Source organism: Mustelus asterias, chromosome 13 (assembly GCF_964213995.1).
Source record: "Mustelus asterias chromosome 13, sMusAst1.hap1.1, whole genome shotgun sequence".
In the NCBI taxonomy this organism is placed as follows: domain Eukaryota; kingdom Metazoa; phylum Chordata; class Chondrichthyes; order Carcharhiniformes; family Triakidae; genus Mustelus; species Mustelus asterias.
In genome coordinates, this window is record NC_135813.1 from 59,110,802 (window position 1) to 59,358,519 (window position 247,718).

General features: G+C 43.5%; 1 protein-coding gene across 1 annotated transcript; it reads left to right on the plus strand.

The window, feature by feature from the left end:
• The first annotated feature begins 51,489 nt into the window (after positions 1-51,489).
• Positions 51,490-162,490, plus strand: mapk1 (mitogen-activated protein kinase 1). Its single transcript, XM_078226843.1, has 9 exons — positions 51,490-51,683; positions 111,225-111,407; positions 112,604-112,793; positions 139,539-139,655; positions 145,579-145,693; positions 147,434-147,565; positions 153,661-153,770; positions 155,939-156,081; positions 160,416-162,490. The coding sequence occupies exons 1-8, from the start codon at positions 51,556-51,558 to the stop codon at positions 156,056-156,058; spliced, it is 1,095 nt and encodes a 364-aa protein (XP_078082969.1). The 5' UTR covers positions 51,490-51,555; the 3' UTR covers positions 156,059-156,081; positions 160,416-162,490.
• Positions 162,491-247,718: the final 85,228 nt, after the last annotated feature.

The following is a 247,718-nucleotide window of genomic DNA, read 5'->3' on the forward strand; positions in this document are numbered from 1 at the left end:
GATTGCTTAACCTGTTCTTCAAGTTTTTGAGATACTTTAACTTTCTAGCATAATTCAAGATAGACTGGACACTTTTCAGGTCTGAATGTGGCAGCCTTTGGCCCATTTGCAAATTTGCATCACACACACTGAACAATGATCTGATCAGGATGATCACGGCTCCACAGAATCGCTTTGCTCTGCCCTATTTTTGTGCCTTTTTAAAATTACTTAACGCCTACTCCATAGCAACACCTCAACAAATCAAACTGGCCAACCAATTAGCACAACTTGACTCCTGTAGTGTAAATTGTTGATTGTTTTGAAATTTGGCATTCTTGTGTTTGTCCTGATGAGTCTAAGACTGGTGTTGCCTTGCCAACATCTCTTTTTTCAGCAGTAATTTGCTTTCACCCAAACATAACGTAAATGCTGATAAAATATTGCTTTAGACTCATTAACCTGTAGCACATGATTTGATAAAGTTTCTGTGTATCTACGACCAGACAAAGAACCCACAAAACTTCAGTCTTCAGCTTAACTTCACATTTTTCTGATTCACAGCTTTTGTTCACCACAAGATGGAGCAGTTTTCCAATGTAGGAAAGGAGCAAGCTCCAACGTTACAATCTAATTCCAACTTTCAGCACCATATTTGAGGGCATACACATGAAAAATACAGATCATAGAATCCTTAATATGCAGAAGGAGGTCATTTGGCCCATCCCACCCAGGCCCTATCCCTATAAATCCATGTATTTATGCTGCTAATCCCCCAACACTAAACAGCAATTTACCATGGCCAATCAACCTAACCTGCATATCTTTGGACTGTGGGAGGAAACCGGAGCACCCAGAGGAAACCCACGCAGACACGAGTCACCCAAGGTGGGAACTGAACCCGGGTCCCTGGCGCTGTGAGGTAGCAGCGCTAACCACTCTGCCACCATGCATCCTATATGAAGAGAGCCACTTGGTCTAGCTTATCTCATCCATCCAGAAAGTCTCTAATCCCACCTCCCCATCAAAGCATTTGACATTCATTCACTTCCTGCATCACCATTCTGTAAGTTAAATATTCTATGTCATTGTTTCGAAAATGGCTTTTAGGTTCCCACCCAGCCTGTTCTTATGCTATGTCTCGGAGATGCATTCTTGGTTTACTGGACTATAACAACTCATCTTATTTTGAATGATTGCATTGATACCTTGGCTTTGACTGAAACCTGACTCATGGGTGGAGAGCTGTTTGCCACTTACTGAAACCTTTGTACTTAGCTATTATCTGTCCTGCCCAAAACCATTGCTGTAATTTGGTCCTCAGTAACAAACCAAATCTTAAATCAAAATCAAATCATATCCATTCCTTCCTTAAGCACCTCGTCTGCTCACCTCATTCAAGATCCTCCTCATCTTCACACCAAAAAACTGAAAAGACATCAAGGAAGTACAAAAGAACAGAATTTCCTTTCATTCTTTCATGGGATGTGTGCATCATTGGTGAATCCAGCATTTGTTGCCCATTATAAATGCCCTTGAGAAGATGGCGGTGAGTAGTCCATCTGGTGCAGGTACACCCATAGTCCTGACAGGATTGGAGTTCCAGGATTTTGACCCAGCAACAGTGAAGGAATGGCAGTATACTGTAGATCATGATGTGAAATTCGCCTATGAAGCTTTGAAAAATCAACCCAAAATGTGGGTCAACTTATACAGCGAGTATAAAATGTGAGCTGCCAAGGTTGGTGCAGGTGGAACCAGTTCTGTTTGTCATGTGGGGTCTGCTGCGTGTGGGCGTGTCTGGTCCTGTTCAGTTTCTGGTCACTGATAACCCCCAGGTTACCAACCAATTGAACCCAATCCTCCGAATTAAGGTCGAATGACTCAAGCTTTCTGAATAGAGGCATTATGATAACTCACTGATTGCTGGATAGATGTGCTTCCAACGACTTGTACACGAGGTCTGCTCTGCTGTTCTCCGTGGTAGATGGAAAGCACTCTGTTGATTCTCTGTTGTAGTATCTTGGAAAGAGTGGCAACCATTTAGTGGAGTAACTGAAGAACTGTTCATTAACGGGAATAATTATACACAGTGAGAAAGATGGTACCCATTACTTGGACTCCTGTCTCCAGATTGCCAGCGAGTGCCCCCGCTGAGCCCCAGGATTCACGTGCTTTTACCTAAATGGCCGAGTGGGTCACATGACCCTCTGAAACTGTGCCCCTTAAAGGGGCTCGCTACTACTCAGCTAGAAACAGATGATTAAATACATAGTGAGCCTCAATGCATAATTGAAGAATAAATAACTAATCAAGTAGTTATTAAGACTGGATAATACACTAATGTTTGAAATTTAAGATAGTAATTTGTTGCTGTTAACATTGCTTTTTAAATTCATTTATGGGCTGTGGGTGTTGCTAGCTAGGCCAACATTTCTTGTCTATCACTAATTGCCCCTTGAGAAAGTGATGGTGAGATGCCTTCTGGAACTGCTACGGTTCATGTGGTGTAGGTACACCCACATTGCTGTTAGTGAGAGAGTTCCAGGATTTTGACCCAGTGACAGTGAAGGAATGGCGATATATTTCCAAGTTAGGATGGTGAGTCACTTGGAGAGGAACTTCCAGATGGTGATGTACCCATGTGCCTGCTGTCCTTGTCTTTCCAGATGGTTTGGAAGGTGTTATCTGAGGAGGCTTGGTTCCTGCAGCAACAAATTACTATCGTGTACAAGTCGTTGGAAGCACATCTATCCAGCAGTCAGTGAGTTATAATGCCTCTATCCTGCTTATAGATGGCACACACTGCTGCCACTGGGCATCGGTGGTGGAAGGAATGAATGTTTGCGGATGTGGTGCCAATCAAGCGGGTTGTTTTTTTCCTGGATGGAGTTGAGCTTCTTTAGTGTTGTTGCAGCTGCACTCATCCAAGCAAGTGGAGAGCATTCCATCACATCCCTGACTTGTAAATGATAGACAGGCTTTGGGGAGTCAGGAGGTGAGTTCTCACCACACAATGTTTAGATTCTGACCTGCTCCGGTGACCACAGTAATTATATTGCTAGTCCCAAACAGTTTCTGGTAAACGGTAACCCCCAGGATGGCAATGCCACTGAATGTCATAGGGCAATGGTTAGATTCATTCTTGTTGGAGGTGGTCATTGTCTGGCATTTTTGTGGTGTGAATGTTACTTGCCACTTGTCAGCCCAAGCCTGGATAATATCTAGATCTTAATGCATTTGGACATGAACTGCATCAGTATCTGAGAGGTCACAAATGTCGCTGAATATTGTGCAGTCATCATCCCACTTCTAACCTTATGATGGAAGGAAGGTCATTGATGAAGCAGCTGAAGATGATTGGGCTGAGGACACTACCTGAGGGACTCCTGCAATGATGTCCTGGAGCTGAGATGCTTGGTCTGCAACTACCACAACCATCTTTCTTTGTGCCAGGTATGACTCCAACCAGAGAAGAGTTTTCCCCCCGATTTCCATCAACTCCAGTTCTGCTAGGGCTCTTTGATGTCACACTTGGTCAAATGCTGCCTTTGATATCAAGGGCTGTCACTCTCGCCTCACCTCTGGAGTTCAGCTCTTTTGTCCATCTTTGAGGTCAGGAGCTGAGTGACCCAGGCGAAATCCAAACTGAGCATCAACGAGCAGGTTATTACGAAGCAAGTGCCACTTGATAGCGCTGTTGATGAGCCCTTCCATCATTTTACTGATGATCAAGAGCAGACTGATGGGGCGGTAATTGGTTGGATTTGTCCTGCTCTTTTTGCACAGGAAAAACTTGGGCAATTTTTTACATTGCCAGGTAGATGCCAGTGTTGTAAATATACTGAAACAACTTAGTGGAGTGGCAAGCTCAGGAGCCCGAGTCTTCAGTACTATTGCTAGAATTTCGTCAGGGCCCATAGTCTTTGCAGTATATTGTGTCTCCAGCCATTTCTTGATATTACGTGGAGTGAATCAAATTGGCTGAAGACTGACATCTCTGATGCTAGGGACTTTACGAGAATTCCGAGATAGATCACCCACTTGGTATTTCTGGCTGAAGATTGTAGCAATTGTTTCATCTTTATCTTTTGCACTGATGTGCTGGGCTCCACCATCATTGAGGGTGAGATTTGTGGAGCCTCTTCCTCCAGCGAATTGTTTAATTGTCCACCACCATTCACAACAGGACGGCAGAGCCTAGATTTCATCAATTGATTGTGGGATTGCTTAGCTCTGACTATTACTTGCTGCTTACACTCGTTGACATGCAAATAGTCCTGTGCTGTAGCTTCACTAGGTCTCATTTTTAGGTATGCCTGGTGCTGCTCCTGGCATGCCTTTCTGCACTCTCCATTGACCGAGAGTTGATTCCCTGGCTTGGTGGTAATAGTAGAGTCGGGGATATGCTGGGCCATGAGGTTCCAGATTGTGGTTGAGTCCAATTCTGCTGCTGCTGATGGCCCACAGAGCCTCATGGATGCCCAGTCTTGTGCTACTGGATCTGTTTGAAGTCTATCCCATTCAGCATGGTGGTAGTGCCACACAACACAATGAGGCTATCCTCAAAGTAAAGACAGGACTTTGTTTCCACAAGGACTCCTACTAATACTGTCATGACAGATGCATCTGCAGCAGGCAGGCTGGTGAGGGTGAGGTCAAGAACATTTTTCCCTCTTATTGGTTCCCTCACCACTTGCCATAGACCCAGTCTAGCAGCTCTGTCCTTTAGAATTCAGCCAACTCAGTCTGTGGCACTACTGAGCCACTCTTGGTGATACAAATTGAATTCCTCCACCCAGAGTACACTCTGCACCTGACTACCCTCACCACTTGGAGGAGTACTAATAGAGGAGCTGAGGGTGGGCGGTATATGGTAATCAGCAGGAGGTCTCCTTGCCCATGTCTGACCTGATACCGTTGTCTGTGGGAACCGAGAACATTTTGTTACAAAAGGGAACGTGGGCTTTGTTCATTCCGTACTGGAGACTGCATTGGAGTGCAGTTATGTGTAACAGATTGGATTTCGGTGACTGAAGGAATTTAAGGGTTAAATTAAGAGTTAATTTCCATCTGAGTTCTTTCTTTAATTTAGCAATTAACTAAAAGTTGCTCTTTGGGTTAGAAGAGGGTGAGTTTTAGGCCACTGTAGTAAAAAATTGAAGGCACTCATTGTGGCTTCAACAAGGAATGGTTCATTAACTAATATAATTTCGCGGCCTAGTCTGCAGCGACCGGTCGAAGGGCGGAGCTGAGCGTAACTGTGAGTATAAAACTAACTTTTTTTTCAGAGCAGAAGGATATCGGAAGTCGGCCATGGGGAATTCTGGGATGGTTTGTAGTTTGCTTTTATAGTGCGGGTCGCAGTGGTTGCTGGTTAAGTGTTTTATTTTTACCTGTATATAAGTTGGGCGGTTCCTAAACCTGAGACACTACACTTAGTGTCCCCCACTCTTCCACCTCCTCTAACCTAACGGGGGTGAGTAAATATCAAGTAAGCTCTTTCTTTCTTGTTGTATTAGCAAGTTATCTCGAGGGGATGGAAGTGAAGGCAGTGCAATGTTCCTCTTGCAGAATGTTTGAGGTGAGGGACACCGTCAGTGTCACTGCTCATTTCACCTGTGGGAAATGCACCCATCTGCAGCTCCTCAAAAACCGCGTTAGGGAACTGGAGCTGGATGAACTTCGGGTCATTCGGGAGGCAGAGGTGGCCATAGATAGAAGCGTCAGGGATATAGGTACTCCGAGGAATGAAGATAGATGGATGACGGTTAGAGGGGCTGGGAGGAAGCAGTCAGTGCAGGGATCCCCTGTGGTCGTTCCCCTCGGCAACAAGTATAACGCTTTGGATACAGTTGAGGGGGACGACCTACCAGTGGTAAGCCACGGTGACCGGATCTCCAGCACTGAGTCCGTCTCTGTGGCTCAGAAGGGAAAGGGGGGGAACAGGAGAGCAATAGTTACTGGGGACTCGTTAGTTAGAGGGATAGATAGGGGGTTCTGTGGCAGCGAAAGAAACTCACGGATGGTATGTTGCCTCCTGGGTGCCAGGGTCCGTGATGTCTCGGACCGTGTTTTCAGGATTCTTAAGGGGGAGGGGGAACAGTCACAGGTCGTGGGACACATCGGTACCAACGACATAGGTAAGGGAAGGGACGGGGATTTAAAACAGAAATTTCAGGAGCTAGGGTGGAAGCTGAGAGCCAAGACAAACCATGTTGTCATCTCTGGTTTGTTGCCGGTGCCACGTGATAGCGAGTTGAGGAACAGGGAGAGAGTGCAGATAAACACGTGGCTGCAGGGATGGTGTAGGAGAGAGGGTTTCAGCTACATGGATAATTGGAGCACATTCTTGGGAAGGTGGGACCTGTACAAACAGGACGGGTTGCACCTGAACCAGAGGGGCACCAATATCCTGGGAGGGAAATTTGCTCTGGCTCTTCAGGGGGGTTTAAATTAATTTGTCAGGGGGATGGGAAAAGGAGCTGTAGTTCAGAATTCAGTGTTGAGTGTAGTGAGGTACTGAGGAAGATATCAAGGTCGCAGGAGTGTACCGGCAGACAGGAAGGTGGGTTGAAGTGTGTCTACTTCAATGCAAGGAGCATCCGAAATAAAGTAGGTGAACTTGGAGCATGGATTGGTACTTGGGACTACGATGTTGTGACCATCACAGAGACATGGTTAGAACAGGGACAGGAATGGTTGTTGGAAGTTCCGGGGTATAGATGTTTCAGTAAGAGTAGAGAAGGTGGTAAAAGAGGTGGAGGAGTAGCATTGTTAATCAAGGATAGTTTAACAGCTGCAGAAAGGCAGTTCGAGGGGAATCTGCCTACTGAGGTAATATGGGCTGAAGTTAGAAATAGGAAAGGAGAGGTCATGTTGTTAGGAGTTTTCTATAGGACCCCAAATAGTAATAGAGATGTGGAGGAAGAAATTGCAAAGCAGATTATGGATAGGGTGGAGGTCACAGGGTAGTTGTCATGGGTGACTTTAACTTTCCAAATATTGATTGGAACCTTTGTAGGTCGAATAGTTTGGATGGGACAGTTTTTGTACAGTGTGTGCAGGAGGGTTTCCTGACACAATATGTGGATGGGCCGACAAGAGGTGGGGCCACATTGGATTTGGTACTGGGAAATGAACCGGGCCAAGTGTTAGATTTGGTTGTGGGAGAGCACTTTGGAGATAGCGACCACAATTCGGTTATTGCAATGGAGAGGGATAGGGCCATACGGCAGGGCAAGATTTATCAAGGGGGAGGGGTAATTATGATGCGATTAGGCAAGAATTAGGGAGCATAAGATGGGAACAGAAACTGTCAGGGAAAGGCACAAATGAAAAGTGGAGCTTGTTCAAGGAACAAATACTGCGTGTCCTTGATAGGTATGTCCCTGTCAGGCAGGGAGGAAATGCCCGAGTGAGGGAACCATGGTTCACAAAAGAGGTTGAATGTCTTGTCAAGAGGAAGAAGGAAGCGTATGTAAGGATGAGAAAACAAGGTTCAGTTGGGTCCATTGAGGGTTACAAGTTAGCAAGGAATGAGCTGAAAAAAGGGATTAGGAGAGCTAGGAGGGGGCATGAGAAGTCCTTGGCGGGTCAGATCAAGGAAAACCCCAAGGCTTTTTACTCTTATGTGAGGAATAAAAGAATGACCAGGGTGAGGTTAGAGCTGGTCAAGGACAGTAGTGGGAACTTGTGCATGGAGTCAGTAGAGATAGGAGTGGCGATGAATGAATACTTTTCTTCAGTGTTCATCAAGGAGAGGGGCCATGTTTTTGAGGATGAGTGTGTGATACAGGCTGATAGGCTGGGGGAGGCAGATGTTCTGAGGGAAGATGTATTCGGCAATTTTGAAAAACCTGAGGGTCGATAAGTCTCCTGGGCCAGATGAGATATATCCTAGGATTCTTTGGGAGGCAAGGGATGAGATTGCAGAGCCGTTGGCTTTGGTCTTTGGGTCCTCACTGTCCACAGGGATAGTGCCAGAGGACTGGAGAGTGGCGAATGTTGTTCCTCTGTTCAAGAAAGTAAATAGGAATGACCCTGGTAACTATAGGCCAGTTAGTCTTACTTTGGTGGTCGGTAAGTTAATGGAAAAGGTCCTGAGGGATAGGATTTACGACCATTTAGAAAGATGCAACTTAATCCGGGATAGTCAACACGGATTCGTGAAGGGTAAGTCTTGCCTCACAAATTTGATTGAATTCTTTGAGGAGGTAACTAAGTGTGTTGATGAAGGTAGAGCAGTTGATGTCACATACATGGATTTTAGTAAGGCGTTTGATAAGGTCCCCCATGGTCGGCTCATGAAGAAAGTAAGGAGGTGTGGGATAGAGGGAAATTTGGCCGATTGGATAAGTAACTGGCTATCTGATCGAAGACAGAGGGTGGTGGTGGATGGAAAATTTTCAGGCTGGAGACCAGTTACCAGCGGTGTACCACAAGGATCAGTGCTGGATCCTCTGCTATTTGTGATTTTTATCAATGACTTAGAGGAGGGATGAAGGGTGGATCAGTAAATTTGCGGATGACACCAAGATTGGTGGAGTAGTGGATGAAGTGGAGGGCTGTTGTAGGCTGCAAAGAGACATTGATAGGATGCAGAGCTGGGCTGAAAAATGGCAAATGGAGTTTAACCCTGATAAGTGCGAGGTGATTCATTTTGGTAGGACAAATTTGAATGCGGATTACAGGGTCAAAGGTAGGGTTTTGACGAATGTGGAGGAACAGAGAGATCTTGGGGTTCATATCCACAGATCTCTGAAGGTTGCCACTCAAGTGGATAGAGCCGTGAAGAAGGCCTATAGTGTGTTAGCTTTTATTAACAGGGGGTTTGAGTTTAAGAGCCGTGGGGCTATGCTGCAACTGTACAGGACCTTGGTGAGACCACATTTGGAATATTGTGTGCAGTTCTGGTCACCTCACTATAAGAAGGACGTAGAAGCATTGGAAAGAGTACAGAGGAGATTTATTAGGATGCTGCCTGGTTTGGAGGGTAGGTCTTATGAGGAAAGGTTGAGGGAGCTAGGGCTGTTCTCTCTGGAGCGGAGGAGGCTGAGAGGCGACTTAATTGAGGTTTATAAGATGATGAGAGGGATAGATAGAGTGGACGTTCAGAGACTATTTCCTCGGGTGGATGTAGCTGTTTCTAGGGGGCATAACTATAAGGTTCATGGTGGAAGATATAGGAGGGATGTACGAGGTAGGTTCTTTACTCAGAGAGTGGTTGAGTGTGGAATGGACTGCCTGCTGTGATAGTGGAGTCGGACACTTTAGGGACTTTCAAGCGGTTATTGGATCGGCACATGCAGCACACTAGAATGATAGGGAGTGGGATAGCTTGATCTTGGTTTCAGAAAAGGTTCGGCACAACATAGTGGGCCGAAGGGCCTGTACTCTGCTGTACTGTTCTATGTTCTATAATACATAAGGTAAGGGTCTGACAGGAATAATACACAAGTCTATTTCTCCTTGGCTCCAAGAGTGGTTCCTCCCGATCCCAGGATGCACGCCCTCATTCCCAATTGGCTCGGCTTCCTGCACTGCCTCTCCATAGGATCCAGCTCAATCATGTGAAATCGAATCTGGCCATGATTGAATGCATCCCAAGATAGTAAAAGAGATGGCGGGGGAAATAGCAAATGCTCGAGTGTAATTTACCAAATTCACTGGACCCTGGGGTGGTTCCCACAGGTTGGAAAACAGCAAATGTGACACCATTGTTTAAAAAAGGAGGTAGACAAAAGGCGGGTAACTATTAGCCGGTTAGCTTAACTTCTGTAGTAGGGAAAATGCTTGAATCTATCATCAAGGAAGAAATAGCGAGACATCTGGATATAAATTGTCCCATTGGTAAGACGCAGCATGGGTTCATGAAGGGCAGGTTATGTTTGACTAATTTGGTGGAATTCTTTGAGAACATTACATGCACAGTGGATAACGAGGAACCTGTGGATGTGGTGTATCTGGATTTTCAGAAGGCATTTGACAAGGTAACGCACTAAAGGCTGCTGCATAAGATAAAGGTGCACGGTGTCACAGATAATGTATTAACATGAATAGAGGATTGGTTAACTAACAGAAAGCAAAGAGTGGGGATAAATGGGTGTTTTACTGGTTGGTGATCAATGACTAGTGGTGTGCCTCAGGGATCAGTGTTGGGACCGCAATTGTTTACGATTTACATAGATGATTTGGAGTTGGGGACCAAGTGTAGTGTGTCAACATTTGCAGATGACACTAAGATGAGTGGCAGAGCAAAGTGTGCAGAGGACGCTAAAAGTCTGCAAAGGGATATAGGTCTAAGTGAGTGGGCATGGGTCTGGCAGGTGGAGTACAATGTTGGTAAATGGGAGGTCATCCATTTTGGTAGGAATAACAGCAAAATGGACTATTATTTAAATGGTAAAAAATTGCAGCATGCTACTGTGCAAAGGGACCTGGGTGTCCTTGTGCAAGAATCACAAGCAGTTGGTTTGCAGGTGCAGCAGGTAATTAAGAAGGCAAATGGAATTTTGTCCTTCATTCCTAGAGGAATGGAGTTTAAAAACAGCGAGGTTATGTTGCAACTGTATAGGGTGCTGGTGAGGCCACACCTGGAGTACTGTGTACAGTTTTGATCTCCTTACTTGAGAAAGGATATACTGGCACTGGAGGAGGTGCAGAGGAGATTCACTAGGTTGGTTGTGGAGTTGAGAGGGTTGGCTAATGAGGGGAGACTGAGTAGACTGGGGCTATACTCATTGGAATTCAGAAGAATGAGGGGAGATTTGATAGAAACATATCAGATTATGAAGGGAATAGATAAGATAGAAGCAGGGAAGTTGTTTCCACTGGTGGGTGAAACTAGAACTAGGGGGCATGGTCTCAAAATAAGGGGAAGCAGATTTAGGACTAAGTTGAGGAGGAACTTCTTCACAGAAAGGATTGTGAATCTGTGGAATTCCCTGCCCACTGAAGCAGTTGAGGCTACCTCATTGCATGTTTTTAAGGCAAGGATAGATAAATTTTTGAACAGTAAAGGAATTAAGGGTTATGGTGAGCGTGCGGATAAGTGGAGCTGAGTCCACGAAAAGATCAGCCATGATCTTATTGAATGGTGGAGCAGGCTCGAGGGGCCAGATGGCCTACTCCTGCTCCTAGTTCTTATGTTCTTATGTGGCCTGCAAAGCTTCGCCCCTTTAAAGGGGCCACATTATCACACTCTTTTCCCCCTCTAACTCTTCAGTCCACCTATGAATGAAAACAAGAGAAACATCATTATACATGCACATGCACAATAACGCATCAGGGATACCCAAGGGAAAAGTCCATTCACAAAGTCTGGAAACTTCCGGACTCTGGAAGAACATCTCAACACGGTATTGGGCCCTACAGTGAGTATAGAATCCAGGCAAACGGCAAATTCATCAATCCGGGGTCAACACCCTACTCCACAGCTTCTACCTCCTTGGCTTCAGAAACCACGAGTTGTCTCACTCCACATTAACCACAGGAACCCCTGTATCAGTATCTGGCATGCCCAAGTCCACACGGGGCACACTTATTGGTCTCCTGGATCAGGCCCAACTTTCTTCCTCAAATGACCCACATTATTTTTTTTACACAGCGACCTTGTACTTCTCCAATGTATGAGGCTTGTCTCGTTCTTTCCAGTGTTTTGCCTGCCACGCATGTCAGTCCTCCACCAGAACTGCTGGCCATAACTAAATCATCAACCTGGAAGCCTCTGCCCCTTTTTCTTGTGGTTTTCTTTCCTAGAAATTTGCCTAGCCTCCACCCCCCCCTGCCAAATCTGGAAATACCAAATCCAAACTAGTTCTTGGTGTCGTCCCATTAATAATTCAGCTGACATAACCCCTGTGGTAGCATTCGGCATGGTATTGTATCCAACAAGGAACTTGCCAAGAATGAAGGCAGTGGCTTGTGATCTTGCTGTTTCATCGATGAGTTGAGTGTTTGTATGGCTTGTTCTGCTAAACCACTGGAACCTGGACAGGAAGGGGCTGGCTGAATGTGGCGAATACTATTTGACTTAACAAATGTTTGAAACTCCTCTGCTGTAAATGTTGTGCCATTGTCTGACACTAAGACTTCTGGCATGCCTTGGATGGCAAAAATCTGCTGCAACTTGTCAATGGGGGCTACTGCCGTTGTAGACTTCTTCAGTTAGACATCCAGCCATTTTGAATGTGCATCAACCAAGATGAGGAACTTGTGTCTCATGAGCTGTCCACGGTCTTGACCACAGCCGACCCAGCCACTCCCATGGATGCATATTCGCCGGTGGCGGCAATGAGTATTAAGCTTCACAGCTCGGCCACGAGCTGACCATTCTTTCGATTTCTTTATCGATGCCCAGCCACCAATCGTAACTTGGGCATCGCTAAAGAAGTTGAAAGAATGGTCAGCCAGTGCCTCGGATGTGAAGCATCGTGCAGCTCCTGTAATAAAAGCTCTCGTCCTTGGGGTGACAATATAACACGAGACCCCACAATAACACGCCATCTTCACGTTATCTCCATCTTACATTGCGGGTAAGGTCCGATTTGCTCTGACTAATCTTTTGCATCACCTTCCTCTTAATGTTTGATAGCACTGGGGTCCCTTTCGGTCCATGTTTTTATGTGAGCAGCTGAGACCGCAAAGTCCCGAGCAGCTGCAACACTATTTCTTATGGTACAGGCCGTGAGGCTTCTGTCTGGGGCAGAGGGAGGAGGCGGTGAGGGTACTGTCTGGGGCAGAGGGAGGAGGCGGTGAGGGTACTGTCTGGGGCAGAGGGAGGCGGTGAGGGTACTGTCTGGGGCAGAGGGAGGAGGCGGTGAGGGTACTGTCTGGGGCAGAGGGAGGAGGCGGTGAGGCTACTGTCTGGGGCAGAGGGAGGAGGCGGTGAGGGTACTGTCTCGGGCAGAGGGAGGAGGCGGTGAGGCTACTGTCTGGGGCAGAGGGAGGAGGCGGTGAGGGTACTGTCTAGGGCAGAGGGAGGAGGCAGTGAGGGTACTGTCTGGGGCAGAGGGAGGAGGCGGTGAGGCTACTGTCTGGGGCAGAGGGAGGAGGCGGTGAGGGTACAGTCTAGGGCAGAGGGAGGAGGTGGTGAGGGTACTGTCTGGGACAGAGAGAGGAGGCAGTGAGGGTACTGTCTGGGACAGAGGGAGGAAGTGAGGGTACTGTCTGGGACAGAGGGAGGTGGTGAGGGTACTGTCTGAGGCAGAGGTAGACAGTGAGGGTACTGTCTGGGACAGGGAAGGGGTGAGGGTACTGTCTGGGGCAGAGGGAGGCGGTGAGGGTACTGTCTGGGGCAGAGGGAGGCGGTGAGGGTACTGTCTGGGACAGAGGGAGACGGTGAGTGTACTGTCTGGGGCAGAGGGAGGAAGCGGTGAGGGTACTGTCTGGGACAGAGGGAGGAGGTGAGGATGCTGTCTGGGACAGAGGGAGGCGGTGAGGGTACTGTCTGGGACAGAGGGAGGCGGTGAGGGTACTGTCTGGGACAGAGGGAGGCGGTGAGGGTACTGTCTGGGGCAGAGGGAGGACGCAGTGAGGGTACTGTCTGGGACGGAGGGAGGTGGTGGTGAGGGTACTGTCTGGGACAGAGGGAGGAGGCGGTGAGGGTACTGTCTGGGGCAGAGGGAGGAGGCGGTGAGGGTACTGTCTGGGGCAGAGGGAGGAGGCGGTGAGGGTACTGTCTGGGACAGAGGGAGGTGGTGGTGAGCGTACTGTCTGGGACAGAGGGAGGCGGTGAGGGTACTGTCTGGGACAGAGGGAGGAGGTGAGGGTACTGTCTGGGACAGATGGAAGCGGTAGAGTGTGTATGCATTTGATATTTGCGTCCCTTGCTGGAACAAGTAGCTGTACACAGCTAACAATAAAGCCCATCTCTGTACCTTCGCATAGGCAATTAGTGGCACTGACTTTTCCTCTTGGGATAAACCCAACAACAGCTTGTGATCTGATATCAAGGTGAAATGTCTACCATACATAATATATATGTAAATATATATAAAACTTCTTCACCGCATAGATTACTGTCAGACTGTCCTTGTTAATTTAATAATTTTTATTTTCAGCCTTGGATAAGGTTCCCGATGCAAATGCAATTGGCCTTTATTCTGTCTGACATAGAATCAGCCATGCAGAAGAATGCCATTCGGCCCATTGAGTCTGCACCAACCATAATCCCACCCAGACCCTATTCCCGTAACCCCTCATATTTACCCTGCTAATCCCCCTGACACTAGGGTTAATTTAACATGGCCAATCAACCTAACACACACATCTTTGGACTGTGGGAGGAAACCGGAGTACCCACGCAGACACGGGGATATTGTGCAAACTCCACACAGACAGTGACCCGAGGCCAGAATTGAACACGGGTCTCTGGTGCTGTGAGGCAGCAGTGCTAACCACTGTGCCGCCCATCTGGTGGGACTGGACTGCCCCCACTCCGTATGGTGATGCATTACAGGTAACTACCAACGGTTTGGATGGATCAAAATGTACAAGTATTGCTGAAGACTGCTCTATCTTAGCAAACACCTCTTCTCCCCATTTCCATCATTTATGCTGTTTCAAATCTTGTGAAGTGGGCTAAAGTTGTAGGCACATTTTATCTGAATGTCGTAATAACTCACAATCCCTAGAAGTGATATTAACTCCGATACATTTTTAGGCTGTGGTACTTCCTTTATGGAATTAACCTTGTCTTCCAAAGGATGTAGGTGTTTTGTGTCTACCCTGAAACCCAGGTATGCAACTTCATCCACCTGGAAAGTGCATTTCTCCCATTTCAAATGGACTTCCGCTTCTTTGAATCTTTTTAGGACCTCATCTAATTTTGCTCTGTGCTCCTCAGTGGATGCTCCAGTAATTAGGACATCATCCAGGTACATCGCTACTTTAGGAATGTTCTGCAATAAACTTTCTGTCGTACGCTGGAAAATGGCACAGGCCGATGAGACTCTGAAGGGTCAACATGTGTGCTGGTATAGCCCTTTGTGGCTAACCATTGAGAATCTTCATCTAACTCCAGCTGCTGTCGGATGTGACTGAGATCTAATTTGGTGTGTTTAAGGCGCCCTGCTAATTTTGCACAGAGGTCCTCGATTCTCAGAATGAATCTATTTATCTGGTTTCCCTAGTTCACAGTTAGTTTATAATCTCCACAGAGTCTTACAGTGCATTCTGGCTTCAAAATAGGGTAGGAGGGTGGTAGCGATAAGGGATTCTATCGTAAGGAGAACGGATAGACGTTTTTGCGGCTAGATGTGACACTAGGATGTTGCTTCCCTAGTGCCAAGGTCAAGGATGTCACTGAGTGGATGCAGGGCAAGGGTGGACAGCCAGAGGTTGTTGTCCATATTGGTACCAATGACATATGTAAGAGGGATGAGGTCCTGAAAGATGAATATAGAAAATAGGAAATAAATTGAAAACCAGGGCCTCAAAGGTAGTAATCCCAGGATTATTCCCAGTGCCACATGTTAATGAGAGCAGGAAAAGTAGAATAGACCAGATGAATGCGTGGCTGGAGAGATGGTGTAGGAGGTAGAGATTCAGATTCCTGAGGCATTGGGACCAATTCTGGGGAAGAGGGGACCTGTACAAGCTGGACGTGTTGCACCCCAGTAGAACCAGGACCACTATCCTCACAGGGGTATTTGCTAGCACTAGTGGGGAGAGTTTAAACTCGAGTGGCAGGAGGATATGAACCTGAGCGAGGAGACACAAGAGAGGGAAACAAAGATAAAAATGAAAGACGGAAAATTAGAAAGCACAAGGGGCAGGCAGAGGAAGCAAGGGAGAGAAGCAAATAGGGCCATAATACAAAAAACCATGTGTAAAAAATATTAAAAGACAACTCTAAAGGCACTGTATCTGAATGCATGGAGCATTCATGATAAGATAGATGAATTCAGAGCAAATTGGTACACATGGGAATGGTACGATTGCAATTAAAGAGACATGCTTGTTGAAAGGGTTAATAATCAATCAAACAAGTTTAAAAATCATAAGCTGCTATGAGAAAAAAAACAGAGGTCTTTATAAAAGTCTTCACAGATAAACATCAAGGCCTTTAGTCTAAGAGAATTCATTAAATCAGACATCTGGAACTGGGAGGAGGAAGTTATATTCACAGACACAAACTGGGACATTAATGATAACTTGTAACAATGGTGAATTAGTTCAGCAAACATGATTAAGTCTTCATGCTGATTGGATATTATAATTAAGCAAGCGTGAGGTGATTGGTTTTAATATCTGTACCTTATGAATGATGTAACCTTAATCAATAACTGTAAGTGGATAGAGATAATCCCTATACTTGTAATCAAATTTGAAACGATAACTGCTTGTGTATTCCTGAATTCTGGACTCTGGCTAGTTACCAGCACTGACCTGTGACTTTCCATCATCCTTGCTATATAGCTTGCATTAAAACAGCTGTTTAAGAGAACTCCGTGACTTGGTTTGGTTTCTTGAAGGGTAAAGTTGTGATCAATTAAAAGGCTAACATCAAAGCCCACAACAGTTGTGGGATGACCAAAACTGGGAGTGGAATATCCACTCGATATTTAGGAAGGAAAGGCAAAAAGAGAAAGGAGGTGGGGTGGCATTGTTAGCTAAGGATAAAATCAGTGCACTCATGAGACAGAACATTGGCCAGAATATCCAGATGTAGAATAAGTCTGGGAGGAGCAAATAAGAAGGGGTGGAAAACATTAATGGGAGTTGCCTATAGACCTCCAAACAATTGGGGTAGGGTAGGGGATGGCATTAAACAAGAAATTAGAGATGCATGTAACAAGGGTGCTATAGTAATCATGGGTGACTTTAATCTACATATAGATTAGGCAAACCAAATTAACAACAATACTGCAGCAGATGATTTCCTGGAGTGTGTATGAGATGGATTTTAGACTAGTTGAAGAAGCAACCAGAGAACATGCTATCCTAGATTTGTTATTGTGCAATGAGAAGGGATTAATTAATAATTTTGTTGTATGGGGTCCTTTAGGGAACAGTGATTATAACAGGATAGAATTCTTCAATAGGATGGAAAGTGAAGAAGTCTGATTTGAAACTAGGGTCCTAAATCTAAACAAGGGAAACTATGAAGGTAAGAGGCATGAGTTTGGCTAAGATAGATTGAAGAACATCATTAAAAGGCATGATGATGGATAGACAATATTTAAGGAACAAATGTTTGCATTGCAACAGTTATACATTCCTTTCTGGCACAAAAACACAAGAAAAGAGGTCCAACTCAAAATAAATTAAGGATATTGTTAGATCCAAAGAGGAATCATATAAGGTTGCTAGAAAAAGTAGCAAGCCTGAGGATTGAGAGCAGTCAGAATTCAGCAAAGGAGGACAACGAATTTGAGTTAGAGGGGAGAAATAAGAATATGAGAGTAAATTTGTAAGTTACATAAAAGTGGACTGTAAAAGCTTCTATGAGAATTTAAAAAGAAAAAGATTAGTGAAGACAAATGTAGGTCCCTTAAAGTCTGAAACAGGGGCATTTATAATAGAGAACAAAGAAATGGCAGAGCAATTAAACAACTACTTTAGTTCGGTTTTTACAGAGGAAGACACAAATAACTTCCCAGAAATGTTAAAGAACCTAGGGTCTAGTGAGAAAGAGAATTGAAGGAAATTACTATTACTAGAAAAATAGTGCTGGAGAAAATAATGGAACCAAAAGCCAATAAATTCCCAGGGTACTAAAGGAGGTGGCCATGGAAATAGTGGATGCATTGGTTGTCATTTTCCAAAATTCTGTTGATTTTGGAACAGTTCCAGCAGATTGGAGGATGGCAAATGTAACCCCACTATTTAAAAAAAGGGGGAACAGAGAAAACAGGGAATTATACACCTGTTAGCCTAACTTCGGCATCTATTATAAAGTATACAATAACAGGCACTTAGAGAATACTAATGGAATTTGACAGAGTCAACATAGATTTATGAAAGTACATTATGTTTGAACCTACTCGAGCTTTTTGAGAACTTAACTAGTAGAATAGAAAAGGGTGAACCAGTCAATGTGATGTATTTGAATTTTCAGAAAACCTTTGATAAAATGTAAGAGGTTAGTGTGCGAAATTGAAGCACATGGAATTGGGGGAATATATTGGCATGGATTGAGAATTGGTTAGCCGACAGTCCAAGTCACTAAATATGTTTAAGAGGGAAATAGACAGATTTCTAGACTCTCAAGGTGTCAGTGGTGCAGTGAGAGTGCAGGAGTATGGTGTTGAGGTAGAATGGTGGAGCAGGCTCAATGGGCCGATGGCTCCTATTTTCTATGTTTCTATGTCCTTGGCTATCAGGGGCAGGTGTCCAGTGAACTAATGAAGACTTAATTGACGGAATTCAGATAAGAGAGGGATCACAGACTGTCTCCATGGACCAATGCACGTCAATGATCAAATCCAATAAAACTAACCCAGTAACAACAACAAATGACCAATTGGCTAATTACAGCAGGACTGATTTGAACTGAGGTACTGAGTTCTCAGGATTTTGAGACATTGCTGTTGATTTGGGAACCTGAGGAAGGTCCACACTTCTACCTGACTTGATCACTCAACTGAAGCTATGAAGGTTGGTCCTGTTTTTTGAGCAGTATTACCTATTTCATTTTTAAAAAATAAACTGATTTTAAAATACACTATACGGTATTTTCTTTTGCCTTATTTGATTAAAGTTTTGCCAGAACCAAAGGGGAATCTATTGAGCTACAGAGGGCAAGATCATACAACATAAATCGCTGTAAATGTTACCATTAGAGGCGATTGATTAGCAGGACAAGATGAAAGGGCTGGGTGTCCGATTAATAAAAATATCCAAAGCGGAAGTTAAGTCCCATAAGCTTGGGTTAGCAATGTTAATACAGGGAATCCAGGGCAGGTGATAGTCAGGAAGACTTTATCCTAATAGTACCTAGAGAGGTTTGATTGCATCGCTAGTGAAGAGGGCCAAACATTACAGGCTGAGTGTTTAGTGAAAGAAAGCAATGTTTGCTTTCAGGATGTTGTTACCTTTATCAAGGACAAAGAGAACAACAAGGTGTGCAGTGCATACTTTCGTGCACTACAGAACAGTGGGAGGTTCCGGGGGGGAGAGGGGGGTGAATGTAAACAGGAGAATGTTGTGTGGGAATCTGTGTATGCATGCAGGACCTAAGGTATTTAACTCTCTGCTGTCTGCTTCATAATGTTGAAAACATAGGCTTGTTATTAATTCTCTGTACATTGTGTCTTTGAGGAAACAGGATGAATTTGATTGTTGAGTCAGTTTAAGCACAGGAACTAAGGTGCACCAACATTTTTAGTTCAATGTGAATATTGCCATTTTATGGAATTTCAAAATTATTGTCTCGTGAGAGAGGTTTTATTCTGAAAACTTGAAATGTCTGGCAGATGTCCAAGTAGAACAGTTCAAAAAACATTATATTTAACTTGGAATATGTGCAGTTTTAAAATTAAATTGGGAAATTAAAGCTTAGTCTTTATTCCTTAACTTAAATTGTCAGTTCATTTTTGTTAGGTCTGTTTTCATGCCTTCATAATTGCCCTTATTTAAGTTTGAAGTGTTAGTCTTAGATTCACTCTTCCCTCCCTCAAACTGAATGTAAAATTCAATATTATGGTCACTGCTACCTAGTGGCGCCTTCATTATGAGTTCATAAGCTAATCCTATCTTGTTGCACAATATCAGGTCTATTATAATTTGCTGCTGTGAGCACTGTCTGTGGGAACATTGGCCTCACTCATCCTTGGCCATCTGGAGCAGATATCCAGAGAATGAATTAAAACTTGTCCAAATTCAGCTCAGAGAAAAATCATGAATTGTCTCATTGTTGTGCTCCATGGACCAATGTACACAAATAGTCAAATCCAATAAAATTAACCCATTAACAACAATTGACCTATTAGCTAATTACAACACTGATGTGTGATAAGATATTGTTAATTCAAGGGAGCCATTTTGTTCCTTGCAACTTCAACTATAGTTATGGAGGTACTCAGTGCTCCCTGGGTAGGATTTCAGGAAAATGCTGTTGGTTTGGGAACCTGAGGAATATTCACACTTCTACCTGTCTTGATCATCAATTGAAGTTTGGAAAGTCGGTCATTTTTCGAAGGGTCTCTTCTGTACTGTGTGATTCTATGTCAAGAAATGGCTGAAGGTATTGGACACAAAGTCTGTGTGCACTGACAATATTCCAGCTATAGTGCTGAAGAGTCGTGCACCAGAACTTTCCGCGCCCCGAGCCAATCTGTTCCAGTATAGCTGCAACACCGACATCTACCTGGCAATGTGAAAATTGCCCAGGTTTGTCCTGTACATAAGAATCAGAACAAATCCAACCCAGCCAATTACTGTCCCATCAGTCTACTCTCAATCATCAGCAAAAGGCGATGGAAGGTGTCATCCAGAGTGCTATCAAGCGGCACTTACTGAGCAATAACCTGCTCAGTGATGTCCAGTTAGGGTTCCACCAGGGCCACTCAGCTCCTGACCTCATTACAGTTTTGGTTCAAACATGGACAAAAGAGGTGAGACCGACTGCCCTTGACCTCAAGCAGCATTTGACCGAGTGTGGCATCAAGGAGCCCCAGCAAAATAGAGTCAATGGGAATCATGGGGAAAACTCTCTGCTCATTGAAGTCATACCTGGCACAAAGGAAGTTAGTTGTGGTAGTTGAAGGTCAATCATCTCAGTTCCAGGACATCACTGCAGAAGTTCCTCATCGTTAGTGTCCTAAGTCCAGCCATCTTTAGCTGCTTCGTCAATGACCTACCTTCCATCGTAAGGTCAGAAGTGGGACGTTTGCTGAAGACTACACAACGTTCAGCACCATTCACAACTCCTCAGATACTGAAGCAGTTCATGTCCGGATGCAGCAAGACCTGGACAATATCCAAGCTTGTCTGACAAGTAGCAAGTAACATTCCTACCACACAAGTGCCAAGCAATGACCATCTCCATCAGGGAAAGCCCCTTAACATTCAATAGCATTACCATCAATGGATCCCCCACTGTCGCCATCATTACCACTGACCAGAAACTGAACTGGGCAAGCAAATAAATACAGTGGCTACCAGAGCAAGTCAAAGACTAGGAATCCTGTAATGAATAACTCACCTCCTGACTCCCCAAAGCCTGTTAACCATCTACAAGCAACAAATCAGGAATGCAATGGAATACTTTCCACTTGCCTGGATGAGTGCAGCTCCATACTCAAGCGTGACACCATCCAGGACAAAGCAGCCCACATGATTGCTATCCCTATCACAAACATTCAGTCCCTCCACCACTGCCAACAGTGGTAGCTATGTCTACCATCTACAAAATGCACTTCAGGAACTCACCAAAGTTCCAACCACTGTGCCACCAAAGTTCCTTAGGCAGCACCTTCCAAACCACAACCGTTCCCATCTGGAAGGACAAGGGTATCAGATACCTGAGAATACCATCAGCTGGCTGTTCCCCTCCAAGTCATTCACCATCCTGACTTGGAAATATATCACCGTTCCTTCACTGTCGCTGGGTCAAAATCGTGGAACTCCCTCCTTAACAGCACTGTGGGTGTACCTACATCTCAAGGACTGCAGCGATTCAAGAAGGAGCTCACTAGAATCTTCTCAAGGGCAATTAGGGATGGGCAATAAATGCTGGCATAGCCAGCAATGCCCACATCGCATGAATGAATTTAAAAAAGCTGCCAGAACCCCCTACAGACCAAATTAGCGCGTTTTCTAATTATATATAGAAAGTTATATGGTCACTGGAGTCATTGATGTGTAGGCATATTCGAACCAGGTTGGACCTGGCATTTCCAAACATAGCGGGGAGGGTGAAGGAAAAGCAGAAACTTTGTGATTCTACAAAGTCTGAGAAGTGGGAGATCTAGTATATGCAAAATATTTTGGGACATGTCAGAATTGGGTCCCAGGATGGGCCTGTCGAATTTCAAGGTAAAAGATTGAAGAAGCATCGAGATCATTTGGGAAGAAGAGAATCACATGAAGAACCAGTGGGGAAGTCTGCTCTGAGAATGCCCACCTGTGATTAAAGTTTATTTATTAGTGTCACAAGTAGGCTTACATTAACACTGCAGTGAAGTTACTGCGAAAATCCCCTAGTCGCCACACTCTGGTGCCTGTTTGGGTACTCTAAGGGAGAATTCAGCATGGCCAGTGCACCTAACCAGCACGTCTTTCGGACTGTAGGAGGAAACCCATGCAGTCACGGGGAGAGTGTGCAGACTCTGCACAGACAGTGACCCAAGCCAGGAATCAAACCTGGTTCTCTGGTGCTGTGAGGAAGCAGTGCTAACCACTGTGCCACCGTGATGTTGTTGTATGGAAACAAGTCAGCCTGAGGAAGGGTGGAGTGGTGTTCCTGTGGAAACTGGAGAAATTAGCTGCACTGAAGCACCTTTACCAGTGGAAAATCCAGGTTCTAAAACTGAAACCAATTCTGGCCCTGCTGCTGAGGCTCCTCCTGTTAAGCTGCGTCACTCCCAGAGGGAGAGGAAATCCCCTCACAGACTGACTTTATAATGGACTGTGATAAAATATGTATTTATAGTGTCATATTGTCAATAGTTTAACTTCTGTTGGTATTTGTTCAGAAGAGACTTAAAGGGGGAGGGATGGAGTAGCGAGCCCCTCTAAGGACCAATCTGAGTGCTGCCTTACAGGGCATGGGTTCTCATCATAAATCAGCTGGTTGCTTCCATGTCGTGGTACCAGCTGGTCACTTTGACCCCTCCCCCTGACTTTGTTGCAAACATCCAGGGGGCTCCACCAATCATTATAAACATAGCTGATCTTGCCTTTCCCCCCTTGATCCCTTTAGCCCCAAGAGCTATATCTAGGACAACAGACTGCACTGGGTCGCTGTTGAGCTTCTGAATCTCCTGCTTAGGGAGAGCGGTCAGGCACTGGTGTGCCTTCGCACCCAGGTGGTGACCTTCCGCCTTCAGGCTCCGCAGCGATGCCTTTACATTGAGCTCTCCCCTCAATGGTGTTCCCTGGTGACATCTGCCAGGTGCATGGCCTGAATTGTGACGTGTAGCTCCTGTTCATAGACCTGAGGCTTCTTCGAAACTTCTTGCAGGCATTGCCCATCTTTTACCAGGACCTTCTTAAAGTCTGGGACTCTGTCACTTGGCGCCACAGCTCTCCCCCGTCTGAAGAAGTGGCTGTTGCCCGGGAGCCGCTGCTCAGGAATCCACTCCTCCACCAACTCTGTTTCCAGTGGCTGGTGGAGAGATGGGCTGTGGATGCCAGGGTGGCAGAGGAGTGGGCTGGATGACACAAAGAACAAAGAACAGTACAGCACAGGAAACAGGCCCTTCGGCCCTCCAAGCCTGTGCCGCTCCTTGGTCCAACTAGACCAATCGTTTGTATCCCTCCATTCCCAGGCTGCTCATGTGACTATCCAGGTAAGTCTTAAACGATGTCAGCGTGCCTGCCTCCACCACCCTACTTGGCAGCGCATTCCAGGCCCCCACCACCCTCTGTGTAAAAAACGTCCCTCTGATGTCTGAGTTATACTTCGCCCCTCTCAGCTTGAGCCCGTGACCCCTCGTGATCGTCACCTCCGACCTGGGAAAAAGCTTCCCACTGTTCACCCTATCTATACCCTTCATAATCTTGTATACCTCTATTAGATCTCCCCTCATTCTCCGTCTTTCCAAGGAGAACAACCCCAGTCTACCCAATCTCTCCTCATAGCTAAGACCCTCCATACCAGGCAACATCCTGGTAAACCTTCTCTGCACTCTCTCCAATGCCTCCACGTCCTTCTGGTAGTGCGGCGACCAGAACTGGACGCAGTACTCCAAATGCGGCCTAACCAGCGTTCTATACAGCTGCATCATCAGACTCCAGCTTTTATACTCTATACCCCGTCCTATAAAGGCAAGCATACCATATGCCTTCTTTACCACCTTCTCCACCTGTGTTGCCACCTTCAAGGATTTGTGGACTTGCACACCTAGGTCCCTCTGTGTTTCTCTGTGTGTGACACACCACGATTTGGCTCAGTGCGCGTAAGTGGGCATTCAGCTCACGACCAATTCCATCCACCATCTCAAAACGGTCATGTTCGGACATCACACGTGGTCTTGAGGAGGCGCAACCTTGCTCGGATGCCCCAGACCCACCCTCCCCTCAGGGGTTGGGACCCCACAGCCTGATGGAAATGCCCTCTGTGCCCTTTGCCACTGCACAGGATTTCATTTATGGGCTGCAGCTGCACACATTCCACTTCCTTGCCCTTGCCCGGACATGCCTTGCTGTTTGCTGTGCCTTGTTGCTGTCTGGCAGTGAGGTCCCTTTGAGGAGTGATCCTCCCCCTTAATATCAGGGACCTGGGGTGGAGGGTGTTGCACACAGCAGTCCCATACAATCATAGGATCCATGGTGCACAGACTCCCAAGAAACCTGCCCTTTTTGTGGCCTTGAGGTGCCCACGGACCACGTTTATATTGGGTCTTTAAGACTGCACTCCCTTTTGTTATTTTAAAAAACCTTTTATTAATGTTTTATTTGCAGTTCAGCCCCACACTCCTGATCTACAGGCAACCAGAGTGGAGGTGGGCAGGGAAGGAGGAGGACCCCCTCGTGAACCTGCTCCTGGGCCTGGCCAAATTTGTCATAAACAGGTCCAGACAGTGGGCGACCAAGGGAGCCGTCTGACCGGACTTTCTGCCCCTCTACTGCGGCTATATTGGCAGCTGGGTCTCGTAGGGAGGGAGTTTGCAGTGTCCACAGGCACCATCTAGGCCTTCCGTGCTCATTGGGACTTTTGGTTTGATGTTTTAAGTTTCATGTTTGCTTTATTTTTCTTTTGGGCGGTTCCCCTTTAAGGGGCTGCCCTTCTTGCTTTGTCCCTCAGTTTATTTAATTTAGTTTAATTTGTTCTACCCAAAAGCATGGCAGGGCTGCTCACACTGGGTGCTGTGGGTTCAGATGCAGGGCTGCAACCTACCAGGCAGAGAGACATGAAGGTGGAGGCAACAAGGGAGGGCGGGAGGTTGGCAAGCAGAGGCATGACAGGAGGATGGTGGGGTGGGGGGGGGGGGGGGGGGGGGGGAGGGGGAGGTATTAGGACCAAGGCTGAGAAAGGAAGGGCGAATGACAGGCAGAGAGAAGGAGTGGGAGGGGTGCATGTAGAGTCAGGAGGGATGTGGGTGGGTTTAGCATGGCATGGGGGGGCTGCACCCAAGTCTGACTGGGTGGGTGGGGGTTAGTGTTGCACAAGAGCAAAGGTATGTAGAGGGTGGTAGGAATCCTAAAGGAAGTGAGTGAGCAGGGCGGGATGAGGATCAGACAGCCATAGTCCTGGGACTGAGGCCAAATGGTCAGGGTGAGAGATTAGAGGGGGTCCTGGGGCTTTGCAGGCCACGTTGCAAGTCTATGTGCCATGCCAAGAAGAAATTAAGAAAAATATATATGTATATCTATATCATCCTGGCTACTTTACATACATATATATATATATATATATATTTTAAATAATTGTATAATGTCCTAGGTGAACTTTGGGTAGTCGCATGAGGAGTGTTTCTGTAAGATGCCAAAAAGCTGTTCACATGACGTGATAAAGAATGTTTTAAGGATTGTATGAATCTTTCAGCTAATCCACTGGTTGATGGATGATAGTTTTTCAATGCATTGTTCAGCTGTAATAGATCTCATGATAACTACAGGCCACAGTGCATCAATTATGACTAAGAATATTTAACCCTCAAATAGATCAGCAAAATCTACATGCAATCGTTGCCATGGCATTTTAGGCCACTCCCAAGGGTGTAAAGGAGACAATGGTGGTGTATCTCTTATTTGTACACAGGATTGACAGTGACCACTTTTCCTTCAATCTGAGCATCCAGACCTGGCCACCAAAAATAAGTACATGCTAATTCCTTCATCTGACTACCCAAGGATGTCGTTCATATAGTTATTCAAGAACTCGTCCACACAGACTAGGGGGAATGATCACTCAGATTCCCCACAATAAACACTTACCTTAGACCTTCAATGCAATCTTTCTCCAGCGAAAAATAAAGAACATTAACAAAACTAGTTGGTGGCATCTGCTCGATAGGTAAAGGTAAGCATGACAATGTATTAGCATTAACATGGCACTCTGAATGACAATACTTTATATTGTAGGAGTGTGGAGATACGATCAGTCACCATCTTTGTAATCGGTTAGCAGCTAACAAGTTTAATGTGGGGTTATTAATAGAGGATTGGATGAGGCCAAACTCAGGGATTGGGCAAAATACATTTATAAAGGGACAAATTTAAAGGCCTGTCTGGTCCATAGGTATTGCGCACAGCATGGGGCACTGCCTATGTATAGGAAGGACATGGGCAGTGCCTCACACACACTGGTTCTGGAGTGGCTGGCTTGGTAATGAAATAGTCCTGATCAGGCCAGGCATCTGCAGCTTGTAATGTGAGGAGGTAGATTTGAGAAGATGATGACTCAAGAGGAGTAAACAACAAAGTGAAGAAAACAATATTGATCAGGGTGGAGGCAGGATACAATTAACGTTCGATAATGAAGTGGTTTCAGCAGAAATGCTTTTACGAAAATGCAAATGACTGTTACCAGTGTTCTTTCCAACTGCATATACTTGCATTAGTGGTATCCAAAGGGCACGATGAGGACTGATAATGGACAGAAGATGGACTAAGAAGGTCTAGAATGGCTCATAAAGTTAACTGGAGGAGAGGCGCGGTTGATGAGCTCAATAAATATGGAATGTGTGGATATAACAGCAGACAGAGAGTGGGCAGAAGCAATTTAGATAGAATTTATGAGTGTTAAAGACCGTAAAGTGATGACAAACAAACTTCCAGCTCACTGTGAAATGGAGGTTAAGGAGGTGTTTGGGGAAAACAAAAAGGACTGTAGCAAACTGTAATGAAATAATCATTGGGAGAATTTCAGTGTTCCACAGGTCAACATGAAGGAGTGGAGGGGGTGGTAACAATTTCACAGTGATAAAATAATGATTGATTCTTAAAACCATATCTGACGGATTCACTAGAGCAGTTGCTATACTAAGTTGAGTAAGAAATTGTTGGTGAACTTGGAATGGAAGAATAATTGGGAAAGCAATCATTACACTGGGAATACAACAGCAGAATAGGCTATAATCTCTCATCGAGACTAGATTGTTAGAATTTATTTTTTCACTGTGATTGCTACGTGAGATTAACACCATCAGATTTATGTGAAGCTATGAAAACTTATAGCGAGGGGAAGACCTACAGACACACGCAGCTTGGGCCATAGTTGTGGTAGCTGATATATTATAAAATATGCAATCCCCACCCCAGTGGGATGTACTGGGGTGGGTGACAACACATACTAAAACCCAGAGAAAAGCAAAACATTGCAGATGCCGGAAATTTGAAATAAGGCAAAGAAAGGTTGGAAAAAGATTGCAGGTCAGGTAGCATCTGGTATAACGAGAATGCTGACACTCTGTCAGATTGCAAATCCATGACGGCAACGTCATGCCATCCCCCAGTGGCACCTTGCAATTGTGTCTTTGCCTATATATGCTGTGTTTGTGAAACCTACCTCTCCACTCACCTGATGAAGGAGCAGCACTCCAAAAGCTCGTAATTCCAAATAAGCCTGTTGGACTTCAACCTGGTGTTGTGAGACTTCTTACTGTGCCCACCCCAGTCCAATCTTGGCATCTCCACATCACAGCTACCTCGAACATTGTCACAAATTGAAATCACCAGGCACTCTACCCTCATTTCCCAGTGGACGTACACATCCACCTTGCTTTCAGCAACCTGATTCTTTCGTGAGCTCTACTTTGTATAGTGAAACACATTCCATTTCTGTTCTGTAAAAATCCTGTAGGAGTTCCAATTATAACTTGTGTTCCTGCGATGTTGTGATTATCTCTGCATTTTGCATAAACAGTCTCTATATATTTCAGGTATTGAGACATGTAAACTTTAGAAAAAAATTGAACAAAAGGCAAAAGAAAAACCCACAAACAATCCCCAATAGGCACTGCGAAAATTAAAATAATAATAAAAAAAGATTCTTACTTTAATCCTGCTCAGGAGCTCCCTGACATTTTGTGCCATTACACTGATGAGTGTGTTTTTACTACTTTCTTTCACTTTGATTTTGAGAACTGCATTCCAGTTTTCCCACATCCCTCAGCTTTACATGATCCATTTCTGACATCTCCCTCCCTCCCTCCATCACATCTAATTGACTTTCCATAGACATCTACTACAAGTTCATAGATTCCCAAGATGTTTCTTCTCAGCCAACTTCTTTTCCTTTGTTTCTAGTGTGCCTGCTCCTCCAGGGAGGGCAAAGAAAACACTTCAAAGAGACTCTGAAGCTCTCCTTCAAACATGGTGACACTGACATTAATGACTGGGAGGGGCTTTTTACCAATAGTTCAAAATGGTGACAACTTGTCCATCAAGTTGCAACACATTTTGAGTTCCAACATCTTGATGAGGCACAGAGGAGAAAAAAGGAAGCTAATCCTGCACTCCAGAACCCACCACCATGTGGGATATCCTGCCCCATGTGCCCAAAGATCTGTGGTTCGAGAATTAGCCTGGTCAATCATGTGAAGATTCTTGGCAGAAAACCGCAACCCTGAGTAGATGTAATGCTTGAATCCAAGGACAGCCGACAATGAAAAGCTCTAATTTCTGCATCAGAACTTCAGAAATTCCATCTTAATTTCTCTTAGCCAGGATTTCCCACCGGCAGTGGTCAACAGGTCTCTGGTCTATGCCTGCCTCATTTCTCGAATCTCTATTCTCCTTTTTCTATGACATCACGTTCCACCTTACAGGCATCGAGACTTCCAGATGATATCCCACCATTTACCTGATCTTGACACCCAGCAGATCTCCCCGTCTCCTCCTCCTCTGCTTTTTCAAGGACTGTTTAATCCAAGATACCCTTGGTTATTCTCCCACTGCTCTGATTTCAAGCTGGGCTTCCCCTGTCACTTTAACTGTAACTGAAGGTACATGCAAACATTTTAAGCATTGGGATATCAGCTTGTTCCATCTCTTTTGGTGTTTTTGGATCTGTTTATGTTTCAAAGTTTCTGCATTTGTTCCATCTTTTACTGCACTTTGCCTGTGTGTTTGTCTTCGATGGCCTTTTGATGTCTTTCATGGCCTCTTAAGGTAAACTCTGCAGATGATTCACCAGTTTCAACTGCTTCTCAAAAATCTATTTTCTGGAATCAGCCTTCCTAGTTCTTACTTCTACATGTTGTAGTCTTGTGTACTCCCCTTTGCTTTGTTCAGTCCTAATAAAGCATGCACTCCCTTTCTAGTGTTTATTGCTTCTAATCTATCTTTATTTCTAGATGTTATCCATCTCCAGCATTTCCTGATTCTATGTAACATTATTACAGAAGTCTACCTGGGGATGGGGCCTCTGTTGTCCCTCCATTTAACTGGGGCTATTTTTCATCATGAGTTTTCTTTCTTTGGAGAATGTATTTGAATTAAACAGCATGGATTCAGGCTCTTATTGGTCTTTAACTTTTATTTGAAGGGTATGCCAACATTATGGCCAGGAGTTTGTGCTCCTGTTTGTAGCAGGTGTTAATAGTGATGGGAGAACAAACTTTCACAAGAGACCCAAAACGTAATTTATGCCAGCAGGAATTTTCATTGCAATTGTCCCCAGATCCCTCCAAAGACATAACAGGAATATCTCACTATTGGGTCTCTCCTCCCTCCCCCGTCGCACAATCCATTCACATCAGCGTGCTGTCTCCCACAGTGTGCACCTAGCGAACAGAACCCACCAGAGGAGTTCAGGTGAGTGCATGGCTCAGGGGGAGCGGGTTATGCCCAGGCACTGCACCCTCTGCCTATGCACTGCTGGGAGGGTTTGCGTGAGGGGGAGAGTGGATTCTCTTAGAATCCCTTCAGTGAAGGAGGCCATTCGGCCCATTGAGACAACAATACCACCAAGGCCCTATCCCCGCAACCCCATGCATTTATCCTGCCTATCCTACCGACACTAAGGGGCAATTTAGCAATGGCCAATCAACCTAACCTGCACATCTTTGGACTCTGGGAGGAAACCGGAGCAGCCGGAGGGAGTGGTGTGGTAGGGTGTTGCATGGTGGGGTGTTCCATGGAGGGTGATGTTTAAGACAGGTGTTCAAGGGGGTAGGTGGTGTTTGGCAGGATGTTCTATTTTTAATTTTCTGTACATTAAAGGGCACCTGATCTTTTGAAAACTATTTACTGGCAGGATGGGCTCAGTCAGTGTTACTTCGTGGGACCCGCCCCTTCACTTTTTTTCAGCTATCAGCCGAACAACACGGCGGAGAAAGCCGTCGGCCCTTCCACACCGTTTCTCCTGCCCACTGCACCACTCTGCTGACAAATGGGAAAATTCAGCCCTCTATCTTGTCACTTCATCGCAGACTTTCACAGGATGTACTTGGTTTCAAAACTCAGTACAATTTATAAAAAAAGGAAGTTTGCCCCATGCAGGCTACGACTGCGGTTTTCAAGGGCACCACACAAGGCACAATTTATTGCCCAACATCCTGTGCTTAACAAAAGCTTGCTGCTTGTGCGGTGTTGCAATGTACGTGGCTCTCCATTGCAGCGTCCATGGATGGGGAAGCATGCTGTCCTCAGATTGCTGTACATGCAATAATATTGGGGCAGATTTTCCTGTTTCTGCACTGGAAGCTACTGGATTTTCCTGGGTACAGTATATACAGGAAAATCAGGCAGGAAGCAGTAGGCACACCTAAAGGAGCCATCAATATATATCGGGGAGATATCAGTGTGCTGCTGCCGCTCTGTGATTCCTCGGATATTTAATTTAAAAGTTATCGAAATGTGATTCGAAGGACATTGCACTCCTTGTTCTGTAGCAGCACATGAAATGCTGCATTGTTTTTTATTTTGTTTCTGCATCTATGATTAAATGCTTCTAAATAAATTTGACTTTTTTTTTTAGCCTGAATCTGACAATGCGGTACATTCTGTCTTTTAAAGTGAATCTTTGTGGGAAGCCAATCTCTGTTGTATCATCCAGTTATTATTTGTAAGTTTCAATGTCAGATTTTTCTTTTTAACGGGAAGAAACTTTTAAACGCCGGTTTCCAGAAAGATTTGCGTGTCCTCAGGTACGAAACACAGGAAATTAACATTCAGATACAGCAAACAATTAGGAAGGCAAATTGCATGTTGGCCTCTGTTGCAAGGGGGTTTTGGGGGACAAGAGTAAGGAAGTCTTGCTGCAATTGCACTGGGCTTTGGTTTGAGCACATCTGAGGTGCTGTGCACAGGTTCGGCTCCTTACCTAAAGAAAGATATATCTACCTTGGAGATGGAGCAGCAAAGGTTCACTATATCGATCCCTGAGATGAGAGGGTTGATCTATGATTGAGTAGGCTTATAATCTCTGGTATTTCGGAGAATGACAGGTGATCCTTATGTAGCAGCCTGCAACTGAGCGAGTAAAATAGAATCATTGGAAGGGAACCAATTATAGACAGGAAGGCAGAAATACAAGCACAGCAGCTGAAATAAAAACAGGGCTTAGGAACTGGCCAAAACGCAAGGTATGCTGGGATTACCTCAGTCCAAACACACAGAAACAATTCTGCCTGGAGACAGGCTTTTGCAAATTTCAAGCCCAGACAATTGAAAAGCAGAGAAGCACTAGTAAACATTAGCAAATGTAAAAGGGCAGTTAGACATTTCCTGACAAAACAAATTACCATGAGATACATGGGGCAGACATGCCTCTGTAAAACAAAAGACCAGGTGCATTTTCTGGGCCAAAGCCGAGACACCGAGGCCCAAAGCAGAAACATACAAAGGATTCACTGTTCGCAAGCCATCGAAAACCCATGTTTCAAGATGATAAAACCAATTAAATTGATGCCCCTGATTGGTCAAGTCCTTGGAAAATTAGAGAAGGTAGCCAGAAAGCTGTAAGAACCCAGCGCTGGCAGGGCTCAACCTGACCCATAGTCTCCAGCCTCTTGAAAGGCACATCAGGACATGGCAAAGACCAGAGCAGCTTGCCCTCTGAGAAGAGAGAGAGAGAATCAATTCATGAGGAGACAGAATGAGAAAAAGAAAAGAACAGAGCAAAGAGTTTAATGAACTGGCAAAGGGGCCGAGTATCTGGGTACGAGTATTTAAGTTTCTAGAATAATTGAGTAATTAAAAGTAGTGTTGTTAAAGTTTAATTCCGACGGTTGTTGTCTTCAACTAAAGGTGCAGGCTTGATGGGCCAAATGGCCTCCTTCTGTACTGTAGGGATTCTATGATTCTATTCTATTCTATGAAAGTTGTGACTGTTTCCATGACTCCTAGCTCGTGTGCTTTTTGCCTGAAACATGCAGAAGTACTTGTGTAAAATCATTTCATGTATGTTGGTCGAGTGAGGCGGAAGGATCCTAGAGATACCGTGAACTGGACAACACTTACTCCACATTCCTTACCCTTGCTCTCTAAACCCCCTTGCAATACAGGCCAACTTGCAATTTGCCTTTCTAATTGTTTGCTGTACCTGAATGTTAATTTTCTGTATTTCTTAGACAAGGAGGCCCAAATCTCTCTGATCTCCGGTGATTATTGTAGAATCCCTACAGTGCAGAATGAGGCCATTCGGCCCATTGGGTCTGCACCTACCACAATCCCACCAAGGCCCTATTCCCATAACCCAACATATGTACCCTGCTAATCCCCTGACACTAGGGTCAATTTAGCATGGCCAGCCAACGCAACCTGCACATCTTTGGACTGTGGGAGGAAACCGGAATACCTGGAGAAATCCCATGCAGACATGGGGAGAATGTGCAAACTCCACACAGACAGTGACCCAAGGCCGGAATTGAACCTGGGTCTCTGGCGCTGTGAGGCAGCAGTGCTAACCACTATGCCACCGTGCCGCCCCAACCACTGTGCCACTGTGCTGATCTCACCTCAATGATTGGGATTCTAAAGGGGCTTGACAGGGCAGATGCTGAGAGGTTGTTTCCCCTGGCGGGAGAGTCTAAAATTTATGGGGTACAATCTCAGGATAAAAGGCAAATAATTTAAACTGAGGTTAGGAAGAATTTCTTCATTCAGGGTATTGTGAATCTTTGGAATTCTCTACACCAGAGACCTGTGGATGCTCAGTCATTAAGTATATTCGAGACTGAGATCGATGGCTATTTGGACTCCTCAAACAATATGGGGATTGGGAAAGTAAGTGGATTGAAATCAAAGCTCAGTCTCACAAATTTGATTGAGTTTTTTGAAGGGGTAACCAAGAAGGTAGATGAGGGCAGTGCAGTTGATGTTATCTACATGGACTTTAGCAAGGCCTTTGACAAGGCACTGCACGGTAGGTTGTTGCATAAGGTTAAATCTCACGGGATCCAGGGTAAGGTATCTAAATGGATACAAAATTGGCTTCTTGACAGAAGCCAGAGGGTGGTTGTGGAGAATTGTTTTTCAAACTGGAGGCCTATGACCAGCGATGTGCCTCAGGGATCAGTGCTGGGTCCACTGTTATTTGTCATTTATATTAATGATTTGGATGAGAATATAGGAGGCATGGTTAGTAAGTTTGCAGATGATACCAAGATTGGTGGCATAGTGGACAGTGAAGAAAGTTATCTCCAATTGCAACGGGATCTTGATCAATTGGGCCAGTGGGCTGACGAATGGCAGATGGAGTTTAATTTAGATAAATGCGAGGTGATGCATTTTGGTAGATTGAACCAGGGTAGGACTTACTCAGTTAATGGTAGGGCGTTGGGGAGAGTTACAGAACAAAGAGATCTAGGGGTACATGTTCATAGCTCCTTCAAAGTGGAGTCACAGGTGAACAGAGTGGTGACGAAGGCATTCGGCATGCTTGGTTTCATCGGCCAGAACATTGAATACAGGAGTTGGAATGTCTTGTTGAAGTCGTACAAGACACTGGTAAGGCCACACTTGGAATACTGTGTGCAATTCTGGTCACCCTATTATAGAAAGGATATTGTTAAACTAGAAAGAGTTCAGAAAAGATTTACTAGGATGCTACCGGGACTTTAATGGATTGAGTTATAAGGAGAGGCTGGATAGACTGGACTTTTTTCTCTGGAGCATTGGAGGCTGAGGGGTGATCTTAAAGAGGTCTATAAAATAATGAGGGGCACAGATCAGCTAGATAGTCAATAGCTTTTCCCAAAGGTAGGGGAGTCTAAAACTAGAGGGCATAGATTTAAGGTAAGAGGGGAGAGATACAAAAGTGTCCAGAGGGGCAATTTTTTCACACAGAGAGTGGTGAATGTCTAGAACAAGCTGCCAGAGGTAGTAGTAGAGGCGGATACAATTTTGTCTTTTAAAAAGCATTTAGATAGTTACATGGGTACGATGGGTATAGAGGGATATGGGCCAAATGCGGGCAATTGGGATTAGCTTAGGGGTTTTTAAAAAAAAGGGCGGCATGGATAAGTTGGGCCAAAGGGCCTGTTTCCATGCTGTAAACCTCTATGACTCAATCTTATTGAATGATGGAGTAGCTCAAGGGACTGTATGGCCTACTCCAGCTCCTTTCCTTATGTTCTTAGATTTCAATTCATAGATGATCTGGCTCTACCTCTAGAAACAGCCTTTTCATAGTGATCCCAAGTAAATAATGTTGGGAGGAAGTCCAGGTAGTAGCAGTCACTGTCTGTGTGAGGTCTGCACATTCTACTCGTGTCTGCGTGGGTTTCCTCCGGTGGCTCCGGTTTCCTCCCACAGTCCAAAGATGTGCAGGTTAGGTTGACTGGCTAAGCTAAATTGCCCCTTAGTGTCAGGTGGATTAGCAGGGTAAATATGTGGGATTACGGGGTCAGGTCTTGGGTGGGATTGTTGTCGGTACAGACTCGATGGGCCGAATGGCCTCCTTCTGCACTGCAGGTATTCTATGATTCTATGAAATTTCCTGGACCCCAGGTGCTTCTTACTGAGAGAAGATGAAAATAAGAGGGAGCTCCACAGTGCCTTTGTCCATCCCTGCCAGTTGCCTCCTGACCTCCCTTTTGCTTACGCTATGTTGATCGAAGATTTCACAATCAGTGGGAAACTGGGAAAATCAGACGAGACTATTAATGTGTTTCCTAATAGCATTAGTAATGCATATTAAATATTAAACAAATATCTGTGTCTATTAAGCAGCATTTTCCCACTGAGACTATGATTACGATCAGGAGGAATGATTGCTCAAAGTGCACTCCTTACGTACTGCAGCAAATTGCTATGATTGCTTAACTCTCAGCCAAATTGTTTCTCCCCTCTCCTCCACCCTATTAATTTCCCTCTTCCCCAAAGGAAAACACGTAGCCTCTGCTCTGAACCTGCTCTTTCCGATAGGAGGATTGAGAGAATTCAGTGCGAGGGAGGTGAACAGGAGGGTTTGCCGAATGGTACGGCAGGGAAATCTTGCAAATTCCAGCAATTCATTTTAAGCAGACCTGCAACAATATTAACTTAAATAATGATTCACACTCAAAAAAGAACAGCTCAGAAATGAAGCATTTTTTCAGTGTTCTGGGATGAAATGCATAATGTTGGATTAAAGAATAACTCAGAGCCATGGGGCTGTGTTGGGGATACTTACAGGGAATTACACATAGTGGTGGAGACAGTGGGCAAATGGGGCAACTGAAATAGAGGATCACAAGATATGTGGATGAGGAAAACCTCATTAATTCCATTAGAAAGAATCCTGAATAACTCCATCAAAGCACCCATTACTGGTTACCTTTTCTATACCTTTACTGGAGGCCCCTGTGTCAAATCCAGTTGTCCTGTTTTAGTTTGTAAGCATTTCTTTATTATCTGCCAGGATTTATTAGCAATTTGTAGATTGTCAATGTGATGAGTTTCTTTTAATAATGATCTTCTGCCCCTGTTCAAGGGAACACATGTTTTGTGTTCTAAGAAAGTGTGGAAAATGTGAAGTGCTCCATAGTTCGTTAATAGGAAATATGTGTCCCAATTTTGTCGATTGTCTGTAGTTAATCCCCTATTAAAGCAAAGTAATTTGATTGTCATTTGGCGCCATAAACTTGTTGAAGAATGGGTAATAAATGCCAAGTCTATTTAGTTATTAGAAATAATTAATGTTAAGTATTACCAGGATGTCACCTGCCGATACTTACGGTTTACAGAGTTTCAATTGTCCCAGTAGGTACTCTATAGAGACTTTGTAGTTTTGCAGGAGGGCGCATCTTAATAAAAAAAGGTTTATCTTTTGCACAGAAGCTTACTGTCCCAGACACATATTGAAAAAAGGCTGAAGTGTAACAGCTCCCTTCTAGTCACTTGCTTTTGAGATTAATAGCCCATGTTTTCCAAGTCCTTCCTCAATACATGGCCTAGAAATGAGTTTTGTTCAGATACCTTTGTGAATATCTCCCAGTGTTTCAATACTGGTGCGCTCAGATCTTTTCCAACTTCACCTGTAGCATTTTTGATGCTATAATTGGATTAATGCATATTGCCATTTTTATTCCAATATTGTGCAGTGATGAATTATGAAGCCTCAGCATTACCTCAGAAGATTGATACTCTTATTAGTCTGGTTGCATATTCTAACATTCTAGGTTTTTTTAAAAACCTAAAATGGGGTGGCATGGTGGCACAGTGGTTAGCACTGCTGCCTCACAGCGCCAGGGACCCGAGTTCAATTCCCGGCTTGGATCACTGTGTGGAGTTTGCACATTCTCTCCATGTCTGCGTCGGTTTCCTCCCACAGTCCAAAGATGTGCGAGTTAGGTGGATTGGCCATGCTAAATTGCCCTTAGTGTCAGAGAGACTAGCTAGGGTAAATGCACGGGGTCATGGGGATAGGACCTGGGTGGGATTGTGGTCAATGCAGAATTGATGGGCTGAATGACCTCATTCTGCACTGTAGGATTCTAAATTGTCTCAAGTTGGAATATACATATACTATCTACACCCTTCTGCGAGAATGTAACTGTATCCTCCATCTGCACTGCATTATTTCAATGCCATGTGTAAACATAGTAAATGTATCATTGGTGATTACATCCAGGTTATTTGTAGATAGGAAACAACAAGGCCCAAGCACTACTCCCTGCAGTGGTTCTAAGGACCACATTCAGGACTTCCCATCCACTCCCTCAGTCTGACATTATCGTCGGAATTTTATCAGCCCACCCGCCATGGGAATTGGAGCGGGCAAGGGGTGGAGCATGGGAAGGTCTGTTGACCTCGGGCAGGATTTTACAGTTTCGGGATGAGTGAGGCCGGAAAATCCCACTGTGTCTCTCAGAAGCACTTTGTTTCTTGTTTTAGCTTCAATTCTGTGTGCGCTTGAACATTATACCCTGGAGTCCCATTGGTTTTAGCTTAACTTCTGTTCTTTCAAATTGGATCATGTCAAAGCCCTTCTGAACAGCCCAGTAAACTATCTCAAGGGACTTCCCTTTGTGATAAAAGCAGCCTTTTCATCGTGCATTAACTTGGAGAATTTCTGTATTCTAGGCGAGACATCTTCTCTAGAAATTAGGGTTATATTAATCTTCAAGGGAGAAACTTGAACCTGGATAAGCAAACCACAATGATTAACCTGGATGGCCTCTTCTGCACCGTATGATATGGTATGGCATAATGGAGATTTTCAGAAGAAATTCAACGTTCTTCAGGCTTTTGCAAGTTGAGTCATAGATGGTATGTGTCAAAAGTTCATTAGCATCCAATAAGGTAGTACTTGTTCAATGTTTTTGAGCTGATGATGGAGGTTGTCATTGGGAGGCAGGAATTGTTTAAGAGCTCTGTTTCCAGCTCATTGCCCACATGTCGATTTCAGAAAATGCAATTGTAAGTGAATGGAGTTTAGGGACTCCATGACCAACATAGGAATCATGTCACCGACAAGCATCTTTAAAAGTCCATGAGTTTTTTTATTCATTCGAGGGACATGGGCATCGCTGGCTGGCCAGGATTTATTGCCTATCCCTGGTTGCCCTTGTTCAGAGTGCAGTTAAGAGTCAACCACATTACTGTGGCTCTGGAGTCACATGTAGGCCAGACCAGGTAAAGACGGCAGATTTCCTTCCCCAAAGGACATTAGTGAACCAGATGGGTTTTTCCGACAATCGACAATGGTTTCATGGTCATCAGTAGATTCTTAATTCCAGATTTCTTTTTACTGAATTCAAATTCCACCATCTGCCGTGGTGGGATTTGAACTCGGGTCCCCACAACATTAGTTGAGTTTCTGGATTAATAGTCTAGCGATAATACCACTAGGCCGTCACCACCCCAGGAGGTGAGAGACCGTCATTGGGCAAAAGGTAAAAGAGAAATAGCCCAGAAAAGGATATTTGACATTTTGTGGACCAATTCTAACTTTGTTTTACAATAACTTGTATTTATATAGAGCATTTAGCTTAATAAAATATCCTAAGTTATTTCATCCGAGCGTTGTAAAGCAAAACCTTGGCACATTTAAAAAATCATTTCTTGGGACGTGGGCATCGGCGACAAAGCCAGCAATTTGTTGCCCATCCCTAATTGCCCTGGTATTGAGTGGCTTGCTCGGCCCTTTGTAGAAGGTGGTTAAGAGTCAACCACATTGCTGTGGTTCTGGAGTCACATGTAGGCCAGACCAGGTAAGGAAGGCAGATTTCCTTCCCTAACGGACATTAGTGAGTGAGATAGGTTTTACAATCGATGATAGTTTCACAGCCCAAATTCCTGAGACTAGCTTTCAATTCCAAATTATTTTTATTAATTGAATTTAAATTCCACCAGCCGCCACAGTGGGATTTGAACCCATGTTCTTGATTATTAAGTCCAATGACTGTGCCAGTGTCATCCCACATGTAAAAAGAAATTAAGGAAGATGACCAAAGGTTTGGTCAAAGAGGTAGGTTTAAAGAAACATTTTAAAAAGGAAAAAGGGAAGCTAGGGAGGGAATTTCAGAGTTTAGGCCAGTGGTGGGCAACCTATGGACCAGGGGCCACATGCAGCCCATCTGGATTCTGAGTATGGCCCACAAGATATTTTGTTAGTCACTGCCCATGCATAGGGTTGCCACATATTGCTGATTTCCATCTGTGAAGTTTTTCTTCCTACTGGTATGACTGAAGTGATACGCATGTAAAGCAAGGGCAAGTGAAGTGAGATGCATACTGAATGCACACAGCATTGACTATGGGAGTCGTGTGTTCCCTGTGCCCAAAGCTTGAATATTTTGTGTGTTCCCTGCGTCCAAAGCTTGAATATTTCGTGTGTTCCCTGTGTCCAAAGCTTGAATATTTATTTTGATTTTACTGTTTGATGTTGATGACAGTTCTATTAATATATAAATGATTAAGCATTTTCTATAACTTGTTATGAAATATTCAGCATGTGTTAAATGTATTTAATCTTATTCATAGGGTCATGGTTAGTGAAGAAGCCTAAGTTCAACCTCGCAGCTTAGTGAGATGTCGAAAGGACACTCATGCAGCCCATTCACCAGCCTAGGTTGCCTACCACTGGTCTAGTGTTAGAATTTGGGAGTTAATGAGGTTAACAGTGAACTTGAGATGAAAACAAAAATAACACATGGTTAGCAGGCATCTAGAGAAATACTGTGATGTGGTTTTCCCAGTAACAAGATTAGCAGGCATCTAGAGAAATTGAGAGGTGAATTGCCATATCAGAAACATGATTAGCAGGCATCTAGGGGAATCCTGAGATGTGATTTGCCCAGGAACACAATTAGCAAGCATCTAGAGAAATTGAGGCGTGAATTGCCATATCAGAAACAGTATTTATCAGAGATCAGTTGGGCTATATAAATTTGATAACTTCTAAAGGCAAGGAATTTGGGAGATAGACAGCTGCATCCACAGGGTGGATATCAAAGCAGCTGAGCAGTATAACTGTTAGCGCCCTCATTGGGGAACAGGCTAGTTTTCCATCTAACAGCCAGACAGGCCAAAATCTTCAGAGAGGCCTGTTCCATGTAACATTTAGAGCCACAGCAGATATTCTCCTCTAAAAGACACAGTTTTGTACCTACGCTGAAAATATGTTTTCCCAGACTTGGTCATCTAAGCTGCATTGTGTGATAACTATGAGCTGGATTTGACTTATGCGCCGGAATTCTACCGATCTGCTTGCCATGGAATCGGAACAGGCGAGTGGCGGACAACGGAAATTCTGTTGACCTTGGGCGGGAATTTCCGTTCTCGCTTGAGTGAAGCCTTAAAATCCCACCCACAGAGTTACTAAAGTGGATGTTATTTGGGGAAGAGGATGTCTTAGTGAGGTCACGGAAGAAGAGGTAAGATAAAATGGTGTGTTTAGTTATTCGTCTACATAAGTGTCATATGTAATGAAATCTTTCTTGTTGCGTGATTTTTCCTTTTACTTTAATAGATATTATTTATTATTTGTTCATACAATGACTGGTCTGGTTCCTCACTGGGTTGTACATAGTTCCTCACATTATTCCAAACAAATATACACCATTAAGAACCAGTGTTTCAAGTTATCCTTCGAGATTTTGAGACACCCTTTCAGGTAACATCAGCGGGGTTCTTAATTCTTAAGCATTAGGCAGATGAAGACATGGACACCAGTGGCAAAGCAATCAAAAGTGGGAATGCTCCAGATTTAAAGGAGTGCAGATATTGCAGAAGCTAAGGTGTTATGTTTTTGTATGTGTGTGCTAAGAAAGGGTTAAACGTTCAGTTTGGCTTCATGTTAAACAAAGGTACCTACAAGTCTGCAGTTTATTTCCACTTTAAACTTTCCCTGCATTGTAACTGATGTTTTACAATGTAAAAACAATTACAGGTTTAAAAAAAACATACTGCTGCTGAGCAACCACAGGCCCACACTGAAAAACAGAAACATTTCAGTTCAGTTGGAATTAGGTAACCCAGAAGCAAAAAAGCTTTCCACAAAAACTGCCAGTACAGGCAGGATAATACAGGGGGACAGAAAGCAAATCCCAGAAGCTAAATAACAATCAGAAACCAGCGAATGAGAGTTCCGGGTAGTTAAAAGAAGAAAGAACCGAAACCTGGAAAATGGTTCTGTTCAATGAAGTCAGGAGCAGAGGGAGGCTCCCAGTTAAAGATAGGGCCAAAACGTACAGACCTGGAGATGTCGGCAAGTGAGAGCCAGAAAACTGAGGTGACCTAAGGTTGGTGACACCTTAATATAGCCTGTGGAGCAGTGGTGTTCTGTTGGCTGGATACCTAAGAAATTGTGTGGAAGCTTGAATGCACATTGTGATCAAGGGCAGACCAATAAGGAGGGATTGAAATCCTGGATGTGGATCCTTGGTGATGGCATTGACCGAAAGCATTGTTTGGGAGAAGATTCCATGTGTCTTCTTTGAGAACAGAGATTGGAAACCTTCGTGTGACAGCCAAAGTTCCAATGAGACCAGTCGGCTCACAGTGTGACAAGCATCTGGGGGATTTGGTGAGAAATCTACAGAAGTTGTTTTGGATGGCATCTATCACTCGGTTTCAGAGTGTGGTGTGTCTGACCACGTTTCACCTATTGGTTTACATGGACTGAATACTTACTGAGAACATAAACGTAAAAGATATATCTTGTAACCTGTGTTCTCCTTACAAATCTGTGTATCTCTGTAAAGGTATAGCTGGAGTGAAGGAGTACTGTATTATAGTTTTTTTTTGTGGATAGTAGCACCCCTTTAAGGGGTGAGATTTCAGAAGGTCATATGACTGTTCGGCCAATCGGGCTGAAGTGTGCAAATTCTGGGGCTGAGCGTGGCCTCTCCCAGACAGTCTAAGAACTTGAGTCGAAGTAATCGGTAGCATCTTTCTTGCTGTCTGTATATAGATTTTTATTGTTAATAAGTATTATTTTGTTACTCACTTGGCGGTTGCTACTCTATCCAAGATAGTATATTGTTTAACAAATGTATTATTCCTCTGTTGAAATTTAATCAGCAGTCCTGTGACCCCGTTCATCCACATCTCTAAACAAAATATAAAAGTTAGGACCTGTCGAGACAGGTTCCATTTTGGGACCTGACTATCCAGTAGTAATATCAGCTGGGATCGTAACATGCATTGCCTTCCTATGCCAACTGAAAAGCAAAAAGACTCCTTAACATTTGATTGATATTTGACTGTCAGTCAAATCTTCAGCCTTTTAAAAGAAACAGCCTTTTATTCCCTTTATTCAATATTTTTATATCTGGTAAAGACATTAAACCATTTAAAAAATGTCCTGATGACCTTTCTCCAGGATTGCACACGCAGTGTCCTGCAGATTGATCTTCAGTTCCTGGCTACTCCAGACCAATCCAAAAGGACAGGCTTAGCCAAACTTTTCCAGCTGCGGAAGCCCTAGTGACTTCTCAGGTGCATTAGGGAACTTCAAGCATTCTGATAATGTTGACGCCACCTTTTTGCTGCTAAATAGGTATGAACACAGAAATCAAACATAAACAAGTGTTTTCTAGCACACAGTCACGAATATATTCACCAGCTACATGGTCCCCTCACATTAACCCCTGGTCAAGCCACCCTCCCATAGCCCCTTAACATTAACCCCTGGAAGTAGCACCCACTTTAGCATTGGTAATCTACTAATAATGAACAGGTTCTCTTACTTAAAAATATTTAAGTCTTACCTTCTGTCATTTTTACTGGGAGGAGTGATGCTCCTTTCCAACACATACTCTCTCTCATACACATACTCACCTCACCTCTCTCACACACACCTCTCCTTCTGCCTCTCACACAAACAGGTCTCCCTCTCTCACAGAAGCACACACACACACACGTACGTCTCCTTTTCTCTCACACCCCCTCTCCCACACAAACTGCCCCCCTGAGACTCACCCCCTCTCTTACACACAAACCCACCTCACACATCCCCCTCTCTCACACACACCCTCTCTCGCAGATACTAACTCCCCCTCTCTCACAGCCACTCACTCCCTCTCACACACTCTACCACGCTCTCTCACACACACTCACTCCCTCTCTCACAGATACTCAGGCTCTCTTTCTCACACCTTGCCCGACACTCACTCCCTCTCCCACACACACTCCCCCTCTTTCTCTCACTCCAGGGCCCATGCTGGGCGGCCTCCTGCTCTGGGGCCCATGTTGGACGGTCCCAGCTCCAAGGCCTGTGCTATAGGGGCCTTGCTCCAAGGCTCATTCCAAGTTCCATTATGAGGCCCTCCCTTCCCATCACTCCACTGTCCATGCTCGTTCAATCAGAGGCTGGCTTCTCCAGACAGAAGCGGTCAGTGTCCATATGCAAACCCACAAACTCTACCATTAAGAAGGACAACAGCTATAGATACATGGGTACACCACCACCTTCAAGGTTCCTTCCAAGCTACACACCATCCTGGCTTGGAACTATATTGTCCCTTTTCACTGTCACTGGGTCAAAATCCTGGAACTCCCTTCCTAACAGCACTGTGGGTGTACTCACACCACACAGACATTGACTATGACTCACTACCATCATCTCAAGGGTAACTAGTGAAGGACAATAAATCTTGGCCTAGCCAGCAATGTCCACATCCTGTGAAACAATAAATAAATGAAAACAAGGATGGGAATTTTAAAACTGGGATGTTGTTTAACTGCGAGTCACCGTAGGTCAGTGAACACAAGTGATGGCTGAATGGGGCTTGGTGTGGGTTGTCTAGAGTTGTAGTCTGTCGTGTCTGTGCTAGTTGTTTCGTGGGGCTGATGAACATTAAATTATCCTGTTTTCAGTGGTACTGACCTCCACATAATGACAATCGCTGCCGCACAAATCTAGTTCCTTTCAATGCTCTGGGGAAAACAGCATCTATTCCTCAGGAGCTTATTTGTCTTGAGCCCATTTAGAACATCCATCTCTTATATGGAGGTAATTAGTTCAATGATAAAGAAAATCAGTATAAAGTTTCCACTTTGTCTCTTCGCTGTCTTAAGTTATGCGTTTTGCATATTTCACACTCCAGTTTTACTGTTACCACTCAGCAGTACTTAGACTTACTTATTGGGGGGTTCCCTCCTCAATCCACTAATAGCTAATTCCTGGAAATCAGATACTTCTTTCCTGGTCCTTGCTGGCGCAATTACCAGATGGCTTCAAATCAGATTGCATTAATGTCACTTGTCCCGAGAGATTGGTTCCATTACCCCTTAGTTATAGATACCATCCTAACTGAATGGACAGAGGCTGGGCGCCAGTCTAATGTTTGCAATCGGTCTGTGTACCCACAATTATTCATTCCTGCTGATTCTAAACTCTCTGTGCGGCCAGAGGATCTATCAAAGTAGCCATAGGGTGCGGTGCATGCAACACTGACGGCTGACTTCATACAATCACGCAGCACAGAAGGAGACCATTCAGCCCATCCTGCCTATGCCAGTTCTCAGAAAGTGCTCCAAATTAGTCCCACTCATGTGCTCTTTCCCCATGGATGTGAAAATATTGTCTTTTTTAAGTAGAGATCCAATTCTCTTTTGCAAGTTACATTTAAACCTGCTTCCATCATGCTTTCAGGCAATGCATTGTGCATCATTACTCACAAAGTGAAAATAATCTGGAATGGTGGACAATGGATGAAACTTAATGCAGAGAAGTGTGAAATGATTCACTTTGGTGCAAAGAACTAGCTGGGGCAATATAAAGGATATAATTCTAAAGGGGGTGCAGCAGCAGAGCGATCTGGGTGTGTCGGTGCACCAGTTTTTGAAGGTGACAGTCCAGAAAAACAAGGAAGTTCACCACCTCTACAAAAACCTGATTTGACCTCATTTGGAGCATTGTGACCAATTCTGGGCTCCTCATGAGAATGGTTTCAGGATGTGGAATTTCAGCTTCCTTGATAGATTGGAGCAGCTGGGCATGTTCTTCTTGGAGAAGAGGAGATTTGATGGAAGCTTTCAAAATCATGAGGGGTCTGGACAGAGTAGATAGAAAAAATAGTTCCCAGTGGTGGAAAGGCTGAGAACCAGAGAAGACAGGCAATGGTGACGCGATGGAAAGCGTTTTTACACAAAAGAGTTAAGAGAGTGTGGTCGAGGCAGGTTCAATCAAGATTTGACAGGATAGATGTAGAGATGATGATTCAACTTGTGGGGAGGCTAAAACTCGAGTTATAGAGAGATATAAGATAGTCATTAATAAATTCAGTAAGAGATAGAGGAGAAACTTCTTTACCCAGTGTGTGTTTAGAATGTGGAACTCACGACTGCAAAGATGAGTTGAGGTAATTGATAAACATGAGTGAGAAAAGAATGGAATTGGATGAAGACGTGTGGGAGGAAGTTCATGTGGAGCATAAACAACCATATAGATCTGTTGGGCCACATGGGTAGTTTCTGTGCTGTAAATATTATGCATACCATGTAAAAGCTTGCAAATGGTGGAAAAATAGCTTATAAAAGGTTTTCTATGGAGGAAAGTTAAATTTTTAATAGCATGCTGGTTGTATCACACAGGCTGGTCTCCATGTACAAAAAAGTATATTGAAATACTGGAGAAAGTTATAAGGGTGTCACCTGAATTAAGATAAGAACATAATAAGAACATAAGAACTTGGAGCAGGAGAAAGCCATCTGGCCCCTCAAACCTGCTCCGCCATTCAATAAGATCATGGCTGATCTTTTTGTGGACTCAGCTCCACTTACCCGCCCACTCACCATAATCCTTAATTCCTTTACTGTTCAAAAATCTATCCATCTTTCCCTTAAAAACATTCAATGAGGTAGCCCCAACTGCTTCACTGGGCAGGGAATTCCACAGATTCACAACCCTTTGTGTGAGGAAGTTCCTCCTCCACTCGATCCTAAATCTGCTTCCCCTTATTTTGAGGCTATGCCCCCTTGTTCTAGTTTCACCTGCCAGTGGAAACAACCTCCCTGCTTCTACCTTATTTATTCCCTTCATACTTTTATATATTTCTATAAGATCCCCCTTCATTTTTCTAAATTCCAATGAGTATAGCCCCAGTCTGCTCAGTCTTTCCTCATAAGCCAACCCTCTTAAGTCCAGAATCAACCTAGTGAATCTCCTCTGCATTCCCTCCAGTGCCAATATATCCTTTCTCAAGTAAGGAGACTAAAACTGTACACAGTACTCCAGGTGTAGCCTCACCAGCACCTTATACAGCTGCAACATAACCTCCCTGTTTTTAAACTTCATCCCTCTAGCAATGAAGGACAAAATTCCATTAGCCTTCTTAATTACCTGCTGCACCTGCAAACCAACTTTTTGCGATTCATGCACAAGGACACCCAGGTCCCTCTGCACAGCAGCATGCTGCAATTTTTTACCACTGAAATAATAGTCCATTTTGCTGTTATTTCTACCAGAATGGATGACCTCACATTTACCAACATTGTACTCCACCTGCCAGACCCATGCCCACTCACTTAGACTATCTATATCCTTCTGCACACTTTCAGTGTCCTCTGCATAATTTGCTCTATCATTCACCTTAGTGTCATCTACGAACTCTGACACATTACACTTGATCCCCAACTCCAAATCATCTATGTAAATTGTAAACAATTGCAGTCCTAACATTGATCCCTGAGGCACACCACTAGTCACTGATCGCCAACCAGAAAAACACCCATTTATCCCCACTCAGATGGTGAAACTACCAAGAAAGTGAGAAGACAGCAGCAGTTTGTTCAAAGATGATGATACCTGATAGCAGTTTTTGGAATGATGGAAGGGAGCAGCAGGAGGTCTTGTGGTGAAGTGAGTTGTGTCCCTCCCTCTGGACCAGAGGCTCCCACTACAGGACTTGATGGCCAAAAAGGTTGTGTTCATGACATGGCCAATCAATTGATTCTCAGCCTTTGGATCCTTTCAATATGCCTGATGACAGGCAGTAAGAGGGGGGAGAGCTTCCTGGTCAGCCATGCTGCAGAAAGCAAAGGCAAACCACTCCAGTACTTTGCCAAGGATAATAATCATGGATCAATCCAGTGGAAGTCCATGATTGCTAATGTCCTCCCAGGGCATGGAACAAGAGGAACAGGAATAACAAATGTAGAAATTGCTTCTGCTTGTGGGTCAGTCTAGAACATCAAGGCCACAAACGGAATAAACAGATAATTTAAGAGGGGCCACTTTCCACAGAGCGTTAAGAATGTTGAACACGCTGCCACTTGAAGTTTTTGCATCAGATAACATTGATGCATTTGATGACGGCCTTGATTGCTTGCATGAGAGAGAATAAGAGTAATATGGGCACAGGGTGACCATGGTTATTAGAATATGAAGAGGCTCACATGGAATATAAACATCTGCATAGACCCGTTGAGCTGAACGACCTCTTTCTGAGCTGTGAATTCTTTGTAATTTGAGCTACTTTGATTAGAGGCCAAATCCTCTCTCAATGGCAGCACTCTCGCCTCTTACAAAGTTAAGGTTCAAGTTCCACTTGAGGCTTGAACATATAATCTTGGCTGACATTTAAAGTTTTATAAAAAAGTTTATTTATTAGTGTCACAAATAGGCTTCCATTAACACTGCAATGAAGTTACGGTGAAAATCCCCAAGTCATCCACACTCCAGTGCCTGTTCAGGTACACTGAGGGAGAATTCAGCATAGCCAAAGCACCTAACCTGCACATATTTGTACAGTGTGAGGAAACCGGAGCACCCGGAGGAAGCCCATGCAGACACAGGGAGAACATACAAACTCCACACAGACAGTGATCCAAGCTGGGAATCGAACCTGGGTCCCTGGCACTGTGAGGTAGCAGTGCTAACCACTGTGCCACCATGCCACCCTCGTAAAGAGTGCTGCACCGTTAGAGGTGGCGTCTTCCGTGCCTGTATCCATTGGAGTTTAAAAGAATAAGAGAAGATCTTCTTGAAACATGTAAGATTCTGAGAGCACTTGATAGGATGGATGCCGAGAAGATGTTTTCTCTGGTGAGAGAGACTAGAATGAGGGGCACAGTTTGAAAATATGAGGTCTCTCATTTATGACTGAGATTAGGTGAATTTGTTTTCTCTCAGGGGGTGGTTAGTCTGCAGCATGCTCTTCTCCAGACAGCAGTGTAAGTAGTGTCATTGAATATTTTTAAGACTGAATTAGCCAGATTCTTGATTAACAAGGGAATCAAAGGACATAGGAGAGGATAATGTGCAACGAGACCTGGATGACCTTGTACACTGAAGGTAAGCATACAGGTGTAGTGGCAGTAAAAAAGGCAAATGGTATGTTGGCCTTCATAGCGAGAGGACTTGAGTACAGGAGCAACGATGCCTTGATGCAATTATACAGGGTCTTGGTGAGGCCACACCTGGAATATTGTGTGCAGTTTTGGTCTCCTTCTCTGAGGAAGGATGTTCTAGAGGGTGTGCAGAGGTTTACCAGACTGATTCCTGGGATGGCGGGACTGATGTATCAGGAAAGATTGAGTTGGTTAAGATTGTATTCGCTGAAGTTCAGAAGAATAAGGGGAGGATCTCATAGAAACCTATGAAATTCTAACAGGAATAGATAAGGTAGATTCAAGAAGGATGTTCCCTACATTTGGGGTGTCTGGACCAGGGTCACTGTCTGAGGATACAGGATAGATGGATTAGGACAGAGATGAGGAGAAATTTCTTCACCACAGAAAGTAGTTGAGGCCAAAACATTGAATGTTTTCAAGAGGCAGTTAGATATAGTACTGGAGGTGAGGGAGATCGAAGGATATGCGGGGGGGAGGCGGGATCAGGTTATCGAGTTGGATGATCAGCCGTGGGTCATAATGAATGGTGGAGTAGGCTCAAAGGACTGAATGGCCTCCTCCTTTTCTTATTTTTCTATGTTTGTACTCAAGAAAACTGCTTTTTGTGAAATATATTAATAGTTTGGAATTGGATGCACTGGGTACAATTTCAAAACAGGCAGATGGCAAAAAAATTGAAAATATCATGAACAGAGAGAAGGACAGTGATAGACATCAAGCGGATAAAGACAAAATGATATATTTTAATAGGAAAAATGAGGAGAGGCAATACAGTATAAACAAAAGAATACAATTCTAAATTGTAAGAAAAGCGGGACCTCGGGATATTAGTTCACCAATTGTTGAAGGTGGCAGGGCATCTTGAGAAAATGGTTAAAACGCACATACTATTCTGGACTTTATTGATAGAGGCTGTATTAAAACAAAATATTACAAAATCTGAAATCAAATAAAAACAAAAAAATGCTGAAATACTCAGGTTTGGCAGCATCTGTGGAGAGACAAACATTTGGCTAGAATGTCCGCAAATTCCGTCAGCAACCTAGGATGCATTTCATCTAGACCTGGGGACTTATCTACATTAAGTACAGCCAGCCTGATAGAAACTGATCTGCTGCCAGACCTGCTGAGTATTTCCAGATTTTCTGTTTTTATTTCAGATATCCAACATCCACAGTATGTTACTTTTGGATTAGGTTCTATAAATACAGTCCAGAATCTTTTACATTATAAGTAGGAGATACATAGCATAACAGCAAAGAAGTTATGATGAATCTTTATGAAACACTGGTTCTGCCATAACTGGAGTATATTGTCCAATTCTTGGCACCGCATTTTAGGAAGTTTGGGAAGGCCATGGCGAGGGCACAGAAAGTATTTATTAGAATTGTTTCAGGACGAAGTCCTGCAATTCCATGGACAGACTAACCTATTCACCATAAGAGCAGAGAAGGTCAAGAGATTTGATAGAGATGTTCAAAATCATGAGAAGTTGAGACAGAGTAGGTGGAAATAAACGGTTCTCTTTGGTGTAAGGTTTTAGAACTAGAGAACACATGCTTGAGGAGATTGGCCAAAGAACCAAAGGCAGCATATGGAAAATCTTTTTTAGGCAACAAGTGACAAGGATCTGGACTACTGTACCTGAGATTGTGGCAGAGGCAATCAGGGCTTTCAAAAGGGAATTGGATAAGCACCTAAGCTGAAAAAATAAATTGCAGGGTCACTGTGAAAGGGTGAGGTAGTGCAGTGGGACTATTTGCATTGGTAGCATGGTTTTTTTAAAAAACGGGCACGGTAGCACAGTGGTTAGCACTGCTGCTTCACAGCTCCAGGGACCTGGGTTCGATTCCCGGCTTGGGTCACTGTCTGTGCGGAGTCTGCACATTCTCCTCGTGTCTGCGTGGGTTTCCTCCGGGTGCTCCGGTTTCCTCCCACAGTCTAAAGATGTGCGGGTTAGGTTGATTGGCTATGCTAAAATTGCCCCTTAGTGTCCTGAGATGTGTAGATTAGAGGAATTAGCGGGTAAAATATGTAGGGATATGGGGGTAGGGCCTGGGTGGGATTGTGGTCGGTGCAGACTCGATGGGCCGAATGGCCTCTTTCTGTACTGTCGGGTTTCAATGATTTCAAAAGCAAAATACTGCAATGCTGGAATCTGAAACAAAAACAGAAAATGCTGCCATATCTCAGCAGGTCCGATAGCATCTGTGGAGCGAGAATAGAGCCAACATTGATTCTGGATGACCCTTCGTCAGAGCTGGTCTTTGGTCTTTTTAAAAATTCATTTGTGGCACATGGGCTTCGCTGGTTAGCCAGCATTTATTGCCCATCCCTAGTTGCCCGAGGGTAGTTGAGAGTCAACCACATTGCTGTGGCTCTGGAGTCACATGTAGGCCAGACTAGGTAAGAGTGACAGATTTTCTAAAGGACATTAGTGAACCAGATGGGTTTTTCCGACTATGGTTTCATGGTCACCATTCGACTTTTAATTCCAGATTTTTTTTTATTGCATTCAAATTCCACCAGCCGCCATGGCGGGCTTTGAACCTGGGTCCCCAGAACATTAGCTGAGTTTCTGGTGACTGGGAGGCCATCGCCTCCCCTAATTGATGGGTCAAATGGCCTCCTTCTAATTTATAACCAATGATTTAGTCATTATACATAATTTTTATTTTATTTATTAGTGTCACAAGTAGGCTTACATTAACACTGCAATGAAGTTACTGTGAAAATCCCCTAGTCGCCACACTCCAGTGACTGTTTGGGTACACTGAGGGAGAGTTTAGCATGGCCAATGCACCTAACCAGCACGTCTTTCGGAATATATATATAATGTAGATAGCTGTTTGTGGGATCCTGCTGTGCATAAAATAACTGTTATTTTCCACCTCAGAACGTTGACATTGGCTCGGAAAGCTGCTCTGGGGCCATGGAAGGCGCTATATAAACGCTTCCTCTCTCTTTACTCACCCCCTTCCATCACTTCACCGCCTCCACCCAGCCCTTCAATCGCCAGCCAATCACATTGCTCAGTGAGGGCTGAGGGTCAGGTGGTCTGTCTTGTCCAATCAAATCGCTCGCTGCGGGCTGAGGGTCAGGTGGTCTGTTATTAGCCAATCGAGTTGCTCGCTGGTTGAGGGTCAGGTGGTCTGTCATTAGCCAAACGGATCGCTCTCTCTGGGCTCCGGGTCAGGTGGTTTCCAACTGTCCAATCGCGCTCTTCCCTGTCACGTGTGGCCGCCTGTCCAATAGGCGCGAGGCTTGGTCACTCCGGATGATCTGAGTAAGATGGCGGCCGCGCCGACTTTGCCTCAGTGCGCAACCGGGCCCGAGGTGATCCGCGGGCAGGTGTTCGATACCGGGCCGCGCTACACCAACCTCAGCTACATCGGGGAGGGAGCTTATGGCATGGTTTGGTGAGTGCGACACTCCCGGGGGCAGGGGAGAGGGTCGCGGGCCCGCGGAGGGAATGGGAGGGGGAGGCAGGGATTTTGGGAGGGGGGAGGGATCCAGGCGGGGGATCCGGGCGGGGGATCCGCGGAAGGGAAGACGCAGTAAGGGAAGGTGCGGAGTTTGGGGCGGCTAAGACTCTTGAGAACATCGGACAGGATTGAGAGATGGAGGAGGAGGGTGGGGATTTGGAGGGAAAGAGAAAGGAGTTTGGAGAGGGTGGGAGAGTGGTTCAGGAATCGGAGGATGAAGAAAAAGTCGGATTCGAGCGAGGAGTTGGTTAAGCTGGCGATTTAGTAGAGAGAAGTTCTAGTAGGGTGAGCTCTAAGGGATGAGAGATTAGGGGAGGATAAAGGTGAAGGAGTCTGGGCATTGGGTGTAGCAGGACATTTGAGGCTGTAGTTTTTGGGGAGAGGGTGTGACTTTATGGGGAAAGTGGAGATTGCATAGATGGTGATATAGGGTATAAGGTTGTACCTACAGTATTTAAATTTAGAGTAGGTCTAAAGTCTGTTCATTTTATAGTTGTGCTTTGGATTTCTTATTGCTTACTGGTATGCATACATACAAATCTGTAGAATGTACTGAGGGCAAAATTCAGATTGAAGAGTGGAGATGCCAAATAATCTTTGTCTTTGGTCAAATATGAGGATGCTGTATATGATTTCATTAGGCTGTTTGAGGCCCTACTAACTTATTACAGCCTCCATGGCCACCAGGAGTGCCGTGGAGTGGATTAAGCCGATGCTGTCTCCAAAGTGTAGGGAACCACCTGAAGGTGTGTTTTTTAATAGCCCTGGACCTTATGGAACTCTCTGCCTGTTGCAACAGGCCAGTAGAATGACTTCTTGCCTGTGCTTGCATAACAGGTGCTGTGTAATGTGTCCTACAATGTAAATAAAGCAGAATCAACAGCGCTAGCAATTGCAGCACATAGGTGGACACATCTGGGTACTCCTAATGCAAGTTTAATAGTTTACATATCTTTTGAGAAACTCCTGTGACCAGGGCATTTGTTGAAAGAATTTATGAATTAGCAACTGTTTTCTGTCAGGTTAGTGTTTGTAGCTGAATTGTCATTCCACTGACATTGACAACCTCCATTACTTTGCTTGAGTGGCCATTTTTCATTAGAGTCTAGACGCTGAGCATTTTCAGACTGTTTGACTGTCGTGGACAATTCAGCCCTGCCCAACCCTGTTGCCCAATACCCACGCATACAGTTTGCAACAGGGCTTGCTGGGTGAAGATCAGAAGGGAAAATCTAGGCTGCTTTTGTTTTCCTTCTCTGTCCAGTCTGCAGATATTGAAATAACTGGAGGCATCTCAGCTGAGATCAGCTAATGTCTGAGTTGAACTCACTGCTTTGTGGTTTGGTATCATAAAAGACAGTATGTTTACTTGCGGTTTCATTGAGGAAGCCCCCTTAAAAGAAACATAAATTGTGTGTAGTGTAAGATTCTTGTCTGTTATCTCCACAAAACTTTCCCACAAAGTTGTTTAAGTGCTAGTTGTGGCTGGCTTTTACATCCCAGAACTGGAGTCTCATTTCCTGGAGTTGTCATGTTGCTGATAATGGCTAGATGTTAACTTCTGTGAAACATTACATCATCAGTTATTAAAAATTCACAAAGTTAATATGAATTAACGCCTCTTTTGTTTAAACCTACTTTTCTGTTGCACTTTGAAATTTATTTTTCAGTTGCTGTACCAATAATTTTAATTTTTTAATTAGATTTTTATGAAACATTAATGGGAAAGCCTCAAATGCATCCATGCAAAATAAACATGATTTATAGCACTAGTTATTTGGTAGTACAGAACTTGAAAATTGCTTGAAAAAAAGAGACACGCTATTGAAGCTTTTTGAAACAATTGCAAGAATAGCAGTTGTAAAGGGAACAACAGTTTATACTGCATGTTTATACTCATGTTTTCTTGCAAATCTGTCCTGATGAGTGCAAGATGAAAAGCTTCCACAGCGTGTCTCTGTCTCTCTCAGCAATACTCAAGTTTGTAGAAGTATTATTTCTAGTCATAGATTCATGGACACAGGACACAAGGAGGCCATTTTTGGCCCAGCTTGTCCATACTGGTCAACAAAGATCTGACTGCACAAATCCTATTTTCCAGCTCTTGACCCATAAACCTGAAAATTATGGCAACACAAGTGAATATCTAAATATTTCTTAAATGTCATGAGAGTTTCTGACTCAACCACCCTTTCAGACAGAGTTCCAGGCTCCCACTGCACTGGGTGAAAAAGTTTCTCCTCCACTCCCCGCTTAGCTTTCTGCCTCTTACTATAAATCTGTTGACCCCTCTACTAATGGGAATACGTGCCTTCCTATCTACTTTTTACGTGCCCCTCAGTCTTGTATAGCTCTTTCTTAATCTTCACTGCTCCAAGGAAAACAGCCCAGCCTATCCAATCTTTCCTCATAGCTCTCCAGTGCAATCACATCCTTTGTCATGTGGTGACCTGAACTGCACGCAGTACTCCAATTATGATCTAACCAGTGTTTCATATAGTTCCAGCATTACCTCCCTGCTCTTATATTCTAAACCTCAGCTAATGAAGGCAAGTATCCCATATGCCTTCTTAACCACCCTATCGATCTGTGTATATACACTCTAAGGTCCTTCTGATCTTTAGTACTTTCCAGGAACCTATCATTCATAGTGTAATTCTTTGCCTTGTTAACCCTCCCCAAGTGCATTACCTCACACTTTTCTGGGTGAATTACCACTCTGCCCGCTTGACCAGTCCATTGATATCCTCCTCTAGTCTATGGCTATCCTCCAAAATATTTACCATTCTACCAATTTTTGTGTCATCTGTGAATTTCTTGATCATGTCCCCTACATTTAGTCATTAATCTAAATCATTAATGGACAACACAAATTGCTAGGGCCCAGCACCAAACCTATTCAATTAAAGATTATTCAAGGAAAACAGATAAGGTGGGGCTGGCTGGAAAATTTAATATTGTGTTTTTGTGTGAACATTGCTTCCTTGTCATGGCGTGCTGTACTCTGAGGACCTGACTAATTAGGGTTATTCGATCAATGTGGTCTGATTGTGCAAGAAACAGTGGATCAATGTGTGGTTAAATAAAATGTGAGAAAAGTACAAACAATACTATATTCCACCACTGCCCGTGGCAAATTAATTGTGCTTTTTGGGGAAATGTTGGAGTGTCTTGTACAATATTCAAACACATCATGTCAATTGAAACATCCTGACCTGGTTGTAAAATAAGGTGGAATTTTACAAGCATGAATATTTTCTATGCAAATAGAAAAACCATGTAAAAGTACTGTAATCCAGCCACTGATGAGCTTAATTAGGTAGGATGCTCGCACTAATAGTAAATATGGTTGTGTGGTGGTTCAAAAAAATGGTTGTGCCCGGCCCTCCTTTATTAAAATGTTGTATTCTGAATTAGTACCTCGCATTCATAAACTTTGGTAGTTTCTGTGAAGTCACTTCCTGCACTCGCAAGGCGTTTACCTGACCCTGTCGAGTTTTTATAAAAATATTACCAGCTGCAGTTTTTCTGGGCCATTGCCTCATTGACCCTCTCCCACAAGGTACATTTTCATTTAATGTGTGCTATGGTTTTTTGTGTGGTTTGGGCAGGTTGCGTTTTGACTTATGGTAAGTATAGAAACATACACCCTTTAATTCTGTGACATTTGAATATGCTTGTTGTCTGTGATGTTTGCCTCTGGAACCTGGAGTAGAAGTTTCCTCTCCATAGTATACAGCTGTATTTAATTTTTCTTGTGGCTTTGCGTGACTCTGTAGCAGGTCTTGTTTAGAGTTCAGTGATCTAAATGCAGTTGTTCCTAAGTTAGCTGCACTTTTCTCCTGTTCTATAACCCTTCCTACATTAGAATCATAGCAACGTACAGCACAGGGAGAGACCATTTGGCATGTCCTACCTGTGCTGGCTCTTGGAAAGAGGAAATATGCTTAGTCTAATTTCTCTGCTTTTTGTCTGTACCTTCAGAAGTACCTGTGCATCTCCTTTAAAGTTTCTAAGCTGTTGGATTCCGTCATATTTTCAGGTAGTGTTCCAGGTCCTGACAACTGAGTGGAAAATTACTCATCTCCCCTACAGCTCTTTTGCCAATGATTTTAACTCTGGTTATTGACCCACTCACCAGAGGAAACTGTTTTTCTCTCTCTCCTCTGTCAAAACCTCCCATCAACTTGAAAACCTTTATTAGGGCATCTCCTCAGCTGAAGTCTCTCAATGTTGTTGACATCCTAGTAAACCTGTTCTGTACCCTTTCTAAGGCCTTTATAGCTGTTCTGAAAAGCAGTGCCCAGAATTGTCCACCAAACTACACCTGTGGCCTAAGGGATGATTTATAATGTTTTAGCACAATCTCCTTTTATATCATTCCTCTACTTATAAATGCAAGGTACCAATACATTTTTTAACTACCGTAGTGAATTGCCCAGCTATTTTTATGCATGCATGTATATGGACACCATGGCTTCTAAGATCTGCTGAATTTTCCAGCATTTTCCTGTTCTATTTCAGATTCCCAACATCCTCAGTATTTTGCTTTCATTTTGGCTTCTATCTTGATTCATCCCTGAAATTTGAAATTTATGATATCAAATGATCTCTGGATTATTGTGATGGGGGAAGGAGTTATTTTATGTTTGTTTCAAGTCAGAATTGCCATATGTTGATGAGGCTGTATTCCATGTTTTAATACGCAAATGTTCATTCAGGTAGTATCACTGAATTAAAAATGTTGCAGGATTTCACTTAGGCTTATCATACAGGTACGGTGTCTCAAAGATAGCTATCTGAAAACTGGACGGTTTTATATGCTACCATGCATCAACTCGCCAGGACAATTCAGTAAGCTGTTGTGGTGGCACACCAAACTAGTTATTGGCTTCGCATGTTGGTCTTTTCCCATGCCCCTTTGTCTGAGTGATCCTTGAGCCGATTCAGCTTGGCCTGGATTCACGTGTCTCCTATTAATTGAGGTTCTGCCTTTTTTCTTTGGAATTCAACAGACTCAGTCCCAAGGTTGCGAGTTTTGCGACACTACCTATATTATTTCTCCCACTGATCATAAATTTCACTGGTCCCTACTCTTATTTCTGACTAGTTGATCTGAAGCCTACTGAGTTTTTTTTCCTTTCACTGTTCCTGTTAATCTATGCTATTGGATGTATTTTGGTTTGCTGACAATCTATATTTTCACTCGTGCTCCATATCATTTTCCCACACAAGCCCTAATGAGGTGTTCTTCGAAAATGTCTACTTTGCCTTTGTCACAATTTAGTTGGGATTCATCCATTGGAAAATTGAGATTAATCCCATTGTATAGTGCAGTGTCATTCTGTTACATTTCTGCATTTTGCCGATTCCATGTTTGATTTATGCTGGAATATAATTCTGATCTGTTGCTAATTATCTTGCTCTAAACTACAGATTATCACGCATTCAAACTTTTTCACATGGATTACTTGATAAAGCAAAATTACATACTTTTCATGAATTGTATGTGCAAAACAGTAGGCCACTCAGTTACTCCCACTCCCCTGTTCTTCTCCCATAGTTCTACAATTTTTTTTCCTTCTTCTCTAGTATATGTCTAATTTCCTTGTGAAAATTACAGAATCTGCTTCTACTGCCCTTTTCAGATACAACGTTCCTAATCATCATAAATACAAATATTTAGAAAGCAAGTTATCTCCCTCTGGTTCTTTTGCCAATTACCTTGAATCTATGTATGCTGGCTACCAATCCTCCTGCCAGTGGAAACTGAGTAAATAAGGAGAAATTATCAATATCCTTCATTATTTGAGCTTAATTCAATAAAACTAACACTGAAATGAAACAAATCAAATTTATTAAGTTTGAAGTCTACTGCCATGATTTACCGGCTCACCTGGTGGTTTTATACTAAGTAGTTGATTGCTGCTTCACATTGTGGGTGAGGGAAGCACAAGGACATAAAATTAGACTCGAATGCTGCCTTCAGCCTTAGTTGCAATAGTGTGAAATGTCTTATGCTGTGGTATGAAAGGTGCAATCTCTTTGCATATTATTAAGGAGAATCCAATGGTTGGTTGTTGGAGCAAATGCAATAGTTTAAAAAAAAATTCCTGTAATGTTTTTTCTAATCCCATGAAAAATAAAGCATCTTGTACTAATCAGATTTGAGATTGCAATGCTGGTTTTATTTTGGGGTGGGTGATAAGACTAAACACATCTATAAACTTGCTTTTTAAATAATCTTGGAGGCTTATGTGAAGTGTGTATTTGCTCCTGTTGTTTATATATCAGGTTTTTCTAGGTGCTCTTGTTAAAATGCTGTAGAAATCTTTCTTGAAGTGATTTGAAGAGTGAACCACAATTAAGTTAAACTTTGTCAGACATGCAACAGATTTCAGGCACGGTGCAGCTGGTTGTGTATATACAGTTGTGATATAAGAAGAAAAGTACAGCACAGGAACAGGCTCTTCGGCCCTCCAAGCTGGTGCCAATCATGATGCCTTAACTAAACTTAAAAAAAACCCACCTGCTCTTACTCAGTCCATATCCCTCTATTCCCTCCCTATTCATGTACTCATCCAGATGCCTCTTTAATGTTGCTAATGTGCCTGCTTCCACCACTTCCTCTGGCAGTGCGTTCCAGGCACCATCATCACTCTGCATGAAAAACGTCCCCCGCACATCTCCCTTAAACCTTCCCACTCTCATCTTGAACCTGTGCCCTTTTGTGATTGACACTACCATCCTAGGAAAAAGCCTCTGATTATCCACCCTGTCTGTGTCTCATAATTTTGTAGACCTCTATCAGGTCTTCCATCAGCCTCTGTCTTTCCGGTGAAAACAATCCTAGTTTTTTCAACCTCTCCTCATAGCCAATACCCTCGAGACCAGGCAATGTCCTCATGAACTTTCTTTGCGCACTCTCCAAAGCTTGGGCATCCTAGGAGTGTGGTGACCAGAACTGTATGCAATACTGTACTCCAAATGTGGCCTAACCAAGGTTTTATATTGCTGCAACATGATTTTCCAACTCTTGTACTCAATGCCCTGTCTGATGAAGGCAAGCATGCCATATGTTTTCTTAATCACTTTGGCCACCTGTGTTGCCACTTTTCGGGAACTGTGGACTGCACGTCCAGATCCCTCTATGTTCCTAAGCGTTCTGTCATTTGCAGTATGATTCACACCTGAATTTGATCCTCCAAAATGCACCACTTTGCATTTGTCCAGATTAAACTCCATCTGCCATTTCTGTGCCCAATTCTTCAATCTATTTGTATTCTATTGTATCCTCTGACAATCCCTGGCAATATGAGCAGCTCTACCAATCTTCGTGTCATCCACACGCAAACTTACTAATCAGTCCTCCAACATTTTCTTCCAGATCATTTATATATACTACAAACAAGAGGTCCCAGCACCGATCCCTGTGGAACACTTCTAGCTACAGATCTCCATTCTGAAAAATACCCTTCCACCATTACTGTCTTCTACAACCAAGCCAGTTCTGTATCCATCTAACCAGCCCACCCTAAATCCCATGTGATTTTAGTCTTTGTCCCAGTCTGACATGTGGGACCTTGTCAAAGCCATACTAAAATCCATATAAACTACATCTGCAGCCCTTCCCTCACCAATTATCTTTGTCACCTCTTCAAAAAACATATTCAAGTTGGTGAGACGTGACATTCCCCATACAAAATCATGCTGCCTGTCACTAATTAGTCCATTTTCTTCCAAATGTACATATACCCTGTCCCTCAATATTCTCTCCAAAAGCTTCCCCACCATTGACATCAGGCTCACCAGCCTATAATTTCCTGGATTATCCCTGTTTGCTTCCTTAAACAGGAGAACAACATTGGCTATTCTCCAGTCCTCTGGACCCTCACCTGTGCTCAGAGAGGATGTGAAGATATCTACTAAGGCTCCAGCTATTTCTTCCCTTATCCCCCACAGTAACCTGGGAAAGATTGCACCTGGCCCCGGAGATTTGTCTATCTTGATGCAATTTAGGATATTCAACACTTCCTCCTTAGATATAATATTCTCAAGGGTGTTCACACTCCTATCCCTGACCTCAACATCCATCATGTCCTTCTCCTTGATGAATACTGGTACAATCAAGGATCTCACCACTTCCTGTGGCTCCACGCACAACTTCCCTTCATTGTCCTTGGGTGGACCTACTCTTGTTCCCCATATATGCATAAAAAGTCTTGAGGTTTTCCCTGACCCTGTTTTCTAAAGTTGTGGCCCCTTTTTGCCCTCCTAATTCCACGCTGAAGTTCCTCCTGCTTTCACTATGTTCCTCACGGGCTGTGTCAGTTTTTAGATGCCTATTGTATGCTTCCTTTTGACTCAACTTACAATTTCCCTGTCATTCATGGTTCCTGAATCCCGCCATTTCTATCCTTCATTTTTGCGGGGACATATCTGTCCTTTTTTTTTCATTTGTGGGGCATGGACATCACTGGCTGGCCAGTATTTATTGCCCACCCCTAGTTGCCCTTGTTCAGAGGGCAGTTGAGTCAACCACATTGCTGTGGCTCTGCAGTCACATGTAGGCCTGACCAGGTAAGGACAGCAGATTTCCTTCCCTAAAGGTCATTAGCGAACCAGATGGGTTTTTCCAACAGTCGACAATGGTTTCATGATCATCAGTAGACTCTTAATTCCAGATTTTTTTTATTGAATTCAAATTCCACCAACTGCTGTGGTGGGATTTGAACCCAGGTCCCCAGAGAATTAGCTGAGTTTCTGAATTAATAGTCTAGCAAAAATACCACTAGACCATTGCCTCGCCGCCCCTGCACTTCAATCAATTGGCCTTTAAAAGCCTCCCACATGCCAGATGTGGATTTTTCCTCAAATGGTCGGTCCCGATCCACATTCCCCAGTTTTGGCCAAATTTGGATGTAATTGGCCCATGCCTATTTAAGCACCCTCATCTGAGGGCCACTCTTGTCATTATCCATGACTACCCGGAATCTTTTAGAAATAATGTCGCTCAGCCCAAAATGTTCCCCCAGTGAAACATTAATCACCTGGCCCGGCCCAGTACCAAGTCGAACATGGCCCTTTCCTGGTTGGATTGTCAACATACTGTATCAAAAAGCCCTCCTGGGCACATTTAACAAATTGCTCTCCATCCGAGTCCCTGGTTGTAAGGGAGTCCCAGTCATTATGGGGGAAGTTAAAGTTACCCACCACAACTACCCTGCTTTATTTCACACCTTTTCACCATCTGACTGGAACTTGTGTATGGAGTCAGTAGAGATAGGCGAGGTGATGAATGAATACTTTTCTTCAGTGTTCACCAAGGAGAGGGGCCATGTTTTTGAGGAAGAGAAGGTGTTACAGGCTAATAGGCTGGAGGAAATAGATGTTCGGAAGGAGGATGTCCTGGAAGCTTTGAATAAACTGAAGGTCGATAAGTCCCCTGGGCCTGATGAAATATATCCTAGGATTCTTTGGGAGGCAAGGGATGAGATTGCAGAGCCTTTGGCTTTGATCTTTGGGTCCTCGCTGTCCACGGGGATGGTGCCAGAAGACTGGAGAATGGCGAATGTTGTTCCTCTGTTTAAGAAAGGGAATAGAAATGACCCTGGTAATTATAGGCCGGTTAGTCTTACTTCGGTGGTTGGTAAATTGATGGAAAAGGTCCTTAGGGATGGGATTTACGACCGTTTAGAAAGATGCGGATTAATCCGGGATAGTCAGCACGGATTCGTGAAGGGCAAGTCGTGCCTCACAAATTTGATTGAATTTTTTGAGGAGGTAACTAAGTGTGTTGATGAAGGTAGGGCAGTTAATGTCATATACATGGATTTTAGTAAGGCCTTTGATAAGGTTCCCCATGGTCGGCTTATGATGAAAGTGAGGAGGTGTGGGATAGAGGGAAAGTTGGCCGATTGGATAGGTAACTGGCTATCTGATTGAAGACAGAGGGTGGTGGTGGATGGAAAATTTTTGGATTGGAGGCAGGTTGCTAGCGGAGTGCCGCAGGGATCAGTGCTTGGTCCTCTGCTATTTGTGATTTTTATTAATGATTTAGAGGAGGGGGCTGAAGGGTGGATCAGTAAATTTGCTGATGACACCAAAATTGGTGGAGTGGTGGATGAGGTGGAGGGCTGTTGTAGGCTGCAAAGAGACAGATAGGATGCAAAGCTGGGCTGAAAAATGGCAAATGGAGTTTAACCCTGATAAATGTGAGGTGATTCATTTTGGTAGGACTAATTTAAATGTGGATTACAGGGTCAAAGGTAGGGTTCTGAAGACTGTGGAGGAACAGAGAGATCTTGGGGTCCATATCCACAGATCTCTGAAGGTTGCCACTCAAGTGGATAGAGCTGTGAAGAAGGCCTATAATGTGTTAGCTTTTATTAACAGGGGGTTGGAGTTTAAGAGCCGTGGGGTTATGCTGCAACTGTACAGGACCTTGGTGAGACCACATTTGGAATATTGTGTGCAGTTCTGGTCACCTCACTATAAGAAGGATGTGGAAGCGCTGGAAAGAGTGCAGAGGAGATTTACCAGGATGCTGCCTGGTTTGGAGGGTAGGTCTTATGAGGAAAGGTTGAGGGAGCTAGGGCTGTTCTCTCTGGAGCGGAGGAGGCTGAGGGGAGACTTAATAGAGGTTTATAAAATGATGAAGGGGATAGATAGAGTGAACGTTCAAAGACTATTTCCTCGGGTGGATGGAGCTATTACAAGGGGGCATAACTATAGGGTTCGTGGTGGGAGATACAGGAAGGATATCAGAGGTAGGTTCTTTACGCAGAGAGTGGTTGGGGTGTGGAATGGACTGCCTGCAGTGATAGTGGAGTCAGACACTTTAGGAACATTTAAGCGGTTATTGGATAGGCACATGGAGCACACCAGGATGATAAGGAGTGGGATAGCTTGATCTTGGTTTCAGATAAAGCTCGGCACAACATCGTGGGCCGAAGGGCCTGTTCTGTGCTGTACTGTTCTATGTTCTATGACTGCCCAACTGCTCCTCTGTTTCTTGCGGGTTGTTGGGAGGTCTGTTGTACACGCCCAACATTGTGATTTCACCCTTCTTATTCCTGAGCTCCACCCATAATGCCTCACGACAAGTTCCCTCCAATGCCTCCTCCCTCAACACAGCAGTGCTGTGCTTCCTAATCAGCAATGCAACTCCCCCATCTCTTTTGTTTCCCCTTCTGTCCCATCTAAAACAACAATATCCCGGAATGTTAAGCTGCCAGTCCTGTCCCTCCTTTAACCGTGTCTCTCTAATTGCAATAATATAATTCTATGCAGTGATCCAGGCTCTTAGTTCATCTGCTTACCTGTTATACTTCTTGCATTGAAGCAAACTCACTCCAGACCTTGAGTGCTGGTGAGCCCCGCGGCCTCCCTCTGCTTGCTCTTAATCTGCATTATGTTTATCTCAGTCTCTTTCTTCCCCAGTCCCTACACTTGCCTGCTGTTCTGGTCCCCACCTCCCTGCTGCACTTGTTTAAACCCTCCTGAACATCCCAGTGATCCATATATTTAAAGCCTACACCAGCTCTTTAGCCAAGTGTTCAATTGTACTATCTCCCTGTTCCCAAGCCATGGGGGTAATCCTGAGATTATCACCATTGAGGTCCTGCCTTTTAGCTCCCTACCTAACTCCCTGAATTGTCTTCGCAGGATCTCTTCCTCCTCCCTGCCTATGTCATTAGTGCCAATGTGGACAATGACGTCTGTCTATAAATTTGTATGATGATCCTTAGTCAGTAAATGGTTTGCCTTATTGTTTCCCTCCAGTCTAGCAAATGGGAGATTATATTCATCTATGGTGTAGAGTATCATTTGTAATTTGCTATAGAATAGATGGTAGAGTAAATATTAATAAAAATAAGCACTTGTACTGTTCTTGCAGTTTTCCCGCCCTGTGCGACTCATGGGTTTTCCTCAAAGCTGCATTTGTTTTAGGGCTGCTGCTTTTTTAACGGTGTTAACCGTGGCTCAGTTGGCAGCTCTCCCCATTAAGTTAGGAGGTTGTATTCCAGTCCTACTTCATGACTTCAACATTGTTGCGAAGTTGAGTAGTGTAATTGTAGATTGGTGTTTGTAAAATGCGAGGGAAAAAGCTGCATGGTCCCTTTTCTGTGCTTAGAAAGTTAAAATGCAGGTATATGTAGAGTGCAAAAATGAAACATCCAAATGAAACAAAAAGGCCAAGCAGCAGTGTTACCAAGGCAAAGGCTTTCTGGCTTTTGAATTTAGCCAATCGATTTGAATTTGGCACTTGGATGCCAAGAACCTATTAAATTTAAATCTGATGGTTTTGGCAACGTGGGATCGATCCCATTGTGAGGGATATTGATATATCAAAGGTATAAAAAAAAAGACGGCAGTGGGACCAAAGCAGAGAGTGACAGCTGTTAGCTCAGCTCACAGCTCTAGAGAGAGAGAACTGCTGCTGGCTTTCATAGCTTCATTTATGTCTTAAGAGAAAGCACCATCTTGATAGCGAAGGTACCAAAGAAGACACAAGTTCCAGACTCAAGAATCAACAGAAGGCCCAGAATATTCCAGAAGACGCCAACCTGGTTACAGTTGAGTGACTAAATTTTATTTTGTTAATGAGTGGGAATTGTATTTATCTGAACAGCATTCCATTAGAATTGTGTTTTATTCGGTTTGTTAATTGTTTCGTTAACTTAGTTAGATACATTGTTACTTGTTGATTTTAGAGTGTGTCAGGGAGTTATTTTGATTTAACCACAAAGTTGCTGAAGAGCAGGTCGTACCACTTCACACTCACTTTTTTTACAGATGATAGGACAAGGTACTCTGAGTGGTTAGGTGTTAGTTTTGAGAGGGGGGATCCACCTCCGCTTTATAACATAAAAGCCAAGACTGACACTCCAGTGCAGTACTAAGGGAATGTTCAAGGTACCATCTTTCAAATGGTATATTAACCCAAGGTCCTCCCTGTCTGATCTTTCAGGTGAACGTTAAATATCCAAACATGATTTTTTTTGAAGAAGAGCATTGGAGTACTGCAATCTGGAGGTGTCAGAATTATGGATGGGCTGAGGCAAAGATTGAGGTGGAAGTGAGGGGTCTTTGTAGGGGAGATGGTATGGGGTTGGAAGTTCAGCTTGGGGCCAAACAGCCTAGTTTAATCTAAAACATTGGCCACAATAGAGGATGGAATTGATAATGAGAGAACATAGTGTTTAGCAGGGTCCAAAGGCAATAGTTTTGGTCTTTCAAAACTGCTAGAGTTTGGGACTCGAAATTGATATTTACGTGCAAGCTAGTAGAGGGATGGTAGAGACAGTTGGGTGCCATCAGCACAATACAGCACAATACAGAATCCAATTTAATCCTTTACCAAATGTTGTCATTGGTGTTCTATCTGGTTTGGAATGGACATGGGCTCTCTTGTTTTGAATGCAAGCTGCTTTTCATCTTGCAGCAAATCGTTTTTAATAATGCAGGAATCAGATCATCATTCAGTCAACATGTTCTGAATTGAAGGACGGAATATTCAGCAATGTGTTGTGCTGTGACCTGCTATTGGCAAGTATTAATCTGCAGACCCAAAACATTAAGCAATGTTTTAGAAAGAAAAGCTTGCCCTTCTGGAGTGTCTTGTCAAAGCTTCCAAATACGCTTAACAATTAGTGAGTTCTTTGAATTGCAGTGATCTGAATCGTGTCTGCTAACAACGATTTTGTGCAAAAATCCAACAAACAGCAGAGAGAGGAATGACCAATTAAGGTTTAAACAGGGGAATGAGAACTGCGAGGTAACATTAGAGAAGAAACACAAGATGCACAAAGAATTGGGAGAGACACATAGCATGAGAATAAGAAATCAGGTATTAAGTAGAGTCAGAGTGAGGATCCTCCTTGACCCTTTCCCTTAATTGGCTCAACTTCCCACCTTGGCACTCCATAGGGCCTGACCCTATCATGTGACCCTCAGGTAACATTCCCTTAAAGGGGCCACGCTACCACACTTCTTCCCTCCCTAACTCCTGAGTTCACCGATGGGGGAAGCAGAAAGAAAACATTGTTAATAGCGACAAATGCAGAAAAATATCAGGAATACCCCAGGGCAACTTGTCATAAGTTTAATCGATCCAGCAACTTCTGAACACTGGTAGAACGTCTCCATTATAAGCTAGGTTCTTCTGGGAATGAAGGGCCAGGCCGATGTGGAAAAAAGCAAACTCATCAATCCAGGGTCAGGGTCAGGATGCTCCTCAGTAGCTGCTGTATTCTCAGTTGCAGAAACCACTGGTTGCTCTAACATTTACAACCAGGATCCTTGTAACTAATCCCGACTAATCCAAATTTCTGCTGAAATCTTTTGCATCAGGCACTGTTCTCCTCAGATGGTCTGCATGTTTACAATGGCAAGGGCCCCAGCACTGACTCCTGTGGAATCCCACTCGAAGCAGACTTCTCGCCACAGAAACATCCGTCTACCTTTGATTTATTATTTTCGCATGTGTTCTTCAGTGAAGCGTATTGTTTCTTGCATTATATAGACAAAGCATACCATAGAGAAAGAAAAGAGGGTGCAGAATATAGAGTTTTAAAAGCATAGAATGAGAATAAAAGAGCTTGCAAGAAGTCGCCACGCTCCGGCGCCATCATAAAGGCCATCCTTTGCTTCCTGCCTCAATGAATTTTGGATCCAATGTGCCACTTTACCATGGATCCCATGAGCCCTTACTTTCTTGACCGATTGCCATGAGAGACCTTATCAGACAGTCCATAGAAACTGCATCAAATGCAGTTACCTGGTTACCACCTCAAAAAATTCAGTTAAATTTATCAAACACAATCTTCCTTAAAGAAATCCATGCTGACTATCCCTGAATAACCCATGTCGTGAGGTTCTTGAACTAGGCTTGCATGTGATGTTGGCATTTCGTGCTTTGCTTGCTGACCTGTGATCGGAAAAATCACATGTAAACGAAAGATCAGTATTGCTTGGTCTTTTTGTGCGATTCTCACACCTCAAATTGTTCTTGCGTGATTATCATCAGTGACAACTCTAACCACCTCTATCTACATTGCCCCCAATTTTATACAGTGCAATGCTATTTCTGGATGCCATCCAAGTTTTGAAAGGACAAAATCTAGAATCTGAGTTGATGTGAACACAGTGAATGACTTTGCATGGCAACTACTGCACTTTACTGAAATCCTAACGACAGAGCTACAGTTGCCCTTTCTTGCACAGTGAGGGGCATTGCAATGTCTGCAGACACTCGAACAGTCACAGTTACAGCATTTGTTTGGAACTGACAGCCAGTGATGGCCAAGATCTGATTTAAATAAAGATAGATGGGGTGTAGTGTAGAAAACATATTTATTGATTGTAATTGTTAATCCACTATTTTCATATTAGACTGCACACCATCAATGTTAACACGCTAACCTTTTCCTCAAATTTTCTTAAGGTTTGCACAAAGCAAGTTTTCTGTTAGGGAAATGAGAACTTTCCACATGTTTAGAGTTAGTCAGAAAAAAATACAACGAAATGGCACTGGTTAGCACTGCTGCCTCATGGTGCCAGGGCCCAGATTTGACCTGGCTTTGAGTTGTCTGAATGGAGTTTGCACCTTCTCCCCATGTCTGCGTGGGCTTCCTCTGGGTGCTCTGGTTTCCTCCCACAGTCCAAAGATGTTCGGGTTAGGTTAATTGGCCATGCTATGCTCAGCTGCCCCATAGTGTCCGGGAGATTAGCAGGGTAAATAGGTAGTCTTATGGGGAGAGGGCCTAGGTGGGATTATTGTCAGTGCAGTCTCTTTGGGCTGAATGACCTCTTTATACACTGTAGAGATTCTATGATTCTTTCTGCTACCATTTGTAATTCTGAAACTGTTGTAAAACAGGAGTCCGAAGAGCTGCCACTATACAGAGTTAATCTGTATCTGAGGTGAAGGCTGACGGGTGTACCCCTCTAAATGTTAAGCATTCTAGTTGTCTAGATCATCAAAGTTCTGTCTGTGGTGTATCCCATACCAACACAAGTCACAAATGATGCAACCTCCAGGGATTCCCTGTTCCAACTTGTGCAAAGCAGCAGCTGCCCAAGGAATAACAGGGCTTTAATTGTAGAATGTGTCTTTTTTAGTTTACAATAACTAAACATTTCAGGAATCTGACAGCCAAACAGATATCTTCTGCCAGCTTGAAGACCTACAGTCCACTATATTGAGAAAAGCCCATGAGGTATCTGGGTGCAGAACTGCGAATTCCGCCCCCTAATATTTACATGTTTTTGCAGCTGGTATTATTCAGGTAATGATAAGTCTTGTCTATATTGGTACAAAACGGTTCATGAGATTAAAATTCAAAGTGTAGTTCCTCTTTAATATTTCCAAAAGTAGATAGTATCTATTTTATCAAAACTGCTCTCCTTGGAGCTTACTATGTTTTCAGTGCCACTGTATGTTCTCCTCACTCAAGGTTGAAAAGTATATGACACTTACTCATGGGCTAGAAGCAAATGTAATGTGGGACAGCAGTCCATTCTCTTCAATATATTTGTGGTTGTTGCATTTTATTTATGATTGCCTTTAGATTAATTGCCTAGTAACTTGAAAATAGCCATGTTGTACCTTCACATCATCCATTTTTCCTACTTCAATATTGGTATCTTCAATATTTATTAAATAACTATAGAAAGGAGTACTGCTGGTGCAATAACTGGCACATTAATGATCTCTCAAGTGAGATGTCTAAGGTGCTTTCTTTTTACTCAAATGCTATCGGCTAATACAAATGGACTGGAAGTAGAGACTCACTTTTTCAGTGCCTCAGTCTGCTTGTAATGACAGGAGTATTCTAACACTCAGGACTGGCAAAGTGTGATAATTTACAATGTAATCCATTGTTTTAGAAAGTGTAGACTTTACTATTAAAGCACAGTGACTGAAATAACAAAAGGATCCATCATTCTTTGACTAGTTCTCAGTACTCCTTACATAGATGAATACGCCTCAGGCACTCCTCGAATTCCAATGAAACTATGGAAGATTGGTAGACTTTAGCAGCATTGGGCATTCATTCTGCCGTCTGCTTCCCAGGGCAGAACTGCACAGAGTTGTAACCTGAACAGTAGCTTTATTTCCCCAAATGCTGGGGTGGGTTCAAGCACATTTCTCAAAATCCATGTGTAAATTGCTTCAGCTTTAGATTTTAGAAGCTTGAATGCTTTCAGAGCTGCTCAGCGGGGAATCTCTGTAGGAGTTGGGAGCACAAGTACTGTCACTTTCTATGCAAACAGTAACTAGACAGTGATGTTTCATGATCTGCTTTGATGAGCTAAATATATCTTAGAATTCAGGGTTGCAAAAGCTGTAACCAGCACTCAGCTTCCTTAGTCACACCATTAGGACACTTTTTTAGAAGTAATAATTCTGCTTAACATCCTCTTTTGTTTTCTGCATGTTTAAAATGCAATAGTCTATTGGGGAATTAGGTGGGAGGGGTTAAGAATCTGACAGCTGAAATGACAAGTCCACGGAAGCACCCTGGGTTAATCACTATGTTTACTCATAACTCTGCTCTATCACACTGTTTCACTCTGTAATGCCTCCCAAGGCAGTTCTCCTGATGTCATTGGCACTTGCTGTTTAAACAAAAATATTTAAATAATTGCATAACATCCTTTTTGCTTTTTAAATGGGGGACATATGGTGACTAATTTCAAGCTCCATTACTTGTTGCTATTGTAACAAAACTGAAGAAAATTGAAGGGTTGGCTGGTAGTGCTGATTCCTGTTCCATTCTGTTTGCCATAATAGGGTTTCACTCCAGAATGAAGCTGATCTTCTGGTTCTTTTACATGGCAGCCACAACATTACAAGTGACTATGCTTCAACAAATACTTCATTGGCTATATTTTGTGATGCTCTGTTATAAAATGCACTACTTTAATTATTGTAAAAATAAATGGGGCACCTAGTGGTGTTTGAATAGCTGGTATGACAGCAATTTTCAAAGGGAGACCTGACTACACCTGGACAATTATGATGGGACAAAGGCCTAATGCTGATAGGTAAATACCATCATTGGCACCACTTAAAGGATAGTTGGAGATGTGAAAATGCTCTAGTTTGACTTGTGACCTTTTCTGTGGGGAAAGTGGCCATTATGCTGTTAAGCATTCAAGAAAACTGTTCCATGAATGTAAGAACAAAATTCTGAAATCAAAATGGAAAATGCTGGAATTACCCAAGTCAGGCAGCATCTGTGGGGAGAAACAGTTAACGTTTCAGGTTTATGACCCTTCATCAGAACTGAGGAAATATACGGAGGTTTCAAGCAGGAGGGAGGAAGAACACATAGTAAGATCTGTGATATGGTGGAGGGAAGGAGAGATTAAGTGACACAAGGTTTTTTTCATGGTGAAACCAAAAGGAGTGGCAATTGATGTAGTAAAGAAACAAGATGTGTCCAGGTGACATGTGAATGACTGTATACCAGCCACCCAAATACAAAGTCAAGGATCTAAGAAAGTAATGAGAAAAAACTGAATCAGCAAAAAAAACCAAAATGGGGAGAGGTTATGATTTAAAATTGTTGAACTCAATATTTAAAAGAGGTAGACGTATTTTTTTTACTTAGTATGGGTTTGAAGGGCTATGGTGAACAGGCAGGAAAGTGGAGTTGAGGCCGAGATGAGATCAACCAAGATCGTATTGAATGGCGGAGCAGGTTCAAGGAGTTAAATTGCCTACTCCTGCTCCTAGTTATGTTAATCCACAAGTCTGTAGAGGTTGAGATGAGAGATATTCTATAAACTTGCATTGAGCTTCATTGAAACTGTGGCAGGTCAAAAACAGAGGTCAGTGGGAACAAGGTGGAGAATTGAAATGATAGTGACAGGAAGCACAGGGTCATGCTTGCAGACAGAATGAATGTGTTCCCCAAAGTAGTTACATCTACTCAGATGATGCTACCTTCCAGACTTGTGCTTCCAACATGTCTTTTTGCTCAGCCAAGGATTCCCCACCAGCATGGCTCTGTGTCCAATCTATTCCATGCAATTCTGTTCTCACCCTTTATCCTCCCTCCCTCAACTATTATAGGGGGCTCATCATCCACCTCAGTCTGTATCCAACAGATAATCCTGCAGCGTGATGCCACCAAACATCTTCCCCTGCCCTCCCCTTTCAGCATTCTGAAGGGACCATGTTGCCATCTGCAACACCCTGGTTCTTTTTCAGTCACCCTCTAGAATCATAGAATCTTTATAGTGCAGAAGGAGGCCATTCGGCCATCGACCCTGCATCAATAACAATCCCACCCAGGCCCTATCTCTGTAACCCCACGTATTTACCCTAAACCCCGTGACACTAAGGGGCAATTTGGCATGGCTAATCCACCTAACCCGCACATCTTTGGAGTGTGGGAGACAACCGGAGCACCCAGAGGAAACCCACGCAGACATGGGGAGAATGTGCAAACTCCACACAGACATTCTCCCCATGTCTGCGTGGGTTTCCTCTGGATGCTCCGGTTGTCACCCACACTCCAAAGATTGTTATTGATATATTTTGACATTTTACTCTCTTCCAAAATGTGGGGGAAAAAAGCAATGGTCCTACCACTGACGATTCAGGAAGACGACAATCCTCCAGTCTGAAAAATATCTATTTGCTCTTTAATAAAAGCAAATTACTGCGGATGCAGGAATCTGAAACCAAAAGAGAAAATGCTGGAAAATCTCAGCAGGTCTGGCAGCATCTGTAAGGAGAGAAAAGAGCTGATGTTTCGCGTTCCTGGAAGAGAAGTGGCAGTGAGTTAAACGCAATTTATGGCGGATGCTGGTATCTGAAACCAAAAGAGAAAATGCTTCGACAAAGTCATCTGGACTCGAAACATCAGCTCTTTTCTCTCCTTACAGATGCTGCCAGACCTGCTGAGATTTTCCAGCATTTTCTCTTTTGGTTTCTATTTGCTCTTTTCTGCCTTTAAGCCAATTTTATTTTATCCAAGCTGACACTGACACTGCCTCTCCTATTCCATGAGCCACAATTTTGTTAACCAGCCTGTACATTGTACTTTGTCAAACACTTTCCATTGCATTCCCTTTGTCAACTTTCTTTGTTACTACTTCAAAAAATTCAGTTAGTCTGGCACAGTCTGCCTTTTACAAATTCATACTGACACTTAAGTAACTCTGACCCCTCAAATCTATTTACTTTTTCCCTCTTGATAGTTTAATGATGGGGAAAGTTTTTAAAACAAACTAACCTGTAGTTACTATGAATGTTCTCACCCTTTCTCCAATAAGAGAGTTTTCAAATTGCACAGCTCAGATAACTTGAGTGGTGGCGGCACCAACCAAGATCTTCAAAGTCATCAGAATTTCTTGTTTTGCTATATTCAACCTATGAGCATATTATTTATGTTTTGCACTGAAACTTTCTCATTTATACGATTGCTTCCCATCAGCGGTTATATGCAGGTTTTTGGCAGGGCTCTCCAGGAGTTTCAGTATTTGTACAGCCTACCCAGGCATCCAAATATATTTGCAGAAGTTTCCAACAATTCGTATTTGCACTGCTTCCCTCCTATGGAAAATATGAAAACCACTGGTATCAGTTATCTTTGCCTAATATGGTGGAGAATATACAGTGCATTTAGTGATTTGCTATTCTGCCTCAAGGTTTTTATGTTTTCATGTGTCACTGAGTTAAGGGTGAGAAGGGATCGTTTGTTTATGCAATGATTTTAAACATTAATCGAAGGTGATAATCTAAGTCTGTATTGAAGGCAATTTTACTTTGTTCTGTTTGCAAGAGACTTGTTCGAAATGAGATGATGTGCCATGCCATCTGAGGTAATGTTTTAATAAAGGTAATTTTCATTTTGGCAGAGCCACATCTCATTGCAGGAGTTGGGATTTATTTTTAGTCACTTGAGTATTTTAAGGTTGATTCTCTCCCTGTCCCTGATAATCAAAGTATTAAAAAGGTCATCAGCCAGAAAATTGTGGTTATGTTGGAGGCTTACAGGTTCGAAAAAAGAAAACTTGCCAATCTAAGTTCTCTCTGAACCCAGTTCACTGAGGTGAACTGGCAGTTTGCTATAGGCAGCTCAGTATATGGACTGAAAATCACTGAAAATGGGGAAATGCAATTCAGAAAGACAAAAGAATGAACCTTTTTTAAAAACGTGACCTTGCTCATCATGAGAATATCTTGCATTAAAGAGTTGATGTTTATTTGCAACAATTTTCAGTGACAATGCCACTTTAGAGCAGGTTCATAAATTGATATAGGTGAATGTCCATCATCCTCTTTTCCTACAACCATACACCAAGAATTCCATTACATATCATGCAGGCTTGTATTTCATAAAATCCTTTGTTATTATTTGACACATGACGCAAAGTATATGTACTGAAAATAAATAGAAACTGGAGAAATGCAATTCAGAAAGACAAATGAATGAACCTTTTTTAAAAACGTGGCCTCGCTCATCATGAGAATATCTTGCATTAAAGAGTTATTTGCAACACTTTTCAGTGACAATGCCACTTTAGAGTAGGTTCATAAATTGCTGTAGGTGAATGTGCTGTGGTACTAAATCCTGAGGTAAATGAGCTTCCTGGTTTTTTGCTTTTTAAAAATACTTTGGGAGGCTTTAAAGTGTAATGAGAAACTTGAGTCCATGCCATTTGTGCTCCTGACGCGCAATTACATTAATTCCTTAATTTGAAGAGGCTTCCTTTGCGGAAGATTTAGGGTATTTGTAGAAAGAACAATTTGTGGAACCTTGAGAATTGATTCTACTGTCTTGCTCTATCCTTCATTTTAACATTTGCACTAAATAGTAATGTTGTGTAATGCTACAACTTACATTTAAACAGCACCTATAGCAGTAAAATGCCCCAAGGTGCTTCAATACATACAGCAAATTGGGTTGTTACCTTGATAGGTGGTTTAATGTCACAAAAGCACATTGGTCCCATTTAAGAGGTTAGGTTATCTTGACAGTGTTCCCACAGTGACCCAGTTGGTAAAGGACCAAGTTACCAAAGTCCCAAATTTGATCCTTAGTCTTGATGATTTCAACCAGGATAGCAGTTGGAATGGCACAGTTGGTCTTGATGGCTTGGGGTTAAGGAGCTACAGAATCAAATGGTTCTTTCTGAAAAGTGGGAGTTAGCTTGAAACGACAGTGCTGTCTGGTTGAATAATTACTAATAACTTAATTCTTCATCTGAAATTATAGGGGGTTCTGAGGGGAAAGTTGATGAATTTAAGGGGAAGCTCTAAGTGTAGGGGGAAGAAGAAATAACTAGATATGTTTATGATCCCCAAAGAAACTGATAGCTTTTATAAGTCACTGACTGGAAAGGATCACATAACATTTCTAAGTTAAGACATTTACTGCGTCAAACAAAACTTAAAGAGACATTAACAAAAGAGACATTTTTAGACAAATTGTACTCTGTTATCCCTGAACCAGTCCGGTCCATGTGGAGTTTGCACACTGTCCCCGTGTATGCATGGGTTTCCTCCAGGTGTTTGGCTTTCCTTCCACAGTCCAAAGATGTGCAAGTTAGGTGGATTGGCCATACTAAATTACCCCTTGGTATCCAAAATTGGGTAGGTTAGGTGGATTAGCCATGGTAAATTCAAGAGGTTACAGGGATGGGGTAGGGGTGTGGGCCTGGATAAGATGGTCTTTTGAAGAGTCAGTGTAGGCTTGATGGGCTGAATGGCATCCTTCTGCACTGTAGGGATTCTGTTTCATAGCTATTCTCTGCTCCTGATGGCTTGTTTGCTTTTTCTATTCTCAGCCAGGTAACTAGGGTCAAATGGCCTATCCCTGCTCCTAGTTTCTACATTTCTAATCCCAGGACAGACTTTCATTTGAGGAGGATTCCTTTGCTCTAGCCCAAGATCGCCTCCTTTTAAAAATACTCAAACTCTGCCTTTTCAGTCTGATTGTGAGATCTCACCCATGTTCCACAGTGAACAGTAGATTCAGCATTTTCTCTGCTTTAACTGAAGATTATTTTCCTGCTCTCTCTGATTCTGACAAACTGAGGTCCAGTGATATCTTAGGAAACCCTATGACCCATTAGTACAGTGGTTTGCTATGGACTTTTCCCTTCCCAAAGCAAGTCTCTGTGGCTGCGTACATCACATGCACATTGTATCCAGGTAGAAATACTAATTAGTTATTTTCTAGACCCGCAACTCCATTCTATCTTGGGATTAAATGGTTTGAAGTATAATCATTTCTAAAACTTGACATTCCTAACTCCTCCCTGTGAGACTAATGGTCTACCCACAGTCAGCACAGATGCTCTTGTCATTGTCCACAGGTGTTAATATCTTGCACCTTCTTGACAAGTCTCTTGACTTTGGCCCCTCTTGTTCTGAGCAACCAAACCATCCAGGCTTGTTGCCAGGCAGAATTCAGAGGTGATTGTGTGAACTCGTCATTCCTCTATTTTACCTTAAAGCGAGCGTGCCAAACACGTAACATATTGATGAAGTAAACGGTGGGGGAGGCGATCAGTTTCTTTGTATTAGACCAAATGGTCTCTGCACTCTAAATTTTTTGTAAATGGGGGAAAACTAGGAACATTTAGAAAATCATAACTAGATGAAGATGGGGTACATGTCAAGTATAACACTTGTAGGTCAGAGAGACATCTCTATATTTAGAAATTACAACAGCTTTTGTTTGAATTGTATCAAGTATGAAACGGTCAAATCAATGATCTGCAGCCAACCAATTGCTATCAGAGGAGCTCCTTGTCAGTTCGTTGCTGATTGCTTGCTGTTGCATTCTGAAATATCTGATCAGTGACGCTACCATCAAGGAGCAGTGCAGATGGTTAGACAATTGTTTATCTTCATTTCTGTTTATGCCTTGTAGTTTTTTAGTCTCCAACAATAGTTATGAGTGGTGTTTACTGCTGCTGATGTGCTATGTTGCTGCGTGATAATGTTTGCAAAAAACCTGCGCTGTTACCTGACTGCAGTCAAACCATTGTACCAATCAATTCTGGTGACCACATCTTCAAAGTTTTTCACATTTGGTGTTGTAGTGAGAGTTCATTTTCAAGAGGCACTGGTGAAAGATGCAAATGATGTAGTAATTTATTTCTGACAATCTGACCATGAGTGACCACCAACATTTTGCTTCTGGTATGATCAATATGTCCATTGCAATCCTGCACAGAAAACTGCTCATTGCTAATGGGTTATGACTACCATTTCCCATATCTCAATTAGAGCTTATACATTGGTCACACACTAAAAAAGTTGTTTAAATAAGCATTGTGCTCATGAATCTGAGGACGTTGGTGCCGAGAAATGAAACCATTGTCTCAAGTACAAATGAGAAGAATCATCAGTTTCTGGTCATATGTGTTATTTCCCAACAGATGGTACCCATACCCAAGTGTGAACAGCCAGTTATATGAGCAACTAGGCTTTCAAAATGAGCATGTAGTTGTCACATGGGTCTGAATAAACTAATCACTGAGATTCCTGGTAATTTATAATTTTTTTAAGCTGCTTTTCTGATTGGCATATTTTCAGATTCTGCCTGTTTTTTTCCATGTTGCCCTACATCTCCCCACTGACCCCCTCCAATCCCCCAAACAATAAGGGAGAAAGTGCCAACTGAGGAGAAACTAAAGTTGTTAAATATAGTTGGTGAGTATCTCTGATTTTTCTGAAAGGGTCCTCCTTTGGTACTATGCCCTAAGAGGGCATTGGCGACCATTGACTTCTGTTGGTTTGATCCATGATTGTGCTTGGTAAAGTACTGTAGTGGTTTGCCATTGTCTTCTGCAGTATGGCTGACCAGGAAACTTGCGCACTTAACATTGCCATCAGGCTGATAATTAACTTGTTTGCCACGTTATCAACGCATCTTTTGTGGCAATCAAGTCTTGAAGTGGGGCGACTTTATAAAATATTAGAGATGAAGAGGTAAGGAGCAAAGGTTGCTTATTGATCTCATCTCTCTGGTGTTCCATTTCACTTAACATAGCATCCAACTGCTTACCATGCCCTAAGAGAGGGCATTGGTGACCATCGACTTCTGTTGGTCTGGTTCATGATTGTGTTTGGTAAAGTACTCTAGTGGTTTGCCATTGTCCAATGTAAGCTCCATTAATGTTTTTGATTTTACTATCATACATGGTCGAAAATTCAAAATGTTTATTGCCCTTTGTGTACACTTTTTATAACATTTTTAAAAACTTGGTTGTAGTATGATGGGTTAGCTCGTAGATAGAATATGCAACATGGGAGCAGCCTTTTTGACCCAATTAAGGTAGTCTGTGCTGACCTTTACACACAAGTCTCCTCTCATTCCATCTACTTCATCTGTCTTTCAGCATGTCTTTATCTTCTCTCATGATTTGTCTAACTTCCTTTTGAACGCAGCTAAGCTGTTTCCTTCAACCACTTCCTGTGGTAGTGAGTTCCATCTCCTGGTCACTTCTGAGTAAATTATTCTTTCCTTATTGGATTTGTTAGCGTCACCTTTTGTGAGGGAGGCAAGGGGGGGGGGGAGGGATGGGGAGGGGAGGGAAGGGAGGAGGGTGAGAGGGGGGTGGTGGCCTTTGAGGCAAATGTATTGTGATACACTCTTTTTATTGCAATCCAGTTGTCATGTAGCTATCACGGATTCCTGTGTGCACTTGCAAGGACCTGAAATCTGAACTGGATCTAGGGATGCACATTTCCCCACCAAACAGTATAGTCAGTATAGTGTAACTTTTCATGTTTCTTCCTGTTCAGTCTTACCATATGGAATTCTTGATGTTAGTCGTAACATGTTCTTAGCTCGGTTGTCAGGTAAATCATTGAGTTTGCAAGGTGTTGTTTTCTATTCTGAATTACTCCTCATTTCGGTCAGCTGGACATTCCTGACATTTCTGATTGCCACAGTGCAGGTTAGTATGTTTCTAGCCCCTCCGCTGCATTGTTGAGTACAGAACAAATGTCAGACACAGCCTTAACTCTTGGGAAGAAGCATGGGTTACCTAGGTTGCCCATTTACCCTCATAGTGGTTAATTGCAAAGTAGCATTGATGAGATCGCAAAGCATGTAGCTCACTAAACTCTGAAACAACACCAAGCTCCTTAGGTCAGGGGAATGGAAAGGCACAATGGTTAGCCTTGCTGCCTCACAGCAATGGTGATAGATTGGGAAATATTGACATATAAAGGGACCTGGGTTTCATGGAAAGCAAGCATGCAGATAGAAATACAAATGATATGTTGGCTTTCACTGCAAGAGGATTGAGTACAGGAATAAGGATATCTTACTGCAGCTGTACAGGGCCTTGGTGAGACCTCATCTGGAGTCCTGTACACAGTTTTGGTCTCCTTATCCGTGTACTCAATCCTCTTGCAGTGAAAGCCAACATATCATTTGTATTTCTATCTGCATGCTTGCTTTCCATGAAACCCAGGTCCCTTTATATGTCAATATTTCCCAATCTATCACCACTTAAATAATCTGCCATTCTGCTTCCCGATTTGAAGTGGATAACTTTATATTTGTCTATGTTATATTGCATCTGCAATGTATTTGCCCATTCACTCAACTTGTCTAAATCATCTTGAAGTCTCTTAACATTCTCCTCACCATGCTCATTCCCACCAAGTTTTGTGCCAGCAGCAAACTTGGAAATATTACTTTTGGTTTGCCCCATCCAAATGATTGATGTATATTGTTAATAACTGAAGCCCGAGTACTAATCCCTGCCTACCACCCATCAGCTTTTATTGGTGGGGTGGGGGAGAGAGGGAGGTTGTTCATATTATGAAATGGACAACACTTAATCGCGTACTTTTTAAAAATAAGATTTTGGCTTCAGATTTTCTGCTTAGGAGAACATTTTAAATGTTTTATTTTTTTAAGCTGTTAAGTGTTTTGTGTATTGTAGTGTCATAGAGGTGCTATCAAGGCTTTAGAAATGTATCTAGTCTTCAGTCAGCTGCATGTGACTGTGTTCTGATCGTTTGATACATTTGCATCATGCTGTCAGAAATGATCTTTCCTGAACAGTAATGAGTTACTTGCAGAATGACTGACTTTAGAAGCAACGCAGTGACATTTAGCATGGTGTAGGGGCTGTGTCACTGGTCTAGTAATCCAGAGGCCCAGACTAATTGTCTGGGGACATGGCAGTTGGTGGAGTTTGAATTCCATTAATCAATCTGGAATATCAAACTGGTCTCCATTTACTAATGGCATTTAGGGAAGGAAATCTCCCTTCCTTAAGCTGGTCTGGCCTACATGTGACTCCAGATCCACAGCAATATGGTTGACTCTTAACTGCTCTCTGAAATGGCGTAATAAACATACCTGTTCAGAGGCAATGGGCTACAAATGCTGGCCTTGCCAGTGATGCCCACACCTTGTGAACGAATAAAGTAAAAAAGACAAACCTTTTACAGTTTTATAAGTCCAAAGGAGAATTGTTTTGATTAAATCAATTCTCTGTTGGAATGGAATGGTGCGAGCAACAGTTTACTAGAATTATTTTTCACTGTCTATTGTCGTATAAGAAGCAAGTTTCATATTTGGATGTCTTGAATATTGTGTGCTGATCAAGCCTGTTAGCATTGAGTAGCCAGACACAAAGTGGATTGTAGGCAGATTTGAGTTGTGCCCAGCCTTATAACCAGTGACCAGGGGATTTGCCATGGCTTTATCCAGGCACTTGTGCTGAAATCAATGTTTTAACTTTGATGTTTTTGGGTACCTCTGCTTTTCTGCTTTTTACGTTCCACCACCACCTCATGCATTTCCTGCAGAATCTCTCCTGAAATATTCATTTTCCAATGCAGCTTGAGCTGTGCATTTTCTTTTGTATCTTTATTTTAAATTTTCAGCATTTAGGGTTTCTTCCATCCTGACATTTTCCACATTCTCCGCTCTATCAAAATAATGGTGGCACGAGGTTAATGCTTGAGTGGGAGGAAATTTTCAAAGCCACTGTGTGTAACTATAAGATACCCTCAATGTGTCTCTGCTTCTAACATTGACGTATGTTTTCTTTTGGTGGGATTTATCAATGGTTTGTGCTGCTATTTGATCTGTAATTGGAAAAAGGACAGATCAATAGCAGTCATGAGTGTTTCTCCCATTTGATATTCCTAGCCAGGGAGACAAAAGTTTGCTGGTTGGTTGTCATGGTGACACAACTGTCACAGATGAGACTTTAAGGTAGGGACTTTATTGGACCCTTTTTTCTAAATGCAGATTCAACTGAAATATATTCTTGTCAGTGTGGCAATGATATTGTTGCTTTAATGCCTTTTTTGTAATTAAATTTTGTAACTAAATTTCTGAAGTTTTAATGTTGTGGCTGTTGCTGGAAGGTTTAAATTTATTGCTCATCCCTCGATACGCTGCGTAGTTCCCACTGAACTATCACCTTTAAACTGCTGCGGTAGTAATTTGATAGAACTGGTTTTTTTGGACCACTTCAGAGGATAGTTGAGAGTTAACTATGTTAGTGCAGGACTGAAGTCACAAACCAGATTGGTTAAGGATGCAGATCCATCCCGGAACGTATTTGTCAACTGTTTGATTTTTATGAAAATGATTGCTTCTCAATCATATTTTTTAAATTTCCAGTTTTATTTTAACTAAATTCAAATTCTCAGATCGCAGTGATGGGATCTGTATTTAAGAGCATTCATGGACAAAACCTGTCTGAGTTTCTTCTTACAAGTATTTGCACAGTCCTGTAAAGAATCATTGAATCCCCGCAGTGCAGAAGGAGGCTGTTTGACCCATTGAGCCCACACTGACAACAATCCCACTCAGGCTCTATCCTGCAACCCCATGTATTTACCCTAGCTAATCCTCCCCTGATACTAAGGATCAATTTTGCATGGCCAATCCACCTAACCCACACATTTGTGTACTGTGGGAGGAAATTGGAGCACCCGGAGGGAACCCACGCAGACACGGGGAGAACGTGGAGACTCCATGCACAGTCACCTGAGGCTGGAATTGAATCCGGGTCCCTGGTGCTGAGGCAGCAGTGCTAACCACTGTGCCGCCCCAAACCACTGTGCCACCATGTATGTTAATCAGCTGGAGTTTGCACATTCTCCTCGTGTCTGCGTGGGTTTCCTCCGGGTGCTCTGGTTTCCTCCCACAGTCCAAAGATGTGTGGGGTAGGTTGATTGGCCATGCTAAAAATTGCCCCTTAGTGTCCTGAGATGCGTCGGTTAAAGGGATTAGTGGGTAAATATGTAGGGATATGGGGGTAGGGCCTGGGTGGGTGGAGACTCGATGGGCCGAATGGCCTCTTTCTGCACTGTAGGGTTTCTATGAATCTAGTATCTTTTTGGATGTTCTGGGTGATTGTTGATCTTTCCATTTGTTTAATCTGTTCTTGGGTTCTGGGGTCCAACCTGCTGCAGTAATGATTGCCACAACTTGCAGTTTAATGTGATTGTCACATGTTGTGGGAAGGGGTTGGGAGGGGGGGGGGAGAAATGAAATATTCTGTTAGGTATCAGCCTTTAGCTCTAATCAGATTGTGGTACTGAAATTGTTAGAGCACCACGCCTTTTTGACAGGATTGAACATTAACATTTATCACCAGTGGAACACTGTTTGTAGAGCAGTTTAATCCATGCAGTTATCACTAGTACTTGGGCGAACCCACACAGGATATTAAGAGTTCAGAGCAACCTAATATCTGACATATGAGTCATGTATTTGTCTTTGGGATCAACTCATTTAGATTTTTGGGAAAGATTTGAACAGGAAGTCCAGAGGACATGTTTCCAAAAACTTTGAAGTGGACAGTGTGGCAAATGCACAGCGAGAGAGTTGTCCAGCTGGGTTCAGATGCTTTCTCAAGACCTTGTATAAGGCATCATAGATTTGACCACAGCAAATTTCAGATAATCACCTGATTTTGGGGTGTTCATTTTAGTAGCTGTTGTGGTTGCTGGTTCCAGACCACTTTCTACCTCCCACCCATGTTAGAGGAATTAGGACAGGTAAACATTATTATATAAAGTAAGGATGTATTTAAAATGTTCTCTTATGTCCTTGCTTGACTTGAAAGCACAAGTGACTTATTCTCCTACACATAATAGTAGCTGCATTTTAAATTCATTGTATGCAGAGTGCTTTGGGACATTTCAAGAGCTGTGATTATACAAATGCTAGTTTCTGTCTGTAAAATAAGCTTTAGCTGTCATGTGAGATGATGGGGCTATTTGTAGCAAATTATGGTGTACTGTTGATTAAATGAAACTGTAGTTGATTTTGGTTAATGCTGTAGATTCATGCAGGCTGCAGTAGTGGAGATTTGAATTTTTTCAAAAGGCACTCTTTTATCAGCTAGGTGGTTAGTGAGTGAGCACTTAACCTTCTGAATGGTGATGCTTACTCTTTGCTTGAGCAAGTGTGTTGCCACTGCAGGAGCAGAGTGTCAGACAATAAATGTCTTTGGTACCTGGGATCAATTGCAGTGGGGGTGCAGTAAAGAGAGCGAGAGAAAGAATACAATAGTATGATTTTGTGATGAATGTTCATTAGTTCAGGTAAATACCATAATCTTGTGCTGGCTTCTAAATGGCATAGGAATGTGTCGAGTAAATGGACAGTTTTTGCTCACAACAGCTCGTATTTCAAAGGGGTTTAGTGTAATTGGCTAGTACAGAAGATTGATCATCCTTAAGGATATGCATTAGTTGCATGTAGACTGCTTTGAAGTGCTGCACAACTTGAGCTGAACTACATTTTCAATAATCTTCATGAGAAGGTGGTGCATAAATTATGCTTAAAAATGACTCTTTAAACGAGAGGCTGTTAACAGTAGAGGTCTACTCTACGAACAGGCATCTGTTAACTTTCTTTTCCTCCTCAGATGAGACCGTTTTCACTTGATATTCTTCCTTTGATTTTTAAAATCCATTTCTCTTTCTACAACTTGCACTTACATAGAGCTTTCCAGGAGCAATTTTCAGCAAATTTGTGCTGAGCTGCATGAGATTAGGACAGATGACCAAAAACTTTACAAAGAGGTAGGTTTTAAGTGCCTTCAGAGGCAGAGTTGGAGAATTTGGGGAGGGAATTCCAGAGCTTGGGGCCTAGGCAGTTGAAGACATGGCCGTCAGTGATGGAGCGATTAGTAGTGGGGATGTTCAAAGTCAGAATTGGAAGAGCACAGTGATCTGACAAGTTTGCAAGGCTGGAGGAGGGTGCAGAGATGGGGTGAGGTGAGAACCTTAAAATCAAAGTGTTGCTAGACCAGTGTGGTTCCATCAGTTTATTCCATTGGGCTTGACTCATTTCAAAGACTTTAATACTTTCTAACCAAGAGAATTTCTGTTTTTGGAAAATTTGTATGCATTTAGTAAATGAGTAAGAAGTTTAACAACACCAGGTTAAAGTCCAACAGGTTTATTTGGTAGCAAAAGCCACACAGTGTGGCTTTTGCTACCAAATAAACCTGTTGGACTTTTACCTGGTGTTGTTAAACTTCTTACTGTGTTTACCCCAGTCCAACGTCGGCATCTCCACATCTTTAGTAAATGAACCAGCTAACACAAACAATTAAGATACTGAGCAGAAACAAAGGGATTGTGTCTGATGGTGAATCTTCCCAACCTGCGCGTGCGCAAAAAGGAGAATAATGTGTGAAAATCTGCACAGATGTTGCAGTTGTTACAGTCCCTCCTTTGCCTAGCCATGTGCTATCCAACATGATGTACTGCTTGTGATGAATAATACATCCCCCTTTTGTTTGAGTGGTGGTACAGTCTCCAGAAGTGTTAAAATAACCGAACAAAGGAACATATGAAAAATTACTAGAGCCATAGCTAATAAATACAATGTGGAGGAACTGGAAAAGGTTTTCCCACTTATTGTTGTGTGCTTTGCCACTAGAATATCAATATTGCTTTGGTGAGGGGAATTTTTGTAATGCACCAGTTTGAAGAACAGAAATGCCCGTAGATGCATAATTCATCAATCTGATTATTTGAACCGTAGTTCATATCTGGGGAGATAGTTGAAATGTATTAGAGTTGTTTTTGTCTTGCGTATCTCTCCAAATGACATGATAATGATGGCCCAGGTCTTCCAGTTCCCAGACAGCCAGAGACTGGATGTATCCCGAAAGATGCACCACAAGGCACCTCAAGTCCAGTCCAAGGATTCCTAAAGAATTGCCCAGGAAGTTTGAACTTGTGATGTGAAATTCCCCTGGGTCCCTTTGAAATAGTCTCTAACTGAGTTGTAGATTTAAGTTTATTTATTAGTGTCAAGTAGGTTTGCATTAACACTGCAATGAAGTTACTGTGAAAATCCCCTAGTCACCACACTCCAGCGCCTGTTCGGGTACACTGAGGGAGAATTTAGCATGGCCAATGGACCGAACCAGCTCATCTTTCGGACTGTTGGATAGTTCACTTATTCCTGGGTAACAGTGCACCTGTCCTGACTAGCTCGCGACTGAAAAACCGCTCCCAACCCAACATGACTGTCCCACCCTGCCCACCTGCACATTCACTCAGACACTTGTACACAATCACGCTGAAAAGCTTTTCAGTGTGTTCATAAACACTTATCAAAATATTACAGGTAGTACCCTAAGAGGGGTATAGTTTGTTTTCACTCGGCCAGCACTACATGAAAACTGTTGGTTTTTGAGAGTGCTCCACATTTCTAACGAAGCTGGGACAAGAAGTCCAAGCCAGAAATGGGTAATTTTGGCATGGCGACATGAGATAGGAGTAGTGGCAATCCGATGGTGGCAGCTGACCCATGGAAGACTCAGCCCTCTATTTCCCATTTAAATTCCCATCCCCAATATCTGACAGAAGCAGGGTTGTTTAATTTTCTGGCAGTCCCACAAATCCTTAAAGTGGGTTTCTGTTACTACAGCCATTGATTGCATTATACCACGAGTTTAAAATCCATTCTCAGTGATGGTAGCACTGTTGTAGGTAGTACCATTTTTAAAATTCATTTTTATACGTTGTAGGTGTCACTGCTTAGGCCAGCATGTATTGTCCATCCCTATCATCCAGGCCAATGGATAGTATTCCATTACACTCCTGACTTGATTTCTAGATGGTGGACAGACTTTGGGGAGTCATGAGGTGAGTTACTCGCTACAGAATTCCCAGTGCCTGATTTGCTTTTGTAGCCACTGTATTTATATAGCTAAACCAGTTCAGTTTCTGGTCAATGGAATCCCTAGGATGATGGTGAGGATTTGGTGATGGTAATGTCATTAAATGTCAGTGAGATGGTTGTGATTCTCTCTTGGAGATGGCCATTGCTTGGCACTTGTGTGGTGCGAATGTAACTTACTAAATGTTGTCCAGGTCCTGCTGCATATGGACATGAACTGCTTCAGTATCTGAGGAGTTGCAAATGGTGCAGAACATTGGTGTTGGATGCTGATTCTCTCTTGTTGGAGATGGCCATTGACTGGCGCTTGTGTGGTGCAAATGTTACTTGCCGCTTGTCAGCCCAAGGCTGGACGTTGTCTGTTAGAACCTGGTTAGAAGTGACTTTAACAACATTCCAAAAGTATGTTATTGATACGAGCGAGTGTCGTACTCTGTATATTCTGTAAATGGTACACTGAGTCTGACTTGTTTGGTTATGGTGAAAATCTCCTTTATTGGCTTTGCAGTTAATGAAATGAGTTCAGGGGCTATTGCCATCGTATTATTGGCACTTGCAGGCATAAATGACCTGATTTTGATACAGCTGATTTTTTTTGTCACCTAACCTGCAGTCACAATATCTGCCTCTTTCTGTGGTTTGCTGCAAGGATCAAGTCATGTTGACGTATTCAAACGATGCAAGAGCACTAAAGTTACTTTGCGCAAGTGCATAATGTTCCACTATTTCCAGATTTGCTTCAGATCTAGTGGCACTAAAGAATGAGCTGGTACAGGGTGGCTATGTACATTTGAGACTAATCAGACTTTTATTTGTGCAAAGAGCGTATAAAGAGTAAAGAGTGTATTTATAGCTGCACAATGACTCTTGTAAACCCAATGTTGATGCTAATCAGATTTTGGAAGGAACTTTGCTGCACCCTTGCATTTGCGGCTGCTAAACTGGTTGGAAGATGCTTGTGTCAGGCAGAACTGTTAAAATCTCCAGTATCATTGATTGGGGACAGCCCTTGCTGCAGATTTGTAGTTCCATTTAGTATTTTTCAGAAAGTAAGATGTTCTTGTGGTGTTTTGTGTGGGGGAGGCAGTGACAGGAATAAATGTGCAAATAGGGATTTAATTTATCTGTGGAAAACGAGCTGCTTGCATGGGTGGATAGCTGATTTCAGCAAGTGACATTCTGACATAGTGGTTAGCACAGTTACCTCACAGCGCCAGGGACCCGGGTTCAATTCCGGCCTCTGGTCACTGTCTGTGTGGGGTTTGCACATTCTCCCCGTGTCTGCGTGGGTTTCCTCTGGGTGCTCCAGTTTCCTCCCACAGTCTAAAAATGTATGGGTTAGGTTGATTGGCCATGCTAGATCGACCCTAATGTCGGGGGTATTACTGGGGTAAATGTGTGGGGTTGTGGGAATGGGATTGTGGTCAGTGCAGACTCGATGGGCTGAATGGCCTTTTCCTGTACTGTAGAGGTTCTATGATATTGATGTTGGGAACCAAGTTTTCCCTTGCGTCCCATCCTGATTTGCTTTGCCAGACTCCTGTTCTCCAGTGCAATACTGAAGTGGTCATTCTTCATGCATGGACCTTTGACTAAATTACTATCATGGCAAAAAATCTCCTACATTCAGTAGTGGTGTTTCAGTAAGAAGACACTAGATACTAATCAGTAATTGTGTCTTCCTGACTTTCCTTAATCTAAGGAGTGCAGAAGTCACTTCTGAGAGCTGTGCACAGTGAATAGTTGCACTAAACTTGTGCCCTGTAAGTCTCAGTTCCACATTTGCCATCAGAGAAGCAAGGAAGATTTTCCCTGCCTTTTCCCTCCAGGTCTCTTCTCTTGCCCTTCTAAAGGTGCTGAGTCCCGGGTAAGATTTGGTTTGCGGGCACCTCTTTTCCTCCATTATCTTGACTTCAGAAAGCGTAGTGGAGAACATGCCCCTGTCTACATCAATGGGGACGAAGTAGAAATGGTCGAGAGCTTCAAGTTTTTAGGTGTCCTGATCACCAACCACCTGTCCTGGTCCTTCACTGATGCTATAGCTAAGAAAGTCCACCAACGCCTAAGGAAATTTGGCATGTCTGTTACAACACACTCCAACTTTTACAGATGCACCATAGAAAGCATTCTTTCTGGTTGTATCACAGTTTGATACGGCTCCTGTTCTGTCCAAGACCACAAGAAACTACAAATGGTTGTCAATGTAGCCCCATCACTCAAACCAGCCTCCCATCCATTGACTCCGTCTACACTTTCCACTGCCTTGGAAAAGCAGCCAGCATAATCAAGGACCCCACACACCTTGGGCATGTTCTTTTTCATCGGCTTCTGTTGGGAAAGAGATACAAAAGTATGAGGCCGCATACCAACTGACAACTCGAGAACAGCTTCTTCTCTGCTGCCATCAGACTTTTGAATGGACCTACCTTGAATTAAGTTGATCCTTACACCCTGGCTATGACTGTAACTCTACATTCTGCACTCTCTCCTTTCCTTCTCTATGTATGGTATGCTTTGTATAGTTCAAGAAACAATACTTTTCACAGTATACCAATACATGTAACAAGAATAAATCAAATCAAAACCGCTATATTCGTGGATGAACTTATTGCTGGCATCAACTGCCAAGCCAGATCCTATAATTACATGTACTTCCAGTTAATCTCTGATTTGTGATCAGTGTGATAATCTCCCTTGTTGATTTTTCTTTGAATTTTTTTCCTGCTTCCAAACTTCTTCAACTTTACATCCACCTAATTATCATGATGAGCAAAAAGTCCCGATGGACTACTGTTGCTAAATTCAAATTAGTCTAACTGATTTTTAGAAGCTAATCTTTATCCACATAGATGGCAACACTTGTGTTAGGTTTTTGTTGGATGAGGAAAGTAGTTTCACTCGATCAGGAGTTTAGGATCCTCTGCCAGCGACACCCAGGAGAATCTTGGCACAACACTGCTTTAGTTATGATCCGCTAACTCAGCTGAGGCTGGGATTTCCTGGTCTGCGTGTTTTGCTTCGATGCTGAACAGCACATTTACCAACTAGCCACAGGAAAGGTGACTCCTTGTGGCCGCCTTAACAGAGAAGGGGTTATTAGAGACACTCTACATGGCTCTGGAAAAGGTCAGGTCTTATTGACTTGATTAAATTCTTCGAGGAGATTACTAGGTTGACAAATCACTTAACCACAAAGTCTGCTATTTTTTTTATTTGATTGAGATATCTAAAACAGTACAAGGCTGTCTAGTTTTGGATTTGATGGGCGAGAGTGAAGAAACATGCATATAGGGGCTATGTAAGCATAGAGCTAAATTACATGTCTGGAGGCTTCTCTCTTCACAGAGCCATAGATCTTTGGACTTGCTGGTTAGTGCAGCAGAGCTGGAAACATTGAAAAGGTCAACCTCTTGAATGAGGCCGATAAACCCATGTAGGTAAAGGAAAATGTATGAGATGTTGCTTACTGTACCTTTTGAGGAGCTGTTACCTCCTGGGACTCGAATCAGTTGTCTTCAAAGCAACAGAGGGAATTGTGCAATTATTTTTCCCTGTATTAGCCTAGTGTGTGTAAAAGAAGTTTGTCCCCCACAGGTAATTTCATGGTTGCTCGTGGGTGGGAAGCATTGAGGATCATGATGTTTAATTGCACCATGACTAAATGGAACAACCTCAGCAGATCAGCTAGACTTTATCTGTCTGCTATTTGTGTATGTTTGTATTAGAACTTTTGAAAAGCTGACATTCATGACTGAACCAAGTTTTGATCTGTTCCGTTTTGACATATGCCTACAGCTTTGCTTTAATTTAACTCTAGCTAACTCATGCAAGAATATTTTGTATGCAAAATCAAATTTCCCTTTGTTAACATATTGTGTTAGTTTATTTATTGTCACAAGTAGGCTTACATTAATACTGCAATGAAGTCACTGTGAAAATCCCCTAGGCTCCACATTCCAGCACCTGTTCGGGTACACTGAGGGAGGGTTTAACATGGCCAATACACCTAAACAGCACGTCTTTTGGACTGTGGGAGGACACTTGAGTACTCGGAGGAAACCCATGCAGACACGGGGAGAACGTGCAGACTCCGCACAGACAGTGACCCAAGCTGGGAATCGGACCTGTGAGGCAGCAGTGCTAGCCACCGTGCCACCGTTAACTGTAGAAAGTGCAGTGCACTGTAAAGAGATTTGTTCAGTTTAAGTTTTCATGTTCTTTCAAAGCTATGGATTTATTTTGGTTTTACAGTACAAAGTTTTTTGTAATGAATAGTCAGTACTTTCAATGCAGCTATGTACAGAAATGTTGGGTTGACTGGGGACTGTGCTATGATATGAATTTGGTTTGGGACTGCTATCTGCAGAAGTGTCGAGCGAGTTTTGGGACCGGTGCCCAGATTAATGCTGGGCATTGGGAGTGTTTCCAGAAATCTGTCTGAACTTATAACTCTCTGGTTCTGGTTGTTTTGTTTTGAGTGTCTACAATATAACGTAAGATTGAAGCGCAACTAATGTTAAGAGCCCCAAATAATTTACCACAGTTTTGGGGTCAATTCAGAGAGACTGGAGTGATAATTTTACATTTGAGCAGTAACTTTCAGATCTAACCAGTTAATATTGTAGGGCAGCCCATGACTCGCCAAGGGCAAATATTGAATGCCACTTCTCAGTGATGAAGAGGTTTAAACTTGGAAGTCTGGTTGAGTATCAATTCCATACGCAAACTTAATGTCTAGTCTGAGCTGTGCACAGAGATGGTTTTGTATAGTGTGGTGCATAAAAGATGCAACTGTAATGTTTTTCCCTCTGACCTTCCTTTAAATATCAAATATAATCTCTCTGGTCCGGAATGCTTGGTACTTTGAAATTTTCAGGACGTTGGAATTTGGGGTCTAGAAAATGTTAGAATTTCTAACCACAAGTGTATAAACTGGAAAACGCATATATTTACATGATGCATGAAAGTAATCAAACATTATAAAGCAATAATAAAAATTTGTTTTATCAAAATATTGTATCCTCATGTTTCTGCTCCCAAGATACTGTACTAAAATGACATTGTTTGAGGCAGGGAACAGCTGATTACATTCACTGCTTTTTTTTACACAACGAGTTGGAAGAGGCATAGAAGGAAGTGGCCCATTAACAGCAAGAGCAGCCAATCCCAAGTCCTGTATTTCATCTGGTATGCTGATTGACAGGATTGAGCTTGGTGAGAAGGGAGAAAGAGAGACCAGCAGCTGGCAGAGAGGCTGACAAAGACTGCGAAAGAGTGAGCACTGAGAGGTAGGGATAGAGAGAAATTAAGAAATAGATCAGCAGAGATGGTGTAGAGAGAAATCAAGTGGCTTTATAGTCTTGTGCTGTGTTTTCCCGCACTACACAGTCACAACGTTCAGTTTCCTCTTTGCCTGCCATTTTCTATCCTGATTCTGAAGATCAGGCAAGCCCATGCCTTTTTGATTTGTTGTAGCACCCGAACAGTTGAATGGTGACTCCGTGAATTCTTCGGTACTTCCGGGCAACTGGTGCTTTTGGACTTCAGGTTTCTGGACTAGAGGTGTGATAGTGGAAACGTTGCTGGCACGTTTATATTTTGAATGCTGGTGGCCTTCAATGGTGACAGTGTCTGGGCCACGAGGGATGAATCTACCCAGCTGAAATGGTTGAGATTTTGGCTGGAATTCTCCTGCTGTTCACCCCCGGTGGGTTCTCTGGTCATGCTGGTGGTGCATCCCCTGCTACAGGTTTTCCGATGGCATGGGGTGGCTTCAATGGGAATTCCCATTGACAATGGCAGGACCAGAAAATTCCACTGCCATTGAGTGGCACGCTGCCCCTTGCCACCAAGAAAAACAGAGGGGAGGCCAGAGAATCTCTCCCTTTGGTTTTGACTTCTTGCTTGGACTGTTACTGATCAGAGGGTTAGTAGATAATGATTCAGTATGAGTAATTGAAAGCTCTAATCTGTGATGACACCCTTTTAATCCTGTTTTGAGCATTCGGTCCTATTTTGTCCGCATGGTAAGGGAGCTTTAAAAGTTGCTGATATCTTGAGTATTAAAGATCTGAATGGACCTTACAACTGTAATTCAGTTTAATTGTGTTGTGGATGAATGTGGTAAATCCATTGCTGAGGTAGCTTTACTGTTGAGACTAGTTGTGACCCCAGTGGAAACACACTGGATTTCTACCAAAACTGCTTTATTTAACCTAGCCTCACATGTAAAATTAAATAGATTTACATGAGGCTTGTCGAATATTAGGTGCACCTGTACCAAGGTTTGGAACGTATCCTAGGTCTAATGGGGATTCAGTTATGTATGAAGTAGGAGAGAGAGAGCAGTAAGTAAGGCCTTGAGTGCTCAGGGCAAGCTTTTTTCCAGTTACTTTATGCCTGTATCATCTCGGGATTGAATCGAGTTCCTTCAATGCCGATGTTACCTTCATCTCCTGGGCGGCAGGGTAGCACAGTGGTTAACACTGCTGCCTCACAGCTCCAGGGACCTGGGTTCGAATCCCGGCTCGGGTCACTGTCTGTGTGGGTTTCCTCCGGGTGCTCTGGTTTCCTCCCACAGTCCAAAGAGGTTGATTGGCCATTCTAAATTGCCCCTTAGTGTCCCGGGATGCATAGGTTAGAGGGATTAGTGGGTAAATATGTAGGGATATAGGGATAGGGCCTGGGTGGGATTGTGGTTGGTGCAGACTTGATGGGCCGAATGGCCTCTTTCTGCACTGTAGGATTCTGATCCTAGTGGGGATGGTAGCTCAAACACTGCAAGCTTGTGTGGTATAGTATTTCATTTGGTTTCTTTGTACCTTGATGTAATCTGTTTGTTGCAGTTCATTTTCCAATAAAAATGACATTGGAGATCCTCAAAGGGCTCCCTCTGTGTGACACTTCAAAAGGTCTGTTTGTAGCTTCTCTTGGTGACCACCTTGAGTTTGACTGATGTTCAAAGTTCAAAGAAAGTTCAGTTGCTAAGGCCACTGCACCACAGATATTTTCCAGAACTGTCCTCTTCAAAGTGCATTTTAAAATGGTGGAAAAATGTGCTTGTACAATCTCTAATTTAGTGTCTGGTGAAAAATCAGAATTTTCTTGTTTCCGATGTATTATCTTTAATCCTTTAATGTTCATTCCTTCGTGACTCTCACTTGGTGCAGGCTGCAATCCAAGCTGCAGTGTAGGCCTTGTGTCCATGGCAACCTCCACATAACTAGCAATATAATAGCACACAAAGGTAAACTGTTAAGTCTAAAAATAGTTTGTTTAAAAATTCAGTTAATTCAGTGGATAAATCTTAAGGTTAAGATGGACCTCCTTTTTAAACCACTGTTTGCTGCTTACACTAGTTTAGTGTTTCATTCCCCTCAGCTTTCTGTTGCCAATGTGCACAGCATCTTAATCATGTGAAAAATGTGTTGAATAAACAAGGCGCCATGACCGACATCTATTTGCACAGTAACTAATACTGGTATGTGGAGAATCTGGCACATTCCCAATAATATTGGGAAGAGAATACTGGTGCACTGGGTGATACAGCTTTGACCTTGGACCCTGGTGGATGCAATTCTCAAAACTGTTCTACTGTACTGCTTTGCCTGAATTGTAATGCGGTCCGAAGGACCTCCATTGGATTGGCTCACGATTATGCTTGGCAAAGTGCAGTGCTTTGTCAATGCCTTCTGCAATATCGCTGTTCCTTCGCAGTCGCTGGGTCAGAGTACTGGAATTCCCTTCCTAATGGCATTGTGAGTCAACCCACAGCACATGGACTGCAGCGATTCAAGAAGGCAGCTCACCACCACCTTCTCAAGGGCAACTAGGGATGGGCAATAAATGCTGGCCAGCCAGCAACGCCTATATTCCACAAATGAAAAAAAAATGCCTGATCAGAAAACGGTCCAGCTCTTCAGGTGTTTTGGAAGTATTTAAAGGCTGACAATCAACCTGTGTCCACATTACGAATATGCCTTCCATGGCCATCAAGTCCCAGAATTGGACTTGAACCCAGAGCTGCTGGTCTAGAGGTAGGGATGCTACCACTGCACCACAAGACCTGGGGGGCAGCAGCTTAACTGCACATGTTGACTTCAAAAGTTGCTGCCTGAGCTGCTCCATAATAACGGCAAGTTCTGTTAACCTCACCATTGTTCTTGATGCAAAGTCTGAATTAAATTTGGTATATTTCTGGTCACACCGTATCCACCTTTCATTCCTATATTTCCTTTTTTTGCAGTAGTTAATGCTCTTGCTTTTCTGTATTGTAAAAACTACCTGATCATTCCCTGCATTAGCTGGCATTCAGGAAGAAATTGATGAACTTTTTAAAAGCAACTGAGGCCAGGCTGTTTAACTTCCACATCTGATTTACTTTCAGACCAGGCATTTCAATCTTTGCCTCAACAGTATTGTACGATGAACTGAACAAGTGTTCAGATTTGTGGTGTATATCTGAACAACTTCAATATGGAGGGAGCATTGGAATAGTCGAACTTGGAAGTGGCAAAGGAGTGGATAAGGGACTTCTCGTGAAGTTCGAAATTGCTAAAAAAATAATTGATGAATATGTGGAACACTTTAAAACAGCAACCATTTAGCTCCTACCAGTGAAGTTTTTGTGGGTGCACCAGTGTTAACGTTTAGGCTGATATTGCTTGCTAATGTGCTGAAGGTTTAGATATTTGACACTTGTAGGAGGAATTTTACTATGACATATCTATATGGATTTGCAGCAACAGGAACTCAGATTGACCTGTAAAGGTGCTGCATGTTATAGAATAAGGATTCAAACCAAAAGGGCTCAGGTTTGCTCCCTGGTGTGTGCTTTGTGAGCAGATCTCAGCAGGACAACAGCCAAAGAAATTGGCTTCAGTGCTCATGGTCCAGAGGAATTCCAGTCGGCGTTCCTGCTCCTGATTGCTCCTGGAAAATGTGCATCTTTGGGAATGTAATGATTGAGTTCAACTTTGTTTCCTCACTGGTTAAGCAGCCTTCTGACAAGAACCATCTATTAAATCAACAACCTCCATTTATGTATTGTCTGTAATTTTAAAATACTGAGCAAGGAAAAAGATTAAAAGCTTGGTCAAAAAGTTGAGCCTTAAGGCAGTTTTGCAAAGATGATCAAGGAGGCATTCCAGAGGGTGGGACCCACATGATTAAAAGCCCTTTCACTGATGGTGAGGGTAAAGGGAGCAGGAGCTGTTAAAGAACGAAAAGGTCTGGAGTAGGTTAGTGATGTCGAGCAAGTCATTTGAGGAACTTAATCTGGGGTGGAGATTATTGTTTTATTACATTGATAGAGGGTTACTTGAGTCAGCAAGGGCTGGATGCAGCTAACAGTTTTGGACAAGTTGGAATTTTAGGGTGGAATATGAAAAAACAACAGAGAACATTGAATCCAGAGATGACCATCAAGGTGTCAGTAGCAGAAGGTGAGAACATGGGTTGCTAAGGGCAGTGTTGCGGCATTTGTGGCATAGGTTGGCTGTGCTTTTACTTATCTGGAGGAATTACAGGCTTACAGATGAAGATTCAGCACAGAGAGTGCAGCAGAAGGCTGCTAGTGGCCATGGATTGTTACCCAGAATGAGTCAGCAATGAAGTTGTATAGATTTTTTTCAGAATTCTTTACCAATACTTTTAAATGTTGAATTTGATGTCAGCAGTGTTGACTGATTCAGCCTTGGTATCTGAATTATTAGATGCTTCTCTTACCAGACATGACAATTGATGTAAATGGTTAGTCTGCCACATCTGAGCTGAGACCTCCTCTCAATCTGAGTTAATTGAATTACTGTTTGCGGTGAATCTGTATTCAATTATGAAGAGCTTTACAAAAAGTCTGATAGCTGATCTGTACACTAATGTGGCTGAGATCAGCATTGCACAATCTGCAGCAAAATTGCTTTTGTTTTTAGTGGACTTCCCACCCTCCCTTTTGCAATAACCTCCTATTTCAGTGCTTGCATGTTGAGCACCATTTTTTAGCCTGTGCTCTTTGTAACCAGTAACATACCATGAATGAATGATTTCCTCTGCCAAACACCCCTAAGTAGCCTTTGGATCATAGCATACACTGGTCCCTAGTCGTTGTCAATATTGCTATTTTTTTGTTCATTCGTGGGACAGGGGCATTGCTGGCTGGTCAGCATTTATTACTCGAGGGCAGTTGAGAGCCAACCACATTGTTGTGATGAGGTTCTGCTTATCGCTCACCACACTGCAAAACCAGTGTGCCAGGAACTCAATGTGGAAGAATAATTTAGGCACAGCATTGTTCCACTGGGCCAATTTAAATGTTAGTGTATGGTTGGAGAGCCCATATGACTTAACAATTGACATAGAACTGCACATACTGTGAAGAGATGTAAATCCCTGACCTGATGTATAGTTTAATATATTCTACATTCTCATTTATTTTGTTCTAATAAATCAAGTGAGATATGCTACGCAAGCTGTGGCAAACCCTTGCAGCAGCAGACCTTGACAGTCGTGTTGGTGCATTTGCAGTTACTGCAGCAACAAAGTCCAAGAGTGCAATCAAAATTGAGGCAGTACATTAGGCTGATTAAAATATCAGAGTAGGAGCTGCAGAGTATGCGCAGGTTCATCTACTGTCTAAGGAGAAAATCTGAGTGCCACTCACGCTGTGTGCTAATGTGGAAAGCAGAGGCTAATGTGGCGAGCAATGCAAGCAAGGAGCCTGCTGATGACAAGTTAACAATGTCGTTACCAGTGTTATAGAGTCAGTGATATTGTTTGAACTTGTTCCGCTTCTACTGTGGCTGAGCAGAGAAATCAGTGGTAGTTGACAATTATTTCACAATAAATGCTAACCCATTTTCCTCTATGCATACTCCTTTGCAACTAGTAACCATATGGCAATCTACCCCTCAGTGTGGGAAAACTCCCCTTTGCTAACTTACCCCCTGACAAATGAGTAAACTCTTCTGGATTAATCTGTGCTTTTTTTTCTCTCCATCCCATCGTGAACATGAGACTCATGTTCTCCTAATGTAGCTTGTTAATTTCAAGAATTTCAACTGTGGAACTTCTCCATCAATTTTTCTTAACAGACATTTAAAACTCAAACATGATGTAGCCTAATGGCTATTTGTTGATTAACCATGTCTCCTTTCCTGTTTTATTCAGCCTTGATGACCTGCACTGAGTCTTCAGGATATAAATGCTCATACAACTTGATTTGGAGGTTTCTAAATGTGCATTTCTGGACGTCAAACACTTTGCTGACTAAATAAAGCCTGAAACTGGATACACTGTTACACAATGCTATTTTGTGATTTAATTTTGACCGTATTTTCCAAATTATGGTAACTTGATGCCTTTATCAACTACTAATGGCACGCACAGCAATTCTAGATTCCTTTTTTCCCAATAAGGGGGATAATTGCTGGGATTCGTTTACAATATGTGCTATTCTCCTGTCAATTCTTGAGTAAATTGTGTAAATTAGAAATTCTTTCCTTGCTGCAATGCGATCCTTCTGTATCAGATGATTGAATAGTGGATAAAGCTAAAACAATCCTGCAGCAATAAGCTGGTGCATTGCAGAGAGAGTGCATTTAAAGTAACGAGATCTCAGCTGCCTCGATAGCTCATCTTGTCAGCAGTTGAGTGATGATCCCAGATTTGATCTCTAGTCTATCCTGAATGAGCTGATTTTTCGCAGAGGTTAAATGAAATTTGAATGGGGGAGGGTAGGATGTCATAGTTGACTTTGGTGTCCCTGGGTTGAGGGGAAAATTGGCCAAGGTTCCCATTTTTCATTGTTACTGCTACTGAAAGTGCAGATGCATGGACATGCAGTGAGGACAGGATTGTAGTGTTTGTGTCATCTTGCTGACATGTTCATTTAACTATACCCCAAGAAGTCAATGCCTTTGTGATCAGTTTTCACTATGAATCATGTGTAAATATGAAGTTTGTAAAGCAAGATTCCGGATCCTGTAGCTTGTTAATGCTGGTATACGAGCAGCTAGACCAGGAGTCTTGAGAGAGCCCATTGTTTGTGTATTTAGTTAACTGGATATGTCTTAAACCCTCTTGACCACTTGGACTGTGAAGGTAGTAAAATTAACATTACTACACAATGGCTTAGAATGGGTTTATTGAGAGGCAGATCATATTGTGAATTACAGTTTATAGAACCTGTTACACCTTTACGAAAATAATGAACATTACAGCGTTTTACTAATTTAATAATACAAAATTTGCATTAGTGTCTGAGACATAACTCGTATTATAGAGCTTTATTACCCCCATCTCAGTGATGTCTGGAATAACTGCCTTAAGACTGCCAGAGGTACACTTTCCAGCAGCTGTGAAGTTTAATCCAAAACAGTGGAAATCAAATGTACAACTTTCACAATCAAGTAAATCATGCCTAAAAATAAAGTCACAGTAGATACCTGCAGTGTCAAAAGCCACAGATTCCACCTGCAGTGGTATCTTTAACATAGAAGAGAAGAATGCATAGTTGGTTTTTAAAAAAATGATGCTGACCCAAAGGAATTATTTGACGGGGTGGGTAAAAACCTGGTCACAGATTTTATGGAGGATCTTGGAGGAGAAAAAGTTGTGTAGGCACAGAGGTTTGGTGAAGGGATTTGAGGTTAGGGGCTAGAATGTGAACAAAAGGGAGTGGGGGCACAGGAAATAGAGCTGGAAGAATGCAGAGTTTTTAAGTTATGGGGGTAGAAGAGGATACAGAAATGGTGAGGTGTGAGGCCATTTGAGGATTTCCATAACTGCCCCTAACTTGGGTCCTGTTGCTTAACCGAGAGCCAAAGTAGATCAGCAAGCGAAAGGGAAATGGGTGACCAGGATCTGTGCGAGTTCGGACACGGGCAACAGAGTCTTGAATAATCTCCGGTTTACAGGTGGTCAAATTAAGGATCCTGGCAAGGTTGTAGTAGTACTGTTATTAGAAAGAAACTTCCATTCATTAACATTTTTCATATACGCAGGATATCCCAGAGCACTCCACGTCCACTGAATTATCTTGAAGTGTAGTCATGCTGTTGTTATGCAAGAAATGTCAGTCTTTTGTGAACGCCAAGGTCCCACAAACAGCATTGGTGTTGTTGCTTAAAGGATGTGTTGGCTGTGACGTTGGCAGATCTCTTCAGTTTCTTTTTCATACAGTGCCATAGGATTTTTACATTCCCCCTACCAAGTGAATACATACCGTTGAAAAGAAAATATCTCCAACAATGCAGCAATCATTTAATGTTGCACTGAAGTGCCATCCTTGACTGTGTACCAAGTTCTGGATACAGGCTTGTGATTTGGAGTTGAGTAACATGAGTCAAATTGACACAAGATTAATTCCATCAAATGAGCACGTGCTTGATGCAAGTTTAATTGTGTACACCTATTGTATGTCTGTTTTTCAGCTGTTTCATGAATGGAGCATAAGTTTTGTTGAGGTTTCTTAACATCCCTAGTTTTCCTATTTTCTGTCTTCTGAGTTGTATTTTTAGTTGGACTTTGCCTTCCTGTATACTTGTTGAGCTTGCTGCACTTTTTAATACATACATAATCTAGAAGAGAACTTGCAGGTTGGTTCCTGCTGAAACATTATTTCCCAGGAAAATTGGGTATGAGGAAGGCCAGTTGGTTCCTCATCGATCTATCGAAAAAAGAACTCCCTCTGCAACATTACATTGTCTAAATTATTCCATGTGTTTTTTGTCTCCACTATATACAAAAATCAATTTCATGTATTGATTACTTGGTAACGGAGTTGCCTCTGCTATTCAGCATGGCCACCACTCGAATGATTTATTGAGGCTGAAAAGTCAAAGTTCTCCAGTCGTGCCGTGTAACTCGGGATCTCGGGATTAAAATGTTGGCACTGTTTCTAGTATGTTGATAACCAGACAGTACTCCACTGGAGGTACAGCCTGACTAGACCATTATTCAGTTTGAGTATTTCTGACTGGTTGACGATTATGATTCTGTTGGCTTTTCTAGCTGATGCTCTGCATTGGTTAAACATATTGAACATCTCTCAATTTCAGCATAATTCATGTTGACCATTTTTCTTCCATATGGAGAAGATTTCATATTTGTCCTCAAGTTCCTCACAATCTTACCCAGCTTATTCTGTAATTTAAATTGCCTACTCTGATTCTGCATCTCTGCTAGCTTGGTTTGATTAATTGACATTGAGATTCTGAAACCAAGCCATTGACTAATCTGACCCATTGTCTGCCCTAGTTATTATAGTTTCAGGAGGTAAGGAGCTATCAAATGTTATTATCAAAACATGTCAGCTGGGTCTGTCTTAAGGTATCTATGTTCATTTTAAGGTGATCTTTAAAAGCTGTGTTCCTTGTGTGCTAATATCACTGTATAGTTAGCTTATTCAACCACTGAAGGCAATCAATAAACCTGACGAATGATCACTGTTGAAGTACTCAGATGTTTGGATATGATTTCAAAGCTGTGGTATCCTCATGAGCCCATTTTGAGAGTCGTAATTCCCAAATATAAAGGACTAAATTTGTAGACTAGATATTTTCTGTATTGTAGTTTTGTTATTGGAGTTTTGCTTGACTCCAGCGATTTCTGTAATTGTCATTGTGAGCCTCCTGTTTAGAATGTCACCTGACAGGAAATTAAGATATTTCACATCTGTTGCAATAGAATTATGGAGTCAGCTGAGAGGAAATGAAGTTTTGGTGAGAGTGCCCTTGCTATGCAGAAGTATAATGGAAAATTATAAATTACAAACAACCGCAGAAAGCTGTGTAAAAGGCTTGGTCTCAACTATTGCTGTGCATGTTATCTTGAAAGTGGAATGCAGAGGAGTTGCCAGATGTTGCTTCAGAAGAAGATGTTCTTAAAGGAACAGGAGCAGGGCTAACACCTCAAACCTGTCCTGCAATTCAATTGATCATGTTTAACTTGCATCTTAACTCGATCAAACTATCTTGTTTTCATAATGTTTAGTACACTTGCAGTACAAAATTCTGTCGACCTCCATTTTGAAATTTTTAGTTGACCTAGGCTGATCAACTTTTTGGAGGAACAATTTCAAGGTTACTGCACTTTTTGTCTAAAGAACTGCTTCCTCACCTCAATCCTGAATGTCCTAGCTCTAACTTTAAGGTTATCCCTCAATGTTCTCAACACCCCTTCACTACCAATTTACTCATTCACAGTTATAGGAGTTTGGTAACAGCTTGCCTGCCTGACATGAGGGGGATAAATGTGCCAATCTCCCAATTCAATAATATGTACCTTTTATTTTTTTTAAAAAGGCTCGTGTTTGGTGACTGGTTGTCTTTGCAAGACCAGATTTGACTTGATCAAATATGGTTGATCTGAGCACAATTGCTTTGCATTGCAGGTCAATTGGAGTGCTGTTTGGGATCCTGCACTTTGCATACACATGCTGCAGTTCGGCTTTCAGTAAAAAAGCTTTGCTTTCGAACACGGAAGTTAGTTCAAATGAATTCCTGTCCCTTGTTGCTCTCCCTCTGATTGATGAGGTGCAGTAATTTTATCTTGCCAAGATGCTCGTTGAAGAACTTTTTCATCTTGATGGAGCCACATAGATGTGAATAGTCGAAGCTATTCCAACAGATTTGGGCTAATCCTAGCATCAATGACCTTGCATTTGCTGATTTATGTTTTGGCTCACTATTTGAATGATAGGTGAAAGTTAGGTGGATTGGTCATAATAAATTGCTCCTTAATGTCCAAAGATGTGTAGGTTAGGTATATTAGCCATGGTAAATGCGCAGGGTTACAGGGGTAGAGCGGAGGGGAGGGCCTGGGTGGGATGTTCTTTTGGAGAGACGGTGCAGATTTGATGAGCTGGATGGTCTCTCTTTGCACTAAGGATTCTATAGTTCTATGGAAAAGGATGGAGATTGACACATTGAAATATTTTTGAGGATGGTGATTTTTAAAAAAGGGGGGACGGTTATTCAACCCATCTTCCTTATCCTGCTGTGCAGATTTGGGTGCAAAACTCACCCAAACCATTTATTTATCTTTCCCTACTGGAGACCTTTAACTCAAGGTTGTACAAAAGTGAATTGGGAGTGTCTTTGCTTCTGCTCTTCCCTTTGCTGGGGTAATGTATCTAACAGTACAAATTCAAGAACACTAGTAATTCCTTTTACCCAAGAAGTTGCTTGTAAATTGAAACAGATTGACAGGTAAAATTGACCTTGATTTTTTTCCTCTCTGTCTGATGCCAACACACTTGCACTTGGGAAGAGTTGTTTTTAAACCTTTCCCCCAATTACAGCTGCAACTGAGATGAACCAATTCAACATAAACTGTAATCCAGGTTATGGCGGACGATACCACATTGTGTGTGGTACCTTTTCCCATTAACACATTTGGGAAGTCTGTCAATTTTCTTGGGTGCTTTAACCAAATTTCTGCTGATTGTTCCAGACATTGGTCTGTCTTGCTAATCATAAGAAGTTTAACAACACCAGGTTAAAGTCCAACAGGTTTATTTGGTAGCAAAAGCCACAAGCTTTCGGAGCCTTAAGCTCCTTCAGGTGAGTGGGAATTCTGTTCACAAACAGGGCATATAAAGACACAAACTCAGTTTATAGAATAATGGTTGGAATGCGCATACTTACAGCTAATCAAGTCTTAAAGGTACAAACGATGAGTGGAGAGAGCATTAAGACAGGTTTAAAGAGATGTGTATTGTCTCCAGACAGGACAGCCAGTGAGACTGCAAGTCCAGGCAAGCTGTGGGGATTACAGATAGTGTGACATGAACCCAATATCCCGGTTGAGGCCGTCCTCATGTGTGCGGAACTTGGCGATCAGTTTCTGCTCAGCGACTCTGTGCCATCGTGTGTCTGCCTTGGAGATGCTTACCCGAATATCAGAGGCCGAATGCCCGTGACCGCTGAAGTGCTCCCCAACAGGAAGAGAACAGTCTTGCCTGCTGATTGTCGAGCGGTGTTCATTCATCCGTTGTTGCAGCGTCTGCATGGTTTCCCCAATGTACCGTGTCTCGGGACATCCTTTCCTGCAGCGTATCAGGTAGACAGCGTTGGCCGAGTTGCAAGAGTATGTACCGTGTACCTGGTGGATGGTGTTCTCACATGGACTTGCAGAGTCTCACTGGCTGTCCTGTCTGGAGACAATACACATCTCTTTAACCTGTCTTAATGCTCTCTGCACTCATTGTTTATACCTTTAAGACTTGATTAGCTGTAAGTATTCGCATTCCAACCATTATTCTGTAAATTGAGTTTGTGTCTTTATATGCCCTGTTTGTGAACAGAATTCCCACTCACCTGAAGAAGGAGCTTAAGGCTCCAAAAGCTTGTGGCTTTTGCTACCAAATAAACCTGTTGGACTTTAACCTGGTGTTGTTAAACTTCTTACTGTGTTTACCCCAGTCCAACGCCGGCATCTCCACATCATTGCTAATCATAAAGCAAGCAGTGCCTCTTTCTATGGTAATTATTAATCCAAGAAGTTTGGCATATGTCCAGAGTGGTTGTTAATTAACCAATGCCTGTTTAAAACGTGTGCATGGCTTGAGAATAAAGTGGTTTATTGGTTAATCTTTACCTTTTCAAATATTCTAATGGATGTAGCTAATACCAATTGGACACTCATCCATTTTAAACAGGGCTTCAAACGTAAGCACAACTAAGATTGGACTTGGCAGTGAAGATGTTAGAACAGGTTTGTTGTTTAGAGTGCCTATTTATGGGAGAGATTGATCATTAGCCAATAGTTGTCAACCTGATCTTTATCCAGTTTGCTGTTTTATTGTACGTTATGTAACCTGTGCAGTTCAGTTTCACTAGTCTGCTGTGTAAAATCACAGTATGTACTGTTGAGGCGTAGCCATCACCAGGACAGTTTGAGGCGCACATATACAATCTACCACATGGCAAAATAGTCTGCATTGACAACCTTGTGTCTGGGACAAAATGAGAAATAATGCTAATGGGCGGGTCAAATTTAATTTGGGACAGTTAACTAATTGAATTGCTCAACCATGATTGATTCTCAATTACATTGAGGAAAACATTGAACCCTCCTCCTGCAGATAATTTTAAGGGATCGTTATCTCTCTGGTTGTTTAAATAAAATGACTATTTCTTGGAAATTGTCATCTATCCGGCCATAATTTACTGGTTCAGCTTTACTTTGATCAGGAGAGTTTGCATTGGAGTTCAGTCAGTGAAGCAGCAATGCTACCAGGGCAGGAGAAATCCATTGACCTTGGTAAGCCTTTTGTCTGTAAATCAGCTTGTGGCAATCTGCACACGTGAGTCTGGATTTTGTACAAGTAAGCACCATCTTGTACATTGTCTAAGGCTCTAAAGACCTTTTGCTGGGCAGAAGACGACTAGGTTGAGACTGTCATTGGCGCTTGCGATCTGTTGTTTGAATATGTAATCGTGCTTTGGAGTGTTTCTATCTTTCGTTGTTTCACGTAGACTGAAAATTTAAAAATGTAAATCTAAAGATGGAAGTATGTTCAGCTGCTGCAAGTCAAAGCCAACAATTTTATGGAAGTGAAGGAGCAGGTTGAGTACTTGTGTGCAAATGGCCTGTTTTAAATAGTAATTGTGTACAGTGCAGTGTGATCTACATATGGTAGGCTTTGTACTAACCATATAGCTGAGGACCACCTCCTGCTACAACTGACTCACGGGGCACTTTACACGTGAGCCGTTTCATCTGAAACACCATGTTTATTTCAAGTACATTATCATTCCATCTGTTAGTAAAATAACTGGATTTCCTGCAAAAGTTAACCCCAAAATTAAAAGGAATCAAGCTGTGTAAATGCAGAGAGATTGCCGTAACTGCACAAGAAAGATATATTTAATATTTCAAGTGTGATTCTTTAGAATTAGTGAAATCAGGGATGGTCTTTTATTTCCAGATGCTGATTAACCTATTAAATATAAAGTATTTTGTGTCCAGCATTCACAATGGCTGGTATTTTGTGATAAACAGCTGAGACTTATCAGCACTCTCCTTTATTAGGAAGCAAATGGGCAGCAATTGCTAAGCCCGAGCACGCGCTGTTAAGGTTGTTCGATTTGCTTTCCTCGACAGTGTTACATCAATGCCTTGTTAGTAGCCTCAGCATGTGAGGGTATGAAGATGGTATCATTGCCCACGAAAGATTAGGGCTGGTCCATTCGGGTGTAATGACATATGTCTTCATCATTGCCTGAAAATCTCTCTGACATAGAACATGTAATTTAAGTAACCAAAAGAGAAAATGCTGGAAAATCTCAGCAAGTCTGGCAGCATCTGTAAGGAGAGAAAAGAGCTGTTTCGAGTCCAGATGACCCTTTGTCAAAGTGTAATTTAAGTGTATAGAGTCTCATTCAATCCAAATTTAATTATTGGAGATTTTTTCAGTTTTTTTCTTTCTGAATCTTTTTAATTCAATCTTTCTTTTGTTCTTTTACTGTACATGATTTTACAGATAATCAGATATTCTAGTTTCTACTTCCTGGTTACACTGCATATCCATGAGGATTTTTCAGTCTGAGGAGCCACATTGTCCTGTTTTGGTGCCACAGATATCTGTAGAGAACGCCCTGCTGGAAATGGTCTCTAGAAACCATAAATTGCTTCTTTGAAACCCACACTGTCGGCAGTTGTAAGTGTAACGAACGGTGCCCGCTGTTTCTTCCCCACTGACTGCAAAATCAGAGCCAGTATTTCTTTTAGTTCCTTGAACCATAAATTCTTGCTGGGCTGGTGAAAGCTCTGCACTCTTCAGTAATCTCATTGCTGTTATCATTGGCCACTCAGACTATTGAGCACATGAGCTGAAACAGGATTAAAAAGGATATTAGGTAATTGCAGTGTGCCATGTTCTGGATTGTAGCCAAAATCTTGGGAGCGTGATTGTCCTGCTCTCTCATTTACCTTTCTCATTTGAGGCCATGCAAGTGCAGATTTAACGTGCCATTTTGGCTGTTGCACGTGTGCAATGTGAAAAGGTCTATCATGACCTAGCCGCCAAAACGTATGCAGCACAATTAATTCCTGGCTTTAAAAAGGCAGGTAGAGGTCAAGAAAAGGCCATGCAAAATGTGTCTCGGCAGCTAATCTATTTTTAAAGTTCTGGAGTTTATTTTAATGGATTTGCCTGAGCAAAAACAAGATACAACCAACTTGCTTATGCAGCTATAAACCCCATACATTATGTAACCATTCCGTGTCCAGTGGTACTTACACAGCATTTGACTGGTCAGCTGCATGTTATTTGTTTGCCAACAGTTAGTATGTGAGTGTATTATGTGCATGAATGATAGAAAGGCAGTAAAATCTGTAGGCATATTTAGTCTATTGATAGCTGTGCAATTTCATTTTGGTGTTTAGAGCAGTGTAGTTAAGACATTGGTATCCTTTTTGCTTCTAATTCTGTGTTTCAAATTGGTCCCAAGTTACAGGTAGGTAATCACTAGTACTTCACCCTAATATTATACAATGCAAAAAGCTCTCTCCAGATTGAAGATACCATCATCAATCTCCCAGCTACAGACATTGCATCCTTAGTCTTTCTTCCTTGAAGGAATAACATTGCTGTTGAGAGTTATCAACTATCTCATTAAATGTTGTTGCTAATTGTCTACCAACTTGTCTTTTAGCCTATTTCCATATCCATATTAGTCAATTCTGTTTTCCTACCTTTGCAGTTGCCTTTAACGATGGCACATTTGGTTAGCGCTGCTGCCTCACAGCACCAGGGACCCCGCTTCGATTCCTGGCTTGGGGTCACTGTGGAGTCTGCACGTTCTCTTCGTGTCTGCGTGGGTTTCATCCGGTTGCTCCGGTTTCCTCAAACAAGTCCCAAAGATGTGCTGGTTAGGTGCACTGGCCATGCTAAATTCTCCCTCAGTGTACCCAAACAGGCGCCGGAGTGTGGCGACTAGGTGATTTTCACAGTAACTTAATTGCAGTGTTAATGTAAGCTAGCTTGTGAATCTAATAAATTTTAAAAGTTTTAAGTAAGTTGCCATTCGCAAAAAACCTGTACCCCAGATTTATGCGAGACATAACTTCAACTGCATGTTCCAAGTTGATTTAACATGGCGATCAGTTACATAAACTATACCCAATAAATGAAAATGTTTTCTGAAGTTATTTCACAATCTTCACTCTAAAAATAACACTATGGTATTTGTGTTCCCACCTGTACACATGTCACGCTCAATTGAAATATCTTGAATGATCTGACATTTATCATCTAGGTCAGGAATGCCCACACCTTTGGATTTTGAGGGTTAAGTGGGTGCATGGAACTTTGAGGATGTACATATGGTCCTAGACCATGTTCTCATTAATTTACACATTGCATACGGAGAAACCTAGATGTTCTACATAGGCTACTTGTGTGACAAATGATGCAATTGGACCACAACCCTAAGCTCATGAAAAATAGCCAGTTGGGCAAGATGCCATATGGCTGCTCCCATGCCAGAGGAATTGTGGCCCAATCAACAGGAGGGGAGGAAGAAACAGGGCAAAAAGAGATGTACTAAAATTAGGAAGGAGGGGGAAGGAAATATCCCAAAACCGATTTTAAAGTTAACTGGGGTCACTGCTGTTTATATATTATATATTATTTATATACGGACACTTCTTAAACAGCAGGAAGAAAGAGCGTTTAAAAAAAAAAATGTATTGTGCGCATGTGCCTGGAGTCAGTCGGTAGTTCGAGTGAGGGTTAAAGAGGAGAACGCACTATTCAGCGGGCAGCGGAGTGAGCAGGTAGCAGAGTGAGAGCTAAAGGGCTTTGGCTCAACGGGTTTAGGAGGAAATGGGCGAGGGAGGGTAGGTTTCTCAACTTTTAAATCTTAGTTCTTTCCGTGTGGAATCTGAGGAAAAGGTGCATTATGAATGTGAGGCCGGTTTGCTGTTCTCAGTGCCGGATGTGGGAGGTCATGGAGTCTCCTAGTCTCCAGAAGTGCATATCTGCGCTGGGTGCGTCGAGCTGCAGCTCCTAAGGGACCGAGTTAGGGAACTGGAGCTGCAGCTTGAGGACATTCGTCTGGTCAGGGAAAACGAGGTGATAGATAGGAGTTATAGGCAGGTGGTCACACCGGGGCCATAAGAAGCAGGCAAGTGGGTCACAGTCAGGAAAGGGAAAAGTCAGGTGGTAGAGAGTACCCCAGTGGTTGTGCCCCTTAAAAATAAGTACTCTTGTTTGAGTACCGTTGGGGTGGACAGCCCACCTGGTGGAAGCAGCAGTGGTCGTGCCTCCGGTGCTGAGTCCGGCCTTGTAGCACAGAAGGGTAAGGAAAGGAGGAGGAAGGCAGTGGTGATAGGGGACTCTACAGTGAGGGGGTCAGACAGACATTTTTGTGGAGGAAATCGAGAAACGCGGATGGTGGTTTGCCTCCCTGGTGTGAGGATCAGGGATGTTTCTGACCGTATCCAAGAAATCCTGAAGTGGGAGGGAGAGGAGCCAGAGGTCGTGGTGCATACTGGTACCACTGACGTAGGCAGGGAAGGGGTTATGAAAAGAGAATATAGGAAGTTAGGTAGGGAGTTAAGAAGAATGAACGCAAAGGTAGTAATCTTGGGATTGCTGCCTGTGCCACAGGACAGTGAGGGAAGGAACGGAATAAGGTGGAGGATAAATGCGTGGCTGAGGGATTGGAGCAGGGGTCAGGGATTCCTGGGACCTCTAAGGGCAGGTGCGACCTGTACAAAAAGGACGGGTTTCACTTAAATCCCAGGGGGACCAATATCCTGGTGGGAAGGTTTGCTAAGGCTACTGGGGAGTGTTTAAACTAGAATGGTTTGGGGGGTGGGAATCAAAATGAGGTGACTGGGAGAGAGGTGGTTAGCTTAAAAGGAGTTTGTAGACGGTGTCAGAGGGAGGATAGGCAGGTGACGGAGAAGGGGAGCGCTCAGACCGAAGGGTTGAGATGTGTGTATATTAATGGAAGGAGTGTAGTGAACAAAATGGATGAGCTGAGTGTGGATCACTACTTGGAAGTGTGATGTGGTGGCCATTACAGAGACTTGGTTATCTCAGGGACAGGACTGGATACTTCAAGTGCCGGGTTTCAGATGTTTCAGGAGGGACAGGGAAGGAGGCAAAAGGGGTGGGGGAGTGGCACTGTTGACCAGGGATAGTGTCATGGCTGTAGAAAAGATGGATGCCACAGAAGGATTGTCTACGGAATCTCTGTGGGTGGAGGTTCGCAACAGGAAGGGGTCAATAACTTTACTGGGTGTTTTCTATAGGCTGCCCAATAGTAGCAGGAATGTGGAGGAGCAGTTTGGGAAGCAGATCCTGGAGAGATGTGATGATAACAGAGTGGTCGTGATGGGAGATTTTAATTTCCCAAATATCGATTGGAATATCCCTAGGGTAAGGGGTTTAGATGGGGAGGAGTTTGTTAGGTGTGTTCAGGAGGGCTTCCTGACACAGCATGTGAATAAGCCGACAAGAGTAGAGGCTATACTTGATTTGGTATTAGGGAATGAACCTGGGCAGGTGTCAGATCTCTCAGTGGGAGAGCATTTTGGGGATAGTGATCATAACTCTATCTCCTTTACATTAGCATTGGAGAGAGATAGGATCAGTCAAGCTAGGAATGTGTTTATTTGGAGTAAGGGCAATTATGAGGCTATTAGGCAGGAAATTAGAGGCATAAGTTGGAAGGAGTTTTCTCAGGGAAATGTACAGAAGAAATGTGGCAAATTTTCAAGGAAAATTTGTCTGGAGCTCTACACAGCAACGTTCCAATGAGACAGGGGAGTTATGGTAGGTTACAGGAACCATGGTGCACGAAAGCTGTAACTAATTTAGTCGAAGAAAAGAAAAGCCTACAAAAGGTTCAGGGAGCTAGGTAATGTTAGAAATCTAGAAGAGTATACGACTAGTAGGAAGGAACTTAAGAGGGAAATTAGAAGAGCAAGAATGGGTCATGAGAAGGCCTTGGCAGACAAGATAAAGGAAAACCCCAAGGCATTCTACAAGATGTGAAGGAGTAGGACCTACCAAATGTGACGGTGGGAAAGACTATAGAACCGGTAGAAATAGCAGAGGTACTCAATGAATACTTGGCTTCAGTATTTACAGTGGAAAAGGATCTTGGTAGTTGCAGTACAGACTTGCAGTGGACTGAGAAGATTGAGCATGTGGACATTAGGGGAGAGGATGTGTTGGAGCTTTTGAAAAGCATCAAGTTAGATAAATCGCCGGGACCGGATGGGATGTACCCCAGGTTACTGTGGGAGGCGAGGGAAGAGATTGCTGAGCCTCTGGCGATGATCTTTGCGTCATCAATGGAGACGGGAGGGGTTCCGGAGGATTGCGGATATGGTTCCGTTATTCAAGAAAGGGAGAAGAGATAGCCCAGGAAATTATAGACCAGTGAGTCTAACCTCAGTGGTTGGTAAGTTGATGGAGAAGATCCTGAGAGGCAGGATTTATGAACATCTGGAGAGGAATAGTATAACCAGCACTGCTATGTCCAAGGCAGATCATGCCGTACGAGCCTAATTGGATTTTTTGAAGATGTAACTAGACACACAGATGAGGGAAGAGCGGTAGATGTAGTTTATATGGATTTCAGCAAGGCGTTTGATAAGGTGCCCATGCAAGGCTTATTGAGAAAGTGAAGGGGCATGGGATACAAGGGGACATTCCTTTGTGGATTCAGAACTGGCTTGCCCACAGAAGGCAAAGAGTGGTTATAGATGGGTCTTTTTCAGCATGGAGGTCGGTCACCAGTGGAGTGCCCCAGGGATCTGTTCTGGGACCGTTGCTCTTTGTGATTTTTATAAATGACCTAGATGAGGAAGTGGAAGGATGGGTTGGCAGGTTTTTTGATGACACAAAGGTTGGTGGTGTTGTAGATAGTGTAGAGGGATGTCAGCAGTTGCAACGAGACATAGATAAGGTGCAAGACTGGGCAGAGAAGTGGCAGATGGACTTCAACCCAGATAAATGTGTGGTGGTTCATTTTGGCAGGTCGAATAGGATGAAAGAACATAAGGGTAAGATGCTTGGCAGTGTGGAAGATCAGAAGGATCTTGGGGTCCGGGTTCATAGGTCGCTCAAAGCAGCGTCGCAGGTAGAGGCTGTAATTAAGAGGGCGTATGGAATACTGGCCTTCATCAATAGAGGAATTGAGTTTAGAAATCGGGAGATAATGCTGTAGCTGTATAGGACCCTGGTCAGACGCCTCCTGCAGTACAGGGCGGCACGGTAGCACAGTGGTTAGCACTGCTGCTTCACAGCTCCAGGGACCTGGGTTCGATTCCTGCTTGGGTCACTGTCTGCGTGGGTTTCCTCCGGGTGCTCCGGTTTCCTCCCACAGTCCAAAGATGTGCGGGTTAGGTTGATTGGCCATGCTAAAATTGCCCCTTAGTGTCCTGGGATGCGTAGATTAGAGGGATTAGCAGATAAGATATGTAGGGATATGGGGGTAGGGCCTGGGTGGGATTGTGGTCGGTGCAGACTCGATGGGCCGAATGGCCTCTTTCTGTACTGTAGGGTTTCTATGATTTCTATGATACTGTGCCCAGTTCTGGCTGCCTCATTACAGAAAGGATGTGGAAGCCATAGAAAGGGTGCAGAGGAGATTTTCAAGGACGTTGCCTGGACTAGATGGCATGCCTTATGAGGATAGGTTGAGAGAGCTAGGTCTTTTCTCCTTGGAGAGGCGAAGGATGAGAGGTGACCTGATAGAGGTGTATAAGATGTTGAGAGGTATTGATAGGGTGGATTCTCGGAGGCTTTTACCCAGGGCTGGAATGGTTGCCACGAGGTCACAGGTTTAGGGTGCTGGGGAGTAGGTACAGAGATGTTTGGGGTAAGTTTTTCACTCACAGGGTGGTGGCTGTGTGGAATCGGCTGCCGGTAGTGATGGTGGAGGCGGATTTGATATGGTCTTTTAAGAGACTTTTGGATAAGTTCATGCAAGTTAGTAAGATAGAGCGTTATAGGTAAGCCTAGTAGGCAGGGACATGTTCGGCGCAACTTGTGGGCCGAAGGGCCTGTTTGTGCTGTCGCTTTTCTATGTTCTATATATATTAGGGAAGCTGCTGATAAGCATTTAATTTGTTACTCAACTGATAATCCTTTGTCCTGGTCTTTTTAAAAGATTTAACCATTGTTTTCTCTTTCCTCCTTTAAGGTTATGACCTGTATAGATGTGTGTTTTTTCCATGTGCTGTAGATTTGTGCAGATTTCTTACTGAGTGTTCCACTCGGTCCAATTTTTTTGGGTGAATTGTGTTCAAACCCGGTGAAATGCTGTGTCTGTTTTTACAGTTCAGCCCATGACAATGTGAATAAGGTTCGTGTGGCCATCAAAAAGATCAGCCCTTTTGAACACCAGACATACTGCCAGCGGACTCTGCGTGAGATTAAAATCCTGCTGCGCTTCAAACATGAGAACATCATCGGCATCAATGACATCATCCGAGCACCCACCATTGACCAGATGAAAGATGTGTATCCTGCTTCTACAGTAACATTTTAAAAAATATATTTGGCTGCTTGATATACAGGGTTAGCATGCTGTCCTTTCATCTCAAACATTCATCACATTAGCCCAGGTTGGATGTGAAAGTTCCTCCTGTGTGCTGGTTGCAAGGGTTTTATGTAAAAGGTAATGAGCAGTATTGATTCAATTCCTGGTGAGAGTTGGCCCAAAAGCAAGTAGGTTTATATAATTATAGCAGTGACTTTCAAACTTGCTCAAACTCTACAAAGATGGCAGCTGTGGTCGAAAGTGGTAGGTGGCACAGTGTTTATGCCTCACAATGCAAGGGACCTGGGTTTGATTCTGGTCTTGGGTGACTGTAGTTTGCACGTTCTCCCCATGTCTGCGTGGGTTTCCTTTGGGTGCTCCGGTTTCCTCCTGCAGTCTAAAGATGTGCAGGTTAGGTCGTTTGATCATGGTCGATGCATGGGGTTATGGGGATCAGGCGGGGGAGTGAGCCTAGTTAGAGTGCTCCTTTGGAGGGTGGGCACAGACTCTGTGGGCCAGGTGGCCTCCTGCACTGTAGAGATTCTATGGATTATATGAATTTAAATTAGTAGAGTGAGTGCTTTTCTGACTCTGATGTCAAGGCATCGTTAGGACAGAATAGATGGAGCTTTACTCAGCATATGCTTATGCAACACCGAATCCCAGAATAAAATCACTGACTTCCCTCCCCTTGAATGCAGTCCCAAAAAAATAATGAAAACCATGATCCTCATGTAATCTGACTAAATGACTCCAATACCTGGATGTACATGCTGGTACCATAATGTCCATCTGTTTGGAGACTGGTGCAGTCACTGGATATGATTCGATAGTTGTTCATATATTGGGGAGGACACCTATCGCTTACACCCTCCTGACCAAACAGGAGTGCTGAGTTGATTTGTGACTCACTCAGTGGAAGCACTTCTGAGGAGTTGTGGTTTCAATACCATAGCTCTGGAATGTGATTAAGGAACAAGGTTGCTTGAAATCATGCATTTTTTGTGGAGTCATGTTGCAAAGATCAGTATAATGTTATTGGAACTACAAACATTTTTGAGTTAAATTGTGAACTTTGTTGAAGAGAAATGAAACGGGGATTCAACAACAGAGTGCATACCTTTACAGGATATTCCATATTGGCAATGTTTGTGGCTTCCTTGACTTTTATTTCCAGGTACATTGTACAAGACCTGATGGAAACAGACCTGTATAAACTGCTGAAGACTCAGCATCTTAGCAATGATCACATCTGTTACTTCCTGTATCAGATCCTGCGAGGGTTAAAGTACATCCACTCTGCCAATGTCCTTCATCGGGATCTCAAACCATCCAACCTACTGCTCAATACCACCTGTGACCTGAAGGTTAGTTTCATAATATTCCCCTTTTTTGCACTGGGGATGACACAGAAGTGAGTGTGAATGATGTACCAGTGGCCACTCTGAAAGCACTGCAGTCCCATCTGATTGTCTCCTTAGTGTTTTAGGTCTGTTATTGGAGTTTGACTGGAGAAGGGCTTCAGATTTCTACAGCAGGAGTGTCCTTTCATGCATTCACAAGATGTGGGTATCAGTGTCAAGGCCAGCATTTATTGTCCATTTCTAATAGCTCTTGAGAGGATGATGAACTGCTGTCTTGAATCACAGTAATCCTTGTAATAAAGGCACTCCCAAAAAATGTATAAATCGGAAGTTCCAGGATTTGACCCTCTGACAACAAAGGAGCAATATGTTTCCAAGTCGAGCTAGTGTGCATGATGTGGCTGACGTATGAGTGCCTTCATGACTCATTTGAGAGGAGGTAGAAGGTGCAGAAATAACTGGGAGAGATCAAGATCTAGAAGAAAGAGTAGTCCCGAAATGGGATAGATCATATGGGGAAATGAGAGATGGATGATGGGTTTGGCGTGCTTGTGCATTAATGCATGGAGTGTTGAAAATAAAGTTGGCAGGCATGAGTAGCCACATGGGATTAAAATATAGTGGCAGTAATGGAGACCTGGCTCATACAAGGGGAGGAATGGGTACAACATTCTTGACTTCAACATATTGGGAAAGTTAGGGAAGGAAGGAGGTGGCCATATTGACCAAAGATACAGTTACAACCCTCGAAAGGAATGAAGCATGTGAGAGTTCAAGGACTTCAATCTTGGACTACAATTAAAGAACAACAGAGAAGCTATTTTGCTGCTGAGTGCATTTGGTAGGTTCTAAATTGCAAAAAGGAATTGGAGAAAATTTGCAGGCAAATTACAGGAAGATGAAAGTACTACAGGATAAGTGATAATGCAGGCTTCAGTATATCATCATATAGACTGGAGTAGTGAGGGAAAGAATCTTCAATGGCAGTGTTAGAACATAGAACATAGAAAGCCACTCCAGATATTAGCAATTCGTGCGGCTAGTTTGTGTTCCAGTTCTCATCAATTGTCTCTTGGCCATGTCCTTCAGAACAGCTACATCATGCTTCCTTCATGACTTGACTCTGTGCTCAAATGCCTTAGATTTTTTCTTCAAAGATACAATACACATTCTGCACCTCTAAGGGAGTGGGTAAAGCACATGTTTTTGAGACCTCTGTCATAAAGTAGTAGTGTTTGGATCCAGGCTGCTTGCCTGTTTTCAGTTTCTGCTTGCTGGAGGACTATGCTTGTGATGGGTAAGTCTTAATCATGCTGCACTATGGAGAAGGGGCTGAACAGTTGAGTTTGCTCTGCCTATACCGTGGTGTCAGAGTACTTGCATCTATTATAGTCCACTGGGGCATTAAAATCACTGAGAATAATGAGTCTGGTCCTGGTGGGTACTCTTCTGATTACCCTGCTGAGGTTACCATGGAATGCTCCTTTGACTTCATCTGTGTGTCATTGTTGGAGTATAGGTGTTAATGTGTTGTGTGCTAGTTACTGCAAAACCTAAGCAAAGAAGCATGACTCAGTAGCTGTTCCCCATAGTAAGTGAGTCAAACTTGAATGCCAGTTCAGATTGAATGGCAAAGCCCCCACACTTGACTCTCAAGGCTGGTCCTTGGATTTGCTATTCTCTTGAATCTGTACCAACCCTCTCGAATTGAGACTGCTCGGTGAGCCTTAATTTTTTGGGGTGAGTATGTCATTGTTGTATCTGCCCAGCATTCGGGCTATGAGAATAAAAACAAACTAATGTGGACCTGAAATAAAAACAAAGTGCTGGAAAACCCAGCAGGTCTGGCAGCATCAGTGCAGAGAGAAACTAAGTTAACATTTTGAGTCCATTATGACTCTTCGGAACCGTTTGGTGGTGGCTGTACCTTTGGGACAGTCTATACCTGAACCATGCTGGGACCAGTGTTCTTGCGATCCCCATAACTAGGGAAGTAGCAAGGGTTTTAAACTAAATATTGGAGGCAAGTGATCAAATATGGGCAGATGTGGTATGTCAAAGTAGAAACAAGGGAAGAGAAGGAGGTATTAATATAAAAAGTGATAAACAGACCATGCCAGGAAGGGACAGGGAGTACAACTGAGTAAATTTACAGATGAGACAGGTACAAAAATAATAAACGGACAAAACTTAAGGCTTTGTATCTGAATACACGTGGCAATTGAAACAAAGCAGATGAGCTAAGAATGCGATTAATGTCCTAGTGAAGGTGCACCTAGGTCGCAGTGACCATAATATGATTGAGTTTTACATTCAGTTGGAGGGAGAAAAGACAGTCTAAGACGAGTATTTGAAACTTGAATAAGGGCAATTATGAGGGCGTGAAGGCCGAACTACCGAAAGTGAACTGTCAATATAGGTTATGGCCAGATCATAGAAATCATAGAAACCCTACAGTGCAGAAGGAGGCCATTCGGCCCATCGAGTCTGCACCGACCACAATCCCACCCAGGCCCTACCCCCACATATTTACCCACTAATCCCTCTAACCTACGCATTTTAGGATTCTAAGGGGCAATTTTTAACCTGGCCAATCAACCTAACCCGCACATCTTTGGACTGTGGGAGGAAACCGGAGCACCCGGAGGAAACCCACGCTGACACGAGGAGAACGTGCAAACTCCACACAGACAATGACCCGAGCCGGGAATCAAACCCGGGACCCTGGAGCTGTGAAGCAGCAGTGCTAACCACTGCGCTACCATGTCGCCCAAGATCTACAGAGATACAGTGGCAGATATTTAAAGGAATATTTCAGAATACACGGATTAGACACAGGCCAATGGGAGAGAAAAATTCCAAGGGGAGGACCCACCATTCATGCTTAACTAAAAAAAGTTCACCATAGTATCAAACTTAAAGAAAAAATATAATTGCACAAAGATGAGTGGCAGGTCAGAAAATTGGACAGAATATATAAAACAGCAAAGAATGAACTAAAAGATTAATAAGGAGAGATAAAATAGAGTACAAGAGAAAGCTAGCTAGAAATATAAAAGCAGATTGTAAAAGTTTCTAGATTTTTAAAAAAGAAAATAGTTAACAAAGCGAACATTGGTCCTATAGGAAGTGAGCCATGGGAGTTAATAATGGAAAATAAGGCAATGGCAGAGTAATTGAATAGATATTTTGCATCGGTCTTCACTATAGAGGATACAAGTAACATCCCAGAAGTAGCTGTATATCAGGAATTAGGAGGGAGGAAGTCAAGAAAATTATAATCATCATGCAAGTGGTTCATGTCAACACAGTTCCAACAGTTTAAGTCCCCAGACCCTGGTGAATTTTGTCCAAGAGTCGGAAAAGAAGTGGCTAATAAGATAGTTGATGCATTGGTTTTAATTTTCCAAAATTCACTCTATTTGGGGAAGGTTCCACAAAATTGGAAAATAGCTAATGTGACTCCATTATTCAAAAAGGAGACAAAGCCAAAAACAATAGGCGAGTTAGCTTATCAATGGGGGAAATGCTCGAAGCTGTTCGAGACGTTATAACAGGACAGTCGGATAAATTAATCGGACAGTCAGCATGGTTTTGTGAAAGGGAAATCCTAACCAATTTATTAAGTTCTTTGAAGAAGTAACAGGTGCAGTGAGGGGGACCAGTCAATATAGTGTACTTGGACTTTCAGAAGGCATTTGATAAGGTGCTTCATCAGAGGTTATTGTGGAAAAATAAAAGCTCATGGTGCAGGGATGACATTGGCATGGATAAAAATTGGCTAGCGAACAGGAAACAGTAGGCTGACAAGTGGTATGCACAGGAGCTTTAACTTTTCACAATTTATATAAATGATTGAACGAAAGGACCAAGAGTATGGTTGCTAAATTTGTTGATGACAGAGGTAGGAATGCAAGTTGTAAAGAGAACTTGAGGCTACAAAAGGAAATGTATAGACTAGGTGAGTGGGCAAAGATCTGGCAAATGGAGTATACTTTTAAGGTGGTCCATTTTGGCAGATGGAATAAAAAGCATATTATCCTAATGGTGAGAGATTGGTTTTAATGAGATGCAGAGGGATCTGAGAGTCCTAGTGCATGAATTCCAGAAGGTTAGTATGCATGTGCAGCAAGTAATTTAGCAAAGCTAATAGAATGTTATCGTATATTGCAAGGGAAAATTGAATACAAGAATCAGGAGCTTATGCTTCCGTTATATAGGGCTTTGTCCAAAGATGTGCGGGTTAGGTTGATTGGCCATGTTAAATTATCCCTTAGTGTCGGGGGGTTAGCAGGATAAATACATGGGATTATGAGGAAAAGGCATGGGTGGGAGGTGTTGTCAGTGTAGGCTCAATGGGCTGAATGGCCTCCTTCTGTACTATAGGGACTTTATCATTCTATGGCGAGACCACATCTGGAGTACTGTTTAAAGATGTAAATGCATTGGAAGCAGTTCAGAGAAGGCTTACTAGACTAATAACTAGGATGGGTGGGTTGTCTAGTGAGGAAAGGCTAGACTGGCTTGGCTTGTATCTGCTGCAGTTTAAGAGTGAGAGGTGACTTGATTGAAACATATAAAATCCTGGTATGGGGTGGGGAGAAGTTGACAGGGTGGATGTGGAGAGGATGTTTCCTCTTGTGGGAGAATCTAGAACTAGGGGCCACTGTTTAAAAATAAGAGTTGTCCATTTAAGACCGGTGAGGATTTTTTTTCTGAGGGTCATAACATAAGAACTAGGAGCAGGAGTAGGCCATCTGGCCCCTCGAACCTGCTCCGCCATTCAGTAAGATCTTGGCTGATCTTTTTGTGGACTCAGCTCCACTTACCTGCCTGCTCACCATAACCCTTAATTCCTTTACTATTCAAAAATTTATCTATCATGCATCTTTAGAATTCTCCTCTTCAAAATGTGGTTGAGGCAAAGTCTTTGATTATCTTTAAAGCAGAAATAGATTCTTGAAAGGGGTGAAAGATTAACTGGGGTAAGCAGAAATGTGAAATTAAGGATAAAATTGGATGGGCTGAGTGGCCCGATTAACTCATATTCCAAAGGAACTGGAGAAATTAATGGGACCGAAAGCCACCACATCCCCTGGACTTGATTACCTATTTCCTTGCATTTTCAAAGATGCGTTTTTCCAAGATGGCGCAGGAGCGAGGCGACTTCTTGCAAGCTGTGCCCAGCATGCCTTCTAATGGGGCGGCACGGTAGCACAGTGGTTAGCACTGCTGCTTCACAGCTCCAAGGTCCCGGGTTCGATTCCCGGCTCGGGTCACTGTCTGTGTGGAGTTTGCACATTCTCCTCGTGTCTGCGTGGGTTTCCTCCGGGTGCTCCGGTTTCCTCCCACAGTCCAAAGATGTGCGGGTTAGGTTGATTGGCCAGGTTAAAAATTGCCCCTTAGAGTCCTGGGATGTGTAGGTTAGAGGGATTAGCGGGTAAATATGTGGGGGTAGGGCCTGGGTGGTATTGTGGTCGGTGCAGACTCGATGGGCCGAATGGCCTCCTTCTGCACTGTAGGGTTTCTATGATTTCTAATTCTATCTTTTACTCTTGTTCTCTATGACTGTAACACATTCTGCACTCTCTCTGCAAGAAATAATACTTTTCACTATGCTAATACATATGACGATAATAAATCAAATCTAGATAGTGAATGCATGAGTGGTGATTCTTCTAAAATTCATTCGATTCTCGAATGGTCCCAATGGAATGTAACACCACCCCGCCATTCTTGAATATATTCAAGACTGAGATGGACTTTTGTGATCTAAGTGAAAGGAGGGATATGGGAGTTGGGTGGGAAAGTGTGCTGAGCAGAGGGAGCATATGGTCTACTATTTCTTGTGTCCCTTGGGAACTTAATGGAATATAAAATGTACAGGGGTGAACTTAAACAAGAGGGATAAGTTGATAAGGGATCACAGAAATCATGTGGGATGGAGAACAGACGTGTTTTGCATCTGTTAAGATGTTGCCAGTATCACAGTAAAGGAGGAGGTAGTAGAGAAATTGCCTATAAAAAGGTGGTTGAGGTTGGCAGACCTCAAAATGGAAATGGTACTTGATCTACATGGGATATTCTGTAGATTGCATGAGGGTTTAAGGCTGAAAATTGGAGAGGCTCTGATCATCTTTAAGTATGGGAGTGGTGCCAAAGAGCTAAAATATTGTAAATGGTTCCACCCCTGCTCAAATGAAAAGGTATAAACTTGGCGATTGCAAGCAAGTCAGCCTAAAGTCAGATGAATGTTTAGATCTAGTAATTGGAACAAAAGGGAGTGATACTTAGAAAAATGTGGGTTAATAAATTAAAGCCAGCATGGACTTGAAAAAGACACATTGACCAATTTGAGATTACAATATACATGAATGTTGAAAATGTATTTGACTTGTTCGACAAATTAAGAGGGATTTAGAAGATTTTGACTGCATGGATACATAAGGAGCAGAGAGTCCATACAGGTTGTGCATTCTTTACCCAAGACCTTCGGGGCTGATTGTGTCTTGGATTTCAGATAATTTTGGTTTTTGGATACTGCATCTGGGCCTACTAGCATTACAGTGGCTGAAGCAGCTATATTCCTAAAATAAAACCGCTATATTAAATACAATTGCTCAAACTAAGGTGTATCACTGAATGATAAATACCTGTTGGATAGCGCCACAGATGGAACTTCTTAAGATTCTGTTTGTAGGGGAGTGTTCACAAGGTGAACTGTTCAGACAAACAATTGGACATCCCACGCTAAAGCCCGGGTGCAGTCTGCGAGGTTCATGTTGGGCCAAAGATTTTCTGCACTGAAGGCTGGGTATGGTTGACAAGGTTAATGTCTGCTCAGGTCATAGGCTTGCTTTAAGGTTAATGAGATTCAAAGAGTGTGCGGTATTTGGATGTATTCTGTTTTCAGATTTGTGGATAAAGGATGATCAACCTCGTGCAGTTATTTTTCAGCGGGTGGGAAGTATGCTGTGGTGTCCATCGGGTTGGTGGTGATAATATTCTCTCTAATATTTATAACTGACCTGGGATTGGCTATAAAGAGCATAAGTGCAAAGTTTGTAGATGAACTAAAACTTGGAGATATGCTATTGAGGACAAGGTTATGTAACAGACTGGGTCACGTGGCAGATGACTGACTTGTGTTAAATTTAATGTTGGGAGGAAGGATGAAGAGCGATGTGATATAAACTAAATGGTACAGTTTTAAAGGGGGCTCAAAAATAGACGTTTTGGTTTACGTGTACAATTCTTTACACGTGGCAGGACAAGTTGAGAAGGCTATTTAAAAAGAGGTAGTCGGCTTTATAATAAAAGCACAAAATCAAGGAAGGAAAATGATGTGGTGGGGCCCCAGCTGCTGTGGCTAATTCTGGCCACCACTCTTTCAGGAGGATCTTAAGGCCTTGGAGAGGTAACGGGAGGTTTACTGGAATGGTGCCAGGGATGACAGACTTGAGTTGTATAGACTAGAGGAACTGGCGTTGATCTTAAAGCAAAGATTAAGTAACATAAAAGTGGACTGTAAAAGCTTCTACAGGTATATGAAAAGAAAAAGATCGTGATGACAAATGCAGGTCCATTTTGGTGGCACAGTGGTTAGCACTGCTGCCTCTCGGCGCCAGGGACCCAGGTTCAATTCTGGCCTTGGGTGACTGTCAGTATGGAGTTTGCATGTTTTTGGAGTGCGTAACTAGTAGAATAGAGGAGGGTGAACCAGTGGATGTGATGTATTTTGATTTTCAGAAAGCGTTTGATAAATTCCCATACAAGAGGATAGTGTGTAAAATCAAAGTGCATGGGTTGCGTTAATATATTGGCATGGATTGAAAATTGGTAGCAGACTGGAAACAGAAATCAATGATTTGGATGAGGGAATCAAATGTAATATTTCCAAGTTTGCTGACTATACAGAACTTGGTGGAATGTGAGTATTGAGGAGGATGTTAAGAGGCTTCAAGGTGATTTAGACAAGTTGAGCAAGTAGGCAAATACATGGCAGATGCCTTTATAATGTGGATAAATATGAAGTTATCCAATTTGGATGGAGAACCGAATGGCAGTGTGTTATTTAAGTGGTGATTGGGAAATGTTGATGTACAAAGGAATCTGGGTGTCCAGATCCAGTCGCTGAAAGCAAGCATGCAAGTAACTACAGTAAGCAGTTGGGAAGGCAAATGATATGTTGGCCTTCATTGCAAGAGAATTTGAGTACAGGAGCCAGGATGTTTTGCTGCAGCTGTACAGGGCCTTGATGAGACCACATCTGGGGTACTATGTACAGTTTTGGTAGTCTTTAGAGAAGTCATAGAGTGAGTGCAGCCAAGGTTCACCAGACTGATTTGCTGAGATGGCAGGATTGTCGTAAGAGGAGAGATTGGTCAACTGGGCCTGTATTCTCTGGGTTTTGGAAGAATGAGAGGGAATCTAATTGAAATGTATAAAATTCCAACTGGACAAACTGGGTGCAGGGATGTGGTTTCCTCTGGCTAGGGTGTCAAGAACAAGGGTTCTCTCCAGATATGGATCAGACCATTTAGGACTGAGATGTGGATAAATTTCTTAATTGAGTGGTGAAACCTATGGCATTCTCTACCACAGAAGACTGTGGAAGCCAAGTCACTGAATATATTTAAGGTTTAGATATTTATATTTCTAGAATCTAGAGGGGTATGAGGAGAGCCTGGGTATGTGGTGTTGAAATAGAGGGTCAGGCATGACCATTTGAAATGCAGAGCAGGCTCGATGGGCTGAATGGCCTTTACTCCCATTTTCTGTTAGCAGTTTTCAATTTTATGAATGATTTTGATTTAGTAAATAAGGAGAAATTGCTTCCAAAGGAAGAAGGATCAATAACCTGATGCAGGTCATAAGGTGATTGGCGAAAGAACAAGATGCAACTTGAGAGAAATATTTATGCCATGAAGTTTTATAATCTGGAATGCACTGAAAGAATGGTGGTAGCAAATGAACAACTTTTTTAATGGAATTTGATAAATAATTGAAGTGGAATTTCTTTCAGGGTTATGAGGGCAGCGGTGGGTTGGGAGGGAAAGAAGGCAGTGCAGTGGGACTGAATTGCCCTTTCAAAGAGTTGGCACAGACACGACTGGTGTCTCTGTACTGTATCATTCTATTATTGTGATTGCACAGCACTGAAATGGGTCTGATGAGGAATATAAATGCCATGTTGAAGCTGTAACAAAATCTGATTTTTAAAGTATTAACGGCTTAATGTGTAGGAACGGAAAGGGTTTAATTAAAGCCTCTGGATTCTTGCCATTTTTAGTTCCCTTTGGCCAATTTTGACCCATTTTAACCAGATCACTTTCAATTATCTTACCAGCTCAACCATGGGCAGTAATTATGTTCAAAATTATATAACTGAAAAGCTCACCTGTTTGCCATCAGGTTGGGTCAGATTGAGACTAATTCACACCTTAACTTGGGCAAATGACTATTAGGATTTGAACCTAACCTGTCAATGAAATAAAATCATCTTGCGACTCCAATCTGTGGGAGTTATTATTCTGCTTAGCCATATGTGGTATTTTTAAATAAACAAGTTAATACACAAATTAATTTCTTAAAACATTGAAAGGACATTTAATTAGATACTATGTTTAGGGAATTATCCAATTTACATCCTGATTAAGAGGGATTTATCTTATTAAACTGGTTTCATATCCAATTAAACTTTCCAATTAAAAGTGTGCAATCGTTTTTTCAGATTGTCAAATGGTAAGTTTTGCAGGTGTGCAATTTCCGAGGATTTACGGTTAACATTATACAAGTAGATAATCCTATGCCTGGGCTAATGGAGCATTTGTAAATGGAAATACAATGTTCCAAATGTACTTTTAGCTCTGGCATTCTCATTGAATGCTCAGAGTTCGAAGTACATAGTTAATGAAATGTGAATGTTATCTCACCCTGTGAATCTCAGAGGCAAACCCAGTAACTAATAGCTTCAAATACATTGCCAACAAATCAGAATAACCAAATGCTTAATGAAAAAAATAATTAAGGGTGGCACCAGCAGTTAAGATGGTAGAGATTGGAATGTTTTGGATGTTTCTGATGTGTCTTTTATTGGCTTTTGTCAGTGGTCTCTGCATCCACTTTATCAACGCAATGAAAGCTGTCTGGCAGTAATGGGCTATATCTATAGTTTAAAAACCACCTCAACATCAGCCACGAGAGCCAAAACTATTCTTTTGCTTTTACTTTAGTTTCTCTTTTTTAAGTCATTGAGTTTTATTTTTCATAAAATGCAGTACAAATCTAAAACAGCCGAAAGATCAGAACATTATCCTAGGGTTCAGAGACTGTTTTCTGAACTCTGAATTGGATTGCCACCTCTCTTTAGCTTCAAGTACTTTCTGACTAAATTAGCAGGATGCTATACCTAAATGATTATCCACATCACTCGACCACATCAGCAAGAGGATTGTATTTTTTAGCTTGGAGCGTTTTGGTATGATAGAAACATAGAAACTCGAAGCAGGAGTAGGCCATTCCATCCTTCGGGCCTGCTCCCCCATTCATTTTGATCATGGCTGATATTCAATTTCAATATCCTGATTTCACCCCCGCCCCCAAATATCCCTTGATCTCTTCAGCCCCAAGAGCTGTATCTAATTTCTTCTTGAAATCAGGCAACATTTTGGCCTCAACTACTTTCTGTGGTAGTGAATTCCACACATTCACCACCCTTTATAAGAAATTTCTTCTCTCAGTTCTAAAAGGTTTACCCCTTATCCTCAAACTATGACCCCTAGTTCTGGACTCCTCCACCCTTTCTGAATCTTTCCTGTCTCACCCTGTTAGAATTTTATACGTTTCTGAGATTCCCCCCTCACGCTTCTAAACTCCAATGAATATAATCCTAATCGACTTATGTGACAGACTTGCCATCCTAGGAATCAGCCTGGTAAATCTTACGGTACACCCTTCCTCAGATAATGACACCAGAACTGCACGCAATACTCCAGATGTGGCCTCACCAACAATTGAAGCAAAACATCCCTATCCTGATACTCAAATCCTCTTGCTATGAAGCCAAAATGCCATTTGCCGCCTCCACTGCCTGCTGTACCTGCGCATTTACTTTCAGCGACTGATGCACGAGGGCTCCAGGGTCTCATTGAGTATCCAGCTCTCAATTTACACCCATTCAAGTAATCTGTCTTCCTATTATTGCTACCAAAGTGGATAACCTCACATTTATCCACATTATACTGAATCTGCCATGCAGATGCCCACACTCTCAGCCAGTCCAAACCACACTGAAGCATCTTGCATCCTTCTCACGGCTCACTCCCACTCAGGGTAACTTAATTATCGATATTGTTAATTGATTTTGAATGCATGCAGTAAGCTAACAGTTCAGAAATTGAGGCAAAAGTATGACCTGTGTTCCTGCTTACCTGTCTTAAGTTGTACATATGCTTTCACATGATTAACCGCAGATCTCTGATACTTAGTGTTATCCAGTGGCAGACTGCAGCAGTATCAAGCAGTTATGAATGCTGCATAATACTGTTACTCACTTGGGTAGTGAGGCTGCCCAACTTCAAGCCTGCAATTTGAGTCCCATCTGTCATGTTGGAGGTAAAGTTGTTTCTGCTCTTGATTGGATTCACCTTAATTAACATTTGTTGATTGGAAAAACCCCAGATCTTCACAACTCTCCCATTCGTCAGTCAATTTAAAACATACAAGCACGCCTGCAGGTTTACAGTTGTACCGCTGCTGTGCAGCTGTCCCATATTGGACTTAACAGGATTGCTACTGAGAGGCTATTTCCTTAGACTTGGGGTCTAGAACTATAGTCTCAGGTAAGGGGTCAGCTATTTAGGATGAAGATGAGAGATTTCTTCAGTGAGAGAGTTGTGAATCTTAGAAATCCTCTATTGGATGTTCGGTGGATGAGAATAGTCAAGGTGAAGATGGATTGATTTTTGGACACTAAACGAAACAAGATATGTGGATAGGATGATACAGTGGTTAGCATGGGGCAGCATGGTGGCGCAGTGGCACACTGCTACCTCACAGCGCCAGGGACTGGGGTTCGATTCCTGTCTTGGGTCACTGTCTGTGTGGAGTTTACACATTCTCCCCGTGTCTGTGTGAGTTTCCTCCGGGTGCTCCGGTTTCCCCTCAGTCCAAAGATGTGAGGGTTAGGTTGATTGACCATGCTAAATTGACCCTAAGATACAAAAGTCTGAGGTCACGTACCAACCAACTCAAGAACAGCTTCTTCCCTGCTGCCGTCAGACTTTTGAATGGACCTACCTTGCATTAAGTTGATCTTTCTCTACACCCTAGCTATGACTGTAACACTACATTCTGCACTCCCTCATTTCCTTCTCTATGAGCATTATGCTGTATAGTGTGCAAGAAACAATACTTTTCACTGTCTACTAATACATGTGACAATAATAAATCAAATCAAACCTTAGTGTCAGGGGGTCTAGCTAGTGTAAATGCATCAGGTTATGGGGATCGGACCTGGGTGGGATTGTGGTCGGTGCAGGCTCAATCGGGCCGAATGGCCTCCTGCACTGTAGGATTCTATGATAGGAATGTGGAGTTGAAGTAGAGGATCAGCCATTATTTTATTTTGGATAGAGCAGACTCAAGTAGTCTTCTAGCCTACACCCCAATTATATTTAATCCAGTTAGAACATGTGTCCAAGAATTTTTAGAGCAGGATCCACACTTGACCTTTTTGTTGTGCAACTTGCTTCATAAAAGATTCTGATCTTTTGACAAGACAGCAGCATTTTCTATTGGTTATTTTATTCAATGAAAAACTTGTATTAAAACTGATTCCTACTAACTTTTCTAACTGTAGGAAGTAAACATTACAATCCAGTATGCCCAAGGCATTAGTATGCATCTGCAATTGAACAAGTTCCCAGTGCTAATGTCGGAGTGTAAAGACATTAATTCATTCCCTCCATGTAATGTTACTGATAACTGGTTTTGCAAATTATTAATTTTTCTTCATTTGAATTGGGTCAAGCATCCTATGTTATTGACATCCTGTTAACTTTCTAAAGTAATTTATTCAATAGCTTGATGAATTGGGGAATACAGTTTTAATGTTCTTATTCTGTGTTATCTTCAAAGATGTTTAACACTGGGTGAATTGCAGCTTTGAGGTGTTTAGGGAAGTGAAGCTAATTTTATTTTATTCTTTCATGGGATGTGGGTGTCACTGGCTGGTCCAGCATTTATTGCCCATCCCAATTGCCTTGTTCAGAGGGCATTGCTGTGGATCTGGAGTCGCATGTAGGTCAGACCAGGTAAGGATAGCAGATTTCCTTCTCTAAAAGACATGAGTGAACCAGATGGGTTTTTATGACAATCGACAACGGTTTCATGATTATCATTAGACTTTTAATTCCAGATTTTTATTGAATTCAAATGTCACCATCTGCTATGGTGGGATTTGAACCCAGATCCCCAGAGCATCACCTGGGTCTCTGGATAACTAGTCCAGTGACATTACCACTGTGCCACTACCTCCCCTAATTGGTGGCTGGTAACATTTTGCCATTTAATTATGTTTCAAGGATCACTTCCAGTTTGAAGGAGAAGTATCTGTTACTCTGACATTGGTAAAGATTTTCCTTGCTGCAAATTTACTGTTCATGTAGAGTACTATTCACTTAGCTGTCTGAATTGATCAGTCCATAACATGAACCCTGGTCAGATGGTCTTTATGCTTTTGTCTCTTGAAGTAGGGAAATTTTGCTGCAACTGTCCATGTGATTCATGTAGTCGGGCACCCAGATCCCTCTACCGCAGCATGCTGCAGTTTCTTTTCATTAAGTAACATTCTGTTTCTCTATTCTCCCCGTCAAAGTGGACAAGTGCATGTTTCTACATTATACGCTATCTACCTCATTTTTACCCACTCACTTAACTTATCTATATCCCTTTGTCGACTTTTTGTATCCTCCTCACAATCTGTTTTCCTACCTACGTTTGTATCATCAAATTTGGCTACAACACAGTCAGTCCCTTCAACCAAGTCATTAATCGTAAATCGAGGCCCTAGCACTAATCCCTGCGGCACTCCACTAGTTATAAACCTGAAAATTATGAATGAATCCCCACCATGTCTTTCCCATAAGCTAGTCAATTCTCTGTCCATACTAATATCATCCCAAAACCATGAGCTCTGAATCTGCACAGGAATCTTTTTTGTGGCACCTTATCAAACACCTTTTGGGAATTGATCTACACGTTTTGTTGGTTCCCCTTTATTCACCCGCTTGTTGCATTCCCAAAGAACTTTATTCCCTTTCACATTCCCTTTAACAAAACTATGTTGACTCTGCTTGTTTGTTTTGCGATTTCCTAAATGTTTTACTATTATTTAATAATGGATTGCAGCATTTTCCCAATAACACATGTTAGACCAATTGGCCTATAGTTTCTTGCTTTCGGTCTCCTTCATTTCTCGATTGGTGGTATTACTTTTACAATTTTCTGAAATGCTGGGATCTTTCCAGAATCGAGGGAATTTTGGAAGATTACACCAATGCTATATCTACAGCCATTGCCTTTACCCTGGGATACAGGCCATCTGGTTCAAGGATTTGTCAGCCTGGAGTCCAATTAATGTTCCTAGTGCTTTAGTAATTATTTTATGTTCTCCGTCCCTTTCCCCTGTTTTTGTCCCATACTTAGAGTGCTTTTTGTGTCTTTTGCTGTGAAACCAGATCCAAAAACTTGTTGAAAGTCTTCGCTATTTTCTTGTCTGCCATTATTAATTCCCTAGTCTCACCCTCTTAAGGGACCCTTGCTCACTTTACATGCTCCTTTCCTTTTTTACATACTTGTTGAAGCTTTTACTGTTTGTTTTTTATACTTGATGCCATCTTTCTCCCATACTCCAATTTCTCCCTCTTTTTGTCATCTGTTGCTGGTTTCTAAAATTTACCCAATCTTTGTGGTCTTTATTAGTCTTTGCAACATTTTACATTTCTTTCAATTTGATATCATCCTTAACTTAAGACTATTTTCATACTTGAATTTCGTATATTTTTGAAACTGAATGCGAATTTCAATCATGCTATGATCACTCTTACCTAGAGGCTATTTGTCATTAATCCTGTCTCAATACACATTAAGATGTGGAGATGCCGGCGCTGGACTCACCTGACGAAGGGGCAGTGCTCCGAAAGCTAGTGGCTTTTGCTACCAAATAAACCTGTTGGACTTTAACTTGGTGTTGTGAGACTTCTTGCTGTCAATAGACATTACCAGGTTTAAAGTAGCCTGCTCCCTGGCTGGTTCCAGAATATATTGTTCTAAGAAACTGTCCCAAATATAATCTGTCTGTGAACTCATCCAATCTACTTCAGGCAATTTGATTCAGCCATTCTATAAGCAGATTAATATCTTGCACTCTGACTGCAGTGCAGTACCTTTTCTTACAGGCCGCCATTATTCCTTGGTTTATGATCTGTGCTGCAGCTTAGTATAGGTCCCCTGATAGTAGTGACTGACTTTGCTATTTCTAATCTCCACCCACACTGATTATAGATTTTGATCCTTCAAGCCAAGTTCATTTCTCATTACTGTACTGATCTCATGCTTTATTTACAGACCCACCCCATCTCCTTCGCTCCTTGTCCTTCAAAAATGCCAAATACCCTCGAGTCCCAGCTGTAGTTACTATCTGTCATGATTATAACACATTTATTTTTTCTATCAATTCATCCATCTTATTGCATATACTATCACACTCTAGTTATTACACGTATCACCACCCTGTACACTCAACTTTCCAAATCTCCTTTCACCCACCCCTCCCCAACTATTTATTTTAAAGCCCTCTCTACAGCCCGAGTTATACAACTCTCCAGAACACTGATCCAAGTGCAGTTCAGGTGAAGGCTGACCCAACAGCGCAGCTTTTTCTTTCCGAGTACTGGTGCCACTGCCCCACAAATTGAAATCCGTTTCAGTCGCACCAATCTTTTGCCACAAATTCAACTCTTGAGCCTATTACCTGGTACCAATTTGCTCATGGTTTCAGTAGTGATCCAGAGATTATCTCGTGCTTCTGTTTTTCACATTTAATCCCAGCTGCTCATACTCCCACAGCAGAATCTGTTTTCTAGTCCTACCTATTTCAATGGTTCTCATGTGCTCCATGATAACTGGATCTTTTCCTCGCACTCCAATTTGTTGTTCAGTCCTGAAGAGATGTCCTTAACCCTGATGCCAGGCACACGACACGACCTTTAGGGTTCATATTCTCAGCTGCAGACAACAGTATCTATCAGCTAACTATACTGTCTATTACATCAACATTCCTTTTTATTCCCCAACTTGAATGGCTCCCTGCACCATGATGCTGTGGTCAGTTTGCTCATCCTCCCTGCCAGCCCTGTTCTTGTCCACACAAGCTGCAAGAACATCAAACCTGTTTGGCAGTTACAGGGGCTGAGGCTTCTCCATTGCTTGTATGTATTGTTATAAAGCAGAAGTTGATCCCTGCCCCCCCCCCCCCCCCCCCCCCAGAACTGACACCCAACCACTGAGGAGTACCTCATTCCATAATCTGTAAACGGTGAGTGTGAAGTGGTACGACCTGCTCTTCAGCAACTTCTAGTGTTTAAATCAAAATAATTTTGTGACACGCTCTCTAAAATCATCAAGTAACAATTTATTTATTTATCTAACTAATAGTGAATAAGTTTAACTAAACTATTAACTGAATAAAACACTATTCTATTGGAATGCTGTTCCAACAAATACAATTCCCATTAATTAACAAAAAAATAAAATTTTAGTCACTGTAAATTACAACCAAGTTTTGTCTCTTCCGGAATATTCTAGGCCTTCTCTGTTGATTCTTTTCTATCTAGATGAGGCTTTGAGCTAAGAGCTGTGGCAGTTGCTCTCTCCCCTTGTCCCACTTTTATACCTGTGATGATATATCAATATCCCTCATAATAGGATTGGTCCTAGGTTGCCAAAACCATCAGATTTAAATTTAATAGGTTGCTGGTATCTAAGTGTCTGATTCAAACTGGCTAAATTCAAAAGCGTGTTCTGATTCAAATTGATTGGCTAAATTCAAAAACCTGTAAGCCTGTTACCTTGGTAAGACTGCTGCTTGGCCTTTCAATATAAATGTTTCATTTTGGACACTGCTTGCACTTCTAACCTCTAAACACAAACAAAAGGCCACCTTTTAATGCAACCATGCAATGCATGCTGCTCTTAGCATTTTACAATTTTGCAAACACCAAATTCTACCATCCTACTTTTCAATCTATAATTACTCTACTCAACTTTGTAACAGTATGTATGCTCATTCTGCTGTTTTCTGGGTCCCCATACCTGCCTCAGTTGCATTTCCCCCCTCTTGTCCCTGACCACAGACAAAATCAGAAGTGCCTGGTCTAAGGGGCGTGACAGCCTTCTGGTCATGGTAACTTCCCCCTCCCTGATGTATCGCAGTGTCCAGATCTTTTACTCCAGCTCATCAACTCTGAACCGAAGTTCATTGAGCTGCAGAAACCTAACTGTAGATGTGGTTGTGAATCACGCTGTGTGCCAGCTGCCACATGCTACAACTGGAACACATATACTGTCCTGCCATCTTTATTTTTTTTTCACCAAATAAAGTTTAGAAATACCACTCAACTGTTATCTGTAATTGTTAGGTAGTTCAAAACAATAAATTTAATACACATGTCCCCAACACTGGTCTAAACTGCTGCCCCTGTTTAGAGGAATAACTTTCTAAAACCCATCAATCATCTATCTGTGTGCCTTTGAACATTGGAGGCTCAAACAAGTGCATAAAAACCTGCACCAAATGCCCAAGCTGGTACTCGTTCCTTACCCCACTCAAATCTCTGCTCACTCTTACCTCCTGCACTCTGTGCAATAGCAAAACCTACTTTTATGGAGTTATTTGCTTAAATTGCTAGCATCACCCCATAATTGTAAGATTTAATTTGATTCCGTTCCCTTTAGGACCTGTAAGTAACAGGATGGGGAAACCTTTGCCCTGTATGAGTGATCTTTTTTAAAAAAAAGCCGTAAATGATTAAATAACAGATTGAGATTTTTAAAAAAATCAATGTATTTCTTCCTCGTGCGTAAAATACAAAATTATTTTCTGGAACAGGCCAAGACATTAAGCTCCCTAGTCCTTAATCATTGTTCCTCATTGTTGCGAAGTTGAGTAGAATGTTAGAATTTGGTGTTTGTAAAATTATTTAAAAATTGTAAAATGTTGAGGTGAAAGTATTGCATGGTCCCTTTAAAAAAGGTGGGTCTTTTCTGTGCTTAGTAAGTTTAAAAAATAATGCAGGTGCATATGCAGTACACAGACTGAAACATTTGTATCAAAGGACAAACAGCAGGGTTGCCTTGGTAACAGGCTTCAGGCATTTGGATGCCAGCAACCTATTCGATTTCAATTTGATGTTTTGGTAACCTGAGAACCAAACATATTGTAGGGGATGTGGATATGTCATCACAGGTATAAAAGAATAGGCAGTGGGACGATAAGCAGAGACAGCAACTGCCATCTGCTACAGCCCATAGCTTTTAGCTCAAAGCCTCATCTAGAGAGCAAAGAAGACAGAATATTCCAGAAGACGACAAATCTGGTTGTAATTTAGAGAGTGACTAAAATTCTATTTTTTTGTTAAGTGGGAACTGTATTTATCTAAACAGCATTCCATTAGAATTGTGTTCTATTTGGTTTGTTAGTAGTTTGGTTAACTTGTTCACTGTTAGATAAATTGTTACTTGTCGATTTTAAAGAGAGAGTCTCAGGTAGTTATTTTGATTTAATCAAAAGTTGCTGAAGCGCAGATAATACCACTTCTCTCTCTCTCAACATTGCGGTGAGGTGTTCCTCTGGTTAAGTGTTATTTTGGCGGGGGGGTGGGGGGCATCAATTCTATTCACCATCAGGAAATTTTCAAAATTTAGGAAATGGAGACTTTCAGCATCTGAAAAGCAAAAAGACTGATTACTGCCACAGAGACTTTTTAATTCGTTACAGATACTGCTGGGCTTGCCTTGCAATTGCAACATTTTCTGTTTGCTTTTACTTTATAATCTGGCAGCTACCAGTGGAATTTGACTCTGCTAATAGTTCCGTTGATAAATGCCACACACACCATAAAGTCTCAGGTTCAAGTCTTAGTCATGCTCTTGTTTGCCAAAACATGAACGTGTGATAGATAAGACCAAGGTTGTCGTGACATCCTTCTTAACTGGCCCCAGTAGCCGGGTACTTGACTCCTCTAGGTTTGTAGAATGGGACTAGTTACCTGGTTGAAGTACCAGATGATCACTGGTACCACTGATACTGTACCCAGTGGATCTCGGTACGTCCTGTGGAGAAGTGGGTAGGGTGGTAGCAGGGCTATGGAATCCGGTCTTGAAATTAGCTGCTACTTTGAGATGTCAGATTGAATGTAGTGCACAACATAAGGAGTTATAGTTTTCAAGCTTAAATATGGCTTAACTTAGTTGGTAAGTGGGTATTGGCAGCCTTCCCACAGCTGGAAAATCAGGAAATGATTCAATGTGGACCATTTGATGCTAATGAAGGTCTGAGATGACTGTCCCCTCAAAATAAAGGAACTAATAGTTACTGAAATGCCAAATATAGAGTAACTTGGAACTTAGAATTTGCTGAAAAGAGACGCATGTTACCAAAGCTTTTCACCTTGCAGTCATCAGAACAAATACAAGAATGCTAAATTTCAAATGACGACAATTTGTTTTGCAACAGAAAGCGGGCTGATTGGTGGCAAAACGGATTCTGGCGAAAGTGGTACCATGAAGGAAGCAATGGGAAACTAAGCTCCCTCTCACACTCGTGCAATTCAAAGAACATGCAAGACTTGAACGTATTCTTTTTGCTTGCAGAGAATGAGTCCGTGTATGAATGTATGTCACTTCTAGCAAGCATAAATGACCCACGTTATGAGCTTAATTGATTATCTTAAATTGATTGTTAGCGTAGCTATTAGTGAACTCCGGATTGTTCACCTTAATGTGCTCCATACCACGTTCAAATCCACTTTTGAAATGGAGCAGTCTAGCATGCTCTTTGTCCTTGATATGCTAGTTGAAAAATCCCGAAATGTCTTTCCTCTGTCTAATATAAGCTTCAGTGATCAATATGCATCTTGGGATTTGTGTAGCTCCATGCGCTATTAAGATTGGCCTTATCAGCAATCTTGTAAATAGCATTTGCTAACCTTGCAAGCTTGATACAGAAATAGAGTGCATCAAAGCTATCATGTGGGACAGTGGTTATCCTGATCAGATCATTGTCTGTTGTGTATTGTGTAAACCTACAAATGGATCAAAGACTGCCACTTTCAGATCTGAAAAATGCCTTTCCAAGATAATTTATTTCAGAAATTGAATAACGTGTTAAGTGAGCTGTTTCACTGCTGCGATGGGAATGGTATATTTCACTAACAAGATGCTGCCATCAGTCCAAAAAGATGCTATGCCTATGAATTTCAGTGCTGATGCAATGACATGTACGTGAGCCATATGTCCCAGTGATTGGCTGATAAAATCAAACACCTCCCTTTGTTTGTTCATAATAGGTAGAGTACGGACCATATTGAATCACTGGAGACGGAGGGTCCCAGAGGACTGGAAAATTGCTAATGTAACACCCCTGTTTAAGAAAGCCGGGAGGCAAAAGAAAGGAAATTACGGAGCTTCCAGCACTGCTGCACACGGGGTTCCCTAGCTTGCTGTCTGGGTGACTCGCTGCCCTGGGCTCGCCAATGTCTGTGTGTGGTTCTCTAGCACCTGGTGGTATATAACCAGTTGAGCTTATGTGGCTCATTTAATAAGGGAGTCTAAGACTAGAGGACATAGGTTCAAGGTACAGGGGAAAGATTGAAAAGGGACCCAAGGGCCAACTTTTTTAGAGTGGTACATAGATGGAGTGAGCTGCCAGAGGAAATGGTAGAAGCAGGTACACTAACAACATTGAAATGATCAGGAGGATAATGGGTCAAATGGGGCCCAATTTAGGAAACTTGGTTGGCATGGACGAGTTGGATCGAAGGATCTGTTTCCATGCTATATATCTCTATGACTCTACTAGAAGTAACATAAATTTATATGCAGAGACCCTTTGCAAACAAAATGAATATGTACAAGCCTCGTACGTTTCTGAATTGTTGAGCTATTTGTCGAGCCTTTAGTTTCCCCATTGTTTTCTCCTCGACAACAGCTCTGTCAATCTGATTTGACTAATTGCCCTTTTGTGATTGGTAAAATTGCCGATTGTTTAAAAATTGTTCTGATAAATGCAAGACAAAATGCTTTGGCAACATATCTATCTTTTCAACAATAGAAAGCAACTGTTTGTCTATCACCTTTTGTGGTAAAACCGGCTAAGGATTTCACAAATCTAATCGAACAAAATTGACACCAAACTGCCCGAAAAACTTGGACAAAGAGTTGGATTTTAAGTTTGAAAGAAAGTGAGAAGAGGCAGGGGTGTTTCTGGCGTGAATTCGGGGGCTTACAACTTAGGGAACTGAAGGCCCGGCTGCCAGTGGTGGGGAAAAGAAGTTCAGTAATGCACACAAGGCACGATATCTCATTGGGTCGCAGGCTGGAGGAGGTTGCTCAGATGGGAAGAGGTGAGGCCTTGGAGGGATCTGAACGGGAAGAAATTTTTTTGAAAGGTGGAAGATGGGCAGCTGGCCAATAGAATTGGTGTGGAGATGCCGGCGTTGGACTGAGGTAAACACAGTAAGAAGTCTCACAACACCAGGTTAATACAATACAATACAATAACACCAGGTTAATACAATATCACCAGGTGATACAATAGAATTGGAACAGAGTATCTGAAGATGACGAAGGCCGTAGAGGGCAGAGATGGGTGATGTTACAAATATGGAAATAACAGTCTGTAATGGAGAACACAGTAAATTGAAAATTAAGTTCAAGGTTGGAAGCTCAGTTTACGTTCAGTAGAATTGAGATTGCAAACAGCCTGGTCCAGCTTTAGATAGTTGCCAGGAAGACTTTGGAATTTCACAAATTTCACATTTGGAAAGTTGCGGATTAATCCGGGATAGTTAGCACGGATTCGTGAAGGGCAAGTCGTGCCTCACAAATTTGATAGAATTTTTTGAGGAAGTAACTAAGTGTGTTGATGAAGGTAGGGCAGTTGATGTCACATACATGGATTTTAGTAAGGCGTTTGATAAGGTCCCCCATGGTTGGCTTATGATGAAAGTAAGGAGGTGTGGGATAGAGGGAAAGTTGGCCGATTGGATAGGTAACTGGCTATCTGATCGAAGACAGAGGGTGGTGGTGGATGGAAAATTTTCGGACTGGAGGCAGGTTGCTAGCAGAGTGCCACAGGGATCAGTGCTTGGTCCTCTGCTATTTGTGATTTTTATTAATGACTTAGAGGAGGGGGCTGAAGGGTGGATCAGTAAATTTGCTGATGACACCAAGATTGGTGGAGTAGTGGATGAGGTGGAGGGCTGTTGTAGACTGCAAAGAGACATAGATAGGATGCAAAGCTGGGCTGAAAAATGGCAGATGGAGTTTAACCCTGATAAATGTGAGGTGATTCATTTTGGTAGGACAAATTTAAATGTGGATTACAGGGTCAAAGGTAGGGTTCTGAAGACTGTGGAGGAACATAGAGATCTTGGGGTCCATATCCACAGATCTCTGAAGGTTGCCACTCAAGTGGATAGAGCTGTGAAGAAGGCCTATGGTGTGTTAGCTTTTATTAACGGGGTTGGAGTTTAAGAGCCGTGGGGTTATGCTGCAACTGTACAGGACCTTGGTGAGACCACATTTGGAATATTGTGTGCAGTTCTGGTCACCTCACTATAAGAAGGATGTGGAAGCGCTGGAAAGAGTGCAAAGGAGATTTACCAGGATGCTGCCTGGTTTGGAGGGTAGGTCTTATGAGGAAAGGTTGAGGGAGCTAGGGCTGTTCTCTCTGGAGCGGAGGAGGTTGAGGGGAGACTTAATAGAGGTTTATAAAACGATGAAGGGGATAGATAGAGTGAACGTTCAAAGACTATTTCCTCGGGTGGATGGAGCTATTACAAGGGGGCATAACTATAGGGTTCATGGTGGGAGATATAGGAAGGCTGTCCGAGGTAGGTTCTTTACGCAGAGAGTGGTTGGGGTGTGGAATGGACTGCCTGCAGTGATAGTGGAGTCAGACACTTTAGGAACATTTAAGCGGTTATTGGATAGCCACATGGAGCACACCAGGATGATAAGGAGTGGGATAGCTTGATCTTGGTTTCAGATGAAGCTCGGCACAACATGGTGGGCCGAAGGGCCTGTTCTGTGCTGTACTGTTCTATAAAGGTGTTAGTTATCCTTCTATATTGCCTTTGTCCTTAGTGTTAAGTACTTAGCAACACCTTTTTGCAGGCTGATAATCCCCCCTCTGTTTGCCATTTAAGTTTAAAAATGGTGGATCTACCATCATACCTGACTGGATGTTTGTGGACCTTTGCAACAATAATGCATGCTAGGGTCTGCCACAAAAGTTATAATTTCAAGAACAAAATTGTGTCAGAGCCCCTCATAACTCTTCAGTTTTTTTGTTTTTCCTAAAAATGGTTAATGTAAAAGCTTGTGTTTTTGTTGTGTGCTGGTATTCAGATCCACCATTTTTCCTTGTGTCTTTGTTCTAAACATGCCTGAAATTTGTTCTGTGACTGTTGGAGTACATTTTGTATTTATCACAGGGAAAAAAAGATTAGCGAACAGACTTCAGTTATTGCAGCGTACGTTTTCTGCCAAATTCACATTGGTATTGATGCAAATCCAGTATTAAATTTGTAATACAGCAACACTGATATGCAAATCCCCACCTCAACGTGACTGCCTCCCAGAATTGTGGAATATCTGATGCCAGTTTCACATGGTGTTGGCCCCAATGGTAATTCGATTGTCAACATTGTGCATATAAACTGCATCACAATATCACTATTGACGTCGGAACCAGTCAGTTAATCAGCTTGGTCAGCTCAACTCTTGTGCTCAGTAGGCTGAGAGGGAACCTGGTGTTTGGTGACCAGATCTGAATTTGGCGTCTGAACCAAAGTAAAACAGTCTAAGCACACATAGCTGCTTCTTCTGGCTGCAAAAACAGCAAAACTGAAAATGCATTTTGATGCTGTGAAAATATAAATGATAATGTGTGATGTTTCTCTGATACATGGTGACGTGACAAATTTTCAGTGAGACAAATCTAATTTTATTCTTTAATTGATATCTAACCTAAATTAATAAATTGGATTTATTTTTAAAATATCTTGATTAAAGATTTTCCTCATTTTTACAAATAATGCAACACACCCTCAAGATTGGTACAGTATAGCATAATTTCCACATATACATAGAAAAGGCCAGGAAATATCGTTACAATTGGTTTTGATCGTCAATTACAATCTGTTCTGATCATACTCTCTGCCTCTCTTTGTACGGATAATGAAACGATATTACACAGTGGGGGATAACAGGATAAAGCCATAAGCACATGGCATAATGGTGCACAATCTCACCCACAGGATAACAAGGATCGAGTCATATAGCATAAGGAGCCCCTATGGGGGTCAAATACAAAAACTAATTAGAGCTTAAACGGTACCTGAAACCTCCGAACAATGAAAGGATACCTCAGAAAGGGGGGAACATCAGGATACAACCCAAAATCCAAGATACAGCATTATAATATACACACTCATAAATAATAGAAGCAGAGGTTATACAGCCTCACAGGAAGAGTGCAGATAAAATAGAGCCCAGGTATCCAAATTAACAAGCTACCTTCCATTACTCTTTCCAAACTGTGTGGAGTTTGCACATTCACCTAGTGTCTGCGTGGGTTGCCTCCGGGTGCTCCGATTTCCTCCCACAGTCCAAAGATGTGCGGGTTGGGTTGATTGGCCATGCTAAAATTGCCCTTAGTGTCCTGAGATGCGTAGGTTAGAGGGATTAGTGGGTAAATATGTAGGGATATGGGGGTAGGGCCTGGGTGGGATTGTGGTCGGTGCAGACTCGATGGGCCGAACGGCCTCTTTCTGTGCTGTCGGGTTTCTGATTTTCTATGATTAGGGAGACCTAAACCTGTAATAAAATGTCCACACCTAAGTACTAATTTTCAAAGTAGCTGCTACCTTGCCTACACAACCAAAGAAAATAAGGGATTTTGACATCGATACAAGAAGAGTCAATAAGCCAAGGAGTGTTTCACCACGCTTGGGCTCACCACAAAATAAGCCTTGTTCATCTCCGGCCACACCGGAGGTGCCACACAAGCTCCACCTTCAGCTGGAAAATTAAACCCATTTTCCCACCAAGGAGACCCCACCAATTGGAAGAAGATGAATCGGCAAGACACCTACAGATGGGATTATATAGGCAAAAGATACAATCTGCCCCCTCCAACCTGATGAGGGAAGCCCTGTCGTATCAAATAGAATAAATCGGAGCTGATATCAGCACCGAACTGACCCAGATAATGAAAAGAAAGCTCGGAGAGTGAGAAGAACATTAGAATTGCCAGAGAGTTAGCCGCTCGCCAGCTAAACAGTCATTGCGAGCAGGTCCCCACCCCGGCTGTCTCCAAATGATGCTTTTCCTTGACTTTACTCTTCCCCGTCACCCCAATTTAACCAGGATCTTCTAGGAACATAGCACAGAGTATACATTCCAGGATTAGATAATTATGGGTTGTGCATCAGGATAAATGAGATTAAAAGTTAGTTGCGCCAGGGTTTGCAAAAATGCAGCCATTCCTGCACTTGCATCATGTGACCCCCAGGTTTATTTTTGGCGTTATTAATGCACAATGCCAGAATTCTGGCCGGTTCCTAATAAACTGACCTGGATTAAATGATTGGTATTTCTGCTGCAGTCAGTAACCGGTTGATATAAATGAGGTTTTTCTAGTAGATTGCTGTGGCCAGGTTTAGGACATTAAATTTTGCTGTTTTGTCTGTTGTTCAATGCTGCCAGATGCAACAGCCAATTCAGTGCTGCTCCCAGGGTGACCATTTACTTCAATTTTCACTGTATTTGGACATCCTCACCTCCACTTACTGTCAGTTTGGGAGTAATTTCCCAACTGGTGATCAAACTGTCATATAAGCTAACAGACTGCAAACCTCTCTGCCTCCTGGGTTTCCTGGCTCCTCCTTCACACATCTATCAAACACAATTGCAGTGTTGAAAAATCAGTGTTATTTATTTTGTTGAAGGGTCAGATAGCACTGCCCTGCATCACACCAGTCTGCTCATCACCACCCCGTCAAATCTCTTGGGATGCAACTTGTGTGTTTTCTGCAATTCCCTCAAACCTCCCTTTCATTGTTTAAATCTGCAAAGTGAGAAGCTTTGAGTCCAATTTCCTCCCGAAAATTAGACCTGTTAGTTTAACATCAAAGGGAATGTGAATCGGATGCATTACCGGAAGAGTGGTTGGGAGTTTTGGGATGTTGTGTGGGTTGATCATAACGCTTTTATTTGCAGTTTTGGCAGTAACCACCAGCTTTTGCGTAGAAGGTCTGTGAGTAAGGTGTGGCTACGGATTCTGCCCTCAATTACAGCATAGAACATATTTTCAGATATTGGCACCACTTCAATACATGGAGTAGGAAATATTGTAGTTTCCTAATATAGAAATAAAGCTTTGATTTTCCTCCCTTGCAGATCTGTGACTTTGGACTGGCACGTGTGGCCGACCCTGACCATGATCATACTGGATTCCTGACGGAATATGTTGCCACCCGTTGGTACCGAGCACCTGAGATTATGCTCAACTCCAAGGTGAGCTTTTGGGCTGTTTGATTTTTAATGCCGAACCAAAGTTGACCCAACTGCTTCAGGCAGTTTTGATTTCAGTTTTACTAACCCTGTGATACACTATTTCTTATGCTATGCTGGAGATGGTGTAATGCGAAACACTAACTCTGTGCAAAGCAGAAGCTAAACCAAGATGGTGCCTGAGTGTGGCAACTTCTTGCAAGCTGTGCTCAGTACACCCTCTAATTCTATCTTTTACATTCGTTCTATGCTTTTAAAACTTTATTCTAACTCATTAAGTTGATCTTTCTCTACACCCTAGCTATCACTGTAACACTACATTCTGCACCCTCTCCTTTCCTTCTCTATGTACAGTATGCTTTATCTGGAAAGTATAAAAGAAACTGTATATCAATACATGTGGCAATTTAAATCATTTTGTGATATCCTGAAAGCAAGTCCCTTTGTCCATTATCAATCCCTAAAGGTGGCTGTACCATCTTTTTGCAACACATGAGAACTTCAACCTATTCCTTAATAAATTAGGCTTCCAAAAAAATTAAGTGACATTGTGAATTGACACCTTTTGCTCTAATTATTCCGGTTAAAATGTTGAGTCCACCCCCGATCCCCAAACCTGAGAAGCAGCAATGAAAATTCTAGTACATTGAACTATATATGTGATGGTCAACCAAATACTTTGATTTGGAACATTGGCTAGTCTCTGACCAGGTTTGCTTTCCTTCCTGCCATTTACTCCTGTTAGTTTATTGGCAGTTGCACCATTTGTCATTTGATGACATGTCATATGCTTTAAGACTGTCACTGGTGGGAGCAATTTGAGCTGACACATTAAACATTTCAAATGACACTCCAGCGCGCGCGCACACTGCATTGGCTTAACTAAGTGCTTTTTCTCATGGTGGTGTTAAAATGCATTAAATTTCATCCCAAGGGATGAATTGAGGAATTTAATTGTTCATCATGTCGCTGTATTTTTTGATAGGATTTTGCACACACAACATTGTGACCAGTTTAAAGTTGGACACCACTCTGGAACTTAGCTTGGATCACAAATTGGGGAAAGGGGAGAAAATATACCAGTGAGACACGTTCTTTTGACAAAGGCCACAAAGTCCCATAGAAAATGCCTTTTAGCAGCCGCTACTAACAATAGCTGTGAATCTTGGAATGTTGGTGGCGGCATTTACCCAAGACTAGGAATTGATACTTGAAGAGAGGACCTTTTTTCCCTAGAGGTGTTCTGTATTGAACTGTATTATAAAGCGGAGGTTCTCTCCCCCCCCCCCCCCCCAAAGAGGAGTGCCTCACCTCATAATCTGTAAAAAGTGAGTGTGAAGTGGTACGATCTGCTCCTCAGCAACTTTTAGTGGTTAAATTAAAATAACTCCCTCACACTCAAATCAACAAGAAACCATTTATTTATCCAACAGTGAATCCATTAAACTATTAACAAGCCAAATAGAACAAGATTGTAATTGAATACTGTTCAGATAACTACAATTCCCACTCGTTAACAAAGAATTTAGTGTCTCAATTACAACCAGGTTTGGCATCTTCTGGAATATTCTGGGCCTTCTGTGTTGATTCTTCTGTCTTCGAATGTTTGTGAACTTCGATATCGAGATGATGTTTTCTCTTAAGACATAAGTGAGACCATGAGAACCAGCAGTTCTCTCTCCAGAGCTGAGAGCTGAACTAAGAGCTGTAACTCTGCAGATGGCAGTTGCTCTCTGCCTTTTGTCCCACTGCCTCCCTTTTTTTATACCTGTGATGACATATCAATGTCCCCTACAATAAGATTGGTCCTAGGTTGCCAAAACCATCAGATTTAAATTTAATAGGTTCTTGGTAATGAAGTGCTTCATTCAAAAAAAATCAAGTCTGTTGGCTTGGTAACACTGCTACTTGGCCTTTCGATACAAATGTTTCATTTTGGATGTTTCGTTTTTGTACTCTACATATACTTGCATTTTAACTTTCTAAGCACAGAAAAAACACCATCTTTTTAAAGGGGCCATGCAGTTTTCCCCTAGCATTTTATAAACACCAATCTACAATTACTCTGCTCAACTTCCCAACAATTGTTCAGCTGTGTCTAACTTGAAATGGCCTGCCATGTTTGTGTGCGATCATGATCCTAGTAATCAAATTTGACTAACAAGACAGGAGCAACTGCAGGGTTCAACTGTTACCCATCGATTATATGGGTTTTGACGTGAACATTGGAGTTATGCTGCTAACTCCACTCTGTTTGTCTTCCTTTAAATGTCTTTGGGGAGAACTGTTAAGTGGTAATGTTGGTAAATCCAGATTGTAAATTATTTGATCTTTAGTATAGGGAAAGGGCTATTTTGGTTACTGAATTTTATAAGGGATATAAATTCTATGAATATTGTACCAGGCATGCATGCTGTCCAGAGTTAAGTAGGGCAAATACCTCCGTTATGTACAAGTTAAAACTAATTAGGAGCCATATTTGTCCTTAAAATCTAGTAAAACGTTTTTAAAATTGGGCCTTGTTTTCAGTTCAGTTACCAGCTATCACATCACAATAGATAACTGATAAGCACCCTTCTCTAGTGACTCTTCGTTGTCCAGACTGGTGGCTGAGGAGTCAGTGTAGGCAGTGAAACTATGACCTTGGAGGATAGTGGCTGCTGGTGCCAGGCGGAGGGGAGGATCCCCTGAGGAAGGGGCTTGCATTTTCTGCAAACACGTGAGGAAGGCAGCACACCTCATGCTTCTCTTTGTCCTCGTCAAATACGGTCAGTACGAACAATTCCTATGAAGACGAATGTGAATGGAGTTGGCACCACTTGTGTCAACACCTCGTTCAGTACCGATGTCTCTGAACCAGAACTCTTATTGCGAGGTCACTCACTGTTGCTCTAATTGTAAAACCATGGTTTCCTACCCCACTCGACATGACACTTAGGCGATAATAAGTGCAAGTTGCTGCCAGAAATCCAACTTTACAAGGCAATTAACTATGATATCAGAATATGAAGATTATTATGGTTTACAGAAGCCATAGCACTATATTAAATATTTGGTAAGTGTAGATTCTTGATGTCTGTCCCAAGCTGATGCTCAGATTTCTTTTAAACTTGATTTGAAGAAATTATGCTGATTTCTCAGAATACCTATCTCCAGCTGGAGGTCTGGGTCTTAAACACTTGCCAAAGTAATGTCATGATCATTGAGCAAGTTGTATGTCCATTGATGCTAAACTCGCTACAAAGGAGTCCAGAATTCTGTTTAATGTTACATAGCTTTAAAGGGGGAGGAGATGTTAGGTGCTGGAGTGAACCTGTCTGTGGGCCCTGTAATAGATGGGACTGAAACTGAAAGCAGTTTGACTGGTGATTGCAGATGAGTTACGGATAATAGGCTGAATTGTTTCTCAGTAGCAGCCGTCCAACTGTGTGACTTCCCCATGGGTGTAATAATTCTGTTGTAATTTATAAACTTCTGCAGTCCCATTGTTCATCTTGCAGCCTTGAGTAATGTCTGGTTGCAGAGAAGACAAAGTCTCCACAGTTTCAAAATGCTGTTTTGTACCTTCAGAGAATCAACTGTCAGTGAAAACCCAACCTAATCATTTATGTGCCTCGTTGGTTGCTGAGAATTACTGTAATTAATTCTGAATACTGAGGACATTTTTGTTTTGTTATAAATGAACTCTCTGTCTGTTTCTTCAGTGCTTGTGAAAATCTGCACGGCCAAGAGGGGGCCTGAGCTGTTCCTGCTGCAGGACACAGCATTCTGCTATGGGTCATGCCTGACCTCCTCAAATCACAAAGCGTATGAGATAATGATTGTTGTTGGAGAGTATGGTTGATGAAAAACAGGCTAAATTTAATGATTTATAACAATGACAAATGCTGGAAATACAGGGCCTTTCATGTTACTGACAGACAAGTAAAGGAAGGATAGAGGGTGCTTTGGCTATCACCTTAACAACTGACCTCCGCTTAAATTAGTTTAACTTTTCTTTCTTTCATTTTGTATTTAAATGTCTTCAAGTATAAAAAGTGTACATCAGGTAAGATTTTTGCTTGGTTGATCTTCTTGAGGGGTTGGAGTTTGAGGAGGACAGGTCAATAAATGTCAATAATGCACTTGTTCTAAATCAGCAAAGTTCATTCCAAAATTAGTTCGGTGAGCTTGAATTCACTCTGGTGCACTCGTGTATAATAATTACAGCATTGCACTCTGAATGAGAGTTGATCAGAAAATCAATGTGTTGAATTTCCTGGTCAGTAAGCTGCACTCTGAACGTAGTCACGGTTTCTGCATATGGACCCTTTGTTGACCTACCAGCTTTTAGAGTCTTGAATCAGGAGTCAAATATATCACATGTTAATGTCACATTTTGGTGTTTGCGTTTACTATCAAGTTTTCTAGGAAGTTTATTTACAAATTGAGTCTGGCTGAAATTTTAGGGAAAGGTCAGTATATTTTGTTGGTCCATTTTCAAATCTGCTCTTTCCAGTTTTACTAACCCTGAAATACACAAATGATTTCTTATGCTGTGCTGGAGCTGGTGTAATGCGAAACACTAACTCCGTGCATAGCAGAAGCTAAACCAAGATGGTGCCAGTGTCTGGCAACCTCTTGCAAGCTGTGCCCAGCACACCCTCTCATTTTATCTTTTACACTTGTTCTGTGCTTTTAGAACTTTAACTCTTTTACCTTATTAAGTTGATCTTTCTCTACACTCTGGTTATGACACTAACACTACATTCTGCACCCTCCTCTCTGTACAGTATGCAAGAAACAATACTTTTCACTGTATACTAATACATGTGACAATAAATCAAATCATTAATACAAAGTCAATAATGCCCAGTGTCAAAATATATCAACTTGAAAATGGAGATTTTCAAGATCTGGAATGCACCGCTTGTGTGTGGTGGAGGCAGGTTCAGTTGAGATATTCAAGAATTGAGTTGTCTGAAAAGGAAGAATGTGCAGAGTCGTGGGGAGAAGATGGAGGAGTGGTACTAGACGAATTGCTTATTCATAACTGGCCGAATGGCCCCAACCTGTGCTGTAACAGTTGTGATTCTGAAATAAATTACAGATTGACAAATCTATCCTTTAAAACAGTCAAAAACTGATCAATTTTGGTAAGTGGATTTCAGAACAGTACTGGTCAGGTTGTGATTCTTTTCTGTGCACGCAATTCTGACTTGTGGTAAAGTGTGTGCCAATAACTAGCTGATTACTTTCTATCCCCTCCTGTCTCCCTCCAAAGATGGTGATTAGTCTGGGATGTGATTTCGTGGCACTGACTGCTTTAATTTGAGTCTAGACTTTGGCAGGCTCTTTAGTACAACTGAATTCAACTATATCCTCAGTCTTTATGCATTCACACCTACTGGCAGGGCAGAGAACACTGGCTAATTATTTTTGGGGGTGGGGGCAGTGGAATTCAGTCCCTTATTTGCCAGTTTCAGCAGGCTGCCATTGCCCCAGGAAGAAAGACCAAACTTTACACTGAGAATCGAAAGCACAGCCGCCTTGATCTAACAGCTTTTTAAAGAGCAACATTGATGGTGTCCAAGGAACAAATTGTTCTCTCTTGTATTTATTCATGCTTAAAACTGAACAGTTTGTAAATTTATCAGAATTCTGAAGTTTCATACAATCAGTTAACTGTGTCTGATTTTTGTCTTCTGTACACATGATGTTTTAACACCACATTTCATTGTCTTATGGCTGCCATTGTCAGGTTGGTTTATACATCGTTGGACTTGAAGCAGCAAGGATAAAATTATAGCAATCACAAGGTTTAAAGGTACAGGGGTTCAAGCGTTATTGCAAAACTGCTTGAAGTCTATGTTCTGGCTCATCTGCCTATAATTCAGTTTCAACGTATAACCTGAGAGCGTACACTGCTGTTCTGTTTTTCTTGCAGGGGTATACCAAATCCATTGATATTTGGTCAGTAGGCTGTATCCTGGCTGAAATGCTCTCCTGTAGACCCACCTTCCCAGGGAAACACTATTTGGATCAGCTCAACCATATCCTTGGTAAGAAATACGCTACCTTCTCCACTTGCTGTTTAGAGGACATGGCTTATATTTGTGAGAGGAGTCTTCTTTGAAGCAGAATAGTTCCCACCATATTTCACTTGTAAGATCTGCAAATCTTCCCAATGGTCTTTACTTGGAGTAAAGAGTACAATTTTCTGGTAATTTATTCCTTTCCCATGGAGCCAGTTAAATTCTTGATGGAATTTGGTTCAAAGTGCCTCCACAAATGGCCATCCTTCATGTGTCAGTGTTAGCAAGCTATTGGACCTGAGGCATATAGAGAGAGAGTGACAAAAATGCACATGCAGCACAGTCCAACTTCATGCTTGTCCCATCCTGATTTCCAGCAGGGGTTGCTTGACAGTGATTAGGACTGGGAACCCTGGCTGAATAATTTTACAGCCTTTTATCCCTTTTTTTCAGAAATTGTTTTCGTGTTGGTAATTTTTGTTGTCTTTGTGCTGATTGTGATTACAATATTTTTCATGATGGCTGATGCAGTGTAGAAATGGGTCTTATCCATATATAAGCAGACAGTGTATTAAATGAACAATACATCCCTTTGCTTTCTCATGGCTCTGCAAACATCATGGTTTTAATAATCTGGTGTATAGACTATTTGATATGCTAAGATTTTATAAATGACTAGTTAGCATTCAACTGGAGTATTTTGTCCAATTCTGAACATTATATTTTAGGACAGATGTTTTTAAAGCTTATTTATTAAGTGTCACAAGTAGGCTTACATTAACACTGCAATGAAGTTACTGTAAAAATCCCCCAGTCGCCAAACTCTGGCGCCTGTTCAGGTACACTGAAGGAGAATTTAGCATGGGCAATGCACCTATCCAGCACATCTTTCGGACTGTTGGAGGAAACCGGAGCACCCGGAGGAAACCCACGCAGACATGGGGAGAACGTGCAGACTTCATACAGACAGTGACCCCAGCCGGAAATCAAACCTGGGTCCCTGGCGCTGAGAGGCAGCAGCGCTAACCCACTGTGCTAAGGCCTTGGATAGAGTGCTGTGATTTACAAGAATGATACCAAGGATGAGTAACTTCAGTTATATGGAGAAACTAGAGAAGCTGGGATTGACCTTGAAGCAGAGAAGGTTATGGGGAGATTCCATAGAGGTGTTCAGTATTATAGTGGGATTGCTAGAGTAAGGAGAAACTATTTCCACTAGCAGGAGGGTCAGTAAGCAGAGCATAACACGGGCAAAAGAATAGAAGGTGAGGAGGATAATTTTTTTTCCCACAGTTACGCATCTCCTGAAAAGGTGGCAGAAGTCAGTTCAATAGTAGCTTTCAAAATGGAATTAAATAATCTTTGAAAAGGAACCAGTTTTCAACACCAAGGAAAGAGCAGGAAAGTGGGGCTAATTGGCTAGCTCTTTCAAAGAGCCAAATAGGCACCATAAGCCAAGTTAACCAGCACCTGTGCTGTAAGATTCTATGATTGTGAAGGGTATCACAGCTATTGTTAATCCTGTTCTAGCATTGCACTTGTTCAGGGGTTTCCCATAGTCCAGACTCCCTGATAATGTCACTCCAGCTGAAATCAGTCAACTTAATGCAGATTAGTGATTGAGTATGGAATCTTGTCTGCATGGTTCATTGTCACAACATCCCTCGTATAGTTACAGGCTAAACTGTCCTTTCGAATTGTTGATTGGAGCTCTCAAATTTTACCCCAGCAAAGAACTTCCAGAGTAACCCACTGTTGTTTTTTTAGGTATTCTTGGCTCGCCCTCTCCAGAGGATCTGAACTGTATCATCAATGTCAAAGCCAGAAACTATCTGCAATCTCTGCCCCACAAGAACAAAGTTCCTTGGAACAGACTGTTCCCCAAGGCTGATGGGAAAGGTAAGAATTAGCACAGGTGCCTTTGAGAAATGTCTGCGGATTTGCATTGCTGAGCTTGAGTGACACTTGAGAGGGATCTAAAGGTTGAAGTGCTGAGAACAAGTTAGACTCCTGTTTTCCATCTAAACCTGTAACCACCTTGGAGAAATACTGTAAACGATTGTGTATTACTAATTTTGCCTTTGGATCAAGGGGAAGCACTTAATGTAACATGGGAAGCTCACGTTGCGAATGTTTCAAGAAGAAAAATACTGAGATTTGTCCTATTGATGACTAGGATTGGACTCGCTTGCAGTTTCTGCAATAACCATGCAATCCAAAAAGTGAAGAGGGAATATAACACATATTTATCAGGCAGTAGACTTTTGGAATGGTGGACAGGCGTGAATATCCAGTTCCACTAGGGCTGTTATCCATAAAAAGGGAATTCACTATTCCTGTATTGTACAATTCACTATTGCAGGACTGTCATTCTCTCTCTCTCCCTGGCCATGCAACTTGAAACTCTCTGATCCAGCTGAAATTAAATTGAATGACTGGAGATTAAAACCTATGACCTTCCTTGTTCCATCCTGATCAGTTGACCCTGACATCTGACAGTGCAGAATCCCTTCTCTCTCTGAAATAGTTAGAGGCTTTGTTATAAATGTTTTGGCATGTACATTTGGGATAATTTGTGTGTGATTAATGCCATATATAAAGAATGCATTAAGCTCACTGCACATAGACATAGCATAACAGAACAAACCATTAATCCACCTATGTGACCTCTTGGAAGAAGCAAATCTCCTAGCAAATTCAGCAACATCTCCAGAAAGTCCTCTGACTCCCCAAGATGAAACTTCAAGGAAGTTGCTGCAGCACCTTTCCCTGGGGGGACAAAACAAATCTCTACTAATTAGTGACTTATCCTCTGAAATTAGAAATCTTCTTGAATAGGAATAAATTATGTTCCCACATGAAGAGCTGTAATAATGGAGAGTTGTCTACCACTGTCAAATTAGAAAGGATCCAGGTGCTCTAGAAGTTGTCCTATATAATCTGTGTTTTTACTTGTAACTGGCTGATCTCCTGTGGCTTTGCACCCAGAGACTGTTCCTGTCTTTGTGCTGCAATTTCTCTTCGTACTTCTGCTTCTCCCGCCTTATCTCTTGCTTCGCTTTTTCCTTTACTTTTCTACAGTTTTCAGGTAGCAGATGGTAGGTGACTTGCTGTGGTGAGGAAAGGAACTGCATTGCGAGTGGGATATATAGGAAAAGCTTAGCCCTAAGTGGCTTTCCAGTTTGCGACAGGTAGGGACATAGCGTGCAATCGAAAGAGTGCACTAACAAATTGGGTCCATATAAAGGCTAGCATAAAGACACTTTACCTGAATGCACGTAGCATTCGAAACAAAGTGAATGAGTTGATGGCACAAATCAGTACAAATGGGTATGATCTAGTGGCCATTACAGAAACGTGGTTGCAGGGTGACCAGGACTGGGAACTGAATATCCAGGGATATCAGACATTTCGGAAGGATAGACAGGAAGGAAAAGGAGGTGGGGTAGCTCTGTTAATTAAAGATAACATCACGGCGGTGGTGAGAGACGATATAGGCTCTAAGGAGCAGAATGTGGATTCGTTGTGGGTGGAGATGAGGAATAGTAAGGGGAGAAAGTCACTGGTGGGCGTGGTCTATAGGCCCCCAAATAATAATTTTGAGGTGGGTCGGGCTATAAACAAGCAAATAATGGATGCGTGCAAAAACGGAACAGCAATAATCATGGGGGATTTTAACCTGCATATTGATTGGTTGACTCAAGTCTGACGCGGTGGACTTGAAGAGTTCTTAGAATGCTGTCGGGATAGTTTCCTCGAACAGTATGTTACAGAACCTACGAGGGAGCAAGCTATTTTGGATCTGGTCCTGTGTAATGAGACAGGTAAAATTAATGATCTTGTGAAAGATCCTCTTGGAATGAGTGATCACAATATGGTTGAATTTCTAATACAAATGGAGGATGAGAAAGTAGGGTCCCAAACCAGTGTCCTCTGCTTGAACAGAGGGGAGTACAATAGGATGAGGGCAGAATTGGCTAATGTAGACTGGGAACGCAGACTAGTTGGTAGGACAGCTGAGCAACAGTGGCGGATTTTTAAGGAGATTTTTCTCAGTACTCAGCAAAAATATATTCCTGTGATAAAAAAGGAATGTAAGAAAAGGGATAACCAGCCGTGGATAACTAAAGAAATAAAGGAGAGTATTAAATTAAAAACCGATGTGTACAGAGTGGCCAAAACTAGTGGGGAATTAGAAGATTGGGAAAGCTTTAAAAAACAACAAAGAACTACTAAGAAAGCGATAAAGAAAGGAAAGATAGATTATGAAACTAATCTAGCACAAAATATAAAAACTGATAGTAAAAGTTTTTACAAATATATAAAAAAGAAAAGAGTAGCTAAAGTAAATGTTGGACCCTTAGAAGATGAGAAGGAGGATTTAATAATGGGAAACGAGGAAATGGCCGAGGCCTTAAACAAGTTTATTGTGTCGGTCTTCACGGTAGACCGAAAATTGATGGTTGTGGGACTGTAGAGGGTGAGGTCCTTAAAACGATTACTATTACTAAAGAGGTAGTGCTTGGTAGGCTAATGGGACTACAGGTAGGCAAGTCCCCGGGCCCGGATGGAATGCATCCCAGGGTACTGAAAGAAATGGCAGAAGTAATAGCGGATACATTGGTTGTAATTTATCAAAATTCGCTGGACTCTGGGGAAGTGCCAGCTGATTGGAAAACCGCTAATGTGACGTCACTGTTTAAAAAAGGAGGTAGACAAAAGGCGGGTAACGACAGGCCGCTTAGTTTAACGTCCGTAGTTGGGAAATTGCTGGAATCCATCATTAAAGAAGAAACAGCAGGACACCTGGAAAAAAATAGTTCGATCAAGCAGACGCAGCATGGATTCATGAAGGGAAAGTTGTGTTTGACGAATTTACTGGATTTTTATGAAGATGTAACGAATGCAGTTGACAGAGGGGAACGGGATGTGGTGTTTTTAGATTTCCAGAAGGCGTTCGATAAGGTGCCTCACAAAAGGTTGCTGCAGAAGATTAGGGTACACGGAGTTGGGGGTAAAGTGTTAGCATGGATTGAGGATTGGCTATCTAACAGGAAGCAGAGAGTTGGAATAAATGGGTGCTTTTCTGGTTGGCAGTTGGTGACTAGTGACGTGCCGCAGGGATCGGTGCTGGGGCCTCAACTGTTTACCATATACATAGACAATCTGGAGGAGGGGACCGAGTGTAGGGTAACAAAGTTTGCGGATGACACAAAGATGAGTGGGAAAGCGAATTGCGTGGAGGATGCGGAACGTCTGCAGAGGTATTTGGATAGGCTAAGTAAGTGGGCGAGGATCTGGCAGATGGAGTATAACATTGACAAGTGTGAGGTTATCCACTTTGGAAGGAATAATAGTAAAATGGACTATTATTTAAGTGGTGAAAAATTACAACATGCTACTGTGCAGAGGGACCTGGGGGTCCTTGTGCATGAATCGCAAAAACTCAGTTTGCAGGTGCAGAGGTGATCAAGAAGGCAAATGGGATGTTGGCCTTTATCGCGAAGGGGATGGAGTATAAAAGCAGGGAGGTCCTGCTGCAACTGTGCAAGGTACTGGTGAGGCCGCAACTAGAGTACTGTGTGCAATTTTGGTCCCCTTATTTGCGGAAGGATGTATTGGCCTTGGAGGGAGTACAGAGAAGGTTCACCAGGTTGATACCGGAGATGAGGGGGTTAGCTTAAGAGGAGAGATTGAGTAGATTGGGCCTGTACTAGTTGGAGTTTAGAAGGCTGAGGGGAGATCTTAGAGACATATAAGATAATGAAGGGGCTAGACAGGGTAGAGGCAGAGAGATTCTTTCCACTTAGAAAGGAAACAAGAACTAGAGGACACAGCCTCAAAATAAGGGGGAGTCAGTTTAGGACAGAGTTGAAGAGGAACTTCTTCTCTCAGAGGGTAGTGAATCTCTGGAATTCTCTGCCCATTGAAGCAGTGGAGGCTACCTCGTTAAATATGTTTAAGTCACAGGTAGATGGATTTCTGATCAATAAGGGAATTAAGGGTTATGGGGAGCGGGTGGGTAAGTGGAACTAAACCACTATCAGATCAGCCATGATCTTATTGAATGGCGGGGCAGGCTCGAGGGGCTAGATGGCCTACTCCTGCTCCTATTTCTTATGTTCTTATGTTCTTTCGTCAGGCTTTAGCTGTTAACCTTCCTTCCTCTGTCCTTTTATAAATATCCACTTAAATACCCCTTGTATCTTCCCCCTCCCCCTTGCTTTGCTGTCTTATTAATAATCTGCCTCTCCCCGCAAATGCTCGATGAGTGACAAAAGGCCAGTCATCCCCCTAACCCGCTCAACCAATTTCATCCTTTGCTGCTTTTCCCAAAGGCCTTAAAAATGGTTTTAAACATTTTAAAAATCAGTATTTTTAGAAAGTTGCTTGCCTTGCTCTCATTGCATCTTACTCAATCACTCCCAACACCAGAAACTAAGGTGCAACTGGTGTGAAATCAATCAGAAGATCATTTCCCCCCCCCCCCCACCCCCACATCCCTCGCCTCCCACAAACAATATAAATCTTTCTTCAGAGAAACCTGGAAAAGTATTTTCTCCAAAATCCTTTGATAAAGGGGCAGCTGACCTGCACATTTCTGGTTACACAATCCAATTAGTGTCAGAGGTTTACAGCATGGAAACAGGCCCTTCGGCTGAGCTTGCCCATGCCACCCTTTTTTTTTTTAAAACCCCTAAGCTAATCCCAATTGCCCACATTTGGCCCATATCCCTCTATACCCATCGTACCCACGTAACTATCTAAATGCTTTTTAAAAGACAAAATTGTACCCACCTCTACTACTACCTCTGGCAGCTTGTTCCAGACACTCACCACCCTCTGTGAAAAAATTGCCCCTCTGGACACTTTTGTATCTCTCCCCTCTCACCTTAAACCTATGCCCTCTAGTTTTAGACTCCTCTGCCTTTGGGAAAAGATATTGACAATCTAGCTGATCTATGCCCTTCATTATTTTATGGACCTCTATAAGATCACCCCTCATCCTCCTTACGCTCCAGAGAAAAAAGTCCCAGTCTATCTAGCTTCTCCTTATAACTCAATCCATCAAGTCCCGGTAGCATCCTAGTAAATCTTTTCTGCACTCTTTCTAGTTTAATAATATCCTTTCCATAATAGGGTGACCAGAATTGCACACAGTATTCCAAGTGTGGCCTTACCAATGCCTTGTACAACTTCAACAAGACATACCAAATCCTGTATTCAATGTTCTGACCGATGAAACCTGTGACTCCACTTTCAAGGAGCTATGAACATGTACCTTAGATCTCTTTGTTCTGTAACTCTCCCCAACGCCCTACCATTAACTGAGTAAGTCCTGCCTTGGTTCAATCTACCAAAATGCATCACCTCGCATTTGTCTAAATTAAACTCCATCTGCCATTCGTCAGCCCACTGGCCCAATTGATCAAGATCCCGTTGCAATTGGAGATAACTTTCTTCATTGTCCACTATGCCGCCAATCTTGGTATCATCTGCAAACTTACTAACCATGCCTCCTATATTCTCATCCAAATCATTAATATAAATGACAAATAACAGTGGGCCCAGCACTGATCCCTGAGGCACACCGCTGGTCACAGGCCTCCAGTTTGAAAAACAACTCTCTACAACCACCCTCTGGCTTCTGTCAAGAAGCCAATTTTGTATCCATTTGGATACCTCACCCTGGATCCCATGAGATTTAACTTTATGCAACAACCTACCATGCGGTCCCTTGTCAAAGGCCTTGCTAAAGTCCATGTCGACAACATCAACTGCACATTAAACCGAACCATTTTCCATGATACAAATTTGCTGAAGAAAAGTGTGAAAAATTAGAAATGACCCAATTACATAATCAGTGATTTATTTACAACAACCCCATTCGGACACAGGAATTTGTAATGAGAAAAAATTGACGCTGTAATGTGACCGTGGGAATTGTGCAGAGAAAAAGGATTTTTCATTTCGATGTTTTCATTTTGTTGCAGCTCTGGATCTATTGGATAAAATGTTGACATTTAACCCACACAAGAGGATTGAAGTGGAGGCAGCTCTTGCTCACCCTTATCTGGAGCAGTACTATGACCCCAGTGATGAGGTAGGACAGCAGACATTTAACTCTCGATTAAAGGCGATGCTGTGCCTATTACATAAAACAGCTTATATTTATACAGCACCTTTAACATAACTGGAGCTTCACAGGAATATTTTAAACCAAAATTTAAAACCTTGTTCAGAAATATTACGATGTGGAGATGCCGGCGTTGGACTGGGGTAAACACAGTAAGAAGTTTAACAACAGGTTAAAGTCCAACAGGTTTATTTGGTAGCAAAAGCCACAAGCTTTCAGAGCCTTAAGCTCCTTCTTCACCTGAAGAAGGAGCTTAAGGCTCCGAAAGCTTGTGGCTTTTGCTACCAAATAAACCTGTTGGACTTTAACCTGGTGTTAAACGTCTTACAGAAATATTACAACAGAGGCCTTAAAAACTTGGCCAAAGAGGTAGGTTTTAAGGAGCACCTTAAAAGGAGGGAAGGGGAATAGTGAAACAGAAAGCTTGTGACCCAGGAATGAAGGCACGGCTATCAGTAGTGGACAATTAAAATCAAGGATGCGCACGAGTCCATAAGTGGAGGAGTACAAGGTATGGATCCAAAGACTAGGGACAGGAAGGGTGAGGCCATGGAGGAATTTGAAATCAAGGATGTGAATTTTAAAATCAAAGCATTGCTTAACCAGGACTAATTAAGTCAGTAGACACATGGGTGATGGGTGAACAGGCCACAGTACAAGTTACAACATAGGCAGTGGAGTTTTAGACCTTGTTTATTGTTGGAGAAGATGGGAGGCCAGCTAGGAGTGTGTTGGGTTAGTCTGAAGGTAACAAAGGCATGGTTTCTGCAGCAGGTGAGTTGAGATGGAGTTGGGAGATGCTTCAAAGATGAAAGTAGCGGGTCTTGGCAATGGCATGGAGTTGTGGTCAGAAGCTCAACTCTGGGCTAAGTAAGATGCCAAGTTTGCGAACAGTCCTGTTCCCCCTCAGACAATTGTCACAGTGAGGGATGAAGTCAGTGTTTAGCAGCCAGTTTGTGGTGGAGCTGAAGGCACTCGGGCTTTGGGTTTCCTATCATTTATTTAAGTGAAATTTCTTATCCATACTGGATAAGCAATCTGACACCTCCGAGACAAAGGGAGGAGTCAAGTAAAGTGTTGTCGTAGAGCTGGGTGTTGTCATCGTACATGTGGAAACTGCTGTGTTTTAAGATCGTGTCGCCAAGGGGCAACATGCAGATGCAAAATAGGAGAGAGTCTAGTATAGATCCAAGAATATATAGGTTTGAGAAGATGTCACATGTTCTTCTAAAGAAAATGAAAACCTATGAAAAGGAGTAGTGGTGGCACGGCAAGTCAGTGGTTAATTAATGGTTAAAATGAAAAGAATATTCTAGACACACTCAACAGGTTAAGCAGCATCAGTTTAGAAGGAGACTGTTTCAGGTCAATTAGTACAGAACCAGGGAAATGGAGGAACAGTGGAAAGAAGAAAGAAACATTTGTAATGGATAGAGGGTAAGGATGATGACCAGTTATACTTGGACAAGGACCAATGACATAAAGGGATATGGGAATAGTGTGGCGAAAAAGACATTGAAGTGTTTGATCAGCCATGATCTTGAATGATGGAGCAGGCTCGATAGGCTGAATGGTCTACTCCTGCATTCCTGTGATGGTGTTGGGCAAAAGTCAGGAGAGAGTCCAGGTGAATAAGCTGATGAAGTGGCGATGACTTTATGGCTTGGGAAATCCTTCTCCATTTGTTTGGGGACTGTGGACAGGAATGGAAGGTAGAAGATGTATGGTGAAAGGTGGGTGTTTTAAGGAGCAGAAGAGGTTTCAATAAGGGACTGAATCCATCTGGCTTTTAAATACTTAAAATATTAAAAAATCCAAAGACCAGGGAAAGTGCTAGGGGATTAGGACTAAGTGGATAGATCTTTGTGAGCAGACATGTGGTCTTCCAAATGATTTCCTCCTTTGAAAGATTTTGTGATGTATTGATTGCTGCTATAGCTTGACCTACTGTGGGACCATTCCATCTTGGGTTGGGTTCATGTAAACTGGGATGCTGGCTACACTCCCGCAGTTAACTTGACTGCTTTGGGTTGATTAGTAGCAGAGGAGCCCCGGGAAAACAATGGGACATAATAAACAAATAGCTTTTGATATTTGTTCCCCAGAAATGTTCTTAATTGGTATTCTGATTTTAGCCTATTGCAGAAGCACCCTTTAAGTTTGACATGGAGCTGGATGACCTACCCAAGGAGAAGCTGAAGGAGCTGATCTTCGAGGAGACAGCCAGGTTTCAACCCCTCTATCAGCATTCCTAAACTACAAGCGCTTTTGCATACAGGTAACATTTAACACAACTCTTGGGTGCAATGTAGTGATGAAAGTTGAGCAGAAAAAGAATGGTAAAATTCTAGATATTAAGTGACAGTTCTATAGGTGACAATCCTGTGCAAAAATGCAATAATTGTTCACTTGATTACCCTCCAGCATTTTATGCTTATTCTGCCGAGTGTCAGCTCTACTACACAGGCAGGAATTAGTGCAATTTTCCTAAGAAGCATCAGTTGCTGGTTATGTCTTAACAGTGCAACTTGCTTGTAAAATGTTTTTTATAATTCTTCAGTCAGGGGAATGGACTTGATTCTATGCTAGATGATATTGGCACTGAACATCACGTAGAATGGAAGTTTAACTTCACTCTATTCCAATTCAATTCATCCAACCTTTGAAGAACTGGTTGGTATGACTTTGATTTCATTACATGATTTCCCAATTCAGCCAGCCCTGCAGCTTCTGTGCAACTGGCAGTACAATGACTGTGTGTTGAGGATCAGCCTTCCAGCTAAATCACATCCTAATTTGCAACAAAAGCAGAAAATGCTAGAAAATCTCAGCAGATCTGACAGCATCTGTGGAGAGAGAATAGAGCCTGGATGATTCTCGGTCAGAGATCCTAACTTAGTTTTACTTAAGTATCCCATTTGCCCTTAAATGGAGAAGGATGTTCTGTCGATGTCAAGGAAATTCTGTCAGTCACTTGAACCACCTTGCTCGATATTTATCTTGGGTTTCTCACCTAGATGATCAAGGATGGGCTTCCAGCTTGCGGTGGTGGTTTTGCAGCTTTGGGCAAGTCTTCAGGGGAAAATTCTTAATGCTGTTGCATTATAAAAAGTGATTCCTCAGCACCAACATAGGACCTGAAGGTCATTCTTCACAAACTAGTAGCCTCATATGACAACTGTGTTCTTGCAATTACAGACACTTGGGGTGCACTCTCAAGTTTCTGAATGTTGGAGTAAGGGAGTTTCACATTCTACTCTGCCGCATTTTATCCAAGGTGCCAGTTTTAAAACCCGAGATGATTTTTTTTTTTACTCGAGTGGTTTGTTCCATTTGTCCATTGGGGTGTCCAACTTCAGTGGAGCCCTCAATTCTGGCTTTATTACATTGTAAGAAGTTTAACAACACCAGGTTAAAGTCCAACAGGTTTATTTGGTAGCAAAAGCCACACAAGCTTTCGAGGCTCTGAGCCCCTTCTTCAGGTGAGTGGGAATTCTGTTCACAAACAGAACTTATAAAGACACAGACTCAATTTACATGAATAATGGTTGGAATGCGAATACTTACAACGAATCCAGTCTTTAAGAAACAAAACAATGGGAGTGGAGAGAGCATCAAGACAGGCTAAAAAGATGTGTATTGTCTCCAGACAAGACAGCCAGTGAAACTCTGCAGGTCCACGCAACTGTGGGAGTTACAAATAGTGTGACATAAACCCAATATCCCGGTTGAGGCCGTCCTTGTGTGTGCGGAACTTGGCTATCAGTTTCTGCTCAGCGACTCTGCGCTGTCGTGTGTCGCGAAGGCCGCCTTGGAGAACGCTTACCCGAATATCAGAGGCCGAATGCCCGTGACCGCTGAAGTGCTCCCCAACAGGAAGAGAACAGTCTTGCCTGGTGATTGTCGAGCGGTGTTCATTCATCCGTTGTCGCAGCGTCTGCATAGTTTCCCCAATGTACCATGCCTCGGGACATCCTTTCTTGCAGCGTATCAGGTAGACAACGTTGGCCGAGTTGCAAGAGTATGTACCGTGTACCTGGTGGATGGTGTTCTCACGTGAGATGATGGCATCTGTGTCGATGATCCGGCACGTCTTGCAGAGGTTGCTGTGGCAGGCTTGTGTGGTGTCTTGGTCACTGTTCTCCTGAAGGCTGGGTAGTTTGCTGCGGACAATGGTCTGTTTGAGGTTGTGCGGTTGTTTGAAGGCAAGAAGTGGGGGTGTGGGGATGGCCTTGGCGAGATGTTCGTCTTCATCAATGACATGTTGAAGGCTCCGGAGGAGATGCCGTAGCTTCTCCGCTCCGGGGAAGTACTGGACAACGAAGGGTACTCTGTCCACTGTGTCCCGTGTTTGTCTTCTGAGGAGGTCGGTGCGGTTTTTCGCTGTGGCGCGTTGGAACTGTTGATCAATGAGTCTAGCGCCATATCCTGTTCTTATGAGGGCATCTTTCAGCGTCTGGAGGTGTCTGTTGCGATCCTCCTCATCCGAGCAGATCCTGTGTATACGGAGGGCTTGTCCGTAGGGGATAGCTTCTTTAACGTGTTTAGGGTGGAAGCTGGAGAAGTGGAGCATCGTGAGGTTATCCGTGGGCTTGCGGTACAGTGAGGTGCTGAGGTGACCGTCCTTAATGGAGATGCGCGTGTCCAAGAATGCAACCGATTCCGGAGAGTAGTCTATGGTGAGCCTGATGGTGGGATGGAACTTGTTGATGTCATCATAGAGTTGTTTCAGTGATTGTTCACCATGAGTCCAAAGGAAGAAAATGTCATCGATGTATCTAGTGTATAGCATCGGTTGAAGGTCCCGTGCGGTGAAGAAGTCTTGTTCGAACCTGTGCATGAAGATGTTGGCATATTGAGGTGCAAATTTGGTCCCCATGGCTGTTCCGTGTGTCTGGATGAAGAACTGGTTGTTGAAGGTGAAGATATTGTGGTCCAGGATGAAGCGGATGAGATGTAAAATTGCATCTGGAAACTGGCAGTTGTTGGCGCTGAGCACTGAGGCCGTTGCAGCAATGCCATCGTCATGGGGGATGCTGGTGTAGAGTGCTGAGACATCCATTGTGACGAGGAGCGCTCCTGGTTCAACTGCTCCATGTGTGCCGAGTTTCTGTAGGAAGTCTGTCGTGTCGCGACAAAAGCTGGGGGTTCTTTGTACAATGGGTTTCAGGATGCCCTCGACATAGCCGGAGAGGTTCTCGCACAGGGTCCCATTGCCCGATACGATGGGACGGCCGGGTGTGTTTGCCTTGTGTATCTTCGGGAGGCAGTAGAGATCTCCAACGCGGGGAGTACGTGGGATGAGAGCACGGAGGGTGTTCTGAAGGTCCGGATCAAAGGTCTTGATCAGAGTGTTGAGTTGACGGGTGTGTTCTTTGGTCGGATCTGCAGGTAACTGTCTGTAGTGTTCCTCGTTGTTGAGTTGTCGGTACATTTCTTTGCAGTAATCCGTTCTGTTCAGTATGACGATGGCCCCTCCTTTGTCTGCTGGTTTGATGACAATGTTGCGGTTGGTCTTGAGAGCGTGGATGGCGTTACGTTGCGCTTGGGTGATGTTCGGGGCTGTCTTGTGAGTGCGGCTGATGAATTTGGTGTTGACGCACCTCCTGACGGCTTGGGCATACATGTCAAGTCGAGGGCAGCGGCCTTCCGGAGGAGTCCAGTTCGACTCTTTCCTCTTCGGATGCACTGCGGATCTCTCTGTCGGCTGTTCCGGTTCATTGGCTGTCTCATTGTGTTCGTTGTTGGCCTCTTGGGGTTTGTGGAAGAACTCCCTCAGCCTCATTCGCCTGATGAATTCCTCTGTGTCTGCTGCGAGACTGATGGGGTCTATTTTGGTGGTGGGGCAAAAATTAAGCCCTCGGCTGAGAACTTCGATTTCATCTGGTTGAAGTGTGTAGTCGGACAAGTTGACAATGGACTTCCCTGCAGTGGTACTGTTTTCTACATTGGACAGACATTACATTGAACAGACATCCAAAGACCAGAGAAATTGGCAATCAGAGGACTGCAAAGGTGTAAAGTATCAGGTGGGTTTTGGAAAAATGGCTTAATATAAAGGCCTTTTAAATTCCTCTACTTGAGTAAAGGTCGAGAAGGGGAATTCAGGTTAACTTATGAAATATTTGTGGCATCCTCGGGTGTCATTTCAGGTCTCAGACTTATTACGATGAAGTGGCCCAAGTTGCACTTGCAGTCTGAATTCCAGAGTGTTGTTTTAAAATAGAATGGAGAATTTACAGTTACGGTTAACAAATTATTTTTGAAAAATGGATAATGTTGGAATCTGAAACAAAAATGCAAAATGCTGGTGATGCAAGTGATGAGTCAACAGCTGAAGCAGTAATGTTATTAATATATTAACGCACCAATCTGCATCTCCCAGCAATGTTTCTTTACTTCAGGGCTATGACTTTCTGAGAAGAGAGAACGTGTGAGGTTATGAGGATAAGACAAGGGAGTAGGACAAGAAAGAATGTTCCTTCAGAGAGCCAGTGCAGACTCAATTGGCCAAATGGCCTCCTGCATGATTCTGTGATTCCTTTGGTCAAAGGAGGGAGTGTACATGTACCATCCCCAGTGTTGCTAATTTTTGGTGTGTTGCTTTTCCAGGGCCAGGACTGCAGGACTGGACATGCTCAGAGTTCGTTTGTTTCTAACTCCTCCTGAATCCTGTCTCGTGCATCTCAGCTTATTCATTGTACTCTCTCTTAAAAACTCTGCCGTGGCATCTGTAACCGTGGAGATTGTCCATTCTGGCAGCCATGGCGTTTTTTGCTTGCTGTGGACTCTTTCTCAACTCGGAGACGAGAATTCACACTGGCTGTATTGGTGTTTGCAAAAAATCTGAAAGATGTACAGCCAGTGCGTACACATTTAATGATCTACATCCTATGTAACTTAGCGATGGTGTTTGAAAGAAAGCAGGACTGACTTATTGAACTAATACACAAAAAAATGACAGATACCTTTGATTTCAATAAGCACTTCAGTTTAGTTTTTTTTAATGCACTTTGAGAATTATCGCAGTATAACTGATCATTCAGTATTACAACTGCCCAGTGTCTGGTCACATCAGTGACGGATCTGTTGTTTCAAATCTTGTAGATGCATTGTGTGGGATTTCTAAACCTCGTTTGTTTCAGTGGGATCCCACAGACCTAATGAAATGTTTAGATTTCCAATGAGGGGAAAAATATGTGACGTTAACCTGCATTCTTTTAAACCAGTGTTGCTCTGTTGGTTGGTTGTATAGATTGTGTGTACTTGTACACTTTAAGGATGGCTGCCCTGTCAAGGTGGTTCCCTCACTATTAAATCTTTTATAGATTTGAAAGTAAATTACTGGTGTATATCCCTGAAATATTATGTAATGTTGATGTATATCAAAGACACTATTGTGTTTTACTCTGGTTTTCTTTTAATGACATTCCATTCAATATATTAAAATTAACTTGATTCCATTTCAGAAGCTTCGACTTGATAACATGCATCCAAGTTTAAAGTCTTACCTGGTTCGTAAGAGGGTTCTGCCTCATTTGTCCTGTAACAGTTTTATGTATTACACAGTAATAACTGACTCTATTGGAGGAAGTACAAATGGAGGATGCTTTAGGTTGAGAATGTTTGATCAGTTGTGAAGGAAGCCTCAGTGAGTGGGTCTCCTTGAGAGCAGCTTAGAGTTCTAAGACCCTGTGTGCTTTTGCCATTGAGGACGATGGGTGCCGTAAAGATTCCTGTCCCTTTTCTGTGTTCGCAGAGTGTTTGTGGATGAAGCCTGTACAATGTGGAGCTTTCTTAGCTATATTTGAATTCAAAGTGCAGTGCCTGATCCTTAGTCTCGAAACCTATTGTGGTGACAATTGCCTTGTACAATTTACCGTGTCCAAGCATGACTGTTAAGCTTTGTATACAAAGACTGTCCAAGTGCCACACACCCCACACACACCCCAAACATGTACACAGGGATGCACACACCACCACACCCACCCCACCACACACCGTGCATGCGTGTCCCATACACCCACACACATACACCCCCATACACGCTGCATGTGCACATCCCACGCACCAACACACCCTCCCCACACCACACCCCACACACACAAACTCACAGACACTCCCTCACACACCCCATATACACCACCCCCTGACATATACACCATCCCTACACATGCACACCCCAAACAGATACACTACAGACGCCTACAGACTCATAGAATGAGTAAAACTTATTGCTTCTCCAAGCTTCATCCTAATCCTCTCATCAGTTTCCTCCCTGGTTTGCTTCCTGTATAAATCATGTAACAATTCGCTTTGATCCTTTCTTTAAAAAAATGCCGCCTTTTGCAGACTTTGTGATGTAACTGTATAGAGCACTCTGTTTCTATCATGTAATTTGTTCAGTTGGCTTTTTTTGTTCTGATTGGTCTGAAAACCTGATATAATAAGTGGGAAAGCGGTTATGGTTAATTTTTAAAAGGAAAAACCCTTGCAACAATAGGTGTCAAAATGTGATGTAACCGCATAGACATACCTGATTGTATTGTGACTGGTATTGGATTAAGCATATTATATATATGGACAAACTTGTAGGTACAAAGATTTATTTTGCCTTAAGTTTTTTTCAATGTTATATATGTAAACAAATTTTAACCTGTTAATGAATGTTCTTTTTGTTTCTGGCACATACAGCTCTTGTAAAATTCTTTAAATCGGTGTCTCCCTGCATCTTTTAAATACAGTATGTTCTATACACAACTTTGCACAGCGTGCGCGACTAATCTCTTCAGTCCTGTTCCTTGTACTTGTTATGTATATGTGTCCATCAGACACTCTTGCTTTTCTGATCTCCTATACTTTCCAGTTTACTGGAAATGAAGGATAGATGCCGAGGTTACTGCTTTGTGTCTGCACTTGGCTAAATGGAGTTAGGATTACAAAAACCTGAGCTAAGTGAGATCAATACTGACCTCCGCCAATGTCCTTGCACTGATGGACTGGAGCACCAAGTAGCCTGTGAATGAAACTGGTTCCACGTGCCAGAGGGTTAGCTGAAAGAAAAACCAAACAAGACCCGAGCACAGTTTTGCAAATGGGGGCTGGGGGGGGGGGCGGGGGCATTGTTCTACAACTCTTTCACTGATCTGGATGCTCGTATATGCAAACCCGTTTACTTAGCATCTTGGACATGGTCAAAGCCATTTGATTACAGGTACATTTTGCCAATTAATAAGCTGTATGCAAATGGAACGTTTTTACATTCTATCCTGAGCTGTCAATTGTGGAATTAGACTTGGTTCCCTCTCCAATTGAATGTAGAGTGGGGAATCGGGAAGTTGCACCATCCCTTCACCTATACGCTAAGTGGGGAGAACTCTGATAACAACGGTAGGCCTGCAGTTTGAAAAGGGGTTTGTGTTCCATTTTGGATGTGTAAAGCTCCTACTGCCGGGTGGGAGTAGGAATTGATTTTGATTTGATTTATTATTGTCACATACAGTGAAAAGTATTGTTTCTTGCGCGCTATACAGGTAAAACATACCGTTCGTAGAGCAGGGAACGAGTGCAGAATGTAGTGTTAGTCATAGCTAGGGTGTAGAGAAAGATCAACTTAATGAAAGTCAAGTCCATTCAAAAGTCTGACAGCAGCAGGGAAGAAGCTGTTCTTGAGTCGGTTGGTACATGACCTCAGACTTTTGTATCTTTTTCCCAAAGGAAGCAGGTGGAAGAGAGAATATCCGGGGCGCTTGGGGTCCCTAATTATGCTGGCTGCTTTGCCGAGGCAGCAGCAAGTGTAGACAGTCAGTGGATGGGAGGCTGATTTGCGTGATGGATTGGGCTACATTCATGACATTTTGTAGTTCCTTGCGGTCTTGGACAGAGCAGGAGCCATACCAAGCTGTGATACAACCAGAAAGGATGCTTTCTATGGTGCATCTGTAAACGTTGGTGAGAGTCGTTGGAATTGAGTTTCCTTCCTTTCAGGCAGCCATGCAGTCTTAAGAGCGGAATGGAGGATTAGGAAAAAAATTACTTATTTCCACAGAAGCTGTAATCCTTAGATTAAAATTGTTTACGAATGAGTAATGTGCAGGGTAGCTAGCATATGTAAAAAGCTTTCGTATGACCATATGAATTGGAGCAGGAATAGGCCACTCAGCCCCTTGAGCTGCTCCACCATTCAATAAGATTGTGGCTGATCTGGTTGTAACCTTAACCTCACATTCCTGCCTACGCCTGATCACCTTTCACCCCCTTCCTTATTAAGAATCTATCTACTCTGCCTTAATATTCAAAGATTCTGCTTCCACCGCCTTTTGAGGAAGAGAGTTCGAAAGACTCATGACCCTCAGAGAAACCATCTCTCCTCATCTGTCTTAAATGGATGAACCCTTATTTTTAAACAGTGGCCCCTTGATTTTCCCACAAGAGGAAACATCTGCTTCACATCCACCTTGTCAAGACCCGTCGGGATCTTCTAAGTCTGTCGATGCAATTCATTGCAAAGCAATGTGTTCCATGCAGCAACCCAGTTAAAACTTTTTTATAGGATTCCATTGTAAAAACATCATACAGTTTGATTTATTCAGCCCACAGTTCCTCTTTATTTAAATAGTTCTCTCATGTTGTTGGTATGATTCCATGGATACTGAATGCAGCCTTGTCCAGATGACCATTCTTCATATGAGCTGAGTTAATTTGTATGTTCCTAGGTTGAATAAGGAAGGCATCACAACAGAGCCTGATCACCTATCTTGGGTATTTGAAGATCTTTGTTCCCTAGAGGCATCGAAGCCAATTGTTGCTTCGTATCAGCCTTGAATAAAGGTGTGACCAAGGGATTGCTAACCAATCTGTTACCTTTTTGCAGTCTTGTTGGCGAGCTAATTATATGTTTCTGGTCAGGTCAAACATGTTGACATATTTCTAGATGCCTGATCAGGCCAGGGGATTTGGCAGCTTTGTTTGCACAGCGATGGTTCATCGGGAGGCTGATACTGGCATTTCTGTGATGATTGCTGTTCACGGAATTTGAGCACCGTGTTTTCCAGGTGAACGGTGAGGGGAAAAGCACATTAATTTTTGTTTGATTTGACTAGACGAGGAATGATTTCACAATGACATCACAAAGCAGTTTAAACTAATTGGTTTATTTATTAGTCACAAGTAGGCTTACATTAACACTGCAATGAAGTTACTGTGAAAATCCCCCTAATCGCCACATTCTGGCACCTGTTTGGGTACACTGAGGGAGAATTTAGCATGGCCAATGTGCCTAACCAGCACGTGTTTCGGACTGTAGGCGGAAACCGGAGCACCTGGAGAAAACCCACGTGGACACAGGGAGAATGTGCAGACTCCACACAGACAGACCCAAGCTGAGAATCGAACCTGGGTCTCTGGTGCTGAGGCAGCAGTGCTAACTGCTGTGCCATCCTGATGTTTCCTGATTTGGTGGGGGTGGGGGGGTGTAACCTTAGTCATAAACAACATAAATTGGGACGGTGAGGATGGTGTTTTTTCCAATTCCCTCTAACATTGGCTGAGTACCTGACTGGCAGGAAAATAAACAGGTACACTGAAATATATCTACCAAATACATATTTCTGAATTTTAATCTGAGGACACATTTGACTCTACTGTTACATTTTAGGTCTCTGATCAATAATGTGCTAAAATTCCTGAGTGCACCAAAGATTACTTTTCCCCTCACCGTTCACCTGGTGATGTGCAGCAAAAGGAGAAAAGTTTTAAAGGCCACTGGTTAGGCTGTTCATGTTGGGGAGTCACTTGCTTCTCTTCCTGGGCTCTTGCTCAAATGAATGCAGGAATCTTATTTTGAGTGGCTAAGTAAGAAAATTGAGCATTAACATTGCTATCAGTCATTGCAATGAAGATGGGATGGGACATAAAACAGTCTATTTTCTCAAGTCACCAGCATGTTTCTAGACCTATAAGCACTCAGAACTCTCATTGAAAACTACAGCACAGCCTCTTGATTTGAAGCAGGATTATTTCTCCAGCAGAATACAGTATAAGTGGAGTGTGGTTTAAAAAAATAGAAATTAGTTGGATAAGATTTCCGGCTGCAGTATGGTCTCCAGTTGTCTTTGATGGGAAAAGTTGCACAATCCCCATTCTGCCCAGCACTCGTGGTGTTACTTATAAAGCTGATACCGAAAGGCCCAACCAGTTTAGTGCTGGTGCGATCTCTACCCAACTAAATTGGTTATTTGTGGAGCTCGGTTTGTTAAAATTATGGGATGTGGGAATCGCTGGTTGCAGCAGCACTTAATTCCACCCCTATAGTTGCCCTTGAGAAGGTGATGGTAGTGAGCTGCTGCTCAGCTGTTAGGGAGGGAGTTTCAGAATTTTGACCCGGCAAAAGTGAAGGAATGGCAATATATTTCCAAGTCAGGATGGCTTGGAAGGGAATGTTCAGGTGGTGGTGTTCTCTGGTATCTGCTGCACGTGGCAGTGGTCCTAGGTTTGGAAGATGCTGCTTAAGCAAGCTTGATGAGTTCCTGCAGTGCATCTTGTAGGTGGTGCACATGGCTGCTACTATTCATTGTTTGTGGAAGCGGTAACAGTCAAGCAGGCTGCCTTGTCTAGGATGGTGTCGAGCTACTTGAATGTTGTTAGATCTGCACTCAGCCAGGCAAGTGGAGAGTACTCTATTACACTCCTGACTTGTGCCTTGTAGATGGTGAACAGGTTTTGGGGAGTCAGAAGGTGATTTACTTTCCACGGGATTCCTAGCCTTTGATCTGCTCTTGTAGCCACAGTATTTATATGGCTAGTACAGTTCAGTTTCTGGTTAATGGTAACTACAACCCCAGGATGTTGTTGATGGGGGATTCAGCAATGGTAATACTATTGAGTGTCAAGGGGTGATGGTTAGTTCACCTCTGGTTGGAGATGGCCATTGCCTGGCTCTTGTGTGGCATGAATGTTACTTGCCACGTGTCAGCCCAAGCCTGGATATTGTCTAGATCTTGCTGCATTTGGACATGGACTGCTTCAGTATCTGAGGGGTCATGAATGATACTGAACATTATGCTGAACATCTCCACTTCTGATCTTATGATGGAAGGAAGGTCATTGATGAAGCAGCTGAAGATGGTTGGGCCTAGGATACTACCTTGAGGAACACCTGCACTGATGTCCTGGAACTGAGATTGACCTCCAAACACCACAACCATCTTCCTTTGTACCAGGTATAGGTCCAACCAGCTGATAAAATAGGTGCAACAATGTTAAACTTGGACCCAGTGTACTATTGGATGATGTCAATGCTTCTCATTTGTGGGTGGATAATTGCATGAAAGTTTGGATCATTAGGTCAGGCATTCTTGGGAAAGACGCAAAAAACATTTCCTGTTTAAGCAGAAGACTAACTTCACTGTGTGTCATTCTAACAACAAGCTGCTGCTCAGCTGGGCTTGCAGTGTCAAGTTCTCTATTCATCATCAGACACATGAAGCTTTCTGAATGTTGACCTTCAAGTGCAAAGAGGATTTTATTTTGAACCTCAGATATACTCTGATTTCTTTTTGTGGTAGCCTTTTTTAATCTGTATATTTTCACACACTTGCAAGTTTTGCTCAGGGTTTCAGAGACTGAAGGGCAACTTTAACAATGAAGGCTTATTCAGTTACCCTATCAGAAGTTGCATTAATCCTGTTCTAGTCCAACTTTATATAAGCAATAAGGAACCTTGCATGCATTTTATAAAAATTCACCTTTCAAAGCAGATATAACACAGTTAAATTCAGTTTCCTTCCTTGGAGGTGCTGGAATACATCAAACATTAGCAGACTGTTTGCCGTGCATGTATTTTACCAGCTGTGGCTCCATGGACAGCACTGGTGTGAGAATTAATTGTTGATTCAGGCCCCTGGAATGGCAGCATGACTAAGCTGACAGTTCATTACAGTACTGAGGGAATGCTGCACTATGGTAGGTGTTGCCTTTAGATAAAGGTCCATCTACCTTCAAGTGGGTGCAAAATATTCCATGGCAGTATGTCAAAGGGGAGCTTGGAGCTCTTCTATTATCTTGGCTAATGTTTATCATTGTTAAAACTGATCTGATTCTCTCATTACTGTTTGTGGGACCTTACCAGGTGCAAATTATCTAGCTGTGTTTCCTGCTTTAAATCAGTGTTTACACTTCAAAAATGCTTCCTTGGTTGTAAAGTGGCTTGGGATGTCCTGGGGTCTTTGTTGTCAGGCAGCATAACATGACTGTGAATAAAAACACTGGCTGATTCTCCTTTCAATTCCTATCTCCAGGGCACAGGCTAGTTCTTCCAGCCCTTGTAACTACCCTAGCTCACAGACCATATCAGAGTTTAACTTCCCTGGTCTCTTAACTTGTACTCGTCTTTTAAGGGAAGGCAGGCACAGGGGGAGAAGTTTTCCATTTTCACCTGCTCTTAGTCAAAATGCATTGTTATGCAAAAATGTACACATTTTGGTAATTTCTCATTTGCGTGTGCAATGAAGATTAAAGCATTTCTGCAGAATATAACCCAGATTATTTGGACTGTATACATCAGCTGTATAGAGCTGTGATCTTGGAACACAGATCCTTGAAGGTGACGTCACAGGTGGAGAAGGTAGTGAATAAGGCATATGGCGTGCTTGCCTTTATAGGACGGGGCATAGAGTATAAAAGTTGGGGTCTGATGTTGCAGTTGTATAGAACGTTGGTTCGGCCACATTTGGAATAGTGTGCCCAGTTCTGGTCGCCACACTACCAGAAGTACGTGAAGGCTTTAGAGAGAGTGCAGAGGAGGTTTACCAGGATGTTGCCTGGAAGGGCTTAGTTATGAGGAGAGATTGGGTAAACTGGGATTGTTCTCACTGGAAAGACGGAGGATGAGGGGTGACCTAATAGAGGTGTATAAAATTATGAAAGGCATAGATGGGGTGAACGGTGGGAAGCTTTTTCCCAGGTCGGTGGTGACGTTCACGAGGGGTCATAGGTTCAAGGTGAGGGGGGGGGGGAGGTTTAACACGGATATCAGAAGGACGTATTTTACACAGAGGGTGGTGGGGCCTGGAATGCACTGCTGGGCAAGGTGGTGGAGGCGGACACACTGGAAACGTTTAAGACTTATCTAGATAGCCACATGAACGGAGTGGGAATGGAGGGATACAAAAGAATGGTCTAGTTTGGACCAGGGAGTGGCGCAGGCTTGGAGGGCCGAAGGGCCTGTTCCTGTGCTGTATTGTTCTTTGTTCTAACATGACCACTTTACATTCAACTGCACTAGCAGCAATCAAAAAGGAAATTTTCAGCACCACAATCTTTGATCACGTGGAAGACATTTAAACTCCAAAAGCATTACAGAACAGACTCCTACAACTCAGGGCGTTTTAACCTCAGATAACAGTAAAGCAAGACAGTAAATCATATACAAAATGAGCCTGGAACATAATTTAAACTATTAGGAGAAGCAGGCAGCAGGTTCCACCCAATGTAAGGAGTATTTATGATTTAACAGGATGTTCTTTAGCTAAAGAACCAATCAATGCTTCATATAAGAGGTAGCTAAGCTCTGTTGGAACTGTAATGCCATTGAGTCAGGTAACTAGGATAGGCCAAATGACCTTGTCTTTTTGTATCATTGGAATTAACTGACAGAATTCAGCCAGCAACCTATTTTACATTCAACTCAACCTGTCTCATTTCCAGACAAACCTTGTGTGGCTTCCACTCTCAATTGAACCTCTGGCCCTCAAATTGCCATTGGCTTCCTCCATCCTCGCTCCTAACCAGGATGCCAGGAGCTGGTGGATGCTTATAAGACCTAGGAGCAGAATTAGGCCACCCGGCCCATCGAGTCTGCTCTGCCATTCAATCATGGCTGATATTTTTCACATCCCCATTCTCCTGTCTTTTCCCCATAACCCCTGATCCCCTTATTAATCAAGAACCTATCTATCTCTGTCCTAAAGACACTCAATGACCTGGCCTCCAAAGCCTTCTGTGGCAAAGAGATCTACAGATTCACCACTCTCTGGCTGAAGAAATTCCTCCTCATCTCTGTTTTAAAGGATCGTCCCTTTAGCCTGAGGTTATGCCCTCTGGTTCTAGTTTCCCCTACTAGTGGAAACATCCCCTCCACGTCCACTCTATCCAGGCCTCGCAGTATCCTGTAAGTTTCAATTAGATCCCCCCCTCATCTTTCTAAACTCTGAGTACAGACCCAGAGTCCACAACTGTTCCTCATATGACGAGCTCTTCATTCCAGGGATCATTCTTGTGAGCCTCCTCTGGACCCTTTCCAAGGCCAGCACATCCTTCCTTAGATAGGGGGCCCAAAACTGCTCTCAATACTGAAAATGAGGTCTGACCAGAACCTTATACAGCCTGAGAAGTACATACCTGCTCTTGTATTCTAGCCCTCTTGACATGAATGCGAACATTGCTGACTGAACGTGCAAGTTAACCTTAAGAGAATCTTGAACAATGACTCCCAAGTCCCTTTGTGCTTCTGATCTCCCAAGCATTTTCCCATTTAGAAAATAGTCTATGCCTCCATTCCTCCTTCCAAAGTGCATAACTTTACACTTTTCCACATTGTATTCCATCTGCCACTTCTTTGCCCACTCTCCTAACCTGTCCAAATCCTTCTGCAGCCCCCCCTGCTTCCTCAATACTACCTGTCCCTCTACATATCTTTTTATCATCTGCAAATTTAGCAACAGTTCCTTCTTCCAAATCGTTATTGTATATTGTGAAACGTTGTGGTTCCAGCACCGACCCTTGAGGCACACCACTAGTCACTGGCTGTCGTCCTGAAAAAGACTCCTTTATCCCCCACTCTCTGCCTTCTACTAGTCAGCCAATCCTCTATCCATGCCAGGATCTTACCTTTAACACCATGGGCTCTTAACTTATTTAACAGTCTCCTATGTGGCACCTTGTCAAAGGCCTTCTGGAAATCTAAATAAATCACGTCCACTGGTTCTCCTTTATCTAACTTCCTCGTTACCTCCTCAAAGAACTCTAACAGATTTGTCAGACATGACCTCCACTTGATGAAGCCGTGCTGACTCGGTCTTATTTTATCACGCACTTCCAAGTACTCCGTAATCTCATCTTTAATGGACTCTAAAATCTTGCCAATGAACGAAGTCAGGTTACTCGGCCTATAATTTCCCATCTGCTGCGCCTCTCCCTTCTTAAACAGCGATGTTACATTTGCTACTTTCCACTCCTCCCTGCCTCCAGTGATTCCTGAAAGATTACCACCAATGTCTCCACAATTTCCTCAGCTATCCCTTTTAGAACCCTGGGGTGTAGTCCATCCGGTCCAGGTGATTTATCCACCTTCAGACCTTTCAGTTTCCCCAAAACCTTCTCCTTCGTGATGGCCACTGCCCTCACCTGTGCCTTCTGACTCTCCTGGAGCTCTGGCATCCCACTGGTGTCTTCCAGTGAAGATTGATGCAAAGTAACTATTCAGTTCCTCTGCCATTTCTTTGTTTCCTATTATTACTTCTTCAGCCTCATTTTCCAGTGGTCCAATGTCTATTTTTGCGCCTCTCTCATCTTTTATATATCGGGGGGAAAAAACTACCCCCCCCCCCCCCCCCCCCCATATAGTTCAAGCTAGTGTACACTCATATTTTATCCCCTCTCCCCTTTATTGCTTTTTTAGTTGTCCTCTGCTCACTTTTAAAGGCTTCCTAATCCTCTGGCTTCCCACTAATCCTCATCACTTTGTATGCTTTTTCTTTTGCATTTTTGCTGTCCTTGACTTCCCTCATCAGCCATGGATGCCTCGTCCTCCCCTTAGCATGTTTCCTCCTCCTTGGGATGAATTTCTGTAGTGCCTCCTGAATAATCCCCAAAAGCTCCTGCCATTGCTGTTACACTGTCTTCCCTGCTGGGTTCCCTTTCCAATCAACTCTGGCCAGCTCCTCCCTCATGTCTTTGTAGTTACCTTTATTTAATTGTAATAGCGTTATATCTGACTCCAGCTTCTCAAACTGCAGGGTAACTCTATCATATTGTGGTCACTGCTCCCTCAGGGTTCCTTCACCTTAAATTCCCTAATCAAGTCTGCCTCATTACACATCACCAAATCTAGAATTGTCTGTTCCCATATAGCCTCTGTCACAAGATGCTCCAAAAAACTATCTTAGACATTCCACAAATTCCTTTTCTTGGGTTCCACTACCTACCTGATCTTCCCAGTCCACCTGCATATTGAAGTCCCCCATGATTATTGTAATATTGCCTTTTTTATATGCTTTTTCTATCTCCTGATTTATTGTCTGCCCCATACCTTGACTACTGCTAGGGGGCCTGTACATAACTCCCATCTGGGTCATTTTACCTTTGCAATTCCTCAACTCTACCCACAGAGATTCTGTACCTTCTGATCCTATAGCACTTCTTGCTATCAATTTAACTTCATTCCTTACTAACAATGCAACCCCGCCCCCTTTGCCTATCTGCCTGTCCTTCCGATAGGACACCTATCCTTGGATATTTAGATCCCAGTCCTGATCCCCTTGCAGCCACATCTGTGATGTCCACAACATCGTACCGGCCAATTTCAATGTGCACAACAAGCTCATTTACCTTGTTCCGTATACTGTGCGCATTTAGGTACAACACCCTCAGTCCTGCATTGACCACCTCCCTTCTCATACTTGTCACCATTTTTGCTCTGCCTGAGGTTAGATTCCTGCCACCTTCTATACTCTCTGTTCTATTACGTGGTCTGGAAACTTTACTAACCTCACCTGAACCTTCAGTGCCTTTAACTAGTTGAAAATCCTCATCATGAACCTGCACTTCTACCCTCTCCTTTAACTTTGATTTTCTAATTCTCCATACAACTGAACCCTCCTCCTCCTCCTCCCCCCCCCCCCCCCCCCATTATTTAGTTTAAAGCCCTATCTACAGCCCTAGTTATACGATTCGCCAGGACTCTGGTCCCAGCACGATTCAGACGAAGACCGTCCCATCGGAACAGGTCCCCTCTGCTCCAATACTGGTGCCAATGTCCCATGAATTCAAACCCATCCCCCTCACACCAATCTTTGAGCCACCCATTTACCTCCTTAATCTTATTGACCCTGTGCCAATTAGCTCATGGCTCAGGTAGTAATCCAGAGATTATCTTTTTGGTTCTGCTTTTTAATTTAGCTCCTAACTGTTCATACTCCGCTAGCAGAACCTTTGTTCCTGTTCTATCTGTTTTTGGTACCTACATGGACCATGACAACTGGATCTTTACCCTCCCACTCCAAGTTCCTCTGCAGCCTAGATGAGATATCCCGAACCCGAGCACCAGGCAGGCAACACAACTATCGGGATTCTTGATCCTGGTCACAGAACAGTGTCAATGCCCTTAACTATAATATCCCCAATTAGAAGTACATTTCTTTTTTCTCTCTCTCTCTCCCCCCCCCCCCCCCCCCCCCCCACTTGAACGGCTCCCTGTACCACAGTGCTGTGGTCAGTTTGCTCATCCTCCCTGCAGTACCCATTCCTGCCCACATGGGGAGCAAGAATCTCTAACCTGTTTTACAAATTCAGGGACTGAAGCTCCTGCTTGGCACTAAATTTGAAACCATTCAGCTGACGTTGCAATTCCCCCTGTTCCCTTAGCCCATCAAGCCAAATATCCTCTAAAATTAACCCTGTGCTAGCCCTGAATTCTCATCTTTCTCTCCCCTCTTTCCTCATTCCCTTTCCAAACTCATCACAAGATATACTTCTTACTCACTCTATTCCCACCAAATTGCTCATCCAATCTTCCTGTTGTATGCCCCATGCGAGCTGGTACTTAACAGTTCTCTCTTAGGTAATGTGCCCTCCAAAGCCCCTCTGTCCTTGCAAACTATAATCCCATCTCCACTTCTCCCCCTGCCCCTTTCCTGTCAAGTCTTTGAACACATTACCATGATATCTGGCCATCTTTCCTGCAACTCCAATTTTGAACCCCTTCAATCAGGTTTCTGACACTGTAACATTACTGAAATTGTTCTTAAAGTCTCAAATTAAATTCTATGTGTAACTGTGACACGGTAAATTATGTCGCCCCCTCCCCCTCCCCATTCTTGGCTTCTCTGCAAGCTTTGACACTGTTGAACTCACTATCCTTCTCCAATGTCTCTCCATCTCCTAGCTGGTTGGGAATCCCCCTGTCCAGTTCCATTCTTAGCTATCCACTTGCAATAGAGAATCACATGCAAAGGTATCTGCTTTTGCACCCCATCTTTACCTTTGGAGTCACCAAAGGATCTATTTTTGGCCCCGTTTGTTGTCTCGGTGACGTTATTTGAAAATGCGATGTTGATTCCCAAATGTACGCTGATGACACCAAGCTGTATCTCACCACCGCTTCTCTCACCCCTCCACAGTCTCTGGTTTGTCATCCTGCCTGTCTGGTTTCCAATCATGGTTGAGAACAAAATTCTTCCAGGTAAATATCAGGAAGTCCTATACTATTGGTTTTGGTTCCTGCCCTTTGCTCCTTTGCCACCGCTTCCATTCCTCTCCCTGGCTATTATCTCAGGCCAAATAGGGGAGTTTGATTCCAACATGATTTATTAATCCTATTGCCTATCTTGAGTTCATAAACCATCACTGTTCAATTTTAGATCCCAAAACATTGGCACACTTTCTCCAGTGCCTTGCAACCAAATCCCCACACACTTTTAGCAAAACCATAAAACACTCATTTGCAATTAAGAGAACAGCATTTGGGAAGCACATCACCTCAAGTGTTTGTGTTATGACTTTGCATTATCACAAGACTCATCCGTCACTTTTCATTGTTTTCCCTTTGTAGTGAGTCCTTGCTGCTGAACAGTTTGGGTAGAAGATGTACCACCATTACTATAGAGGGATGGAAGATAAAAACCTTGAATCAGCAAAGCCTCTTCTCATTGGGCTCAGCTAAACTGAGGCTAGGTAGCTGCTCTTTCTATTGTCTGATGGTGTGTCAAAGGATTTAAAGAGGAGTGATTTATTAGTAGGGGAAGGTAGTCTGCTCTGGTGTGTGGCCCCTTTAAGGGGATAATCTCTGATGGGCACGTGATTGGGCTGGACTCTCTGGAGTGGCAGCGTGGGAAGGCAAGCCAATCAGATGCAAGGTTGTGCGTCCTGGGTCGAGGAGGAACCTCAGTTGGAAAAGGGAGGAGTGGAGAGTAGTTGTGTATTCAGTTCTGTCAGACCCTTGTTTGTATATATCTATTTATCATTGGTAATAAATCCATCATAACTTTAAGCCACAATGAGTCTCCTTTTAAGTTATTACTGCCATCTGGGTCTTGCTGCAATAGGATGGCAGTAACTGCAGAACCTCACCCAGATTAAGTCAGGCTGTTGTTGGACATTGAAAGCAAGATGCTCTATAGTAAGGTGCATCATTGTAGTGTGTATCCTCCCTGGAACACTTTTGCCCAGCTTGCCAAATGGCAGTAAAATCATTGAAGAGAGGAAATAGAATCTAAATTTATTTCTTTTTAGCAAAGCATGTTATTAACACGAATCTTTATTTTCCACTACAGTGGAATGCCCCACATTTTTCTCTGATTTTAAACCACATTTCCATATTTATAAAGATACTCTGTGGCCTTTAATAGTTTAAAATATCATTTTGATTTGATTTTTGCAAAAAGTCAAATGATGCATTGTTCTTTTAAAGACAGGAACAACACTGTGTCAGGTGGAATATAGACAGGAAGAACACTGCGTCAGGTGGAATGTAGACAGGAAGAACACTGCGTCAGGTGGAATATAGACAGGAACAACACTGCGTCAGGTGGAATATAGACAGGAAGAACACTGCGTCAGGTGGAATGTAGACAGGAAGAACACTGCGTCAGGTGGAATATAGACAGGAACAACACTGCGTCAGGTGGAATATAGACAGGAAGAACACTGCGTCAGGTGGAATGTAGACAGGAAGAACACTGCGTCAGGTGGAATATAGACAGGAACAACACTGCGTCAGGTGGAATATAGACAGGAAGAACACTGCGTCAGGTGGAATATAGACAGGAACAACACTGCGTCAGGTGGAATATAGACAGGAACAACACTGCGTCAGGTGGAATATAGACAGGAACAACACTGCGTCAGGTGGAATGTGGACAGGAACAGCACTGCGTCAGGCGGAATGTGGACAGGAACAACACTGCTTCAGGCGGAATGTGGACGGGAACAACACTGCGTCAGGCGGAATGTGGACGGGAACAACAATGCGACAGGTGGAATGTAGACGGGAACAACAATGCGACAGGTGGAATGTAGACGGGAACAACACTGCGTCAGGTGGAATGTAGACAGGAACAACACTGCGTCAAGTGGAATGTGGACAGGAACAACACTGCGTCAGGCGGAATGTGGACAGGAACAACACTGCGTCAGGTGGAATGTGGACAGGAACAACACTGCGTCAGGCGGAATGTGGACAGGAACAACACTGCGTCAGGCGGAATGTGGACAGGAACAACACTGCGTCAGGTGGAATGTGGACAGGAACAACACTGCGTCAGGCGGAATGTGGACAGGAACAACACTGCGTCAGGCGGAATGTGGACAGGAACAACGCGTCAGGCGGAATGTGGACAGGAACAACAATGCGTCAGGTGGAATGTAGACGGGAACAACACTGCGTCAGGTGGAATGTAGACAGGAACAACACTGCGTCAAGTGGAATGTAGACGGGAACAACACTGCGTCAGGTAGAATAGACAGGAACAACACTGCGTCAGGTGGAATGTAGACAGGAACAACACTGCATCAGGTGGAATGTAGACAGGAACAACACTGCGTCAGGTGGAATGTAGACAGGAACAACAATGCGTCAGGTGGAGTGTAGACAGGAACAACAATGCGTCAGGTGGAATGTAGACGGGAACAACACTGCGTCAGGTGGAATGTAGACAGGAACAACACTGCGTCAAGTGGAATGTAGACGGGAACAACAATGCGTTAGGTGGAATGTAGACAGGAACAACAATGTGTTAGATGGAATGTAGACGGGAACAACACTGCGTCAGGTGGAATGTAGACGGGAACAACAATGCGTCAGGTGGAATGTAGACGGGAACAACACTGCGTCAGGTAGAATAGACAGGAACAACACTGCGTCAGGTGGAATGTAGACAGGAACAACACTGCGTCAGGTGGAATGTAGACAGGAACAACACTGCGTCAGGTGGAATGTAGACGGGAACAACACTGCGTCAGGTGGAATGTAGACAGGAACAACAATGCGTCAGGTGGAGTGTAGACGGGAACAACAATGCGTCAGGTGGAATGTAGACGGGAACAACACTGCGTCAAGTGGAATGTAAACAGGAACAACACTGCGTCGGGTGGAATGTAGGTCCATATCCATTTCAAGCTGGAAAGCTTAATTGCAAATTTGAATGGTGGGGTCAGTTAGAGGTCAAGTGAAAGATCAGAACTCTGGTTTTATTGATTTGGTCAATTAGCTAATTGGGAAACAGTGGAATCAATGTGTCCTCATTGGGGACGGGGCAGCAGGGGCGGGGGGAAGGTGGAAGATGTGCAGCAGAGTGAAATGCTGAGTTTTTCAAGAGTTTTAAAATCTGGGAGTGGATGTTCTCTGATTTGTAACAGCAATTGTTTACAAAGGGGGTGGTTCTAAGTGCTGAATTAGCAGGAAAAATGGTATAATTCACTATTGTTTTTTCAGTGGGAGTTCAGATTCGAATCTCCCACACTCTGTGCAATGCAGAGGTCACAATCATAAATATCATTAAAATCTCGGCAGGGGGCGGGTGCCTATTCACGCCAGAGTCTGACAATTCTGGAACTCTGTGCATGCAATGGCCCACAACTGTCAGCCTCTTGTTTGCTGGCCAGCTCAATCGCTGGCCAGCCTAGGACCCCCACAGTGCTGTCCCTCCACCACCACTCCCCCACCCTCCCCACAGCCCGATCGCAGCCCCCACAAGCATTCCCGGGCCAGGCCCAACCCCCCCCCCCCCCCCCACCCAATCCCAGTCCGGAGCACCCGATCTCCAAACCCGCCACCCCGATTGCTGGCCTCATTCCAACCCCGACTGATCCCAATAGCAGTGGGACACCCCCATTGATTGCCCCTAGGCCCTCTGTCCAACAAGCCCGCCCCCTTGACAATGCCCTCTACCACCACCCCTGGGTGGCCCCGATTGTCCCCCTTCACTCCAGTGGGGTCTTCCTGCTAGTTCCCCGAAAATGGGGAGCTACTCTAAACCTCAGCAGAGTGAAATTGCACTGGCGGGGTGGGAGAGGCTATCGGGCCTGGAGAATTTGGTCCTGGGCCCGATAATCACATGCAAATAACGTTGAAAATAAATTAAAAGTACTTACCTGGTCTTCCTACTGGTTCCCTGCGTGGTCTCGACTACCGGATTTCCAGAGGTGGGAGACACGCATGCGTCCTTCCTGCAAATTGGCGCACGTGCAGATCTCCCAACTGAACCCACCAAAAAATTAGTGGGGGCAATTCTCCCATTCCGACCCAAAGTTGTGCCACTGCGACAGAGAAAGTAAAAGGTTGGGCAGTGAATAGGTCACATGCACAGAATGACACAATTGGATACATGGAATGAACTTGACTCATCATTAAATGTGATGGAGACATGCTACTGAGGCTTTGGCATATTTTTTATTTATTCTTTCATGGATGTGAATGTCACTGGTAAGGCCAGCATTTGTTGCCCATCCCCAATTGCCCTTGAACTGAGTGGCTTGCTCAGCCATTTCAGAAGGCATTTAAGGGACAACACTTTGGAGTCACATGTAGGCCAGACCAGGTAAGGCTGGCAGATTTCTGTCTCAAAAGGGCATTAGTGAATTAGACAATTTTAATAACTATCATAAATTTTATGACAATTGGTGATAGTTTCATGGTCAACATCACTTTGAAGCTAACTTTATATTCTAGATCTATTAATTGAATTTAAATTCCATCAGCTGCCATCACTGGATTTGAACCCAAGCCTCAGCACATTAGCCTGGGCCTCTGGATTACCAGTCCAATGACACAACCACAATGCCACTGTCTTCCCCCTATAATAGAAGCAAACCTCTTCATATATTGGAGAAGCTGGGACTGTTCTCATTAAAGAGAATGTTGAAAGGAGATTTGATAAAGATACTCAAAATCATGAGAGATCTGGAGAGCATGGATAAGGAGAAACTATTCCCATTGGTGGAATAGTGGAGAACATAGAGTTCAACAATTTATGGTTATTGGCAAAAAAAACAGGGGTGAGAGCCCCATGACACCCCCTTTTGGGAAGACCTGCTGCATCATGTACCAACTAGACACTTAACTGGGGGAGTTGTCTGGGATCAAAGACCCCTGGACCAGAGGTCTCACCCACCAGGAGCTGCTGGTTTTAAGAAATTTAATATGATACCATACAATCAATCAATATTTTTCAAAAATATACTTTTCATACAGTGTAACAGTTCAAAGTTGATATTACATAAAGTGCAAACTCAAGAGGAACCTTACTAGACATACCATTACATAGAATGCTTACAATTATTAATTTCATATCAAATATACAGTCCGAGAGGTTTTACAGAGATTCCAGCAGGAAGACTTGCACAGTGGCCTATCTCCATTGAGCCTTTGCAGCAACTGCCCTAAGCTTCAGTGTGTCCCTCAGCGATTAGTCCTGGACCTTGGAATGTGCCTGTCTGAAACATTCAGGAAAACCAGCAAGGCTTTCATCGAATTGGCGGTCCTTCAGCAGTAGTTGATGTTTATCTCGGAATGTGTCCCTGGGAACAACCCACAGAGCACAATGGGGTCCTGCGTTACGGGGCTGCTCGGAATGAATTTTGACGAAAACCACAGCATCTCTTTCCAGCCCTGCATTGCAAAGGCACACTCACCACACGAGCCAGCTCCAGGGCAGTGTATAATGTGGGTGAGACTCTGGCTGTGCCAGACGGATCTGACAGTCACGGTTCTTCTCACAGCCAGGCTACATCTTGGTGCTTGTTGGAAAGTCAGTTGATGAACATAAGATGCTTATAGAGTTGGGATAGAGGCTCACTCTATGCCTCAGGGCCACCTTTTGGTCCGAGCCTGCAACTACCTTGTGACAGTTGACATAGCAAAATTGAATGGGAAATATTGACATAGCAATTTACAATAGTAAATGCTACACAAGAACTAGGAGCAGGAGTAGGCAGTTTAGCCCCTCAAACCTATTCTGCCATTTAATACGATCATGGCTGATCTCACCTCGGTCTCATCTGCACCTTCCTGCCCACTCCACAGAACCCTTCATCCGACTACCAATTAAAAACCTACCTATCTCCTCAAATTTGTTTAGTGTTCAAATGTCCACTGCACTCTGGGGTAGAGAATTCCACAGATTCAACCTTTTGCAGGAAGTAATTCCTCCTCATTTTTAATTTAAATTTTAGCCTAAAACCATGGCCTCTCGTTCTCGAATGTCCAACAAGGGGAAATATCCGCTTTATGTCTACCCTGTCAATCTTCTTTAACATATTATATACCTCAATTAGATGATCTCTCATTCTTCTAAATACCAGTGAGTATAAGCCTGAACTGCTCAATCTCTCTAAGTAACTGCTTACTCTAATTCAGGGTCGGAGCCTATCCTGACAGGCATTGGGTGGGATACACCCAGGACGGGTGGATGAGATCCCAGGGCACACGCACCCACACACACACATACTGAGGGACAATTTATCATAATAAAACCATTTAACCTGCACATTTTTGGACTGTGGGAGTAAACCAGAGCACCAAGCGAAAACCAAAGTGGCCACGGGAAGAACTTACAAACTCCACACAGATACCCAGGGCTGGAATTGAACCCTGATCAATTAACCACTGTGCTACTGCTCCTTGGAATTATTCTACTGAAAATGCAGCAGGAAAAAAAACACGTAACAGCAGGGAGTGAAACTTGTGAACAAGAAATGCATGCGCTGTGCAAAATTTATATTAACGTATTAATAGACATGGCAATAATAGATTTGCAAATTCATATTTGTACCTGCCATAACCCTTGGTGCTTTTAATCAGATTTTTCCACTCGTTATAGATTCCTTCTCAAGCTTCAAACAGACACGTTTTCTAAAAGAAAACTAATTTAGCTCTTGGGAGTAGTGAGATTTACAGTGCGTGTTTGTGCTGAATTTACTCAATACATTTTGTGCTTATTGAATGGAGGTTTGTGAGAATGTTCTTGCTGGTGACAGTGAGTACGGGGGAGGAGTGTCACAGCCCAGAGCCATCTGTCTGCTTGCAGTGCCATTGTGTTCACATCTGCTTTCATCTTCCTTTTCAAACACTCTGAAGTGTTTTATTGTTCCTCCTGGTTTTGTAGTGAAGGTCAGCTCTCTCTCTGCAGCACCACAAACTGGCTCTGGTCGAGTGGCACAGCTGCCTGCACAGCGGTGCACAACCTGCTGCTATTGGCAACACACTCCCAGTCATTCAACCCAGTGACAAATTCATTTCATCTCCAATTTTCATCTCCCCTCCCAGCCCTACAATGGCAGCAATGACTGCAAGTGATGGAGGGAACAGTGGGCAGAATTTTACGTCGTTTCAGTGGGCGCGCGCCCAACTCAAAATCTCATAAGATGTTGACCGTGTGTCCCGATGTCATCACGCACTGTCGTGGTATTTTGGTCAGAGGGCACATGCAGAGTCAGCAGCGCAACGACCAATAATTAATCAGCCAGTTAAGGCAATTAAAAGGGCAATTGAGTGGAGTTTCACATTGCCCATCCAATTTTCATTACAGCACATGGGCAGGCGGACATACCATTTTATCACATTTTCCATCCAAGGGTAGGATAAAAGGGGGCATTGGCTGTGGGAATTTGCTGTTGCCTTAGTTTTGAGATCTCAGGCCGTTTTCTCTGAAGTATTTGCTTTGTTAGTCTTGTATTGTGGACTCTTTTGTCAATTCTGTTAGAGCATTTCAGCCCATTGCACAGGGCAGTGCCATCTGCATTTCAGAAGATAGGCACTGTGTACTCTGCTGGGAGCACCTCCTCTGAGGATGAAGAGAGGGGCCAGAGAGCGAAGAAGCCAGGTGTTTGCAGGCAGTATTGTAGGAAGAGAGCACCTCAGAAGATGCAACATCCTGCTACCGAGGGTACAGGCAGAGATCCAGCTACTTCACCGTGTCTGTGGTCCAGTGCTACAGGAGGCTCTGCCTCTCTCTCAGGACACCATGGTTTCATAATAGAAACATAGAAAACCTACAGCACAAACAGGCCCTTCGGCCCACAAGTTGTGCCGAACACATCCCTACCTTCTAGACCTACCTATAACCCTCCATCCTATTAAGCTCCATGTACTCATCCAGGAGTCTCTGAAAAGACCCTATTGAGTTCGCCTCCACCACCCCTGACGGCAGCCGATTCCACTCGCCCACCACCCTTTGTGTGAAAAACTTACCCCTAACATCTCCCCTGTACCTACCCCCCAGCACCTTAAACCTGTGTCCTCTCGTAGCAGACATTTCCACCCTGGGAAAAAGCCTCTGAGAGTCCACCCGATCTATGCCTCTCAACATCTTAATACACCTCTATTAGATCTCCTCTCATCCTTCGTCTCTCCAAGGAGAAAAGACCGAGCTCCCTCAGCCTATCCTCATAAGGCATGCCACTCAATCCAGGCAACATCCTTGTAAATCTCCTCTGCACCCTTTCAATCTTTTCCACATCCTTCCTATAGTGAGGCGACCAGAACTGAGCACAGTACTCCAAGTGGGGTCTGACGAGGGTCTTATATAGCTGCATCATTATCCCCGGACTCCTAAACTCAATCCCTTGATTGATAAAGGCCAGCACACCATACGCCTTCTTAACCACCTCCTCCACCTGCGGGGCCGATTTTAGAGTCCTATGGACCCGGACCCCAAGGTCCTTCTGATCCTCTACAGTACTAAGAGTCTTTCCCTTTATATTGTACTCCTTCATCCCATTTGATCTACCAAAATGGACCACGACGCATTTATCTGGGTTGAAGTCCATCTGCCACTTGTCCGCCCAGTCTTGCATCCTATCTATGTCCCTCTGTAACTTCTGGCATCCCTCCAGACTATCCACAACCCCACCAACCTTTGTGTCGTCGGCAAACTTACCAACGCATTCCTCCGCTTCCTCATCCAGGTCATTTATGAAAATGACAAACAGCAAGGTTCCCAGAACAGATCCCTGGGGCACAGCACTGGTGACCGACCTCCATTTAGAAAAAGACCCATCTATACACACTCTCTGCCTCCTTTGGGCAAGCCAGTTCTGGATCCACCGGGCAGCAGCCCCTTGGATCCCATGCCCTCTCACTTTTTCTAGAAGCCTTGCATGGGGGACCGTATCGAACACCTTGCTAAAATCCATATAAACCACATCTACCGCCTTCCCTTCGTCAATGTATTTAGTCACATTTTTGAAGAACTCCACCAGGCTCGTAAAGCACGATCTGCCCTTGACAAAGCCATGCTGAGTATTCTTGAGCATACTAAACCTCTCTAAATGCTCATATATCCTGTCCCTCAGGATCTTCTCCATCAGTTTACCAACCACTGAGGTTAGACTCACCGGTCGGTAATTACCTGGGCTATCCCTATTCCCCTTCTTGAAAATAGGAACCACATCCGCAATCCTCCAATCCTCCGGCACCTCTCCCGTCTCCATCGACAATGCAAAGATCATCGCCAGAGGCTCTGCAATCTCTTCCCTCGCCTCCCACAGTAACCTGGGGTACATCCCATCCGGACCCGGCGACTTATCTATCTTGATGCCATTCAAAGATTCCAGCACAACCTCTTTCTTAAAGTCCACATACTCAATCCTTTCAGTGCACCGCACGCCCGCAGTACATCCACCCAGGTCCTTCTCTGTGAAAACCGAGGCAAAATACTCATTGAGCACCTCTGCCATTTCTACTGGTTCCATACAGACTTTCCCGCCTTTTATAGGCCCTATTCCGTCACGTCTCATCCTTTTACTCTTCACATATTTATAGAACGCCTTAGGGTTCTCCTTAATCCTACCTGCTAGGGCCTTCTCGTGACCCCTTCTGGCTCTCCTAATTTCCTTCTTTAGTCCCTTCCTACAAGCCGTATACTCTTCTAAATCCCTATCTTCGCCAAGCTCTCTGAGCCTTTTGTACGCTTTCCTTTTCTTCTCGACTAGGTCCCGCACAGCTTTCGTGCACCACGGTTCCTTTAACCGACCAACACCTCCCTGTCTGCTCGGAACGTTGTCCTGTAGAACTCTAGACAGACATTCCTTGAAAAACTGCCACCTCTCTTCAGTACATTTCCCCGAGAATACCTCCTTCCAATTTACTCCTCTAATTTGCTGTCTAATGTCTTCATATTTCCCCTTACTCCATATAAACACTTTCCTAGCTTGCCTGATCCTCTCTTTTTTCCAATGCAAGCCTAAAGGAGATAGAGTTATGATCACTATCCCCGAGATGCTCTCCCACTGAGAGATCTGACACCTGTCCAGGTTCATTGGTCAGTATCAGATCAAGTACAGCCTCTCCTCTTGTAGGCTTGTCCACATGCTGTGTCACACCTGAACACACCTAACGAACTCTTCCCCATCCAATCCCCTTACCCTAGGGATATTCCAATCTATGTTTGGGAAATTAAAGTCTCCCATCACAACAACTCTGCTATGACTGCATCTCTCCAGGATTTGTTTCCCTATCTGCTCCTCCACCTCCCTGTTACTATTGGGCGACCTATAGAAAACTCCCAGCAAAGTGACCGGCCCCTTCCCACTCTGAACTTCTACACACAGAGACTCAGTGGACAATCCCTCCATAGCGTACACCTTCTCTACAGCTGTGACACTATCCCTGATCAGCAGTGCCACTCCACCCCCTCTCTTGCCTCCCTCCCTGTCCTTCCTGAAACATCTGAATCCCGGCACCTGGAGTATCCAGTCCTGTCCCTGAGACATCCAAGTCTCCGTAATGGCCACCACATCATACTTCCAGGCATCGATCCACGCTCTGAGCTCATCCCCTTTATTCACTATACTCCTGGCATTAAAGTAAACACATCTCAATCCATTGGTCTGAGCTCTCCCCTTCTCTATTCCCTGTCCATCCGCCCTCTTGCACTGCCTATAACCCTTCTTTGTTTGCGAGCTACCTTCCTCACTCTCAGTCACCTCATTTTGATCCCCTCCCCCCAACCTATCCAGTTTAAACTCTCCCCGGTAGCCTTAGCCAACCTTCCCGCCAGGATATTGGTCCCCCTGGGATTCAAGTGCCACCCGTTTTTTGTGTACAGGTCACACCTGCCCCTGAAGAGGTCCCAATGGTCCAAGAACCTGAATCCCTGCCCCCTGCACCAGTCCCTCAGCCACACATTCATCCTCCACCTCACTCCATTCCTATCCTCACCTTCCCGTGGCACATGATTGGGCTGGTGATCTCCTCCAAATGTGTGGGCAGGCACCCAATGCCAGTCACTCTCAAGGTCACAGTAGCCCTCACTTTGTATGCATCCGGATCATTCCAGAGGTCAGTGGGTGGAGTTTCTCATTCAGCTGTCCATAGCTTTGTCAAGCCTGTAATTGATGCTCTGTTCAGACGGACCGCACATTCATTCATTACTGAATGGACCAAACCAGCCAGGCAGGGCAAACCAGAGACTTCAGTTATTGCTGGACGCCCCCTCACCCAGGAAGCCATAGCCTGCACTCATGTGACCATCAAGGTTCTAGCGGGCCATCCAGGTACCTTTCTGAATAGAAAGGATTACCACTCTGAACTTAGATAGCCTGAGACCACAGGACCCAGATTCAGCAAGTCTGTACAAGGTACTCTGGCAGCTCCCACAATGCATACATTCTGCAACACTTCCAGGTGCCAAGGCTGATCATAGCTCCAGCTCAACTGAATAGCTGGTTGCTGGGTGATAAACGGTATCCATTGAAAAGGTGGCTCATGACACCACTCTGGCACCCTAGGACAGAGGCAGAAGAGAGGTACAATAGGAGTCAGGCTTCCACAAGGGCAGTGGTTGAGAGGATAATAGGGCTACTGAAGGTAAGGTTCTGCTGCCTGGATCGTTCTGAGGGTCCCCGCAATATCCTCCAGAGCGAATGTTGCTTCTCATTGTGCCCTGCTGTGCTCTGCACAAACTGGCACTGGCGAGGGGAGGATTCCTCAAGAATGAGGGAAGCAAGGCAGCTCTATATGTCTCAGAGGAAGACTCCACAGATGGACCTGATGAGCAGCCCAGGCAGGTAGAGGTGAGGATGAGGAGGAAAATGTGATGAACCTTCAGGGAGGCAGGGACACTGGGAAGGCCTTGATTCAATGCTCCTTCAGTTAGGCTGCCAAGGCCTACCTCCAAGCTCAGTACGAGGGCACTGCCTCCTTCACACATTTCTGTCAATACAATGCCGTGACCCCAGTGTTGCCTCACAACCTCTGTAATAAAGCTTGCTGCCTCTGCCATCTATCATAAGGCACTGATGAGGCCTGAACCTATGGAAAACATGAAGGGCACTCAGGACATTGAAACAAAATCTGATTTACATTTTTACCAGCGATGCAAGCAAGGAACAAAAGATAAAATGGTTGCCACAGTTACACAAAAACAATACATTACATTGATGAAATGAACAAACGTCACCTGTAAAACCCCACCCTGTGCTCACAGTGCTTTATATTTACTCTTGCGAGTGCTACACCTTGGTGCCCCCGCCCCACCCCCCAATCGCTGGCAGCAACATTGGAGGCAGGCTGCTGACTCTGCTGTCATGCTGGCCCTGAAGACCTCAGCAGTCATTCTCTGGCTGGCAGGGCCTGAGCGGGCTGTGCATGGGAGGGCGTGCCCAGCGACATCGCAGCCTCAGAGGATGTCACAGGTCACTGGCGGCGGGGCAGGGGGTGGGGGGGGGGGGGGGGGTGGGGGGGTGAAAGAGCTGCTGCCCTCCTCTGGAGCACTGTGAGAGGAGCCCACAGAGACAACCAGTGTCTCACCAGTGTGAAGTGAGCTTGCACCTCGCGGCTCACCATTGCTGGATGGGCACCTGGCAGAGAAACTAGGTGCCTCATCCATCTCTCACACTGGCAGTGACCACCTGAAGTGGTCTGGGGTCCCGGCAACCTCTGGAGAATGGCGCACCTGAGGGAGGAAGACAATATGTCATTAGTAACAATCACCACGGTCAATGTGCAAGTTATGCGGGTGGGTGAGAGTGTGGACAACGCACGGTGGCATTGTGATTGCCGGCACTCTTGCTTAGAACTTGTCATTTGAGATGAGATGACCGCACATTGTTTGCACTCTCCACTCATTTCTGTCCACTGGACTCTTACCCTCCTCTGAGATCCCAGCTTCTCCGTGATCAAGGACCTTGCTCCACGCCCGCACTCTAACTTGAGGGCGTCCATCTCAAATTTACTCAGTAATGAGCACCTCATCACCTGGTCATGTGCATTCCACAGCATTATGGAGTCTCTTCTCCTGTATGGACAAAGGTGCATCCATTTGTCCACCCTCTACCTCCCACACTATACCAGCTGCGTACCCACCACACCCCAGAGAACCAAGTTGAGGTGCCTGTCAGATTTGCACACCTCACTCCTCTATGCACCCAAGGCTAGCGGGCAGATCTCCCAACCTTGGCTGCACAGGTATATGTGCCATGTCTTGCTATGAATCTTACACTCCTGAACGCCAGGAAGGATGACCACTCTTCAAGATATCTCTGCACAGTATGACACCAACTCAGTACTCACGCTTGCCGAGCACAGAAGATCATTAAACCGTTTGCGGCATGGGATGCAGGAGCGATGCACAATGTCATGCCCACTGATCTAGGCTGCTACCTCTGACCAGGCCTTCTGTGCCCGGTGTGATGGTCTCCTCTTGCCTTCTGACAATATGAGAATATCCCACCTGGTTCTCACTGCCTCCACTAGAGCGCACAGGCACTCATCGAAAAAGCAGGGGGCAGAGTGCCCACTGGCATTGCCTCCCCTTGACATTCCCAGCAGGTACTGAGGCCATAACTGATGTCAATTTTTCTAGTCTCTCCTGAAGAGCTCCTTGAGGCTGCTCACCAACTCCTGGCAGTCTTCAGGAATCTACTGAACTCTACTGAATCTAAATTCCCCCATCGGATCCCTATTGATCCTGGCACCTGCCATGTTGCCATCGCTGTCAGCAGCACTGTGCCGATGTCTGGTTGCGTTTCGCATTAACCTCTTAATTGGCCAGCCAGTGTGAAATCACATTCAGGTTCTGATCATGAGTGGAAGTGGAAATTGCGGTTATTTCCGGTCCCATTAATCATGCATGCTGTGTGCACGATATTTAGGCCTATGTTATAAAGCTGAATGTGGAGCCCATGCTAATCATGGAATTATAGAATTCCTACAGTGAAGAAGAGGCCATTTGGCCCATCAAGTCTGCACTGAATCTCTGACAGACTTTCTTACCCAGGCCCTCTGCCCCACATTATCCCTGTAACCCCACTCATTTACCATCCATCTAACCTACACATCTTGGGACATTAAGGGGCAGGTGAGCATGTCCAATCCACCGCACATCTTTGGACTGTGAGAGGAAACTGGAACACCCGGAGGAAACCCACACAGACACAGATAGAACGTGCAAACTCCACAGTCATCCAAGGCTGGAATTGAACCCTGGTCCCTGGAGCTGTGAGACAGCAGTGTTAACCACTGTGCCGCCGTACTGCTAAAGAGTGAAGACTCTCCATCCCAAGTTTCTGACCCTCTCCCCTCTGGTGACCAAGCCCTCCTCAACATTCATTCTCAAAGTGAAGAGAATCCAGGGATTGATTCGCTGTTTTCAATGCAACTAGGTCACGGTGACAAATAAGCAAAATTCCACAATTATTAAATTAATTTCTTCGCCTGTGTTTTGGGGGAATCATGTCCCATAGTTTGATCTATGTTCCAATAAATTGGAAATCAATGTCCTCACGATTTGTATATCTGTAGACAAATATATTCTCAGCAAAATCATCTCATTCTTCTAAACTTCAGTGGATAATGGCCCAGCCCGTCCAACCTTTCTTCACGAGATAGCTAGTCCCCCATCCCAGGTACCAGTCAAGCGAACTTCTCTGAACTGCTTCTAATGCATTTATACTTTATATACTTTCTTAAAAAAGACCAAACCTAGCTTGTCCAACCCCAGTCCGCAGACCGGACCCACTTTGCATTAAATGTGTAAACAATGACACAGCTGCCATTCGACATCTGAACTATCCAACATTCCATGAGCAACCAAAGAAACTTTTATATATATTTATCATATAAGCAGGGAAACCTAGCTTCCACAGCTATTTTAACTTATTTCTCCAGGATGCTCTCTATATTTTTGGCCGCAAGCCCCTTCCTTTCCATTTTCTTTTGTGGAAATTATTCCTGTAAATTTTTCAAATTGGAATCACAGCTTTTCTCCCCTACCCCAGCCCGGCTGCCATGCCACCTCTAACAGGGTAGTGGAACTGCACGTGACAAGCTTACATAGGACAATTTCTAATATAGGTATGGAATGAGTTTATAGTGGCTGCTGTGTTACCCACGTACAAAAGTCCCGGCACATCAGAAACACATTAATAGCTTGAGGTGTTTCCTGGGGACTAAATGGTGTTCTATAAATATGTATTTTTATATATTTTTGTTTTATTTTTATTTAACTATATGGCCAAGAGGCGGGGGGGGGGGGGGGGGGGGGGGGAGAATTCCAGTTTTCCAAAATATATGGGAGGTATTTTTGGCAGAGTTGGATTAAGTCATTTAAAACACACATGGTTACAAAGGTGATCTTATTGAGACACAACATTCTGAAGGGGCCAATTATTTAGGACTGAGATGAGGAGAATTTACTTCACTTTAAACCGAGGGTGAAAGCAACTTAAATTTCTTACAGGTACTGTCAGGTGGGAACCACCGCCCTTCTCCGCTATACTCTGAGACACTTAATTTCATGGATATCTCAAAAATAGAACTTTAATATTAGAATAAAAGTCTGAACTAACCATAGAGAAACTCCCACGTTGGCCCATACAGCTGATGTCCCTGTTCTCATTGTGTCATGCCACGAGATGAATTTGCTGCTTGAGTCTCAGTTTTATTACCCAGCAACTCAGCATTTTCACTTGTCTCCTTCTTTGTGGTAGTGGCTCTCATGTAGGTATAAGCGTGTCAGAGTTTACTCCCTGTGGATAACTCTCAGTGTGGTGATTGTCCCTTTAAGGATCAATCTGCAGGGTAAAGGTCACATGAGCCAGGGAACTAATCAGGGAGCAGGCTGAGGGATCATTCTGGCAAGTGTGGGCTTCTGTACTCAGAGTCATCTCGGGAGCTGATTGCTGCCACGAGGCTGCAAGCCTCTGTATAGTTTCAACCTGTAAATTAACAAACTGTATTTCCCCCCAAACTGGTGAAGGAGCATCTTTACACTCAGGTTCAGCTTCTTCATTTGATGCTGTTCTTACTGACTGAGAATCATACGTTTAAACATACCCACTAAGGTCTGTTGAATAGAATAATAGAATCCCTACAGCATGAAGGAGGCCATTCGGCGCATCTAGTCTGTACCAACCACATCCCACCCAGGCCCTATTCCCGTTACCCCACACATTTATCCTGCTAATCCCACCAACAGCCAATCAACCTAACCCGCACATCTTTGGACTGCGGGAGGAAACCGGAGCACCCGGAGAAAACCCACGCAGACACGGGGAGAATGTGCAAACTCCGCGCAGACAGAGGCCGGAATTGATGCTGGCTGGGTTCCTGGCGCTGTGAGGCAGCAGTGCCACTGTGCCGAGAATGTGCATCTTAATTTTCTTTTCGAAAAATCAAAATACAGTCTAACATTTTTAAACCTTCAGAGTAAAAAAATGTTCCGAACTATGAATTTTTTCTTTAAAACCTTTCAGCAAAATGTTCCTTTAACCATCCAATTAAATATGAAGTAAATTTAGTCTCTGCTCTTGTTTTTTCTCTCAGACACTTCAAAGCATTTCTCTGAATTATTTACGTTTTAATTCAAGTTGTAGCTCTGCTCATTTATTTCTTTCAGCTCTAATCCCTCAGCATTGGACCTCAAAGGTTTAAACTAATTTAGATTGATTTTCTTCCTGTCGTGCACTCTGTTAAATGTCTCCACCCAGCCTCACTCTTCCTCCCTTCCCCTCCTGCAGCCTCCTGCATTCTGTCGATTGGCACCTTTTATCGACCATCTCGTCTTTTGCCCCCCTGGCACATGAAGTTTGCGTTCCTTCCATGCTGCGCTCGTACAAAAGCCCAAGGGTGCGATCATACCACCAGTTCACACCACACTCCCACTGCAGCAAAGTCAGAGAATTTAGCGCCCTCCCAAATCTCCATTCACTGCATCGGGATGGGAAAATCCCGCTGGCATGAATGGTCCAACTTCCAGGCGCAGCACTACGATTGGGGGTTTGTGGGGCACATGCCCCAAGCCCCCTCCACCCCCAGCATGGGGAAGCCGGTGCTTTAAATCAAGAAGGGAGGCAATTAATGAGGGAGGTGTCAGTGACGTTCCTCCCCACGCCCCTGCCTTTCCATCCCCTCTGCCAATGTCTTGCCGGCACAGCATAACAGACCATACCAGCTGACTTTCACCTCTGCTTCAAAAGGGTTGTGAATCTCTGAAATTCCTTACCCCTGAGGGCTGTGGATGCGCCATCGCTTAATATATTTAAGGCTGTGATCGACAGATTTTATGTCTTAAGGGATATGGAGAACAGGCAGGAAAATGGAGTTGAAGCTCAAGGTCAGCCATGACTGTATTGAATAGTGGAGCAGGCTCGATGGGCTGAGTGCTCTACTCCTGCTCCCGTTTCTTGTCATCCTGATTTCAGTGAGGGAAGGTCTGATCCTAAACCACTCCTTGTAATTTATCCTCTCCAATTGATAAATTGCTAAACATGCAGTTCAGGACATCCCTGAGTTTGCAGATTGTCCATTCAGGAGAGATCAATAGAGGAAAATACAATGGATGCACAGTCACCGTGGTAACTGGAAAAGAAACAGAAAGAGAATAGAGTAAGAAAGATGTGCAGAGATAGTAACAGAAATATGCACATTCACATGGCGGTGTGGGGGAGGGGAGAATTGTATCAGGGACACAAAGTGGATTTGAGAAAGAGAGATATGCACAAAAAAGGGAAAAATAACAATTAAAGACAGTGTAGCAAAGGGAGGCATGCAGAGTGAAGGAAGAATAACTAACACACAAGTGGGAGAGAGAGGAAAAGTCAGTACAGAGGCACGAGGTGAGTAGAGCAAACAGAATTGTAATGGTGGAATCATAAACAAGTACTGCATAGAAGAAGATCGTTTGGCCCATCAAGTCAGCACTGGCCTTTTCAAATATCAGCCGAATTGGTCCCACTCCCTAAATCTTTACCCATTTGATGACTCAGTAACACCAGGTCTGGAGCTCAGTACGATTTTCAAGTGTGGTAAGTGGATTTTATCTGAATACACCAGGAGACTCCTGTATGTTATATTGTTCCCCTGGAATAATAAAGTAATGGATGGAACAGAAACACTCACCAGACCCATTTCACTATTTTACATGTGTATGTTTCTATGTTATTCTAAGGCTGGCAGTAGATTGTTTCACTGCCCCTCAAAGTACACGAGGCCCACCTATGAAGTTAGTGGGAAGCACAGAGACGTAAAAGTTAAGGAATAGTCTGGGTTCCTCACCTTAGCTTGGGAATAGTTGGTGACAGGATTTGGGTTTGCTTTGGTTTGCCGACTCTGGTTCTTTGTGCGCACTGGAGGGATTATAGAAGAGCTTCATTTAGTAGATCATCAATCCATGCACTGCACTTTGTCCCTCTGATATGACAGTCTCTAGGACACATTGTAATGAAACCATTGCAGATGAAGCCCGTTCCGTCCTCCCAGATGTTTTAATAGATTCATCTCCCTTACCAAGTGGTAAGGTAGGGTGGATACTGGGAGGACAGGAATGTGGAAAATAAGAGTAGGCCATTCAGTCCCTTAAGCCTGCTTTGCCATTTAATTAGATCATGGCTGATTTACCTTGATGCCACTTTCCCCCACAATCCCCGTTATCACTCGGTGTCTAAAATATCAAACTTACAAAATTCTTACAGGGCTCAACACTAAAGAAATTCCTCCTCATCTCAGCCCTAAATGGCCTGCCTTGCATTCTGAGACTTTGTCCCCCTGGTTCTAGATCCCCACCCCAGCCGAGGGAAACATCCTTCTTCATTCACCATGTTGAGCCCTGTAAGAATTTTGTAAGTTTCAATGAGATCAGCTTATTTTTCTGAACTCTAAAAAATACAGGCCCAGTTTCCTCAACCTCTCCTCATAGTATAATCCTACCATCCCAGGAATCAGTCTGATGAACGTCTGTTGTACCCCCTGTATGGAGCTCATTAGATATTTTCTCTTGTGGGGGAGACTAGAGCTGTTTATGGATAAGACGGAGGTTGGGAGAATATTTTCTCTCAGCAGGTTGGTACATAAGAACATAGGAATGAGAAGCAGCAGGAGGCCATTCAGCCCTTCGAACATACTTTGTCATTCAATATGATAGCCATGCTAAATTGCACCTTAGCATCCCTGGATGCATGGGTTGGAGGGATTAGCGGGGTTAATGTGTGGGGTTACGGGGATAGGGCCTGGACGGGATTGCTGTCAGTGCAGACTCGATGGGCTGAATAGTCTCCTTCAGGACTGTGGGGATTCTATTATTTCAATAAGATCATTGCTGATCTGGTTGTGTCTCAACTTCACTTTGCTGTCTGCTCCCCATAACCCCGACTCCCATGTCTATCAAATTCTGTCAAACTCAATAATTCAATGATATAGACTCCACTGCTCTCTGCCCATTTAAGACGGAGACAAGGAGGAATTTTTTCTCTCAGAATCTGTGGAATTCTTTAGCACAGGGGCTATAAAAGCTGGGTTGTAAAGTATGTTCAAGGCTGAGCTAGACAGTTTTTAATCGGTCAAGGAATCAAGGTTTATGGGGATAAGACGGGAAAGTGGAGTTGAGGATTATCATATTAGATTAGTTATGATTTCATTGAATGGCAGACTCGATCGGCGGCCAAATGGCCATTTCTGCTCCTCTGCCTTATGGTCTTAAAAAATTCTCCTCACCTCTGTCTTAAATGGTGGTCCCTTTATTTTTAAACTGGGTCCCCTGGTTCTAGTTTCTCCCATAGATGAAAACATTCTAGTGACCACAATATGGTCGAATTTCTGATTCAGATGGAAGAGGAGAAAGTTTGGTCTCAAACCAGTGTCCTCTGTTTGAACAGAGGGAAATATGATAGGATGAGGGATGAATTGGCTAAGGTAGACTGGGAGAGCAGGCTGGCAGGTAGGATAGCTGAGGAACAGTGGAGGATTTTTAAGGAGATCCTTTTCGGTTCTCAGCAAAAATATATTCCAGCAAAAAACAAGGATTGTAAGAAAAGGGAGAACCAGCCGTGGATAACGAAGGAAATAAAGGAGAGTATTAAAATAAAAACAGCTGCGTACAGAGTGGCCAAAAATAGTGGAGAAACAAGTGATTGGGAAAAATTTAAGAAACAACAAAGAGAGACTAAGAAAGCGATAAAGAAAGGAAGGATAGACTATGAAGCTAGGCTAGCAATTAATATAAAAAATGATAGTAAAAGTTTTTATAAATATATAAAAAGGAATAGAGTGGCTAGAGTGAATGTTGGACCCTTGGAGGACGAGAGGGGGGAGTTAATAGTGGGAAATGAGGATATGGCTGAGTCTTTAAATAAGTTTTTTGTGTCGGTCTTCACGGTGGAGGACACAAATAGTTTGCCAAATATTAATGATAGAGGGTTGGCAGCAGGAGAAATACTTAATACAATTAATGTTACCAGAGAGGCAGTGCTGGGTAGACTAATGGGACTGAAGGTGGACAAGTCCCCGGGTCCGGATGGAATGCATCCCAGGGTATTGAAAGAAATGTCAGAGGTAATAGTGGATGCGTTAGTGATTATTTATCAAAACTCGTTGCATTCTGGGGTAGTGCCGGTTGATTGGAAAACGGCTAATGTTACGCCGCTGTTTAAAAAAGGAAGGAGACAAAAGGCGGGTAACTATAGGCCGGTCAGCTTAACGTCTGTAGTAGGGAAAATGCTGGAATCCATTATTAAAGAGGAGATAGCAGGGCATCTGGATAGAAATGGTTCGATCAATCAGACGCAGCATAGATTCATGAGGGGAAAGTCGTGCTTGACGAACATGTTGGATTTTTATGAAGATGTGACGAGGGCGGTTGATGGAGGAGAACCGGTGGATGCGGTGTTTTTGGATTTCCAAAAGGCGTTTGATAAGGTGCCCCATAAAAGGCTGCTGAAGAAGATTAGGGCACACGGAGTTGGGGGTAGTGTGTTAAAGTGGATTGGGGACTGGCTATCCGACAGGAAGCAAAGAGTCGGAATAAATGGGTGTTTTTCCGGTTGGAGGAAGGTAACTAGTGGCGTGGCGCAGGGATCGGTACTCGGGCCGCAACTGTTTACCATTTATATAGATGATCTGGAGGAGGGGACGGAGTGTAGGGTAACGAAGTTTGCAGACGACACAAAGATAAGTGGAAAAGTGAATCGTGTGGAGGACGGAGAAGATCTGCAGAGAGATTTGGACAGGCTGAGTGAGTGGGCGAGGATATGGCAAATGGAGTATAACGTTGATAAATGCGAGGTTATACACTTTGGAGGAAATAATAACAAATGGGATTACTATCTCAATGGAAACAAATTAAAACATGCTACCGTGCAAAGGGACCTGGGGGTCCTTGTGCATGAGACGCAAAAGCCCAGTCTGCAGGTACAACAGGTGATCAAGAAGGCAAATGGGATGTTGGCCTATATTGCGAGGGGGATAGAATATAAAAGCAGGGATGTCTTGATGCACCTGTACAGGGCATTGGTGAGGCCGCAGCTGGAATACTGTGTGCAGTATTGGTCCCCTTATATGAGGAAGGATATATTGGCATTGGAGGGAGTGCAGAGAAGGTTCACCAGGTTGATACCGGAGATGAGGGGTTTGGATTATGAGGAGAGGCTGAGGAGATTGGGTTTGTACTCGTTGGAGTTTAGAAGGATGAGGGGGGATCTTATGGAGACTTATAAGATAATGCGGGGGCTGGATAGGGTGGAGGCGGAGAGATTCTTTCCACTTAGTAAGGAAGTTAAAACTAGAGGACACAGCCTCAAAATAAAGGGGGGTCGGTTTAAGACAGAGTTGAGGAGGAACTTCTTCTCCCAGAGGGTGGTGAATCTCTGGAATTCTCTGCCTACTGAGGTGGTGGAGGCTACCTCGCTGAATATGTTTAAAGCGCGGATGGATGGATTCCTGATCGGTAAGGGAATTAAGGGTTATGGGGATCAGGCGGGTAAGTGGTACTGATCCACGTCAGATCAGCCATGATCTTATTGAATGGCGGGGCAGGCTCGAGGGGCTAGATGGCCTACTCCTGCTCCTATTTCTTATGTTCTTATGTTCTTATTCTCACGTATCTACCTTACAAATCCCCTCAGGATCTTATGTGTTTCAATAAGATCAACTCTTATTCTTCTAAACTTCAATGGCTCAACTGACTCATCCTTTCTTCATAAGGAATGAGTCCAGTGAACCTTCTCTGAACTGCTTCTAATGTAATTATACTTTTTTTCAAAAAAGGAGACCTAACTGCACACAATACTCCAGCTGTGATCTCACCAAGGCTCTATATAGCCGTGGTAAAAATTCCCAACTTTTATATTCCATTCCGTTTGCAATAAACGCCAACATTCAATTTGCCTTCCCTATCACTTGCTGTTCCTGCAAACTAACATTTTGTGATTCATGTACCAGTCAGCCAGATCCCTCTGTACCACTGAGTTCTTTACATTTAGATAATCTGCTTCTTCTATTCTTCCTATCAAAATGGACAAGTTCACATTTTCCCACAAGATGCTCTAGCTGCGATTTTTTGCCCATTCTTAACCTGTCTATATCCATTTGTAGACTCTATTTCTTTTCGACAACTTACTTAACCACCAATCTTGGTGCCATTGACAAATTTAGCTACTGTACATTCAGTCCTTTCACGCAAATCATTTACTTAAACTGCAAGTAACTAAGACCCCAGCACTGATCTCTGTGACACTCCACCAGTTATAGACAACCTGAAAAAGAACCATTTATCCCTACTTCCTGTTAGCCAACCAATCCTTTATTCATGCTAATATGCTATACCCTACAACTGGTAATCTTATTTTCTTTGATGCAGCACCTTCTCAAATGCCTTCTGGAAATCCAAGTACACTACATCCACAGGTTCCCTTTTATCCACTGTGCTTGTTATTTCTTCAAAAAGCCTCTTTTTAAATAAGTTAAACTCTATTTCCCTTTCACAAACCCATGTTGACTCTGCCTGATCAAATTTAGATTCTCTAACTAACCTACTATGATCTCCTTAATAATGGATTCCAGCAATTTCCCTATGACAGGTTCGGCTAACTGACCTCCAGTTTCCTGCTTTTCGTCTTCTCCTTTCTTGAATAAAGCTATTTCCCAATCCACTGGACCCCTTCTAGAATCTAAGGAGTTTTGGAAGATTACAACCAATTCCTCTACTATCTCTGCAGCCTCTTCTTTTGAGACCCGAGGATGCAGGTCATCTGGTCCTGGGGACTTGTCAGCCTTGAGATCAAATAGTTTTCCCAGCACCTTTTTCCCTGGTGACGGTAATTTTTTAAGTTCTCCCCTCTTCACCTCTTGATATTTAAATACCTTTGGGAAGTTTTCCAAGCCAGTGAAAATAAATATCTGTTCAATGCCTCTGCCATTTTTTTGATTTCCACTATTAATTCCTCAGACTTACTGTTTGGATGACCAACACGAGTTTTAGTTATTTTTTTCCAATTTTAGTTATTTTTTTCCCAGTTAAATGCTTGTAGAAACTTTTACTGTCTGCTTTTATATTACCAGCTACCTTTCTTTCTCCCTCTATTATTTTTAGTCATCCTTTGCTGGTTCTTAAAATTTGACAATTCTTTGACCTACGAATAATTCTTGCAGAGTTGTACAGTGTTGCTTTCAATTTGATACTTACTTATTCAGCCATGGAGTATGCAAAAAGTATTTTCTTCTCACTGGGATAAATCTTTGCTGAGAATTCTTAAATATCTTCTTAAAAGTCTGCCACTATATCTCTACTGACCTACCTTTTAACTTAGTTTCCCAAAGCACTTTGCTAGATCTGCTTTCATAACCTTATCATTACTTTTCTCCCTCAAACTGAAAATGAAATTCTATCATGTTATGATTGCTGTCACCTATTGGCTCCTTTACTGTGAGAAATTGATTAATCCCGTCTCATATATTCATTACCAAGTTGGCTCTATCACAGGCTTGTCCGAACTATTTGCATGAGGCGGGCACATTTCAAAGTTTTTCACACTCAAGGCACCGATGAACACATTTCAGAAAGACAAAGGGAGCAATTCTCCCATCACGCTGCGCTGATGTTTTAAGCGCAGCGGGCTGGGAAATTGAAGCGGCGTCCGATTTGCATAATCTGTGCTGGCCTCAGTGTGTCTCCCAGCGCCGGATATCCGGCACCATCTGTTCCATGCAGGAAATCTGCGCAAAGCTGCATAATTTACATATCATCTCCATGCCATTAGTTGGCCCGGGACTGAAATCTCCAGGCCCGCTAGCAACCAGGAGTGTTTCACTACAGTAGGGTTTACAGTAGCTCCCCACTTGCAGGGAGATAGCGGCCTGACCCTGATGGAGGGAAGGGGGGGGGGGGCAATCGAGGCCCCACAGAGGGTCGGGCGCCGGGGGGGTGTCCCCTTACTATTGGCACCTTGGCAGGGTCAGCCTGGGTACCCAAGGGGTAAAGTGCCAATGCTGGGGGCACCTTGGCACTGCTCACCGGGCATAGGGCAGTGCCAAGGGGGCAGGCCCTGATGGGGGTGGGGCAATTGGTGGGGATGGGGGGTCCTGCTGCCATTCTGCAGTTGGGTTCGGTGGGAGAGGCCAGCAATCAGGGCTGGCCATCAGGGTGGGCAGCCTGCTTAGTTATAGAGTCATAGAGGTTTACAGCATGGAAACAGGCTCTTCAGCCCAACTTGTCCATGCCGCCCTTTTTTTTGAAAACCCCTAAGCTAATCCCAATTGCCCGCATTTGGCCCATATCCCTCTATACCCATCGTACCCATGTAACTATCTAAATGCTTTTTAAAAGATAAAATTATACCCGCCTCGACTACTACCTCTGGCAGCTTGTTCCAGACACTCACCACCCTCTGTGTGAAAACATTGCCCCTCTGGACACTTTTGTATCTCTCCCCTCTCACCTTAAACTGATGCCCTCTAGTTTTAGACTCCACTACCTTTGGGAAAAGATTTTGACTATCTACCTGATCTATGCTCCTCATTATTTTATAGACCTCTATAAGATCACCCCTCAGCCTCCTACGCTCCAGAGAAAAAAGTCCCAGTCTATTCAGCCTTTCCTTATAACTCAAACCATCAAGTCCCGGTAGCATCCCAGTAAATCTTTTCTGCACTCTTTCTAGTTTAATAATATCCTTTCTATAATAGGGTGACCAGAATTGCACACAGTATTCCAAGTGTGGCCTTACCAATATCTTGTACAACTTCACCAAGACTTCCCTACTTTTATACTCCATCCTTCCTGCAGTAATAACCAAGGGGGCAATTCTTCCAAAAAAATTCGAAGTGTCGAATTTGCGGGAAAACTGGAGTAATTCACGCTGGCTTATTTCAGTGGGAGTTCACAGTAGAATCTCCCACACTCCGTGCAATGCAGAGGACACCAGCGTGAATATCATTAGTTTTCATGGGATGGAGCCTCTTCACGCTGGAGAGGCTGTAATAAACGGGCCACTGTCATGCACAGTGGCCCCGCACTGTCAGCCTGCAGTTTGCTGGCCAGCTCGACTGCTGGCTGACCTGGGACCCCCGCAGTGCTGCCCCCCCAATCCCTCCCTCACAACATGATTGCAGCCCCACATCCATTCACGGGCCACCCCCGAACCGCCCTCCCCGCGACCCCCCCCCTTGCCCAACCCGCCCCAATCGCTGGCCTGACTTCATCCCCACTGATCTCTATGCAGAGTGGCAGCGGGACCCCCCCCACCACCCCCACCAATCGCCCTCTATGCCCCACCCCTAGGCCCCACCCTCTTGTCATTGCCCCATATCCGATGGGCGATGCCAAGGTGCCCCCTGGACATGGGCACTTTGCCTCTTGCGCAGTACCAGGGGGCACGGTAGCACAGTGGTTAGCACTGCTGCTTCACAGCTCCAGGGTCCCGGGTTCGATTCCCGGCTCGGGTCACTGTCTGTGTGGAGTTTGCACATTCTCCTTGTGTCTGCGTGGGTTTCCTCCGGGTGCTCCGGTTTCCTCCCACAGTCCAAAGATGTGCGGGTTAGGTTGATTGGCCAGGTTAAAAATTGCCCCTTAGAGTCCTGGGATGCGTAGGTTAGAGGGATTAGCGGGTAAATATGTGGGGTGGGATTGTGGTCGGTGCAGACTCGATGGGCCGAATGGCCTCCTTCTGCACTGTAGGGTTTCTATGATAGGCTGGCAATCCCAAGGTGCCTATGTCCAGAGAGCACCACCCCCTCTGTCACCTAACCCTCTGGGGGGCCCCAATTGCCCCCCCTTCATGTGGGGGTGGGGGGGTGCTTAGGACTGCCAGTGGTGTGGGGGGCTGGCATGAGATCAAGGTGGGCCGGTGAGGGGAGGGGGGCCATGGGGGGGGGGGGGGGGTGGAGCGATTCAGCTGGCCAGCAATCGGGAAGCCGGCAGACAGGGGCCACTGCAGATGTGCCAATCTCAGCTCTAACAGATTAGCGCATGCGCAGTGGCTCGCTCAGCGTTATGCTGCTGGCCTCTCCAGTGGGATGAGGCCCTGCCCCCAGCTTTTCAATGGGATTCACGCTGAGGCACTCTGCAGTGCGCAGGGTGTGGGATATTCTTTTTTAAACTGAAAAAACCAGTGTGATTTACTCCAGTTTTAACGCAAATTTGACACTTGGAATTTTTTTGGGAAAATCGCCCCCAAAGTTTGGCACAAGATTAAACACGATTTTTTAAAAAATCTGAGAAATGAACAGAAATAATTTACTAAGCAAAAAAAAAGTCATAAATCAAGTGTGATAGGGTGAATGTGTGTCTTGCTCACTCCTCGTCTCAGAGTGCTCATTCACTCACCGTTACCCACTGTGAGAGTTGAAGAGAGCGCATGATGGTGTATGTGGATGAGGGTATGTCAGAACCCTGATACTGGAAGTGGGCCAGACTCATGGACACAGTCTGCCCTTTCATAGCTCTCCACACACTCACCTTCTCCCCATTATACTCTCTCCCTCCTCTTCATGCTCACTTTCCTCCTTAGATTCTCTCTCTTCCCCCCCCCCCACCCCACACACCCACACACTCTCTCCCCTCACACACTCACTCCTTCCTTCCTCCACTCCCACAGTGTCTCTCTCTTTCACAATATCTCCAATCATTCACTTACTCAAACGCCAGTGGGCCCCGCTCTGGCTACCTTGTGCTCTGCTCTAGCCCACTTGGGCCCCTCAAGCTCCACTCCAACCCACCTGACCCGCTTGGGCCCCACACTGGCTCACCTAGCCCCCACCGCTCCAGCTGCCTCGTGGTCCAGGCCCTCAGAACTTACCTTTCTACTCTTTCCTGCTCATCCAATCACAGGCTGGTTTATCTGCAACTGCTGCTGTTAGCGAGCCTATCAGCAACAAATGCAGGGAGAAACCAGCCTGTGATTGAATGAGCAGCTTTACAGCATTTCTCACAGTAAGTCAGTTAAATGTCTAACAAATTTGGCAAGTGGAATTCAAAAACCTCAGGGGCCATCAATTGGCCCACAGACCGTGAGTAGGAGAACACTGCTCTCACACATACTTCTTTAAGAAATTGTCCGAATACATTCGATAAACTCATACTGCAGCCTACCTCTGCCAATCTGATTTGCCCAATCGATGTGTAGAGTAAAATCATCCTTTCTCAAATGCAAGGGGACTGAGTCATTGAATTCATTCAAGGCTGGGTTGGATTTTTTTAATAGAAAAAAGTCAAGGATAGACAGGAAAATGAGGTTGAGACCACAACCAGATCAACCATGATCTTATTGAATGGCGGAGCAGGCTTGAAGGGTCTAATAGCCTACCCCTGTTCCTAACTTCAATGCCCTATCTTCTAAGTGCATGGACACAATAATTTTGAGAAACGTGGGTTCCTTCATGCCTTCTGAGTCAGGCTCGGAATTCAAAGAGCCACAACGCACTCCGTGGGATATTAGGAAATCTTTTGATCACCTTGTAACTGGAATTTGGAAGTCAATTTCGTCTTTTTAAATTACAGACTCAGCAACCTTTAGGAAAGTCATTTTGCAGGATTGACTGCATTCCCAGTGTGTTAGTTAAGCTCAGCAGGGACAGCGACTGGGTAAGATCCGATTAGCCTCAATGCCCCTGGAGCTCAGGAAGTCAGCCTGGTTTCCCATTTATGATCACTCTCTAATGAATCCTACATGATTGTGTCCGTTTCTGGACGGGGAGCAGATTTGAGCGTGGCTTTGTGTTGAACTCCCTGTTGACAGTCACTGTCTAGTTTTAATATGAAGATCAGTCACCAGGGAGGAAGTAGTGGAGAGCGACTGGTGCCTGTGTGAAACTGGAGCTTAGTAAGTATCCTCATCACAAAAAGAAAGGATGTCAAAAGACAGGAAACAACCACGATGTGGGGATGGGGCCCACTTTAGGATTACACTATACTCTGAAACTAATTGAAGTGGACAAATGTTCATTTTTTTCAAAGTCCCAATGTATTTTGTCATTACTTAACCTCAATATTCTGGGCAATAGCTTGCAAACTGATGTTGCATTTCCTGCTTGTAGGTTAAAGTCGGCAATGTACAGTTCAATAAAAAGATTTTAAACTCAAACCGCACAATCTGTTCTGATGTTGCAAATTTACTTCTGAGAAGCACTCTGATCACTGATAATCCAAAAGAGAATCCAGAAGAGGATTCTCTTCCAGAGAGTGTGGAGAATGTGGAAGTGTCTCTGGCTGTTGAGTCTAAACATGTCCCATTTTCCAGACTCCCTGATACTCTTCGATATTCTGACCAATCAGAGCATCTCCGTCAGCACGTGGTCACAAAGAATTGCCGTTCCTGCATGAAGGACATGAGCTTGGACAAAGTTCTGAAATTACATGGACTGTCTGTTGGTCTTTTTCTGTTCAAAACCCCATGCTCTCTTCCACGTGACAAATGATTCATTTTCTGTTACCTACTGTTGCTGTTCCAGTTGAACAAAGCTGTCAAATGATAAAGAGGAACTTCCCCCATCATTGCGGCACGGTAGCACAGTGGTTAGCACTGCTGCTTCACAGCTCCAGGGTCCCGGGTTCGATTCCCGGCTCGGGTCACTGTCTGTGTGGAGTTTGCACATTCTCCTCGTGTCTGCGTGGGTTTCCTCCGGGTGCTCCGGTTTCCTCCCACAGTCCAAAGATGTGCGGGTTAGATTGATTGGCCAGGTTAAAAATTGCCCCTTAGAGTCCTGGGATGCGTAGGTTAGAGGGATTAGTGGGTAAATATGTGGGGGTAGGGCCTGGGTGGGATTGTGGTCGGTGCAGACTCGATGGGTGCACTGTAGGGTTTCTATGATTGGTGAACAAAAGGCCACTCAGAATGAAGATGGACTTTACTTGGGACTGGCCGAACATCCAACTCTGCTCGTGTCCCATGGGTGACGCCTCTCTCGGTCTTAATCCTCGGTGTTACCCTCTGGCTCCTTTCTACACTTGAGGTCACTCAATCTATTGAGTGCAACTGTACCCTCATTCCAATTCACGCACACACACAAGCACAGCTTGTGCTGTAATTTACTTTGTTCTTTGTATTGGATTCCTTTGTATTCCTCTTTAACCGAGGAGAGCTCAGAATCGGCAGGATTTTATTGGATAGGGCCATCAAGGAATTTCCATAGGTTCTTCCTGAGGTGTGGTTGACGATGGAAAGGCCAACATTTGCTGCCTATCCTGAACTGCCCTTGAGAAAGTGATGGTGAGCCACCATCTTAACCTGCTGCAGTCCATATGGTGTAGCTGCATGCACTGTGCTGTTAGACTGGGGTTGCCAGGATTTTGATCCAGCAACAGGAAAGGAATGGTGACATATTTACAGGTTAGGATGATGAGTGACTTGAAGGGAATTTTGCAGGTGTTGGTGTTCTGCTGCGCCTTGTTCTTTGTGATAAAAGTCACAGGTTTGGAAGGTTATGTTGAAGAAATCTCGATGAGTTGCTGTAGCGCATCTTGTAAATGGTACACACCGCAGCAAGGCTGTACCATTGATGGAAGGTGTGAACACCTAACATGGTGAATTGCGTATTAAACATTCCAATTGCCTTCTTTATCTGATTGACTCAAAATATTCATCTATGAACAATCTTTGCCCACACAATCTCTGTCAATCGCAGAAAAGTTCAAACAATCACTGGTCCCACTCTCTCCTCAAAGGACTCAGTAATAGGTGTCTATAATAATCCTTCTTCACCAGTTAAGGGAAAAACAACATGCTTATTTACAGGTAAAGGCTATACAGCGGCTTGCAGTCGCAGCTCCCGAGAAAGTTCTGGAACTAAACCCAAGCTCACCAGGGTGATCCCCCACCCTGCTCCCCTATTGGTTCCCTGGGTCATGTGATTCTTACTCTGCAGATGGATCCTTAAAAGGTCAATCACCACATCCCTCCCTCTGAGTCCTTTTATACAAATGTCAATACTCAACTTACACAGTCCGAGATAATTAAATATTTAGTGTATATTTAATTATAAATTAAGTCTTTCAGGGGGTTTCTGAATCCTTAGGGGCGATGTAACTGTTCTGTCTGGGACACTTCCACAGGATTGCTGTCAGCCAAAACACAATGACAGGTGCCTCTTCAGGCACAGGCAGATCAGTTCTATCTGTTTCCATGGAGACATTCATTGTGCCTGACGCAACACAACCAGGTACTTCAGTGAACAAAGAACATTATAGCACAGGAACAGGCCCTTTGGCCCTCTAAGCCTGCACCGACCATGCTGCCCGACTTAACTAAAACCCCCTACCCTTTTGGGGACCATATCCCTCTATTCCCATCCTATTCATGTATTTGTCAAGATGCCCCATAAAAGTCACTACCGTATCCGCTTCCACTACCTCCCCCAGCAGCGAGTTCCAGGCACCCACCACCCTCTGTGTAAAAAATCTGCCTCGTACATCTCCTTTAAAGCTTGCCCCTCACACCTTAAACCTATGCCCCCATGCTTGGATAGTCAACAACATTTTCATATGGCAATATAGTTTCTGTGGCAGTACTGGCTGCTGGGGCAATTCTTGCTTTCTCAAATGGTCTACGTGTTTTCGGACGATCCTTCCCCCTACGTCCACTTCATAAAACACGGATCCAGTTTTGAATACAACAACTCCGGCTCAGAGTGGATGAGCTGGATTCTGAGCTTCGGACACTGCGACACATCAGGGAGGGGAGAGTTACCTGGACGCTGTGATTCAGGTGGCAGTCACACCCCTTAGACTAACTAACTTAAATTTGGCCAGTGGTCAGGGACAGGAGGGTGTGGCTGCAAGTGAGGCAGGTAGAGGGATCCAGAAGGTAGGGTTGCAGGAGCCTCAGCCCTTGTCCTTGTTCAACAGGTTCGGAGATTCTTGCTCCCTGTGTGGACGGGAATGGGGACTGCAGGGAGGGTGAGTAACTGACCGCACCACCGTGGTGCACGGAGCCATTCAATTGGGGGGGGGAGAGAGAGAAAAGTTGTAATTGGGAATATTATAGTTAGGGGCATAGATACTGTTCTCTGTGACCAGTATTGAGAGTTCCGAAGGTTGTGTTGCCCACCTAGTGCTCGGGTCAGGATATCTCATCTGGGCTGCAAAGGAACTTGGACTGGAAGGGTAAAAGATCCAGTTGTCGTGGTCCACGTAGGTACCAATGACATAGATAAAACAAGGGCAGAGGTTCTGCTAACGGAATATGAACAGCTAGAAGCTGAAGTGGGAAAAATAAAAAAATGGTTACCTGGCACACAAAATGGTTGCCTGGCACACAAAATGGTTACCTGGGAAAGAGACAGGCACTGGCTTTTAGCACAGACAGTTATTTAAAGTTAAAACATGCAGTAACCGAAATGCTGTAGGAAGCTAGTCAGAGCTTGAGGCCCTTTAAAGATAAGGGCAGACCCAGAACAATAAAGACTGATAACAAGATCAGCCCTAGATGGGAACATAAATACATAAATGCAACAAAAACCAATCACTGTATGTATAGATCGAAACCAGTCATTGATAGAGGAAATGTATCCATTCTATGAACAATGTGATGTTAAATGCCCATGTCTGTACCTGTCGGATTGTAACAATGTGTTAACTATCAATCACCATGATCGGTCTATTCAACTATAACAATGTGTTAAACGGCTAATGTCCAGACTATCCATTGTCTAAAAGGTATAAAAATGATCAACTGCTATTGTATGATTGAGAAGGTAGCTGCCAAGTACTGCGGAGTACCAGTGCTTTCTCCCTTGAAGCTTCGTGTCCGAAATAAAACTGTGTTATTGAACCTCCAGGCTGACTCCGGTGGTAAATTTCCCACAACAAAGCTAAATTATAAAGCAGAACCAAAAAGGTAATAATGTCTGGATTACTATCTGAGCCATGAGCTAATTGGCACAGTGTCAATAAGATTAAGCAGGTAAATGCGTGGCTTAAAGATTACTGGGAGAAATGTGTTTGAATTCATGGGACATTGGCACCAGTATTGGGGAAGAAGGGACCTGTTCCGATGGGACGGTCTTCATCTGAATCATGCTAGGACCAGAGTCCTGGCAAATCGTATAACTAGGGCTGTAGATAGGGCTTTAAACTAAATAGGGGGGGGGGGGGAGGGTTCAGTTGTATGGAAAATTAGAAAACCTAAATTGAAGGAGGAGGTAAGAGTGCAGGTTAGCGATGTGGCGGATGATTACCAGACAATAAAAGAGAGGGACAGAACTGGTGAATGTCTTTATGCGCCAAGGAATTATAAAAGAATAGGGAAATTTATCAGCAGAACAAATTTGAAAGCTTTGCATCCAAATGCACGAAGCATTCGGAACAAAATGAATGAGTTAACAGCGCAAATAGAAACAGAAGGGTATGATTTGGTGGCGATTACTGAGACATGGTTACAAGGAGACCAGGTCTGGGAATTGAATATCCAAGGGTACTCAGCATTTCGGAAAGATAGACTGAAAGGAAAAGGAGGTGGTGTAGCTTTGCTGGTGAAGAAAGGGCTCAGTGCTGTAATGAGGAATAACATAAGCACGGGAGATCAAAATGTGGAATCAGTCTGGGTAGAAATAAGAAATAGCAAAGGAAAGAAGTACTTGGTCGGAGTAATCTATAGGTCCCCAAGCAGTAGTTCTGCAATTGAGCACAGTATAAACCAGGAAATACTGGGGACTTGCAAGGAAGGTACGGCAATAATCAATGGGTGATTTTAATATGATGTGGAGATGCCGGCGTTGGACTGGGGTAAACACAGTAAGAAGTCTCACAACACCAGGTTAAAGTCCAACAGGTTTATTTGTAGCAAACGCCACTAGCTTTCGGAACTGGCTATTCTTTCGTCAGGTGGGTGGGAACTCCCACCCCCCTGATGAAGGAACAGCCAGTTCCAAAAGCTGGTGGCGTTTGCTACAAATAAACCTGTTGGACTTTAACCTGGTGTTGTGAGACTTCTGACTGATTTTAATATGCACATAGACTGGAACAATCACATTTGCAAGGGGAGCCTGGAGGCAGAGTTCATTGAATGTATTAGAGATTGTTTCTTGGAACAGTATGTTGTGAAGCCAACCAGGGAGCAGCCTACTCTGGATTTGGTATTATGTAATGAGGAGGGATTAATTGATGACCTCATAGATAAGGATCCTCTAGGCAGTAGTGATCATAGTATGATAGAATTCAAAATTCAGTTTGGGGGTGAGAAAGTGTAGTCCCAACCTTGCATTCTGGAATTAAACAAAGGAAATTACACAGGCATGGGGACAGATTTGGCCCGGGTAGAGTGGGCAGGAAGGCTAAAAGGTAGGACAGAGGATGAACAGTGGCAGTTGTTTAAGGAGATACTCAATTCTTCACAACTAAAATATATCCCAGTGGAGAAGAAAGATGGTAAGGGGGGTAAAAAACATCCATGGCTAAACAAGGAGGTCAAGGACAATATAAAGACAAAACTAAAGGTATACCATATTGCAAAGGCCAGTGGCAGGCTCAAAGTTTGGGAAACTTTCAAATATAAACAAAGGGATACTAAAAAAGTAATAAAAAGAGCTAAGGTAAATTACAAAAGAAAACTAGCACAAAATATCAAGAAGGATAGCAAAAGCTTCTATAGGTATATAAAAGGGAAGAGAGTCACAAGGGTGAATGTTGATCCCTTGGAAGATGAAACCGGAGAGTTAGTAGTGGGGAACACTGAAATGGCAGAAATGCTAAATCAATACTTTGCCTCAGTTTTTACAGTGGAGGATACTAGTACCATTCCTAAAGGAATGGGCAAGTCAGAGGTAATAGAAAGGGTAGAACTTAGAACCATCAACATCAAATGGGAAAAAGTACTCAGCAAACAATTGGAGCTGAGGGCAGATAAGTCTCCCGGACCTGACGGCCTACATCCTAGGGTATTAAAAGGAAGCGGCGGCGGAGATAGTAGATCCATTGGTTATAATATTCCAAATTTCCCTGGACACAGGAAGGGTTCCAATTGATTGGAAAAATGCTAATGTAATGCCCTTATTCAAAAAGGGAGGGAGGCAAAATGTGGGAAATTATAGACCAGTTAGCTTAACATCTGTTGCTGGGAAAGTGTTAGAATCAATTATCAAGGAAGCAATATCAGGACATTTGGAAAGTCAAAACACTATCCATCAGAGTCAGTATGGTGTTATGAAAGGCAAATCATGTCTGACTATCTTGCTAGACTTTGAGGATGTAACAAGCCAAGTGGATAATGGGGATCCTGTAGATGTAGTATATCTGGACTTCCAGAAGACGTTTGATTAGGTGCCACGCAAAAGGTTAATTCACAAGATTAGATCACCTGGGATTAGGGGTAATTTATTAGCTTGGATAGGTGACTGACTGATGGACAGAAGACAGAGAGTCGGGATAAATGGGTTCTTTTCTGGGTGGCAAGAAGTAACTAGTGGGATGCCACAGGGTTCAGTCCTGGGGCCTCAGCTATTTACAATCTATATTAATGACTTGGATACAGGGATAGAAGGCTCTATAGCCAAATTTGCAGTTGACACAAAAATAAGCAGGACAGTAAGTTGCAATGAGGAAATAAGAACCTTACAAATGGATATAGATAGGTTAGGAGAGTGGGCCAAAATGTGACAGATGGGGTTTAACACGGATAAGTGTGAGGTCATGCATTTTGGTCGGAAAATGGGAAGGCGACTTGTTATCTAAATGGGGAGAGACTTCAGGGTGCTCTGGTGCAGAGGGATCTGGATGTCCTCGTTCATGAGTCACAGAAAACTAGCCTGCAGGTACAGCATACAATAAAGAAAGCGAATGGAATGTTGGCATAAAATATAAAGGTAAGGAAGTACTGTTGCAACTACACAAGGCATTGGTGAGACCGCACCTGGAGTATTGTGCACAGTTTTGGTCCCCTTATTTGAGGAAAGATGTAGTGACATTGGAGGCAGTTCAGGGGAGTTCACTAGATTGATTCCAGAGATGGGGGGTTTGTTATTTGAAAAGAGATTGAACAGTTTAGGCCTATATGCTCTGGAATTTAGAAGAATGAGGGGAGATCAAATTGACGTATACATGATGATAAAAGGTATGGATAAAGTAGATGTAGAGCGGATGCTTCCTCTTGTGGGGTATTCTAGGACGAGAGGCCATAGCCTTAGGATAAGGAGTAGCAAATTTAAAACAGAGTTGAGGAGAAACTACTTCTCCCAAAGGATTGTGAATCTGTGGAATTTGCTACGCCAAAGTGTGGTAGATGCTGGGACAGTGAGTAAATTTAAGGAGGAGTTAGACAGATTTTTAATTGGTAGTGAGTTGAAAGGTTATGGGGAGAAGGCAGGAAATTGAGGATGAGTAGCATATCAGCCATGATCGAATGGCGGAGTGGACTGGATGGGCCAAATGGCCTAATTCTGCTCCTATATCTTATGAACTTATGAACTCAACCCACTTCCAAAATTCCTCACATACACGGCTCCATCTACTGAAAATGACCATGTTGACTTACATGGTTTGTCATCTGACTGCTTTGGCTGGATACTCTACCCTCCCTGGCAAATTTGGAAACATGAGGCTCCATCTCGTTCTGAGATGACAGTTGGTTAACAGCTCTGCTGGCAGGACTCCACACCATGTGGAGTGGTCCTATAGCTCAGAAAGAATCGTGAGATTCTGGTCTCGAGTGTCCCTCCTGACTGCTTCTTTAGGCCAGACTTAAAGGATTGGATGGTCATGGAAGTCACTGAGTGCATTTAAGGCAGAGATAGATAGGTTTTTGATTGGTAAAGGGAGCAAGGGTTAAGGGGAAAAGGTGGGAGAATGGAGTTGAGAAACTTATCAGCCATGATTGAATGGCGGAGCAGACTCGACGGGCCAAATAGCCTAATTCGGTTCCTACATCTTATGGTCCTATGGCTGGTTCAGCTAGTCCATTGGATGCTTGGTGGTAAGGAGCAGTCCTAATGTGCTTGATACCATTGAGGGTGGCGAAGCTCTGAAACTCAGCACTCGAGAAGGCTGTTCCATTAGCAGGCACTATAACTTTAGGTATTCTGTGGGTGGGTAAAAATTGGCGTAATTCCTCAACTGCAGCATGCAATGTCGGCAACTTCACCTCAAACACTTTCATCCACTTGGATTGTGCATTGATAAGGAACAAAAACATTGTGCCCATGAATGGACCAACATAATCAATACTCATGGCCGCCAGGCCACTCCCAAGGGTGCAGTGGGGCAGAAGCAGGCAGCCTTTGTTGCAATTGGCACTGTTCACAGTGTTGACTAGGCTCTCAATGTCGGCATCAATGCCAGGCCACCAGACATAACTCTTGGCGAGCATCTTAGATTTACCCAGCTGGGTTTCAGCTAGGAGCAGCTCTTTTCCTGGTACATGGGCGACTACTCTTGCTCTCCAAAGTATGATGCCACCTTGGCAAGTCAACTCATCTTTTCATATAAAGTATGGTTTCATCTCTTCAGAAACAAACTTCAGAAACAAACAAACCAATCCATTATTATCCTGTGCCTCACTTTGGACAGCAGTGGATCCCGACTGGTCCACTACTTGATCTATTTCACCAAGACTGGCAACATATCTATGAAAACGATTGCCATGATAATATCCTGCAGTACAGGGAGAGAACATAAGAATATAAGAACTAGGAGCAGGAGTAGGCCATGTAGCCTCTCGAGCCTGCTCAGCCATTCAATAACATCATGGCTGATCTTTTCATGGTCTCAGTTCCACTTACCCGCCCGCTCACCATAATCTTTAATTCTGTTACTGTTCAAAAATCTACCTAACTTCGCCTTAAAAACGTTCAATGATGTAGCCTCAACTGCTTCACTGGGCAGGGAATTCCACAGGTTCACAACCCTTTGCCTGAAGAAGTTCCTCCCAACTCAGTCCCAAATCTACTCCCCCTTATTTTGAGTCCATGCCCCCTAGTTCTTGTTTCACCCACTAGATGAAACAACTTCCCTGCCTCATCTATTCCCTTCATAATCTTATATATTTCTATAAGATCTCCCCTCATTCTTCTGAATTCCAGTGAGTATAGCCCCAGTCTACTCAGTTTCTCCTCATAAGCCAACCCTCTCAACTCTGGAATCAACCTAATGAATCTCCTCTGCACCCCCTCCAGTTACAATATATCCGTTCTCAAGTAAGGAGACCAAAACTGTACACAGTACCCCAGGTGTGCCCTCACCAGCACCTTATACAGCTGCAACAGAACCTCGCTGTTTTTAAACTCCATCCCTCTAAGCAATGAAGGACTAAATTCCATTTGCCTTCTTAATTATCTGCAAACCAACTTTTTGTGATTCATGCAGGACACCCAGCATTGCATGCTGCAATTTTTTTACCATTTAAATAATAATCCATTTTGCTGTTATTCCTACCAAAATGGATGACCTCACATTTACTAACATTGTACTCAATCTGCCAGATCCTTGCCTACTCACTTAAACTATCTATATCCCTTTGCAAACTTTCAGCATCCTCTGCACACTTTGCTCTACCATTAATCTTAGTGTCATCTGCAAATTTTGACACACTGCAAAAGAACAAAGAACAAAGAACAGCACAGCACAGGAAACAGGCCCTTCGGCCCTCCAAGCCTGTGCCGCTCCTTGGTCCAACTAGACCAATCGTTTGTATTCCTCCATTCCCAGGCTGCTCATGTGACTATCCAGGTAAGTCTTAAACGATGTCAGCGTGCCTGCCTCCACCACCCTACTTGGCAGTGCATTCCAGGCCCCCACCACCCTCTGTGTAAAATACGTCCCTCTGATGTCTGAGTTATACTTCGCCCCTCTCAGCTTGAGCCCGTGACCCCTCGTGATCGTCACCTCCGACCTGGGAAAAAGCTTCCCACTGTTCACCCTATCTATACCCTTCATAATCTTATACACCTCTATTAGATCTCCCCTCATTCTCCGTCTTTCCAAGGAGAACAACCCCAGTCTACCCAATCTCTCCTCATAGCTAAGACCCTCCATACCAGGCAACATCCTGGAAAACCTTCTCTGCACTCTCTCCAATGCCTCCACGTCCTTCTGGTAGTGCGGCGACCAGAACTGGACGCAGTACTCCAAATGTGGCCTAACCAGCGTTCTATACAGCTGCATCATCAGACTCCAGCTTTTATACTCTATACCCCGTCCTATAAAGGCAAGCATACCATATGCCTTCTTTACCACCTTCTCCACCTGTGTTGCCACCTTCAAGGATTTGTGGACTTGCACACCTAGGTCCCTCTGTGTTCCTATACTCCTGATGACTCTGCCATTTATTGTATAACTCCTCCCTACATTATTTCTTCCAAAATGCATCACTTCGCATTTATCCGGATTAAACTCCATCTGCCACCTCTCCGCCCAATTTTCCAGCCTATCTATATCTTGCTGTATTGCCCGACAATGCTCTTCGCTATCCGCAATTCCAGCCATCTTCGTGTCATCCGCACTTGGTCCCCAACTCTAAATCATCTATGTAAATCGTAAACAATTGCGGTCCCAACACTGATCCCTGAGGCACACCACCAGTCACTGATCGCCAACCAGAAAAATGCCCATTTACCTCACTCTTTGCTTTCTGTTAGTTAACCAATCCTCTATCCATGCTAATACATTACTCATAATACCATGCACCTTTATCTTATGCAGCAGCCTTTGGTGCGTTACCTTGTCAAATGCCTTCTGGAAATCCAGATACACCAAATTCACAGGTTCCCCATTGTTCACCGCGCATGTAATATTCTCAAAGAATTCCGCCAAGTTAGTCAAATATGACCTACCCTTTGTAGCGGGATCCCTCTTTTTAACTCCACTGGGCTTATTTTAGGTTTGGTTCTCCGTCACCCAAACCCCACCAATGCCCGAGTAATTCTCTCTCTCGCCGATGGAACAATGGCCACCTTGCGTCTACTTCACTAGAGTAGTGCTCCCAAGAGAGAGAAAAGGAAACTGCTGCCTATCCACTACTTGGCAGCCTTTCCTGAGTGGGCGGTTTCGAAGCGCCCAGGGTACCCTCAGTTCTAGACTCAGGAATTATGGTAAGGAATATTTATATTGTGACTTAGTCAGAGATCATTGGTGAGAAATTGAAAAGATCAAAACGGACTCCAACGGAAGTCAAAGATATATATATATATATATATATATATACATATATATTTATTAAAACATCAAGGTCAAAGGTCACCAAACACCAGGCAAACAACACACCATGCCTTATGCTCTATAAGACTATAGCTATGGAAGGAATACTAAAACGGACACAACGGAATTCTTACTTTATACAAGTTTACCACGTCTTAAACTATGAAAGGTACATGCAAAAGCCCCCCCCTTTCCCCAAAGCCTCATCCACTATGATGATCTCGGGAACTTCGCGAATTACCGGAGGGTACTCACAATCCTAGTTTAAATTGCTCAGTGGGCTTCAGGCTGCATGCTGGAGACGACCGAGAGGCAGGAACAGGAGGAGGGTGGAGAGTGCTGTCATGCTGGTCCGAAGAGAAAAGCAGGAAATGGCCGGCCTGACCATCCTTTTATATTGTAAAACTTGAATTCTTTTCCTGCCAACTCCGCCCCCCCTTCCAACCGGCAGTTCCACAGACAAAGGCTTGCTAGTGTTATCTGCAGCTGCGATCTTACAGTCCATAGAGACCAGATGGTCCGATCCCAGGTGATAGGTCTCTTGCTGTCCTTTATTGTTCCATCGGAGATCGTTTAATTGTTTTCTCATTAGGGAAATGGGGTTCTCCTCGCTCTGGGACAAGGCCATTATCACCTGTATTGAGTCCAGACCAGGTGTATTGTCTTGCTGCCGGCCTAGTCTGGTGAGGTCGTCAGGTCCTTTCTGTGCTGCCGATAACCTAATCAGCTGTCCGTCCGGTTTCCGGCTGCTTGCAATTCTTGGACCAGGCCCCGTCTCACGCGCACGCACGCACACACGCTGGGTTCCCTGGGACATTTTTGGTCAAGTCCTGCAGCCAAGTGTGGCCACTTTCACAGTTCTTTAGGGTTCAAGTCCTTTTCCCAGCTCATAAAAAAGGCCCGAGTTGCCCGAAAAACTTACACCTTCATGAACCCATGCTGCGCCTTCCCAATTGGACAATTTATATCCCGATGTCTCACTATTTCTTTCTTGATGATAGGTTCAAGCATTTTCTCTACTACAGAAGTTAAGCTAACCAGCCTATAGTTACCCACCTTTTGTCTACCCTCTTATTTTTAACAGTGGTGTCACATTTGCTGTTTTTTCCAATCTGCAGGAACCACCCCAGAGTCCAGCGAATTTTGGTAAACTACCACTAGTGCATTTGCTATTTCCCTCGCTAATTCTTTTTCAAGCTGGGATTCATTCCGTCAGGACCAGGAGACCTGTTTACCTTTAGCCCCATTAGCTTGCCCAACACTACCTGTTTAGTGATAATGATAGTTTCTAGGTTCTCATCTGCCATAGCCTTCTTGTCATCAATTTTTGGCATGTTATTTGTCTCTTCCACTGTGAAGACTGACACAAAATACCTGTTCAATGCCTCAGCCATTTCCTCATTTCCAGTTATTACATCCCCTTTTCATCCTGTAAAGGATCAATGTTTACTTTAGCCAGTCTTTTTCGTTTTATATATTTGTAGAAACTTTTGCTATCTGTTTTTATATTCTGAGCTAGTTTACTCTCATAATCCATCTTACTTTTCTTTATAGCTTTTTTCGTGGCTTTCTGTTGACCTTTAAAGATTTCCCAATCCTCTAGTTTCCCACTAGTCTTTGCCACTTGGTATGCATTTTCTTTCAATTTGATAGCCTCCTTTATTTCCTTAGATATCCATGGCTGATTATCTCTTTTTCTACAGTCCTTCCTTATCACTGGTATATACTTTTGCTGAGCACTGTGAAAAATTGCTTTAAAAGTCTTCCATTGTTCCTCAATTGTCCCACCATAAAGTTTCTGATCCCAGTCTACCTTAGCCAACTCCTCCCTCATCCCTTTATAGTCTCCTTTGTTTAAGCACAAGACACTGGTATTGGATTTTACCTTCTCATGCTCCATCTGTATTTTAAATTCAACCATACTGTGATCGCTTCTTCCGAGAGGATCGTTAACTGTAAGATCATCAATTATTCCTGTCTCATTTCACAGGACCAGATCTAGGATAGCTTGCTCCCTCGTAGGTTCCATTACATACTGTTTGAGGAAGCTATCGCGAATACATTCTATGAACTTCTCCTCAAGGCTGCCTTGACCGACCTGGTTTGATCAATCGACATGTAGATTAAAATCCCCCATGATAATTGCTGTACCAGTTTTACATGCATCAGTTATTTCTTTGTTTATTTCTTGCCCCACTGTGATGTTATTATTTGGTGGCCAATAGACTACACCTATCAGTGACTTTTTCTCCTTACTATTTCTAATTTCCACCCAAATGGATTCAACCTTTTTTCCACAGAAGCAGTATTATCTCTCACTACCGCCCTGATGTCATCTGTAAATATGAGAGCTCCACCACCTCCCTTACCTTCCTGTCTGTCCTTCTGAACAGCCTGATACCCCTGGATATTTAACTCCCAGTCGTGACCATCCTGCAACCATGTCTCTAATGGCCACCAAATAATATTCATTCGTGATGATTTGTGCCGTCAACTCATTTACCTTGTTTGAAATGCTATGAGCATTCAGATAAAGTGCCCTTATGCTAGTTTTTGTACCTTTCTTTGACCTCCATTAATGACATCTCCTGAGTTCTCTTTCCTTTTAACCTTTCTCCTGATTTTCGATGCAGTTGAAACCTTCTCCCCACATGCTAACCTGCTGCTTTGCTTTTTATTAACCGTTATATGTCCTGTAGTTTTACTCTTCCCTTCCCCCCCAACTTGCTAGTTTAAAGTCCTTGTAACCACCCTATTTATCCTTTTCACTAGAACACTGGTCCCAGATCGATTCAGGTGAAGACCATCCCAACGGTACAGATCCCTTCTGTTCCAATACTGATGCAACAGTCTCTTGCAGTTTACTCAATAAATCTGCATTTGCCGTGTGTGATCCAGGTCAGTGATTGAAGGTATATTCGTAAACAGAGAGGATTAATGCCCAGTGCTGAATTCTTACTGATGCAATTCGCAGAATAGCCTTGTCTTCTTTAAAAAGACCCAAAAGCGGTGATCAGAAACAATTGTAAATACCTACCGCGGGAATACTGGTGGAATTTCTTGACACCAAAAACTATTGATAATCTTTCTTTCTCAATTTGTGAGTAGCCTTTTTCAGCTTCTGAGAGGGTTCTTGAGACACACCCTATTGGCCTTTCCGATCAGTCGTCTAACTCATGGGATAACACCGCATCAACGCCATATGGAGTAGCATTGTAGGTCAACACCAACTTCTTAGACCAGTCGAAATGTACTAACAGGCTTGAAGAATGCAGCAGTTGCTTTACTTTGTTAAAATCTTCTCTCTGGGGCATCTTCCATAACCAATGCTGGTGCTTCTTTAGCGACACATGCAAAGGGGCCAATAATGTCAACAAATTGGGTAAAAAGCACCCATAGTAATTCACCATTCCTAAAAATGGCTTGAACTCAGATGTGTTTTTGGGGGCAGTTCTTGCTTTATGGTTCTGACCTTGTCTTCCATGGGGTGTAGTCATTGTGCATCTATACAGTAGACTACATCGGTGGCTTGAAAAGTACATTTCTCCTTCTTGAGGCAAACTCCAGCCTCTTGAAATCTCTTTAACACCTTCTCCAAGTTAGCTAGGTGCTCGGCTTCTGTCAATCCAGTTATAACTCATGGTAGTCCTTACAAGGCTTTCTACTGTCCTCTGGAAAATAGCACATGCTGAAAACACACCAAAGGACAGGTGCGTATACTGGAACAAACCTTTGTGTGTGTTCATCATGACATAATCTTGGGAAGCGTCATCTAATTCAAGTTGCTGATATGCTTGACTCATATCCAGCTTTGTATAAGATTGACTTTCAGCCAGCTTTGCAAACAGGTCTTCAATCTTCGGGATTGGACATTTATCCAATTTGGTAGCCTGATTAACTGTTAACTTGTAGTTCCCACAAATGCAGACAGTCTTGTCTGGCTTATACATGGAGACTATGGGTGCTGCCCATTCCACAAAGTGAACTGGCTGGATATTGCCCAGTTCTTCCAATCTCTTCAATTCAGTATTCACCTTTTCTTGTAAGGCATATGGTACTGGTCTTCCCTCCCAAAAAATCGAGGGGTCTTCTCTGGATTCACATAGCAGGTCTTTTATCTTACCTGACATGTCACTGAAGATGCTTTCATATTTCTTCATCAGTTCGAGCAATCCTCCTTCCCAAACTTGGAGAATCTCGGTCCAATTTAACTTGATTTCTCTAAGCCAATCACGACTCAGGGTATTTTGACCTTCACCTGACACTATTTTTATTGGGAGCTGGGCAGATTATTGCCCATAGCTTACAGGTACTGTTGTCATGCTCATTATTTTTATGGCTTCTCCTGCGTAAGTTGTTAACTTTGCCCCACTACTCTTTAAATTCAATGGCTGGGTTCCTTCTCTCAAGGACATGTTGACCTATCATGCAAATGTCCTGGTGTCTACTTCCATCTTAAGAGGCTTTCCATTTACCAGGAACATTAAAGTACTGGGGGCTATCTTGCCTGCTTTAACATTAAACAGGTGTGAACATCTAAATCATTGCTGCCAGTTTCTTTCACATCATATATATTTGTGACACTCTACTTAAATGGCTACTGGGTAGACGTGACTTGCTTTTGCACAAGTCCTCTTCGGAGGCATCAAAAGGATCTATCCATTAAAATGGGGGCATTTTTGTAATTAATCTTCTTTGTCTCAACTTTACTCACCTTCAATGGAAATTGTATACTCTCAGTTCAAGGCCTGCTTTTCCCATGTCGCCAATGTAACAATTCTTGTTCACCAGTTAAGTGAAAAACATCAACACATTTATTTACAGGTAAAGGCTATACAGAGGCTTGTAGCCTCATGGCTGCAGCCAGCTCCCGAGAAGATTCGGGAACAGAAACCCGAGCTCACCAGAGTGATCACCTACCCTGCTCCCTGATTAGTTCCCCAGGTCATGTGACCCTTACTCTGTTGATTGAGCCATAAAAGGACAATCACCACAAGTGTCAACAATGTTGGATTTACAGTTCGTAGGGCCCTGTGCTCAACTTCATTTAAGAGGCCCCTACCACTCTGGGATTTGAAGGCTGAAGCCCACACCCCACACACACACACTCTCTCGCTTACTCCCACCCCTGACACACACTCTTTCTTCCTCCACACCCCTCACACACAATCTCTCTTCCCCCTTCCCCTCACATAAACTCTTTCTCTCCCCACTCCACCAGCACACCCTGTCTTCCTCCACACCTGTTGTACACACTCTCTCTTCCCCCCATCTTCATACACACTCTCTCTTCCCCCACTCCTCACACACACTCTCTCTTCCCCCCACCTTCACACGCACTCTCTCTTCCCCCTCCACACACACTCTCTCTTCCCCCACCCCTCACATGCGCTCTTTTCCCGATCTTCACGCACATTCTCTCTTCCCCCACCCCTCACATACACTCTTTCTTCCCCCCACCCCCTTACATTTGCTCTCCCTCCTCTGGTGGGGTGGTGGGAAATTTTGAGGTATAGGAGCACTAAGAAAATGTGTTGGCCATATAATTTCTCAATATTCTATTTTGCTGTTTTCCTACAGCTTAATCATTTGAATCCCCAAACGTTAGTAAAATTCTGCTTTTTAAGTGTAAGACATTCATACTGACTGGGATTTTATTTCGAACCGTGAAACATTAGTCTTTGGCTAGCTAGAATTTCATTCTGCAGGAATTTAATTGTGTAATTCAAGCCTGTTAAAAACATCAATTACAGGATTTTACTTACAAGATATGGAGAAAATTGGGTAAATAGAACCATGATGTGGAGTAGCTGGCATTGGACTGAGGTAGGCACAGTAAGTAGTCTCACAACACCAGGTTAATGTCCAACAGGTTTATTTGGTAGCACAAGCTTTCGGAGTGCTGCTCCTTCATCAGGTGAGTGCAGGATTTGTTTCACAAACAGGGCATATATAGACACAAACTCAATTACAAGATAATGGTTGGAATGCGAATCTTAACAGGTAATCAAACCTTTATAGGTGCAGACAACGCGAGTGGAGAGAGGCTTAAGCACAGGTTAAAGAGGTGTGAATTGTCTCCAGCCAGGACAGTTAGTGAGATTTTGCAAGCCCAGGCAAGTCGTGGGGGTTACAGATAGTGTGACATGAACCCAATATCCCGGTTGAGACCGTCCTCATGTGTGCGGAACTTGGCTATCAGTTTCTGTTTGGCGATTCTGCATTGTTGTGTGTCTTAAAGGCCACCTTGGAGAACGCTTACCCGAAGATCAGAGGCTGAATGCCCGTGACTGCTGAAGTGTTCCCCGACAGGAAAAGAACACTCCTGCCTGGTTATTGTCGAGCGGTGTCTATTCATCCATTGTCATAGCGCCTGCATGGTCTCGCCAATGTACCATGCCTCGGGACATCCTTTCCTGCAGCGTATCAGGCAGACAATGTTGGCCGAGTCACAAGAGTATGTAACGTGTACCTGGTGGATGGTGTTCTCACGTGAGATGAAGGCATCCGTGTCGATGATCCGGCATGTCTTGCAGAAGTTGCAGTGGCAGGGTTGTGTGGTGTCATGGTCACTGTTCTCCTGAAGGCTGGGTAGTTTGCTGCGTACAATGGTCTGTTTGAGGTTGCGCAGTTGTTTGAAGGCAAGTAGTGGGGGTGTGGCGATGGCCTTGGCGAGATGTTCATCTTCATTGATGACATGTTGAAGGCTCCAGAGAAGATGTCGTAGCTTCTCCGCACCGGGGAAGTACTGGACAACGAAGGGTACTCTGTCCGCTATGTCCCTTGTTTGTCTTCTGAGGAGGTCGGTGCGGTTTTTTGCTGTAGCACGTCGGAACTGTTGATCGATGAATCGAGCGCCATATCCTGTTCTTATGAGGGCGTCTTTCAGCGTCTGTAGGTGTCTGTTACGATCCTCCTCATCTGAGCAGCTCCTGTGTATACGGAGGGCTTGTCCGTAGGGGATGGCTTCTTTAACGTGTTTAGGGTGGAAGCTGGAGAAGTGGAGCATTGTGAGATTATCTGTGGGCTTGCGGTACAGTGAAGTGCTGAGGCGACCGTCCTTGATGGAGATGCATGTGTCCAAGAATGCAACCGATTCCTGAGAGTAGTCCATGATGAGTCTGATGGTGGGATGGAACTTGTTGATGTCATAATGTAGTTTTGTCAGTGATTGTTCACCTCAAACTACTCAGCCTTCAGGAGAACAGTGACCACGACACCACACAACCCTGCCACAGCAATCTCTGCAAGACATGCCAGATCATTGACACGGATGCCATCATCTCACGTGTCTATCGTCCACCAGGTACACAGTACATACTCTTGCGACTCGGCCAACGTTGTCTACCTGGTACGCTGCAGGAAAGGATGTCCTGAGACATGGTCCATTGGTGAGACCATGCAGACGCTATGACAACGAATGAATGGACACCGCTCTACAATCACCAGGCAAGAGTGTTCTCTTCCTGTCGGGGAACACTTCAGCCGTCACGGGCATTCAGCCTCTGAGCTTCGGGTAAGCGTTCTCCAAGGTGGCCTTCGAGACACACAACAACACAGGATCGCTGAGCAGAAACTGATAGCCAAGTTCCGCACACATGAGGACGGCCTCAACTGGGATCTTGGGTTCATGTCACACTATCTGTAACCCCCACGACTTGCCTATGCTTGCAAAATCTCACTAACTGCCCTGGCTTGAGACAATTCACACCTCTTTAACCTATGCTTAACCCTCTCTCCACTTGCATTGTCTGCGCCTGTAAAGACTTGATTACCTGTTAAGACTCACATTCCAACCATTATTTTGTAATTGAGTTTGTGTCTATATATGCCCTGTTTGTGAAACAAATCCTGCACTCATCTGATGAAGGAGCAGCGCTCCAAAAGTTCGTGCTACCAAATAAACTGTTGGACTTTAACCTGGTGTTGTGAGACTACTTATTGTAAATAGAGCCAAGATACAGATCAGCCATAATGGCAGAACGAGTTGAAGGGGCTGAATGGCCTCCTCTTGTTCTGTGTTCCTATCTAGATATCAGTGAATGGGGCTTAGTACATGTGTGCAAAAATTCATGCATCAAGCTATTTCTCCAGTCAATTCAAACTAATCCCAATTTCAGGGAACCAATAGTCAATTAAATTAATGGATTGCATAGTACCCCTCTGACTTTCCACAGCATTTGTGGTTAAATATTATCAGGATCACCAACCTGATCAATCTTCAGTGCCTCAAACCAAGCCAAGGCCATTTATACATTTACAGTCAAGGAGAGTATATACTATTGTACCATCTTCAATGTTGAAAATGAACACAAACATATATATTTATATTTCAATCACAACCTACTCCTCAATCCGAACCACCATGCTAAATCTTTCAAAGTCCCCATGTAGCTTTTCTAGTCACGAACAGAACTTATAAAGCTTTACCATGGAAATGTCACCTGATCAATGTTTTTCCCAATGCATTTTTGGCATTCAATTGTGGCTTTAGTTAACTTCACAGGGATCCCAGTCCCAGCTGATTTATTTTCTATTTTGGTAAAATCGAGAATATCAAAGAATCAAGAATGGTTGCAGCACAGAAGGAGGGCATTTGGCCAGTCAGCTCCATGCTAGCTCTTTGCAAGAGCACTTCACCTAATGTCATTCCCTGGCCTTTTCCCTGTTGTCCTGCAAATATTTTCTCTGCAGGTGGCGATCCAAGTCTCTTTTGAAAACCATGATTGAACCTGCCTCCACCACACCCTCAGGCAGTGCATTCCAGCTTCTAACCACTCGCTGCATTAAAATATTTTTCCTCGTATCTTCTTTGATTTTTAGTCAACCACCTTAAATCAGTCTCCTTTGGTCCCCTTCTGCCAGTGGGAACAGTTTTTTCCCTGTCTATTCTTTCTAGACCCCTCCATGATTTTGAAAACCTCTATTCAATCTCCTCCCGGCCTTCTCTTCTCTGAGGAGAAGAGGCCCAACTTTTCCAATCATTCCTGGAACTGATGTTGCTCATCCCTGGAACCATTCCCATAATTCATTTCTGCACCCTCGCTAAAGCCATCACATCCCCCCTTAAGTGTGGTGCACAGAATGGGACACAATACCCCTGTTGAGGCAAAACCAGTATTTCATACCGGACCTTAGTGAAAGAAAGCAAATCATCAATTTATCAAGCAGCAATTTAAAAACAGTGAAACATACCCAAACTACTTGTCGTGCTGTTTGTTTCTGGCACTTTGCCTGTTTTTAAGACCAATGCTTTTAAACAATGTCAGAGACTGCCCTCAAGTGGCTGAAAGCTTGTAGACACCCTCCACTGACTCCCTGCACAGGCTGCACGCTATCGATGATGTCCCACAAGGATTTGTGTCAGGACCTCATTCTTTCTTTTCTGCTTTCATATACTTCATAAAGTAGTATTCTTACTGGTAAAAAAAACAGTTTTGAGCAATCCTGTGCCCTCACAGTGCTCCAACTGAATTGATTTCCATCAGCTAATTCCTATTTAGATGACTGTTGTTCCGGGACTGTGCTGAGTTATTCGATCTCAGCTGGAATAGCAGCTGGGCTAAGGCAATTGCTTCAGGACTCCCTAGGTTTACATCGAACAAGGAAAAGTAGTTGATTCTCACCCCCACACCTCCCTGCACACTCCTAAATCATTCCTGATGTAAGGTTAGTGTCTGTACGGAATGAAGGAGGTTAAAAATAGAACTTGCATTTGTATAGTGCCATTCATAACTTCAGGACAACCCAAAGTGCTCCAATGAATACTTTGGAAATGTTGTAAGTTTGGAAACGTGACAGCTAACTTGTCCACTGCAAGCTAGGGCAAAAGAGTAACTAGGGAGAGAGTAGGACCTCTTAAGGATCAACAAGGTCATCTATGTGCGGACCCACTAGAGATGGGTGAGATCCTAAACAAATATTTCATAAGAACATAAGAAGAACATAAGAAATAGGAGCAGGAGTAGGCCATCGAGCCCCTCGAGCTTGCCCCGCCATTCAATAAGATCATGGCTGATCTGACGTGGATCAGTACCACTTACCCGCCTGATCCCCATAACCCTTAATTCCCTTACCGATCATCAGTATTTACTATTGAGAAAAGCATGGATGTTAGGGAACTTGGGGAAATAAGTAGTGATGTCTTAAGGAGTGTACATATTACAGAGAAGGAGGTGCTGGAAGTCTTAAAGTGCATCAAGGTAGATAAATCCCTGGGACCTGTTGAAGTGTATCCCAGGACACTGGGAGGCCAGGGAGGAAATTGTGGGTCCCCTATTAGAGATATTTGAATCACAATAGTCACAGGTGAGGTGCCTGAAGATTGGAGGGTGGCAAATGTTGTGCCTTTGTTTAAGAAAGGCTGCAAGGAAAAGCCTGGGAACCTCACATCTTTAGTGGGTAAGTTGTTAGAAGGTATTTTGAGACAGGATCTACAGGCATTTAGAGACGCAAGGACTGATTAGGGACAGTCAGCATGGCTTTGTGAGCGGAAGATCATGTCACAAATTTGATTGAGTTTTTTTGAAGGGGTAACCAAGAAGGTAGATGAGGGCAGTGCAGTTGATGTTGTCTACACGGACTTTAGCAAGGCCTTTGACAAGGTACCACATGGTAGGTTGTTGCATAAGGTTAAATCTCACAGGATCCAGGGTGAAGTAGCCAAATGGATACAAAATTGGCTTGATGACAGAAGACAGAGGGTGATTGTAGAGGGTTGTTTTTCCAACTGGAGGCCTGTGACCAGCTGTGCGCCTCAGGGATCAGTGCTGAGTCCACTGTTATTTGTCATTTATATTAATGATTTGGTTGAGAATTTAGGAGGCATGGTTAGTAAGTCTGCAGATGACATCAAGATACCAAGATTGGTGGCATAGTGGACAGTGAAGAAGGTTATTTAAGATTGCAATGGGATCTTGATCAACTGGGCCAGTGGGCTGACGAATGGCAGATGGAGTTTAATTTAGATAAATGCAACGTGATGTATTTTGGTTGATCGAACCAGGGCAGCACTTACTCAGTTAATGGTAGGGCATTGGGGAGAGTTACAGAACAAAGAGATCTAGGGGTACAGGTTCATAGCTCCTTGAAAGTGGAGTCACAGGTGGACAGAGTGGTGAAGGAGACATTCGGCATGCTTGGTTTCATTGGTCAGAACATTGAATACAGGAGTTGGGACGTCTTGTTGAACAAAGAACAAAGGAAATTACAGCACAGTAACAGGACCTTCGGCCCTCCAAGCCTGCACCGATCATGCTGTCCAACTGAACTAAAACCCCCTATCCTTCCGGGGACTATATCCCTTTATTTCCATCCTATTCATGTATTTGTCCAAACGCCCCTTAAAACTCACTATTGTATCTGCTTCCACTACCTCCCCCGCAGCGTGTTCCAGGCACCCACCACTCTCTGTGTAAAAAACTTGCCTCGTACATCTCCTTTAAACCTTGCCCCTCACACCTTAAACCTATGCCCCCTAGTAATTGACTCTTCCACCCTGGGAAAAAGCTTCTGACTATCCACTCTGTCTATGCTCTTCGTAATTTTGTAGACTTCTATCAGGTACAAGAAGTTGTACAAAACATTGGTAAGGGTACACTTGGAATACTGTGTACAGTTCTGATCACCCTATTATAGAAAGGATATTATTAAACTAGAAAGAGTGCAGAAAGGATTTACTAGGATGCTACCGGGACTTGATGGTTTGAGTTATAAGGAGAGGCTGGATATACTGGGACTTTTTTCTCTGGAGCATAGGAGGCTTAGGGGTGATCTTATAAAGGTCTATAAAATAATGAGGGACATAGATCAGCTAGATAATCAATATCTTTTCCCAAAGGTAGGGGAGTCTAAAACTAGAGGGCATAGGTTTAAGGTGAGAGGGGAGAGATACAAAAGGGTCCAGATGGGCAATTTTTTCACACAGAGAGTGGTGAGTGTCTGGAACAAGCTGCCAGAGGTAGTAGTAGAGGCGGGTACAATTTTGTCTTTTAAAAAGTGTTTAGACAGTTACATGAGTAAGATGGGTATAGAGGGATATGGGCCAAATGTGGGCAATTGGGACTAGCTTAGGGGTTAAGAAAATTGGCGGCATGGACAAGTTGGGCTGAAGGGCCTGTTTCCATGCTGTAAACCTCTATGACTCCATAAGCTCCAACAAGCAATGTGAAATTGATCAGATGATGTGTGGGATAAATACTGGCCAGGACACCAGGGATAGTGCTGCACTGATGCAAACATTGGACCAGGTTCTGATCACACACACACCCCTACCCTTGCACAGCAGAACAACAGGTGTCTCTGCTCCATATGAGCATCCTGCCACCCAAGCCTATCAACATAACCCCCCATTCTTTTCTCTCTTGTGATGACTTGCCTTTCTTGTAAGTGCATCAGTACCATTTGCCTCAACCACTCTCTATGGTAGTGAGCGCCATATTGTAACCACTCTCTGGGTAAAGGAGAATCTTATGAATTCCTTCTCGAATTTATCAGTAACAACCTTGTATTTATGACCCCAGTTTTGGTGCCCCCCGCCCAGTGAAAAGATCTTCTTTACCAAATCACTCCTGTGAAGCATCTTCTGACCTATGCCTTTTTATTATGTTGAAAGCGCTATGTAAATTGAAGTTGCCTTTCCCTAGTTAATTTTTCTCACGTTCTTTGTTTTTGTCCATTGTCAGCCTAAACCTTCTGGTATGGTGATCACTTTCCCATCAATTTTCTTCTCCTGAGACTTGATTAGTTGGCCCACCTCATTTCCAAGAACCAGGTCTCCCAGTGTCGTCTTTCTCGCCATATTGGAAACATAATGCAGAAGAAGTTTTTTTCTCAACACACTCGAGGAACTCTTGTCCTCTTTGCCCTTTACGCTACTACTATTCCAATCTATATTTAGATAAAGTTCCCCATTATAAATACTCTATAATTCTTGCACGTCTCTGTAATTTCCTTGAAAATTTATTCCCCTACATCCTTTCCACTAGTTGGTGCCTATAGACCACAATTAGATCTTTTTGTTCCTTAGCTCTGGCCAAATAGATTCTGTCCTTGATACTACTGAGACATTCTCTTGCTCCAGCACAGTAACGGTCTCTTTAATTAATGTTGCCACCCCTCATCCTTTTTCCCTTCCTATATTTCCCGAACACTTTGTAATCAGGGATATTTAACACCCAGACCTGACCTTTTTTGAGCCATGTCTCTGTTACATCCAAAAGATCTTATTTCCACATAGCAATCTGTGGCTGTAACTCGCCAATCTTGTTTACCATACTCTGTATTCACATACATGCACTGTAACCCTGATTTAAACTCTATTAGTTTCTTCTTTCCTCTGATCTCACCTAGTGGTTCGCACTGCTGCCTCACAGCGCCAGGGACCTGGGTTCAATTCCGGCCTCGGGTCACTGTCTTTGTGGAGTTTGCACGTTCTCACCATGTTTGTGTGGGTTTTTTCCGGGTGCTCTGGTTTCCTTCAACACTCCAAAGGTGTGTGGATTAGGTTGATTGGCCATGCTAAATTGTTCTTTACTGTCAGGAGGATTGGGCCTGGGTGGGATTGTTGTTGGTGGAGACTCGATGTGCCGGACGGCCTCATTCTGCACTGTAGGGATTCTATGATACTCTAGTTCTATCACTTGTAGTATGTTGTGCACCTTAGTATCCTTCTCTGATTTTATCTCTTGATTCCCATTCCTCCTGCTGAGTCAGTTTAAACTCTTCCCAACAGCACTCGCAAAATGTCCCGCAAGGAATTCCATCCCAGCTCTGTTCAAACACAACCCATTTGCCTTGTACAGGTCCCATCACCCCACAGAACCAGTCACAATGCCCCAAGAATCTAAAGCCCTCCCTCCTGCACCATCTTTCCAGCCACGCATTTATCTGTCTTATCTCCCTATTTCTGCACTCACTTGCACATGGCACTGGGAATAATCCAGAGGTCATTATTCTTGTGATCCTGCTTGCTAATTTTCTACCTAGATCTCTACATTCAGGCTGCAGGGCCACATCCCTTTCTACCTAGTCATTGGTACTGATGCGGATCATGATTGCTGGCTGTTCACCCTCCCTCCTCAGAGGGCTCTGCAGCCGGATTAGTGACATCCTTGACCACCAGGGTGGCAACAAACCAAACTGGATTCACGTCTGTCACCACAGAAACATCAATATCGTCTCCTAATTATTGAAGCATCTATTATTATTGCTCTTCCAGACTTCCTGTATTGCCCCTCCCCCCTCCCACTACAGCTGAGCCACTTATGGTGCCATGGACTTGGCTCTGGCTGCATTCCCAGTTGAACCATCACTCTCATCAGTACTCGGATCTGAATACAGGTTGGAGAGTGGGATGCAATCAGGGATTCCTGGTCTACCTGCATGTCCTTCTTGACTGTCTGGTGGTCACCCATTCCCTCTCACTCTGCTTACCCTTAAGCTGCGGGGTGACTACATCTAGAAATATGCTATCCACATAGCTTTCAGCATCATGGATGCACTGCAGTAATGCCATCTGAAGCTCAATCTGAAACCCAGAGCTCAATGTGCTGCAACTGATGACAGTTTCTACACAAATGGTTATCTAGGACATGGAAGCCTTGGAGTTCCCACGTCATACAGGATGTGCATTTTTGAGGCTGGTGCAGTCCTGTCATTTCTCAATTGATTAACTGACAACCTTGTTATTGTGAAAATACATTACTACAGGTATTAAACCTTATTTAAGAATAAAAGATAAGACTTGCTGGCTACTCACTTTACTAATAGTTAATCATTTTAAAGTTTTTAAACTCAAAGTGGTTTAAAACCAGTCAATCACTTTATGAGTTTCCTGTGGTGTCGCCATTTACTTTATTTTCAATCTCAGGGTGCTCTTACTCCTCATTGCCCCTCTCCCTGGAGATAAGTGGTGTAGGTCTCGCTCAACGGGATGTGATGATCTGCCCATTGCTGTGTATCTCCTGCAGGTTTGCCATACTCTGAAGGTAAGTTAGTGAACACTAAAATTAATACTTTATCTGCTTAAGGTGAAGGCTCAACTAACAATCATCTTCTCTTGGCTCTCTCAATGCAATGAGATGCAGTCTATACCAAAGCAAAACCCTAACTGCCTGCTTTCTGAGAAAACTCTCAGATTTTTTTAACACCCTCGACCCCCACAGGCCATCTCTATGACAATGTGGCCTGCTTTGGAATGGCCTCAAACAGAAATTATTTTACCTTCAACACAATCCATTGATTCTGCAACCCATATGCATAATTTCTCTCTTTAATTGAGTTTGATGGCCCTCTTTCCTCGAGTTGCTAGATTTATCTTCTTCTATGGAGATAACACAACATACTGGCTCTACCAAGGAGTCCAGAAATAGGTCATCAATTGTTCAGTTTTTACACTACTAACTCTTACATTGAAGGTAAACATAGGTTAACTATAAATACTCCAGGCTTGTTTGAGTTGCATTTGCATTAGAGTTGTATTTACCCAGCTTCTCAACCAGATGCCCTCATTTATCTACAGTTAAGATTTTGATTCTTAGAACTAAAATACTTATTCTACAATATATGAATGATGAATTAGATTTTGCCACACTATTTACATGCTGGTAAAATATTTTAGCGTTCCCTTTTGTTTTGACTGCCATTCTATTCTCATATTCTCTGTTTACTTGTCTTAACTTCCTCTTCACTTCTCCTCTCTTAATCTATTGCATTTGATTTTGTGCTCATTTGATGAATTCTCCTGAAATGTATCATATAACCTCCAGTTAAGTTTCATCATATTCTCCATCTCCCTTGTCATCCAAGGAGCCTTGGTTTTGGTTGTGTTATATTTTGTCCTTGTTGGAATGTATATAGCCTGTACTGCAGCAACACGTCCTTAAAGATCACCCATGCATCTATTACAGTTTTTCCTGTCAGTCTTTGTTCCCATTGTACTCTGGTTAAATCCCTTCCCATCAAAATGGAATGAGGCCTCCTCCAGTTTAGAGAACGAATGTACACACACACACAGTTTACTTGGTTCATCTCATTCTTCTGCACCAGATCCAGAAGTATCCCCTTTCCAGTTAGGCCAAGAACATACTGATTGAGGAAGTTCTCCTGAATACATTTCAGAAATTCCTTCCACTCCTACCCTTTTGCCTGAACGTCCCAATCAATATTTTGGAATTAAATTCCCCGAATATCACCACTCTATAGTTCTTGCACATCTTTGTAATTTCCGTGAAGGTTTGCTCCTCTGTCTCTCTCTACTTGGAGGCCTACAGAATATGTGATCATACCCTTTTTGTTTGTCAACTCTAACCAAATGAATTGTGTCTTCTCCACACCCCCTTCAAGGACATCCTGTCTTTCCACCACTATAATGTTTTCCCTAAGCAGTATTGCCACCCAATCTCCCTTTTTGCCCTCTCTGTCTTTACTGAACACTTAATATGTTCATGCATATTAAATGCATAGTCCTCACCATGTTCAAGCCCTAACTCTTTCCATTATTGCCACGACATCATATTCCCACATGGCTATTTCTTCTTGTAGCTCACCAACCTTATTCACTACATTGAGTTCATTTACATATCTGTGCAATCCTGCCTTTGCATTCTTTGTTGACCTTTTAAGTCTCCTTTTATCTAATATGGAATTACTCTCTTCTCCAGAACTCCCAACACTCACACTATGCACCTTATTCCTCTTTTCTACTTTTATATGCTGGTGCCCACCCCGCTGCCAATATTAGTTTAAACTCTCCCCAACTGCACTTGTCAACCTCCCCATGAGGACATTGCTCCCAGTCCTGGAGAGCTGCAACCTGACTTTTCTGATTGGGTGCCTTCTGCCCCAGAACTAGTTCTGATGCCCCAAGAATCAAAGAACAGTACAGTACAGTACAGCACAGGAAACAGGCCCTTCGGCCCTCCAAGCCTGTGCCGCTCCTTGGTCCAACTAGACCAATCGTTTGTATCCCTCCATTCCCAGGCTGCTCATGTGACTATCCAGGTAAGTCTTAAAACGATGTCAGCGTGTCTGCCTCCACCACCCTACTTGGCAGCGCATTCCAGGCCCCCACCACCCTCTGTGTAAAAAACATCCCTCTACTATGTGAGTTATACTTCACCCCTCTCACCTTGAGCCCATGACCCCGCGTGATCGTCACTTCTGATCTGGGAAAAAGCTTCCCACCGTTCACCCTATCTATCCCCTTCATAATCTTGTACACCTCTATTAGATCTACTCTCATTCTCCGTCTTTCCAGGGAGAACAAGCCCAGTTTACCCAATCTCCCCTCATAGCTAAGACCCTCCATACCAGGCAACATCCTGGTAAACCTTCTCTGCACTCTCTCTAACGCCTCCACGTCCTTCTGGTAGTGCGGCGACCAGAACTGGACGCAGTACTCCAAATGTGGCCTAACCAGCGTTCTATACAGCTGCAACATCAGACTCCAGCTTTTATACTCTATACCCCGTCCTATAAAGGCAAGCATACTATATGCCTTCTTCACCACCTTCTCCACCTGTGTTGCCACCTTCAAGGATTTGTGGACTTGCACACCTAGGTCCCTCTGTGTTTCTATACTCTTGATGGCTCTGCCATTTATTGTATAACTCCTCCCTACATTACTTCTTCCAAAATGCATCACTTCGCATTTATCTGGATTAAATTCCATCTGCCACCTCTCCGCCCAATTTTCCAGCCTATCTATATCCTGCTGTATTGCCCGACAATGCTCATTGCTATCCGCAAGTCCAGCCATTTTCGTGTCATCCGCAAACTTGCTGATAACACCAGTTACACCTTCTTCCAAATCATTTATATATATATCACAAATAGCAGAGGTCCCAGTACAGAGCCCTGCGGAACACCACTGGTCACAGACCTCCAGACGGAAAAAGACCCTTCGACCGCTACCCTCTGTCTCCTATGGCCAAGCCAGTTCTCCACCCATCTAGCCACTTCTCCTTGTATCCCATGAGCCTTAACCTTCTTAACCAACCTGCCATGTGGGACTTTGTCAAATGCCTTACTGAAATCCATATAGACGACATCCACGGCCCTTCCTTTGTCAACCGTTTTTGTCACTTCCTCAAAAAACTCCACCAATCCAAAGCATTGCTTCCAGTACCAAGCCACACATGAATTCTCCCATCTACACCCACTTCATACCTTGTCCACACTCAATCCATCCATCCTGATTACTCTCATGGCGGCATGGTAGTTAGAGTTGATAAACAAAAATTGCCCTCAAGGTGGCATGGTAGCACAGTGGTTAGCACTGCTGCTTCACAGCTCCAGGGACCTGGGTTCAATTCCCGGCTTGGGTCACTGTCTGTGTGGAGTTTACACATTCTCCTCGTGTCTGCGTGGGTTTCCTCCGGGTGCTCCGGTTTCCTCCCACAGTCCAAAGATGTGCAGGTTAGGTTGATTGGCCATGCTAAAAAAGATTGCCCCTTAGTGTCCTGAGATGTGTAGGTTAGAGGGATTAGTGGGTAAAATATGTAGGGATATGGGGGTAGGGCCTGGGTGGGATTGTGGTCGATGCAGACTCGCTGGGCCGAATGGCCTCTTTCTGTACTGTAGGGATTCTATGATTTCCACCTGGCTTGGCATTCCTTTCCCTCCATCTCTATTCAAATCTATTTCTTCCGGCGGAGCGGGCAGAGAGGGGAGCGATTTTGGAGGGGAGAGCTGGAAGTTAAGCTGAGTTTATTTTCACATACTTTTTTGGAGCCTTTTTTTTAAAAAAGCAGCAGGAAACCGGAAGTCGGCCGTGAGGAGACCTGGGACGGTTTGTAGTTTTTTTTTAAAAAAGCACTGACCTCCAAGGTTCGACCTCATTCTTCCGGCGGAGCGGGCAGAGAGGGGAGCGAATTTGGCGGGGAGAGCTGAAAGTTAAGCTGAGTTTATTTTTACTTACTTTTTTGGAGCTTTTTTTCAAAAAAGCAGCAGGAAACTGGAAGTCGGCCATGGGGTGACCTGGGTAATTTTGTTGTACCCAATAAATCTGAACTGTGAGGAAATCTGAGACACTACACGTGTAATGTCTCCCACCCTCCCCCCTCCTCTAACCTAAAAAAAAGACCCGGAGTGAGAGCAGGTAAGCTATTTCTTTCTTTTTCTTGTTGTATCAGCAAGTTATCTAGAGGGGATGGAAGTGAAGGCAGTGCAATGTTCCTCCTGCAGAATGTTTGAGGTGAGGGACGCCGTCAGTATCCCTGCTGATTTCACCTGTGGGAAGTGCACCCATCTGCAGCTCCTCAAAAACCACGTTAGGGAACTGGAGCTGGAGCTGGATGAACTTCAGGGATGTAGTTACTCCGAGGAATGAAGATAGATGGGTGATGGTGAGAGGGGCTGGGAGGAAACAGTAAGTGCAGGGATCCCCTCGGCAACAAGTATAACGCTTTGGATACAGTTGAGGGGGACGACCTACCAGTGGTAAGCCACGGTGACCAGATCTCCAGCATTGAGTCCGTCCCTGTGGCTCAAAAGGGAAAGGGGGAGAGCAGGAGAGCAATAGTTATTGGGGACTCATTAGTTAGAGGGATAGATAGGAGGTTCTGTGGCAGCGAAAGAGACTCACGGATGGTATGTTGCCTCCCGGGTGCCAGGGTCCGTGATGTCTCGGACCGTGTTTTCAGGATCCTTAAGGGGGAGGGGGAACAGTCACAGGTCATGGTACACATCGGTACCAACGACATAGGTAAGAGAAGGGACGGGGATTTAAAACAGGAATTTAGGGAGCTAGGGTGGAAACTGAGAGCCAAGACAAACCATGTTGTCATCTCTGGTTTGTTGCCGGTGCCACGTGATAGCGAGTTGAGGAACAGGGAGAGAGTGCAGATAAACACGTGGCTGCAGGGATGGTGTAGGAGAGAGGGTTTCAGTTACATGGATAATTGGAACACATTCTCGGGAAGGTGGGACCTGTACAAACAGGACGGGTTGCAACTGAACCAGAGGGGCACCAATATCCTGGGAGGGAAATTTGCTACGGCTCTTCGGGGGGTTTAAACTAATTTGTCAGGGGGATGGGAAAAGGAGCTGTAGTCCAGAAGCCAGTGTTGAGTGTAGTGAGGTACTGAGGAAGGTATCAAGGTCGCAGGAGTGTACCGGCAGACAGGAAGGTGGGTTGAAGTGTGTCTACTTCAATGCAAGGAGCATCCGAAATAAGGTAGGTGAACTTGGAGCGTGGATTGGTACTTGGGACTACGATGTTGTGGCCATCATGGAGACATGGTTAGAACAGGGACAGGAATGGTTGTTGGAAGTTCCGGGGTATAGATGTTTCAGTAAGAGTAGAGAAGGTGGTAAAAGAGGTGGAGGAGTAGCATTGTTAATCAAGGATAGTTTAACGGCTGCAGAAAGGCAGTTCGAGGGGAATCTGCCTACTGAGGTAATATGGGCTGAAGTTAGAAATAGGAAAGGAGTGGTCACATTGTTAGGAGTTTTCTATAGGCCCCCAAATAGTAATAGAGATGTGGAGGAAGAAATTGCAAAGCAGATTATGGATAGGTGTGGAGGTCACAGGGTAGTTGTCATGGGTGACTTTAACTTTCCAAATATTGATTGGAACCTTTATAGGTCGAAAAGTTCGGATGGGGCAGTTTTTGTACAGTGTGTGCAGGAGGGTTTCCTGACACAATATGTGGATAGGCCGACAAGAGGTGGGGCCACATTGGATTTGGTACAGGGTAATGAACCGGGCCAAGTGTTAGATTTGGTTGTGGGAGAGCACTTTGGAGATAGTGACCACAATTCGGTGTCTTTCATTATTGCAATGGAGAGGGATAGGGCCATACGGCAGGGCAAGGTTTATAATTGGGGGAGGGGTAATTATGATGCGATTAGACAAGAATTAGGGAGCATAAGATGGGAACAAAAACTGTCTGGGAAAGGCACAAATGAACAGTAGAGCTTGTTCAAGGAACAAATACTGCGTGTCCTTGATAGGTATGTCCTTGTCAGGCAGGGAGGAAATGGCCGAGTGAGGGAACCATGGTTCACAAAAGAGGTTGAATGTGCATCAAGAAGAAAAAGGAAGCGTATGTGAGGATGAGAAAATCAGGTTCAATTGGGTCGCTTGAGGGTTACAAGGTAGCAAGGAATGAACTAAAAAAAATGGCTTAGGAGAGCGAGGAGGGGGCAAGAGAAGTCCTTGGCGGGTCAGATCAAGGAAAACCCCAAGGCTTTTTACTCTTATGTGAGGAATAAAAGAATGACCAGGGTGAGGTTAGGGCTGGTCAAGGACAGTAGTGGGAACTTGTGCATGGAGTCAGAAGAGGTAGGAGAGGCGATGAAGGAATACTTTTCCTCAGTGTTCACCAAGGAGAGGGGCCATGTTTTTGAGGATGAGTGTGTGATACAGGCTGATAGGCTGGAGGAGGTAGATGTTCTGAGGGAAGATGTATTAGCGATTTTGAAAAACCTGAGGGTCGATAAGTCCCCTGGGCCAGATGAGATATATCCTAGGATTCTTTGGGAGGCAAGGGATGAGATTGCAGAGCCTTTGGCTTTGATCTTTGGGTCCTCACTGTCCACGGGGATAGTGCCAGAGGACGGAGAGTGGCGAATGTTGTTCCTCTGTTCAAGAAAGGAAATAGGAATGACCCTGGTAATTATAGGCCAGTTAGTCTTACTTTGGTGGTCGGTAAGTTAATGGAAAAAGTCCTGAGGGATAGGATTTATGGCCATTTAGAAAGATGCAGCTTAATCCGGGATAGTTAACACGGATTCATGAAGGGTAAGTCTTGCCTCACAAATTTGATTGAATTCTTTGAGGAGGTAACTAAGTGTGTTGATGAAGGTAGAGCAGTTGATGTCATATACATGGATTTTAGTAAGGCGTTTGATAAGGTCCCCCATGGTCGACTCATGAAGTAAGGAGGTTGGGATAGAGGGAAAGTTGGCCGATTGGATAAGTAACTGGCTATCTCATAGAAGACAGAGGGTGGTGGTGGATGGAAAATTTTCAGGCTGGAGACCAGTTACCAGCGATGTACCACAGGGATCAGTGCTGGGTCCTCTACTATTTGTGATTTTTATCAATGACTTGGAGGATGGGGCTGAAGGGTGGATCAGTAAATTTGCTGATGACACCAAGATTGGTGGAGTAGTGGATGAGGTGGAGGGCTTTGTAGGCTGCAAAGAGACATTGATAGGATGCAGAGCTGGGCCAAAAAATGGCAGATGGAGTTTAACTCTGATAAGTGCGAGGTTATTCATTTTGGTAGGACAAATTTGAATGCGGATTACAGGGTCAACGGTAGGGTTCTAACGAATGTGGAGGAACAGGGAGATCTTGGGGTTCATATCCACAGATCTCTGAAGGTTGCCACTCAAGTGGATAGAGCCGTGAAGAAGGCCTATAGTGTGTTAGGGTTTATTAACAGGGGGTTTGAGTTTAAGAGCCGTGGGGTTATGCTGCAACTGTACAGGACCTTGGTGAGACCACATTTGGAATATTGTGTGCAGTTCTGGTCACCTCACTATAAGACGGATGTGGAAGCATTGGAGAGAGTGCAAAGGAGATTTACCAGGATGCTGCCTGGTTTGGAGGGTAGGTCTTATGAGGAAAGGTTGAGGGAGCTAGGGCTTTTCTCTTTAGAGCGGAGGAGGTTGAGAGGCGACTTAATAGAGGTTTATAAGATGATGAGGGGGATAGATAGAGTGGACGTTCAGAGACTATTTCCTCGGGTGGATGTAGCTGTTGCTAGGGGGCATAACTATAAGGTTCATGGTGGGAGATATAGGAGGGATGTCTGAGGTAGGTTCTTTACTCAGAGAGTGGTTGGGGTGTGGAATGGACATCCTGCTGTGATAGTGGAGTCGGACACTTTAGGAACTTTCAAGCGGTTATTGGATAGGCACATGCAGCACACCAGAATGATAGGGAGTGGGATAGCTTGATCTTGGCTTCAGACAAAGCTCGGCACAACATTGAGGGCCGAAGGGCCTGTACCGTGCTGTACTGTTCTATGTTCTATGTTCAAAACCCTTCTGCTTTTTAAAAATAAATCATTAACTTTTGAGACGTGGGCACCACTGGCAAGATCTACATTTATTGCCCTTTAGTAATTGCTCTGTATATGACAGAATAGCTAGACTTGAGCGATGTTTTACCCAGACTGGGTAAAGGTGACAGGTTTCCTTCCATGCAGAGCTTCAGTGAATCAGTTGGGTTTTTACAACAATCGGGCAGCTTCATGGTCACTTTTACTGATCCCAGTCTCTTTTTCAAACTGTGTTCACATTCTCAATGAAATTTGAGCTTGCATTTTTCTGGATTTATGGTCCAGGCCACTGAATTACTTGCTCAGTAACATAAACACTGCACTATTATACCAGTAGTCCCCATACTGCCCACAGCATTAAAACATCCACAAGCATTGTGTGTTGCAGCATAACCCCACGGCTCTTAAACTCAAACCCCCTGTTAATAAACCCTAACACACTATAGGCCTTCTTCACGGCTCTATCCACTTGAGTGGCAACCTTCAGAGATCTGTGGATATGAACCCCAAGATCTCCCTGTTCCTCCACATTCGTCAGAACCCTACCGTTGACCCTGTAATCCGCATTCAAATTTGTCCTACCAAAATGAATAACCTCGCACTTATCAGAGTTAAACTCCATCTGCCATTTTTCGGCCCAGCTCTGCATCCTACAATGTCTCTTTGCAGCCTACAACAGCCCTCCACCTCATCCACTACTCCACCAATCTTGGTGTCATCAGCAAATTTACTGATCCGCCCTTCAGCCCCCTCCTCCAAGTCATTGATAAAAATCACAAATAGTAGAGGACCCAGCACTGATCTCTGTGGTACATCGCTGGTAACTGGTCTCCAGTCTGAAAATTTTCCACATGGGAACATCGGAACAGGAGTAGGCCATTAAGTCCCTTGAGCCTGTTCCACCATTCAATGAGATCATTGCTGTTCTGTGGCCTAACTCCAGATACCTGCCTTTGACCCTCATACCTTACTTTGTTTAACAAAAATTTATCGACCTCAGATTTAAAATTAACAACTGATCTAGCATCAACTGCCATTTGTGGAAGAGAGTTCCAAACCTCTACCATCCTTTGTGTTTAGAAATGCTTCCCAACATCTCTTCTGAACAGTCTGGCCTGAATTTTAATGGGGGTCCTTTCTTTTGGCTAATCGACTCTCCAATTTTTTTACTGACATGCAACTCCTGTGGCTTACAACATCAGAAAACACCCTTGGTTTCCAATAGCCCGTTGGTTTAGTTGCAATTCAGGACTCCAACTGCAACAAGTTAGCTGCCTTTTTTGAGATGATTATTGTAGAATTATTTATTTAGCTTTCAACTGAAGAAATCTTCCAGTTGTTTTGCCCGTTACTAACTTTTTCTTATACTGAATACCTGCTCCCAATCACAGGCTGCGTCGTGGATGATAGTTATAGCATTTACCCTACTTTGGGTATATTTGACTTTATATCTCAAATTCCAATGAACAACAAGGTACACAAGACCCAAAGCTGACACTGTCTCTTAGCTGTTTTTCTGATGCTCCACTTCTCCAGCTTCCACCCTAAACACGTTAAAGAAGCCATCCCCTACGGACAAGCCCTCCGTATACACAGGATCTGCTCGGATGAGGAGGATCGCAACAGACACCTCCAGACGCTGAAAGATGCCCTCATAAGAACAGGATATGGCGCTAGACTCATTGATCAACAGTTCCAACGCGCCACAGCGAAAAACCGCACCGACCTCCTCAGAAGACAAACACGGGACACAGTGGACAGAGTACCCTTCGTTGTCCAGTACTTCCCCGGAGCGGAGAAGCTACGGCATCTCCTCCGGAGCCTTCAACATGTCATTGATGAAGACGAACATCTCGCCAAGGCCATCCCCACACCCCCACTTCTTGCCTTCAAACAACCGCACAACCTCAAACAGACCATTGTCCGCAGCAAACTACCCAGCCTTCAGGAGAACAGTGACCAAGACACCACACAACCCTGCCACAGCAACCTCTGCAAGACGTGCCGGATCATCGACACAGATGCCATCATCTCACGTGAGAACACCATCCACCAGGTACACGGTACATACTCTTGCAACTCGGCCAACGTTGTCTACCTGATACGCTGCAAGAAAGGATGTCCCGAGGCATGGTACATTGGGGAAACCATGCAGACGCTGCGACAACGGATGAATGAACACCGCTCGACAATCACCAGGCAAGACTGTTCTCTTCCTGTTGGGGAGCACTTCAGCGGTCACGGGCATTCGGCCTCTGATATTCGGGTAAGCGTTCTCCAAGGCGGCCTTCGCGACACACGACAGCGCAGAGTCGCTGAGCAGAAACTGATAGCCAAGTTCCGCACACACAAGGACGGCCTCAACCGGGATATTGGGTTCATGTCACACTATTTGTAACTCCCACAGTTGCGTGGACCTGCAGAGTTTCACTGGCTGTCTTGTCTGGAGACAATACACATCTTTTTAGCCTGTCTTGATGCTCTCTCCACTCCCATTGTTTTGTTTCTTAAAGACTTGATTAGTTGTAAGTATTCGCATTCCAACCATTATTCATGTAAACTGAGTCTGTGTCTTTATAAGTTCTGTTTGTGAACAGAATTCCCACTCACCTGAAGAAGGGGCTTAGAGCCTCGAAAGCTTGTGTGGCTTTTGCTACCAAATAAACCTGTTGGACTTTAACCTGGTGTTGTTAAACTTCTTACTGTGTTTACCCCAGTCCAACGCCGGCATCTCCACATTCTGAACATCAACCAGTCTTGGCTGCTGTCTATGTCCTAACTGATTTCACAAAAATAGAATCAAAACAAATTATCTGACTAAAACTCAACTCATCTCCATGGAAACATGACACACGTCTGTTCCCAGGTAGAAATGAAAATGAACTAGCTTTAAATCCGAAGTGTGGTAGCGTGGTCCCTTTAATAGGCGATCTTTCGCGGGCCACATGGCCAGGCCAGAACCAATGGAGCGTAAGTGCGTGAACCAGGGCCAATCGGGAGTGAGGGCATGCATTCCCAAAGCCGGAAGGTTTTAGTTGGAGTCAGGGCATGGTTAGGAGTAGACCTGTATCGTTGTGCTGTTAAACCCTTAGTTGTATATCGTTCTTCTCAATAAATTCAGTCAATAAATCTTTTAGTTTGCTACTTGCCACATTGAGTCACCTCAATTTACTACACAAAGCTTTCCTTAATTCTGGGAAACTACAAGAACAGCTTGTATCTTTTACTGCAAACATTATGGGCGGGATTTTCTAATCCCACCTGCCCCAGAACTGGGAATTCTCGTCCAAGGTCAACGGATCTTTTGCTTGTCCATCGAATTCTCCATCCCGTCCGCGAGTAGGATCAGAAGATGTAGGCCTTTGTCTCCAGGTCCTTAGATAATTAAGCTCATCTGCCATTTTATGACTCTCACCCTTTTACTCTGACTTTATACAGTAAATACAAGTTATCTTTTGAATTCTAATTATCTTAAGTCTCTGTAATTTGCCAGCCTCTAAATATTTACCAAATTAAGATGGACTTATGTTTAAAATTCAATTTCTCACATTAAGAAGCCATACTTCTCTAAAACAGATAAATACTAGGCATGTAACACCGTGCAGCCAGTGATTTACAGCACTCACCCACAGGAGGCAGTAGAGTATTAAAAGCTGCCAAAAGCTTCATGTCTGGACAATCTAAGAATGATTGGACCAGTACAGTTGTAGTGATGTTATTTTTAGACCTTGAGTAATTTACTGTCTTGCTGCTGTTATCCACCCTTTACGAGTCTATTAAGCAATCACATTATTATTTTACCTAAAGTGCATGTGGAGATTAATCAGAGGTTGTTTATTGTACAACATTTTATTGCTGACTGGCCAATGCTTTATTGCTCCAACATGTTGTGCTATGTGGTGATAGGGGATAAGTTTGAACCTATTACTGCAAGTCAGGGAGAAGTGTTTGGAGGCTGCTGGGGGATAAGAGGGAGAGGGTTAAATCCCAGGCAGAATGTGAGTCACTTTGGGCCAGTCCTGCTCACTTCTTTATTCCCATTTTCACTGCGAGAGTTCATTTGTGGGTGAGTCATTGCCCTGTTCATCTCCTAGCAGATTGAGGGTAACATTGGAAAAAACTGAGGAGCAGATTTAATTTGGTTGGTTGAATGGTGTGCAACCTGACTGAAATTAGGAAAAGGTGAGAATAAAACACAAAATAATTGACCCCAGGGAGTTTTATATATAGCACTGAGTGTTATTCAGATGCTTGATACATTGTGTAATTTACACCTTTGAGTGAGTTTTAGATTTAAATTGAATTATACGGCTTATATAAAAATAAAACTTACATTTGGTGGCACAGTAGCACAGTGGCATAACACTGCTGCCTCACAGTGCCAGGGACCTGGATTTGATTCCCGCCTTGGGTCACCATGTAGAGTTTGCACGTTCCCCCGGTATCTGCGTGGGTTTCCACCGGGTGCTCCGGTTTCCTCCTACAATCCAAAAATGTGCAGGTTAAGAGGATTAGCCATGTTAAATTGTCACTTAGAGTCCGAAGATGTGTAGATTAGGTGGATTGGCCATGGTAAATGTGCAGGGTTACGGGGACAGGGTGGAGGGAAAGGCCTGTGTGGAATGTTCTTTCAGAATGTCGGTGCAGAGGTTGGGCGGAATCCTTCTGCACTGTAGGGATTCTATGTTTATATAGCGTCTTTCACAATTTCAGGTCATCCCAAAGCACCTTACAGCTACTTCAGTTGTTTTGAAAAATAGTCACTGTTGTAATGTTGGAAATGCTGTGGCCCAATCAGTTTGTGCACAGCAAGATCTCACAAACAGCACTGAGTGATGTTAATTGAGAAATAAATAGTGGCCAAGTTACTAGGCGTGACCCTGCTCTTCTGAAATGCTGTCATGAGATCTTTCACATCTACCTAAGAGAAGGGAGAGGGGCTGAGTTTAACATCACACCTGAAAAATATCAACTCCACCAACACAGCACTCCCCCAGCACTGCAGTCTGACATCAGATTTTTTTGTGCTCAAATCTCTGGAGTGGGACTGGGATCTACAGCCCACAATTTTTGGCTCAGCACAGCTAACACGTATAAAATATGGATACCTGGGAGTGAGTTACAGGCTAGATTCTAATTGAGGAATTTGTATGGTTTATATATAGAATAATGGGAATCGGGCTAAGTTACAAGTTGGAAAATAATTGAATGGTTTGGATGATATATACAATAATTCAAGTCTGGGAATACATTACTGGCTAGGATCTAATTGAAAGGTCTAAGTGGTATTAAAAGCTGGGAACTTTGCAAGGTATTTTGTTCCATTTTCAGTACTGTGCTAAAAATAATTTCTTGGCAGAAGTCCAGCAGACTCCCTCCACCACCATTCGCATGCTTTGTTCAAAGCAGGAATTTGCAGTCTGCACAGGAGACTTGTCTGCCAAGATTCCTCTTACTGTCTAAAACGGCTTCTGGGAAAGTGTAGATGATACGATGATACAATTTTGGAGATAGTGTGAGATCATTCAGCCAGGGATGTGTAATAACACAAGCAGGATGACCAGTGGAACGTGCACATCTCTGGGTGTACAATGCTAACATTTGGGGGTTTTATTGATCCTCGTCTTGGACATATCTACAAATTCTTCAACAGGACATTGTAAACTTTACTTGCAGGTGTCTTCCTGGATCTTGGGTACTACAATTGATGGCCTATTTGCTGATTCTTGCTGTCAACTCAAGAGGTTCCGGAGTAAACTGTTTTTTCTCCATAACACAGGTATGTCCCACTCATCCTCCAACTTGATCTACTCTTTGGCTGATACTCCTTAAAATTGCATTAAATCTCCATTCCTCACTGAGGAAGGACTGAATTACTACATCAAAGACGTTACTGACACTTCCCTCATCCCCTCCATTATCAGCTCAGTGGTACCATTTATTTGAAAGGATATGGAATCAAACACTACTTTAGCAATACTCTGGCCTGCCACACCAAGCCAGTAATGAGGGAGTACTTAGAGGTACTGCCATTCAGTTGGGGTGTTAAACTAATATCCTACTTACCTTTTCAAGTGGAGAAAACACAGTGTCAGCTTCCACACTGTACACTGATGATACCCAGGTCTACCTTACCACCACCTAAATGATCAGAATTATCTCTAAATTATCAAGACTGTTTATCCAACATCCAAATGGAATGGGCAAGAATTTCCCGCAATTAAAATTGGGAAGCCTGAAGCATTTAACTGGCTCCAGCCACAAACTCTGTTCCCTAACCACTGACTGTGGTTAGGGAACAGAGTTCCCTAAACCGTGAGACGCTGAACCAGACTGCAATCTTGATGTCATATTTGACACCATGTGGTCATGAAAAGACCACCCCTATTTTCACCTTCCTAACATCGCCTGAGTCAGTCTGACCTCAGCTCCTCTGCTGCTGAAATCCACATCAATGCAAATATTACTTCTAGACCTGTCTATCCCAACACACTCCTAACTAGTTTCCTACTTTACAATGTCAATAAACTTAAGGTCGTCCAAAACTTGGTGCCCGTAACAAAACTTACACCAAATTCACCCATTATCCTTGTAGTCGTTGGTCTGCATTAACTCCCACTTAAGCAATACCTCAATTTTTAAATTCTTATCCTTGTTTTCAAATCGCTCCATGTCCTCACCGCTCCCTTTCTTTACCAGTCCAAAATATCTGCGCTCCCCCAATTCTAGCCTCTTGAGAATTCCCGATTCTGCTTTCAGCTGCCAAGACCCTGGGCTCTGGAATTCCCTCTTTAAAATTTTCTATCTCTCTACCTTGTTTCCCCTTTTAAGAGGCTCTTTAAAACTTACCTCTTTGAATGAGCTTCTGGCCATCTGTCCTAATACCTCCTTATGTGGAGTGTCAAATTATTTCTGATAATTGCTCCTATGAAGCGATATGTTATTCTGTTAAAAGCGCTTTAGAATGCAAGATGTTCTTGTCATTGGAAAAGATCCCATGGCACTATTTGAAGCAAGGCAGAGATCTTGCCTGGCCAATATCCATCACTAAACTAGCATCAAAACAGGTTATTATCCCATTGCTGTTTGTAGCATCCAGTTGTGCACAAATTGACCATTGCACCTGTCTGTGTGACAAGAGTTCCAGAGTAAATCATCAGCTATAAAGCACTTGTGCACATTGTGAGAACAAAACTGCTATATAAATGCAAGTTCCTTCTTTCTTAAGAGCTTCCAGGAAGCTTTGATTTTATTTATTTCTTGCAACAGAATCAGAGTCATAGTTATGTAGAACAGCATAGAAGAAGGCCACTGGACCCATTGAGCCTACTGCAGCTCTTTACAGAACAAGCTAGCCAGTCCCATTTGCCAAGTCTATCCCCTTGGCTCTGCAAGTTTATCCCCACAAGTGCCTATCCAATTTCCTTTTAAAATCATCAATCATCCATACTTCCACCATTCTTGTGGGCAGCTAGTTCCACAGCATTGCCACTCACTGTTCTTTCCCACATCTCCTCCCATATAGTCATAGAATCCCTACAGTGCAGAAGAGGCCTTTTGGCCCATCAAGTCTGCACCGACTCTAACAACGTATCTTACCCAGGTCATCTCTCCCACCCCACACATTTCCCATGGCTAATTCCCCTAACCTACATATCCTGGGACACTAAGCGGCAATTTACCATGGCCAAACCTCTTAACCTGCACATCTTTGGACTGTGGAGAAAATCAGAGCACTTAGAGGAAACACATGCGCACACAGGGAGAACGTGCAGACTCCACACAGACAGTCACCCAAGGCCGAAATTGAACCTGAGTTCCTAGCGCGGTGAGGCAGCAGTGCTAACCACTGTGCCACCATACCTCTTGTCTAAGTGAGGTGTGACCTTATTCAAACATATAAGATCCTGAGAGTGCTTGACGGTGAGATGTTTTCATTAGTGGGAGAGTCTCGAATAAGGGGACATAGCTACAGGATAAAGGGCCGGTCATTTTAAACTGAGGTGTGTAGAACTTTCTTTTTAGAGGGTAGCGAATGTCTGGAATTCTCTGCCCCAAAGGGGAGTGGAGGCTGGATCATTAGAAGTTTTTAAGTGGAGGGAGATAAATATTTGACAGATCAAGGAATAGAGGACTATGGGGAAATGGCACAGAAAAGGAGTTGAGGTATAGATCAGCCATGATCTTATTGAATGGCAGAGCAGGCTTGAAGGGCCTACTCCTGCTTCTATTTCTTGTGTTCTTGTCTAAAACCTACTCCCTGTAACCCGTGTTGAAAACAAGATTGATCACAGTCATAGAATTCATTCAATGCAGAAGGAGGTAATTCAGCCCACCAAATCTGCACTAACTTTCTAAGAGTATCCCATCTAGGCTCTCCCCTCCACCCTATCCCTGTAACCCCACACATCTACCATGGCCAATCCATCTAACCCGCACATCTTTGGACTGTGGGAGGAAACTAGACCACACGGAGGAAACCAGACCACGCGGAGGAAACCTACACAGACACGGGGAGAACATGCAAACTACACACAGAAAGTCACCCAAGGCTGGAATTGAACCTGGGTCCTGGTGCCATGAGGCAGTGGTGCCAGCTACTGTGTCACTCTTCCTTTTCTCATCTCAAAATCTCCTCCTCTAGAGGATTTTGAAATGCAAACCTACTGAGCCAATACCCAAAGTTAAAGTTAATTTATTAGTCACAAGTAAGGCTTACATTAACACTGCAATGAAGTTACTGTGAAAATTCCCTAGTCGTCACATTCCGGCGCCTGTTTGGGTCAATGCACCTAACCAGCACATCTTTCAGACTGTAGAAGGAAACCGGAGCACCTGGAGGAAACTCACGCAGACACGGGGAGAACATGCAAACTCCACACAGACAGTGACCCAAGCCGGGATTGCTAACCACTGTGCCACCATGCCGCACCTTATTTAATCCGCTGCTCCTCTTTCTGTTTACCAACCATGATGATGTATTGCACTAAGTTTCACTTGGGTTCCTGCATAATAGATAAAACTGTGCTCGCTGTGGTTTAGTGATAGCAATCTCAAGTCCCACTACAGGCGTTTGAATATCTATATAATCTTGGCTGACACTCCAGTGCAGTGCGGAGGGAGTGCTGCTGTCTTATGAATGAGACATAAACAAAAATTTCTCTTTGTCCTTTCAGATGGATGTAATAGATCCCATGGCACTGTTATGGGTTAAAGCTCTCCCACCCTTCCTCCCTCAACCCAAGCCTTAAAACAGACTATCCAGTCATTTATCACCTTGCTGTTTGTGGGAGCTTGCAGTATCCAAATTAATTGCTGCATTTCCAATATTATAATGGTGACTACACTTCAAAGGTATCTCCCTGATGGTGAAACCAGCCTGAGGTCGTAAATGGTGGTATGTAAATGGAAGTATTTTATTCACCGAAACAGAATATCCCATTTTAAAGCAAACAATACCACATTTTACAGCATTTTACAGCACACAAAAGAGACCCTTTGGCCCATCATGTCTGTACCAGCCATCAGGCACCTATCCTAAGATAAAAGCAAAGTAGTGCAGATGCTGGAATCTGAAACAAAGGGAGAAAATGCTGGAAAATCTCAGGACATCTGACAGCATCTGTGGAGAGAAAATACAGCCAACGTTTTGAGTCTGGATGACCCTTCGTCAGAGCTAAGGGCAAAGAAAATCAGAAAAGATTTATACTATAACGGTGGGGGGGCTGTAAAAGGACAAAGGGAATGTAAATGAGGATAAAGATGGCTGAGAGAGGTGCTAAAAGTGCCCATTAAGAGATCAGAATGTGTGAATGGCAGAACAGAGGTATAGATAGTTAAGGCAATTGGTCTGAAAGGGGGTGGGAGGGGAGGGTCAAGGAGAACGGAAATGGAGAAGTGGAAAAATAGAAGAGAGAAAGAAGGATGATAAAAATGGATGAATGAGAAGAAGAAACAGAATGAAATAAAATAAATGGAAATGGGGTGAAGGTGGAGGGGAGAGTTCATGCTTTAAAGCTGTTGAACTCAATGTTCAGTCCGGAAGGCTGTAAAGTGCCCAATCGGAAGATGAGGTGCTGTTCCTCCAGTTTGCGTTGGGGTTCACTACAATATTGCAAAAGGCCAAGGACAGACATGTGAACAGGAGCAGGAGTGTTGAAGTGCTCCAGGTCCTGCTTGTGGGCAGAACTGAAAGTGCTCAGCAAAGCGGTCACCCAGTCTACATTTGCTCTCTCCGGTGTAGTCAACCGCATTGGAAGCAGTGAATGCAATAGACCAGATTGAAGGAGATGCATGTGAAGCGCTGCTTCACCTGAAAGGGGTGTTTAGGACCTGGGACGGTGATGAGGGAGATAAAAGGGCAGGTGCTGCACCTTCTATGTGTGCATGGGAAGGTGACGTGGGTAGGGGGTGAGGTGTTGGGTGTGATGGAAGAGTGGACCACGGTGTCCCAGTGAGAACGGTCCCTGTGGAATGCTAACAAAGGTGAGTGAGGGGAAGATGTGTTGAGTGGTAGCATCAAGCTGGAGTTGGCAGAAATGGCGGAGGATGATCCTTTGAATGCTGAGGCTGGTGGGGTGAAAAGTGAGGAGAAGGGGGACCCTATCCTGGTTCTGGGAGGGACGGGAGGCGTTGAGAAAAGTGGCCCAGGGAATGGCTCAGACGCAGTGGAGGCACCTATGCTCCTAATCCCATTTTCCAGCCCTTATCCGTGGCCTTGTATGACATATCTGGAAGTAAGTGGGAGATGGCTATTTTCAGTCAAAATAAAGGACAATTGAGAAGAAGCCGTTAGCCTTACCCAG

Coding starts and splice junctions, on each gene's coding strand:
- mapk1 (XM_078226843.1), top strand. CDS start 51,556: ATGGCGGCCGCGCCGACTTTGCCTCAGTGCGCAACCGGGCCCGAGGTG. Junction 51,684..111,224: donor GGAGCTTATGGCATGGTTTG/GTGAGTGCGACA, acceptor CTGTTTTTACAG/TTCAGCCCATGACAATGTGA. Junction 153,771..155,938: donor ACTATGACCCCAGTGATGAG/GTAGGACAGCAG, acceptor TTCTGATTTTAG/CCTATTGCAGAAGCACCCTT.